The sequence below is a fragment of the Ovis canadensis genome, chromosome 21 (genome assembly GCF_042477335.2).
Source record: "Ovis canadensis isolate MfBH-ARS-UI-01 breed Bighorn chromosome 21, ARS-UI_OviCan_v2, whole genome shotgun sequence".
Classification (NCBI taxonomy): domain Eukaryota; kingdom Metazoa; phylum Chordata; class Mammalia; order Artiodactyla; family Bovidae; genus Ovis; species Ovis canadensis.
Window position 1 is genome coordinate 40,229,236 of NC_091265.1, and position 288,358 is coordinate 40,517,593.

General features: G+C 39.3%; 5 protein-coding genes, 1 non-coding gene and 1 pseudogene across 8 annotated transcripts; all 7 read right to left on the bottom strand.

Moving 5' to 3' along the window:
- Positions 1–2,612: 2,612 nt before the first annotated feature.
- On the bottom strand, positions 2,613–138,173 carry PRMT3 (protein arginine methyltransferase 3). 2 transcript variants are annotated; one of them, XM_069565325.1, is made up of 16 exons: positions 137,687–138,173; positions 137,341–137,464; positions 135,676–135,758; positions 134,046–134,095; positions 133,299–133,401; positions 124,433–124,592; positions 123,054–123,198; positions 118,760–118,825; positions 111,714–111,835; positions 91,554–91,653; positions 64,403–64,481; positions 53,189–53,376; positions 51,151–51,237; positions 16,602–16,652; positions 16,343–16,430; positions 2,613–4,333 (listed from the first exon to the last, which is right to left on the bottom strand). In XM_069565325.1, exons 1-16 carry the CDS (start codon positions 137,712–137,714, stop codon positions 4,224–4,226), a joined length of 1,584 nt encoding a protein of 527 aa, XP_069421426.1. In that variant the 5' UTR covers positions 137,715–138,173; the 3' UTR covers positions 2,613–4,223. The 2 variants fall into 2 exon arrangements, with proteins under 2 accessions (XP_069421426.1, XP_069421427.1); XM_069565326.1 differs by lacking the exon at positions 135,676–135,758 and having other exon boundaries at positions 137,687–137,897.
- On the bottom strand, positions 74,073–74,145 carry TRNAG-UCC (transfer RNA glycine (anticodon UCC)). Its single transcript has one exon. It is a non-coding gene; the product is annotated as a tRNA-Gly (tRNA).
- A 3,613-nt stretch (positions 138,174–141,786) lies between the features above and the next one.
- Positions 141,787–181,174, bottom strand: HTATIP2 (HIV-1 Tat interactive protein 2). 2 transcript variants are annotated; one of them, XM_069565328.1, is made up of 6 exons: positions 181,121–181,174; positions 154,772–154,967; positions 152,752–152,859; positions 143,915–144,052; positions 143,357–143,418; positions 141,787–142,779 (listed from the first exon to the last, which is right to left on the bottom strand). In XM_069565328.1, the coding sequence occupies exons 2-6, from the start codon at positions 154,964–154,966 to the stop codon at positions 142,554–142,556; spliced, it is 729 nt and encodes a 242-aa protein (XP_069421429.1). In that variant the 5' UTR covers position 154,967; positions 181,121–181,174; the 3' UTR covers positions 141,787–142,553. The 2 variants fall into 2 exon arrangements, with proteins under 2 accessions (XP_069421429.1, XP_069421428.1); XM_069565327.1 differs by lacking the exon at positions 181,121–181,174 and adding an exon at positions 155,309–155,515.
- On the bottom strand, positions 165,481–167,294 carry LOC138427138 (E3 ubiquitin-protein ligase RNF113A). Its single transcript, XM_069566433.2, has one exon. The coding sequence runs from the start codon at positions 167,208–167,210 to the stop codon at positions 166,167–166,169; it is 1,044 nt and encodes a 347-aa protein (XP_069422534.1). The 5' UTR covers positions 167,211–167,294; the 3' UTR covers positions 165,481–166,166.
- Positions 181,175–234,698: 53,524 nt separating the features above from the next.
- LOC138426616 (cytochrome c oxidase subunit 6C-like) lies at positions 234,699–235,004 on the bottom strand. The gene has a single exon (XM_069565334.1). It carries the CDS (start codon positions 234,955–234,957, stop codon positions 234,745–234,747), a length of 213 nt encoding a protein of 70 aa, XP_069421435.1. The 5' UTR covers positions 234,958–235,004; the 3' UTR covers positions 234,699–234,744.
- A 23,331-nt stretch (positions 235,005–258,335) lies between these two features.
- LOC138427230 (ubiquitin-conjugating enzyme E2 variant 1-like) lies at positions 258,336–258,831 on the bottom strand. Its single transcript, XM_069566597.1, has 2 exons — positions 258,662–258,831; positions 258,336–258,534 (listed from the first exon to the last, which is right to left on the bottom strand). Exons 1-2 carry the CDS (start codon positions 258,829–258,831, stop codon positions 258,336–258,338), a joined length of 369 nt encoding a protein of 122 aa, XP_069422698.1.
- A 14,460-nt stretch (positions 258,832–273,291) lies between these two features.
- LOC138427231 (protein artemis-like) lies at positions 273,292–275,327 on the bottom strand (annotated as a pseudogene).
- Between the last annotated feature and the right edge of the window lie 13,031 nt (positions 275,328–288,358).

The window sequence follows — 288,358 nt, forward strand, 5'->3', positions numbered from 1 at the left end:
AGGGATCGAGGTTTAGACTGTTGCTGATTACCTTAATTTTAAATAACTCACTGATAGACAATCTTTATGTATGTATTTAACTATACTCTAGATGTAAATGAATCTTAACCATATTTCATCATTCTGCGTGGAAAAGTTTACCTTTTCAGGAAGGAAACAGACACAAGATCTTAAAGCAACACAGCTTTGGGTTTTCCCTGGTGGCCCAGTGATTAAGAATCCACCTTCCAACACAGGGACATGGTCTCAATCCCTGGTCCAAGAAGATTTCACATGATGAGGAGCAACTAAGTCCATGCACCACAACTACTGAGCATGCACACTGCAAGTACTGAAGCCAGCGCACCTACAGCCTATGGTCCACAAGAGAAGCCTGCACTCCACAACAAAGAGCAGCCCCTGCTCGCTGAAACTACAGAAGGCCCACGGACAGCAACGAAGACCCACTGCAAACAAAAATAAATGAACACATCTTAAAAAAAAAAGCAAACTGGTCTTATCTGATAGCTAGGAAGGGACTTCACATACCTTCCCAGGATGCCTAGTACCTTAGTACAAAAGCAATGCCACATTTTAGGCTAAAACCAAGCAAGGAAGGCATCGAGGAGCCTCAAGTCATGTTGAAAAGCACTCATATAAGGCCATTCCCCCAACTGTCTTTCCTAAGGTTGACAGTTTCGGGCCCTAAGTCTCTTAAAAACCCAGAGGTTAATGAGCTGCATGCGAATTCTTTCTTTTAGGCTCAGAAGTCATTCATTAGCTGACTCTGCTTGAAGCTTGTGGGTAAGGTTCAATCATCTCTAACTGTGAAAATTTGTCCATTTCTCTACTCTTTTTTTAAAACTTTCTACATGAAGCTGATAATCAGCTAGTTTCAACTTAGATTCCTGTTGCAGATCATTAAAGGTTCAGTTTAAGACATCAGTCTCATAAATATTAATACTGTAATTTTAGGTACATCTTGGTCAACCCTTGAAGTCTTCATAAATGGAAGGTCTCCATATTTTAAGAAATAGTCCTTATAAGCTGTAACTTATTGTGTCTTCTTTGCCATGGCCATTAGTGAGTCATATGAAGAAATACAATTTCTAAAATATTGCCTATCTCAGGTTCAGTAAAATTTAATTTACTGAAATGAGCAACGTGGTGGAGTTGGCTCTGGCCTGTAGTTCACCAATCCAATAGTAGACAACACTTGACTTCAACTCTATTTTACTTACCTAACCTTTCATAATAGGCTGAAACTCCATGATAGTAACTGCATAAGAGATATGCATTTTGAGATATTTCATTACACAGAAAAAGTCTGAATACTGGGGCGTTTAGATTTGCTGCGGTCCAGCAGCTTAATATATGGCCAGCAGAAGCTAAACAGGGCCTCAGCCTGTTTTGTTTTTTCTGTTGAAGCTCTTCGCAGCACTGTCCCCGTACTTCCTCTGCTTGATAGCATGGGCATGATCAGTGAGATTAGTATAAAGTGATGTCGAACCCATAAGGTCGCACAGTACATTCTAAATATTCCATTCTAAGAAGTAATAGGGGTAGAATGCTGAAAAACACAGGTGAATCAGACTACAGATTAAGTGATAAGAAAGAAAAAAACTCAATATTTAAGCAGTATTACTTACTTATCTCCACTGAGAGGAATTATTTCAAAGATATCTGACAGCTCCCTGATTCACTTTGAAGTATGTTCCTAGCATTTAGGGCTACTCACTGGACCACCTTGTCTATGCAATGCTGTACACCCTCAGTTCTGTTTTCTTGGAACACTGCTTCCAAAGTGCTCTGTTTAGAAAATACTGCTCTACCAGAGATGACTATTAACCTTCGATGAACCCCGCACATTATAACATTAGTTTTCACAAAGGAAAATAGGAGAAAAATGTATTTTCTTAATGGGAATAAGATTCCTGGGACAGAGCAAACTGCTATCCCTAAATGCCCATCTGCCACAGCGGGAAAGAATGCTGTACTTATCACTATAAAGAGCTATGAAGTAGTTATTTTCTATAGCAGTTTAATGGCTGAAATTCTAACCAAAGAGCTAATATTCAGACTCTTACATCTCAGAAAATATTTAGGTACACAAATTAGGATGTTCCACCCTGGGGAGGCTACCAGGAGGAGAATATCAAAAGAGACACTGGCTGCAAACCCCCTGAAAATCAAGCAAGACTTTTAATGAGAAATCATTTTTGAGAAGTACTTTTTTAAATAGTAAAAACTACTTGTTAAGAAAGAAAAAAAAAATGTTTTCCTGTTACTTTAAAAATTTAATGGTAAATCTTCATATATGGTAAATCTGACATATATATACTACCACTAGATAGCTAGTGGGAAGCTGCTATATAACCAGGAGCTCAGCTCGGGGCTCTGTGATGACCCAGATTGGGATAGGGGGCGGAAAGGAGGTTCAGGAGGGAGAAGATAGACATAGAAGATAGACAGACACAGAAGATAGCTGATTCACGTTGTTGTACAGCAGAAACACAACAGTGTAAAGTAATTATATGCTATTAAAAATTTTTTTAAAGTTAATGGTAAATCTTTTTACTTTTGATCCATCATCCCATTACTCAAATTGTTATATGAAATACCCTAGACAGAAATTTAAAATATTTTGAGCTGTATTAGCAACAGTACACATTTCCAGTAGTGGCCGGAATCCAAACGATGGTGAAAACAAGCTGACTAGTTTGGCTCAGTGAAAAAAGAAACCATGCTTACGAAGAACGAAGACTTACATTAAGGTCTGAAATACCATCGTTTGATGGGGCTATTTTTCCTATTGCTGGAACTCCAGTTTTCTACTGAAGACCAAAAGACAGCTTCTTTTTGATGTATTTTTTGCTAAATAAATATTAAATTCTCTTGTAATCTTCCCACTCACACACTACAGTAGTATCTCATAAGGTTGACAATTCTCAAACTGACATAATGTAGATGCCACCACAGTCTTTGGAAGGGGTCCTTGACTGTATGCTGATGATGATATCACTGAGCAGGGACTAAGTGTTTTCTATGTGCCAGGCATATAGAAGTTGTTGAAATGCATCAGTTGAAATGTATACATTTCAGTAGTTTAAATGTATCAGCTCATGAATTGGCACATTTATGGAGGGAGAGAGAGGTTAAGGAACCTAGGATTACACAGCAAGTAACAGCTGCAGCCAAGGCTTGAACTGGCTCCAGAATTCATGCTTCTCAACACAACACTACGCTGCTTTGTGTGTTGTCTTGTTGTGAAAATGAACCAGCTGATGAATGGAAATGAACCACGTGATCCACCTCTTCTTAAAATTCCTATTTTCTTAAAAACGATTCCTTTGCTAAGACTTGTTTTAAATGTTTCTAATTTTGTAAACGGCTTTGGTATGTGGAAATGTCACTTTATAATATTAATGGCTGTTGTATATGTTTATTTGAATGTTTTCTGTATTTCAAACTGGGTCAATAATTGTAAATGACACAATTGTGCAGAGTGATAAAAGTATATTAACAGTTACATGTTTAACTTTGTACATAAAACTAGTTTGAAAAAAGTATTAGTAAATAAATACAATATATATCCCAATCTTTCAAATTTTTTTTTGAAATCTAGGGCAGATGTATTGAAACGATTTCCTGGGCAGTAGTAGAAAACTATATGACTGAAGAATATTTGCAAAGAGAGAAGCAGCTAAAAAATGGGAACAGAATTATATACATCAACTAAGCTGTCTTCAAATACAGTTTGTGTGGTCTCTTTTCCACATTTTAGTCCCTTATACTTGCTCTATATTATATCCTGATATTCTAGCAGATACAATTAAAACTATTTCTTAGAAAGGAAATTTTCAATAAAATGTGTAATACCTTGTGTACAGTTACTAGTTTCATAAAACATTATCCAAATAACAATCAATTACTAGTGTTTAAAATTTATAGTAAGAAAATTATTAAAAACAACAAAAGATTATACCTCTGTTCCAAATTTAGGCCAATTTGAATGACTTTCAATAAAGCTAAACTCAATGCAGGGATTATATTTTGTTAAATCTCACCGGCCAGACTTTAAAGAATGTGATTACAGAGGTGGATCACGAGGATCAGTTCCCTCTGTAGCTAAATTACCAGATTCAAAGATTCAACATCCATGTGTTCACATAAGCTTCCTCCCCTACTGCCCGCCCCTCCCCGACCATAAAAGCTGCAGATTAGTTGGCACTTTTGTAGCCTTTTCACTGGAGACCATAAGTTTGAGTTGTATTGTTCAATGTGAGGGTCACAATGAGAGAACGTGGATCTTTCTTATTCTTGTGCACTGTGATCTTTCCTTTCAAGGCTTCACCTAAAGAAGAAAGGCAAAAATTGGGTTTCAGAATTACAAGGAATACAGTGTAGCAGAAAAGCAACATGGTACACTTAGAATTGATACTTATTTTTTGTTGTGAGAATGTTTCACTTTTTTTTAACTTAAAAATTTTCAGGACAATTTTATGTTTAATTTTTGAAGAAAGCAGATCTAATTTAGCTAGCATGGGTGTCAAATGCTTATGAAAAAGCATAACTACAGTGGTCACTGCAGTGTTGGGGACTGTTTATTGGACTCCTCAATATGAGGCCCTGAGGTATGTCCTGGGCATATTATAAAAAAGACATGGTCCCTGACCTCAAAGCATTCACAGTTCAGGGCAAAGAAAATAGAGGTACTGACAATTATCCAACAGGTCTAATAGGGTATGCTGGCACAGAGGACTGGGGATGGTTGGAAGGCAGTAAAAGGCAAGGTTTCACAAGAATTAATTCACATGCTAGTAAGGTAATGCTCAAAATCCTTCAAGCCAGGCTTCACCATTATGTGAACTGAGTATTATCTAGATGTACAAGCTCAATTTAGAAAAGGCAGAGGAACCACAGATCAATTGCCAACATCCGTCAGATCACAAAAAAAGCAAGAGAATTCCAGAAAAATATCTACTTCTGCTTCATTGACTATGCTAAAGCCTTTGACTGTGTAGACCACAGTCATAAACTGGAAATTCTTAAAGAGATGGGAATACCACACCACCATAACTGCCTCCTGAGAAACCTATATGCAGGTCAAGAAGCAACAGTTAGAATCAGAAATGGAGCAATGGACTGGTTCAAAATTGGGAAAGGAGTACGTCAAGGCTACATATTGTCACTTATTTCACTTACTTGCAGAGTATCATGCGAAATGCAGGGCTGGAAGCAAAAGCTGGGAAAGATTGCTGGGAGAAATATCAACAACCTTAGATATGCAGATGACATCACCCTTATGGCAGAAAGCAAAGAGGAACTAAAGAGCCTCTTGATGAAAGTGAAAGAAAAGTGTGAAAAAGCTGCCTTAAAACTCAACATTCAAAAAATGAAGATCATGGCATCTGGTCCCATCACTTCATGGCAAATAGATGGGGAAAGAATGGAAGCAGTGTCAGACTTTATTTTTTTGGACTCCAAAATCACTGTGGATGATGACTGCAGCCATGAAATTAAAAAACACTTGCAGCTTGGAAGAAAAGGTATAACAAACCTAGACAGCATATTAAAAAGCAGAGATACTACTTTGCCGACAAAGGTCTCTATAGTCAAAGCTATGGTTTTTCCAGCAATCATGTACGGATGTGAGAGTTGGACCATAAACACTGAGTGTTGAAGAACTGATGCTTTTGAATTGTGGTGCTGGAGAAGACTGTTGAGAGTCCCTTGGACTGCAAGGAGAACAAACCAGTCAATCCTAAAGGAAATTAATCCTGAATACTGATTGGAAGGACTGATGCTGAAGCTCCAATACTTTGGCCAACTGACGCGAAGGACTGACTCCTTGGAAAAAGAAAAGAAAACAGCTACTAAAACTCTCAGAAGGTTTAGCAATCTCAGGACATAAGATCAATACAAAAAATTAATTGCATTTCTATACATGAGCAATGAAGAATGAGAAACTGAAATAAAAAACAATAGCATTTATAATAGCATTGAAAAAGCATTTAATTCTTGAGATAAATGTAACAACATATATGCATCATTTAGTTATATCAAATTATGAAACACCGCTAAAGATGATCTAAGTAAATGAGACATCTTATTTGTGGATGACACTCAATACTGTTTTAAGATGTCAATTCTCCCCAAAGCAATCTATAGATTCAACAGTCTCAATCAAAATCCCAGCAGGACTGTTTCATTTGGGCAGAATTTAAGTTGACTTGAAAACGCATATGCAAATTTAAAGAGCCCAGAATGGTGAGAGAACAGAATAAAGCAGGAGGATTTATATCATCTTACAGTGTCTTACTGGCATAAGACAAGACACATAGATCAAGGAAACAAAGTTCAGAAACAGACATGCATACATGGTTAATTAATTTCTGGCAAAAGAACCAAGGTAATTAAACAGGAAAAGAAAAGTCTTTTCAAGAAATGATGATGAAACAACCTAATATAAATTTGGAAAAAGATTAATATTACTTTTAAATTCAACATGAAATAGTTTATAATCCTAAATGTACAGGCAAAAATATAAAGCTTTTAGAAGAACCGTATAGGAAAAGCTGTGATGTTAGAGTAGCAAAGATTTCTTAACTTAGGCCACAGTAACACAAAGTTCAAAAGACCTTAAGAAAATGAAAGGACAAACTAGGATTGAGATAGAAATATCAGCAATGCGTATATCAGACAAACAACTTGTACCTTATTAAGATTCTTATAGCCCAGTAAGATGACAACCCAACCAAAAATTGAGAAAAAGTATCTTAAAGAAACCTCACCGAAGACATACAAATGACCAATGAACAATATGAAAAGATGCTCAACATCATTAGTCATGAGGTAAATGCAAATTAAAAAACACAGCTGTCGCTACATACACTTACAACACAATGACATATTAAACCTTATATTAAAATGACTGCCCTTTTATGTAAGTGTCGACAAAGATGTGGAGCAAACAAACTCACAACAGTGTAGGAACCTTGAATAGTATAGTCATTGTGAAAAAGTTTGCCAGCTTCTTATGAAGTTAAGTATTTATTTATCATAAGACCTAATAATTCCACTCCTAGATATCTGCCTAGGAGAAATGAAAACATATGTTCACACAAAAACTTTTACAAGAATGTTCATATTAATTTTATCCATAATGGTGCCTAACTGAAAACAATCCAAAAGTCTATCAGCAAGTGAAAGCCTACTTACAGTAAGTCCATACAAAGGAACACTACTTGGCAATAAAAAGGAACAAATGACTGACTCACACATGCACTTTAAAATATGCTAAAAGCAAAGAAGCTGGAGTATGTTCTGTATAATAACTCTGATATAAAATTCTAAAGAATACTAATGCCTTACTATTATTAATAGTAACATAATACGTAGTGACAGAAAGCAGATCAATGGTTGTCCAGACTGAAAACTGAAGATGGGGATGACTAAAATGCACAAGGGATCAACAAGGAAACTTTTTAGGGTGAAGTAAATATTCTATATCTTGAAAGAGATGGGAATACCACACCACTTGACCTGCCTCTTGAGAAACCTGTATACAGGTCAGGAAACAACAGTTAGAACTGGACATGGAACAACATACTGGTTTCAAATAGGAAAATGAGTACGTCAAGGCTGTATATTGTCACCTTGCTTATTTAATTGATATGCAGAGTACATCATGAGAAACGCTGGGCTGGAGGAAGCACAAGCTGGAATCAAGATTGCTGGGAGAAATATCAATAACCTCAGATATGCAGATGACACCACCCTTATGGCAGAAAGTGAAGAGGAACTAAAGAGCCTCTTGAGGAAAGTGAAAGAGGAGAGTGAAAAAGTTGGTTAAAGCTCAACATTCAGAAAACTAAGATCATGGCATCTGGTCCCATCACTTCATGGGAAATAGATGGGGAAACAGTGGAAACCATGGCTGATTATTTTTCTGGGCTCCAAAATCACTGCAGACGGTGACCGCAGCCATGAAATTAAAAGATGCTTGCTCCTTGGAAGGAAAGTTATGATCAACTTAGGCAGCACATTAAAAAGCAGAGACATTACTTTGCCAACAAAGGTCCATCTAGTCAAGGCTATGATTTTTCCAGTAGTCATGTATGGATGTGAGAGTTGGACTGTGAAGAAAGCTGAACGCCAAAGAACTGATGCTTTTGAACTGTGGTGTTGGAGAAGACTCTTGAGAGTCCCTTGGACTGCAAGGAGATCCAACCAGTCCATCCTAAAGGAAATCAGTCCTGGGTGTTCATTGGAGGGACTGATTTTGAAGCTGAAACTTCAATACTTTGGCCACCTGATGCAGAGAGCTGACTCATTTGAAAAGACCCTGATGCTGGGAAAGATTGAGGGCAGGAGGAGAAGGGGACGACAGAGGATGAGATGGTTGGATGGTATCACTGACACAATGGACATGGGTTTGGGTGAACTCTGGGAGTTGGTGAGGGACAGGGAGGCCTGGCGTGCTGCGGTTCATGGGGTCACAAAGTGTCGGACATGACTGAGCGACTGAACTGAACTGAATAGAGTGGAACATACGTTTGCCAAAATTTATTAAACTGTATAAATAAAATGCGTAAATTTTTACTGTATGTAAATACAGAATAAAGTGTTTTTAAAAATGTGATGGCTTAGGAATAAATTCATAGATAAATGGAATAAAGATTCATTATAGAGATTCAGTAGATTCTAATTGGGGCATTTTACATCACTGAGCAAGAAAGGAGTCAACAGAAATGTATAAACATAGTAACACAATATTTCGTAGTATGGAAAAAAAGTTAGAAACCAAAAGGAAAAAGTTGATTATTTGTTTATACATAAATGAAACAAATTCTATAAAGCAAGATACTTTAAAAAGGCATAAAATGTGTCCCATTTTTACATTCCAGCCATCTTCACCAAAATTTGGCTGTTATTAGAATCCAAGCAACAACAGATAAAGAACGAAAGAAACCGGTAACAAATAACCACCAGTATCTGACTGCTTTGATTTGCATTTTGGTGATTATCAGTAGTGATGCTATTATTTTAAATGTTTAACCACCATCTAAAAAGATTCTTTGAGCATTTTCTTTAACTCAGTGATTTTCTTGCTGATGTGCCCTAAGGGTAGTTGCTCTTTAAGTGGCTTTAGACATGTTAAAACGTGGCTTGTTTATAAATATCCTAGTTGATCCTTAGTGTAGGGTCAAAAAGGAAATGTTCCTGGTGCCTATAAAGCAGGTTATCAAATACTGCATTTCAAGTTTAAAAAATATGTTAAAAAAGAATGTATTTAAGAGGTTTATGTATCCCTTAACTTAAAATACAGCTCAACATGTATGAGTAACAGACAATTAAATTTTCACAGAAGAAAAAATTTTCAGCATCAATATTAAATAAAATATTTGAGTAATTAAAAAGTCTTAACACTGTCTTATAAGCTAATATTGTAATTTTCGTGTTTTAAAACAAAAACAAAATAACTTGCTGTAATAGTTATTTTGTAACCTTAATTTCAAAATGGAGATACAAAACAATACTTATTTAAGTTAATTATACAGCACGAAGGGTCACAGTAATAAATCCACAGTTCACACTGCTGCACCCACTTCAATTGTTCAAGCCTGGCTTAAGTGCCAAGGTAACGGCTATAATGCAGTAGAGATAGGAGTAATTAATCAGTGTCAAATAGATATAAAGTGACTGATGTTGTTAAGTGTGTAAACTGGTGAGAGCTGCAAAGGACAGTCTCTATGCAGCTGAGCTGTATCACCTTGTTTTTATCATCAGCAGACGGCTATTAGTATATCACAAAGCAGCATAGCAGTTCAATCAAGAACAAAACTGATTTCATTTCAATTCGGTCCTAGTGGTTTTTTCAAATTAGTTTCTTCCAGAGCAATAAAATTTCATTCCCCACAAGGGGGATAAATAAAAATCAGTATTATCACTATCAAAGCTTAGAGTTAAAAAAATGAAAACAAAAAAGGATTCTCCATCACATAAAAGCTTACTAATAACATATAAAGAGAACTAAATAGTATGATTTTAATAGTATTTTTCAAAGCCAAACCACAAGAAAAAAATCTGGATCTTTAAAATAAATACTGTCACGTAGGTTTGTACAATAAAATTGCACATTATTTTTTAAAGAAAAAGGGGGGAAAAAACCACTCTGAATTTAAACTTTAAAAGTGATCTTTAAATCCTTTAAAAGTATTCATTCTGGGAGGCTGGTTTCTAACTCCCACAATGCTGGGAATGCTCAAATGTTGTAGAGTATTTCTTTGGAAACTATTGTTAGAACTATGTTGTGAAAATAACAATAACAAACAAAATCCCACACCAAAGCAAAAACACATTAGGTTCATCATCTTATAGTTACCTTGTGCTGTTGGTCAAATGTAAAATCCCTATTCTAAGAAATTTCCTATTCACACTGTCTTTTTCTTTGCTTTCCAAATATCCTGTCTGCCCCCAATGGTAGATTTTGTTGTTGTTTACTAGATAAGTTGTGTTCAACTCTTTGTGACCCCACCGACTACAGCCTGCCAGGCTCCACTGTCCATGGGATTTCCCAGGCAAGAATACTGGAGTGGGTTGCCATTTCCTTTTCCAAGGGATCTTCCCGACCCAGGGATCAAACCCATGTCTTCTGCATTGTCAGGTGGATTCTTTACCACTGAGCTGGCAGGGAAGTTCAATGGTAGATTTACCATTACCAAAAAATGACTTATCATTATTCAAAATACTAACATGTACACATACACACACACACAAGTTGCATGGAAAAACTATATAGGTATGATCACAATATCTTGTTAGAAAAAATCTTGTCACATTACTATCTGGACAGTAAAATAAACTTGACATGCACAGCAAACTGTCATGATTAGATGCTTGGCTTTATTTAATTTTTTCTAAAAATTGTACACCATATTAAGTCAAAAAGTAGTTTTTGACTCAAGCTATTTTTCGACTCAACAGTACTCTCCTCAGCCATGCCACAATTTCGGAGAACATCAGAGCTGACAAAATGGGGCAACGAAATACAGCAACTAGATAAATGCCCCTGGCATGTGTCACCCACGGTGATGAAAGGAAGTTATATTTCAATGACAATGCACATTACTGTACTTATTCATTCATTCAGGAGCGTATTTATGACATGCCAAATACTGCACCAGATAAAAAAAGAAGTGAGAAAAGCAAATAACTCATCTATGAGAACCCCGTATCAGAGCACACTGGTATGTTATAACACAGATATACGTATGAATTATCTGGGAGAAAAAATAATAGAACAGTTAACTTTTTAAGACAATGAGGAAAGATGTACAGAAATAAACTGGGTTATAAAGGGAAAAGTGTAATTCATCAAGTGAAAGAGGTCAAAGTAGTTTCCTAGGTAGAAAAGTATCTCAGATAAAGGCAATGAGGAAGAAAAGACAGGAAAACTAGCTAAAAAATGAGCAGTACAGCTGGAGCATATCATGGGCTTCTGTGGGGTTCCGACAGGTCAGGGCTGGAAACGATGAAGAATGGTCAGACTGTAAAGGGTCATGGTAAAGAATCTGGATTCTACCCTGGATATACTGAGGGTCCAGTGAGGGCTTTTTTTAAATTTTAAATTAATTAATTAATTTTAATTGAAGGCTAATTACAATATTGTAGTGGTTTTTGTCATACATTGACATGAATCAGCCATGGGTGTACATGTGTTCCCCATTCCTAACCCCCTTCCCATCCCTCAGGGTCATCCCAGTGCAGCAGCCCTGAGCACCCTGTCTCATGCATCAAACCTGGACTGACGACCTATTTCACATATGACAATATACATGTTTCAGTGCTTTTCTCTCAAATCACTGCACCCTCGCCTTAACTTTATTAAGGTGTAGGTTATATATAATAAAACTATAACATGTAAAATTGCAGTTCAATGAGTTTTACTTAATATTTCACTTTTGTAAACTTTCACCTACCTTAAGTATCAAGATGCTCTCTTATGTTATTATCTAGAAATTTCACAGTTTTAAGCTTTTATGTTTATGTCTATTATCCATTTAAAGTCAGTTTTTATATATTTGGTGTCAGAGAAGAAGAGTCATTATTTTCCTTTATGAATATTCAGCTGTTCTAACACAATTTTCTGAGAAGACTATCCTTTTCCAATTAAATTTATACTGGCCCTCTGAAAAAATTTAATTGACTATACAAAAATGAGGCTATTTCTGCATTTTCTATCACTGTATTAATCTATATATCCATCTTTTATATGTCAGTACTATACTGCTTGTGTTAATATAATTTTTAAGTTCAGAATTTATATAGTGTAAGAAGTACAATATGGTTCTTAAAATTGTTTGGCTACAATAGTCTAGATCATTTGTATATAAATTTTAGAATCAGCACATTAATTTCTCTCGTGCTAAATTCATTTACTAGCTCTGTATTTTTTGATAGATTTCCTAGAATTTTCTATGTATACATTATCTATAAATAACAACAGCTTTATTTCTTCCTTCCCAATGGTTTTAATTCTTTTTCGCTTCCTATTGCACTGGCTAAGACTTCCAGTTTAAGAGTGCAGGAGTGCAGACATAAACACTGGTCACAGTGTATTTTCTTTTTACACATCACTGGATTCAATTTGCTACTATTTTGTTGAGGATTTATTTATGAGGGACATTGGTCTGTAGTTTAATTTTCTTGTACCATCTTTGTCTAATTTTTGCTTAGGCTAATAAACAAATGAAAAGATGCTCAACATCACTTATTATTAGAGAAATGCAAATCAAAACCACAATGAAGTATCATCTCACACCAGTCAGAATGGCCATCATCAAAAAGTCTACAAATAACAAATGCTGGAGAAGGTGTGGAGAAAAGGGAACCTTGTTACACTGTTGGTGGCAATGCAAACTGATACAACCACTATGGAGAACAGTACGAAGATTCCTTAAAACACTAGGAATAACACTACCATATGACCCAGCAATCCCATTTCTGGGCATATACTCTAAGGAAACCAGAACTGAAAAAGACACATGTACCTGAATGTTTAATGCAGCACTATTAGCCATCCATCAGCAGATGAATGGGTAAGTAAGTTGTGGCATATATACATAATGGAATATTACTCAGCCTTTATAAAGGAATGCATTTGAGTCAGTTCTAACAAGGTGGATGAACCTAGAGCCTATTATACAGAGAGAAGTCAGTCAGAAAGAGAAAGACAAATACTGCATATTAACGCATATATACGGAATCTAGAAAGATGGTACCAATGATCCTACATAAATGGCAGCAAAGGAGACCCAGATGTAAAGAAGAGACTATTGGAGTCAGTGGGAAAAGGAGAAGGTGGGATGATTTGAGAGAATAGCATTCAAACATATACATTGTCATATGTAAAATAGATAACCAGTGCGAGTTTGATGCATGAAGCAGGGTACCCGAAACTGATGCTCTGTGACAACCCAGAGGGATAGGGTAGGGAGGGAGGCAGGACGGGGTTCAGGATGGAGGGAACACATGTATTACCTATGGCCAATTCATGCTGATACATGGAAAAAACCATCACAATACTATACAGTAATTATCCTCCAATTAAAATAAATTCTAAAAAAACAAAACAAAACAGTGTAGGAGTGGAGCAAGTAGACACATGGCCTTGTCTCAAATTTAGTCTTTCTTTATTCAGCGTGATGCTAGCGGTAGGCTGTATGGATGCCATCTGTCAGGATGAGGAAGCTCTCTTTTATTTCTAGTTTGCTATATTTGTCATGAATTGATATTACACTTTGTCAAACTTTTTTTTTCTGCATCCACTGATACGATCATGTAGCTTTTCTTGTTTAGACTGCTAGCATGGTGGACTACATTATATGATTTTAAAATACTGAATCAGCCTTGAATTCTTGAATAAAACCCATCTGGTCACAGTGTATTTTCTTTTTATGCATCATTGGATTTAATTTGCTACTATCTTGTTGAGGATTTATTAATGAGGGACATTGGTCTATAGTTTAATTTCTTATACTATCTTCATCTAATTTTTGATATCAAAGAAATACCGCCTTCACAAAATCAGTTCTTTTCTATTTTCTGGAAGAGACTGTGTAGAGTTGGTGTTATTTCTTTAAGTGGTTGGTTTCTTTCACTCAGGAATATGGGTTTAAGATTCCTCCATGTTTTTTCACAGGTTGATAGCTCATTTCTTTTTAGCACTGAATGAAATTTCATCTTCTAGATGTATGGACCATTTATATTTAATAAAATTATCAACATGTTCGATATTGATACAGAGGTCCCTAGAGCTCTTTTTTCTGACTAGCTTCTATCCCAATACTCTGCCCCACAGCTTCTGGCTTCTATTTATCAGCAATACCATCAGAGGCTAATGATTAGTTGAGTAAAAAAAAAAATTCTTGTAACTGAGAATGACTATTTTTTCCTTTCTTTGAAATTTTGTTTCCACAAACTTTCCTCAGGTTGTACTCTTTCAGGGGAACCTATTGGACTTACTATTTAAATGTAAGTACACACAATGGCAATAAAAGAAATACGGAATGTAGATGGTGCCCCAGGGCAACAGTAGAATCATGTATTTTTTTCACAGTATTCTGAGAAATCAATTACTCAAAGGATTACTGTGTAAAGAATAGTTAGGATTTCAAAATTTCACTAGATATAAATAATATTGTGTTGCAATTAGGTAGGAGAAAACTCAAAGGCTATCTTAAATCTCTCTCAAGATTAAAACATGAAAGAATTAGTGTTGCCTTTAGAATTCTAGTAGTAAGACAACAAACGGTTACAGCGAGGGAAAAAGCAGTATTTTCAATTTTCCCAAAGTTAATCCAAATAGCAGAGTAAAAAAAAGCAAAGAAACATAAATGAAGATGTCTTTGCTTCATGTCAGTTTTGCTGTGCTATAGCTTTCCAGAGAAAGAGAAAATGACACCATCAAAGTTTTATTTCCATAGCATTACAACCTCAAAGTGAAAGAATGACAACACAGCGCTGCTTTACTCTGATGGTGTTTATTTGCATCTACTAAATTCCTTTATGCTTCAATAGTGAAATCAAAACTATATTACAATTTTATGAAATATTTTAAACATGGAGAATGATATAATAACCACTTGTTCAGTTTTGTCAAATCTTGACATTCTGCACAGTTCCTTCAGTTTTTCAAAGAAAAAGTTCATATATATGGCACTAAAGCCCCTTTCTGCAATCGTATTTCTATCCTCCTCTAGACGTGACCACGTTGATGAATTCAGTGGTTATCATAAGTGTTGCTTCTTAATTTACTACGTGTGTGTATAGTCTGTTGTTTTACATGTTTTTAAAACTTCATGTAAATCAAACTCATATATTTTAGGAATCCTTCTGCAAATCTTTGCTCAATGTTGCTTTTAAGTGAAGTCACTCAGTCGTGTCCCACTCTTTGTGACCCCGTGGACTGTAGCCTACCAAGCTCCTCTGTCCATGGGATTCTCCAGGCAAGAACACTGGAGTGGGTTGCCATTTCCTTCTCCAGGGGATCTTCCTGATCCAGGGATCGAACCCGAGTTTTCCACATTGCAGGCAGACGCTTTAACCTCTGAGCCACCAGAGACACACAAATAATCTGATGTTGAGTATCTCTACACTGAAGTTTGGTGTACATTCAGTTTTCCCACAGTCAAGAGGCTTTCAGTGAAGATGGGACAAGACATACATGTAACAAGCAGTTAAAAAAAAAGAAAGATTCCATAATCAAATTCTAACTTTTGGTGTTAAATGTGTAGAAATATAAGAACTATAGGTGCTCATGTAAGTGAACAATCAGTGAGATGTAAAACAAAGGAATGCAGCATCAGATCAGCCTTTAAACACTATGCAAGATCTGAGGAGCTGGACCCAGTGGAAAGCATTCTAAACAAATAGATTTTGAATATAATAACTACTGAATGACAGTCTTTTTAAATTTACACTTTACTTCTATTGGTGATATTTCTGTTTAGTCACTTGGGAAATTAAAATATTTTCTTTTAGTTATAGTTTCAACTTAGTATATACTAGTTAATGCTTAACAAAAAATTTTCTGAATTACTGTGTACTCAACATAAGAGCTACACAATGGCATTGTAACTGGCAGACATCAGATTCAAATAAAAGTTTTCTTTAACTTACTTATGTAATGAAATGATATGCTACCTAAACTTTATGTACATGGTAAACTCTTAAGAACTACTTACCTTAGTATGCTATATTGCTTCAAATACAGCGGGCACAGAAAAAGCGGTTGTAGAATGGATGAAAACTGTTTATTTCAGAATGAGTAAGACACCCACCCCTCTTTCTTTCTTACCTGCTTTAACTGAAAATGGCTTTTCCAATAGAAATATTGTTTGTTTCCAGTGTGTTTTGGTGCTCAGTGGGCCCGTAGAAAACACAACCTGCATTGGCAGAGTTCAAAAATGTCTGATGAAGTACAAGACTTTTAATATCACGGTACATTAATTTACTACATCAAATACAAGCTCCAACTACTCACAAAAGCAAAATGCTTATGATCAAATACCTTGGGGCACGAAAATAAAATACTTGCCTAGTTATGAGATAGTTACCTTGTTGTGGCAATTCTTCTCAAAATATATATCAAAGTAGCCAGCAATTGCCTGTTTTTTAAAAAGAATATAAATAATTATTAAGCTAATCATGTAACAATTGATTTCATGGTCTTTTAAGTCACGGCAAGTAAGAAACCATTTCAAAGATTAGACATTCTTAAACAAATGGCAGGTCACTATTTTCTCTAGAAAAAAAGATGTTAAAAATAAAGTAATGTAACTTGGCTTTCCCCCATATAAACAAGATAATAAGGGTAACAAGGCTAATCAGATACTCAATATGTGTTCAATTAGAGAAATAACAGTGCTGGACCACTGAAAAGTGAGAATCTACATGGAGCGAGGCTCATCCAGCCCCTTACTCATCCAGACTCTCCCACTGAGATGCTGCCATGTGAGTCTCATACAGCCACAGCAGTGTGAGACAGCCCAGAAGAGACCAGTAGAACTAGTACTGAACTAGACTAGCAGAACAGTCCAGACTATAGAAACACAGACAAATAAATCTATGTGATTTTGACATCAAGCCACTAAGTTTTGGAGTGGTTTGCTACACAGAAATAAATAACTGACACATACTCTTTTGTACAAACCCAGTTCATTTCATTTCTTCTGATTTAATTCATCCAATTTTAAAGCAAAGTAGTATGATTATGTTTGTGATGAGATAAATGAAATTTTTAAATATTATATATTTTGTTTCTGAAAATAGAAACTACACCATTCAAATAAAACTTATGTTTTAGGTATATACTCCCAAAGAAGAAATCTGATGTAACTCTTAAGGTTCACTATAATTGCATAAAAGGCTGCTAGAAGAAATTAATATGTTCAATCAAATATAAATTTTAATTTCTTTTTGTGTAAAATTTAAATGATACCATTCCTTTTTCTTTTACTAATGGGACAGGCTTGACTCAACCTATTTTAAAACTGGCATTAAATAAAGCTTATAAAGTGTAAAAGTTAGAAACTGATTATCAAAAAGTCATATAAAACTAATTTGTGTACTTTCCTGCTTTTGTTAAAAACGTGGAGTTTTACTGATTCCACAGGGTTAATGCACATTGAGCCCAAACCAAATTCAGTATTTAACCTTTAGGTTCATTATGCTTCAGATACCAAGAGAGGATCAAAATACTATTTATAATTCTGTCAAACAGAAAAAACCATGTAAGTCTCAGACCAATTCTTAAACTGCGTTCCTGCAGGAGAGAACTCCAAAACAGAACAGCACACTCTCAAAGAACAGAAATGAGGTTTGAACCACTGCCTGCTGAGACACTGCTGACAGAACTTATGTTCTGACTTTCACTGGACTGACTGCCTGTTAACACCAAACATCAATATGGTCCAGATTAAGTCAGCAAAGAGTCCACAATATCCAGGATACAATGCAATACTACTCAGCATACAAAGTCCAGGAAAATGGAACCAACTGTCAAGAGGAAACAGTCAACAGATGTCAGTGCTGAGATGACCCAGATGCTGAATTATCAGACAAAGACGTAGAGCAGAAGCTATAACTATGCTGGTATGAGTTAACAGCAAAGCCACAACAGAGACACACTGAAATAAATCAAAGAGAAATTCTCAGTGGAGAAACAGAAATGACAAAAAGGGAACCTAAAGGGAATTTCAGAACTGAAAAACACAATTAACTGAAACAAAAAACTTCGTAGGCTGAGTTGCAGAATGGAGAAGACACAGGGGAAAAAGTCAGTGAATTTGAAGTGAAACCAATTGAAAGGAACCAATTTTAAAAAACAAGGGGAAAAGACTGAAATAAAATGCCCAGAGACTAGGGGACCTACGGAGCTAACAGACATCTGACTGGAGGTCTAGACTGAAGAGAAAAATATCCTTTAGATAATGAAGGATAAAAATATTTCCAAGTGAAGGAAAATTAAAGAATCTATTGATAACAGGCTTTTTAGAAGACATTTTAAAGGAAGTTCTTTAGGCTGACAGGCAATTATACTGGAAGGAAACCTGAAATATCAAAAACAAGAAAACAACAGAAATGATAAATAGTTGGATAACTATAAAACACTATGTTCCTCCTCTGAATTTCTTTGATACCTATGATTATTTAAGGCAAAAAATTGTGACATCATCTGGTGGGGTTTTCAATGTAAGCACACATAAGCACAAAACTCAGTGCAGGGGCTAGAGGGTAGGAGGAAGAATGAAATCTAAACCATAAATAATGTCTATAAAGTCTGCAAATAAAGAAGGCTCTTCAAGCAGCATACACAAGGCAGAAACTTAATATAAGAAAATTTTTAATTTTAGTATCAAAACTAAAAGATAGAGATGAGAGAATATTTGCCACACATATAACAAATGGTCACTGTTCTTTGTACACTCAGTTCAGTTCAGTCGCTCAGTCGTGTCCAACTCTTGGCGACCTCATGAATTGCCGCACTCCAGGCCTCCCTGTCCATCACCAACTCCGAGAGTTCACCCAAACTCTTGTCCATCAAGTCAGTGATGCCATCCAGCCATCTCATCCTCTGTCGTCCCCTTCTCCTCCTGCCCCCAATCCCTCCCAGCATCAGTCTTTTCCAATGAGTCAGCTCCCTAAGCTACTACAAATTAGGAAAACAGCAATGCATCAAAAGAAGCTAACAAAAGACAAAGCAAGAGAATTACAAAAGAAAAACAAATGATTAATAGACACATTAAAAAAAAGTTTCACCTACTTAGAAAAAAATAAGTAAATTAAGACAACTGGATACAATTTTCTTTGTGTTTTTTAAATGACATTATTCACAGTTGGTGGAGAAAGCAGCATTCATGCTGGGAAAATAAAATGAAATAACTTTTCTACGGAAAATAACTAATACATATTAAAAAGAAATCAGATGCAAAATAGCACACATGATATGACTCAATTTATATACAGAAATCCAAAAATAGCAAACTTAATTCATAGTGTTACAAGTCAGAAGAGGAGTTATCCTTGCAACAAGGATAGAAACTGGAAGGGGTTAGAGTTTCTAGTAATATTCTGTTTCTTAAGTTGAATGCTGGGTATATACACCTGAGGGAAAACTCACTTTGTGTAATTCTGTTAAACTATACTTATGACTTGTGTACTTTTCTGTTTTCGTTCACTCAACTAAGATTTTTTACAATGTAATACTGGTTGATCCAGTAATTCAAAACTTCCAAAAAGTTATTCTAAGGAAATTATTAAGTATGCTTGCAAAGATTTAACTATGTCAGTTTTAGCCCAAATTTTCAACAACAGGTAATCAGTTAATAAATCACAAAATCTACAAATAATAGAATACTATTTGGCCATCAAAAGTAAACCTACAGATAAGTATTTACTGATTTGGAAAAAGAGTTGTGGTATACTATTAAGAGAAAAGAATAATATGTATTTATTTGGGGCACTTATTCTGTGTTACACAAATGTGAATATATAACTATCTGGAAAGATTTGACCAAGCTATTGAAAGTAATAGATAGATTTGGAATATCGATATTCTTCATGTTTATCTATCCATTTCTCACAAATATGGAGAACTGTGGTAAGTTATTTTTAATAGGACTTGAGCTAAATAATCCATAGCATTGCATGGAGAGGCATTCAATTCAGCTGTTATCTCTGATTATTTCCCTTAGTGACTCTCAAAAAAATCCGTCCTCTTTGTACCCCAAAGGCTAGGGCAGTGTCTAACATGTAAAAGGAACTAAACTGATTTAAAGAATGACAAGTTTTACCCAGCTAGTAATTCTAGAAAAATAACATTTTCCAGGGCTTCCCTGGTGACTGAGATGGTAAAGAATCTGCTTGCAATGCAGGAGACCTGGGTTTGATCCCTGGGTCAGGAAGATCCCCTATGGAAGGGAATGGCCACCCACTCCAGTATTCTTGCCTGGAGAATTCCATGGATAGAGGAGCCTGGTGGGCTACAGTCCACAGATCACAAAGAGTCCGGTATGACTGAACGACTAACACACACATTTTCCAATGAGGAGAGTAGCAAAAGTGAAAGTTTAGTCACTCAGTCATGTCCGAAACTTTGCGACCCCATGAACTGTAGACTGACAGGCTCCTCCGTCCATGGGATTTTCCAGGCAAGAGTACTGGAGTGGGTTGCCATTGCATTCTCCAGAGGATCTTCCTGACCCAGGGATCGAACCCAGGTCTTCCACATCGTAGGCAGACACTTTACCGTCTGAGCCACCAGGGAAGTCCCTAAAGTTGCAAGTAGAGAAGAAAAGATGCAAATGGGAAAGTAACAGCAATAGAAATTACTGAAACCCTCTATATGTATATATATTTTATTATAAAATCATTGAAAAATGATAAATTTTATTTGTATTGGTTTGTATTAATTTTTATTGAAGAATAGTTGCTTTACAATGCTATATTTGTTTCTGCTATACAGCAAACTGAAACAGTTACATGTATACATATATCCCCTCTTTTTGGATTTCCATCTCATTTAGGTCTCCACAGAGCACTGAGTAGAGCTCCCTCTGCTATGTAGTACGTTCTTATTAGGTACCTATTTTATACATAGTGTATATACGGGGATGGGCTTTCCAGGTGGCTTAGTGATAAAGAATCTGCCTGCCAGTGCAGGAGATGCAGGTTCAATCCCTGGGATGGGAAGATTCCCCTGGAGTAGGAAATGGCAATTCACACCACTATTCTTGTCTAGATAATTCCATGGACAGAGGAGTCTGTCGGGCTGCAAAGAGTCGGACATGACTGAACAACTGAGCAAGCACACAGTGTATATATCAAAACATTATGAAGACTTCTAAAAATTTTAATAAGTGGGTTCTAGAGGGAGAGGGTTACTTTATAATTATTCTTCAAGTTATACATATGTTGTATCCTCTATGTTACCAAAAATGGAAGTGAAGAAATAAAAACTTCAGTGACCTAATAAAACCTTTCGTGAAAACAACAAATTTGGGCTGAAAAGCAGCTGTTACAACGTTATCAGAAAATGCGACCAGAGTTTGAAATATATAAACTATATGAAGAGAAAGACCTATTTAACTCTGGTTTAAAAAAAAAAACTAAAAACAGGCTGGTAATGTTAATATAACAGAACATTACAGAACTATAATCATGGAGTATAGGTTTTAATGAACACAAGAGGCTGATACACAAGTTTACAAACAGTTAAAAAATAAAAAAGATCTGAGAATATAAAGGCATTTTAGAATTGTCTTTCAATCCCTAAATATAATTTCTATGAAATTTAGTTCTCAAAAAAGAAACTAACCTTCCCGCAGATACCCAAAAATACAGTGAAAGAAATACTGGGTAGTTTAGCATAACCAAAAACCAAATAGTTTATAAACCCAAAGACAAACAAATAAAATAAGAAAGAAAAATAGAAGACATATCTATATCATAGTTCCCTGTGAAGGACATTATAGGATCTCCAACTCTTCATGCAGATCTACCTTCCTAATGATGTTTGCTTAAGGGTAGTGTTAAGATCAGTTCCACGGCAAACATTAAGCAGAAGCATGAGAAGTCAGGAAAAAATTCACCTGGGATTTAAAATCACATGCACATAATGTACTCATCAGAGAACTAAATGATATTTACCCTCTAATACAAGCAACGCCTAGAATGACACTTTAAGGAAAGAGCTTTTTCTTCTTTTTAATAAAGTGATCCTTGATAATTAAAATAGAGATTAGGAAAAAAGGAAAAAATCCTTAAACTTGAAACATCATATAAACTAGCTGAACTATGATCACTGTTTTTATTTCTGCAAAGATGTTATAAACAGTCAAATATGTCAGATGATTTGGGGACAAAACTATTCATTTCACTGCAGAATATAAACATGCAAATATTTTTCAATTACAGTTTAACCTCCTTGTTACCATCACTTTGACACGATATCTCTAGGTGTTTTAAATGTTAATTTCAATGAACTCTGTGGAAGTCATTCAAATACAAGAACAAACAACCAGCACAGGAAATTGAAAATGATGCCGAACAGGTAATGGCAATAAATAACTGGAGCACATCTTGACATGTGCTTTAAAAAGGTCAGATAGATTGGAAGACCTGGCCACAGAATGAATTTCCCTTTTGTTCCATATATATCTCTAATTAGGGGCAAGGGGAATGCTAAGGAGAGAAATAAGCTTTGAAATTAAGTATCTATAGGAGCTAGGTTAGTTTGCAAAGGCAAGGTCACAATGAAATAAATAAAATTCACTTATACCACAGGCAGAAAAATACAGGTATAAAGTCACTAAGACTGAGAGAAAGTTAATGGTAATTAAGAACAACAGTGATAACGACATAAACAGAATGAAAGGAAAATATATGCATACAGTAAATTTCTGGGATAGTTTGATCATGCTTATAATTTGGTGAGAATCTTCCATAATTACTCTGAAGTACATAGGAAAATAATACTGACATGTAGCTTTATTGTGCATCTTAAATATTCCAAAGTATTACAAGAGAGTTTCAGAATGAGCTATTTGTTTCTGCTTTGTGGATTTCACAAATCATCTCATGTGTACATTGAACCATTTAAAAAATCTGTTTTAAGCTACATTTTGTTTTTTCATCCCATACATACAAAGTAGGATATGATACATGCTCATTTGAAGAACAATGACATGGAATAAAAATGAATTGCTTTCTCATGTATTTTAGTGTGACGAGTATTTCTTTACAGAGGACATATCTTGTGTGTATATAACAGGATGGCAGCCAATGAAGTGAGATCAGGCTAGACCTTATGAGGAAGAAGGAAATTAAAAATTATCATTATCACTATCACCTGCAGGGAGTAATTTATCATTTCTGTTCTTCATTGGTATCATGTTCCAGCAGCGTGTGGTTACAGCAGATACAATTAGGCAGCTGGCCACAGAAATAGGAGGATAATGTGCTTTTGATGGAGTTTATCCAAGCATGGAGATAGAGTGCTTGTAATCCATGCAGCAGAATCACTATAACAAAAATACAGTTCATTTTTTGTTGGAGTATTTCTTTCAAAATCTTAACATGGAATTCAAACACTAACTGATGATGAGTCTGAAGCAAGTAAAGCAAGAGTAAGAAGATCATGCGTAAAAAAGATTATACATTTTAAACTTACATCACTGTCTATAAACCAATCAGATGAGAATACAAATACAGGCCATAAAAAGCTGCTGCATAAAGAGCATGAACTCTGCTGGTGATAACTGGTATTTAAGAAGACATAACCAAGAAAATGAAAACTACATACTACATTATTCTCCCAATATTAACTATAGCTTAAAATTATAGACTCTTTTTTCGATTTTATCCCGGGAGGAAATTTGCATCTTTTCTTTCTTTCATGATTCCTCTAGGGAACAATACACATTAAGTGCCATGTACTTCTCAAGGGGTATCACCAAACTGAGTATCGTTTAGAAATAATCAAGCAATATGGAAAGCATCTAAACAGACAATAGGTCTAAGAATATTTTAAAAGGTACTTTTACTAAAAAAATTCAACATAAATCATTTTTGATCTACTAAAATATTCCCAAAGTACAACTGAAATTCCTTTAAAATTTACTAAGATTGCTCCCTTGTAGTTTACCTACAAAACTACCTACAAAGGCAGTTTTACAGAGCAGAAGGGATCACTGCTTCAGAGACTAAAACATAGGTACTTGAATTCTGACATTTCATAAATCAATAGCTTATATGGCCTTACTCAACACTTCTTCCTAGCTAGAAACACAAGATACTACTAATTTATACAGTCAATGATGTAACTAACCTAACAATATATAAGGTGTGTCATATGTTGATTTGATACACTTACATACCGCAAAACGATTACCACCAGAGCATTAACTAAACCTCCATCATGCCACATGATTATCACTTTTTTTTTTTTGCAGTGAGAACATTTAAAATCTACTTTTCATACTCTTCAACTATATAATATAGCATCGTTAACTATGGTATAATCACCTTGATGTACAATGGAGCCCCAGAACTTACTCAACTTCTAACTAGAAGTCTGTACTCTTAACCAACATTTCCCCATTTTTCCCAGTCCTCCACCCACTGGTAACCACCACTCTGTTCTGTTTCGGAATCTGGCCTTTTCATTTAGGTTCTAAGTATAAGAGATATCAAACAGTTATTTGTTTCCTTCTGACTTTTTTCACTTAGCCTAATACCTCAAGATCCATCCACGCTGTGGTAAATGGCAAGATTTCCTTCTTTTTACAGTGGAATACTCCTCCACTGCATGTGTGTGTATATATAGTGTGCACATGTGCGTATATATAATCTTGTATCTTCTTTATCTAGTCCATTGTACACACCTTGGATGTTTCTATATCTTGACTATTGTGAATGATCAAGACCCTGTTTTCACTTCCTCTGGACATATACCCAGAAGCAGGGTTGCTGGGTCAAATGGCGGTTCTATTTTTAATTTTCTGAGGAACCTCTGCACTGTTTCCTATAGTGGTTGTACCTACTTACATTTCCACTAAAAGTGTACAGAGTTCCCTTTTCTGTATGTCCTTGCCAAGACTTATCTCTCCAATTTCTAAGCGCAAATTCATTTTCCCTATTACATGCTTCACCAATATCATATAGTCTTTTGTGCCTAGCTAATTTTATTATTGTTTTTGACATTCACTTATATGACTGCATATTACCTAGTTATCTGGCTCTAAGACATTTTTGACTATACAATTTATGTATCCAGTCTACTGTTGACAAGTATTAAGTGCCATCTTTATGAACATTCTTTTATGAATGTATCTTGGTGAACTTAAGTACTCAGTGCTGTTGGGTACATACCTAGGAGTGGAACTACTGCTATATGTACATATACCACTTCTGTTCACTTTCATTGCTTCCTGTATTTCTGGACTTCCATCTAGGATCACTTTTTGTTTGCTTTTATTATCTTCATTAATCAGTTTCCTGGGGCAAATTCTTTTTTGTTCACCTGAAATACCTATTTCAGCTCCATTCTTCATTTTTTAAGTTTATTTTTGGTTGTGCTGGGTTTCACTGCTGCATGTGAGCTTCCCCCAGCTGCAGTGAGTGGGGACTATTTGTTGCAGTGCACAGGCTTCTCACGGAGGCGGCTTCCCTTGTTGCGAAGCACAGGCTCTAGGGGTGCAGGCTTCAGTAGTTGTGTGTGGCACATGGGCTCAGCTGCTCCGTGGCATGTGGGATCTTCCCAGACCAGGGATAGAACCCATGTCTCCTGCACTGGCAGGTGGGTTCCAATCCACTGTTCCACCAGGGAAGCTCTCAGCTTCATTCTTAAAAGTTATTTTCAGTTCAGTTCAGTTAACTCACTCAGTCGTGTCTGACTGTGACCCCATGGACTGCAGCACACCAGGCTTCCCTATCCATCACCAACTCCATAGCTTCCTCAAACTCATGTCTATCAAGTCATGATGCCATCCAACCATCTCATCCCCTTTTCCGCCTGCTTTCAATCTTTCCCAGCAGCAGGGTCTTTTCCAGTGAGTCTGTTCTTTGCATCAGGTGGCCAAAGTATTGGAGCTTCAGCTTCAGCATCAGTCCTTCCAATGAATATTCAGGACTGATTTCCTTTAGGATTGATTAGTTGGATCTCCTTGCTGTTCAAGGGACTCAAGAGTCTTCTCCAACACCACAGTTCAAAAGTATCACTCTTGGAGCTCAGCTTTCTTTATAGTCCAACTCTCACATTCACACACGACTACTGGAAACATCACAGCTTTGACTAGACGGACCTTTGTTGGCAAAGTTATTTTAGTTGGGTAAAATTCAGGGTTGGCAGTTATTTTCTTTCAGCACAGTGAGGATGTCATCACTGAATTACCTTCTATCTTCCAATTCTATTGTTCCTGCTGAGAAATCATCTACTTATTGTTCTTTTGAAGATAATTTCAATGTTCTTCTTACAGCCCCACTGAGGCTTTTAAGATGTTCTCTTTGATTTTAGTAGAATGTATCTAGGGATATTCTAGGGAAAGTCTTCTCCCTTTTTAAATTGAAATACAATTCACATTCCATAAAAATTTCCCCATTTAAGTAAACTGTATAATTCAGTTTTTAAAAACTGAGTTGTACAATCATCACCACAATCTAATTTTACATTTTTATCAACCCCAAAGAAACCTTGCATCCATACTGCTCCTTTTATCCTCGGTCCTCAGATTTGCCTAGTATGAACACGTCAGATGAGTGGAATCATAGAACTGGAACATCATATAAATGGAATCCTCTCTCAGCAGGCCTTTTTCACTTAGCATTTTCACTCATTATTTCAGGGTTCATACATTTTGCAGCATGTATCAGGATTTCACTGTTTTCTATACCCACATAATATTTCATTATATGGCTATACCACGTTTTGTTTATTCATTCTTCAGGTGATGGACATCTGGACTGCTTCCCTTTGTTAGCTGTTAAAAGTAGTGCTGCTATGTACATTCATGAACAAGTATTTGTATGGATGTATGTTTTCATTTCTCAGGGGCATGTATCTAAAAATGGAAGGATTTTTAAAATCATTCCTATTCAAGATATGCTATATTTCTTAAATTGTAGTTCATTGTCTTTCATCTGTTTTGGGAAATTCTCAGCCATTAGCTCTTCAAACAGTTTGAAAATTCTTACCTCTTTTTCCCTTTGGGACCCCCATTTAAACATACAGGAGACTGTTTCTTGTTTCTTCTGTATCTCTTGCCCTTCCCAATGCTGCATTCTGACATCCCTGTGTGTTGTTCCGGATATTTCCTTCTGACATAAAATCTAGTTCAATAATCCTCTCTACACTAGTGATTTAATACTTGCCACTAAACTCTTTAGCTGTTTAGAATATCTGTTCAGTTCTTTTTCAAATCTGTTATATTATTTCTTAAATATTCCCAACTCTTTTGTTCAAAATTTTCCATTTTTGTTCTTGAACTTAGTAAGCAAAGTTAAAGTCCATATCTGATCTACCTACCATCTGGAGCTGTATTTAAAAAAACACATGTGTACTGATTTGGCTGCACAGTCTCAGTTGTGGCCTGTAGGATCTTTGTTGTGGTGTGACTGCTAGTTGCAGCATGTGGAATCCTCGTGCCCTAAACAGGGATCGAACCCGGGATCCCTCATCGGGAGTGCAGACTCTCGGCCACTGGACCACCAGGAAGTCCCTGGAGCTCTATTTTTATTGCCTGTGTTACCTGGTTCCTGATTATGCTGTCTTGTGTTCTTGTGCAACTGATTACTTTCGATTATGTTCTGACCACTATATATGAAAAACTAGAGAAATCATTCCAGATGTATAAAAATGCCCTTCTGGAAAGAATCTTTTTTCCTGCAAGGAACATGAGGGTGCTGGCAAAAACCAAGGTCATCTTAATCTAATAATGGGGTTTGAGAATTTTTGGGGCCACACAGATGATAAGAAGTGGGCCTGAAGCCCTTCCAAGGGCTCATTTACTTCTGTTATTCTCTATTCTTGGGTGCAATCTTTCTGGATTCCAAGGCAAAGCACTGGGGAACTTTTAAATGGCTCCATTTTTGTATTTCTGCCCATGTGAGGCTATCAAAAGGGTTATACAAGTCCGTTAGCTGCTTCCTCTGAAGTGGTAAATGCCTACAGGGCAAAAGCAGTCCCAAATGCCAGTCTTGTTTCTTAGGATTTCCTTCTGAGTCTTGGCTTGGTAATGCTTCATTGATTTATCTTTCTGGTACTTTCAAACAGACAGTATTTAGTTTTTTTCCAGCTTTTGAAGTTGGTCTCAGTAAAAGGGTTACTCCATTTCACAGTCTGCTGTTACAGGAGGCAGATTCATCACTGGACTGTTTTTGGTTTTTTTCCTATCTAAGGTCCGTCATCCTCTAAACTAGCTCCTTCTGACGTGTTGTGTCTCAGTTTAAATGTTACTTTCCCTGAGCAGCCTTCCCTAATTCCGCAGAGATTATAACACACTCATTAAATGCTCCTGTGTTTTCTGTAACAATATTCATTATATTCATAATGCTTTCTGTTCGACTGAAAATCCCAACAGGCCCTTTAGGGCAATCTCTCTGCATCTGTGCTTACGTCCCTATATTCACTGCCTAGGCACAATGACCGGGTGTTCAATCTAAACATTTAGTGAAAACAGCCGTGCAGTTACAAGGGCATGAAATAGCCTGGGATGTTCAGGGACCACAGGAAATTAATAAAGATTTGTTAATTGAGAGAACAATTAAAGAACGAAATGATATAATATGCTCCACTCCTATCAACCTTCAGGAAAAGGAAACTATGATGCTTTACTTCTCTTATCATTTCCTACTTTTTATTCAAAATTGGAATTTGATGTCAACTGCTCTAGAGGAATATTTCTTGATGTCTGTACTAACAAATAATCACTCCCCACTAATTCAGTGCAAACTGTATTATGAAGGCTTTTTGGAAGAAAGTCATGCCTAAGGTAAAACCTTAAATATGAGTAAGAGTTTGCCAGGTCAAGGGTACCTTTTACATATGCCTGTATCATTAAAATTCTATTACAGAGCACCATAGTACAATTATCTGTTTATATGCTAACCTCTCCTACTAAGTGAAGGTCTCTGGCGTCAGCGACTATATTTTCAGTTGCCCTCACAATGCCTAATACAGCACAGAATCCAATACATGCCTGAATAAAAAGTCATCGTGAAAAAGTGTGTGTGTGCTTGCTTGCTTGCCATTTAAGAACTCTTGCAGCCACTGCTTCTTGAGCTTTCTATCTCTTGCTTCCTCACGTCATCAGTTTCTCACGGCTCAATGTCAATGGTTACTGTTTCATTATTATTCCACCTTTCATGCTGCTTTCCAATATTCCATAAAAGATATAAAAACTATATGGCCCATTACTTATTCTTTAAATGGCAGAAAATACTATCAATGGTAAGAAAACATTAAATTTAAAAGTTTAAGAACAAAATAGTAGATAAACTGAATTTAAAAAATCAATGCAGAACAAAAAAAATTAGTTTTCTGACTGCTACAGAGGTTTAAAATCGAAAACTATTAAAACTCATTTTTGTGGCTAGGAGATCAAGCTCTACAAGATATTTCTTGTTTTTACAAACCTTCAGAAGTATAAACTAAGAGATGGAATACTGAAAGAAATCCTGGCAGACAGGAAAGAAAAAGGCGGGGCAGGTAGAAGATGTGATATACTTTAATTTCCAAGAATGAACAGGGCTGTTTTTTCTCTCTTGAAATGTGAACTAAAAAGATGGCTATTACCTTTCCATCTGAGCCCTTCAAAAAAGCATCCAACATCTGAGGTGAGAACTAAAAATCTAGTTAGTAGACATTCAGTTTTTTTTTTATTGTGATCTTTGAATACTAAGCGAGACTAGCCCATCCCATATTCATGGGGTTGGATGCTGAATAAAAGGATGAGAAGCAGAGAAGAAAGAAATCAGATTTAAGGCTATGGTACAGTCTTCAGGGACAGCCAGGACTTACCACCTGTTAAAGGAAGGGGTCTGCTGTAATAGTTATGTCACTGTCTTAGTGATCTAGAGGGGAAAGCTGTGACTCTGAAAAACAGCAGGCATTAAAGAGTGATTTTGCTTTGAGAAGCACCTGGTTTGCATAAATGTGGCATTTTGAAAGAACGACTCATTTCTCTAATACATTAGGTATTCAGGGATATGAACAGCTTACAAAGTTTACTGCATATCTTTGGCTGTAAAGAAATTGGTACTGACAGACAAATCAGGGCTTCCCAAGTGGCACCAGTGGTAAAGAACCCACTTGCAATGCAGGAGACATAATGAGATGTGGATTCGATGCCTGGGTGGGGAAGGGCCTGGGAGGAGGGCCTGGCAACCCATGCCAGTATTCTTGCCTGGAGAATTCCACAGACAGAGGAGCCTGGTGGGCAACAGTCCAATGGGTTGCAAAGAGTCAGACATAACTGGAGCAACTTAGCACACACGATAGACAAACCAGTGACACTTATTTAATCCTGATGGAGTAAGTTCAACCTATGAAATCACACTCCCCATAAACAAATGAATAAGCTAAAAATAAATAAACAAACCCTTCTTTAAAAAGATAGGGAAGTGAATGGAAATATTAATCAGATCATTTTATGAGCATTTCTATGTGCCAGACATAGTGGTAAATGCTTTTATGCACCGCCTCATTTCACCCTCAAAATGACACCCAGGAGGTAATTATTGGTATTATAATCTCCTCTTTTCACATAAAAATGTCAAGGTCAGGTGAAGTTAAATGCCTCTTTTAAAGTCATGCTGGAAAAAAAAATCATACTGGTAAACATGGCCCACTGGATTTAAAGTTTGAAGTTTTTAACTGTGGCACTATGTTACCATCGTCTAAACTTTCCTCTTTGATTTACATTATTTTTTAGAAAACTCTATTTTAAGACTGGTCCTTTTCTATCTAGTCTTCTAGAAAAGAGAAAGACTGACTTCAGTTCAGTTCAGTTCAGTCGCTCAGTTGGGTCTGACTCTTTGCGACCCCATGAATCGCAGCACACCAGGCCTCCCTGTCCATCACCATCTCCCGTAGTTCACTCAGACTCACGTCCATCGAGTCTGTGATACTATCCAGCCATCTCATCCTCGGTCATCCCCTTCTCCTCCTGCCCACAATCCCTCCCAGCATCAGAGTCTTTTCCAATGAGTCAACTCTTCGCATCAGGTGGCCAAAGTACTGGAGCTTCAGCTTTAGCATCATTCCTTCCAAAGAAATCCCAGGGTTGATCTCCTTCACAATGGACTGGTTGGATCTTCTTGCAGTCCAAGGGACACTCAAGAGCCTTCTCCAACACCACAGTTCAAAAGCATCAATTCTTTGGCGCTCAGCCTTCTTCACAGTCCAACTCTCACATCCATACATGACCACAGGAAAAACCATAGCCTTGACTAGACGGACCTTGGTCGGCAAAGTAATGTCTCTGCTTTTGAATATACTATCTAGGTCAGTCATAACTTTTCTTCCAAGGAGTAAGCGTCTTTTAATTTCATGGCTGCAGTCACCATCTGCAGTGATTTTGGAGCCCCCAAAAATAAAGTCTGACACTGTTTCCCCATCTATTTCCCATGAAGTGATGGGACCAGATGCCATGATCTTCGTTTTCTGAATGTTGAGCTTTAAGCCAACTTTTTCACTCTCCTCTTTCACTTTCATCAAGAGGCTTTTTAGCTCCTCTTCACTTTCTGCCATAAAGGTGGTGTCATCTGCATATAAGGTAAATATTAAGTTCTGAGCCATCTGGTATATAGAACAAAAATTTATTTTTCCAATTCTTGACTCATCTTTCCACAAGAACTGATCTTTCCACATATATATATATATGTGTGTGTGTATATATATATATATATATATATATATATGTCTGGAAACATTGGATGTTTTAGGATTTTTTGAAGACCTGGATGCCAATATTAATGATGGTTTCTGCCAGAACATAAGTCAAAGGGAATTTGAACTGAGAAAATTACTTAGAGGTCATTACTCCAGGGATAACTGCCTCAATCAGAGAGGAAAATACCTGGTCAAACTCATTTATTATCACAACGTAACAATGCTAATTGGCAGCCTCTGAGATAAGTCTGGGGAGAACTCCCCTGACATCTCTAATCAAGAGTTCACTAATACTGATTATTTCATTTTTATGCTTATTGCTGTGCTGAAGACAATATTTTAGTCCTGCTTGAGTGTGATTATTTCTCTCATAAATTTATTCTGACCCTGGGCTGACGTCAAGCATGACCCTATACCTATCTAGAATTAAACTGTGATTGTAATGTAGCTTAAGATTTTAACGTTCCACTCTAACTGTATTTCAGAACTGATGTTAGAATCCTTTACTCAGTTTCAAGGTTCCTCATTTTGTGGATTTCTGTACTCTGTCTGCGTAGGTTAAATAATGGTTTAATATTGCAGATGATCCCTTCCACTGTTCTACTCAATGAACGTGAAAAGACTTTAATAGGACGCTTTGTCTCTTATTTGAAGGGATTCAAAGTTAATATGAAGTGTGAAAGATAACTTTTTTAAAATTAAGTTTTTATTAATGATATGTTTCCAAGGACAGAGAATGGAAGTAGGTAAGAAGGCAACTAAACATAGAGAATGGGTTTAAGAAATCTAGATTTTAAAAGGTTAAAACCCTCAGGGGTCCAGTTTCCTTCTGTGGCTGGGAAGATTGAAAACTAAGAGAGGACTGAGTGGAAATGTCCAAAATTTTGTAGACAATGCATAGGGTACACCTGGATTTTAATCAAATATAAAAAAATGAGAACTAGGATCCCTTCAAATAAGAGACAAAGCATCCTATTACAGTAGAGTCATATATTATATATTAGGTAAGTCACATAAGGAAAAATCTTAAGATAATCAAAATCACTCAGGAAAATCCCTTAAGGTTTTGCACTGGAAAGTGAAATATAAACCAATCTTCAGTATGTTCAAGACAACCAGTTCTCCTGGCAATGGCAAAAAATCAACATTTCTTTGGCTGGAATCCAGATGAAGTAGATGGCTTTCAGGGTGTCATGCTGTATTAAAAATACAGTACTCCCCACTTACCTGAAATTTTTCTTTCTTTGGTTATCTGCTACCCAGGAAAGTACTGAATGAAAATTTCCAGAAAGCAACAGTAAGTTTTAAATTTCAAGACCTTCTGAGTAGTGCAACAAAACTTCACGCTTTCTTGCTCCATTTTGCTCAGGCTGACAATCATCCTTCTGTCCACAGTATCACTGCTGTTTACACTACCTACTCATTAATCACTTTAATAGACAACTCAGTTATCAGATTGTCGAGTAAACCTTACTGTACTTAGTAATAGCCCTGAAGTGCAAGAGTATGATGCAGATAGTTTGAACATTCCCTTATTATGTCTAGTTATAAATTAAAGTTTACCACAGGTATGTATATGTAAGAAAAAACACAGTGTATATAAAAAGTATGGTACGATCCTTGATTTGAGGCGTATCTTAGAATGTGTCCTCTGAGCATGACGGTGACTACTGCAAATACCTTGAGAGACAAGAATCACGTGCAATCCAGCAAGACATTCATACTACTGATAAACCTGCAAACTGAACATAACTGAAGAAAGAACATATGTATTTCCCACCTCAGGCTCATTCTAGGGCACATATTCATTAAGTAAAATGGAGGGTAGTATCATCTGCACTAATTAGACCATTATTTCTCTCATGGACTCTTTTTCTTCTATTTGAATAGTTAATTTGGATTAAGTTCTATTTGACATGATGCTACTCCATTGGATTTGATTATTAAAAAGAAAAAAGAGGAAAAAAAAAACCTTCTAGAGCCTATTAACCTTGAGAAGTACCACAGGTTAGAAAATACATCCAGTTCAAGAGCAATTTGTGTAATGTTTTTTATTGCTTTTGCTTCCACTATCACATATCATATCTGGATGGAATATGTCACAAGTCTGACTTGACAGAACCAACCATGGAGTGAGTGAGTAAGTGAGTGAATTCGCTCAGTTGTGTCTGACTCTCTGCGACCCCACGGAATAGTTAATTTGGATTAAGTTCTATTTGCACATGATGCTACTCCATTGGATTTGATTATTAAAAAGAAAAAAGAGAAAAAAAAAATTCTAGAGCCTATTAACCTTGAGAAGTACCACAGGTTAGAAAATGCATCCTAGTTCAAGAGCAATTGGTGTAATTTTATAATTGCTATTGCTTCCACTATCATATATCATATCTGGATGGAATATGTCACAAGTCTGACTTGATAGAACCGACCATGGAAGAGTGTCCTAATTTTCAACTGGAAATCACCACTTGGATATCTCAGAGGCATTTCAAATTCAACACACCAATAAATGAGCTTCTTATCCTTACCTCTAAACCTGTTCTTCTTCCAGGTTTCTTTGTCTCACAAAATAGTATTATAATTCTTCAAACAGTAAAAGAGAGAAACCATAGAGTCACCATTGTGACTTCCTTCCTTCATCCCCTCCTATCTATTCCATCCTCAAGTCTGGACATTTTACTTTCTAGGTAGCTCTCAAACACATCCGCTTTTCTCCATCTCCACTAAAGCTATCTTTATGTAAGTCTATTTCTTGTTTGAGGTACTGTGACAGCGGACCCATCAGTTCAGTTCAGTCACTCAGTCATGTCCACCTCTTTGCGGCCCCAGGGACTGCAGCATGCCAGGCTTCTCTGTCTATCACCAACTCTGAGAGCTTACACAAACTCATGTCCATCTTGTCAGTGATGCCATCCAACCATCCCATCCTGTCATCCCCTTCTCCTCCTGCCGTCAATCTTTCCCAGCAGCAGGGTCTTTTCCAATGAGTCCATTCTTGACATCAGGTGGCCAAAGTATTGGAGCTTCAGCTTCAACATCAGTCCTTCCAACAAATATTCAGGACTGATTTCCTTTAGGATGGACTGGTTTGAACTCCTTGCAGTCCAAGGGACTCTCAAGAGTCTTCTCCAACAAGACAGTTCAAAAGCATCAACTCTTTGGTGCTCAGTTTTCTTTATAGTCCAACTCTCACATCCACATATACCCTCTAGTCTCCTAACTGCTCTTCATATTCCATCCATGATCTTTTCAATGTGCCCTTCAGGTCACATCATTCTCTTTAACAAAAACCTCCATTATTTCCCACTGATTTAAGGAAAAGCGTAAACAGCACAGGTGCTAAATGACCTGGACAGCTTACCACTTTTCTTCAAAAGTAGTCTACATCTTCCAGCCACACTGGGCTTCTCTGAGCTCCTTTCGCTCACCAAGTTTCTGACCAAAGGGGGCCCTTTTGTGGTTTGTTCTTTATAAACTTTTTAACCGAAATATATACATGCAAAACTAGAGATGTTTCTTTCAGCTCAATGTAAGAATCATTTATTTTAGAATACAAGAATAAAATATACAACACACATCTAAAAGTGAGGAAATCACTGATAGAGCCCAGTGAACTAAAGACACTCAACTGTTACCCAGATCAAGATGCAGGGCCTCTATTATTCCCCTTCCAATGATTAAGCTATTTCGAATCCTAAGAGATGATGCTGTTAAAGTGCTATACTCAATATGCCAGCAAATTTGGAAAACTCAGCAGTGGCCACAGGACTGGTAAAGGTCAGTTTTCAGTCCAATCCCAAAGAAAGGCAATGCCAAAGAATGTTCAAACTACCACACACTTGCACTCATCTCACATGCTAGCAGAGTAATGCTCAAAATCCTCCAAGCCAGGCTTCAACAGTACATGAACCAAAAACTGCCAGATGTTCAAGTTGGACTTAGAAAAGGCAGAGGAACTAAAGAACAAATTGCAAACATCTGGATCATAGAAAAAATAAGAGAATTCCAGAAAAATATCTACTTCTGCTTTATTGACTATGCCAAAGACTTTGTGTGGATCACAACAAACTCTGGAAAAGTCTTAAAGAGCTGGGAATACCAGACCACCTGACCTGCCTCCTGAGAAATCTGTATGCAGGTCAAGAAGCAACAGTTAGAACTAGACATGGAACAATGAACTGGTTCCAAATTGGGAAAGGAGTACGTCAAGGCTGTTTACTGTCACCCTGCTTATTTAACTTATATGCAGAGTACATCATGAGAAATGCTGGGCTGGAAGAAGCACAAGCTGGAATCAAGATTGCCGGGGAAAATATCAATAAGCTCAGATATGCAGATGACACCACCCTTATGGCAGAAAGTGAACAGGAACTAAAGGGCCTTTTGATGAAGGTGAAAGAAGAAGAGTGAAAAAGCTGGCTTAAAACTCAACATTCAAAAAACAAGTATCATGGCATCCAGTCCCATCACTTCATGGCAAATAGATAGGGAAAGAATGGAAACAGTGAAAGACTTTATTTTCTTGGACTCCAAAATCACTGCAGACAGTGACTGCAGCCATGAAATTAAAAAATACTCGTTCCATGGAAGAAAAGCTATGCCAAACAGAGAAAGCCTATTAAAAGCAGAGATATTACTTTGCCAACAAAGGTCCATCTAGTCAAAGCTATGGTTTTTCCAGTAGTCATGTACATATGTGAGAGCTGTACCATAAAGCTGAGAGCTGAAGAACTGATGCTTTTGAATTGTGGCATTGGAGAAAACTCTTGGGAGTCCCTTGGACTGCAAGGAGATCAAAGGAGTCAATCCTAAAGGAAATCAATCATGAATATTCATTGGAAGGACTGATGCTGAAGCTGAAGCTCCAACACTCTGGCCACCTCATGCAAAGAACGGATTCATTGGAAAAGACCCTGCTGCTGGGAAAGCTTGATGGCAGGAGGAGAAGGGGATGACAGGGGATGGGATGGTTGGATGGCATCACCAACTTGAGAGACATGAGTCTGAGCAAGCTACAGGAGTTGGTGATGGACAGGGAAGCCTGGTGTGCTGCAGTCCACGGGGTCACAAAGAGTCAGACATGACTGAGTGATTGAACTGAACTGAATCATTAAGTCCTCCCACAAAATGTAACCATTATTCTGATGTTTATCACTATACCAATCTAGCTTTTTATGAAAATTTAAAGACAAAAGCTTTTGTGTATTTGGCTTTCTCCCCTTCTTTTTCATGAATGTTCTATTCATGAAATTCATCCATATCACAGTGTACAGTCAAGATCACATTTTTCTCCCCACTGATGTATATTACTTCATAAATATACTGCACCATTTATCCATTCTACTACTGATGAATGTCTTGCTTACTCCTAGTCTAGGTATCCAGAAACAATGCTGCAATAGAACTCTTGTACAGGTCTTTTTGGTGAACATATGAACACATCTCTAAGTGTGAAAACGTGAAGCACGTTACAAGCATGTGTTTAGCCTTGGTAGCTAGAGCAGAGAGCTGAGTTTTGCAGAAACAGCGTAGGATAGCACCTTTGCCTCTGAGCACCTATCACCTATATACAACAGTGACCAATACTTGGCACATTTGCTTCATATATTCTCCCTCTGCTTCACCTTTTTGACTCAACTATCTTGAAGCAAATAAATGCCCGACACGTTATTTCTCCCTTACCTGTGCACATCTCTAAAAAATGTGAACATTTCCTTATATAACTATAATACCTTTATCACACGTAACTAAATTCTCAATAATTCCTTGGTATTATCTAATATCCACAAAGTGAACTTTACCATCTATCTCCCCCATTGATGCCTCATGAAGAAAAGAGCTGCTTGTTCTGGCTTATTACTATATTCCCAATGCCCAGTAGCCCTTAACACATCCTACTACTCAAAAACCAGTTCATGGAAATATAGAGATTCAACAACATCTAAGCCTAACTCCAAAGGTTCACAGAAAGAGCAGGAAGTTCAGGAAAAGGCTCTAGATTGTATGGTCATTCATTAAAGTAGAAACCTAAAACTGACTGTAGAGGTGGAATCTCATAATTAGAAATGCTCTCCCTCTAAGACATAAAACTTATTTAATGAAGCCTGTTAAGATATATAGCAGATGTCCCATTAAAACCTATGATGCAAGTTCAAGACAAATCTTACTATTTTGAAGCAGTGCAGATGTGTTTTAATAATTAGTTTCTTTAGCTGATTAGCTCTGCTGGGTCAAAATTAGGTCAATTTATACCCAAAAGTACTAAGAACTGATTCAATACCAAGGAATGAGTTTAAAATTAGTAGGCTTCAACTGTCAGGAATTTTTCAAAAGCTTTAAAAGAAGACTTAAAGAATACAATTGCAAAGAAATGGGCTCATTTTGATGTTTCTTCTTAAGCCATTAGAAAAATTTAAAGCTTAATTAACACATAAAATGAAAACAAGGAGTACCATGAGTACTTCTTGAGAACCATGAAAGTTTGAATGGCAAACGTTTTAAAGTTTCTTTTAATAAGATCTGTATTAGCCTTAAAAAACTGTAACTTAAGACCTGTTCTAAGTATCAGTGCCGCTTAAATATGTTTCTACTGTTTATTAAGTATATCATACTTCTTTAAAATAGAAAAAAAAAAAAAAACACCAGAACTGAGAGGTAACACATAATTCAGTTTCAGTTAACTTTTATTTTCATAAAATTCTACTTTTCCTAACTTAAAATCCTAAATACCTTAACTTTTAAAAAAATTTTTCATTTACTCTTCCTAACTTACAAAGTTAAATAAGCAGACCCAGATCTACCTTCCAGATTTTTAAAGATTTATCTTTAAAAACTCAGGGTGTTTAAAACAAAGCTTTCAGGGACTTTTCTTTCTAGCGTGCAAAAGACCCTCTTCTCATTCTGATATAGCTACTACAACAAAACACTGAGTAAATGGAACAACTATATTTTTCAACCATCAAAGTGCTTTGGATACAAGCCATGAAATTAAAAGACACTTAATCTTTGGAAGGAAAGTTATGACCAACCTAGATAACATACTGAAAAGCAGAGATACTACTTTGCCAACAAAGGTCCATCTAGTCAAGGCTATGGTTTTTCCAGTGGTCATGTATGGATGTCAAAGTTGGACTGTGAAGAAAGCTGAGCACCGAAGAACTGATGCTTTTGAACTGTGGGGTTGGAGAAGACCCTTGAGAGTCCCTTGGACTACAAGGAGATCCAACCAGTCCATTCTAAAGGAGATCATCCCTGGGTGTTCTTTGGAAGGAATGATGCTGAAGCTGAAACTCCAATACTTTGGCCACCTCATCTGAAGAGTTGACTCATTGGAAAAGACTCAGATGCTGGGAGGGATTGGGGGCAGGAGGAAAAGGGGACGACAGAGGATGAGATGGCTGGATGACATCAGTGCCTCGATGGACATGGGTTTGAGTGAACTCCAGGAGTTGGTGATGGACAGGGAAGCCTGGCATGCTGTGATTCATGGGGTCACAAAGAGTCGGACACGACTGAGCGACTGAACTGAAGAGGGATTAGCACTTCCTAGTCAAGGAAACAGTTGCTTTCACCTGCAAGCATCTATTCAATGCAGGGGCAAAGAAGCAAAAATGTCACGGCACAGGAACCTTGCTGGGACAAGGAAAAACCAACCAACTTTTAACGGCCAAGTCTGGGGTAGTATGGTGCACTGGATTCTGGAAAATTCTCAAAGGCTTGGCTAGTCCTCTCTGCAAGCTAAGAAAGTTGATGAAGCTGGTGCTTATACTAGAAAGTAGGAAGAGAGAGGTTTTCTTGCGGTGTTTAGATCTCAAAGCCAAAATCATCTGCAACCACACGGTTCACCGGCACCATTAGCCTGGTCTTGCTATTCAGCTCTCTTGTTATTCCACGAACTCTTGTCCAGGAAGATGAGGCAGTTTGTTTCAGGTACCTCAAGAAAATCCATGTATATGAACAATAACCCTGTTTCCAACTAACCCTGAGAGTAAAATATCCTCTTCTCAAACAGAAGGCTCAACTACACTGTTAACTCTTCAAAACTCAAGCTGAAACCCAACCATTACTATGTCTATGGTCAATCAAAAAAAAAAGCACAATGTGAGAATTGTGAGTTATCTTATTTGGGGCAAAATGAGGACTAAAGCCCAGGAGACAGCATCTTAAGACAGCTCTGAGGAACTGCTTTGAAGAAATGGGGTGGGGAGGGTTAGTACACGTCATTTTGGTGAAGGGGGATACGTGCAGTCAAGGACACATTTGGGCAGAGGGTTGCTGCTAGTCACGAGAAAGCTGTTGCTAGCCATGAGGGACAGATGTCTCCTTCAATGATTTTAGTGCTTTTCTAGATAAGAGGGATGCCAAGAAACTGGTCTCATAAAATCTTACCAAAATATCTATCTCTACGCCTCTGTCTTTCCCAGAGCACAGAGGGCATCATTCCACTCTGAACTCTTTTATAGAGTGTTGAAGGTCAGCGACTGCAATGGCTAGTGACCTTGCAGAGGCAGAAGGCAACTGACAATTTTTGACTGGCATCATGAACCATGCCAAACCCAGATCAGAACCTTTCCTCACCCCTCTAATCCCTTGCTCTGAAATGAGAGACCCTTCAAAAATCAGATCTCCTAAACCTTACAAATATCTTGATTTTGTTTTCCTCCCTAAAGTCAGCTCTATTTTGATGGTCTTTCCATGAAGCTGGAATGAGGGAGAGGTCTAATTTTATGCTCAAGACCAAGTAAATTAACTGCAGTGGAATCTAGATCCAATCAAGCTCAACTTCAGATTAGATAAAAGGGATCAGGCCCTCAGAGTAGCTACCAGACAGAGGTAAGTGGAGATCTTTGTAGGTGAAAATATTAGATAAGTCTGTACTATCTTTTAACTTGGGCTGGTCAAAAAGTTAGTTCAGATTTTTCTATGTGATCTTATTTAAAAAACCGGAACAAACTTTTTGGCCAATGCAACACAATGACTAGCATAAAATACAAAGTTATGAAAAATGAGAAGAAATAGGAAAATCTGACCCACAGTCAAAAGAAACAGCAATAGACGCAGAATCACAGGCAGCTCATAGAATCAGTAAATAGATCTTAAAAGAATTATTATATATATGTTAAGCAATTGAGATAAAAAGATTAACCAAAGTGGTTAGAAAGATGAAATATAACTCAAAAAAATCAAAATAAGAATGATAGAACTAAAAAAGATGATATTTAAAATGAAAATATTTATTGGTGACCTTAGCAATAGAAAGAATACAGATAAAGAAAAGACTAGCAAATTAAAAATTAGGTGAACAAAAATTATCCCAAAGTCAAGTTATTACATGGCTATCATACCTCAGCTTTTCTGTCAGAGTTTACATCCTTGGAAATAGGATAGGCTTTCTTGTTTAAAATACAAATCTTTTTTTTTTTTTTTTGAGGGGGCAATGAGTTTTTATCTTTCTCTGTCATGAAATCTTGGCTATAAAATCTGATCACCAACTATAATTTTTCCATCAGAAAAATACCTCACTTCTGAGCCCCCAAACTCAGACCACACTATTCATCCCTCTATATTCCTATCTTCACTATTCATACTACAAAATTTTACATTGTTATCAAGATTTTTAAAGTTACATTAAAAACCAAATAGCTCTCAAATGCCACTGAACTCATGCACTTTGATAAAATTCAAAATAAAGACTTTATTGTAAGAGATCATTAAATCCAAAATAAAGGTTACTAAATCCAAATATTTAAAAAGTCTGATTTTTTAAATTTAATCCACTGTTTTATGTTTAACAAGTGCAGTAAAAAAAAAAATTGCTGGAAAATTATTCTTCTTTAAATGAGGTTTAAAGACATATTAAGGAAAGTTTATACAAACTGAACATTATTAGTCCATGCTTTTATAGAGGTAGAATAAAAGAAAACATAATGCTAAAATTAAGGTATAAAAATCATTGCTTTAAGAGATGATGTATTAAATAAAAAATCTTTACATGTCAAAGACATTATTGAGCATGTAATCTGATAAAACCAGCTTAATTATTTTCATTTTTAAGGTATAAACAACTCATTTTTATATGAAGGGAACTATAAGAAGTCATTTAATGTATAGGATTAGGAAAAAGGATGCTTTTCTGTATCTTTATGGAGCTTATTCAGAAAGATATCAATATAAATGCTGCTAGAATACAGAGTAAGAGAATTAACACAATTATATAAATGGCATTAAAAAATAAACCTAAACTCACAAGATAAAACACACTGGTTCTAAATGATATAGCCTTAAATCATTTGCTTCTGAACACCTATGAACTTTCCATGAAAATAATGTTCACTTACTGCAAGGTTAGACAGGCTGATATGATAGCTCGGAGGTCAGTTGCTAACTAAAGCTGCATACCTCATCATAAGACTAAAAGTGATTTGACCTTAACTATGGATAATACCTTATGATTCAGTAAAAAATGCTCAGGAAACTGCTGTGTATGTGTCACCAGCATTCACTGGAAAATTATCCTTCAGTCATTACAGACAACCAAGACCTAAATCAAACCCTTTACGATTACACAGTGGAAGTGACAAATAGATTCAAGGGATTAGATCTGATAGAGGGCCTGAAGATCTATGGATGGAGGTTCCTGACGTTGTACAGGAGGCAAGGGATCAAGACCATCCTCAAGGAAAAGAAATGCAAAAAGGCTGTCTGAGGAGGCCTTACAAATAGCTGTGAAAAGAAGAGAAGCAAAAAGCAAAGGAGAAAATATCCATCTGAATACCCATCTGAATGCAGAGTTCCAAAGAATAGCAAGGAGAGATAAGAAAGCCTCCTTCAGCAATCAATGCAAAGAAATAGAGGAAAGCAATAGAATGGGAAAGTCTAGAGATCTCTTTAAGAAAATTCGAGATTCCAAGAGAACATTTCATGCAAAGATGGGCTCAATCAAGGACAGAAATGGTATGGCCCTAACAGAAGCAGAAGATATTAAGAAGAGGTGGCAAGGATACACAGAAGAACTGTACAAAAAAGAGCTTCACAACCCAGATAATCATGATGGTGTGATCACCAACATAGAGGCAGACATCTTGGAATATGAAGTCAAGTGGGCCTTAGGAAGCATCACTACGAACAAAGCTAGTGGAGGTGATGGGATTCCAGTTCAGCTAATTCAAATCCTAAAAGATGATGTTGTGAAAGTGCTGCACTCAATATGCCAGCAAATTTGGAAAACTCAGCAGCAGCCACAGGATTGGAAAAGGTCAGTTTTCAGTCTAGTCCCAAAGATAGGCAATGCCAAAGAATTCAAAATACCGCAAAACTGCACTCATCTCCCACACTAGCATGCTGCTGCTGCAAAGTTGCTTCAGTCGTGTCCGACTCTGTACGACTACATAGATGGCAGCTCACCAGGCTCCACTGTCCCTGGGATTCTCCAAGCAAGAACACTGGAGTGGGTTGCCATTTCCTTCTCCAGTGCATGAAAGTGAAAAGTGAAAGTGAAGTCGCTCAAATGTGTCCGATTCTTTGTGACCCCATGGACTGCAGCCTACCGGGCTCCTCCATCCATGGGATTTTCCAGGCAAGAGTACTGGACTGGACTGCCATTGCCTTCTCCACAACACTAACATAGTAATGCTCAAAATCCTCCAAGCCAGGCTTCAACAGTATGTGGACCGTGAACTTCCAGAGGTTCAAGCTTGTTTTAGAAAAGGCAGAGGAACCAGAGATCAAATTGCCAACATCTGCTGGATCATGGAAAAAGCAAGAGAGTTCCAGAAAAACATCTATTTCTGCTTTACTGACTGTGCCAAAGCCACTGTGTGGACCACAACAAACTGGAAAATACTTAGAGAGATGGGAATACCAGACCACCTGACCTGCCTCCTGAGAAATCTGTATGCAGGTCAAGAAGCACCAGTTAGAACTAGACATGGAACAACAGACTGGTTCCAAATAGGAAAAGGAGTATATCAAGGATGTCTACCGTCACCCTGCTTATTTCACTTCTATGCAGAATACATCATGACAAACACTGGGCTGGATGAAGCACAAGCTGGAATCAAGATTGCTGGGAGAAATATCAATAACCTCAGATACGCAGATGACACCACCCTTATGGCAGAAAGTGAAGAAGAACTAAAGAGTCTCTTGATGAAAGTGGAAGATGAGAGTGAAAAAGTTGGCTTAAAACTCAACATTCAGAAAATTAAGATAATGGCATCTGGTCTCGTCACTTCACGGGAAATAGATGGGGAAACAGTGGAAACAGTGACAGACTTTATATTTTGGGGCTCCAAAAGCACTGCAGATGGTGACTGCAGCCAGGATATTAAAAGACACTTGCTCCTTGGAAGGAAAGTTATGACCAACCTAGACAGCATATTAAAAAGCAGAGACATCACTTTGATGACAACGGTCCATATAGTCTTGTGCTGCAGTCCATGGGGTTGCAAAGAGTCGGACACGACTGAGCGACTGAACTGAAGGCTCAAAACATTTACATACAAATACTGCACCATGCTATATTCCGCAAAACATAAAGTCTGGTAATGCAAAATGTTAAATGGTAAATGTTAAAATGGTAATGCAAAATCAGAAATGCTATCAAATTTCTTTTGTGGTGTGGATATGTGTCTGTGTGTATGCTGGCGGAGGAGACTGCAAAGAAAAGATATTTTCCATTAAAGGCTCTAACAAACTTGAGAAAGCCATCTAAAAGCACTATCAGTTTACAGCACACACGCAATCAAAATTAAATGCAAAGAGGGTGTTCTAAGCATCTAGTTTGAAAAATGCAATTTCCTCCAATGTATTAATTAGGCCACAAATTGAGAATCTCACTAATAAATAAATGGTTATGCATATATTTAAAATGGGCTTAACCACTCAGAGAAATTCTCTTATTTTTTAGCTATGCATTCAGGTTTCAAGCACAAGAAATAGAGTTTAATGCATCTGAAGGTTTGTATTTGGCAATACAAAACTGGGTACTGTTCTCTTCAGTCTAAGAAAGCCATACCTCTTCTCCCCAGGGTAACTTTCTCCATCTCTTTACCAGGCATTGCTTTTTATTTCCCATATTTTAATTAATTTTTCTGATTATGTAACTGAATAACTAAATTCCAATTAGACACTCATCCTCTTAATACCTTTGTTAATGGATTATTCCCAAGTAACCAGGCAAATAATCTAAAAAGTAGCCTTGAAGACTAGGCTTGCAGAGTAGCTCCAGACACTTGTTAACTGAAGAGGGTAAGGAGTTGGCACTCCATCAAAGAGCAAATGCTAAATGCCAGGCTGGATGAAGCACAAGCTGGAATCAAGATTGCCAGAGAAATATCAATAACCTCAGATATGCAGATGATACCACCCTTATGGCAGAAAGCAAAGAGGAACAAAAGAGCCTCTTGATGAAGGTGAAAAGGAGAGTGAAATAGCTGGCTTAAAACAACATTCAAAAAACTAAGATTATGGCATCTAGTCCCATCTCCTCATAGCAAATAGATGCGGAAACAATGGAAACAGTGACAGACTATTTTCTTGGGCTCTAGGGTCCATATAATCAAAGTCATGGTTTATGCAATAGTCTAATACGGATATGAGAGTTGGGCCTAAAGAAGGATAAGCACTGAACAATTGATACTTTCAAACTGTGCTGTTGGAGAAGGCTCTTGAGAGTCCCTTGGACTGCAAGGAGATCAAACACCCAGGAGATCAGTCCTGGGTGTTCTTTGGAAGGACTGATGCTGAAGCTGAAGCCCCAGTACTTTGGCCACCTGATGTGAAGAGCCGACTCACTGGAAAAGACACTGATGCTGGGAAAGATTGAAGGCAGGAGGAGAAGGGGATGACAGAGGACGAGAAGGCTGGATGGCATCACTGATGCAATGGACATGAGTTTGAACAAGCTCTGGGAGATGGTGAAGGACAGGGAAGCCTGGTGGCAAAAGTCGGATACAAGTGAGTGACTAAACAACGACAACAAAAGAGCAAAAGATAACTGGAGTAGATATGGGTGGATGGTTGAGATTCACAAACAATGAAAATGCAATACAAGCATTAGGCCACAAAATCTCACTCAAGTCAGGTTCATGTCAGAGTAACATACTTGGAAGGAAAGGAAGGTTTTACAAAATGTACATGATTAATCAAACAACTATAAGCTTACTCTGACAGAGTAAAGAGAAGATTTTTCTAAGATATACTTTTTCTTTGCTGCAAAGAGGATGGGCTATGGGGCTTATTGTATCCTATGAGCCAGTCAGTCCTACCCCTGACGAAGAGCACACTGATCATACACATTCTCTTCCCTCTCCCTCTCAACAACTGCTAGATTACTGGCTAGGAATAAGATTTTCAAACCTGTTTCAAATAGAGAACATGCAACCTCCTGTCTTTCACACCTGGAAGAACTCATTCATAACGTTTCTCAATGTTCCTTTAATAGTTTGTATGATCCCACTATGAAAGTTTCTTGGGTTAGGAAAGAGTAAGTGTATTTCTCAAGATATTATAGTAATTTATCTTTTTCTTCACCCATAACATGGGAATATTAGTATCCATGTCAGCTAATCATTATGCAAACTAAACGAAACAATGCTTTTAAAGTGATTATCACATTGCCTAACATACAAATGTTCAATGCCTGCTAGATAGTATCATCATCAAAGATAATTTATATTGACTATCTGACCACATAGTATCAGAAGAGTTAGCATAAATGTTGAGTACTAAAATTTTTATCTTCAATACCTGGCAGGCAGCCAATAAATATGATTTGAGACTATACATTCCTCTCAAGGTGAGTTACAGAACTATGTTATTTAGCAGTGTGATCACACACATACGCATCCCTTCCAATCTCCTGCCACTTTCTCTCAAACTCCGGGCCAGTCTCAATCCAGACTTTTACATTAAAATCATTCAGGCAAGCTGGGAATAAAAATGTAATTCTAAATGGTTCTTCATAGATATGGAACTCCAAATGTACAAGGACAAATGCAGCAGCACCTATTTGATACATTATTTTTCAACATAAATATTTTCATTACAATCTTTGGATTAAACAGACTACCAGATTTTTTCCCTTTTTTCATTCTATTTTACTCTTTAAGCATACAAAATAAAACTAAGATCATCAAAGTATAAATACAATTTCTTTTAACATAAAGCTTCTTTCTTGTACTCTATTCCAAATAACAACAGAAATAATTCTATATAGGTATCTCCTGCTTTTCAAAAGTTCACTTTACACCATGTCCCTTTTACAAAAGACCTACATTATTATGTTTTCCCTAACAGAAATAAATTTGAAGAGGATTTTTGCTTTTACAAAAGAAGGTGAAAAGCAAAAGTAGCATTCAGTGTTTGTTTTGGAGAGTGCCACACTCCTTTCCCAGGAGTCACACTAGGCATCTCAGCATCAAGCCACAAGAGTTATGAATTGCATCTACACTTTATATCAATTTAGCTTATGTATCTTTAGCAAGATGTGTTCAAAGGTAACATTCTTCGCTTTACACCATTTCAGCTTACAAAAAGTTTCACAGAACACTCTACTTTCAGATAGCAAGGGAACCCAGCTTATGTGTTATGATACTTTCTCCAGCCTAACACTTCTGTGGCTAAAAGTATTTTCCAAGACTTTCTGTAACTAGGGTACGACATAATCTGCATTCAGCTATGCGGAGGTGTTGAATGAAGACTTGTAAGGAGGAACTGGACAGCATGGGTCGGGTTGGGGGTGGAGGACAGGAACAGAATGGTAGTGAAGTGGTTATTCATCTGGGGCTGTCAGTGGTGGCTACCTGAGTGGGCCAGGGGTACTGGGGCTTATAAGGCCTGCAGTGGGGAAGACAGCTTTTATAGCAGGCCAGTTCTAAGGTGGTGTGGTTCTATAAGTTGTTTCTGGAAATTCAAAATGTAGCCTATCCTTTAGCTCTGCCTTTGTGTCTGGAAATCCTCTTCTTTTCTTTAGTAAATTATTCCTGCTTAAACAAGCTTATCTGGATTCTGTTGTCTGAAACTAAGAACCTTGACCAATACTCAGAAAATAAAAAACATTTCAATGAAACTCAATAAACTCATCTGATAAAGTTCAAAAATATGCACAACTAAAAACAAACACAGTTTTGAGGTCTTCACCAGTTTCATATTTGCTCTACTTTGATTTGTGCGGAGGTCATTGCAAGTAGATTTGAAATAATATTATTTAATAGTAGTGGTAATACAACAAGTAACTTCTAAGAATTACTTTATAGATCAATGGCCATTAATCAAGGGGTCTCTTTTAGACAGTCTCTTCAGCAAGCAGTGTAGGCAAAGTTGGACAGTCACATGTAAATCAATGAAATCAGAACATATCCTCACACCATACTCAAAAACAAACTCAAAACGGCTCAAAGATTTAAACATAAGACATGACCCCATAAAACTAGAAGGGAATGTAGGCAAGATATTCTCTCACATAAATTGTACCACTGTTTTCTTAGGGCAGTCTCCCAAGACAATGGAAGTAAAAGGAAAAATAAACAAATGGGACCTAATCAAACATGAGCTTTTGCACAGCAAACGAAACCATAAGCAAAAGAAAAAATAACCTACAGACTGGGAGAAAATATTTGCAAAGATGACAACCACCACCACCACCACCACCACCACCAAGGGACTAATATCCAAACTATACAAACAGCTCATGCAACTCAGTAACAAAAAAACCAACTCAATCAAAAAATGGGCAGAAGACCTAAATAAACGACCTAAATAAGGACCTAAATTTCTCCAAAGACGACATACAGATGGCTGACAGGCACATGAAAAGATGCTCAATATCACTAATTATTAGAGGAATGTAAATCAAATTTCAGTCGGTAAAGAGTCTGCCTGCAATGCGGGTGCCCTGGGTTTGATCCCTGGCTTGGAAAGATCCCCTGGAGAAGGAAATGGCAACCCACTCCAGAATTCTTGCCTGGAGAATTCCATGGACAGAGGAGCCTGGTGGGCTACAGTCCATGCGGTCACAAAGAGTCGGACATGACTGAATGACTAACTTTCACTTTTCAAATCAAAACTACAAGGTACCGGCTCACACCAGTCAGAGTGGTCACCATTAAAAATCTAAAAATAACAAATGCTGGAGAGGGTGTGGAGAAAAGGGAATCCTCCTACATTGTTGGGGGCAATGTACATTGGTATAGCTACTATGGAAAGCCGTACGGAGGTTGCTAAAAAAACTAAAAATAGAGCTACCATATGATTCAGCAATCCCACTCCTAGGCACTTATCTAGAAAAAATTACAACTCAAAAAGATACACGTACCCCGATGTTTGTAATAGCACTATTCATAGTAACCAAAACATGAAAGCAACCTAAATGTCGACAGATGAATGGATAAAAAAGATGAGGTACAGATATACACAACGGAATACTCCTTAGCCACAGAAAAAGAATGAGATAATGCCATTTGCAGCAACAAGGATGGACCTAGAGATTGTCATACTAACTGAAATAAGTCAGAGGACAAATATCATATGACATCAATTATATGTGGAATCTAAAATATGACACAAATGATATTACCTACAAAACAGAAACAGACCCGTGGATACAGAGAACAGACTGTGGTTTGGTGTAGTGGGGAGGGATGGAGTGGGTGGTTGGGATTAGCAGACGCAAAGTATTATATACAGAATGGATAAACAACACGGTCCTACCGTATACCACAGGGAACTATATTCAACATCGTATAATAAACCATAAAGAAAAAGAATATGAAAAAGAATGTGTATATATGTATAACTGAATCACTCTGCTGTACAGCAGAAATTAACACATTTGTAGATCAACCACACTTCAATAAAATAATTTTTTAAAAAACGAGGTCATTTTTAATACTCAAGGATTATGAATATCAAAACACAAAGTCTAGGAGTTAAAGGCTGGAGTCTGTAATTTCAACTGACCAAAATAACTTCAGTTTTTATTAATAAAAAGCAGAATTACAAAGTATGGGATAAACAAATGGGAAAAATGAAATTTTGTTTTTTACCAATTAAATACATGAATATAACAGGTGCTTAACAATCATAAGTCTGGGATTTAGATATTTTTTTAAACTATAAAACCAACTTCGATAAAAAAAAAGACTTTCTCATAACATCAAAAAATAGCTAAAACATTTTTGGATATAAAATAATTATTGGCTCAAAATGAACTGAAAAACTCTTAAAGAAATCACATAATCTTTTGTACGTTGATCTGAACAAATTATTTAAAAGAATCAGGTTGAAGGGTCAAAGTTTACATGACCATAATCTGTTTCACAGTTTCTGATGATAGTTTTCAATAAAAATTTTCATTTTGAAGATATAATTAGTATTTTTTAAACCATGTAATTAAATTTTAAAATGACAAAAATATACCTATAATACCTATGTAAATTTATACATTGGTAAGGAAAGGTCTACATTTTGTTAACATTCTGTCTCCTGGTAAAGGTATATACTGTAAACTTAGTGTTAATACACATTTAGAAATTATTTAAGAAAAATTAATATATTTTAGTAATAACGTTTCTGGCTACATTGTAGGTGTTTTCTCATATTATATCTCACTAATCTATATAACTAGTCTTCAACACAGAAAGAATAACCATTTTTCTTAAAGCAGTTAATTAGTCTGCAGTACTTATTACCTAGGTAAGCTGAACAAAGAAACTATGGAGTGGCAGAACCAAACGTGAATCTAGATTTGTCTAACTTTTCTAAAGCAACTACTTATTTCTATTAGAGCAGGCTGAATCTTTCAAGACAGGTACGCCATCAGTTTCTTCATTATTTTTCTCACAGGAATATAAAATATTATACCAAATAATCATCTTATTTCCATCTAAATTGAGTGTTAAGAGTCAGTGAGAGGAGCAGGACATTTCACTTTTATCTATGAAGATAAAGTTGAGTGCTCTCCATTAATTATATGATAAGTAACAGTGAAGAGTTTATAAAGAAATATCACTATGTAAACATGGTTTCCTAATACTTTCTCTTCTCAACTTTCTGACATCTACTGACTTATTAAAACAGATCTATTCAACAGACAGATTCGATAGACTGTCAAAGGCAATAGTCTTTTTCATTTATCACAAACCTGGTAATTAATTCATTAGCCTGCCAATCAACCACACTACTAGAGAGATTTGTGAAAGTAGAATGAAACAGCTTACCGTGCACAATGATGTCTCTGTGATTTTTAGGGTAAAATCTGAAGAAAATTCCAAATCTGAAACAGATGTCGTATGACAATCTATATGCTACCCATTAAAAAAACAGTAGAGGGAAGGAAAAATAGTAAAAACAAAATCAGAAACACATAAATTTTTTCTTTTTATGCAAAAAAATTACTATAAACCAATGCTTTGCAAACTTTAATCACCCACACTCTACTTTGGGGATTATTTCTAAACTTAAGGGCTACTAGCACTAATATTTAATTACGTCTACTTTAAATCAAATCAGTATTTTTCACTTAGACTGGTTTTATGAATAATATATACAAATTATGGCTCTGTTGTGCTAAAGTTTTTTCTAAGATAGATTAAAATACTCTCAAATAAAAAGTGTTTTCCTGTGTTCCAACTAAAATCATTTTGTAAACCACCACTGGTACACATTCGCAATAAATTATGTGTGGTAAGTCAATCTTTATTGTAGGAAATGCCAACTTGAAAACACATGCTATTTAAAAGAATAAGGTGTTTTAGAATTCATTTTTGTAAGTGCATTTGAAGTTTGTTAGATATTAAGAACAACCATAACAATTCCAACCAATGAACAAAATCAACTATGAAGATTCACTTCAGGGAAAAAAAATGGCCAAATATTCTTATTTTCCTGTTCTGTCCTAGTTCAAAGTCTTCTCCATTTCACTATGGACAGGAGATGGACTTGGGTACAGCAGTGTGACCAAAGGATGCTGTGCTGTGAAGGCTCTCATTGGCATTTGGCTGACCATGAATAGGTTATAACACAATGAACACAATTCACACGACTACTTGAGGCATTATTCTATTTTAAATAGTGAGAAAATTTTAAAGAAGCTACATTGTGGTTGCCTTTTATTTATAACAGAATTGGGGAATACAGAACAGGCAACATTTACCTAAACAAACAAAAAGAGAAAGGCTATGTATACTTTTTAAACACCTTTGTTTATCAGTCCTAAATTTTCTATTTCAACTATTTTATTTACCCATAGCATTTTCAGGAATTAAGCCAAGAAATAACTAGAAAGAGAAATTAGCACCACGACATGGGACCCTTCTCTTTCTGTTCTGTCTTAAGATTGAATTGGCTATAACCATACATCCTTCCCTGAGTGGAAGAATCCAAATAAATCCTTTACACTCAGTGTACCAGGGCACTGAACAGTCCTATAGTCATTAACCATGCTATATTTTTTCTTAAAAGCTGAATGCAAGTTTAATCAGCTTGTTTTCTTGTTGAGAAACTTTACATATTAATTTAAGACTTTATCCACTTAAGAAAATTAATGAACTTTTACTGATTATCTGTTGAATACTTTGTGCCAAGAATAATTATTGATACTATGAAAGTAACAGTGTGACTAAAAAGAGACAGTGTTCTGAATTTAACACTAAACAAGCTATATTTATTTAATTATACAATTGAAATAGATAAATTAAGGAGTCTTTCACCAAAACCAACAGTACTATCACTAACTGCAAAATTACTCAACCTATGCAAATGTGACATAGCAAATTGTCAATAAAACTAGAGATTAACATGGTGAAGAATATAAAATTAAAATAGCAGGGTTTTAGTCTCATGGACATAGTAACTATAATTACTTAATCTGAACAGGCTGGAAGAAATCTGAATGAGAAGTTAAACTGTGTGAAATATATATGAATGAATAACCTGGCTGTAAATAAGAAGCTTAGAACTAAGGGCAGGAGGTGGTGGTGAAACAGAAATGACAATACCACAGGACTTTCTGCCTTTACTAAATCAATGATTCAAGCTTTCAGTGTAAGAAACTTTACTGCATAAAGAGAAGTGATTCCAAACGGACAGCACAGTCAACTGGTAAATATTATGACATCAAGTTGCTTTAATTAAAATGAAGAATGATTAGTTTTGAAGACCCATACTTAAAATCAATTCATTAATTTGAAATACTAATCTCATAAATGAAAAATAAGAAAAAGCCACACCATTAAAGAAAATTAGTACAGTACCCACCTTAATACTAAAGGCATCTGAAATCAGTGTCTTTGGATCTAAAATATCCACCACAGCCTCTGGAATGACTGCTTTCTTCATGCAGGACATGTTGAAGCCATAGACGTCATCCCAAAAAGCAATTCTGTCAGCATGCTTATTCATATCACTTACTGCCACAAGGCTGATAGTGCAAATATCAGGGTAGACTGTAACAAATAAAACACCCAACAATTTAGTATTATCTCCCTTTATAACAAAATACAATCATTAAGGCTAAACAGAAATACCAAATCCAAAATAGAGATTACTAGCAATTGATTACTAGCAATGGAGGGTAGGAAGATTAAAATAAGGATTTCAATGATGAGCTCCTATTCAAATTATTTTAAAAGGGTGACATAATCTTGAATTTATTAATATTAAACATGCTGACTGTAAAAAGGTACTAGATTTTTACCTTATATGTTCCTCTGAAATGTGTGAAGACAAGTCATTTCTAAAGATGTTATGTAACATGTAAAGAAAATTATGGGACAGAATTTTATAGTTGTATAGGAGACCAGTTCATATTACCCTCTCTTATTTATTATAAAAGGTAAATATTTAGGAGCACTCAATATGTGCCAATAAGCTACTAATTTACAGACTGTGGATACATGACCCTACTCAAACTTACATTTATACAATTTTGACAAATAAACTGACAATTATTTGTGATGTAATAAATACCAAGAAAGCGGAAGCATAAAGTATTAAGAGACCTACAGAAAAGAAAAAAAAAAAAAACCCAGCTAACTCAGGTTTGTTTATGGCAGGGAAACAAGGATATTATTACAATGAGCGCTGAAGAACAAGTAAGTTTGGAACAGGGAGGGGGAGATATGTTCTAGATAGGGTGGGCAGTGGGCATCTAGGAGCATAGTATACTCCAACTTGAGAGGAATAAGAAAGGAATACTAAGTTACAAAGGTAAGTAGAAACCAAAAGAAATAAAGCCAGTGCTGAGTAAACCACATTAATAAACTGGACTTTATTCTGAGAATAAGGATAACCCAGTGAAAAATTTTATATGAAGAAGCACCTGGTCAAATTTTGGTTTCAGAAAAGCCACCTGGAGTGCAATGTGGAGAATAAATGGTAGGAAGCAAGACTTAAGAAAGAGGCACTTGTAATAACTGAGCTGATCTGAGGTAGAGTGACGGCTGTGGGAATGGAGAGGAGGGATACAGTCCAGGGAAGTTTAGGAGGCAGAACTTACAGACTAAGACAGGCTGGCTATGAAAGCGAGAAACAGGGAAGAGGCAAGGATGACACGATTTATACTCAGTGACTGGGCAAACTATGGTACTAATCAGGGGAACAGGGAATAAAATAAGGGCAGATTCAAGAGGACTCTGAGAGTTTAATGCTTAGACAAATAGGTAAAAATTCCCAATCACCAGCTGATACATAGGCCTGGAATTCAACAGAGGTGATCCGGATTCAATGCCAAGCGAGTAAGTGTTGAGAGGTAGGGGAATAGTGTGTTCAGAGAAGACTCTTCCTTTTTATTTCCTTAGTTTTGGCTGTGCTGGTCTCCACTGCTGTGTGGCCTTTCCTGTAGTTTCGGAGAACGGGGGCTACTCTCTAGTTGTGGTGCGTGGGCTTCTCACTGCGGGGGCCTCTTTTGTTGCGGAGCATGGGCTCTAGAGCACAGGCTCAGCAGTTGTATGTGGACTTGGTAGCTCCATGGCACGTACAATCTTCTCGGATAAGGGAATGAACCTGTGTCCTTTGCATTGCCAGGTGGATTCTTTACCACTGAGCCACCAGGGAAGCTGAGAGAAACCCTCTTCTAGTAACAAGTAAAAGTCTGTAACACAAAATTTTTTAAAATATTGATTTTTTTTTGACTAATAATAAAATTAACTTTGTCCTTCAAATGTCAACATTTAGGAAATTGTATCAACACCTTATTAACTTAGCCTTCAGACTTAAACATCAGAGAAATAACCCTCCTTCCTCCGAACTTTCTTTCCACCGCTGTAGGAATTTTATTATTCAACGAGAGCGGTACTAAATTATCTTCTACATAAAGCCCATGATAAGATGTGTTGACAACAAAGCAACTGCTTCTTCCAAACCTGACATCTGAGATACCCAGAAACAACCCTGGTGCTCTGATACTGATAAGAAGTTTCCCAAGTCTTGTCTAAAGCAGCGAGTGAGTCAGGTATGACAGCTGCACTGGGCTGGAGTCGACTGCTGGGTAACCTGAATTACTTCTATTTTCCTCTTCCTCCACTAACGTGGTAAGCCTCTTGACTGTGTTTAAATTTCTGATTGATATAAATTCTTCAAAGTAAAAGATATGCTACTGCAAATGGTGATTCAGCAAGAGTTATCTGCTACAGGAAAGGTATGCATGTTTAGTTTCCTGAACTAGGACCTTATGATGAGGAACACTGAAGAAGAAATAGAAGCAACTTTAGATATCCCCTGGAGAAGGAAATGGCATCCCACTCCAGTATTCTTGCCTGGAGAATCCCGTGGACTGAGGAGACTGGTAGGCTACAGTCCATGGGGTCACAAGAACTGGACATGACCTAGCAACTAAACTACCACCAAGTTTACACTTTGTCAGATTTAATATGACCATTACAGAAGCTTTCCAACAGTATGTCCTGTAGTTTCACCCTTAAAGGGGAACATAATAGATCAGGGGTCAGCAAACATTTTATATAAAGTGACTGCATTAGGTTTTGTAGGCTATATGGTCTTTACTGAAACTATTCATCTCTGGTGCTATGATGTAAAAGCCCCACAGATAATTATAAATACATGAGCATGGCTATTTTCTAATAAAACTTTATCTACAAAAATAAGCAGGACACTAGGTATCAGTTCAGTTCAGTCCCTCAGTCATGTCCAACTCTTTGCGACCCCATGGACTGCAGTCATGCACGCCAGGCTTCCTTGTTCATCATCACCAATTCCGGAGGCTTGCTCAAACTCATGTCTATCAAGTCAGTAATGCCATCTCATCCCCTGTCGTCCTCTGCTCCTCCCGCTTTTAATCTTTCCCAGCACCAGGGTCTTTTCAAATGACTCAGTTCTTCGCATCAGGTGGCCAAAGTATTGGAGTTTCAGCTTCAACATCAGTCCTTCCAATGCATATGCAGGACTGATTTCCTTTAGGATGGACTGGTTGGATCTCCTTGCAGTCCAAGGGACTCTCAAGAGTCTTCTCCAATACCACAATTCAAAAGCATCAATTCTTTGGCGCTCAGCTTTCTTCACAGTCCAACTCTCACACCCATACATGACTATTAGAAACACCATAGCTTTGGCTAGACGGACCTTTGTTGGCAAAGTAACATCTCTGCTTTTTTAACATGCTGTCTAGGTTGGTCATAACTTTTCTTCCAAGAAGCAAGCGTCTTACGGATATTCCTAACACAGATGAGGCAGTGTACATTCAAGCCACTTAACATGGTTCATGTAATGTAGTAATGTAGTAAAGTCGCTCAGTCGTGTCCGACTCTTTGCGGGTCCCATGGACTGTAGCCTATCAAGCTCCTCCATCCATGGGATTTTCCAGGCAAGAGTGCTGGAGTGGATTGCCATTTCCTTCTCCAGGGCTTTCTCCATGGGATCTTCCCAACCCAGGAATCGAACCCGGGTCTCCCGCATTGCGGGCAGACGTTTTACCATCTGACCCACTTAGAAACAGCATTAAGAAGTAAGGATAACTTTTCCACTGTTTTTATAAGGAAAACCTCAGTTACTACAATTAATTAAAAAGCAATTCTGATATTAGAGAAATGCAAATCAAAACTACAATGAGGTATCACCTCATACCAGTCAGAATGACCTCCATTAAAAATTCTACAAATGATAAATCCTGGAGAGGATGTGGAGAGTAGGGAACCCTCTTGCTACTGGTGGGAATATAAATTGATATAGTCACTATGGAGACTCCTTAAATAGCTAGGAACAGAACTACCATATGACACAAAAATCCCACTACTGGGCATATACCCTGAGAAAACCATAACTGAAAGAGATGCATGTACCCAAATGTTTATGGCAGCACTTTTTACAATAGCCAGGACATGGAAGTAACCTAGATGTCCATTGACAGATGAATCTTACAGAAATCGTGGTGTGTGTGTGTGTGTGTGTGTGTGTGCGTAATGGAATATTACTCAACTATAAAAAAGAACACATTAGAGTCAGTCCTAATGAGGTGGTTGAACCTAGAGCCTATTATACTGAGTAAAGGAAGTCAGAAAGACATTGTATATTAACGTATGCGTATGAATCTGGACAGACAGTACTGATGAACCTATCTGCAGGGCAGCTATGGAGACAGAGACACAGGGAACAGATTTGTGGACACAGCTGCGGAAGCAGAGGGTGGGACAAATCGAGAGAACAGCATGGAAACATATCTATCACCATATGTAAAATAGATAGCCAGTGGGAATTTGCTGTGTGACACAGGGAGCTCAACTCAGTGCCCTGGGACAACCCAGAGGGGTGGGATGGAGAGGGAGATGGAAGGGGAGTTGAGGAGGGAGGGGACATATATATATCTGGGGCCAGTTCATGTTGATATATGGCAAAAACCAACACAATACTGTAACGCAATTATCCTCCAATTAAAAAAATTTGCTAACACAATTAGCATATTATAGGAAGTAACAATAACATTTTAACTGTTAAAAAACAATTAAAAATATGTTGGTAATAAGAAGAAACAGACTAAAGAGGAATATGACTTAATTTTTTGAAGTTTATTTTTCAAGCTAATTATCAAATATATTTCACAAAGATATAAAAAATCATGGCCCCTGTATTTGTTAGAATTTAGAAATAAGTTTTAATCTTTCAGTTAGTAAGATCTATGAATATTCATGAAAGACTTGCTATCAGTGCTATAGGTCAATTTGATTCTTTATCCACCTCCTCACAGCTGGCTAACATTTTGGGCCACCTGCCAGCATCCTGACTAACCCTCTACCTTTGCATTCTGATACATTTGTCATCTGATTTTTGTCAGATAGAAGCATAATTGAATAATTATTCCCTCTTGTAGGTGAAATTAACAAAGCACTGACTGGACAAAAGCCTTCTCTTAGCAGACCATTTATAAATTCATGGCTTTGACATCTGTGTCCTTCTCGATTCATTGCCCAGAATTCATTTGTCACTAGAACAGCTCACATGGTGAACAGATAAAGATGGGAAATCCTTTATCCCTTAGAAATGCCTCACAAACTTTTGGACACTAAAGGATAAGACTGAGATGCATGAAGAAACAACTCCTAGTAAACACTAGCATCATTGTTTGTATATAAATAACCAGAGAAAGAAAAGGTTTATAACAAAAAGGAGATAATAAGTAAGTCAAAACAGACTGTTCTTTTCACAGTATATGAACCACATAGAGGAAAACTTTAGTGAAATAATAGTCAATGATAAAATGACTGTCACAGATCAAGGAAAATGCACTACTAGGTAACTACGTCATCAAACAATCGCAGAGTTTTAAAAAACTAATTTATATAATAAGGTTATCTTAAAAATCAACTGTTTATTTGGAAATTGGAACATTTTCTCATCATTAACATAATACTGACTGGGCCCACACTAAAGCTTAGCTAGGCTAAATTGTTGCTGTAATATACACTGAAAAATTATACTAAAAAAGGTAGAAAATGATAGTACTGCAATATCACTGAACAAAACCAAAATAATAAATGTGGGGAAAATGAATCTGAAGATGAGGAAGGACACAGTGAATTATGGAAATACTGAAGGAAACCTCTAAGCACTATGACACAGAGTCAGTGACTGGTTATACTGAGATAAGTTATGGAAAAGTCAAGTACTATACAAAAGGCAGGTGAAGATGCCTAAACTGACTGCAAACTTTTATAATGTATAAATTTAACGTGAATCTCATGTTTATCAGCCATAACTCAGGAGTGGAATTAACGTTTATTGAGCAACTACTTTATGTCAAGCACCTCATTTAGACTTTTGACTGATTCTATGAAGCTAGATTATAATCTTCATTTTTCAGATAAGGAAACTGAAGTTCAGAGGAATAAAATAACTTGCCCAAATTACTGTTCTTAATCAGATAACTAGGAACTAGTCATCTGATGAAGCAGGGACTTAATTCGAGGTCTGACTGCAAAATTTTGTGCTTTCCATTATTCATGATGCCACATTTTGTGCTTTTCAAATGGAGAAAAAGGAAAGAGGAACTCAAGTGCCCTAATGAGCACCTGTTGGAAAAGAACGAGGAAAGAGAAAAGCGTTGAGAAAGATTAAAGATTAATAAAACTTCAGGGCAAAGTGAGGAAAATGGGAACGTTCTGCCTTACCCATGCCATCTGAGTAAAGGAATGAGGTGACAAAGCAAAAAGACACTAAAAAGGAGAGCAACCAAGCAGAAATGGGGGAGGAGTCAATACACTCTAGAGTTCAGCTTGCAAGGGAAAGGCATTCGTAAACCTGGAATTCGTAACAGAGGCAATTTCTTATTAGCATAGACCAAGATTCCAGTGTATGTATCTGCCACTCTGTTCTGTCGCCCTCTTCTGACCTGTGTGTGAGATTTCCTGTTATGAGGCAGATCTGCTTTCTTTTACAGAAGCTGAAAATGAGAAAAAGTTGCTTTCCCTCCTTTGCAAGTTAGGCACGAGTCCATGACTGAGGCTCCACTAATGATACACACCTAAATCTCTGTCTACTTTTCAGAGGCAGCAATACCTACTATTGTGCACTATCGCTGTTTACTTGCTAAATCACGTCAGACTCTGCGATCCCAGGCACAGTAGCCCTCCAAGGCTCCTCTGTCCATGGGATTACCCAGGCAAGAATACTGGAGTGGGCCACCACTTCCTTCTCCAGGGGATCTCTCCGACCCTGGGACCCAACCTGAGTCGCCGGCTAGGAAGGCAGATTCTTTACCAATGAACCACCAAAGGAGTCCACTACTGTGTACATCTTAAATAAATTTGAAAAATAGGATGATTCCCTGAGTTTTTGGTTCAAAAGTATCTGGAATTTTAATAAAAGGTCCCAGACATTGTGATGGTCTGTCAAGATTGGGAAATAATGACTTAGGAAATGGCTGTCTGAAAACTCTGCTTTGCATAAACAAAGTTCTCAACTTAATAATCCTGACAATTTATAAATTAGAGAAGCAGTATACTGAGAAGGACCTCATAAGGAAGCTGAATTTTGTTCTGACCATATGAGAGGGGAAGAACACTTTCATTTTCCTTGTAATGAAGGGCAATGAAAATAACATTCTTTTCCAATACCAGAGAAGATGTCTCCTTTAGGGCCTCTACATTTTTATGCAAACTATAACTTTACAAAACTGTTATCAGTTCTGAGGAAGTTTCAAAACAACAAATTATTTCTTCGTGCTCCAACAGTATCAATTAGTCCAATTCTGGAGGATGCCAACTCTGATTATGACTAAAAGTGGAGTCTGCTAGGCTTCTACGGAGAAATTTACTCTTTTCCCTTTTATAATGAGAAGATATTTTGTGGGGGAGATTCTCAGAAACAAACAACTTAAGTATGCCATTCTTAACCAAATTTTCAGACTGTTCATGTATTTTATATACATCAACCTTTTCAGTAGCTATGAAGATGGGCATGATTTTGCTACTTAGTGCTAAGCCTTATTTTTATGATTAATTATATACTTTGCCCAAATTCCCTTTTGTTAGGTATCAATATCATAACTGTTTTTTCTTATTTGCTTGAGTATCTTCTTTTTGTCCTGACTTTTCTATGTAATTTTGTTTTAGGTGTACCATAGAATCAGGGTTTCTCTTGTGTTCCAACCTAAAATTCTTTTTCTTTTATAAATTAGTTTAGTCCATGTACACTACTGATATGAAAAATTTTCTTGTTCCTATCATGTTACTCTGTATCTGCAGTTTTTCTTTTATTTTGTTTTTCAAGCAGTTCAACTGCACAACCTTTTCCCTTTTTTCTTAAGTATTAATTCTTTTATTTACGAAGTATGCCTTTTTTGTTCTAATAGCTAACTTTACAATTACAACCTTACAGAATATCTTCTGTTTGTCTCTTTTTAATAGTATTTACTAATCTCCTATCACAAGTAATGATAGTTACTGTATTTACTTGGTTCTTCCCCTTTCCTTTCCTCTTCCTAATCACCCAATTATTTTTTAGTTATAGAGATATATTGATAATACTAACAAAAATTACAGAAATGGCCATAAAGTTAGTACATAGCTTTATTTTTCAAAATAGCTAGAAATCAAATTATATCATGATTCATTTGACCTGATGGAGGTAATACTGCTTCATTTTTTTTTTTTAAGTCAATTCTACTAAGGTAAAATTTACATGCAATAAAACTCACTCTCTTTGCCCTTTTTGATGTATAATCCTATGTGATTTGACAAACACGCTAGTTATACAATCACCACCACAATCAAGACACAGACAGGATTGATGACCACAAGCTTCACCATTCAATTTTAATCAACAGTATCATTTTAATATTACCTTTGTAGTACTAAATGTACTTATTATGTTAGTTGTCAATTTTAAGTGACATAAACAGCCAACCCTCAAATTATGAAATAATGAATTCCATAAATTCCTATTAAAGATAAATCTGTGTAGGTATTTTGACACTTTTAGTGTATAAAACATTTGTATCTATGCTTCAATCCTAAAATATACATTGGTTTTCAACTTCCTTGTAAAAATATGCACTGGTCATGATCTAACATTTTCCTGGTTTTCCTCCTGATTTTTTGGTTGGTTGAATGTAAAACCACTACATTTCTGATATACAATTGGTAAACTGATAATAAGCAGAAAGCAGTAAACCCACTTTCAGTAACCTTATAAAACTTAAAAAAAAAATTATTTTATTTTTTTATTTGGCCTCACCACATGGCATGTGGAATCTTAGTTCCCCAATCGAGGACTGAACACGGGCACAAGGCAATGAATGCACCGCGTCCTAACCACTGGACTGCCAGGGAATCCCAACGGAAGTTTCATTAGTGATAACAGCAGAAATGAGCACCTCTACAGTACTGTGGAATTACTTGGTGATTAGGAGAGTGAATACTTCAGTTATTGGCTGACTATGTTTTATAAAGGCCTTGCCATTATATATAAAGTGAGACATAAATTGAACTAAGACTCCTATAAAAATAAACTGTGGTCCCTCCATGCTTATATAGTCTTCAATAGTCTGTTTTTCATAATTCAGTTACTCTTTCTTAAATCTTTACATTACTAATTGCTTAGTAAATCTTTCGTTAAGGAAAACATAAAACTCTTGTTTGCAATAAAAGAATGAGCATCTAGATGACCGACGATATTCACTGAAGCATGCTCAAACACACAAAATAGGCTAAACCACTTCATGTTACTCACTTCTGTCTTTTCCTACTTTTTTGATTCTGTTGACAAGTGACATTCAATAGCACCACTGAGGCAGCTGAATGCTGACCTCTCTTTAATACACCCCTAGAAAATCTGAGTGCTAAAAGCAGCTATATAAAAATATGGAAAGAGAGATTTATGCGTCTCTACTTTATCCCTCCAATGATGGAAAATAGCTCTGCCACTGTTTCAGCTACAACCTCTTTATTCACATGGCTGTAAGTTCTTAATGAATTTCATCAAGAATTCAATTTAAATGTATTAAGCTGCTGTCAGTCCTTCAGTAAGATCAATGAACACCACTCAGGGAGGTATGGAAACAGTTTTCTGAAATCTTCCCCTGAAACAACTTCAAGGCAAGAATGAGATTCAATAAAATGCACTTTAGTAAAGAAACAACAAGGGACAGTCAATAGAACATGAATACTAGAGTCTGGCAGATCTGTGTTTAGAAAAACAAGTTCAAGGCTTGGATATTTAAACGTACCATCCAGGACATCTATGTTTCTAAAATCTCTAAGGGCTGTTGTGACGATTATATGTAATACAATAAATAAAGGCAGACTGTATTATTTGGCAACTAGTAGACAAACAGTAGATAATATTAGTTTTTAGTCATTAAGTATACTTGTCATAAAAAAAAAAACCACTGCAATTATTAAAAGATATAGCCAATTATTACAGGGTAAAATACATCTAAAACATTCTAGCCACATTCATGTCACAGATCAGAAACATATCTTGAATTGGTTGCAGAAAATACAGTGATAAAATGAGAGCATTTTGCAAAAGAAAGGCAATCCACTTAAATGTTATCATAAAAAGACCTCAATTGTACTGGAGAATTTTCTGTGCACTTTGTTTTGGCCTTACTGATTTTTACTGCCAAAGTAATTTCATAGAACATGAATGGGCTGGAGGCATATGTATGCTCAAGTGCTTTATGATATCAGTTCAAAATGTATCCTCCTTTTCATCTACTTTTATATAGCAGTTTTATCAACTATACTCTGACCACAGAAATGACTTACTAATTCTAAAGCTTTGAGAAAGGGAAGGTCCAGGGAAAGGTGAGTGAAGGGAGACAGATGCTATTCAACTCAGTTTTAATAATTCAATGCAATAAACATGTGTTATGTAGTATCTATAGTCCAGGAGCTGTAGAGCTCAGTAAAGAGCCAAAGATGAGCAAAACATAATCCTGAGGACACTCCATCTATATACAGCTGTTTATAGCAGAAAGCCTATAAAACACAATCTCACCAAGTATGCAGATAATGTGAGTGAAAGTTCACTACGGACATGAAAAGGAAGCCTTCCACATTTATTGGGATCTATTTTAAAATACTGACTGGTATGCGGTGCTTTATAAATTTAACAGAAACCAATATTTAAATGTTCTTGTTAAATCACAGGGAAGACAGGTTTATACATTTAGTGAAGCCATGGAAAATTTGCTACCAAAGTAAATGATTTTCAACCTAGTATGAAAAATTGTTTTGGGGAAAAACAACAACTAAATGTCATAAAAACAAACAAACAAATCAAAAGACTCACGTGTTTACGAGAATACCATTAACTTGGGAGTCCTGCCTATCTTATATTAATATAATGTTCTACTATCAAGAGTACACTAAACAAATGTCTTAAACCTTCCTCTAATGGAAACATCTTTCATCTCTATTGGGAACTTTCTCAGTCATGCATAGTTTATTTGAAATCCAAAGGTTCATTTGGTTCTGCCAGACTAAAATTAGATTACTAAAACTAGAATTTTATACTCACCCGATCCTCCTTTTGCCAAGTATTTGTTCTTTGCATAAAGGACAGAATCTAACATAGACTCAAAGAGAAGAAAATAGCCCTATATAAATAAAAAGGAAAAAATGTTTTCAGAAATGTGCAATATCATCATAAGCAGATAACTTTAAATATCTAGGCTATTTCAGCAAAAAATAATTTTTTGACTCTACAATATAATAATAGTCTTCAAAGTTTGAAATTACTTTTTGCAGGAAATTCCCCATGTAATAATTAAATCAAGCCAGGGTACAAAGTGGATCCAGAATGTTTATTACAGTAGAATGTAATGAACCTTCTCCACCTGTGCTTCCACTTCCTAGACTATTGTTTCTTCCCCATTAAAAGCAAAGTTTCACATAGAAATTGCTAATATTATATAACTTCCTGGAATATTGCAGTATGAATCTAGACCAATTGTTCTATTTGCCCCCAGAGAACATTTTTGATTGTCACAACTATTTAGGAGGTAAACATCCTTTACTGATAAATATCTTTTACTGACACAGGATGGCCCCCCAAACAAACAAATGTCTGATCTCAAATGTCTATAGGGCTAAGGCTGAGAAACTGGTCTAGAATATCTTTTCCTGAAGTTATTTTCTGCCCAAAGACAATCTCTTTAGAGAGTTTTTTTAAAAAAAGACGAGAGGGGACTTTTAATCAAAGAGGTGAGGAAGAGCAGATGCTCTATTCTCCTCAGAGAGATTCATAATGCACAATAGCACATTAACAAGTTCTGAAAAGTGTTACAGTGAAGAGTATGGCATATTTCCCACTTTTTGACTAGAGACCTTTCTTTTTCTATGTAACATATATCAACATCTTGCAGAACTCTGCTGTCTGAAACACACTGCGTGAAACTTGGCCCCAGTGCACTCCAGATTCTGGAGAACACCACTGACTCCTTCACCAAAAACGGATAATCACAACACAAATGAAAAGATAACTCACCACTTCAGCAAGTCCCCTACATACGAACCAGTTCCATTCTGAGAGCACGGCTGTAAGTCCGATTTGTAAATCCAACAAAGTTAGCCTAAGTAACAAGCTAACACAACTGGCTATATAGTACTGTACTGTAACAGGTTTATAATACGTTTCATACAATAAAACATAAAAAACCAAAAAATTAAGAAAACGTTTTTACTCTTACAGTAAAGCAACTTGAAAAGTACAGTAGTACAGTGTGATAGCTGGGCATATTTGAATCTTTCAAAGTTTGCTACTTGAAGGTTCGTATGTAGAGGGCTTACTGTATCGGTGTCACATACACAGCATATTCTAGCAGTATGCGACAGTTTATTACAGAAACGATAAAGTAATTATAAGTGACAGATCAAAGCCAGTTTCTATTAGTCTTCTTCTGGGACCCATCGCCCAACAGCCCTGAACAGTATGGAAAAGTAAGTCTTCAGTACAGTGCTTATTAGCATATAGTAAACCCTATTATTGCTAATATGGATTTAACTCAGATGACCATTATGTCTACTACTGCGGACAGGAATCCCTTAGAAGAAATGGAGTAGCCATCATGGTCAATAAGAGAGTCCAAAATGCAGTACTTGGATGCAATCTCAAAAACGACAGAATGATCTCTATTCGTTTCCAAGGCAAACCATTCAATATCACAGTAATCCAAGTCTATGTCCCAACCAGTAATGCTGAAGAAGCTGAAGTTGAATGGTTCTATGAAGACCTACAGGACCTTTTAGAACACCCAAAAAAGATATCCTTTTCATTATAGGGGACTGGAATGCAAAAGTAGGAAGTCAAGAAACACCTGGAGTAACAGGCACATTTGGCCTTGGAATGCGGAATGAAGCAGGGCAAAGAGTTTTGCCAAGAAAATGCACTGGTCATAGCAAACATCCTCTTCCAACAACACAAGAGAAGACTCTGCACATGGACATCACCAGATGGTCAACACCGAAATCAGATTGATTATATTCTTTGCAGCCAAAGATGGAGAAGCTCTATACAGTCAACAAAAACAAGACCGGGAGCTGTCTGTGGCTCAGATCATGAACTCCTTATTGCCAAACTCAGACTAAATTGAAGAAAGTAGGGAAAACCACTAGAACATTCAGGTATGACCTAAATCAAATCCTTATGATTATACAGTGGAAGTGAGAAATAGATTTAAGGGCCTAGATCTGATAGAGTGCCTGATGAACTATGGACGGAGGTTCGTGACACCGTACAGGAGACAGGCATCAAGACCATCCCCGTGGAAAAGAAATGCAAAAAAACAAAATGGCTGTCTGAGGAGGACTTACAAATAGCTTTGAAAAGAAGAGAAGCGAAAAGCAAAGGAGTCCAGAAAGAAAAACACCAATACAGTATACTAACACATATATATGGAATTTAGAAAGAAGGTAATGATGAGCCTGTAAGCGAGACAGTAAAAGAGACACATATGTGTAGAGCAGACTTTTGGACTCTGAGGGAGAGGGAGAGGGTGGGATGATTTGGGAGAATGGCATTGAAACATGTATACTATCATGTAAGAAACGAATCACCAGTCTATGTTCGATGCAGGATACAGGGTGCTTTGGGGCTGGTGCATGGGGATGATCCAGAGAGATGATATGGGGTGGGAGGTGGGAGGGGGGTTCATGTTTGGGAACTCATGTACACTCATGGCAGATTCATGTCAATGTATGGCAAAACCAATACAGTATTGTAAAGTAAAATAAAGCAAAAATAAAAATTAAAAAAAAAAAAAGAAAAGCAAAGGAGAAAAGGAAAGATATAAGTATCCGAATGCAGAGTTCCAAAGAATACCAAGAAGAGATAAGAAAACCTTCCTTGGTGATCAATGTAAAGAAATAGAGGCAAACAGAATGGGAAAGAAGAGATCTCTTCAAGAAAATTAGAGATACCAAGGGAACATTTCATGCAAGGATGGGCTCAATAAAGGACAGAAATGGTAGGGACCTAACAGAAGCAAAAGATATTAAGGAGAGGTGGCAAGAACACACAGAAGAACTGTACAAAAAAGATCTTCAAGACCAAGATAATCACAATGGTGTGATCACTCACCTAGAGCCAGATATCCTGGAATGTGAAGTCAAGTGGGCCTTAGAAAGCATCACAACGAACAAAGCTAGTGGAGGTGATGGAATTCCAGTTGAGCTATTTCAAATCCTGAAAGATGATGCTGTGAAAGTGCTGCACTCAGTATGCCAGCAAGTTTGGAAAACTCAGCAGTGACCACAGGACTGGAAAAGGTCTGTTTTTATTCCAATCCCAAAGAAAGGCAATGCCAAAGAATGCTCAAACTACCACACAATTGCACTCATTTCACACACTAGTAAAGAAATGCTCAAAATCCTCCAAGCCAGGCTTCAGAAATACGTGAGCCGTGAACTTCCTGATGTTCAAGATGGATTTAGAAAAGGCAGAGGAACCAGAGATCAAATTGCCAACATCTGCTGGAGCATTGAAAAAGCAAGAGAGTTCCACAAAAACATCTATTTCTGCTTCACTGACTATGCCAAAGCCTTTGACTGTGTGGATCATAATAAACTGTGGACAATTCTGAAAGAGATGGGAATACCAGACCACCTGACCTGCCTCTTGAGAAACCTGTATTCAGGTCAGGAAGCAACAGTTAGAACTGGACATGGAACAACAGACTGGTTCCAAACAGGAAAAAGGAGTATGTCAAGGCTGTATATTGTCACCCTGCTTATTTAACTTCTATGCAGAGTACATCATGAGAAACGCTGGACTGGAAGAAGCACAAGCTGGAAACAAGATTGCCAGGAGAAACATCAATAACCTCAGATATGCAGATGACACCACCCTTATGGCAGAAAGTGAAGAGGAACTAAAAAGCCTCTTGATGAAAGTGAAAGTAGAGAAAGTGAAAAAGTTGGCTTAAAGCTCAACATTCAGAAAACTAAGATCATGGCATCTGGTCCCATCACTTCATGGCAAATAGATAGGGAAACAGCGGAAACAGTGTCAAGACTTTATTTTTGGGGGCTCCAAAATCACTGCAGATGGTGACTGCAGCCATGAAACTAAAAGACGCTTACTCCTTGGAAGAAAAGTTATGACCTACCTAGATAACATGTTGAAAAGCAGAGACATTACTCTGCCAACAAAGGTCCGTCTAATCAAGGCTATGGTTTTTCCAGTAGTCATGTATGGATGTGAGAGTTGGATTGTGAAGAAAGCTGAGTGCCGAAGAATTGATGCTTTTGAACTGTGGTGTTGGAGAAGACTCTTGAGAGTCCCTTGGACTGCAAGGAGCTCCAACTAGTCCATTCGGAAGGAAATCAGCCCTGGGATTTCTTTGGAAGGAATGATGCTAAAGCTGAAACTCCAGTACTTTGGCCACCTCATGCGAAGAGCTGACTCATTGGAAAAGACTCTGATGCTGGGAGGGATTGGGAGCAGGAGGTGAAGGGGACAACAGAGGATGAGATGGCTGGATGGCATCACTGACTTGATGGATGTGAGCCTGAGTGAACTCCGGGAGCTGGTGATGGACAGGGAGGCCTGGCGTGCTGAGATTCATAGGGTCGCAAAGAGTCGGACAAGACTGAGTGATTGAATGAATGAATGAATGAATGATTGCTAAAGGTGAACAAATATCAGTGTTACCCTCAGTCAGCATTGTGAAACAAAACTGTTTTCATTCATTTGCTCTGTGCACAAATTAAGTGTCTAACAAGATCAATATACAACACAATGAACGATGTTTCAAAGGTTTCTATACAACCAGAAAAATCTGCAAAGCCTGAATGGGTAATTTTCCCAAGAGATTAACAGCAAATTTAAATTTACAGAAAACACAGTTCTCATGTTTGAATCACTTATAATGGAACCTAATTAAATTGCTGCTAGCAACTCTACACTGGCATTTACCTTTTCCCCCCAACTCACTAATTTATTGATAAGAAAGTAACTGCCTACAAAACACAGACTTAGCAACAAAACTCTTATTAATGTGTTTACTTAGGAAAATTAAGGATTTGGACTTCCCTAGTGGCTCAGACAGTAAAGATCTGCCTGCACTGGAGGAGACCCAGGTTCAATCCCTGGGTCCAGAGATCCCCTGGAGAGGGAAATGGCAACCTACTCCAGTATGCTTGCCTGGGAAATCCCATGGACAGAGGAGCCTGGCGGGCTACAGCCCGTGGGGTCTCAAGGAGTTGGACACAACTGAATATGCGTGCATACATGCATGAGAATAACAGTGACAATAACAATGGCATTCTATATCACAGTGCTGTTGCGAGACCTAAATATGTCAATGAATGTAAAAGGGTTTACAGCAGTAAATCTTATCAGTTTAACTAAAAAAAATAAGTACTTAAAATTATATTTGTAAAGGCTACTGAGATTTTTTAAATTATGTTTAATACATTAGAGAACGAAGGTTTACCAGAATCTTCAGAATCATATAGTATTTACTTAGTGAATGGTCCTTTATTAAAAATCCTTGACTTAGAACTAAAATTCCTTTTCTTTTTTCCCCAGGAGTCACTTTTTTCCAGACTATCCAAGACTATGTATATGTGTGTGCATACAAAAAATAAAAAGACCCTTCTTTAAAATCCTTGAAATTTCTTTGAAATTCATAAACAAAATTTTAAGCCCAATCAAAATAATCTGATCAAGTTGGCCAAATTAGTGCCAATTCAAACTTCAAGGTTCTCAGATTTTTTTCCCCTGAGTTAAAAATGTCAATTTTTCTTAATCCTCTGAAGTTTGGTATTTATACTTAAAAGAATTTCCTATATGTCTACTTCCATTCAAAATAAAAAATATCAATAAGCCCTTTTCCACATACCGCAGAATGATTACCCAGAATCCTGATCAAACAATATTAGAAAGCGCTTCTGAGGTTCTAACTATTTGAACAACGTAATTTTCACATCAGAGAAATCAGTACTAGTGAGGTTAAGTGACTTATTTTAGGATATGTAGCTGGAAAAATAACTCTGGACAATCTTCAGATCCCATCATACCCACTGGCTTTAAGATTCAATTCCAAATGCTGCTAACCAAACTCAACCTGAGATAGAGGGCAAGCAAACAAAGGAAGGATAATCATCCCTTGAAGCACGAACATCCTTTCCTAGATGCCACGCCTTTACGTCACAATTTTTAGAGCGAGCCACCATTATTAGGTAGGAGAATTTCTGAAAGCAAATGATCAAATGTTTTTGTTGATACATGTAAAGGATTTAGCACAGTGCCTGGCACAGAGTTAACACATAAAACCTATTAAAGACTATATCACACGACTCTATTTTGGCAGAAGTCATACAGGGTCTGCTACTATGGGATAGAACTGGGCTAAAATGGTAGAAGCAGGTTTTCTTCTTTCCCCATTCCCTTCCCCGCCTTTTTCTCTCTGCATTGGTGTATAATTTTAAACAATACTTTAAATCTATTTAACCTTGGTGTTTTTAATAATTTTGTTCGTTTTGGTTGTGCTAGATGTCCACTGCTGCACTTTTCCCTAGTTACAGCAAGCAGGGTCCACTCTAGCTGTGGTGCACGGTCTCACTGTGGTGGCTCTGTTACAGAGCACAGGCTCGGGGGCGGGGCTGGGGTGGGGGTCGCTTCAGTAGTTTGGCTCAAGAGGTGTGGCAAATGGGCCTAACTGCTCTGTGGCATGTGGGATCTTCCCAAACAGGGATCAAACCTCTCTCCAGCACGGGCAGGCGAGCTCCTCACCACTGAGCCACCAGGGAAGACCCTATATCAATTTCTGATAATACCTTTCTTCATTTCTGTAGCAAGATATTTGAATGGACATGAACTTGGGCAAACTCCAGGAGATGGTGAGGGACAGGAAGCCTGGCTTGCTGCAGTCCATGGGGTCACAAAGAATCGGATTACAACTTGTCAACTGAACAACAGTAAGATATTTCTAGTATAAGTATACGACAAGGGCTCTATTCTGTCAGAGTACTTTTCTAAACTTTATGGTAAAGATCAACTGAACTAGCAAATCAGTAGAACAGCATTTCTTCAAAACAACAATGGATTACACATATTCATATTTAGCCTATCTACTAAATATGCCACATTATTATTATTATGGCCTAATTTTGCAGCTAGTGGGCTCTTAGTTCCCCTATGAGGGATCAAACTTAGGCCCTGGCAGTGAAAACGCTGAGTCCTAACACACTGGCATACGTGCATGCTCAGCTGGGTCTGGCTCTTTGCAAACCCATGTACTGTTTAGTCCACAAGGCTCCTCAGGACATGAGATTATACTGGCAAGAATATTGGACTGGGTTCCCATTTCCTCCTCCAGGGAAATCTGCCTGACCCAGAGATTGAACCTGTGTCTCCTGCACTGGCAGGCGGATTCTTTACCACTGAGCCACCTGGGAAGCCCCTCTAACCACTGGACCACCAGGGAAAACTCAAGCCATATTATTTAATACTTGATGAAGACTGACAATTTTACTAGTCATTTATTTCACTTAGTATCTGGATATCTGTTCAACTACTACCTCCTCAAAAAGGATTTTCTGGATTCTCCATATTAAATATCTTCTTTCCCCACCAAACTCCACCTCTTTATTCTGCTTTGTACTCTATCATGGCACTTTAACAAGAACTGGTTATTTTAAAAAGCTGTTTTGCTTTCTAAAATTAATTTTCAAAAGTTAATAGTGGTAAATATCATCACAGTAATATTACGTGGCCTTTATGGAATATCTTATTAAATTCATCCCTAAAGCACGTTATTATTTTCATTCAGTTGACAAGGAAACTAAGGCTTAGAAATGTTAAATAACCTAAAATCATGAGACTTAAAAAAAACAGCTCACAGTTAAAGAAACAGTTGAACAAGTCAAAATCTGAATCCTGGTCCATCTGACTATAGAGGCCAAGTTCTGAGTAACTATTCTATGTTGCTTCTTATTGGTTTACCTGAGTAAAAATAAGACTTGGTATTCATATTATATTATGGAGCTTCCCAGGTGGCTCAGTGGTAAAGAATCCCCCTGCCAATACAGGAGATGCAGGTTTGATCCCTAGGTCAGGAAGATCCCCTGGAGAAGGAAATGGCAACAGTGTCCAGTATTCTTGCCTGGAAAATCCCATGGACATAGCAGCTCAGTGGGCTACAGTCCATGGAGTGGCAAAGAGTCAGACATGACTTATCACACACATTTGTATTATATTATACTACGTGTGTAATTAAGGACTCAAGCGTTCTGAAATAAAAAATACCCAGCACATATTAAACAAGACTAGATTTACAACAGGTACCTGATTGATAATATTTCAGAGTGAAAGCTTAGTTGGCAAGTGGCTGTTAGCCAGCATTCACTGTGAAAAATATTACTTTAGAAAATCCATGAATATATGTAGAAACAAACTTAATTATTTGTGAGACAAATTAAAATGTCTAGTTAAGTACATTAGCAGATGAAAAGATTCATATACGGACTGCTCGCAGTTATTGTCCTTTCTCTCAACTTTCCACTTTGCTAAACTTCATTTTACTATAGGCTCCCTACATGACAGAATGGGCTTTAATTTCCTGGGAATTGTCCTTGGTTCTGAACCAAGTCATTTATTACTGATATCAGAAGGCTTTGCTCCAAATGCCCTGCTTGTCTGCAGTGTGATTCAGACTGTAATTTCACAGGCTGCTGCCTTACCTGTAGGGGTGCCATCTGGAAGAGAATTATACTCTGTACTTTCTCCCATGATGCTCATGGAGCACTCTTCTTCCCAAATTGACATTCATTTTTTAAAATTAAAATTTGCATTTACACTTCAAAAATTAATTACTACAAAAGGAACACACTGGATCAAATCTGGAACTAAAAGAGCCATTAACATTATTCATTGAAATGAATAATGCAACCTTATTTTTAAATGCCTGTTCATGATATCTATTCCTGGAATAGACAAAATTAATGATAAAAAGAAAGTTGTGATACCTTCAGAATAAGGTGCTTCTCCTGACTTTTTTTTTCAGTTCAAATAACTGAATTACTGATACACTCTTAGGCAGAATTAACTAGTTAAAAAAGTGAGGCTAGGGGAAAGCAAAAATAAAACAAAAAGCTAATCTGTAGAAAGTCTAGTGACAAACAGGCAAAAATATGGATTTAAAGATAAAAATAAAAGATTATTTCAAAAACTAAACAAGCCTATAAAATCTAATCCCAAATTCTTTTTCATATTCTTTTCCATTACAGATTATTACAAGATACTGAATATAGCTCCTTGTGTTATGGACTTCCGAGGTCGCTCAGTGGTAAAGAATACTCCTGTCAATGCTGCAGATGCAGGTTCAATCTCTGGGTCTGGAAGACCCCTGGAGGAGAAAATGAACCCATTCCAGGATTCTTGCCTGGAAAATCCCATGGCAGATGAGCCTGGCGGGCTAGTCTATAGGGCTGCAAAAGTCTGACGCCACTGGGCGTGTACATGCACATATCTTGCATTATACAGGAGGTCTCTGTGGTGTATCTATTTTATATACAGCAGTGTGTATATGTCAACCCCTTTCCCGTCTGGTAACCATAAGTTTGTTTTCTATATCTATGAGTCACTTCTGTTTTGTAAATAAGTTCACTTGCCCCATTTCTTTTTATTTTTTTTTAAATATTTTTATTTATTTTTCGGCCTTGCTACGTGGCATATGGGATCTTAGTTCCCTGACCAGGGATTGAACCTGCATCCCCTGCGTTGGAAGCACAGAGTCTTAACCACTTAACCACCAGGGAAGTCCCCGCCCCATTTCTTTTAGACTGCACATATAAATAGTATCATGATGAGCTGTCTTTACCTGACTTACTTCAGTTACTATGATAATCTCTAGGTTCATCCATGCTGCTGCAAATAGCATTATTATTTTATTCTTTTTTATGGCTAATATCCCATTATGTGTATACACACATACACACACACACACACATACACACACACACACAGAATTTTTTCTTTTTCCATTTATCTGTCAATGGACATTTAGGTTGCTTCCATGACTTGGCTATTATAAATAGTGCTGCTATAAACATTGGGGTACATGTATCTTTTCAAATTAGAATTTTCTCCAGATTTATAAGCCCAAGAGTGGCATAGCTGGATTGTATGGTAACCCTATTTTTAGTTTCCTAAGGAATTTTCATACTTTTCTCCATACGGGCTGCACCAATTTCATTCCCACCAACAGTGTAGTAGGGTTCCTTTTTCTCCATACCTTCTCCAGTATTTTTATTGGTAGACTTTCTGATAATGGCCATTCTGATTGGTGTGAGGTGTACTTCTTTGTAGTTATGATTTTCATTTCTCTAATAATTAGTAATACTGAGCATTTTTTCATGTGCCTGCTGGCCACTTGTATGCCTTCTTTGGAGAAAGATATATGTGAATTTCTGAAACAATATTCCCAATTCCCCACAGTGATTGAAAAAAATTGTTAATTATAACTGGATATTCTACTTATAAAAATAAAACAATTACTTGCTAACTCTTTTATTAAAGAGAATTATTGACATATTAAGTTACATTTATATAACAGAGTAGTCATACAATATTATAAGTTATAGATATTTGAGACTACAGGAAAGATGAACTCTATTAACAGCATGGATTCAAGGCTTGAAGAACAAGATCACATTTTGTTTCCTGCAAAAATGCATTTTAGGAGCTACTGATCCTCTGAGTTCAACATATATACCAGAAGAAAAAAAACAGACCATCTAGTTAGATGCATCAGTAAGCTAGTTGTCACCTTGAGAGTCATTTACTAAAGCTATTATAAAGTGAATAAACTGGGAAACAGGAGATAAAACCTATCATCCAGCCAAAGTGAGGAATAGGAAAGGAAATGACCCTAAATAACAAAACAGAGACAACCAAATATATCTGCAGAGTAAATATAAACTTAAAATCTCATCTGCTGCCACCTTGCCCCCTCCCTGCCAACCCAGTTTAGAACCATGGTCAAATACGTCATCTCCCCACCCCAACACCATTTCCAATAATTCTTAACATAAGCTAGTCCTCTTGTTAATTCACCACGCTAATTTACAATGTCCAGGTGGCAGGAAAAACTTTAATCATTTAAAAGTAATTCTGCAAAATACTTTGTTGGTAAGACTGAAAAAACAGGAATTCTCATACTACTGTTGGCAAGAAAGCAGAATGGTAAGATAAGTGCTATGAAGAATTTGGTAAAAATTGTTAATACTGTATATGCATTAAGTCTTTGACCCATCAATCCCACCTCCAGGAACATGAAATAAAATGAATAATGTATAAGAATATGCAATACATTATTATTTGTAATAGCAAAAGAATGACAGACATTTTCATGAATGTTAGTTATTTATATTACATTTATCTAGACAATGGAATATTACCCAGCCATAGAAAAGAATGAGGAGTATTTCTCTACAATGATATAGAATGATGGTCAAGATATAATTTTTAGTTTTTAATTTTACACAAAGCATGGAACAATACACAGAGTATGTTAACTCTGTATAACACAAGGGTAAAAATGTAAATATATACATATCTAATATTTTAAAAATAAGCCAAAAGCTAAAAAGGAAACAAAAATTTATCTATTAACTAAGGGATAGAAGAATGGAATCACTGAACTTTCCTGTAATTAAAACATAAATTTAAACTAAAAAGAGAAAAAAGCAATTCTTCCAAACTGAGGAGAAAGAAAACAAATACATCTGAAGGTATGTCAAGTTGGTTACATAACCAAAGGAAACTCATTACTTCAAATAACTGTGTGTGTATGCTCAGTTGTGTCTGACTCTTTGTGACTCCACGGATTGTACTCGGCCAGGCTCCTCTGTACAAGAAATTTTCCAGGCAAGAATACTGGAGCAGGTTGCCATTTTCTACTCCAGGGATTGAATCCATGTCTCTTGCATCTCCTGCACTGGCAGGCAGATTCTTAACCACTGTATCACCTGGAAAGTCCCCCTCAAGTAACTTTAAAACACAGTATTTAGACTATATATTTCTCATGAGATATATATTCTAGGACAAAAGAAAATATAAGGAAATCATAAGTGAAGTTATAAAACTTAATTTACAAATTTTGTTACTAGTAAAATTCATGTAAAATTTTTGAAACTATTATATAGATATGATAGAACAAATAAGCAATTATTATTCTAAGAATCAAGATTTTTCTACAAAGAGATACAGTATAAAATCAAAGAATTAAAAATTCCATAATCTTAAATTGGAAATATCAGTGTAAACTCATGGCTTTTTTCAATATTAAAAAAATAAAGAGACACACGCACCCCAATGTTTATCGCAGCGCTGTTTTTAATAGCCAGGACATGGAAGCAACCAGGATGTCCATCAGCAGATGAATGGATAAGAAAGCTGTGGTACATTACTCAACCATTAAAAAGAATACATTTGAATCAGTTCTAATGAGATGGATGAAACTGGAGCCGATTATACAGAGTGAAGTAAGCCAGAAAGAAAAACACCAATACAGTATACTAACACAGACATATGGAATTTAGAAAGATGGTAATGATAACCCTGTATGCGAGACAGCAAAAGAGACACAGATGTATAGAACGGACTTTTGGACTCTGAGGGAGAGGGAGAGGGTGGGATGATTTGGGAAAATGGCATTGAAACATGTATACTATCATGTAAGAAACGAATCACCAGTCTATGTTTGATACAGGATACAGGATGCTTGGGGCTGGTGCATGGGGATGATCCAGAGAGATGATATGGGGTGGGAGGTGGGAGTGGGGTTCAGGATTGGTAACTCATGTACACCCGTGGCGGATTCATGTCAATGTATGGCAAAACCAATACAGTATTGTAAAGTAAAATAAAGTAAAAATAAAAATTTAATTTAAAAAAATAGCTATATCTGTCTACTAAGAATAACATACAACCAATGACAGTCCAGTAGTAATGAGCACTCCTAGATCCCAGACTGTGATCTCTAGATACTATTTCCCAGTGAAAGAATCAGGATTCTTTGGTTCCTTCCAAGTTTAGGCAGTATAAAGTGACTGTAAAGAGTTTTATACTATCAGAAAGTATAATCTGAAATACAAACATACATTTTTTCTTTTCATCATTATACTGAGGATAACTAGAAATTGTTAAAGGGATCTAAGAGGTTAATTCAAATGCTTATCATTAGCTAAACATGGGCCAATTCAAAAATCAAAATAATAATTACAATGATTCAAAACACATCAAATATGAGTTCATAATGACACTACAAAAAAAAAACCCTCCAAAAATTCCTTTAGAAAATGCTGAACAATTCATTATTCTAAAAATGTTACATAGAAAATATCCAGCATTTATTGCCCTTTCAACTATAAACTATAGTTCATAACCAAGTATTTGATGAAAGTACTTAGTAACAAAGAACAAATGATAGAATACCACAATTTTGCAATTTCTAATGAAATAATGAATCTAAGAGATCATTTTCAATGAATTCTAAAATCTTTAAGTCAAACACTGATAGGGAAATTTTTTCCTGTTTTGAATTCCAACTAAGATCCTGAGAACAGAAAAAGGGAGGAAAGGAAGGGGAGAGTGTTCCACCATGACAACCCCACTAAAGCCACATGGAGTAGAGTAAAACATTGTGATGGGGAAAGTGGTTACTTCTGAGTACTAAATCCGTGACTAGTTTGTATGATTCAGTTTTAGAAGAACTGAAGAACTAAAACAAACAAATCCAATTTAAAAATGGGCAGAAGACCTGAATAGATATTTTTCCAAATAAGACATACAGATGGCTAACAAGCACATGAAAAGATGTTCAATGTTGCTAATTATTAGAGAAATGCAAATCAAAACCACAATGAAATAAACATCACTCACATCTGTTACAATGGCTATCATCAAAAAGTCTACAAATAACAAATGCTGAAGAGGATGTGAAGAAAAGGGAACCCTTCTACACTGTTGCTGGGAACGTACATTGGTACAGCCATTATACAAAACAGACTGGAGGTTCCTTAAATCACAAACAGAACTATCATAAGACCCAGCAATTCCACTCCTGGGTGTATATCCGGAAAAAAACAGAAACACTAAATGAACAGGATACATATACCCCAATGTTCAGAGCAGCACTATCTGTAATACTTCAGACATAGATTGTGAAGGGCAGGGAAGCCTGGAGTGCTGCAGTGCCTGGGGTTGCAAATATCAGACATGACTTAGAGACTGAACAATAAGACACAGAAGCAATTCAAGTGCCCAGCACTAGATGACTGGCCTAGGAAGATGTGAAACACACACACACGAATATTACTCAGCCATAAAAAATAGTGAAACACTGCCATTTGCAGCAACATGAACAGACCTAGAGAACTTTATGCTTAGTGAAATGTCAGAGAAAGACAAATACTATATAATATCATCTATCCGTGGAACCTAAAAAATAGCACAAATGAATGTATATGCACAACAGAAATAGACTCACAAACTTGCGATCACCAAAGAGAGAAAAAGGAAAAGGGACAAATTAGGGGTACAGACTAACCGATAAAAATTGTGAAGTGTTAGTCACTGTCAAGTCTGACTCTTTGTGACCCCATGGACTGTAGCCCGCCAGGCTCCTCTGTCTACGGAGTCGTCCAGGCAAGAATACTGGAGTGGGTTGCCATTTCCTTCTCCAGGGGATCTTCCTGAACCAGGGATTGAACTCAGGTCTCCTGCATTGGCAGGCAAATTCTCTACCATATGAGCCACCAGATACACAAGCAACAAGGAAATGCTACATATCAGATGAATTATACCCATTATCTTATAATAACCTGTAATGGAATATAATCTGCAAAAATCATGAATCACCATGCTGAAAGTAACACAATATTATAAATAACACACATATTGTAAATAGCACAATATTGTAAATCAAACTATCCTTCAATTAAAAATAAAAATCTAGAAGAGGATATAAAAAACAGATGAGTTTAACAGACTGTGAAAAATAACTTCAGAAAAAACCAGGTGGACTGAAAAATTATCCAGAGTGCAGTTCAGAAAGCCAAAACATTAGAAAATATGAAAGAGGTGAAGGGGCATGGAAAATGGAGAAGTCTAATAAATATACAATGGTAATTTTAGAAAGATTCACTAAAACAAGATACAAAAAACTCACACCATAAAGTTTGATAAATTTGATACACAAAATTAAGAACGTCTATTCATCAAATTACACCAGAAAAAGAGAAAAATGACAAGCCACACACTGCCAACAAATATAATTGATAGAGAATAATGTATCTGTCAAGACAAGCTAGGTTATTCTGCACTAACAAACACTCAAACAACCAACTAAAACCAAAACAGACTTCTTTCCGATATGACAGATTGACAAGAAACATTGCTTATTATAATCACTCAGGGATCAGGGAAGTCACAGGGCCATATCTAACTTCAAAGGAGACAGAAAGAAACATTCTATTATGTGCCTCAAAATAAAGAGAAGCAAAAGACAGAGTAGGCCAAGTAACAGTTTGATAACTGTAATAATAAGAAACTCTTTCAGAAAATAAAAAGACAAAAGTCACAAACAGAATGATAAGCAAAAGAAATGAACAGAAATTTTACAGAAGACAATGCTGAAATGAGCTATAAGCTCATTTAAACCTGTTGTAGTTTTGATTTCCATTTATCTAATAATGAGCAATCTTGAGCATCTTTTCATGTGTTTATCAGCCATCTGTATGTCTTCTTTAGAGAAATGTCTGTTGAGGTCTTCTGCCCATTTTTTGATTGGGTTGTTTGTTTTTCTGATACTGAACTACATGAGCTGCTTATATATTTTGGAGATTAATCCTCTGTCAACTGCTTCACTTGTAATTATATCCTCTCATTCTGAGGGGTGCCCTTTTATCTTGTTTTTTGCCTTCCTTTGCTGCAATTTTTTTTAAGAAGTAAAACTCTGCAGATGACATGATGCTATACAGAGAAAAACCTAAAGATACTGTCAGAAAATTACTAGAGCTAATCAGTGAATACAGTAAAGTCCCAGGATACAAAATCAGTACACAAAAATCCTTTGCATTCCTAGACACTAACAATGAAAAATCAGAAAGAGAAATTAAGGAAATCAACCCACTCACCACTGCAACAACCAAAAAAAGATACCTAGAAGAGCTGGACTATAAAGAAAGCTGAGCGCCGAAGAATTGATGCTTCTGAACTGTGGTGGTGAAGACTCGAGAGTCCCTTGGACAGCAAGGAGATCCTAAAGGAAATCAGTCCTGAATATTCACTGGAAAGACTGATGCTGAAGCTGAAGCTCCAATACTTTGGCCACCTGATGCAAATGACTGACTCCTTGGAAAAGACCCTGATGCTGGGAAAGACTGAAAGTGCAAGAAGGGGATGACAGAGAATGAGATGGTTGGATGGCATCACCAACTTGATGGACATGAGTCTGAGTAAGCTCCGGGAACTGGTGGTGGACAGGGAAGCCCGGACTACTGCAGCCCGTAGGGTCGCAGAGAGTCAGACACAACTGAGTGACTGAACTGAACTGAGGAATAAACCTATCTATGGAGACATAAGAACTGTATACAGAAAACTATAAGACATAAATGAACAGGTAGAGAGACATACGATGTTCTTGGATTGGAAGAATCAATATTGTGAAAATGACTACTACCCAAACCAGTCTACAGATTCAATGCAATCCCTATCAAATTACAATGGCATTTTTTCACAGAGCTAGAACAGAAATTTACCAATTTGTATGGAAATGCAAAAGACCACAAACATCCAGAGCAACCTTGAGAAAGAAGAATCAAGTTGGTTTTCGTGACTTCAGACTATACTACAAAGCTACAGTCATCAGGAGAGTACGGTACTGGCACAAAACAAAATACAGACCAATGGAACAAGATAGAAAGCCCAGAGATAAATTCACATATCTAGGGGCAACCTGTCTTTGACAAAGGAGGATATATTAAGAATATAAGATATATAATGAGAATATGTTAAGACAATGGAAAAAACATAGTCTCTTCAATAAGTACTGCTGGGAAAACTGGACAACTATGTGTAAAAGAATTAAATTAGAACATTTCCTAACACCATACACAAAGATAAACTCAAAATGGATTGAAGACCTAAAGGTAAGACCAGAAACTATAAAACTATTAGAGAGAAACATAAACAGAACACTCTTGGACATAAATCACAACAACATCCTCTATGACCCACCTCCTAAGGTAATGAAAATCATGGCTTCTTTAACTTGTCCCTCGAAGTACTAAGAATAGTGCAAGAGAATGAACTGAAATTCCAAGGAATTAGGGAGTACTTAACTAAAATCAGCTCTGTAAGGGCTCAAAAAAGTATGAAAGGTAGGTGTTTTAAGAGGCTGTGAGAATTTTGTATTTCACTCTACAAAAATGATGATGATGCCCCCCCTTGAAGCTTCATAAAGATATAATTTGTCATTTCTCAATCACATGATTAGGGGTTTTCTAAATCCATGTTGTGAAGCACTGGAGCAAGATTATTTATTATAAACTGGTGGAATTTATATGATTACTCATGGCATGTGAATCAAATATCTGTCCCAGGATAATCCTTAAGTAGAACCACTTCATATTAATTATTATAATAATTATGACTAAGCCAACTCAGTTACATGAAACAGAGCTTGTAATGAACACCCATCTGCTTGCAAATGCAAACTGTTAAATTTTAGGAGCTTACTTTCATTCCCTGGCAAAGGTAAACAGTATTATTGAAAAAAAAAATTTTTTTTAATTGTTATACAATTTTAGAGTTTGAAATCAAAATTAACAAAAACTTCCTGTTCTCTGTCTTATACTGAAAAATTTTTGTAAGGACAGTTGATTCATACTCCTGAGTAACTTATGCCCTTTACCTTCATAATTAAAATAATTTACAACTTATTGAGCAAAATGATTTTTTTTTAAAGTAATGCATACAGGACTTAAGCACAAGTAGAATGCAACATGGCACAGGGAATTATGGAGAGCCAAAAACAAATAAACCCAATCCAATCAATCATATATGAGCACAGAATCTCTTGGTAACTGCCACTTCCACAACTTTGATGAAAGAGATACAAAAACATCTAAAATATATTTCAAAAGCAAAAACTTTATCCACAATACATAAGTGTTTCAATATAAACACTTTGTTTAAAGGACTAAATATTTTCACTTACATTTGGTCTCAAGCCCCAAAGGGTTAAATTTCTCCTATAGCTTTTAAGATTATAAAACAGCCTCCTCTCTAGAGTAACAAATAAAATGGCTGCAGAGTGTGATCTAAATTTTAATCTAAACAAATATGAAATAAAGGAGAGGCTGGGGAGCGATTAAGAATGCAAGAACACAGGTAAAGATTATAAAACTGGCCTAGTCTTAATTATATTTTTACTGTTTTCATTTTATTCTTAATTCAGAATAAAGAAAAAAATTTAAGGAAAAAAAATACTTACAAACCACAATTTCTGATTCAGTATTCAAGTACTGTAACTATTTCCGTTAATATTTAAAATACTAAAAAAAAAAGCCTATTGAATGTATATTTTGTACTTTACCTGAAATAATCATGTAATATTAGTATGCTGCTGCTAAGTCGCTTCAGTCGTGTCCGACTCTGTGCGATCCCATAGACCGCAGACCCCAGGCTCCCCCGTCCCTGGGATTCTCCAGGCAAGAACACTGGAGTGGGTTGCCATTTCCTTCTCCAATGCATGAAAAGTGAAAAGGGAAAGGGAAGTCGCTCAGTCGTGTCCGACTCTTCGCGACCCCATGGACTGCAGCCTTCCAGGCTCCTCCACCCATGGGATTTTCCAGGCAAGAGCTTCTAATTTATTTACAGAGCAGCAAACTGATAATTATTCTTGAAATATACATATAGCACATTTTAATATGAAGAAAAATATAAAAAATCCCAACCCCAATAATCCACATTCATCAGCTGATGTTTGTATTTCTTTGCATTCATTATAGGCAGAGTCAATTAGTAAATACTAGCCATGGAAATAGAGGGTCTTCTGCTTTTACAAAGGGCTCAAAAGCCAAGAGAGAAGCACCAAGTATGTTCTTCCCTCAAGTATTAATATTCCTGATTTCACATATATTATCATTTCCAGCTTTTATTAACTGAATAATCTACTCAAGCAGCTCATTCTTTAGTTACAGAGTCCTTAAAAGTTTGTACAACTTTCAAAATGAAGTCTTAAGAGTAATCGACAGATTTCACCTCAGGAATTCATCTATGAACTGAAGATGGGGTCTGCAGATGAGAGACTCTTCACGTACCTGGAGTCCCTCCGTGTGTCTTTGACAAGTAATCCTGTGAGGTAATTCGTCTATATGAACATGAGGGCATGTACTGAATTAAACAGATGTCATGATTTGTCACTTTTATACTTCATGGTGCCTGTGAATAAATAGCTGGTCTACCTCAACAGCTTCTCAAGGTAACAACTGAATACCTAATATTTATATTCATATGGAAATATAGTTTCAATAAACTTTTTGTGTTTATTACTGAGAAATATATAGCTTGCTGACTTTTAAAAAAATCACGCCTTTTTTCCCTTAGAATTTTAAAAAACTTAAGTTATTTTTCAAAAGAGAATTAATCATAATCAGAAACTATTGATTTAATGTGGTTGAGTTTCACACTGAATTTTGGCATTGTATATATACTGGCTCATTTCTGTTTGACATAGCAAGAAATGCCAATAATTTTTTTTTCTTTTATTGGAAGGGATATCTTTATAGGAGCCCGTAGGTTAGTGTTGTCAGGTTTAGCAAATAAAAATATAAGATGCCTAGCAAAATCTGGATTTTAGACATACCTACAGTACGAAATTATTTGTTTTTTTCCAGAAATCCAGATTTCACTAGGTGCCCTGTATCTAGCCATACTACAGTAGGTGCCTTGATAAACCAATTTTTAGACTTTTTAGCCCAGCATAGTCCTGAAAAATTTTAAATAGGGGTTGTTATAAATTGATCAGTCATAGAATTTCCAAGCTGTAAGAGTCTAAGGTAGGTTAGTTTTGATTTATTTGTATAATAAATGAATGCTTATTTCTATGTAAATACAAAAATATATTCTAGCCTTCTCTCTATATGCATATTTATGTATACGTGTATGTGTGTATAAAATGTAGATAAAGGGCCAGAGGGCCAGAGTGACAAACTATGGTCGGAGGTTAATGATACGTAAAAGAATTTTTTTGATATTCTGATATTCTGGATATTTCTTAATTTTGGCTACAGTAAGATAAAAATCCTTGACAGTATAATTTTTAAAATAAAAAGACCCTACCTGCTGAGAGACATGAGAGTGAGGTTTAACTAAGGAGTACGAAGGTGAAGGGTGAAGGTGAAGTTGCTCAGTCCTGTCCGACTCTTTGTAACACCGTGGACTGTAACCTACTAGGCTTCTCCATCCATGGGATTCTCCAGGCAAGAATACTGGAGTGGATTGCCATTTCCTTCTCCAGGGGATCTTCCCAACCCAGGGATCGAACTCGGGTCTCCCGCATTGGAGGCATATGAAGAGTGAGCAAAGAATCTCTATTATTTCAACTTTATCTTTCCATATTTTACCATTTTAGTCTGTTCTCTAGGGTGTAAGGAGAAGGAAATGGCAACCCACTCCAGTACTCTTGCCTGGAGAATCCTGTGGACAGAGGAGCCTGGTGGGCTCCATGGAGTCGCACAGGGTTGGACATGACTGAAGCGACTTAGCATAGCATATTATGTGCCAGAATGTTTTATGAAATTTCCATGTATTAATTCATTTAATCCTCACAAAATCCCTATAAAGTAAGTACAATTGCTGTCTTCATTTTAGAGAGAAGGAAACTGAGGCACAGACAGGTTCAGTAATATACCCAAGGTAACGAACCAAGATGCAGCAAAAGAGCACCAAGAATTCAGGTGTCTGACTCTAGAGCAATAAATATTCTTAACTCTGTTTCATCTGTGCCTTCCTCTGATGTATAGAAAATTATAAATAAGATTGTCTCTGTGGCCAGTGAATTTCTGTCTGGAAAAGTTCTCTTATATACTCTCTCATCATTTACTCATACTGATCCCTTTGACAAATTCTGACCATATCAAGTAAATCCTGGTTCCCAATCTCAGAGAATGGAGAAAGGTTTATGAACAATTAATACTAATATACTGTGAAAGTATATAATAGAAGCTTAAACTAAATTGCAAAGAAAGGGGGAAAGAGATTTATGTGATCAAGGTGCAAAAAGGGAAAGCTGCACAGGTGAGGTGATGTCTGAAATGAGTCGTGCAGAAATTGTGGCAAGTTGCCAGACAGGGAAGGTAGAACACATCAAATGAAATAAGTCAATCTGCTAACACAGATTTCTCTCATCATCAGTATATCCCATTAAAAGACAGATTATTTGTCAAAAATATAAATAACAACATGATTTTAGAAAGAGAAATAAAGGACATTAAAACAACAGTAGTCTCTGTAATCAAAAGAACATATTTTACAATTAATTTTATGCAACAATTTACCTTATTTTTTATTTTGAAGCATTTATTGGCTTCCCAATGGTAAAGAACATGCCTGCCAATGCAGGACACATGGGCATGGCAACCCACTCCAGTATTCTTGCCTGGAGAATCCCATGGACAGAGGAGCCTGGCAGGCTGCAGTCCAAAGGGGTGCACAGGGTCAGACACGACTGAAGTGATTAAGCAAGCATTTGTTTGTTTAATTATTATCATACTGATTGATTTTAAAAAATACCAGAAGTCGGGCAATGAAAAGATGACTTTTTCTCTGATGGAACAACAAAAAAATAAAAAAAATAAGGGGAAAGATTGACCAGAGAATATAGAGTTGAAAGTTACATCTTACATTCCTTATCTTGAACCATTGGACATTAGATTATGTCTACTTTTAAGTAAACATACTAGACATAGACAATTTTATTTTGCTTAAAATTTTCAGAGTAATATACATAAAAGAGAAAAAAAAGAAGACTAAAAAAATCCTTAAATTCAGGTCATAAGCATATTTCTTATCAAGGACTGGAAAGGCAAAAATGTACCTATACAATTAAAAATTTGTGTTGTGAATCAATCTCTTATACTTTCCCTAACACTAAGATTAATTTAGCTTATCTAACTTACTAAACTACTTACATAATTATTATTACATCATTTAAGGTAAGAAGAGAAATCAGGAAAGGCCACCTAATCTTCATGGCAGTTGGCTGACATGGCATGGCTTCACTGCCAGACTAAACTAAAAACAACAAAAACATTTCAACAGTTGAAAATGTAACCTATGACACGCTTCACGGCCCAGATTCTACAGTGTTGACAAACCAAATGACAAGTCATGTTTCTAAGTGATGAAGTCTAAAGTGATAAAATCCTGAAAAGCTATTTACCAACAATAAAGAGTATTAAATGTGAAGGAAAGGTACCCCATTATTGTGGGTGTGGGCGGTACATGCATGCACACTACACAGACACGGGTGCTGGTAAAATGGGATGGGAATGCTGAGAAAATTTTAGGTCATTTCTGTGAAAAGCAAGCCTAGACAGAAAAATCACAAAGGAAATTTGAATGTATACAGTACGTGATCGTGACAATGTAACTTAAAAGTTCACCTAATGTATAATTTTGCTGATGGTCCTGATGACAGAAAATAACATGTCCAAACAAGATTCATCTCTGGCAATTCTATTATGCAGTGCCACGATCTTATCTATGTAAACATTTGTAAGGAGAACATGCTGAACACCTAGATGGCAAACAACAACATCAAATCAGTCTATCTGGGCTTACTGGCTCACAGGACAAGAATCAAGTATGCTTACTTTGAACAGCATTATTAGGCCATCAGAAATGACAGGTCATAAAGAATGGCTCTATTGGTACAACAAAATGTAAAATATGAGAACAGATATTCATAGGCATGCATAGTAACATCTATAGAAATTAAACTTTCTATTTAACCGATAAGAATTTTATCTATTTAGAAATTTCATTCAATAAAAATAAAAATGTAAAAATTAAAGAGAGGCCTAAATATGGAAATTCGTAAATCTAAGAGGCAAGTTTATTAAATGACACGCTAACAACAATGATTTGGATTTTAAAAACACATTCTTATCTGAGAACATCTCGCAAAATAAAAGCAAAGTTCATGAACATCTGCAGACAAAAAAGATATCTAAATTAAGCCATGACACAGTTAGTGGACCATAGCCGAAGCAAACAGATGTACATCTCTACAATATATGACGCCTACATTGCTATATTGGATTACAAGTTCATTAAACATCTGTGTCCAATTCTTCAAGGTACATTCCTTTTTTTTTTTTTTTGGTTCTTTCTGGTTCAAAACACTTTAAAAAAGAAAAAAAAACACTATGCCATAGTTTAAATTTGAATTATTCTAATTTTTGCATCCCTACTGCTGTATGTAAAAAAAAAAAAAAAAACAAACAGAAACTTCCAAAGACAGGATTCTATGCAAGGTATTTTAATTCTAAAATGCTGGTTCAAGAAAACGTGGCTTTAAAAATCACTGTTTAAACAACTTGGGTTTAAGTAGGACTATCTGAAAAAATGTTGGCTGTATTTTAGGAAGCATACTTGCTTCCTGTTTAGTTACGTAATTAGAATTTTCCAGCATCCAGGCCCAGAAATTCTAATATGTGTACCAAAGTTAGGAGAGGATCTAGAATATATTATAAATGATATTGCCAAGCCACAAAGATGACTCTATAACTGCTCTAAGTTACAGTGTCAAATGCTCCCTCTAATGTGTTTAACAAATCTGCTAGACACCAACCTCACTGATGCATACAAGGAAAGGCTGACAGCAAGATAATGCAAACTCTAAAATTACACCTTTGTGCGGAGAAAAAGAAATTTCTTAGCCATCACATGCTGGACACATGTATTTTTTTCCCTTTCTGAAGGGTTTCTGAAAACATCTCGGTTGCAAAGAATGCACCCTTTTCATCTCGGGTTCCAGTGACTCTATTGCTTATGTGACTGCCTTCCTGATAGAGGCAGAGATCATTCCTGACCAAACCCCCAAAATAAAAAAGTACTGGAACAAGAGCCCAGGGTCAGGGTCACACAGTGGATGCGGGAATTATGAGAGGTTTGTCAGGTAGGAACTAGAGCCACAAAAGAAACAATTTCTGCCAGCAACACCACCAGAGGCAAAAAAAAAAGAAAATGCCCTGGCTTCTCCTTTCATAAATCTCCCATTCAGTTCAGTTCAGTTACTCAGTCATGTCCGACTCTTTGTGACCCCATGAATCGCAGCACACCAGGCCTCCCTGTCCATCACCAACTCCTGGAGTTCACTCAGACTCACGTCCATTGAGTCAGTGATGCCATCCAGCCATCTCATCCTCTGTCGTCCCCTTCTCCTCCTGTCCCCAATCTCTGCTTTTTAATAATGCTATCTAGGTTGGTCATAACTTTCCTTTCAAAGGAGGAAGCGTCTTTTAATTTCATGGCTGCAGCCACCATCTGCAGGGATTTTGGAGCCCCCCAAAATAAAGTCTGACACTGTTTCTACTGTTTCCCCATCTATTTCCCATGAAGTGATGGGACCGGATGCCATGATCTTTGTTTTCTGAATGTTGAGCTTTAAGCCAACTTTTTCACTCTCCACTTTTACTTTCATCAAGAGGCTTTTTAGTTCCTCTTCACTTTCTGCCATAAGGGTAGTGTCATCTGCATATCTGAGGTTATTGATATTTCTTCCATTAGATTTCCCAAGCCCAACTGAAGTTGGCTGTCACAGGAGCCGAAGAAAAGCCACCTGCAGTGTTAGCCCATCTCCATCAGACAGCAGAAAACAGAAGGGTGTAAAATGAGTCTTAGGGAAACAAGCCCAAGACCAGCACAGCTTTCAATAAAGCTCACATCATAATCGTGACAATCTCATAAATTCACTCAACCTAGTCAGGTTTTTGTTATTATACCAATCATGGGGTCGCTAAGAGTGAGACACGACTGAGCGACTTCACTTTCACTTTTCACTTTCCTGCATTGGAGAAGGAAATGGCAACCCACTCCAGTGTTCTTGCCTGGAGAATCCCAGGGATGGAGGAGCCTGGTGAGCTGCCATCTATGGGGTCACACAGAGTTAGACACGACTGAAGCGACTTAGCAGCAGCAGCAACTGGCTCTAAGATTTCAATTTCATATTAATACTTCTCTTGAGAGTCCCTTGGACTGCAAGATCAAACCAGTCCAACCTAAAGGAAATCAGTCCTGAATATTCATTGGAAGGACTGATGATGAAGCTGAAACTCATATACTTTGGCCACCTGATGTGAAGAGCAGACTCACTGGGAAAGACTCTGACATTGGGAAAGACTGAGGGCAGGAGAAGGGGAGGACAGAGGATGAGATGGTTGGATGGCATCACCAACTCAATGGGTATGAGTTTGAGCAAACTCCCGCAGACAGCGAAGGAGGGAAGCCTGGTGTGCTGCAGTCCATGGGGTTGCAAAAAGTCAGACATGACTGAGCGACTAAATGACAATTAATACTTCTAGACAGTGTTTCAAGTTTCAAAGTTCCTGAAACATCAATATCCAGAAGGATAATTCTGGTAGCCTGGTCAAGAACTATCAGCTGGTTAACTGAGGTGACAGGAAGTTTTAGTAAGGTCTTTTTTTAGTTTGCTTATAGTGTAATCTGGGGTAATTTAAAAGATGCATTTCCCAAGAAAAATAAAATGATCCTTAGAGAAATAAGGACTACATTAGGCAACACTTAGTACAAACTACTTAAGCTGCTGTCAGGCAGATGCCTCAAATGCACTTTCCCAAAGCACCTTTCTGTAGTCTTTAAAGAGGTGTTAGGTTTTCAGTTAGATGTAACTAAATTCATTCCTTCTCACTCAATTTTTAAGGGAAATCAGAGTACTGATACATATTACTTTGTTAAGAAGCACAAGAGTATTACGATCAAGAATTGTTAGAAGACAACCTTAGCATGAAAAAACTCAACATACTGTTTTAGATGCAAAAGAGAAACTGCCAATAACAGCGACTGTCACAGGCTCTGAACTGAAATCACGACACTAAATCTAAAAGCGCCCTAATTCTAGCTATTTTGCTAGAATTGTTATTCAAAATTTATAGATAATTATAAAGCAAAACTCAATCTTTCCAAGAAGTTTTGATAAATTCACTTAATTAAAATACAGGTATCAAATACAGTTTCTTTAAAAAAACCTTAATACTTTCCAAATAGTTATCCAGAACTACTATATACTTGTCTTAATAGAAGCAGCATATCAACAGGTCAAATCAGTTGACAAATACCATTAATTTTACTTTATAGACACTTTAAGTACTCTGACCTTGATTTGTGGTTTCAAAAGCAAACTATAAAGCTATATAATAATATACCTTTATCTCATTATTTTAATAATGCCAATAAATACTATTTTATGTGGTATAGGTGGAGAAGGAAATGGCAACCCACTCCAGTTTTCTTGCCTGGAGAATCCCATGGACGGAGGAGCCTGGTGGGCTACAGTCCACAAGGTCGCAAAGAGTGGGACACGAATGAGCGACTTCACTTCAATAACTCACGGAGAAGGCAATGGCAACCCACTCCAGTACTCTTGCCTGGAAAATCTCATGGACGGAGGAGCCTGGTAGGCTGCAGTCCATGGGGTCGCTAGGAGTCACAACTGAGCGACTTCACTTTCACTTTATGTGGTATAGGACACATGACCAAAGAGATCAGAAAGATAGGCTATTCAATATGACAACAACAGTAGCAACACCACATTATTTTGACATGAACAGTCTTAGTAAATCCTTAAAGAATCCTTGTAGGCTTTTAGGCAAACATAGTTAGGTCTCAACAAATCTCGAAAGCAGTATTATGAGTTTAAAATTTAAAAAGACAATATATTTTCTTAAAAATTACAAATTGCCAGTAAATAAGTGCCACTGCAGAATAAACTACCATAAAAACACTGTAGCTGTTTTTAAAATAATGCTACCATTCTGCCATTTATCAAATATAATAAAATACAGAATACTTGCTACTTTATTCATTGCCTTTAAAAAAAAAATTAATGAAAGTAGTTTTGCGTGCAAACACTTACCATCCATTCAGATATAATAACATCCACTTTTTCTACAGGAAGACGAACTTCTTCAATTTTTCCTTTAATTAGTGTAATAGTATCTTCAAGTTTATTTAATCTGAAAAATGCCATAATGGACAAATTAAAACAAATTCTGAAAACTAGTCAAACTACAAAAATTCTTGGCAACTGTTCTTATTACTTTATAGAACTCAAAGTATGTTTGTTCAAAGTTTTCTTATTCCCCACCATTACAATCGCTCTTTGGTCACTTCATGAATCCCCAAGAATGTTTGTGGTTAATAACACAATACAGCTGAACCAGTGTTTAAAAGTACAGCATGAAAAGAAACTCAAATGCTATTAAGAATACATGTCAATAAAGTCAAAAATAAAAGTTTTTTAAAAGGACAGGTGGAAATAGACCAGATAACGAAAGTATATTTTAAAGGGAAGTAGTTTGCCATAGCAAAGGGTTAGGGCCAGAAGCTTTAACTCTGAATTCCAGGTCCTCTAGCACTTGTCAGCTAAGTGATTTTCAACAAATCATGTAACATCTCATTGGGCCTGAAATCATATATAAAACAGAAATAGATACCTTCCCAAACTATTAACACTTCTAGTAACAGTCTATTATGAGGATGAGATATTTGTGAAAGGTATGTACACATCCTCTAGCACTATGTAACAGCAAGGTATTATCATGAATAACAATATACTGCATGTTACATAAACTTGAAACTTTCCTCCCATCATAAATTATTTAACTTTGTCCAATAGCATTCATTAGATACTTTTATATCCCTGGTTATAAGATTAGTACATATTTTTCATCCCTTCCCTTTGCAATTTCAAATAAATAACACAGATAATTTCAAAAAGCTAAAATTAAGCTACTAAGTTTGTATCTAGTTAAATAAATTTACAGTCTTCAAAGGCTGTATATCTGAATTACAAAAGATTTTTTTCTGCAAACAGTGGAGGGATTCTCCTCCTGTAAATTTCACTGAAGTATTACATACATAAAATTAAATGCATTTTTAAGGGTAAATTTTTTTGAACTTTAAAAAAAAAAAAGAGAGACCTGAGTGGCCACCATCATCATATAGATTACTTTATGTAGAATATTACAATTTTCTCAAAAAGATTCATCACTGCCCTTTCCCACAAAACTCTACTATCCACAGGTAACTATTAATTTCTTTCTTTTACTACATATTATGATTTGTATTTTGTAGTTTTATATAAACAGATCATATTGAATGTACTCCTTTGTGTCTGGCTTCTTTCAATAAGCGTACTTTTTAGATTCATGCCTATTTTTCTGTATATTAGAAGTTCGATCCCTAGTTACTGTTGAGTGGTATCCTACTGTATAAATAAAACATATTTTGTCTATCCACACATCTGACGATGGATTTCTGGATTTCCACTTTTGGACTACAATGAATACAGCTGCTACATGTTTATGTATGTACCAGAAGTACTCAGTTAAATGGAAGTGATAGAACTTTTTAAGAAATTGCCAGTTTGTTTCACAAAGTTCATATATGATTTTACATTCTTACAACATGTGAGCATTTCTATTGTTTCACATCCTTGTAAACTTAGTACAGTATCTTTTTAATATTAACTGTGTGGTAAGATCTCATTATGGTTAAAAATTGAACTTTCCTAATGCAAGTCTTTTTTCCATATGCTTACTAGTCATAATCCCCTATTATCTTTTGCTCAAACATTTTAACCATTTAAAAAACTGGACCAGTTGTATTCTTATTTTTGAATTTTAAAAGTTCTTTACATTCCTGGATAAAAACTCTCGAAGAAAATAGTGAATATTTTCTTCCAACCTGTGGCTTTTATTTGTGTAATATGTTTTAAAAGCTAAAGTTTTTAATTTCGATAAAGACCAATTTATCTTTTGCTTTTCATATCCAAGAAATCTTTGCCTACATCAAGTATTTTGACCTATGCTTTCTTCTAAATTTTTTGTTTTCATTTTGAGTTAATTTTTCCAATATATCATCATGATCTTTTTTCCCATATATAAATATATAATGAAAAAACTTTGTTAGAAAAACTATCATGAGTGATAGCTGCAACTCTATTGAAGAAAAAGTTTCACCAACCCATGGAATTACTTCAGAATCATTGTCAAAAACCAGCTAAGCACAGATGTGTAAGCTTATCTCTGGACTTTCAATTCTGCCCCAAGATTTAGATGCACATCCTTGCACTAATACAACACTTTGTTGATTCTTATACTTTTAAGTCACAAAGTCTGACTGTATATATCCTTCAATTTCATTCTTCTTTTAAAATTCTTTTGGATATTCTAGGCCATTTGTGTTTCCATATGAATTTTAGGATCAGCTCATGGTATCGTTCTGCATTTTTTAGTGTTTATGCTTTGAACATAAACATATTTTGCTAAATTTATCCCTAAATGTTTAATGATTTTTATTGCATTGTAATGGTATGTACTTTTTAAGTTTCAACTTCCAGTTGTTTATGGATAATAACAGAAGCATAATTGATTTTCATATTTTGACCCTGAATCCCTCTGACTGTTGTAAAGGTTTTAGCTTTAGCACAGTTTTAGCGGCTATTTTACAGATTTCTTAGGATTCTACGTGTACTTGATCATGTCACTTGGGAGTAACGAGTCTTACTTCTTTCAAATCCTTTGTATTTACTGCCATTTATTGCCTTCCTTTAAACGTTATTTATGGCACTTGTTAGATCCCTGGAGACAACGCTGAATAGAATTGGTAAGAGTGGACATTCCTTGTTTTATTTTCAGTTATAAGGTGACAGCATTCATTTACTGTTACTTAAGATACATTTTCTGATGGTCCAGTGGTAAAGAATCCATCTGCCAATACAGTAACATGGGTTTGATCCCTGGTTCGGGAAGATTCCACATGCTGCAGAGCATCTAAACCCATGTGTCATAACTACTGAAGTCAACCTACCTAGAGACTGTAGGCTGCAACTACTGGGCTTGCATGCTGCAACTACGGAAACCTGTGCACCTAGAGCTTGTCCTCTGCAACAAGAGAAGTCACCTCAATGAGAAGCCCATGCACCACAAGGAAGAGTAACCCCTGCTTGCCACAACCAGGGAAAAGTCCATGTACAGCAACAATGACCCAGTGCAGGCAAAAATAAATATTTAAAATATCCTCAAAAAAAAAAAAAAAAAAGAAATCAGAAAACATTTCTATTGCGTTATTAATAAGTTTTGTAGGGAATGGTTCAAATCCTGGTGATCATCAGCATCTTCACAGGCTTTTTCTTTGCAGGTTATCACTGTAGAAAATGTTGAAAGATACCAGAGAAATACATGACAAGGAAATACTGACCAATGTCAGAGGGTACACTGGGGAAGAAGCTGTTAAAACAGTTCATGCACAGTACCTACTGGGGGACATTCATTTCATGGATGAATTTTCCATTAAATGTGACTTACCATCCTAGCATCGTCTAAAAAGTTGTTAGAAATATTAGCAATACACTTTGATATGCTTTAATTTTCACTGTCTTGTTTTGTGTTTTTTACAGAAATACAATCAATTTTTACATACTATGTTTCTGTACTATGAACAATTATATGCCAACAAACTGAACAACCTAGAAGAAATGGACAAGTTTCTAGAAATACATGCCTACCAAAACTAAATCAAGAAGAAATAGATAATTTGAAGAGACCAACCACTAGAAGTGAAATAGAATCTGCAATAATAAAAAATTCCCTGCAAACAAGTCCAGGAACAGATGGCTTCACTGAGGAATTCTACCAAACATACAAAAAAGAATTTACATTGATCCTACTCAAACTCTTCCGAAGACTAAAGTGGAGGGAGCACTCCCAAAGTCATTCTATGAAGCCATCAACACAGTGATATCAAAATCAAAGATAATACCTAATATATATATATATGTATGTATATATAATTAGAGGCCAGAATACCTAATATATACATATTTTGGTCTCTAATATCTTTGATGAATTCATCAAAGAAGCCAATATCTTTAATGAATACAGATGCAAAAATTTTCAACAAAGTATTAGTAAACTAAATCCAAAAACACATAAAAAAGATCATACGCCATGATCAAGCTGGATTCATCCCAGGGTCAAAATGATATTTCAACACACTCAAATCAGTCAATGTGATACACCACATCAACAAAAGACAAGACAAAACCACATGATCATCTCAATAGATGGAGAAAAAGCATCTGAAAAAGATTCAACATAACTTCACAATAAAAACTCTTATCAATGTGGTGACAGAGAGAACATATTTCAAATAATAAAAGCCATTTATGAGAAATCTACAGCCAACATATACTCAATGGTGGAAAAGTTGAAAGCCTTCCAACTGACTACAGGAAGAAGACAAGAATGTCCACTCTCATTGCTTCTGTTTAGCACAGTATTAGAAGTCCTAGCCACAGCGATGAAACAAGAAATAAAAGGTATCCAAATTGGAAGGGAAGAGGTAAAACTGTCATGATATACAGATGATATGATACTTAACTCTAAAGCCTTCACACAAAAACTACTAGAACTGATAAACAAATTCAGCAAGGTAGCAGGAGATTAATATACAAAAACCAATTGCATTTCTTTACACTGAAATAGGAAAAAAAAAATCTCTTGAAACTGCATCAAAAAAATAAAATCCTGAGGAATAAACGTGATCAAGGTGACAGACTTACACACTGTGAACTATACAACACTGATAAAGGAAACTGAAGACAATTTTAAAAAAATGGAAGGATATCCCATGCTCATGGACTGGAAGAACTAATATTGTTAAATGGTCATACTACCCAAAGCAAGCCAAAGATTTAATGTGATCCCTATCAAATTACCCATGACATTTTTCAAAGAACTAGACAAATAATTCTAAAATTTATATGGAATTACAAAAGGCTCAGAATTGCCAAAGAAATCCTGAGGAAAAAGAACAAAGCTGGAGTTCCTGAAGTTCAAACTATGCTATAAAGCTACAACCATCAAAACTACATAGTATTGGCACAAAAACAGACATGGGTCAATAGAACCGAAAAGAGCCCCAAAATAAACCACATACCTACAGTCAATGAATCTCTGACATAAGAGGCAAGAATATACAATAGAGAAAAGATAGTCTCTTCAGCAAGTGGTGGTGCGAAAGGTGAGTAACAATATATAAATCAATGAAGTCAGAACACTCCATCACAGCATATATAAAAATGAACTCAAAATGGCTTAAAGACTTAAAGACATGACACCAAAAAATTCCTAGGAGAAAACATAGGCAAAACAATCTCTGACATACATCATAACAATGTTTTCTTAGGTCAATCTTCCAAGGCAACAGAAATAAAAGCAAAAATAAACAAATGGTACCTCATCAACCTTATAACCTTTTGCACAGCAAAGGAAACCATAAATAAAACAGAAAGATCACCTGCAGACAGTGAGAAAATATTTGCAATTAATGCAGCAGACAAGGGCTTAATTTCCAGAATATACAAATGCAAAAAAGCAAAATGGCTGTCTGGGGAGGCCTTACAAATAGCTGTGAAAAGAAGAGAGGTGAAAAGCAAAGGAGAAAAGGAAAGATATAAGCATCTGAATGCAGAGTTCCAAAGAATAGCAAGAAGAGATAAGAAAGCCTTCTTCAGCAATCAATGCAAAGAAATAGAGGAAAACAACAGAATGGGAAAGAATAGAGATCTCTTCAAGAAAATTAGAGATACCAAGGGAACATTTCATGAAAAGATGGGCTCAATAAAGGACAGAAATGGTAGGGACCTAACAGAAGCAGAAGATATTGAGAAGAGATGGCAAGAATACACAGAAGAACTGTACAAAAAGGATCTTCACGACCAGGATAATCACGATGGTGTGATCACTCATCTAGAGCCAGACATCTTGGAATGTGAAGTCAAGTGGGCCTTAGAAAGCATCACTATGAACAAAGCTAGTGGAGGTGATGGAATTCCAGTTGAGCTATTTCAAATCCTGAAAGATGATGCTGTGAAAGTGCTGCACTCAATATGCCAGCAAATTTGGAAAACTCAGCAGTGGCCACAGGACTGGAAAAGGTCCGTTTTCATTCCAATCTCAAAGAAAGGCAATGCCAAAGAATGCTCAAACTACCGCACAATTGCACTCATCTCACACACTAGTAAAATAATGCTTAAAATTTTCCAAGCTAGGCTTCAGAAATATGTGTACCATGAACTTCCTGATGTTCAAGCTGGTTTTAGAAAAGGCAGAGGAACCAGAGATCAAATTGCCAACATCTGCTGGGTCATGGAAAAAGCAAGAGTTCCAGAAAAACATCTATTTCTGCTTCACTGACTATGCCAAAGCCTTTGACTCTGTGGGTCACAATAAACTGTGGAAAATTCTGAGAGATGGGAATACCAGACCACCTGACCTGCCTCTTGAGAAATCTGTATGCAGGTCAGGAAGCAAAAGTTAGAACTGGACATGGAACAACAGACTGGTTCCAAACAGGAAAAGGAGTACGTCAAGGCTGTCTATTGTCACCCTGCTTATTTAACTTATATGCAGAGTACATCATGAAAAATGCTGGACTGGAAGAAACACAAGCTGGAATCAAGATTTCCAGGAGAAATATCAATAACCTCAGATATGCAGATGACACCACCCTTATGGCAGAAAGTGAAGAGGAACTCAAAAGCCTCTTGATGAAAGAGGAGTGAAAAAGTTGGCTTAAAGCTCAACATTCAGAAAACGAAGATCATGGCATCCGGTTCCATCACTTCATGGGAAATGGATGGGGAAACAGTGGAAACAGTGTCAGACTTTTTTTGGGCTCCAAAATCACTGCAGAGGGTGACTGCAGCCATGAAATTAAAAGACGCTTACTCCTTGGAAGAAAAGTTATGACTAACCTAGATAGCATATTCAAAAGCAGAGACATTACTTTGCCGACTAAGGTACGCCTAGTCAAGGCTATAGTTTTTCCAGTAGTCATGTATGGATGTGAGAGTTGGACTGTGAAGAAGGCTGAGCACCAAAGAATTGATGCTTATGAACTGTGGTGTTGGAGAAGACTCTTGAGAGTCCCTTGGACTGCAAGAAGATCCAACCAGTCCATTCTGAAGGAGATCAGCCCTGGGATTTCTTTGGAAGGAATGATGCTAAAGCTGAAACTCCAGTACTTTGGCCACCTGATGCGAAGAGTTGACTCATTGGCAAAGACTCTGATGCTGGGATGGATTGGGGGCAGGAGGAGAAGGGAATGACAGAGGATGAGATGGCTGGATGACATCACTGACTCGATGGACGCGTGAACTCCGGGAGTTGGTGATGGACAGAGAGGCCTGGTGTGCTGTGATTATTGGGGTCGCAAAGTGTCGGACACAACTGAGCAACTGAACTGAACAAACAGCTCATACAAAGACCAAAAAAAAAAAAAAATCAAAAAATAGGCAGAAGACCTAAATAGGCATTTCTCCAAAGAGATACAGATGGTCAACAGGCACTTGAGAAGATGCTCATTATCACTACTAATTATTAGAGAAATATAAATCAAAGCTATAATATTATACTACCTCTCTGATCCGAATGAGCACCATTAAAACGTCTCCAATTAACAAATGCTGAAGAGGATGTGGAGAAATGGGAACCCTCCTATGTTGCCGGTGGGAATGTGAATTGATGCAGCCACTATGGAAAACATTATGGAGGTTCCTTAAAAATTTAAAAATAGAACTACCATCTGATCTAGTAACTCCACTCTTAGGTAAATATCCAAAAAAACAGAAACATTAATTCAAAAAGATACATTCACCATCATGTTCACAGCAGCACTATATACAAAAGCCAGGACATGGAAGCTACCAAAGTGCCCATCAACAGATCACTGGATTAACAAGATAAGGCAGGGACTTTCCTTATGGTCCAGTGATTAAGAATCTGCCTTGTAATGCAGGCTTGATCCCTGGTCGGGGAACTAAGGTCTCACAAGCCGCAGAGCAACTAAGTCTATGTGCCGCGACGACTGGGCTCTCACACTGTAGAGCCCGTGTGCCACAACTGCTGAAGGTCGAGCACTCTCCAGTCTAAGCGCGGCAACTATTGAGCCCTCATGCCACAACCAGAGAGTCTCTGCACTACAACAAAAGAGCCCATGTGCTGCAACTGAGTCCAGGGGCAGCCAAATAAATAATTTTTTTAAGATCTCACACACACAGAGATATACACAATGAAATATTACCCAGCCATTAAAATATGAAACATGGATGGACCTAGAACATATCATGCTTAGTGAAATAAGTCAGAGAAAGATACTGTATGACATTCATATGTGGAATCTATAAAGTAACAGAAATGAATGTATACACAAAACAGAAACAGATTCACATAAATAGAATTTGACTTATGGTTACCAAAGGAGAAAGGTGGCATGAGGAGAGGGCAGGAATAAATTAGGAGTTTGGGATTAGCAGATACAAACTGCTATATATAAAACAGATACAAACAAGGTCCTACTGAATAGCACAGAGAACTATATTCAATAGCTTATAATAAACCATAATGGAAAAGAATACATATATGTATAACTGATCACTCTGCTGTACACCAGGAACTAATACTGCACTGTAAATCATGTCAAATTTAAAAATTATGTATCACATTTAAAAATACATAATAAAATATTAAGCACCTTAATACTTTTACTGCTGTAATAACTTATTTATAGTTTATTTCTGATATCTATATTCATAAACATATTACTAGGGAACATGAAAAGTCTTGATCCTCCATTTCCAGTTCTTGTATCTTTCTTTTATTGCCTTGTTCCATTGTCCAGGATCTCCTCTACAGTGTTGAATAGAAGAGATGATGGCAAGTGTCCCTGTCCTGTTCCTGAACTTAAACTTCAAAGATTCATCAAGTTGTGGGCTGTAGTTTTTGTTTTTGGAGATACACTGTATCGTGTTATAACACATTCTAATTCTAGTTTGCTAAGAGTTTAATATATAGACTGAAAGGACATGGAATTTTATCAAACTTACTTTCCTGAGATACATCAATAAATTTTTCTGGTTAATTTTCTCAAATTTAACCAAACTTGTATTCCTGGGATAAACTTTATCTTCCAATATATTGCTCAATGGGCTTTCCCGATAGCTCAGAAGGTACAGAATCTGCTTGCAATGTAGGAGACCCGGGCAGGGAAGATCCCCTGGAGAAGGGCATGGCAACCCACTCCAGTATTCTTGCCTGGAGAATTCCATGGACAGAGGAGCCTGGTGGGCTACAGTCCAAGGGGTTGAAAGAGTCAGACACAACTGAGCAACTAAGCACACACTGCTCAATTAAGTTTCCTAACAGTTTGAATAGGATGTTCTCCATATATGTTTGACCTGTAAGTTTTTGTCCTGCCTTAGTAGAGTTCTGGTATAAAGGTTAGACTTGGCTTCATATATGGATGCTTCAGTCCTGACAAAGATGACATAGTACAAAGTAGAGGGGAAAATATGGTCTTTGGAACAACTAGGTCATTTTTAAACAGATTAATACTACTATTACTACTGCTACTAAGTTTTAAAAAGCTGGACCACTACCTCATACCATATACAAAAACAATGCCAAGTAGATTACAAATCTAAATATTAAAAAAAAAACTATAAAATTTTACACAAGAATATAGGAAAACACCTCCATAAGGATTTTTACCCAATTCACATATAGTGGTAACCATAAACAATGATGATACATGAAAACTGAGAATTTCAGTACATCAAAAGATACTTGAAGAGAGTAAAAAAGCAAGATAGAAGAATTTTTTCATTACATAATGCTTACAAACATTTCAAACACACACACACACACACACACACACAAAATAAAAAAGCAAGATAGAAGAATTTTTTCATTACATAATGCTTACAAACATTTCAAACACACACACACACACACACACAAAATAAAGACTGTCTACAAATAAATAAGAAAAGGCCCAAGTCAATGGAAACCTGAACAGAAGACATAAACACATACTTCACAGAAAAGGAAATCCAAATGCCAATAATCACAGGAAAAAGTGCTCAGTCACATTGACAATCATAGAAATGCAAAATTAAATTTCAATGAGACACTGCTATACAATCAACTGGAAAAAATTCTTAAAGGTAGGCAATACCAACCCGAACTGTTATATACTGCTGGCAGAAGTATAAATTGGTATTACCACTTTGGAAAACAGTCTGGCAATACCAAGAAAATCTGAAAATATGTATTCCCTAAAGTCTGAACTATTTTGTAAATATATACTCCACAGATGTGTACCAGGCACATGGACAAAAAGGTTCATAACAAAATTGTTCTAAACAGACCTAAATTGGAAAACACAAAAATTCCCGTCAAGAATAGAAAAGATAAATTGGGATATGCTAATCAATACCATTCTATGTAACAATAAACATAAATGAACACTAAAAATAATGTTGAACAAAACAAGCTAGACCAAAATAATGCGTAATAAATGATTAAAGTGAAATATAAAGCAATATCAAGCAAGTGATTACTACAAAAGCCAGGATGGTCATTACCTCAATCAAGCAGGGAGAGCATCTTAATGATAAAGGACAGATGGAGATGGGAGGAAATCTAAAGTGCTGGAAATATTCTCTTTCCTATTACTTATTTGTACTTATGTTACCACGTAATTTATGTGCTATGTACCTTTTAATATGTGTATTTCACACAAAGTTTAAAAAGGATGCTTATATATCATATTTGAGCTTTTTAAAAGAGGTATTCAATAAAATTCTCTATGATGAAATTGCTGTAGTTGATTACATTTACTGAAATATTTTATTAAGGCTTAACAAGTACAAACACTTCAAAAGAATGTTTGTACTCAGGATGCTCATGCTGAAACAAGACATGTCCTGTAAAAGGCCATCTGCTCAGGCTGTTTATTGTCTGCTACAAGTCATAATCCTATCTGCCTCAGTAATTACTTGTTGGAATATAAATACAACTGGAAAGATTAAGATTTCAGGGAATACATAGAAAAAAAGACAAAAGGCCATAATTCCCAGTGATTCTATATTAAAACATTGCAACACAGACGTGATTCACAGAGATAATCCCTTTTACGAGCCTGCTCATCTTAATCACCACCTGATTTTACCATTCATGAAAAAAAAACTATAGATTTTTCTTACTTTTCTTCTCTCAAGAGGCCAATCACTAAACATTACTTCAGCATAAAAGCATTCCAAATGAATTCTATCTCTGAAAACACCTGCTCAAAAACTAGCATAGCTTTAATTTTCAGAAATACAACACCATAATATAAACAGTATGTTAAGTCTCTTAACTAATCCAATAAACACTGAAATTATTTTTCCGAGTGGATATTTTGTTAGAGCAATAATCACTATCCTATATTATTTCCTATCTCAGAAGCAGCAATTTAACTTTTATCTCACGATACAGGGACATCATCATGAGTAATTATCTGATACTGGGCTTACAGAGATAAGAGAGAGTCCGTGCACTTAAGAACATGGTCTAAGGCACTGAGAAGGGTAAAGAACACAGGCTTCATAGGAGCTAATATAATAAGACCTTACCTGAGTGACATTTGAGTTTAATCAGAAAAAGAGCATCCAAGACAGAGATATATATGAATATGGGGGTAAAAGAAGGTGCCTCATCTCTGTATGCACAAACTGCCTGTGTGTGTATGTATGTGTGTATGGAAGACAAATCGCAAATTTGAAGAGCTATAAATAGTTTAGTATGATTAAAGCAACAAGAGGCAGTATGTAGTGACAAAGTTGGGAAGTAGTTAGAGGTAATGCTAAGGAGTCTAGTTTTTAGAGGCAATGAGGAGCCATTTCAGGACTTTTAGAGTGAGAAAACAGGATCAAATTTGTAATGTACTTCTGCCCAATGCAATTTTGATAAAAAAAAAAAGACAGTCTAGGTTCTAAGGAAGAACATGGTCTAGCAGGGAGACAGACGTGTAAACAGCATAAAGTACCACCAGTGTTCATACAGTGAACACCTTATCAATTAAATGACATTTAAAGTTGGTGACAAAACGACTGTAAAATTCACCTAGAAGAATACCTAGGTGATAATTATTTTTTCAAAATGCATACGGGGGTGGGGTGGGGGGAATACCATGATACAAAAATATACAAGGCATTTTATTTTGTTTTCAGTTCACTATGGCACCCAAACATACATGTTTGTCCCGTTCCCCAAGCATGCCCAAATGACAATAAAGTAATACAAAATGTAATAAATTGATAAATGCATGGAGATTTTAGATGGTACTATCAAAGAACCAAAGATATAATTCAGTGGAGGAAGAAAGGGCAATCAAATCATTTGGTAAACTTGTGAGGAAGGATCCAGTGCTCAATGCACACACCAGAAGACTAAAGTGTTGCCCAGAGCAGATCTCCCTCTTTTCTTCTGAGGCAGATAACAGAAAACACATACCAATTACCTTTATTAAGTGTATTTCATGAGCTGTCTCCCTCCCAAATGTATAATTTCTGTTTATAGGCATGTAGCTAACACTGAGGACATTTACTGTTTAAAGTTAGCAATAGCTTACTTAGCTTCTCATAAAATGGGGGGAGGGGGGAAAGGTTAGAGAATAATGCGAATTCAAGCAGAAAGATAATGGGTTTTCATCAAGCTTTGAATATTTCATGTCCTGGGTAGTAAAAACCCATTCACTGATTCAACAAGTATTTAACTGAATACCTGTATGCCTGGTACCCTTCCAGATGGTTGCGCTATGTCCATGAATAAGAGAAAAATCCCTGTCTAACCTTGGGGAGCTGATATTCTAGTAAAGCTTACATTTTCATGTGATAAGTCTTTAAAAAGCCTTACCAAAGTGCTGATAGTGAGACCTCATAGCAGGATCAGAGGTAATTTTTAGTTTTTCCATTTTCCTCTCACATCTTCTCAACACAAAAACATCTGTTTACTCCCTTTCTTCCTTTATTTAAAAGAGACGAGAACTGGTAGGGAAATCAACCTGGCCACACTAACAGAGTAGATGACAGAGAGCCAAATAACTGCATTATGTACAAATGCATTAATTCAGGTAAGCATATAAAAAATACAAGAATGTGAATGAAGGCACAGATTTAAGCTACATCAAAGAGTAGAAGTAGGATGGATTTGAGAAACAGCAAGCATTCTCATGAGGACTCTATCTCCAGTAAGTCTGCTGGTAAAAGAGAAGGCGAGGTCAAGTATCAGCCCCAGGTTTTCAATTTTAACCTGTGAGAAGAGCTAATGCAGGTCTGTTCTCTTCGTTCTTATCTCTGTAACCATGTCAATAACTCTTGATCAACCCCTAAAAACAAAACTCCTGAACATTCTTATATTTACCGGTTAATAATGCTATTCAATTCACCTGAAGATGTGCTGCTGCTGCTGCTGCTGCTGCTAAGTCACTTCAGTCGTGTCTGACTGTGCGACCCCATAGATGGTAGCCCACCAGGCTCCTCCATCCCTGGGATTCTCCAGGCAAGAGCACTGGAGCAGGTTGCCATTTCCTTCTCCAATGCATGAAAAGTGAAAAGTGAAGTCACTTAGTCGTGTCTGACTCTGCAACCCCATGGACTGCAACCTACGAGGCTCCTCCATTCATGGGATTTTCTAGGCAAGAGTAAAGGAGTGGGGTGCCATTGCGTTCTGCGCCTGAAGATGTGAACCAAGACAAATCAGGAGAACAGCACGTGTGAAGTTAACAGGAAGATTCCTGATATGCACCTGGCATCTGACACCACTGCACAATGGCTGATCACACAGCGGTCACGTGCCTATGCCCCCAGTTCTCTTTGAGAACCATAAACTCTTAGGACTCGAATTTCCCTGGGTTGAGGCGCCTCTTCACAGTCTCTGAGGTTCACAGCTAGAGGGAAAAGCACATCTTGCGTGACTTTGTGGGAGCCTGTATGTGACCTCTTTACTGATGGGTATCTTTTCTTTGCTGTCCCTGGACTGTATTCTTTGCTATAATAAATCTTAGCAGTGAAGCTGTGAATACAACTTTATACTGAATCATGTGAGTTCTTTCAGTGAATCACTGAACTAGTAGGTAGTCATGGGATCCCCAAGACAGGACCACTGAGTAGACAGGAAATTAAGGAGGTGGCAGGATGTATGAAAAACAGAATTTAGTTTCCATATAAACCACCTTAATCACCTCCATTAGAAGACTTTTGAGAAGCAAATTGTTTTTAACCATTTTTATCCTCATCACTGGTTCAAAGTTTCCTTCAGCTTTCATTTACTCTTTTATTATTTCTACTAAATTTAGAGGACCTCCCTGGTTGTTCAGTGGTTAAGAATATGCCTGCCAGGGCAGGAACAGAGATTCAGACAGAACAGACTTATGGACACAGTGGGGGAAGGAGAGGGAGGGACGAATTGAGAGAGTAGCACTGAAATATATACATTACCATGTGTAAAACAGGGAACTAATGGGAAGTTGCCGTATAGCACAAGGGGTTCACCTGGTGCTCTGTGACAACCTAGAGGGGTGGGACGGGGTAGCAGGTGGGAGGGAGGTTCAAGAGCGAGGAGACACGTGTACACCTATGGTTGATGTAGGGAGCAACCAACACAACACTGTAAAGCAGAGTTAACCTCTAATCTAAAAAAAAAAAAGAATCCACCTGGCAATGCTGTTAACAAGGGTTTGATCCGTGGTCTGGGAAGATTCCACATGGCACGGAGCACCTAAGCCTGTGCACCACGATAACAGCCCACACTCTAGAGCCCGCAAGCAACTACTGAAGGAGTGCGCTCTACAAGAGAAGCTACCACAGTAAGAAGCTGCCACCTCAGTGAAGAGTAGCCCCCACTTGCTCCAACTAGAGAAAGCCTGCACGCAGCAACGAAAACCTAGCACAGCTAAAAATAAATAAATGAATTTAGAAACAAGATATGACAGAATATCCCTTACTTCAAGAATATATCCTAGTATATTTTGTGATCTTGTTCCAAATCTTATACATACCACCACTATCTTTAAATTCATTGTGTTAAGTTGCTGCGACTGAGGCTGCTAAGTCACTTCAGTCGTGTCCGACTCTGTGCGACGCCATAGACGGCAGCCCACCAGGCTCCCCTGTCCCTAGGATTCTCCAGGCAAGAACACTGGAGTAGGTTGCCATTTCCTTCTCGTTACTAAGTGCCTAAAAATATTAAGATAAAGCTCCCGTCCTAGAATCTAGAGAACACTTACATGAATATGACTCGGCTCTAGGCATAAAAATGAAACAGATCTGTTTCATTTCTAACAGTATTCTAGGCACAGATAATATAAAAGATTGCATCTTTAAAGTTATACTGAGATTGAAAGTACTGCATTACAGTCACATGACAGATCAACCTTCTCATGAAAACTTTGCAAAAACATCCAAAAATCTGAAGAACGAGCTTTCCACTGCAGAGTCAATGAGAAACCAGAGGCAGTCAGAGTGAAGGTAAATACTACCAGAAGCTACCTCTGCTCCCTGAGGTGAATAGTGCATACGATCGTCTGACAACTAGAGAGCTTTGCTATCCTCAGGACGTTTATGCTTCTGGAATGATTAGTCACCAGAAAGTGAGAGCAAGAAAAAGAAACAATTTCTCATTCCTCCCACGTATTACTTTGAGTCCTATTTGCCCCTACTAATAAAACATCTTTCATTTCTTTAGAAATGCTGTATCTCCTTTTTAAATAAAAGAGATAAAATTATTTTATCATCTTTTTGAGCACCATTCAGGGATTAAGTTGAATATGTTTAAAAGAATATGAAACATGTAATTATTCATCTTTTATGTATGGCAGAAACCAACACAATTCTATAAAACAACTACTGTCCAATTAAAAATAAATATATTTACAGACAAAACACATCTCTTTCAATCCGTTTGACTTAAAATAACCAGTGGTAGATTTTGTTGGTTGAAATCTAGTTCCATGACTGGTACAATAAAAATTTTTCCTACCCAAAGGTTGGGGGGGGGGGGGGAACTATCCATCTTTTAGAATTTAAAGTATCTTGTTGTAGATGTAAGCTTAGGGAGGTTTACAGAAATTCTGCTGTGTACAAATTTCTGGCAGCAAAAGAAGCCTCAGAATTGCTAAAGACAATTCACAGCCTGCTAATCAGAAGAGCTGCTTTCATTGATTGATGATGGTTCTAGAAAGATCCAGTGCAATAACAGACAAGTATAAGAGAAGCTGAAAGTAAATTTCAAGGGAGGAGAGTGAATACATAATAAAGCTGACTAAAGCTTGACACTTTATGGTATAAAAGAACAGAGATCATGAAACAGAATACAGAAAAGAGAATCAGCATATGTTGGTGGGATAGTGGCAAGAAATTATCATTTCAGAAACATAACCAATCAAATGTAAAGTATTATTGGAGGCACTGGTGCCAAATCAAACATATCACTGTAATTATCTATTAATATTATCATAATTACTACTAACATTTAGTAAGCAGCTACATATCAACCGGGCTTCTCTGGTGGCTTAGACTATAAAGAATCCACCTGCAATGCAGGAGACCTGGGTTCCTTCCTGGGTTGGTAAGATCCCCTGGAGAAGGGAATAGCTACCCACTGCCAGTATTCTGGCCTGGAGAATCCCATGGACAGAGGAGCCTGGGATCCGTGGGGTCACATTTGAGTCCGTGGAGTCACAAAGAGTCAGACACGACCAAGTAACTTTCACTTCACTTCACTTACATGTCAGCCACTTTGCGAAACACTATAAGTGGATCCAATCTTTACAACAATCTTGTGAGACAGATACTACCATCAACCTCATTTTATAAATGAAGAAACCAGGGTTAAAGAAGTTAAGCAATTTGCCCATCAGCACAAAGCTAGTCAAAAAGCCAGTTAGAAATCAAGTCATATGGTTCTAGATGCTGAGAGCAGTATGCTATTCTGCTTTCTCATCTGGTAGAAAAATGAGCCAGAAAACACTGCAGATATTAACAATAAACTGTTTCATGAAAATTCTTCTATAGATAAATCCACAAACAGAAGAACAGAGGTTACTTCATCCACAGTGTACATTTCAAGTTTCTGAATGGAAAACGACGGAGAGATACTATGAACACTATTGAAATAGCTATCTTATCTTTTCACGATATAAAAAAGGCAAAGGAAAACATCTTTGAAGAAAAGTATAATGTTGGCTCGTCCAAAACAAAAAGGTCTAATATTCAAATGCTATAGGTTCTAAGTAAAGCAAACGACTGGCCACAATAAATATGTGCCCTGTGAGCAGTGCAGTGGAGACAAAGCATAGCAGGCTGGCTGTCAGGATCAACTATGGGGTCCAATCCTGGCACTACTACAAATAAGGAAACGAATGTGTTCTCCAGGTCTCAATTTCTTAATCTCTACTAAAAAAATAATATTATACTGTTTTTGTACCTACCTCAAAAAAAAATTCAGTAGGAAGTACTAAGTTAATGTTAGCAACTTTTATTATTAAGTTGAAGTGCCTAAAACAGAATGCTAAGTCACTTTCAATAAATGCTCTCATGTAAAATTTCTATATATTCCAGCACTAAGTTTTATACACAAAGAATCTGAATATAATTATTGTAAAAATGTATCTCTAAAACGTCACTAGGAATTAGGGCTTCTGTGAAATAAAATGAAAATCAAATGAGTGGTATCACCATCCTTTTCTTCCCCAGAGGAATTAAAATGAGAGTACACTGGACCCTCCTGGTGGTGCAGTGGTTAAGAATCCGCCTGCCAGTGCAGGGGACATGGGTTCAATTCCTGGACGGGGAAGATCCCACATACCACGGGGCAACTAAGCCCATGCACCTCACCTACTAAGCCCGAGCTCTAGAGCCTATGAGCACCAACTACAAAGCCCAAAAACCTAGAGGCCATGCTCCACAACAAGAGAAGCCACCACACTGAGAAGCCTGCACAACACAACAAAGAGTAGACCCCACTCAATGCAACTCAAGTCAGCACACAGCAACAAAGAACCAGAGCGGCCAAAAATAAATAATTTTTAAAAATTATTCTTAAAAAAAAATGAGAGAACATCTAGTCTCACAGAAATCAAAAATGACAAATAAATATATAAATGAACATGGGTCTCCCATATTTCTAATAGATCCCTATCTTACATAATCTTACTATCAACAATAAATGTCGTTAATTTACGTAAAACAATCTCTTCTTTGGGATAGTAGTTCTCACACCTGTTTGGAAAGCAAGGTACAAGCAAGAAGAGGGTGCTATTTACAGAACCCGCAAAATGATGTTGTAGTTAATGGTAACAAAAGAACTAAAAAAACTTTCCCAGATTATGGAACTGCATACACATATGCAACATATATGCATATTCTCCAATATGAAAAGAATAACCACCAGTCTCTATCTATGAAAAAATCTAAGCAAGAGCAATGTCATTTTTTCATTAACATTCATTTGGTGCTTGTTAACAGTTAACAGTTGCTAACTTCTGAACACCTACTACATGTCAGGTCAGGCAATATGCCAGAGACTGAGGTGTGTATTTTACTTACAACTTATTTACCTTGCTCACAACCATTACTGACTCCTTGTCATCATTACTTTCATTTTTACAATGAAACAGCTGAGGTTTCAAAGAGGTTAGATATTTAATTGAAGTTCCAACAATGGAGAAGGGGCAGAGCAAAACTGTCCAACTGAAACTGTTCATGTATGTGCTTAGTTGCTCAGTCATGTCCGACTCTTTGTGAACCATGGACTGTAGCCCGCCAGGCTCCTCTGTCCATGGAATTCTCCAGGCAAGAATACTGGAGTGGGTTGAAATGCCCTCCTCCAAGGGATCTTCCCAGGCCAGGGATCAAACCCAGATCTCTTGCACTGCAGATGGTCTCTTAACCTCTGAGCCATGAGGGAAGCCTGAAACTTTGCATGCTTAACCACAACACTACACTCTACACTATGCAATAAAATCTTAAACATTTTATACAATTGTATTTAAATGTTATACGAATCAGAAAAGATCAACATTGATCAATTTTAAGAATAAAATATAAGCATCAGTGAGAGGACCATTGAAGGATCATTGCCAAGAATGTAATGTAAGCATGGTGAAAGTTGTTTAGAGAGTACACCTTTAATGTTCTCCCTCCAAAAAAGAAATGGTAATTATCGGGTTGGCCAAGAAGTTGATTCAGGATTTTCTATAAGATGTGAAGGAAAACCAGAACAAACTTTTTGGCCAACCTAATATTTCATGTGACACAATGGAGGTGTTAACTAACACTATGGTGGTAGATATTATGTTAATATATTAACGTATCAAAGAAATACATTTATAATTTGTTTTCATTAAACTCACACAATGTTATGTGTCAATTACATCTCAATAACCCTCGGGGGAAAAAGAATTGCTGAGAAGCCTGCTATTAAAATTATTTTGGAAATTATTCCTAAGTTGCAAATGTAACATGCTTTGGTTAAGTACACAGCTAACAAAATCTAGTTTTATAAGTTGTGATTCAAATAAAGGTCTTCCTACTAGAATATAAGCCAACTGTAAAATCAACCACTGGTCAATTAACCTAACTTAATTCCTCAAAGAGAGGATGTATTTTTAGAGAATAAAATTAAGTTGTAGGGGATAAACTAAATCCACTCTAATCTGTGTGTAGCCATTTTGGACTTCACATTTTAATTTGAGTAGGCACAGGGCTACCAGTACTGTCAAAAGGAAAATGATAACCTTTAGTTTTCTTTTAGCTGAATTGTTATCTGGTAAACAAAATGCTACTGATATATTGAATTTTGTAGCGTATCTTCTAACATTACCCTATACATCCATGATTTCTAATTTTATTATAATTAGCATATCCACAGTTATAATTGAAAAGAAAACTATATAAAAATAATTCTCAAGAGGAGTGAAAAGATTGTTCATACTTCAAACATGTTTAGGTCAATTCAACTTAAAATCTTATTGTGCTGGAATGAAATTTTACTAAAAGATAAGGGCCTTAGGTCTGCACTGGACAGCTATTAAAGACAAGAAAATCTACTAATCATCAAATTTAAAAATAATCTTAACTAAAAAAAAAATAATAATAATCTTAACTGAAGCCTTAAAATGTATTTACCTTATGATATCCATTGCCTGGTAAAGTATTTCAGACTGATCAACTCCAAGAACCTTCTTGGCCCCTGCTTTAGCAGCAAACATAGAAAGAATTCCAGTTCCACAGCCAACATCCAAAACTACCTGGTATAATAATAAAAGAAAAAGAACAGATGTTATTGAGAAGGTCTAACACTTTAAATCCTATTCATATATGATGATGTTTCTGGCTAGGAATAGATAACAAAATTTAAACGTTACCAGTCAAACATGGTAATAATTTCTATTTGGGTAAAATGAACATATAATTACATTAAATTATTTTAAATTCATAACTGTTTTTGGCCAGTTTATTGCAATCATATGCAACAATGTAAATTTAAGAAACGTTTTATATGAAATGAGCAATTCCCACAGACTTACTAGGGAAGTACTCTTGTCTTTAATTTAGGTTCAGTAATTCTAAATTTTAACAGAAATAAGCTTTCTCAAGTTTGAATACCAGAAATTAGCCTAAGCAGGACAGTCTGATCCAATACAATTTAGAAATGGTTATAAATGAATCATGGATGTAGAATGTTGTCATACCCACTCCACTTCCTAAGTTTAACATTAAACTCATTTTAATTATAGAGGTACAATAAAAAACAGGCTTTTAGAATTCAGTAACTTGAGAATTTAAGTTTTCAAAAAGATATTATCAATGGTAGAAACAGTAAGAAGAATGAAATTTAAGATCTTATTGGGGATTGGAATGTAATAATTATTTCTAATCAAGAATTTCATACGGTTCTTCCCAGAATAGTAACAATGAAATCTGCATGGTCCACAGTAAAAAAAAAAAAAAAAAAAATTACCAAGGAAACACATTAAGCAAAATACTCAGAAACAACCAAGAATAAAGAATAGAGAGCAAAAGAGAATAGTAGTGTGATAAAGAAAACTCAAGCACAGAGCAGAGCTTAGGGCAAGGGGAGAGGATACACACACTCTTAGAATTTTAAATAGGTCCATGAAGCGCTTTTCCTAGCAAGAATATTGGAAAGGGTTTCCATTTCCTTTTCCAGGGTATCTTTCTGACCCAGGGATCAAACCCGTGAGATGTCTCCTGCTTGGCAGGTAGATTCTTTACCACTGCACCACCTGGGAAGCCACTGTAAGAAAAACAGAACTAGAATTTATCTATCGTATTGTTCAATCTATAGGGCTTCCCTAGTAGCTCAACAGGAAAGAATCTGCCAGCAATGCAGGAGATGCAGGTTCACTCCCTGTGTTGGGAAGATCTCCTGAAGGAGGAATTGGCAACCCACTCCAGTATGCTTGCCTCGGAAATCCCACAGACATAGTTCATGGGATTGCAAACAGTCAGACACAACTGAGCAACTGAGCAATGTTCAATCTATGTAAATCAATCTTTGTAAATAAACTTATTTACAAAACAGAAACGACTCACATGCTTAAAGAACAAACTTATGGTTGCCGGAGCGGGGCGAATTGGGGGAAGAGATAGTTAGGAAGTTTCGGATAGATATGTACACATTGCTTTACTTAAAATGGAAACCAACAAGGCCCTACTGTATAGCACAGGGAACTCTGCTCAATGAGACAGCCTGGATGGGAGAGGAATGCGGGAGAGAATGGATACATGTATATGTATGGCCGAGTCCCTTTGCTGTCTACCTGAAACTATCATAACGTTAATTGGCTATACTCCAATATAAAATAAAAGTTTTTTAAAAAGAATTTATTACATTGTTCAACAGCTATTTTTTCACTAGGTATTTTTCCACAAGCATAAGATAATCAGCTTGTCTATTTTTTTTTTTAAGTCTTAGTATTTTTATGGGGACTGAACTAAAATATAAATTTACAGAACACAGACAACTTCAGTTTGTGTTTTCTATTCAGGAACATGGTAAGAATTTCAATTTGTTTTAATCATCTTTTATGTTCTTTAGGAGTTTGGGATTTTTTAAAAATCTCTTCCATGTAAGTCCTGCACACTAGTTAAATAACATCTGTTCCTATGCATTTTATCTTCTGCACTGTTTACTAGTAAGGGAAGTCTGTTCCATTACATTTTAAAATATACCAGAACTGACTCCAAAGGAGAGAATCTGAACAGTCCTTTTTTTTTTTGAACAGTCCTAATTTCTATTGAAGAAATAAGGTTGTCAAAAGGCTGCTACTCTATGTCCCCTATCCTCTCTGCCCCTTTTAGAAGCTGCTTAGGGAGAATGCGACTGTCCCTGACCATAATGTTACCTGTTTGGGTGAGTCAGCACATTTTAATATAACCACTTCACACATTAAGAAAGTTCAAAACTGTAAGATGAACTCTATAAAATACCTCTGCAAAACCATTTTTTTAAGTTACAAATAAAATATACTAACCACACCATCAAGTAAATACTGTAACACAGAGCATATATATTTATAGCATGGTTATAGTATATCAACTTGAAATATTACATGGCATAAAATGATAATAAAATGTAAAAATATATACAACACAACAGTAAGTGATGACTTCCCAGAAACTTTCATTGAAATATTTGCAAAATTAAAAATAAAAGATCAGTGTAGAATTTACCAAGTTTGACAGCACAGTGCTTTGACAATGGTGTTTGGGAATACTGAATATCAACACTCATGCACTGTTTCTGGAAAGACAAGCTGGCAGCACTAACTCCATCCAGGGTAGAACCTTTCTGAACCAGACAGTCCTCTGCTAGAATTTATCTTATTATTCTATTCCTACATTTATAAAAAGATTTTTAATATTTTATATTTTTACAAGCATTATTTCTAATATAAAAAATTTGAACTTACAGACAATTTACACTGAATTTTTGAGCCATTAAAATAACATTAATAAGGGATTATCTTAGAGAAACTGCTAAGTGACAACAACTAAGTACAGCAGGATATATATCATGTACTCCAAGTATGTATTCTCTTGTAAAACTACACACATACATAATTTATATACATATGCATATATATATATATAAAATCTTACTTAATTCTTTCTGAAGGAAAGAGAGCTTTAGAGAAAGAAACAGATTCAGGATCATACAGCTGGTAATTTGTAAAGCTGAAACTCAAACATAGGTCAAGCTGCTTTTTTAAAAGTGCATACTTAAATTATATTTTTAGTTGCATACTAATTATTTATTACATCTAGCTCAGATTTAGGTATTTGGGCAAATAAACTAAAACTTGATAGAACCAAGAAAGAGGGAGAATGATAACAGAATACACTAACATTATTTTTCAAAACAATGAAGGAATGTATATAAAACATTTTAACTGTAGATAATAATCAAAAGCATAAAAAAGGCACCAAACTGTGAATTTCTTCAATGAACTACAAATAGAAATTAATTATGAGTGAGTGAGAACAACATTACGCCACCCAAAGTTAAATTAAATCTGAGAAACCATATGGCCTCCACAGGAGCTTTGTGAATTAAAACAATATTAAGAAAGGAAAGAAGGAAAGGAAGCAGGAAGGATGGAGGAAGAGGAAAAGAAATTTTAATTTTAATCCCTTTTCTGAAAAATAAATTTCTACCATGCCCTAAACAATATATGATACAGAAGCTAGAGCTGTGATATGAAATTTATCTACCTAATGAAGAAAAATGAAAACAAAAACAATGGTACAAAACTTAAGAAATGTTATTCCATACATTTTTAAAAGAACTATATTTAAATAATTTCATGCACATGTTCTGTCATGCCACACAGGACCTATGCATGAAAAATAATGAGAATTAAAATGTCATTAATGAATCTCACCCGAATTATTTTCTCCTTAAATTGCAGTGGCACAGGGTTAAGGGCACTAGACTAGGACTAAAACCTTCAAGTCCTGTTTTTTCAGTTGCCTATTTTAAGACAAGTCTTTAACCTATTGGTTTCAAATTCTTCAGTATTAAATACCTACCATCCCTAGTTACAGGTATATTATACAGCAGAGAGACAACATGTTTGAAAATAGTCTGTAAATTATCAAACACTATTTAAATGTATGGTAGTATATTTTCTACATCTGCACCCATAGTATAAAACAAAGAAGAGTATTCCAAATCACATAAAATCTCTAGATTACTATTGTTAATTACAGAGAATTATATCCTGAATATGCTTCAAAGAATTAGAAATTGATACATATTTTACATTATACTCTTAAGAAACCATAAATGCCAAGCAAACCTAACCACACATTGATAAAAGAAAGCATGTTAGCCAAATTCCAATTTATTAATAAGCCCTCTCCTAACTGTGACAGGTTTAATCTCTTCAGCAAAAGCAGTAGGTACAATACAAAATAAACTTTATATGTTTTCCATGGTCATGTATTTTGTCCAAAAGTGTATAATATATATGGTATTTCTGTAACAGTTACTATCAAAAAATTAACAGCAAATAATGACTGTGTACAGGTCTATGAACCCAGTAAGATGTATTTCATATACATAGAAATATTCATAATTACTCAATTTCCTGATTAATCTTATGATTACAAATACTTTTGTCTTTTCACTATTTTCTTATGTAATACAAGACAAAAGTCTATTCAGAGCATATTGAAAAAGAAACTGCTAAGTCACTTCAGCCGTGTCTAACTCTGTGCGACCCCATAGACGGCAGCCCACCAGGCTCCCCCATCTCTGGGATTCTCCAGGCAAGAACACTGGAGTGGGTTGCCATTTCCTTCTTCAATGCATGAAAATAAAAAGCCAAAGTGAAGTCATTCAGTCGTGTCCGACTCTTAGCGACCCCATGGACTGCAGCCTACCAGGCTCCTCCACCCACAGGATTTTCCAGGCAAGAGTACTGGACTGGGGTGCCATTGCCTTATCCGGAGAAAGAAACTACTTTTACTTAAAAAATTCCTACCGCATTGGTATCAAAAAATATTTACAGCATTCGTATCAAAAAGTATTTTTAAAATATTTTACAAGATAGTTCAAAGATCCTGCTTTTATAAAAACAGAAGTCCTAAAGTTTTAGAACCAGAAAAAAAATTTTTTAATCATTTTATACATGAGGCCCAGAGACTCACCACTGTCTAAAATTATTATGTGGCTGGATCCTGAGTAGCCAGGCAGAACTAGTGATTCCCAGACTAGTACATGTTTAAATTGTACACAACATATTGAGGAAAAAATAAAAACCTAGGCATAATCTAACCAACTTTAAAGCAAAATTTTAATAGTAACATTATTTGCTTCACTGGAAAGTGTTTTTTTTACATATTAAATAAACTGTTCTAGAATTTTAGGTGCAAATATAAAAACTACTAAAAAAATGATTAGTCTGCTATAATAATAAATAGAAAGCAAATAAAAAAGCCAACAAAGAACTGATAAAAACTAATATTTCAAAAAATGAAATAATCTGCCTGTTGGGGAATTAGCAAAAACAAAGAAATACACGCCATCATTACCTTATAGGTAATGCGTTGGCCAAAAGATATCAGAACCATATAAATTTCACATCGCCAACTCGGCTAAGTCGCAAGTTAAACACTGCTCTTAGGAAACAGGTATGGAAAATGAAAAGCCAGTCATATATATATGTTATTCCAAGCAACATAAAACTCAGGAAAACAGTCTTTTCAATATATTAAGGTCGTGGGTCACTACTGCAATATCATATAAGGTCCATGAAATAACCTTAGAAAAGTATCTTTTAAAATTAAGGGGAACTATGAAAACCTGATGTTACCAGTATACATATTCTTGAAGTAGAAAGTGTGTGTGTATGTTAGTCACTCAGTCGTGTTTGACTCTTTGCAATCCCATGGACTACAGCCCACCAGGCTCCTCTGTCCATAGGATTCTCCAGGCAAGAATGCTGGAGTGGGTTGCCATACCCTTCTTCAGGGGATCTTCCTGACCCAGGGATCGAACCCAGGTCTCCCACACTACAGGCAGATACTTTACCATGTGAGCCACCAAGGAAGCCCCTCAAGTAGAAAGAGAGGGGGAAAATTTCCAAGTGAGTGGCACAGACAATCATATACTAAATTAGTGGATTAACTTCCAGTAAGGTGGAACAAATAGAAAACCTGAACTCTTAGGTAAAATGCCAATGTAGAGAAGGAGGGAAAGAGAAAGTGAAGAAAAACTGGAAAAATTCACAAGGGAGGAAAAAATATATGACACAAATTTCACACACATACTCATACATACCATGAAGGATCATCTTTGAAATAACCAGAGGCAGTATAAAAACTAATTGTAAAATATAAAGTATCTCATAAAATGGTCTCAAAAAAAGGCACATAAAATAAATTCTACCTGAAAATATTTGACCCTATTTACCAAATGAGTTTTTAAATTAAGTTTTAACTAATTAATGTCAACTAAAATAATAATTAAATGCTTTGATATGGGGTTTATATTGTACATTTGAAATTAACAAGAATCACAGTAAATCAAAAACATGGTTTAAGAAAAACTTACCTAACTGAGCAAAGTGTAAGTTAAATCACTATAATTAATGAATTTCAATTAAAAAAAAGTGTAATGAATAACACCAATCAGCATTTCTGTTATCAGTATTCTGCACCACAGATCAGCATCACAAAAGTCTTCCATTAAATAAAGCCATTATACATGAAATCGGGCTTCCCTGGTAGCTCAGCTGGTAAAGAATCGGCCTGCAATGCAGGAGACCCTGGTTTGATTCCTGGGACAGGAAGATCCCCTTGAGGAGGGATAGGCTACCCACTCCAGTCTTCTTGGGCTTTCCTGATGGCTCAGACGGTAAAGAATCCACCTGCAATGCGTGAGATCTGGGTTTGATCCCTGGGTTGGGAAGACCCCCTGGAGGCGGGCATGGCAAACCACTCCAGTCTTCTTGCCTGGAGAATCTCTGCGGACAGAGGAGCCTGGCGGGCTACAGTTCATGGGGTCGCGAAGAGTGGGACAGGACTGAGTGACTAAGCACAGCACACACATGAAATCAACTGCTGTCACAATGACCTAAGAGAGGATTTCTGCTACCCGAGATCCACATGAAACATGTAATTCTATAGACTATGCTACTCACCTTGTCTTTGAAGATATGCGGGTTTTGGTATATAAAATCTCGGTAACTTTCTGTTCGTACTTTGTCCTAGGGCAGAGAAAGGAAAACATCACATTATACTTGACAAATAAGATTTTTTAAGGAAGATATCTGCTAATTATCACATACGTTTCTACAGCTCCTTTCTGCCTAGAAACCCATGTTTAATCTTTTTTTGCTACAAGAAAATAATAGGGACTTCCCTGCTAGTCCACTGGCTAAGACTTCAAGCTCTCAATGCAGGGGGCTCAGGTTCGATCCCTGGTAGGGGAACTAGATCCCATAAGCCACAACGAAAGATCCCGTGTGGTGAAACTAACACCCAGCACAGCCAAATAAATATTTTTCCAAAAAGAAAATAGGAACAGTAACAGCAACAACACACAAAGAAAACATTTAATAACATCACTGAAAGTCAAATAAGACCTAAGTTCTTAAAAATGTGCACGTTTTTGTCTTGACGTGCACCATCACTGTACGCCCTCAAGAGATAATTAATACTAATGGGCCTGATCCCTGTAGTAGAGCCAGGTTAGAATATGAGAGAAAAAGGACAGAACAGACAGATGTGAAAGTTATAGTCACATAATGAAAACTGAAGGTAAACTGAGTACAGTTTTCTGAGAAAGTCATCGACCAGCACCTACGTGATTTATAATCCTGTTTTGTTTCTACAACTGTCTGTAGTAGCAAATGATGCTTAAAAGCCTGTAAGCCTAAAAGTAAATCATTTGAGCCCTACAGCCCACATTATGAGACTTCTCCACTCCGGAGTCTCACATGACCTGGGACTCAGGCAGGCACTGAACGTTAACATTTATGTTGGTTCCTGAACAGTGCCAATTCCCTTTTAAATCACCTCAGCTGAGACATGTACTGACAGCAAATTAAGCAGTAAGGGCACAGTTGCTAAGGGAGTAAAATGAGTCTGATACAAATATCTCAAACCGGGAATTTTAAATTTCACACTTGATAAAAAGTAGTTATCAACAAACACTACAACATTTATACCATTCACATCACTAACAAAAAAAACATGTTCATGCCAATATTGCAATTTTAAAAAAAAGATATATATATATGTCTTAAATTAGAAGTTGTTTTACAGGGGGAATTCCATAATTAATTCCATGTTTTATGATAGAATTAGTTCTAACTACTTTACAAAGAAAATTTTAAATCAGGTTTATAAAATTTATGTATTTTAAGAATTATTATGAGAATCAATATATTCAATGAATTTATAATATTCAAATGAATTTAGACATACTATTAATTAATTTTACAAATCTTTAAAAAAATACCATTTCATACATTCTATTTTTATACTCTTCTTACACTATAACCAGTGATTTTTGCTGACACAACAAAACCCACAAAGGGTGAACGTCAGTCAAGAAGGCAGTCACTCAGAAAGCTCTCACCAATCACACTGCTCTCATTTAATCACTAGCACCCCAACTCCTGTCCTTAGTCCATGCACTGCTGCTCAGTTCAACCATAATCCTTCATCCGGCTCTTCCTACACATCCATCTGCTTTCACTCAGATGCTCACCCTGGTGCAATGAAATTCAAAGTATACTAATAAACACAGTGCTTTGGACATAGCAGAGCTTTGATTTAATAAATGAATTTTTGAGAGGAAAATCCACTGAATGTGAAAAATCCAAACAAATTAAAGACAAGCCCTTAAACCATTCCTAAAAATTTATTCCAACAAAGGACTAAAACTGTTCAATATAAAATAAGGTAATAAACAAAAATAAAATAATCTTTTGCACTCACCTATTAAAACTAAGAAACACAAAAGAACAAGAGGTTCTTTTGCTTCTCAATATTAAGAAGCAAAATAATCTTTTCAGACTAGTACATGGTGTCATGGAATTATTCCTACAAATATTTTTAAAATTTAAGTATGAGACTAAAGACAACAGAAAAATTATATACTATAAATTTTACTGATATAAGTTACAGCATGTTTTAAAATACAGGCTCATGAAGGTGGACAGAATGCCTGAGTCAGCTACAAATACAATGAAGAAAATGAAGTAAAGAAAAATTATTTAATGGTACTATAGTCTGGATAAATGTTCACCAGGATAAACAACGTTTTTCTTGGGAGAAGAAAAAAACAGAGGGGGAGAGAGAGAGAGAGAGAAAGATACATCTCAGATTTAAAACATTAGCAACAACTCCTTTCAGAAAGATAAAGTGGTGAAGGATTTTGAAAGTTCATGTCATCTATTCTGAGATCAACTACATCTCTGGAATTCAAAGTTACCTTCATCCTGATTCTGAAAAAGAAAATTACAAACTATCCTTATTTACAATCACTAAATAAGGCATATACAAAATAGTGTCATTAAAATACTGTATCTGAAACTAAGCAACAAAAAATCCAAGTAATATTTGTATAAAAGCAAGGCCAATTCTAAGCATGAAAGTAAGTCCTGTATGTATGGCTTCTCAATTTAAAATGATCATGTGAGATGATCAATTTTAATGATCTCAAATGTAAAGATCATGTGAGATTCTGGTAGTAACACAACCTTGAACAAATTATATGTGCTAAGAATTGTTCTGATAGGAAACAGAAGAAATATTGTGTGACATAAGGCAATATTTCATATTCGTCCACAGTATATAACTTAGCAAAATAAAAAATGGACAAATAGTCTTTTTGAATGAACTATATCCATATTTCCTATGATCCAAGGAGAGGTGGTTACACTGTATATCAGCTAAGGGGAATTAAGGCATGAGAAATTATATTAATAAAAATTCTTAAGTGATTCCAGATCTACAAGTGAAAAGACAGCACTGGGAATTTTCCACTGGAACTTCTTAATGTACATCAAAAGGACTTAAAGATACTCTATCTGGTATGAAATCCTCTAGTTACTGAAATATAGCTACAAGGGTCCAGGAGAGAGATTTGGAAATAAGTCCAAACTGGATTTCCCAGATGACTGAACCGAGAGCACTCAGATGTACTATCTTCTAGGAGTCTCAGTAACTTACCAGTCTGAAAAATCCAATACAATTTCCCTATCAAAAGCATTAAAGGTTCATGACATTGAAACTGATGGGGTGATTTAAAATGACGAACATGGGCAAAGAAAAACTCCTTTAAAGAAAATATTCTAGACACAATAAAATTAATTTTAACGAGGAAAACGATGTATGTCCATTTCTTTTAAATAAATGCATCCTGGACTTAAAATAATTTATTACTTATAACTGTTACTTGCAATCCTATGCACCTACCCAAGGAACAACAAAAAGCACAACCAACCACAAGTCATTAGTGAAGAAATGACATGACATTGCTTTAAAAGACCCCAAATAATTACAATTGCTATTAATCAGCAAACCTCCAACTCTGCAATCCTGCAAAACTGACTCAACAAAATATATACATGTTATTAAATATTCCTGATTGTTTTAAATAGGTGTTTCAAGGAACACAGTCTTCAGGCTTCCATAAAATAAATCAATCTTCTGAGGAAGGATTCAAAAGGGAATTTTTCTTTTGTTGGTTTTAAGAAAGGGAAAAAAAGGTAGTGACATCTAAAATTGACAGATAAACATCGAAAATTTTCAATAATTTTTAAACAACATTTGTTAGCTATTTTCACTTTTACTAAATTAAAAAATTACACTTTGCTTTTTTATAATCTATAATAGATGATAAAATGTATCTATTATACCAGGTACAGCTAGAAATCTACTTATAGTTTATACAAACATTACCATTATAAAAATTAAAATCAACCAAGTTCAAGTATCTAATCTGACTTAGGAAATTCTATCATTGATTTCAAATGTAAAAAAGTTATGCCATAACTGTGAGAATTATCTACAACTAACTTTATACCAAAGAATTATTCTTTGCCTAAACTAATGACAGGACTGCTAATTAAAACACTAATTTCTCCTTCACACATTAAAAGGCAAACATATAATTTATTTCTTCCTATTTAAAAGTTGCTCTTGAGAAGCCTAAAATCATTAGCAATTTTTCCCATTGTCCCATTTTAAGCAAAAGTAATCTTATAATAAAGATTAATAATGATCTTAAGTAGAATTTACAGTAATTCTGATACTTCTATAATCTTTTCAACGTAAGATGAGCTATCAAGTACCAAAAAGATCTAAAAAGCAGTTCTCAAAAAAAGAGAAAAAGGCAGTTCTACCATAGCATGTGTGCTAAGAACCAGTTTCACTCTATCTTTCCTTCAGCATGGACTTGGCACATCTGTGCTCTTTTCTAACCTTGAGCATTTCTTCGTGTATCCCATAATGCCCGTAGGAGCTGAAATAAACACCATCCTCATCCTCCGGGAGGTCTGCAATGGCAGTGGTAGATGACGGGCAGGCTCTGACATCTGCGTTCATCACAAAATCCTGAGCAAATTGTCTGTAATCAATTTGAAATACACCCTTGAGACAAGTTTATTGGACCATGAAAAAAGGAAAGGCTAGAGGCTGAGAGGCAGAGGTAGGAGGGGAGTGTGGAGTGTGATGAGCCTCTAAATCACGCTTTATCTTAAGCAACAAAAAGCTCCCCCTGCTGGATTTTAAGCAATGGGCATATTCAAACCCAGGTGGAAGTAGCCAACTGCAAGTTATGGCTGTTGATACCTTTCGACCAACAAAATAAGCATACTATGACTCTATTCACTTTTCTACTGTTTCAAAATCTTATTATATCGTGGAAAGGTTATATGAGCAGAAAGCAGATCCAAACTGGAAATTATTTACACACACCAACACCATCCACTTAGCCTCTAAAACTCAGTTCCCTCTCTGATCACAACACATCAGGAACCTATAATGTATACATGGGAAAGAAGTGTAAAGAGGCAGATAGAGTTGTTAGTTACTAGGTTACTCAGCATAAAATATCAGAAAAGGGGAAGGGAAACTACAATTCACTTGACTATTTTTCCTGCTGGACATTCTGGCAAACCATCAAATGGGTTCTCAGGCAGTAGCAGCCAACTTACAAATCTAACAGGTTAAGCTGGAGGTATATATATACTTGACAGAAAGGCAGAATCTCAGACTCTTATCTATTCAAGGCCTCCTGAATCAGAATATGTAGTTTATTGCATTACCCAGGTGATCTGCATACACGTAAAATTCTGACAAGTACTAAGCCAGCAGAATGCTAATTTATGCACTGTAGAAAACCATCTTATGGAGCCAGTTTTCTGATCACATACTTCACCATAATTATCATTTGATTCTTTAAAAGCAAATATCTCAACTGTATATTTTCCCCAAGTCTAAAAGTATTCATCCTTATACTTTAAAAAGCCTAGGAGAAGAAAAGTAAAGTGGAGAAAGCTATTAGAAAGAAGGTAATTCAAAAGAAGGTAGCATTAAGGAACAAAAGCACTCAAGAGGAAAACACTCCCGAGAACAATTACCATTAATATAAAGTAATTACATAGAAGTATATGAGAACAGAATTTTATGTTAATTAGTTATAGCCACAATGTACAAAAATACTGCATATCCTCAATATTACTAAAATTAAATATCTACACTGTGCTTTCTAGTACATGAAATATTTTACTGTATTCCACCTTGAACTGTATTATTTGAGGGCTCTAAACCATTAATTTTCTGTAAGATTGATAAACTACTTCATTTTCTGCAGGTCCTCACGTGCTCCAGCCAATGCAGCTTCAGCAGCTAGTGCCCTGGCTTCCGTGTGTTTCAGCTTTTCAACAAGAGATGCATTTTCACTGAGCCCATTGGGATATGAGAATGGGACTGACAGCGGTTCATAAAGATCTTCTACATCTAAAAAAAATGAATGGACATTATTTTCAGGCCATCTTATATGTGCACATCTTATATGTGCAACAACAAAGCACATATACATGTGTTACAAATAAATATATACTAAGTGCCTATTATGCAGCCAACTGAGAAAAACCAGTACATTAAATATTTAATATCCAAATTATTTTGAGTTTATAAAGAACATGCTATTAGTCTAAGTTTTTCACTAGTTGGCTAAACTGAACACACAAACAAACAGTAACTGTACTGAATCAAACCCAGGACAAAGCAAAAAAGTAGAAGGAAAAAAAATGCTAATATTTATTGATTGGGTATCTTCCAAATTCATGTATCACATCTCGTTTCATCTTCAAAACAAACCTAAAATATAAACATTTATCCCTGTTTTAAGACATGGGGAAAAATAAATTTCAGAGAAATTGACTAGCCCAAAGTCATAGAGCTGTTTAATGAGTGAACTATGATTCAAACCCATGCCTGCCTTTCTAGCCCATGTCCGGCCATCACAGAAGGCCATCTCTAGTCTCTGGGTCTTTACCTATAGAAAAACAGGTATTACATTTAGCTATTCCTTAAGGACAGCATGGAGGTTAAGGAATTTTCTACATTCACTAAGTTTTTCATCTTGGGTAAGGTGGTATGCAATCTATACACTGTCTTAGTGCTGATATTGTTAAATATCCTAATTCCTAATATTATTAAAAATTGAATTAAATTTAATTTCACTATATGTAAATTAGTAACTTCTGCTATAGAAGTTAATGTATGTAAATCATTAATTCTGCAAACAGAAATTAATATACAGAGCTAGTGAGTTGTACAAAACTTCAATGTCCACTGACTAGTCTAATTAACTTTCACATCAACTAAGGCAATAAAAACAATACAGGTATTATACTGTCTCCTCAGAGCAGCACTGAGGGAAACAGGACTTTTTTCCCCCATTCAGTCTTTACTTGCAACAATTCTTTAGAGCTGAGACAAAATACTAAGTTTAACAAATTCACAATAATATTATATAACTTAAAGACTAACGCCTAAATTGAACTTGTCATAAAAGCAGTGCAGGATAATCAGTCTGGCAGAATGCTGACTCTTCACTATAAAAACTATAGATTCATCCACTATTTAATTCATCCAAAATTAACAATAGCAACAAAACACTGCCAAACTGTTAAAGGATGGTGTACCATTTCTCTACTTCCCACTATAATTCTCATTGCGTATCTTGTCTTCAAAATGCTTTGAACTGTTTGCAAACCACCTTGTTAAAGAACTGAACAAAGAAACTGGCTTGTTTCAGCTAGTTTCTGTGATTTGCTTTCTGCTGCAATAGGTGAGTCACAATAAAAACTTGAAGTATTAATAATACAGTTTTCCCTTGGTATCTGCAAGGGCTCTGTTTCAGGACCTCCCTCAGATACCAAAACCCACAGATGCTCAAGCCCCTGTATAAAATGGCAATTTACACTTAGCACTTTAAATCATCTCTAGATTCCTTATAGTAACCAGTACAATATAAATGCTATACAAATAGTTGTAAATATAATGTAAGTAGTTGGCACTGGGCACCAAATTCAAGTTTTTTTTTTTAATTTTCTGGAATTTTTTTTCCTGAATATTTTTGATCTTTGGTTGAATCCAAAGATGCAGAACTCCTGCATACAACAGGCCAGTTGCACACAAATAATTATAAATTAAAGGTTAAGTGTATAGCTTTGAAAATGAGAAAGGATTCAGTAAACATTAACATTCATACCTACAGTATATCGAAACAGTCCTAAACCACACTCAGGAAGAACTGCCACATCTACATTCTATCTGAGGAAGTTCAAATCACCTGGACACTCTATCCTGGCTGCTGGAAACTACCACAAAAGCTAGTTTATCACGAAGACCTAACAATTATGAGAATAAATCTCACAAAATCTCTCAAAATACATGAAGCCAAAGCTGACAGAATTAATGGTAAAAGCAGAAAATCCTCTAAACACAGTCAGGGATTTAAATACACCTTAATCAACAATTGACGGGCAGATTTTTAAAATTCCAAAAAGACATAAAAAATCTGAAGAAAAATACTAGCATGGTGACCCATTTATACAATAATGTGCCCAATAACTATCTTGACACTTGTGAAGATTACTCATCAGTAATTTTGTAGAATGTCCCTCAACCTGGGACTGTCTGATGACTTTTTCATTACTGGAATAAGGTTATACACTTTTGGCAAGAACAACAGAGAAACAATGCTGTCTCCTCAGAGCATTACACAAAGGGGTTCATGATGTCAATATGGTTATTACTGGTGATGTTAACCTTGATCACTCGGTTGTGGTGGGGTCTGGCTTGGTTTTTCCACAAAAGTTAACATCTCCTTTGTAACAGATTTCTTAGGGGAGATACTTTGAACTATGCAAATCCTATCTCACCCACCTAAGTTTTCGCCCACTAATCTTAGCATCCATGGGTGGCTCTTCTCTGCAAGTTACTACTGCAGTACTTGCCTAATGCTGATTTTCTGTCTTTCTTCTTCAACATTTATTAATAGAAATTCTATGCCAAAGAAAGGCAATGCCAAAGAATGCTCAAACTACCACACAACTGCACTCATCTCACATGCTAGTAAAATAATGCTCAAAATTCTCCAAGCCAGGCTTCAGCAATACGTGAACCGTGAACTTCCTGATGTTCAAGCTGGTTTTAGAAAAGGGAGAGGAACCAGAGATCAAATTGCCAACATCCACTGGATCATGGGAAAAGGAAGAGAGTTCCAGAAAAACATCTATTTCTCTTTATTGACTATGCCAAAGCCTTTGACTGTGTGGATCACAATAAACTGTGGAAAATTCTGAGAGATGGGAATACTAGACCACCTGACCTGCCTCTTGAGAAACCTGTATACAGGTCAGGAAGCAACAGTTAGAACTGGACATGGAACAACGGACTGGTTCCAAATAGGAAAAGGAGTACGTCAAGGTTGTATATTGTCACCCTGCTTATTTAACTTATATGCAGAGTACATCATGAGAAATGCTGGGCTGGAGGAAGCACAAGCTAGAATCAAGATTGCCGGGAGAAATATCAATAACCTCAGATATGCAAATGACATCACCCTTATGGCAGAAAGTGAAGAGGAACAAAAAGTCTCTTGATGAAAGTGAAAGAGGAGAGTGAAAAAGTTGGCTTAAAGCTCAACGTTCAGAAAACGAAGATCATGGCATCTGGTCCCATCACTTCATGGCAAATAGATGGGGAAACAGTGGAAACAGTGGCTGACTATTTTTCTGGGCTCCAGGATCACTGCAGATGGTGATTGCAGCCGTGAAATTAAAAGACACTTGCTCCTTTGAAAGGAAAGTTATGACCAACCTAGACAGCATTATTAAAAAGCAGAGATATTACTTTGCCAACAAAGGTCCGTCTAGTCAAGGCTATGGTTTTTCCAGTGGTCCTGTACGGATGTGAGAGCTGGACTATAAAGAAGGCTGAACGCTGAAGAATTGATGCTTTTTTGAACTGTGGTGTTGGAGAAGACTCTTGAGAGTCCCTTGGACTGCAAGGAGATCCAACCAGTCCATCCTAAAGATCAGTCCTGGGTGTTCACTGGAGGGACTGTTAAAGCTGAAACTCCAATACTTTGGCCACCTGATGAGAAGAGCTGACTCATTTGAAAAGACCCTGATGCTGGGAAAGATTGAGGGCAGGAGAAGGGGACGACAGAGGATGAGATGGTTGGATGGCATCACCAAATCGATGGACATGGGTTTGGGTGGGCTCCAGGAGTTGGTGATGGACAGGGAGGCCTGGCGTGCTGCAGTTCATGGGGTCGCAAAGAGTCAGACACAACTGAGTGACTGAACTGAACGCTAAAGTGGAGATACTTCTTCCCATTTGATTATTCATGTCAGTATGAATTCATGGACATTTATATTATCCTAAGGGTTAAAACCCAACACTGTCATTTTCTGTGTTAATCAAATTCTTCCATTAGTTTTGGCCATTAGGAGCGCCTTCATGTTGGTTTCCTGCATTCTTCAGGTAAGTCTCTTTTCACTTTTTCTTAGGTACTTCCTTACTTTCTGGAACAAGATGTCCCACGTTTATCTTGTATTTTCCCTGCCGTATCACGGAATCAATCACCTCTCTCAGGACCCTTGGCACCTTATATTAATAAAGGATTGTAAATCAAGGTCTGGACATGATGGATGCTCATTGCTACTGACATTTTTCTAGGCCCTTTCAGCAAAGCTAGACAGTATATAAGTATGTATTATACTAACCCACACACATCTATACTTCTGTATCTGTCTATATGCACACACATCTGTATTTCTGTATCTATCTGTCTACATAAGAAATACTGTGAATTTGTACTTCTGATTCTAATCTCTCATCACAAGATTTATTTCATCCTTCAATTCATCCTCCTTCTCCAACAATGAGAAATCTGGCTCTTATCCATACCAACTTACTTTTTCCATTCTGGCATATGTGAAAATAGTGTCAGAATTGTTAATCCATACCCTCCAAGAAGGGCATCCCATGTGGCCAGTGGTAATGAATCTGCCCACCAATGCAGGAGACATGGGTTCAATCCCCAGGTTGGGAAGATCCCCTGGAGAAGGAAATGGCAACCCACTCCAGTATTCTTTTCTGGAAAATCCCATGGACAGAGGAGCCTGGCAGACTACAGACCATGGGGTCGTAGAGTCGGACATGACAGAGCAACTGAGGACACACATATATACACACATGCACCCTGCAAGAAACCCTTTTCTTTCTGGATTACAGCAGTTCCTTTTATTTGCAGCCTCAGCACAACATCCAGTCAAGGTCTCACATAGTTCTTCTCCTCCCCCCTCTCTGCAGTAGGGTTACACTATTCCTTTGTATTACAGTTCAGTTCACCTGTTAGTGCTTGCATTCCACCTCACACCAACATCACCCTCTTACCCCTTCAGACTCATCATTGCTGATTTAACTATATGAAAGCTACAAAAAACATGACTACAGTCCTGAGAGTCAGAGCTGCACAAAGATATGTTCAGTGAAGGTGTCACTCCCTCATCTCTGTTACCTCAGTCTCTGCTCTCTTCTTTCCAGCCTTGTCCCACAAATCCAAGTAAGCAACCAATCTCAATTTCTAGTTTATCCTTCCTATATTTCATTTGCAAAAATGAGCAGACCCATAAGCATCTTCTCAAATCTCTCCTACACGAAGAGTATCATACTAGATATTCTTTTGAGCTTTGCCTTCTTCATTTGACACTACATCTTGGAACTCCCCTAGCAGTCCAATGATTAAGACTCTGTGCTTCCAACACAGGGGGTCCAGGTTTGATCCCTGTTCAGGGAACTAAGATCCCACATGCCACAGAGAGCAACCAACAGATTACAAAAAAGAAACGAAAACAACAAAAGAGACAGAATGTCCTGGACAGCATTCTGCACCAGCTCAGTTCACTCTTTTTAATACAGGATTACTGCTCTGTGGTATGGACGTGCCAGTTTATTCAACCACTCTTCCATATATGGACAGTTAGGATGCTTTCAACATTGTGAAATTACAATGCTGCAATGAATAATCATGTTTTCTATGTATTTTCAGAGTGCTGGAGGTGTATCTTCAAGACCAATTCTTATGAGAGAAACTGCTGAGTTTAAAAGATCATGTCCAGGTTTGTTAGGTACTGCCAAATCTGATTCTACTAGCAGTGTATGACAGTGCCTCTCTCTTCACAGCCTTGTCAACAGACTGTGCTGTCATACTGTAAAAATCTTTACCAGTCTAAGAAGTGAGAAATGGTAACTTGCTGTTGGGTTATTTTTATACCTTTTTTTGGTCTACAGTCCAACCACATATCTTTCCTCATTGTTCCATCAATTGTTTGATCTTCTGTCCCTTAATTTTTAAGAGGCCTTTTACATGAAAAGGATATTAACCCCTTGTGGAATATGTTTCAAATACTATACCATACTTAAAAAAAAAACATTGACTAAACTCCATTTTATTCACTCAGATTTCATTAGTCTTTCCCTCATGTCCCCTTTCTGTCCCAAAATTTCACCCAGGACACTACACGTGTTTAGCGAAACCCTTCTTGGCTATGACAGTTTTTCAGGCTTCCCTTGTTTTTAACAACTTGGGCAGTTTTCAGGAGCACTGGCCAGACTCTGTGCAATGTCCCTCACTTTGTGTCTGTCTGATGGCTTTTCATGGTTATACTCAGGTTACTGGTCTGGAGGGAAGACCACTGAAGTAAAGTGTTATTTTCATCACATTGTACAAAGGGCTCATACTACCAACATGACTTATTATTGACGACACTAACCTTGATTACCTGGCTATGGTAGTGTTTGCCAGGTTTCTCCATCGTACAGTTACTTCTCCCCTCTTACACTATACATTCATTACCTATTTTCTTAGTCATCTTTTTAAATTTAGTTATCTTTACACCCTCAAAAGCCAAAATACAAAGCAGATGCTCAATAAATATTTACTGAAGGGCAGTGGAGGTGAAAAGGTCGGTCACCAAGCCAGGAGTCAAGGGGGATGAAGACCTTCTCTTCCATCTCTCTCCACCAACGGCCAGGAGCACAGATCCTTTGTGAGGCTTTTCTGTTTTGGCTGCAGGATCTTAGTTTCCCAACCAGAGACTGAACCTGTGCCCCTTGCAGTGGAAGCATGGAGTCCTGAAGAGGGCCCACCAGGGAAACCCGCAGATCCTTTGAGAGATGCAAACAGTTCACTAGTGAGCACACCCAGTTCAAGGTCCACTTCCTTCCCTAGGCCCTTTAACTGTTCCAAATCTCAGTCATGACTTCTTCATCTAACTCCTTAGAATCTATTTACTGCTGCTGCTAAGTCACTTTAGTCATGTTCGATTCTGTGACGCCATAGACGGCAGTCCACCAGGCTCTCCCATCTCTGGGATTCTCCAGGCAAGAACGCTGGAATGGGTTGCCATTTCCTTCTCCACTGCATTAAAGTGAAAAGTCAAAGTGAAGTCGCTCAGTCGTGTCCGACTCTTTGCGACCCCATGGACTGCAGCCTACCAGGCTCCTCCGTCCATGGGATTTTCCAGGCAAGAGTACTGGAGTGGGGTGCCATCGCCTTCTCCATCTATTTACTAATAATAACAAATTCTCTGTCATTAAGCACTTATCCTGACAGGTAATACACTAATATGCATTATCTTTGCAACAATTTTGTAAGACAGGTGTCATTATCTCCTTTTTACAAATTAAAATTAAGGCTGAAAGAAGTTTATATGCCTTTGGAAAGTAAAGAGTTCAATACTGGTCTGCATCCATCATAATCACCACACAGTACTCAGTATCTATTGATCTGAGTAACTGCTTTCTCTTCTGAACTGCCCTATTCTTCCTACTTCGCATGAAACTTACTACATTCCACCATATATTATTAACATAATACAGGACAGTCACTCAAATACAAAACATACCTACTATTAGATTATGGGCTCTCTACAGGAAGGACTCATTTGTTAGGTTTGTACAGAATTTAACATACTACTTTTAACCTGTGAGTGTTCAATTTGAGCTTAGGATGTCATGAAGACCACCTAGTGGGCACTTCGTCATGTATCAAAGAGATCACTCTGGTCACTTCTGAGGAGAAAATAAAATTTAAGAGAGGTTATAAAAACAAGAGAATCAACCTAGGCCTCACCAAATTTTAGAATTAAAGTTGGAAATCTGGCCCAAGTTCTCATTTTACAGATGAAGACTTAAAAACAGAAAGTGTAAGCACTTTGTCCAGGGTCACTTAGTCCCTGAATCATACTTTAAGGTTCTTACTACAGCATCACACTGCCACACAACTCCTGTTAATGGTAATTCTTAAGGAAAGGAGCGGTTCCCCACAGTTCTCACTTATCAGAGAACTGCTCAAATATATATTGTCAAACTGCTATCTGTGACAGTATGTGTCTATTTAGAACAGTCTTGCTGATCTAAAGACAGCAACCCTCTATGTCACCCAACTGGCACAGAAACATGAAAGAAAGTAATAAATTAAAAAATAACAATAATAAATCATGAACTCCAATAAATTAGATCCATAAAGGACGAATAAGAAGCCAAATGAATTTTCACAAGATTCCAGTTCAATAAGGAATGAACCAAAGCACAGAGCAAATAACTCAGAAAGAAAGCTACAGTCAAGAAATGAGTGAACCTGCCACAAGGCAGGCTTAAGAGTTAGTGTACATGGGTAAGCCCATGAGAATCTGCATGGAGTCTGCTCTACACCAACAGCTCTGAAAATTAGATATCTTAAGAAAAGTCAATCATCTGATGATGAGGTAAAAGCAGCAAATATTGCTAAATTTACTTAAATCTAATAAATATTATATCTGATTTAAATTTTTAAATTTAGATTTAAAAGTTGTCAATTTGAGTTACATTAAAAATTAGTCTGCCAACTAAAAATTACTCTCTTAAATTTTCCTATGTTTCCAAACATCTTGTACACAAGGTTTATCCCAAGCTCATAGCCCTCTCTGGTAATTGTTAGTGTGACTCACTTTTCAAGTGACTTAACTTATCCTACTGAAACCAACTACCCAAAAGGTCTTTCGAGAATCAAGAAGGTAACATATCTCCTGTAAAACCTAACCACTATTCTGCTGTAACAAATGACCCTACTTTAAAGTAGATGCCGTATGTTCAGCTTACCAAATTGAAGTAAAAGGTCATCTTCTAATACTGGCTTTAAATATTCTTCTTTCTCCCAAGGCACTGGGTTGTATATGGAATTCATATATTCAACTGTAGGATTCTGGAAGTAAAATCAATTGCATATTTTTTCACTGTACATAATCACACAATCCCCTTACCAAAAGAAAATTAAAAAAGGAAAACATATCTACATTAATACACAATTGCTATTTAAAATGAATCTGTGTTAACCTGGCATTCCATTAACTTGTCTGAATGACTGCTTAATTGTTTCGGTGCACAGTTTTATACTGTTTGGATTTGCGGGAAATGGCAATATAAATATCAACTAACCAGAAGAAAGTGTTTAAAAAAACAGCAACCAAAGCACTTAAAAACCACACTAGAAATCAGAAATTTCTGATTTTACATAGACTGTATTTTTTATCTGACACTGAATTACTTTGCCACATAATACTGATTCATCTCTCACATGCAATTAAAAATCATACTTAAGTATGGTAAGTATGTATGATACCACACATAAGTATGGTACTTATGTATGTATGTAAGCACCATGTATTTACCTGGTGCTATGCATTGTGCTAGTTCCTAATGTCCAGGATTCCAATATGATGAGTGTCAAATTTAAAACACTTCCTTATATAGCAGCTCTTCATATTCTCTTAAAAATGGGTGCACTGATAATAATTGCAGTATTTCTTTAGGTTTTAAACGAAACTGTAAATTAAGCTACCATCTTACCTTAAGTCTAATAAAATTTATCAGTTTAATGTATCCATAAAATTCAAGTCCTAAAAGGGAAAAAAAAAAGTCACTTATTTCAACATGAGTTTTGTTTCATTGACTTGCTCCAGAGATGCTTCTCTGGTGAGACAACAGCCATAGATGACAAATTTTTAAATGCCTTCCTTGCATTTCTACAAAACGGGAATTTTTAGAATTCTACTCTTCTCAGAAAAATACCAGTAAGGAAAATTAGGCCCTAGATTTTACCAAGTATTTGGCAGTTGACACAAGAGCCAAATTTTCTAATTTCCCAATTTTTATAGCATCTACCAAACTATCATTTTGCCAAGACACAGAGTATACAAAGTGTACTGGCTTTTACATTAAGTTAAATGGTACAAATGAAAAAACAATAAGGCTTGTATCTGTTCTTATCTTTTCAGAAATGAAGCAGCATTTAAAATAAGGGAGAGCAAATAGCATGTCCAACCAATTATTATTTGTCATGAGAAAGACTGTTATGAGAACATGTGCTGTGCTAAGTCATTTCTCACGTCTGACTCTGCAACCCTACGGACTGCAGCCTTCCAGGTTCCTCTGTCCGTGGGGTTCTCCAGGCAAGAATACTGGAGGGGGTTGCCATGCCCTCCCCCAGGGGATCTTCCCAACCCAGGGATTGAACATGCAGCTTCTGTGCCCCCTGCACTGCAGGCGGATTCTTCACCGCTGAGCCACCAGGAAAGCGCTGGCAAAAGACTGTTATGAGAACATACTGGTATACGAAAGTGTTTCATATGCATAACAACATACAAAACCCCTATTTGATAAGTGAAAACATAAAATTATATTAAGCATGATTCCAATTTTAAAAGGCACATTAGAAATATGAAAAAAAAACAAACAATGAAACAGTACTTTATGTCTTACAAAAATAGTTGCAGTTGAACTTCTGGTTCACAAACATAACTGCATCATATGTGTATCCAAGACCTAAAATCTGCCCATTTGCTATTCTTCAGTAATGTCCTTTCTAGTTATTAGTAAACACAGGGACCAAAAAGTCAATTCTCTACTGAATTAATTTTAGTATCATACTGTAGCTCTTCAATATTTATTTAAAGCAGAAGGCTCTAAGTACGTCTAGATCCAAGTCAGAACAGAATCATCATCTGAACCTCTGGCTACCACCTTAACTTTATCACTCCTTACTTCCATACTCTCTTACTGAACTCCTTATAAACTCAGTCTCCTATGCCCTGAAGCCTGTGTTGTGCTCTGAGCTGGTACACTGTCTTTTTTCATAATGATCTGCCTCCTTTTCCAAAGTCCACCTATACCCTTATTCTCCCTATTCTAATATTCCCCCCTTCTCTTAAAATGACTAAAATGCAATCACATGCCAAGAGCGTTTTTTTCCCTTTCTAGCTGTGAAGCCAATTTAAGCTTAAATACAGTGACTCTTATCTAGAAGAATGACTTATTAATATTTCCTCAAAAACCACTTGCCAAAAACACCTTATTTTCATAAACTGTTACTATATGTTTCACTATATTAGACTTGTATAAAAAAAGAAGATGTGGAAAAACATAAAGTTTGAATTTGAATTTCATTACTAAAATTTTATTTATTCTAAAAAATACTTACCATGTTTATGAACCATGTTATCAATACTAAATTGATGTTCTGACTTACAATGTGAAAATGTTTCTTCAGCAGATGTAAATAACCTGAAAAATCAAGCAATAGCTTCATGGAATAGTCCCCTAACAACTCTAAGTACTGATTTCATACTTAATCAGATATAAACTTTTCCCCCTCACTCTACAAGTTTCCAGTTTTACTTCCAATTAATAATAATAATAAAAACCACCTGTAAAGAGGATCCCAGCACTTCTAAAGAGAATTAGTACTTCTGAGTTCCATTTTACACCTAAAACAAACTGTCCTTTAAAGATCAAGATTAATTTGCCAAACAATAGTAATGAATTTATCACAAAGCTTTTGAGAGAGAGAAATCCCTTTGATAATCTCTCTCTCAAGACATGAACATTCCCCATGTAAGACTCTTTTTTCCTCAAAGTATCAACTCTTGTTTTCAGAGGCTCTGAACTGGCACAGCTCAAACATCTTTTAGAAATAAAGCATAAAACGTAATTTTATAACGGGCATATTTCCAAAGTGCCATATTTCAAAAAGTGGTCTTATCGTGCTCCACAAGGATTTGCATTACACACACTGGGAGGCCCAAGCTTCTTTATTATGTTATCTGCAAAACTGAAGGATGCACAATGTTAGGAATTGACAACAGAGACACATCTTTATGCTTCGCACATAGGCGGCAGTTTTAAATAAACATTTACCAAGATAGGTTATTTTTGTAGTATTTAAGCAGCCTACCACAAAGAAGTACCTCCCTGATACTCAATAAATATTTTGTGACTAGAGTATATGCACACATCCCTTATTTACCCAAATGAGGCTACATGTGGAAACTGACGAAATCAAGAGAAGCTAATATACCATCAATCAGCACCATGCCCAAATTCAGGGGGCACTAGTAAAATGTTTACTAAAGTAATACTAGTCAATGCCAATCAGTCCTCTTTCATCCGCACTTGCCCAGAGAAGCAGCCAAAGTCAAAGCTTGTTGAGATGAAGAGGCAGAATTTTAAACGGAAAGAACACTATTTTGGATATAAGACAAACACTCTGAACAAGTTACTGGTATTGCCATGTCTTTCTCACAAAGCGAAAAAGACATCAATTTCCTTCACCTTCAACAGGTGGGGATCCTCTAACAAAGATGATTCTTTAAATGGTTCAAATGAACTATCTACACCTGAAAAGCTTTCTACTTGTCAAACAAATATAGAAAGGAAGAGCTGGAAGGATTCTGAGGGATTAATCTAGTTTAGTGACTCCCAAATTTGTTATTCTTTAGAATCACTTCGGATAGTCTTTGTTAAAAAGCAGATTCCTAAACACTAACCCTGATTTAGAAGGGCGGAGGTGCAAAATTTAGCATGTTATTTTTTTTTCTTAAGAGTTTTAGGTGACAACCAGACTAGGGAACCACAGATCCAGTCCAGAACACTTTTTACACAAGGGGAAACTAAAGGCCGTCGAAGACCAATACTGTAACCTGGCTTCCAGTTCATGGCGCCTCCCTCTGGACAAACCCTCAGTCCCAAACACGGGTTCCACATTTCCAGGGCAGCCACTCGGGTTACAGACTCCAGCTGAACCGACCACGAAAACCCACGTGGCTCGGCCACGCTGGGCCAGAGCCTGGCGCTGAGGTGGACGAACCTGTCACAGAAGAGGCAGGGGGTCTGCTGCTCGGCGTGGGGGAGATCCGCATCGTCCTCATCCTCCCAGCTGGCCTCATCTCCGCTGTCCGACAGGCCTGGAGGGTCCTCCTCCTCCGCGGCGCCTAGCACACGCAAACGGTCAGACGGCCTCGGACACCAGTGCTAAACGGGCGCACGAGGGGCAGGGAGGGGAGAAGGCTCTGGGCCCGGCCGGCCCTCCCCCCCGCACCTCCCCGTCCCTCTCCGCTGGGCCCCTCCGCCCCGACCGGGGCGCAGGGCGAGAAAGGGGCTCTCACTGGCCCCTCGGCGGCGCGGCCTGCACGCTGAGGGGTCGGGGTACCCACCAGTAGTGCCTGACGCTAAAGAGCACATGGCTGGGGCGGCCCTGGGAGACCAGCGTGCCTCGAGGCGGGGAACGGCTGGAGCAGCGCGCGCGTAGCCGCCTCAGAGCAACGCCGGCCCGGGAATCCCGGAAGTAACGTGAGCGCGCAGCGGCGCGGTTGCTCGGGGAAACCTCGGGGACGCCAGGAAACGCGAGAGCGCGCGCGCCGGCTCGCGAGCACTTCCGGCCTCAGGTGCGTGGCGTCTTTCGCGTGAGCTGGGGTAGGCGGGGCGAGGGCGGGGTTCTTCCCCGCGCCCCCCTCTCTCCCCGGCCAACGCAGGGAGGACGCAGCGCGCGCCGAATGTGCGCGGAAGCCTGGGTTGGGCCTTGCAGCTTGTAGGTAGTTTTTGTGTTCTCCTCGGGCTGCGGCAGGCATTAGCGTTGACGCCCTCGCCTACAGCCCAGAGCCAACAGCGGCTCCGCAGCCCGCATCGCTCCCCTAGTCCATCCCTTATTCGAGGGAAGAGCGGCTAGTAGAGGGCGATCTGCTTGCAGCGCCCTCTGGTGGCGGAGGTCAAGCGCAGGCCAGAGCCTGGGACTCCACCCTGGTTCAGGCCCCGAGGCGCCTCTGGGGTGCGACTGGGGAAATGGAACTGCAGAGACCATTGAATGGAATGTACCAGGGGCCAAAGCCTGAAGGGCTGTTTTAAGCAGTTTTGTCTGTGAAGTACATCTCCCAAGTTCTAGTACCAGATGTTAGCACTGGGCTTGGCACAAATTTATCCAGTTAAACTGACTGCTGTGGCCTGCCAGGCTCTAATTTTGCCTAACATCTCAACTTATGCCTCCTCCGTGGGCCCCGCTCTCCAGGGACTTTCCTGGTGGCTCAGACGGTGAAGAGTCTGTCTACATGTGAGAGACCTGGGTTGGACCCCTGGGTCAGGAAGATCCTCTGGAGAAGGAAATGGCAACCCACTCCAGTACTCTTCTCTGGAAAATCTCGTGGGAGGAGGAGCCTGGTAGTCTACAATCCAACACGACTAAGCGACTAAACTTTTCACTCCAGCCTTTCATTTGGTGCTACCCATTTTCCCATCTCTATTGTCTGTGATAACAAAGTTCTACTGAAGAGGAGGTACTTTTGTCTTCGCCGGCAAGTCTCAGACCATTTTTCTTAAGTACTTTTCCATTGTCATCCTAGCAGCATCCAGTCAGTTTCTTAGCACCTGCGTGTGTGCTGTCTCTTCAGTCGCCTCCGACTCTTTGCGACCCCATGGACTGTAGCCCACCAGGTTCCTCTGTCCATGGGGATTCTTCAGGCAAGAATACTGGAGTGGGTTGCCATGTCTTTCTCCGGGGGATATTCCAGACCCAGGGATCGAACCCTTGTCTCCTACATTGCAGGTGGGTTCTTTACCACTAGCGCCACCTGGGAAGCCCCTTTTCCTTTCTTTCAGTCTAGCCACAGTACTGTTTGAGCATGAGGGAAGGGCCATGTCTCTACTTTCATTTCTCTGGCACATAATATGTGGCCTAACTTATAGTAGCTACTCAGTAAATTTGCGGAGTGAACAAAAGAAATCCTTAATGAGAATTCCTTGTATTATTGCTACAGTCTTCTGAAGTTTACTCCTTTTACTGCAACCCCTATGGGACAGAATCCATCAAATACTAATTTTGAGGTCCCCTTATATCAGGATGTGCCACTCTGCCTTCCTTAGTCACTCAGTCGTGTCCAACTCTTTGCAAACCCCACGGACTACAGCCTGCCAGGCTCCTCTGTCCATGGAATTATCCAGGCAGGAATACTGGAGTGGGTTGCTGTGCCCTTCTCCAGGGGATCTTCCAAACCCAGGGATTGAACCGTCTCTGGCATTGCAGGCAGATTCTTTAACGTCTGAGCCAGCAGGGAAGCCCAAGAAAACTGGAGTGGGTAGGCTATCCCTTCTCCAGGGCATCTTCCCAACCCATGAATCAAACCCGGGTCTCCTGCATGGCAGGTGGATTGTTTACCAGCTGAGCTACCAGGGAAGCCCATGTTATAGGATACTGCCAGACTATCTGCTGGCTTCGCTAGGTTAGACTTACTGTTCACTGTTTACTGTTGTAAACCCACTGCCTACATGTCTAGTGGCACACAGAAGTGGCACATATTATTGAATGAACTAATGAATTCAAAGTCATTTGTTAACTGGGCTCATCCAGCTTTTTCCTTCATCCTTCCAACACACTCTCCAGCAAGGCTTATCTTTCCCGTCTGCATAACATTTGGAGGAAAATGTGCTAAATCCCACTAACACCCCAGGTAGCTCAGTGGAGCCACAGGTTTGATCCCTGGATTGGGAAGACCCCCTGCAGAAGGAAGTGGCAACCCACTCCAGTATTCTTGCCTGGAACATCCCATGAACAGAGGAGCCTGGCGGGCTACAGTCCATGGAGTTGCATAGGAGTCGGACATGAACAGCGTAAGAGACTGAACAACTCCATGTTAACAGTAATCAAAATAACACCTGGTCTAGAGGAGTGACAGGGTCCGAAGTTTATCTGTCACCACAATGCAGGGAGCAGCTTTTTTCTTTACTCCAAAGATAAAACACAGACCCTCTCCTATCTCCCCGCTTCACTGCTGAGATCAGAATAGAATGTTGAAGACCCGACAGAAGGTTTGTGAGTAAGGAAATAACAAACAGAATAATTTAAAACTGGGCACTGGGTATAGCTGCTTTTAGAGCCCACCAGCCTCAAGATATCCTCATGGGGTCCCCTCACTTCATGACACACTTCTTGCAGCCCATGCTTGTTATCACCCAAACACACAGACTCTTCAAGAGTTAAGCCCCAAAGGAAACCCACCCTCCATGAAGAAGGAAGATGTTCTACCTCCTTAAAGCCCACGTTCCAAGATCTTATCTCATCCTAAAATATGCCTCTTCCCTAGATGACTGACATTGGGCTTATCCCATCCTAAGATATGCCTCTTTCCTAGATGACTGACATTGGGCTTATGCCATCCTAAGATATGCCTCTTTCCTAGATGACTGACATTGGGCTTATGCCATCCTAAGATATGCCTCTTTCCTAGATGACTGACATTGGGCTTATCCCATCCTAAGATATGCCTCTTTCCTAGATGACTGACATTGGGAATGTCCAATACCTTCTAAAGACAGACACGTGCATGCACGCGTGCACACTTCCCTTATGGATCAGATGGTAAAGAATCCACCTGCAGTGCGGGAGACCTGGGTTCCATCCCTGGGTTGGGAAGATTCCCTGGAGGAGGGCACAGCAACCCACTCCAGTTTTCTAGCCTGGAGAATCCCCGTGGACAGAGGAGCCTGGCGGGCTACAGTCCGTGGAGTCGCAAAGAGTCCAACATGATTGAGCAACTAAGCACAACACACACACACCCATTAAAGGGGATAGCCTTTATCTTCTGGCGTCCACTGAAGCTTGAGATTCACTGCTCGGCTTCCCCCAGCACAGAAGTTAAGACGAATTTCACTGCTACACTTCGCCCTGTGATGTGTGCTCCTCTTGACTTAACCTTCTGCATCTTCCTTTCCTTCTCCATAGTTTTTAAAGTGAAGCTCTTTGAGACATGTTAACTGGCTATGTGAACACTTTGTGGTTAATCATGAGAGAGACTCTAGACCAACAGAGAAACCCAGATATTTCTATCTTATGCATCCCTGGCATGTACTGATCCAGTAACAACAAATTCCTAGGTGGAATTTCCTGGAAATACACGGATACTGGACCCTCTTGCCAAGTGGCTGAAAACAGAAGCTATGGATTCAGGCTGACTTGGGTTAGAATCCTGGTTCTGCTATTTTCTGGCTTTAGCTTTGGGCCCTTGGGCAAGGCACTTAGCCACAGTGAGCCTCAGTTTCCCCATCTAAGATATAGGGATGATGTGAATTATAAGGATTGCTTGGAGGGTTAAAGGACAGACAGCACACATAAAGGCTGGCATTTAGCAATCACCTGATAAATACTAGCTGCTATACTATCACCCCACTGGCCAATACACTGCATATTCCAAATGAAACCTGGGCAATCTAAGGGCACCCACGACTTGTCCGTTCATATTTAATTCTCCCATGAATTATATAAGCTCGGTTACATAATAACTTTTATTATATATCCAAAAGTAGTAAGGCACAACATTCACTTACACAATGAACACGCAGTCAGCACAGGGTAACTCAGAGACACAAACGTAAACAATTTTAGTTCAGAACTCATCTGCATGATACATAAAGTGTGCACTGCTGCCGTGACTCTGCAGAAAAGCGTTTCAAAGCTGGCCTCTGTGCCAGTGGCATCAGAACATTAAGATTCAACAACAGATTTCTGTGCCCATAACGCAAAAGTTCTGAGTCAGAAAATTCTGACTCAGGCCCTCCTATGAACCTCTTATTTCTGTGCAGAATACCGGACACTAGGCCACCAGAGAGCTGGTGGGTCTCTATTTTTGAAAGGCTCCCCGGGTGATGTCTACTTATGTACAAGCAAGCAAATGTTAGTTGCTCAGTCGTGTCTGACTTTTTGCAACCCCATGGACTGTAGCCCGCCAGGTTCCTCTGTCCATGGAATTCTCCAGGCAAGAATACTGGAGTGGGTAGCTATTCCTTTCTCCAGGGATCTTCACCACCCAGGGATTGAACCTGGGGTCTCCCACATTCCAAGCAGGTTCTTTACCATCTAAGCCACAAGGTTCGAGCCCCAGGTTCTAAAACGCTGAGGCAGAGCACAATAATTTTTTGACTGGACAAAAACTGAAAACCATAGTTAAAGCACATTTTTTTTTTAGACTCTGAAATTACCAATTATCTGGTAGGTGTTGAGTCTGCCGAAAAAAAAAAAAAAACATTTCTCCAGTGTGGTCATGGCTTGAGAGAGTCATCGGCTTTCCCCAGGTCATGGATGGCCTTGTTATCCAGCAGTTCCTTCTTCTTGTCGCTTGGTCTCACCGCGTTGTTCAGCATTGCTCTGACCACAGTTATCACTGGCACAGAGTGCCCACTGGCCCAAGATTCTGGTAAGGAGCCAAAGAACTTCCTAACCAGCCATTCACCTGGGCGAGATTCCTGCCGATCACATAAGAGAACTCTGAAGAGAAAAAGGAAAGCAGGGGAAGAGATGGTAAATTGCATTCAGACCATTGTGTTGTTGCTCAGTCACTAAGTCATGTCCAACTCTTTCCAACCCCGTGGACTGCAGCACACCAGGCTTCCCTGTCCTCCCCTATCTCCCAGAGGCTCAGACCATACAGGATGTTAACTGAACATCCCCAAATTCATGTTAAAGCCCTAACCCCAAGTGAGACATCACCCAACACTAACCCTGATGGTACTTTGATCTTGGACTGGTAACCTCCCATTCTGTGATGTTAGGGCAGCCCAAACACCAATCCAGTGTGAAAACAGTCTTATTTGGGCATGAAGAAGTTTCTGAAGAAGGTAGCAAAAGCTACCCAGGAAATTCCAGACTATTCTGAAGGTGGCAGCAACAACCATCTACCCCTTTCTTGAAAGCCCAAAGCTGGGTTCTTCAAGGAAGTGCTCTCCCTCCATACAACTTCTATTCACATCATAGATATCTTATCTGTTAGTCTCTTCAAATGAAAAACCAGCTCCTATAGAATAACCAACTTAAAGGGGTACTCCTAGGCAGCAGGAATACTTACCCAGGCCTAAATATGGAGTAACGATCAAATTTTAACTCTTCAACTCTAGCTTCCACTTCCCCCTGTTAGCAAAAGAAACGTTTAGTATGTAATCAAGACTGACTTGCTGTAATGCTAACAACAAGAGTAACTTGGGGTTTTAAAGACAATCTGCTTCTGCAGGCCTCAATATTTGTAAATATCCTCTTCCAGAGTTTTAGAGTCTAGAGTCTGGAAAGTGAAGGAAGAGATGACATGCAGTAGAAAATGAAAAATGATGCACTGAACTATCTCAAAGTCTCTTCTGATGCTAGGGTTCTGAGCCTATCTTCAATACCAGAGATGGCAACTTTTCATTTCATGCTTACCAGATAATCAACAAAGGTGAAGACACTGGGAACTATCTTTCATATCACTCTTGATTACTAAATATATCCCTGCAAAAGAGCAGTCCCTGCAGCTATAAAAAATGCATAACATAATGCATTTAATGCATTTTGGTATTACCTAACATTTTGTTATTACTGCCAAAAAGCCAAGGTTCCCCAAAGTATATAAAAGACAGAAACAAGCACAAACCTTGACTTGCAGATATAAAAAATTGCTTGACTTATCAGCTCCCTTAGAGGAGAGCAAGTTGAAATGCTTGCACCCTCCAGACTTCGCCAGCTCTGCAGACTTCAGGACATAATCACGATCAACACGGACAAATCCCTCCTAAGGGCAAAAAGAATGAGTTATTTCCAAACAGCTGTGAGTTCGCCTTAAAAATTACTCCTCAGCTTGGGTGGCAGGTAAGCAGTCCTGCGGTGGGGAGGGGAGGGGATCCAAGCAAAATGAACCCGAGTAAAACATGAACGTCAGGCTCAGACCCTGGGAAGGGCTCCGATAAGACGCTCAGGATGGATGCCCAGCTTCGGTAGCAAGGCCAGACTGTGATGAAAAATCAAGGTCAGTGACACTGAAACACAGACACCGAGCAAGTCTGCAAGGAACAGAAGGAACGATGATACTATCAGGCTTGCAAACAGTGTCTAGCCTCACGTTTCTTTGTCTTTAGTCGCTTACAACCTTACCACCCTCCTCCTGTCTCCTCTGTATTTTTCAGTGTTAACTTTAACATGGGAGTGTCTCAGAAGAATGGCTGCGGACACTATCCAGGCACTATGACAATGAAGTCTATTTAACTTCCAACTTTTATGTATGTTTTACAACATACTTCACATGTTAGTAAGGAGTGCATCTGCAAATTTTTTACTGACAGGTGTATAACCAAGGGGGTTTTCCCAGGTGGCTCAGTGTTAAAGAATCTACGTGACAGGCAGGAGACATGGGTTCGATCCCTGGGCTGGGAAGATCCCCCGGAGAAGGCAACAACATGCTCCAGTATTCTTGCTTGGGAAATCCCATGGACAGAGGAGGCTAGTAGCCTACAGTCCATGGGGTCACAAAAGAGCTGAATAAACAACAACATATAATTAAGAATGTTGGGCGACCCCTGATCTAGACTCAGTCCAGTGAGGGTAGCAGTTGGATCTTTCTTAGTTCACATCTCAGCATCTGCACACGACCAGTACATCCAAAAATACTGGAATGAATAAAAGTCCAGTGAAAGCAGGAAAAAAGGCAAATCCAACTAGGAAAAAAATAAGAGGCAATCAAAGGAGGAGGGGAGAGGATGGTGTAAACAAGAGAATACGGACTCATTTTTATTTTTAGGGTCTAACTGAAGGACACATGCCTGTATCCAGAAAAGCAAATTCCGTGTAATAGTTTCTTGGGACCACCGCAAAGCCAGGCATCTTCAAACTCAGGACAACTGAAAAGAAGTCTAAAGTCCACTGAAGTTGAACTTCACAAGTACCCACGATTATATAATGAAGTTACACATAAGGAGGATTCCAAATCTGAAGGCTGAATTACTGTTCCAATGATTTTTTTGTTGTTGTTTTTAATTAAAAATCTGCTCAAACAGGGGTTCTGTAACCGTCTAGAGGGATGGGATGGGGGGAGATATAGGAGGGAGGTTTGGGAGGGAGGGGACATGGGTGTACCTAAGGTTGATTCTTGTTGATGCTTGACAACAAAATTCTGTAAAGCAGTTATCCTTCGATTAAGAATAAAAAAATTTTAAAAAATCTGCCCTCTCGTAGTTATTGACCCTAAATGTATGTATCTTTCATAGGCTAGATAGAAGGCACTTTTGGAAACATCACCACCAACCCCCTCACTGTGGAGACGTGACCACAAGGTCCAGCAATCCAAGAACTCCCGGCTAACAAGTGAGAGAGATGAGAGCAGGATGCAAATTCCTGACTCTCTAAGCAGGGCTTCCCACTTGTACCCATGTTCCTTCTTACCTCACACCATCTCCAGCTAATGACAGGACTAATTCATTGCTGTGGTAGGCAGAATAATGGCCCCTCAAAGATGCCCACATCCTAATCCCCACACCTGTGACTGTGTTAGATGCTGCATGGCCAAGGTGAATGAAGGTTGCAGAATCAACCTATGGCTGCTAATCAGCCTTTCCACTCTCCTCTTTCACCCTCATCAAGAGGCTCTTTAGTTCCTCTTCACTTCCTGCCATTAAAGTGGTATAGTCTGTGCATCTGATGTTGTTGATGCTTCTCCCAGCAATCTTGATTCCAGCTTGTTATTCACCCTAGCCTGGGCTTTTGCATGATTTACTCTGCATATAAATCAAATAAGTGGGGTGACAATACACAGGCTTGAAGTACTCCTTTCCCAAGTCTGAAACAGTCCTTTGTTTCATGTCCGGTTCTAACTGTTGACCTATATATACAGGATTCTCAGGAGATATGGAAGGTGGCCTGGTATTCCCATCTCTTTAAGAATTTTCCACAGTTTGATGGGGTCGCAAAGAGTTGGGCACGACCTAGCGACTGAACAACAACATTCAGTAACAACAACCTTGATGCTGAAAAAGGTTATCCTGTATTATCCAAGCGGGCCCAATGTAATCACAAGAGTCCTTACAGTGGAAAAGGGTAGCAGAAAAGGAAGCTGGAGTCAGGCATTGTGAGGCGCACTGGATTCCCCATTGCTGGTCTTAAAGATGGAGGAAGGGACCATGAACCCCCGTGGCCTCTAGAGCCAGAAACGTCAAGAAATGGATTCTCCCCTAGAGCCTGCAGGAGAGAATGCAGCCCTGTCAACACCTTGATTTTATCTCAGCAAAATCCACATCAGCCTGCTAACCAGAAGATGATAAATTTACATTGTTTTAAGCCACTAACTTTGAGCGAATTTGTTACAGCACCAATAGGAAACTAATACAGAATTCAATTCTAAAACAAGGGGCCCAAGCGAACTTTCCTGACTTTGTATGGCAGTGGATCATAAAAGAAAACATATTCTCAGTATAGGACTGGCTATAAAGTGTTCATATACTAAACATCTTCTGCAACCAGCTCCCAGACCCCAAAACAGAGCATCACTGTTACCCCAAAATCCTGTTTTGTCCTATCTTCTCATCACTCCCCACAGAGAATCTTTGACCAGGTCCACGACCTGCAGGACAGGTCTGTTGTTCCTTTGCCTTTCCTTTTTTTAGATGATATAACCTTAACTCCTGGCCAGGTATCATCCCCATCTCCTTTTGTGTTGTAGACTTTGAGATTCAATCCTAATACTGGATTTCCATGATAATACTGGAGGTCCATGATTTCCAATAAAATTACCCTGGTGACTAGTGGAATTCCTTTTTGTTGCTGCTGCTGGTTTAGCGCTATTTCTTTGAAGGGTTATTAGAACTATCTCTGTTAAAAAATGTTTCTTCTTTCATCAGCATCTTTAAAAATAAGGGAAAGCTTCAGCCAATCACAAGGCTCTAGACCGACGCCGTGCCTCTCACTTAATCCAGGGCCGGTAAAGGGATAATTTGATTAAACTGAGACCCCAATTTATTTGGCTTTAGTTCTGGATCAACCTCTCCTTAATAGAGTCCTGTCGTCTCCGATTGTTTGATGAAAATTAAAGTGACATAAATACCATGGGACTTTTTTCAATCTGATTAGTCAGCTAAGGCACATCAATAGCACCCCAGCCATCAGCCTCTGGCGTCCCTCCTGTCACCCGCCTGGCGAAGGGCTGGCAAGGGCCCCTTGCGGGACGAGCACCCACGCCGCTGCTGCGACCCCCACGCTTGGCCCGTCAGCCCTGCTCAATGGGCCCTGCTGACAAGGTGCCCATACCTTTCTCCACCGCTGTTCTCTGGACAAAGCGAAATACTGTTTTATTAGCAATCAATGGCTGTTAATCCACAACAATTTCACAAATCCTCTGAGCTCTCAAGCTGATTATAAATACGCATTTTTCCAAGCCCACAAACTGAATTTCACTTCCCCCACCCTGATGCGTGGCCTTTTAGCTGGTGAATGAAACTCAAAAGCAAAGGGGTCAACGGCTTTCAAGGACTTGGAAACCAAACTAAACGCGGATCCCAGCGACTAAGTCAGAGACACCGACACACAGCTGGTTTTCTCTGGAGTGAGGAAGATGTTGTTTATAGACCGAAGGGAGCTATCTTTAAAATCTTATTATTAACACCCTTTCTTATTCTCCAGCAACTCAAATAAAAAAGCAATAGAAAAACAAACTAAAACACGCTACTCCATATCGCAGAAACACAATTTTCAGAAAAACCATATTTCGTTTCCCTAACCATATAGCAGGAAAAAAAAAGACGTCTCTTCTGAGAGCATTAAATCCATTATATTATTGAGTCTTTACAATCCACAGTCGGTGTGTTTTACTCTAAGACAGGAATCAGGGTCCTTCTAGAAAAGCGAATTGATTAAATAAATTGCCACTATAAATTTCCTTTTCCAGTACCTGCTCAAAAGAATAAACACAATATACTTATATGACACAGCAGAGAGAGCTTTGAGAGCTCCACAAACATCTAGGGAGACAAATTCTCTAATTACTCTTTAAGTCTTATGACAATCCAAAGCTACTAAGTATTCTTTCTAATCTTTGCCAATGCCTACACACTGGGAACACTGTGCCTTAGGAATAATTCATCCTGACACAGCATTTCAATATTGACTGATATGACAAGCAAGCACCAGGAATGACGCAGTCAAGAAGAATCTTTTCCAAGAAGGGAGGCTCTATCATCCCGCAAAGGGTCCACTTGGCCATATTTCTGCTTCTGATTCTTTCTCCTCCACTCCCTTTTCAATCCAACTCTACGAATTAGACTAGAAACCAAAGAGATGCTGACCAACAACGGACAGTATGACCTGAGACCCCATTTGTTCCTGTCCTGGAGAGCACATCTGTACTTCATGTACAGAGTAGGAAGCAAGGTCTTGGTGAGCAAAGGAGCTCTGGAGAGAAAAACAAAATCTTACAGAGATTCCTAAGTCAATCTCCATGTTCTCACACTTTTTTTTTTTCCCCCCCATTCGGGGCACTCTTTTCTCTGTGTTTTAAAAGTCAAAGAATTTTGCAGGCCAAATGAGCTGCAGTGGTTACCTCCCTCTCAGCACAGACAAGGAGGCAGTGGTCCACAGGAGCTAACTGGCATACTCAAGGCCCCACAGCCACTCGGTATCCAAACAGACCCTATAATCTGGGTTCCCTGAACCATCTGGGACCTCACCACTTCAGAAGTCCCCTTCTAGACATCAAAGAAAACAGTAGAGGTGACAACAGGGGCTGGCAAACTTTCCCTGTACAAGATGAGATAATAAATATTTATAGGTTTACAACTGTAATTACACAGCTCTGCCATCATCGTGCAAACGTAGCCATTAATCATACATAAAGTATGAGACTATTTCAGTAAAATTTTATTTATGGATACAGAAATTAGAATTCTTTATATCCTCATGTGTCATGACACATTTTTCCTCTTTGAAAATTTTTAACCACTTAAAAATATAAAAACATTCTTAGCTCAAGGGTTATTCAAAAACAGGCAGGCTGTATTCAGCCCACAGCAGTGTGCAAGTGCCGGGTTTAGAAGAGTGTATTATTAGAATCAGAAGCCCAGAGACTTCAATGATGCCTAATAAACATGACAGTAGCTGTGTTAATCACATTAATGGCACCGTTCATTTGATAGACTCCAAAAGCCTGGACTTTGGAATCCTGTGCTGAGCTGGTGAGGAGATAAATGAAAAGATGAAACTACAATAACACCCCCCTCAAACTCACTAACCAAATCCTTCTCTTAATAAGGAGAAAGCACCATTCTCAGTGGCACCTGTGAGTTTTCTGCACTTCACTTACAGCCAATGTAGATCTGGTTTCCAAGTGATATTTCAAACTTCACTGGCACGTAAGTTACATACCAAAGCAATGTGAAGGTCATCTGGGTCAACAGTACCTGGAAAACCAGCAGGTGAGGAGGACTAATACTGCCTAATGCCTCCTGAAAGCAGGCCCAACAAGAAGAAGAGAGTTGGCTGCATCAGAACCCCCCAGGAAGCCTATTAAAAACAGGCTTTCAACCTCAGATTCTGATACAACACATCTGGATTAGGGCCAGGTCATGAAGTCCCTGCATTGATTAGACAACTGTGGTGTGTGAATGTGAAAAGATCAGCATCTCCCCAGCTGCTGCTAAAGGAAATGGTTTTCCAAACAGCTCAAGACGGCTAACAGACCCTAGCACCAGTGTCAATAGAAATCTTGGTAGACTGTATTTTATGGTTGTTCATATGTTGAAGGCCTAATCTCCAGTTAATGTGTCCTTGTTTGCAGATGTAATTAGTTCAGATGAGGTCATACTGAGTAGTTGCTCAGTCATGTCCAACTCCTTGCAACTCCATGGACTGTAGCCAGCCAGGCTCCTCTATCCATGGAATTCTGCAGGCAAGAATACTGGAGTGGGTAACTGTACCCTTCTCCAGGGGATACCCTCCAGGAAGCTATACCCTTCTGACCCAGGGACTGAACCCAGGTCTCCCGCATTGCGGGCAGATTCTTTACAGTCTGAGCCACAAGGGAAGCCCCATACTGAGAATGGTTTGACTAGTATTGTTATGAAAAGAATAATTTTGGCCCTGGCCACAGGCAGGTGGCGCTAGTGGTAAAGAACCCACCTGCCAATGCAGGAGACATTGACTCGGGTTTGGCCCCTGGGTCAGGAAGATCCCTTGGAGAGGGGCCTGGCAACTCACTCCAGTATTCTTTCCTGGAGAATCCCACGGACCGAGGAGCCTGGCAGGCTATAGTCCATACGGTCGCATAGAGTCAGACAGACTGAAGTGACTTAGCATGCACACACAAGTATGTAGGAAAAACGCCACGAGAAGAGACACAGGGAGAAGTCAGCCATCTGTAGGTCAAAGAGAGAAGCCTGGAAAGCATCCTTCCTTCCCAGCCCTCAAAACGGACCAACACTGCCAATCTCAGATGTTCAGGCTTCAGGACTGGGAGATAGGAAATTCCTGTTGTTTAAGCCACGGGGGTTATCATTTTTTGTTATGACAGCCCTAGCAAACTAATACAATGAAGGTCAAAGGGAAATAAGCGGACTACTCAGATGACTTCAACACTAGAGATAGAAATCCTGAATTTCTTGAAGTTCCTCTACTGGAAACTCTGGGTACTAGACGAAAATGTGGGCTATTTCAGTTACAAAACAGCTACAGAACAGCACTTAGCTAGCCACCAACTTTGCAAAAGCCATCCAATGACCTTTAAAAAAAAAAAAAACAACAGACAGGGTTCCTGACTAGAATACCAGGTGGGGTGAGGCCCCCATCAAACAAGTACCTAGCCACTTGTGAACTGTCACTTCTTTTAAACTGCCTTACGTTATCACAACCTCCAAGCTTTATATTGCATCCAATCTAAATTAGTATCAAATTAAAAACAAAAAAGACTTTCTGGAGGAAATGTCAGGTTATTTCCTATCACTATCTTCTTAAACTATTTATGCCTTAACTAATTTCTGAGATTATATATTTGGTTTACTAGTCTTTTCCTTACTCATTAGTTACTTTTATCTTTTCGAACTGTTTGGAGAATAAAAGGTATTGAGCAGCCTGTGGGGTGGGGAAAAAACTCCCATCAAAAGAAAAATATTCTAGATCGGGAACACACCCAAATCCTGATTAAAATTGCATTACACAATTTGAATGCAATAAAACAATTTAGACCTTCCCCTGGAGAGCCCTATGAGATTTGCCTTCTGTCATGAAAATCAACCGCTCTATGCCTAATGCAGTGTTTTTTATTTTGCTGAGTCACCACCAAAGTCAGGTTGGCAGTTGAGACCGTGGAACCTGCAGTGTACTAGAACAAAAATTTTTCCATGCTTTTAGAGGACACAAGGCTTGTGACTGTACCTGGGACAGAAAAGACTGCATGAGCTGCTCAGCAGGAAAATGACCCTTCATAGGAGAGATGATGTGCCAATTCCTGGGGGAGTCAAACTTCTTGATAATCCTCACTTCTCAGCAAAGAACTCAAAAACCAGACTGCTCCTCTGGGCACATGGCAAAACTACAGAAAATCTGGAAATTCATCCCTAATGAAAGCATAAATAGAATTATTCTTTGGATCACCCAAAGAGCCCAGAGAAATACATCTGAGCCTAACTTCTTGGTTGGTATATATCAATAGTTCTTAACTGTGTGTTCTCTGAATGTTTCTGATGCCTGGGCCTGTTTATAAACCTATGGTAAGCCCGCATGGGACCACTGTTGTCCTGCATATTAACAGACATGTTTAACTCCAGCAAGTAAATTCTGTCAGAGAGATAAACTATAGTCAAGGTATAAATTAGATAAGATGTACGAATTAACACTTGCCCAGCATCTATATAGTAAGCTTTGATTTCTAACTACATAGTAAAGTTTGACTTCTAGATAGAGGCCGACGCAATTTAGAATGCAATTTATCATTAAAAAGCAAATAAAATGTGTGTGAAGACAGTTCTGCATCAGTTAAGGCTGAATCACCACAGGGGTTGAATCATCGCTGGAGGCTGAGTCATCATTGGAAGCTAGCTGAATCGTGCCTCTGTTCTGATGTTCTAGCGCAGGAGCTTAAGGCTCTGCATGGAAATAGGTTGAAGCAAATCACTCAAGTAAGAGAGATCAATTTAAGACATTTATAAAGAAACAAAAAAACTTACTCCTAAGAGCATGAGCCAGTTACTTTTACTCAAACCTTAGTCAGAGGATGGAGTGACCACAATATTTGCAAAAGGCAAGATCATGAAATATCTATGATGGGATATGAACTCAAGGATTATGTTGAAGGAAAGATGAATTTATCAGTACTATTCAAAGTATAGCAAATACTAGAGCAGCACATGGAATCTTAAATGTTTAAGTGCTAATATACATTTAAAGCAAAAGGGGGAGCAAAAATAGAATCTTTGACGTGACTGACAAGAGAAAAGGGAAAAGGGTGTATTTCTTCCTTACCGCACCAGCTTTTTTTCTGGTGGTACCCAGGCAACAGAATCCAACATCATGACCTTGAAAGGCAGAAGCGTAGTCATCCAGTTTCTCAAAGTCCACCACTTCTTGATTCTAGACAACAGAGACATAGCTGTATATTACTTGATGTTATTAAAACAAAACAAACAGGAAAAAAATACCCCCTCTAGATTTAAAGAGTAAATGAGAGAATATTACTAGAGTCAATTCATTTAACATCACAATTTGCAAGCTCATTTTCTTCCAGAAAAAGCAATAAATCTAAACTTAAACTTAATGTCTACTGTACTTAAATGTCTACAGTACACACAGCTGGACTACAGGTGATCTAGCTCTAAGTCAGGTTCAAATATAATTTTCTCTCTGGAAAAAATAAAAGACCTCTCTGTATATTACCAGGAGAAATACCAATGAGGTATAATGTCAAGGAAGGAAATGGCGTCTGGAATCTCAAAACCCAGGTTTGAGTCTTGGGTTTGCTGCTTACTAGGCATGATAATCATTTTGGCCGAGTTATTCACATGCCTCAGTTCCTTCAGCAATAAAATGTGAAAGATAATCTTTCTTTCAGTCTAAACCAGCATTACAATCAGGCAGCAGGTGCTTGACAAAAAGCCATATTCCTAGGTCTCATGCCAGCTCTGCACTTTTGATAAGCACCCTTGCTAATTCTCACACTTATGAATATTCATGACACTCCATCTAACCTTGTAAGTTTGCTTTGAAATTTTAAAAAGAAAAGTTTCAGAAGTTCCCATGATCCAGGAGTTTACATAAAATGTTGCTTTTCCTCTCTTTCAAAAGCATTTCCTGGCACTGTACCCAATGTTGAAGAAAGGAATGCTTACAGAAAGTGCCTGACCAAAAGAAGTGCCAACAGAACTCAACCATCAAAGCACAGAACTCCATTTCAGTTTCTAATGGCCAGAAGTGTCTGACTTTGTGGCCCATGAAGTCAGACTATAAAGATCACATATTACCTGCCTAAGTCTGAACAAAGATGTCCATTTAGAACAGAGAAATCCTGAGAGATCAAAAACATATGCAAAATGACCTGCAGGAGTCAAGGACATTTATCTGTTAGACAGTTGTTAACTGGAATGTTCCACCTGTGAAACCTGTGGGAACAGTTGGAGAGATCAGAATTACACCACAGTTTAATTTACCACAGTTTACAAATTACTCCCTTTACAAATTTCCACCAAGCTCAAGCTTCAGCTATTTAGAGGATTAGCACCAGACTGCAATCTGCTGTATCAGTGGGTCAACCAACAAAGCGTACGTGACAGTAAAAGCATGATTCAACTTACAGACACAAGCCTGCAGCCCTGAGAAGTCAGGCAGGGCAAATTCTTGCAGCTGAAAAACTGCACCTCTCAGTGCCAGAGAGTGTTTCCCACTCCACAAACCATCTTCTGATTCACTGACATTAGTGTGGAGTGGACAGGTAAACAAAACAAGCAATGGGGTTGAGAAAATTGCCCAAGGTCACAGGACTGTTTTCTCTAGAAGCCATATTGGAGAACCCTGGCAACGTGGCTCTTCTCTTCGTCCCTGGCCTCCCTTTCACCTAGGCTTCACCTTATGGGGGTCTGGACTGAGAGAAGGGTTTTGTTCAAGTGAGGAGGAAGCCCACCCAGACATACAATCCAGCTTCCAGTAAAGCCTCTCACAGACCAATCGTGGTCACACTTCACCTCTTAAAGTGAAGTGAAAGTTGCTCAGTCGTGTCCGACTCTTTGCGACCCCATGGATTATACAGTCCATGGAATTCTCCAGGCCAGAATACTGGAGTGGGTAGCCTTTCCCTTCTCCAGGGGATCTTCCCAACACAGGAACTGAACCAGGGTCTCATGCATTGCAGGCAATGAGCCTTTACCAACTGAGCTTTGAGGGAAGCCCGAACACCTCTTGGAGCCACCGCAAGCAAGCCTTGCAGCAGAAAATACCCTCATCCTGCAGAAACACTGCGGGGACACTTTTGAGTCATAGCTCAAATACTCACCACGTTTTTATAAGCTTCCTCGTCCAACGTGAGCTTCCTCCGGCCAATCAGCGTGACTTTGGAAAACAAGCCCTGTTCCAGAATTTCTTTCAAGAGCACTCTGCCGGTTTCCCCGCTGGCGCCCAGAATAAAGACGGATTTATTCTGCATCCTGAAGTCTTCCCGAAGCTTCCGCAGGGATTCTGTCTCGGCCATGCTGCAGAAATAACATTAACAGGTGCTGTTCTCAGGACGTTGAAGGGGCGGCCGTGCTTCCCCCGGAACAAGGGTGGGTGTGTGGGTTGGTCAGGAGGAAGGTAAGATTCTTCTCCGCAGTCTAGGCCCAGGGGAAAGTGCAGAGTCACCGGCAGGGTGTGGCGCCCTGGCCGTTCCCCACACCTGAGCCAACCCACACCTCAGAAGGGGCTGGAACAGGGGCTGCACCCAGATGTCACAAATTGCCGGTACCAGGGAGCCCGTGTCCCCGACTCCGGCCCCTCCTTCCTCCAACCACAGGGGGTGCTGAGCCCAGCTCGGTCCCCCAAGCGGAGGGGTTACCTGACGTTGGCCCCCTGCCCCACGTCCTCGGGCTGCAGCAGGAGCAAGGCGGCTACCAGCGCCGCCACCCCCGCCGCAGCCGCGGCGCTCAGAGATGCGGGCCGGGACATCCGGCCATCCCTCCAGCCCCGCGTTCCTCGTCCCCTGGCACGCCTCGCTGGGGCCCCTCCCAGCTCGACGCCTACCGGGACTTCGTCTTCCGGGTGACTTCCGGGTATCGCTGCTCGCCCCGCCCAGAGGGATGGGGCCCGGTGGGGGTCGGAGGGTGCGGCCCAGGCGCGCCTTGAGCACGTGGCCGCGCCCATCTGGGTAGAAAGCTCGGAGACCTCTACCTCAATGTCAGGGATCTCTGGACCCCTCTCTCCAGCGTTCTTCCTCGCTCCCTGGGCTGAGCTGGCCTGCATCCAAGGCCTCCGGCCAGTAGCCTTGACCTGCGTTTGACCCTTTTCAAAACCTATAATGTCAACTGCGTGTTGAACATCTTCATCTTGAATTCACATGGAAATGTAACCCTTCCCTTCCAGCCTCCCCCAAACAGCAATAAAACCAGTCTGTTCCTTGCCTCTCTTGGGTGTCACTGTCTATTCATTTGCACAATCTTCACCCTTTCCCTCTCAAGTCAGAAATTCGGACTCTCCCCTTTGACTCCTTTGGCAGGTCTTTCCACATTCTAGATTAATCACCAAGGCCTGCCATGCTCTCTGCCTTTCAAATATTTCTCTTATGCAATTCCGGCTCTCACTTTATCTCACCAGTACAACAGGTTTCCCTGCTTAGGTTCTAGATGGTTGAGCCAGAGCAACCTTCTACACCCGTTCCCCTGTACACTCTTCGGAGCCAAGATCCATCGATTAGTAAGTAGTAAAGTCGCTCAGTCGTGTCCGACTCTGCGACCCCATGGACTGTAGCCTACCAGGCTTCTCCATCCATGGGATTCTCCAGGCAAGAATACTGGAGTGGGTTGCCATTTCCTTCTCCAAGTCTTATTTTAGGGAATTCCAAAACTAATGGGATACAGGGCTCTACCTCCTACTCTAGAAGTCAAGTAAAACATGTTTCTTCTCCCAACTGCCAGGGAATTATTTTACATGCAGGTGAGACCTAGGCTCAGCCAGTCAGACACTTCTCATCTAGGTTTTTCACTTTGGAAGGTTATACAATGATGCTGTGGGAAGCTGAGAGATAGAGTTTGGTTGGACAGAGCAACTGTATAGAATAAGGGCATCCTGGGATCTGCCAGTGATCTGATGATCTGATTGGTTGCTTCACTTTCTTTAATTCCTGCCCGTGTTCAAAGGCTGTTTATTATACTTCCTCTTATTCTTTTCTTTCTTTCCTTTTTTTTTTTTTGGCAATAGTTTCATTTTCTGCTTTAGCTAACCAGAGCTATCTTCTGTTGCTTGCAACCAAAAACCTTAACTGATACAAGGCGGAGTGTTTCCTTCCCTGCTGGTCTGCCACAGTGTGGGATTCTTCTATTAGAGTTCCTAGAGCTTTTCTGCTAAAAGGCAACTTGAAACCATGCCAGCTAACACTGCCTCAAGAATTCATTAATCAAATCTGTTGCAGAGATGATTAGCATTGTAGTGTTAATTCTCTTTTTTAAAAAAATTGTGTCATAATTAATATACAATAAAATCAGTTAAGTTCAGTTGCTCAGTTGTGTCTGACTCTTTGCAACCCCACGGACTGCAGCATGCCAGGCTTCCCTGTCCATCACCAACTCCCTGAGCGTGCTCAAACTTCTGTCCATCGAGTTGGTGATGCCATCTAACCATCTCATCCTCTGTCATCCCCTTCTTCTCCTGCCTTCAATCTTTCCCAGCATCAGGGTCTTTTCCAATGACTCAGCTCTTCACATCGGGTGGCCAAAGTACTGGAGTTTCAGCTTCAGCATCAGTCTTTCCAATGAATATTCAGGACTGATTTCCTTTAGGATGGACTGGTTGGATCTCCTTGCAGTCTAAGGGACTCTCAAGAGTCTTCTCCAACACCACAGTTCAAAAGCATCAATTCTTCAGCATGGATGGAAAAGGTTCTATTCCATGCTTTTAGACAATTGTGTATTCATCTTCACAACTACCACTAGAAACAAGATACAGAACATTTCTGTCACCCCAGAAAGTGCCTTCAACCCCTTCCATCCCAAAGGCAACCATTTTCTAATCTGTCAGTAGGTTAGTTTTGTCTGTTATAGGACTTCATTAAATATAATCATATAGCACATACTCTTTTGTATCTCAAGTTTTTTGCTCAGCGTAATGTTTTTAAGATTCATCTCTATTGTTTGTAGCTCTGTGTTATGACTTTCATGGATCCTATGCACTTCAATGAGCCCCTTCCTTCATAAAAAATAAAATTTATCTCCTATGACTGTTGCTATAATGACAAATATAATTATGTAATAAAACATTTTCATCAACCTAAAAGTTCATTTTTGCCTTCTGATTTTAAAAGAAAACATTTTCATGGGCCTGGGCACTGTGCCTGCTATGCTAAATGGGTAAATCAACCTTGGTTGCTTCACGTATCAGCAGTTTTGTTCCTTTTTTATTGCTAAGTAATAGTCCATTGGATGAATAGCCCATGACACATTTAAACATTCTGTTGATGAACATTTGGTCCGTTTCCTGTTTTGGGCTATTATGACTAAGACTCCCATGAACATTTACCTGCTTGTCTTTCTGTGGACACAGGTTTGCATTACTCTTAGGTAAACATTACTCTTAGGACAGAAATGACCAAGGATTTCTCCTACCTGCTCTTTTAAAAATTTAGTCATTTCCCTGGATATTACATGGTCTTTCTTGTCTTTAACAATAGAGCTCTGAGTTTTATCAAGCCACATGGCTGACCATTTATATTCTATAGTTCCCAACATCACTTGCAAGTCTCTTTGAACATGTGACAATGTTTTAGCCAATTAGCTGCAACCAGAGATAATATGTGTGCACTCAAATCACATTTTAATAAGAAAACTACCTGCTTTCCCTTCCCTTTCCCTTTTCTCCTTTCCTTATGCCAAGATGTGAATGTGGTACGAGTGAGCCAGCTCTAACCATATGCAGAATGGCAGAGTAAGAAGTTGGAAGCTGAGTCCCTGCATCAATTCATAGAACAGAGCTACCTGCCTACTACCCTGGACTGTTCGCCCACTTCCAGGCTGTGGGATAGGCCAACTTCTGTCACGTTGGAGCCACTATAATGTGTCACAGAAGCTTCATCAGTATTTTGCCTAATATAAGATGCTTTGAGTCAATCATGTCAATGGATACTCACTGGATACTGGATACTGATTCTCTAATGTGAGCTAAATACTGTTCTAGGTACTATAGACTTTTCCAGGATGAATCTGATACAAGATAAATGTACTCTTACCTGAGATGGTAAGTTATGAATACTTGGGGAACTAAAGAAAAGTACAAGTTAACATTATCCAACATCTCCCAAACTTTCATAGGGTGCTGCTGCTGCTGCTAAGTCACTTCAGTCGTGTCCGACTCTGTGCGACCCCATAGACGGCAGCCCACCAGGCTCCCCCATCCCTGGGATTCTCCAGGCAAGAACACTGGAGTGGGTTGCCATTTCATAGGGTAGCACATGCTAAATGCAAATGAGTGACAAGGGATGGAAACTCAGAAAAAGATAAGCCCGTGACTTTTCTTCTGTGACAGTTGGTGAGCATCAATGCCCTTAGATAAGATGACACAACCTAGACTACTAAGGCAACAGGGCCACAAAATTTCAGAGCAAATAGGAAGGGAAAAGCATAAGGGAGGGAGATAAAGGGAACACAAGAAAGCTGGGGTAGCATGGAAAGGCCCTGGGCCAGAAGACCTGCCTGCCAAGTCCACGTTTGACATTACCTTTGACTTAGATGAAGTTTCTTCATTTATCCTGGCATCCATTTTCTTATGTGTAAAATGGGAACTGTTTTATGATGTTCACTTTCCTCCAAGAAACAGAGACTCACTCATGCTAACTAAAGACAATGAATATTGTAATACCCACGTAGTGTGTATGGGAGACAGAATTTCAGAGAAATCTGAAAACAGAATCAGCTGTAGGATCAGGCCTCAGGCAGAATGGAACTAGAAGGTAGTTTTGCATTTAAGTCAGATGTAGAGTCTTTACCATCAGGGATCCAGGTGTCTTCACTTTAGAGCTATATTTTTAGTAACACCTTCATTAAGACTTCTGTTTCAAGCTATTGAAACATCAGCTCAAGATGTTTTGAGCAAAGGAAAAAATATATACTGGATTACATAATAATAAAAAAACCAATTCTGTGTGTGAAGGCCTTGGGAATCACTGAAGTCAGGCAGTCAGCCAGTGAGGCCAAGATTCAGTCCCTCTTCCTCCCTTGGCTCCTCTCTCCTTCTTGTTGGCCTGACTCAGACCTCACAAGGTGACTCAAAGGCGGTGGGCAGGTCCAGCCTATCACCCCCTGTTTTAGTCAAGGTTCAAGATGGGAAAGACATGGCATTCAAAATGGGTAATTGAAGGCAAGGGTACTAAATGGATGGTGTTTCAAAGAGCAAAATAGAAGAGGGGTTCAGTTCATCAGAACTGAGACAGAGAGGGCTGTCTTATAGGACACAGTGAGTTTGGAGCAACTGCACAGAGAAGGAATTGAGGGAATAATAGCCCAACCTCACTCCCTTTCACCTTTTTGGTGCAGCTTGTGAGACCTTAGGTCCCACAAGGGAATCCCACAGGGAATCCTCTCCCCCCTCCCTTGATCTCCTGCTGGTACTAATTGGTCAGAAGGCACTTAGACTGTGCAGACCAGTTTTATTCAGGGCACAGAGCCAGGGGCAGGGATGAAGAGAGTGGATTATTCAAGATATCAGTGCATCCTCTGAGATTTAAGTCCAGTGGAAAAGGCCAAATCATAAGCAAAAGTCCCTTCTTAGTCAACTGCATCTCCTTAGTTCTGAGTGAGAAGAACTAAGGAGACCATCCTGACCATCAGTGTAGACAGAGGAATGAAGCCTAGATGAGGTCAACTCCTCATGTCTGAAAGTACCACCTCAAGGAAAGCAGCAATTTGGATTCCTTTCGTTTCTTTTCTTCTCTGATTGCTGTAGCTAGAAAATAGAGGTCACTATTAAAAAAGAAAGAAGAATGGGTTTAAACAGTATTCAAGGTGACCATACTTCTTCCCCATTTATTATCCCATTTATTCATAAATATGTATGCTGGATGACTTTTTTGCAAAGGAGAGCTATAAATAAATGTAGCACTATTAAGATATCTGGTGGGGCACAAAGAATTTAGATTTGGTAAAGGTTAGCTGTTTAGAAGAAAATTTTGCTATATTCTTGTCACAGAACAAATATAGGCATGAACTGTATTCAGCAGTTTAGGTGCTGATTTGGTATATTTACCATGTTCTTGACTGTAATTTTTTTCCCCTTTTGGAAGTTGTAGAAGTGAAGAGATGCTGGCATATGTACCCACATGTTTCCTGCTTCCATGCTAATTTTTTCATTTTATAGATAAAAACTGAGTCACATTCCCATTAAATATTTTATGTAAGATCATAGAATTAAAGTCTGATGCCAGGACAAGACCTTGGACACCCAGATCAATGACCAAATGTTTAGTGATTCCAGTGCAATTCTAGAATAGTCTTCAGGAAAGCATAATTTCTCTTGTTTTTAGCTGACTGTCCTATATGTGTTGTATTATTCAGTCCCCTAGCATTTTTAAGAGTGTTCTCTCATTGACCAATGCTAAAGAATAACCTATGCAAAGGCACTGTGGTGGGTGAGAGAATAGCTGGTTTTGAGGGGCCAAAAATCAATATGGCTGAAATGGAAGCATAAACACCTCGAGCAGGGGTGGGGACAGGATAAGCAGGCAGGGCCAGATGGTACCTGACCTCAAAAGATAAACAATCATTTATAATTATTAATTTTAATTTTTAAATTTGGGGAAATGGTTTCTTTTCATTATATTTTTAATGGTTTTCTTCTATTTAAGGTAGCCACATATTACCTGAATTACTAGTAATACATTTATTAGTTGTTGTTCAGTCTCTGAGTCATGTTTGACTCTTTGTGACCTATTAATATATCTAATAAGGTATTTAAAAGTAAGGACATTTTAAAAATATTAAGAATAGATGAATATATAGGATACATGGAATATGATGAATTCAAGAAGGTAATATCTGAATGGGAAAAGTTGGTGAAATACTGGTGTATTGGGCATTTCTCATTTGCCCCTTCATACCCACTTTCTACCCTCTACACCCTTCTCTGTGACAGCAGAGCTGACCTCTAAAGCTTGTAACATTCTGGCTTGTCCTCTAGTTTCTAGTTGGATTTGGCCAATGGGAGGCACTGGTTATCTGAAAAGGGGAAGAGAGTGAGATAAGGGTCTTTATTTCCCCATATCCTTCTCTACAGAGTCACTGGGGTTGGTCTTCTGCCAAGAGGCACAACCCCATCATTCGGATCTCCCTCACAGCTACAGACACCCTCTCCAAGTTCCTGTAACCACCTCCCCGCCACACCTCTTCAGACCCAGCTATTGTTAGCACTGGGGCACAGAACCATTCCCTGTGGATTTTCCTTAACCCTCCCCACACTCTTATAAATCTTCTCTTATTAAATTCTCCTCCACTGTCCCATTTGAATAACTATGTTTTCCTGCCAGAAGTGAAGTGAAGTTGCTCAGTCGTGTCCGACTCTTTGCGACCCCATGGACTTAAATTGAAGAAAGTAGGGAAAACTGCTAGACTATTCAGGTATGACCTAAATCAAATCCCTTACGATTATACAGTGGAAGTGAGATAGATTTAAGGGCCTAGATTTGATAGATAGAGTGCCTGATGAACTATGGAATGAGGTTCGTGACATTGTACAGGAGACAGGGATCAAGACCATCCCCAAGGAAAAGAAATGCAAAAAAGCAAAATGGCTGTCTGGGGAGGCCTTACAAATAGCTGTGAAAAGAAGAGAAGCGAAAAGCAAAGGAGAAAAGGAAAGATATAAGCATCTGAATGCAGAGTTCCAGAGAATAGCAAGAAGAGATAAGAAAGCCTTCTTCAGCAATCAATGCAAAGAAATAGAGGAAAAGAACAGAATGGGAAAGACTAGAGATCTCTTCAGGAAAATTAGAGATACCAAGGGAATATTTCATACAAAGATGGGCTCAATAAAGGACAGAAATGGTAGGGACCTAACAGAAGCAGAAGATATTAAGAAGAGGTGGCAAGAATACACAGAAGAACTGTACAAAAAAGATCTTCATGACCAAGATAATCATGATGGTGTGATCACTCACCTAGAGCCAGACATCCTGGAATATGAAGTCAAGTGGGCCTTAGAAAGCATCACTATGAACAAAGCTAGTGGAGGTGATGGAATTCCAGTTGAGCTATTTCAAATCCGGAAAGATGATGCTGTGAAAGTGCTGCACTCAATACGCCAGCAAATTTGGAAAACTCAGCAGTGGCCACAGGACTGGAAAAGGTACGTTTTCATTTCAATCCCAAAGAAAGGCAATGCCAAAGAATGCTCAAACTACAGCACGATTGCACTCATCTCACACGCTAGTAAAGTAATGCTCAAAACTCTCTAAGCCAGGCTTCAGCAATATGTGAACCGTGAACTTCCTGATGTTCAAGCTGGTTTTAGAAAAGGCAGAGGAACCAGAGATCAAATAGCCAACATCCGCTGGATCATGGAAAAAGCAAGAGAGTTTCAGAAAAACATCTATTTCTGCTTTATTGACTATGCCAAAGCCTTTGACTGTGTGGATCACAAGAAACTGTGGAAAATTCTGAAAGAGATGGGAATACCAGACCATCTGACCTGCCTCTTGAGAAATCTGTATGCAGGTCAGGAAGCAACAGTTAGAACTGGACATGGAACAACAGACTGGTTCCAAATAGGAAAAGGAGTACATCAAGGCTGTATATTGTCACCCTGCTTATTTAACTTATATGCAGAGTACATCGTGAGAAACGCTGGACTGGAAGAAACACAAGCTGGAGTCAAGATTGCCAGGAGAAATATCAATAACCTCAGATACGCAGATGACACCACCCTTACGGCAGAAAGTGAAGAGGAGTTAAAAAGCCTCTTGATGAAAGTGAAAGAGGAGAGTGAAAAAGTTGGCTCAAAGCTTAACATTCAGAAAACGAAGATCATGGCATCTGGTACCATCACTTCATGGGAAATAGATGGGGAAACAGTGGAAACAGTGTCAGACTTTATTTTGGAGGGCTCCAAAATCACTGCAGATGGTGACTGCAGCCATGAAATTAAAAGACGCTTACTCCTTGGAAGAAAAGTTATGACCAACCTAGATAGCATATTCAAAAGCAGAGACATTACTTTGCCGACTAAGGTCCGTCTAGTCAAGGCTATGGTTTTTCCAGTAGTCATGTATGGATGTGAGAGTTGGACTGTGAAGAAGGCTGAGCGCCAAAGAATTGATGCTTTTGAACTGTGGTGTTGGAGAAGACTCTTGAGAGTCCCTTGGACTGCAAGGAGATCCAACCAGTCCATTCTGAAGGAGATCAGCCCTGGGATTTCTTTGGAAGAAATGATGCTAAAGCTGAAACTCCAGTACTTTGGCCACCTCATGCGAAGAATTGACTCAATGGAAAAGACTCTGATGCTGGGAGGGATTGGGGGCAGGAGGAGCAGGGGGCAACAGAGGATGAGATGGCTGGATGGCATCACTGACTCGATGGACATGAATCTGAGTGAAATCCGGGAGTTGGTGATGGAGGGAGGCCTGGCATGCTGCGATTCATGGGGTCACAGTCAGACACGACTGAGCGCCTGAACTGAACTGGACTGTAGCCCACCAGGCTCCTCCGTCCATGGGGTTCTCCAGGCAAGAATACTGGACTGGGTTGCCATTTCCTTCTCCAGGAAATCTTCCCGACCCAGGGATCAAATCCAGGCCTCCAGCATTGTAGGCAGATGCTTTAACCTCTGAGCCACCAAGGAAGCCCTGGTCATGCCAGAACACTGGTTAACAGGCATGATGTGGTGGAAAGCGTGAACTTTGAAATCAGATGTGAATCTTAGCTGCTTAATAGCTTATGTGACCTTGGGCAAGTCCAAGTGGATAAGCATGGTATTCATCAACCCAGGAAGACTACCCTGTGAGTTCAGGCACCACATCTATCTCACTGATATAGTCCTGGTTCTTGGGGTAGTGTTTAATACTTATGTTGACTAAAAAAGATGTGCAACTTGAGAGTTGTGAGTTAAGTTTTATTTGGGGCAAAATTAGGACTGCAGCCCAGGAGGCAGCATCTCAGATAGCTCTGAGAGACTGCTCCAAAGTGGCAGTGGGGGAAAGTCTATAAGGTTTTGGTGAAGGGGGAGTTCAACACCATGAAGCACTCATTTTACAAAAGGCTTTTTGTTAGTCATGAGGATCTGATGTCACCATGAAGGGAGTTAGTGCTTCTCTAGATGCAAGGATTGAGATCATAAAATCTGTTCCTAAAAACATCCAACTATCTAAAGACCTGTCCCACCAGCTTCCCTGGAGCACAGAGTGCCTCACTCCATCCTGAACTCCCTCAGGGGTTGCTGAAGGTCAACAGCTAGAGCAGCATGGGGTTCAGTCTCCATAGAGGCAGATGGCAAATGCCTTTGTTGTTCAGTTATTGGCAGTGCTCTTGGTAAGTGCCAATTTGTAGTTGACACTTAGCTGGTACTCATGAAAAACTTTTGTATGATATTTCATCTTTTATGTGACCCCCAAAGGAGAGGAAGGAGTCAACTTGTCAAACATTCTTACTTTGCAGATGGTACCCAAAAATGAGGTATAAATTGTGCAGGTAGTAACGCTCAGATGTGCTCTTTAATGGAAACAATACAGGGAGGGATTAAAAGGGGTGGGGGGGAGGGATTCCCTGATGGTCTACTGGTAAAGAATCCTCCTACCAATGCAAGGGACACAGTTGCGATCACTGGTCCAAGAAGGCCCCACATGCTGCAGGCAACTAAGCCCATGCAGCACAGCTACTGAGCCAGCAAGCCTAGAGCCCACACTCTGCAACAAGAGACACCACCACCATGAGAAGAGTGGCCCCCACAACTAAAGAATAGCCCATGTGCAGCAACGAAGATCCAGCCAAAAGTAAACAAACAATAATTTTTTAATTTTTTTAAGAAAGGAGAAAACACAGAAAGGAACTCATGGGCAAATGGTGCTCTGCTTACACACCATCTGTCCTTACAGGGTTCATCTCCTTCCCCATGTTACCCAAAAGCCAGTTCCCTTCTGAGGGGGAACTTCTGTTGCCATGGCATGTCTTCTTTCCAACAAAGAAGCAACATGAGGGAGAGCACATAAAGGACCCAAGGGTCCCACACAGAAGACAGTGAAGGAGTCCCAGAAAGGCTGAGGGTTTATTTGAGGCACAGAGCCAAATGAGCAGGGAAGCCAGAGATGTCATGAACCCTCAAAGTCAAGAAGAGGTAAAGAAATGGTATATTAGTTTCCTACAGCTGCCATAACAAATTCACACTGAGTGGCTTATAACAACACCAGTGTATTCTGTCACAGTTCTGAAGGCTAGAAGTCTGAAATCAAGGTGTTGGTGGGGTCATGTTCCTTCTAGAGGCTCTTTGCTTCTTCCAGCTTCTGGTTTCTTCAGGGATCCCTTGGCTTATGGCTGGGGACACCAGTCTTTGCTTCTGTCTTCACATGGCCTTCTCTTCTGCCTTAGAAGGATACTTAAGGCTGGATTTAGGGCCAACCCTGAAAAATACAAAATGATCTCACCTAGAGGTCTGTAACTTAGCTACACTTGTTTTTTTTTTTTTTTTTCCAAAACAACAAAACATTTCGAGATTTGAGAATAATGAGAAAATTAAGTAATGGGAATTGGACCCTTATCGGGGTCTTCTGGGAAATTAGAAGCACCGCCCTCTTCTGCAGCTCGACGCTTCTTCAGTTTGGCGATCAATTCTTTCGCTGGATTGAAGACTCCGTTGGTCTGCTGGTCACAGACGTAGCAGCGTGAGGTGGTGCGGAAATGCTGAAGCGCACAGCCCTCGCAGAAATAATGCCTGCATTTGGTGACCACAGGGTTTTGGAAGGTCTGGCGACAGATGAAACACTTGAATGGTAGTTCCTCCTCATCCCTTGCCACTTCATAGTTTTCATCCTCATCGACGCCATAGCGACCTTCGTCGAGCTCGCGTTGGACCTGCCACCCGTGCTTGTAATCTGAGCGGTCATGGAGGAATTTGCAACTGTCTCCGAAGCCGCAAAAGCCGGTCTCTTTGTAGTCCTTACAAATGTCGGGCTGGTAATCCCAGCGCACGGTGGCACGCAGATGCTCGGGAGCTCGAATGGGGCCCTTCCTCGCCATTCCAGAGGAATCACTACCCGCAGACACGTCTTTAGGCCTCATGTATTTCTGATAATTATTCATTCCCCGGTAGATCTTATCATCTTCCTTGCCTCTCAACTCCTCCCGGATCTTCCAGCTGCGCTCAAAGATGGCTTGTGCATCACGCTCCTTCTCCGTGTCTAGCTCGTACACAGCGGTTGCCCCCATGTCCTCCGGCCCAACGGGTTTCGCCGAACGAGTGGACTTATAGACCACGCCGAGACTCTCGGGCTCCTCTACTTCCTCCTCGCTACTCCGGTCCCCGGAAGCCCCCTTCTGTTTACCACCGCCGTGGGTCTTCTGGACCATCGGAGTGTGGATCGCTCGCTTCTTTTCCGGACGAACCACCCTGTTGCCTTCGTCACCGCTGCTGCTGCTGCCGCCGCCGCCCCCACCTCCGGACTCTTGGTCGCAGATCTGGCGTTTTCTACGGCCTGCACCCCCCTTTCGTCCAGGCTTTCTAAAAAGAAAGGTGCACACCTGGTCCGTAGTCTTTCCCGGGGAAAGCTGCTCTGCCATTTTAAGAGTCGCGAGCTCTGAAACTGTTGTGGCCTGCTGGGTGGCGCGGGGCTTCTGAGCGTCACTGCATTCGTGCGCTCTGCCACGAGGTGGATGCAAAACAGGTTACGCAAAGAGGACTGTGGGAGCAAGGGGTGCGCGAGAGCGTGCGCGCGCCACTCCTTAGCTACATTTTAAAAGACTCCCCCCGCCCCCCAATAAGGTCACGCTCACAGGTCCCAGGGGCTAGGGTATGTATATATATATATATTTTTTTTTTTTTTTTTGAGCCACCGTTCAACCTACTGCAAATGGCAGACAAAACAGATGTTAGCCAAATTTTAATCTAAAGATTGATAAGCTCTGCATTTAGTAGATGAAGAAACTGGAAGTAGTGTGCAGAAAAGAGATAAAGATAGAAGAGGGCTTTTGGTTGAAGCTTTTGCCAGAGGGGATGATGGCATGGATCAAAGCAGTCATTGTAGGAAAGAGAAGGTAAAGCATATGAAAGATCTTATAAAAGAACTGTCTACGTTGGTTTATTTGGGAGAAGGAAAGGGCAACCTACTCCAGTATTCTCGCCTGGAGAATTCCATGGACAGAGGTGCCTGGCAGGCTACTGTTCAAAAAGTCAGACATGACTGAGCAACTAATACTTTGGTTTATTTGAAGTTCTCTGTGACAATAGAGAAAGAGAATAGGATTTCAAGTTATAAGTCCCAGGTGTAAGCCTCAGCTTGTACACTGACTAGCTGTGTATATTTGGTCCAGTCCTTAGTTTTAGTCTCTGCAGTTATAAACTATGAGTAATGGCAAAACCAGCTTACTGCACAGGCTTATGTGCAAGTTTGTTTTTATTTTTTTATGTGAAAGATTTATTCAAAGTTCAAATTAGACCCTATATGGGAAGGTAGTCTAAGCTGCTAGTTAAATGTACAGGCCATGGTATTGGTCCACTGGGTTTAAAATCCCCACTCTGCCACCAGCTATGTAAATGACCCTGGGCAAGTTCCTTACCTTCTTTTCCTTGGTTTTCCCGTCTGTAAAGTGTGGATGACAGTAGTTAGCTAACTCATGAAGCTTTTGTTAGAGGATTAAAATGAGATGATCCAAATAAAGCACTCAGTATATAGCATATAGTAACCCCTGAATAAATATTACCTTATTATGGAAAAGATCTTTGTCAACATCTAAGTACTATAGCAGTGACTTGTAGTTTTGGCTATAGATGAGTATCTCTTAAAACTTCAGAAAAATAAAGATGCTTGGGCTTTGCCCTAGACCTATTGAATTGGGATCAGTAGTTTTTAAAGATCCTTTGATGATTGTGCTGCACCCAGAAGAAATTCACCTTGCCTAGACATGTTATTAGGATCCATTTCATAACAATATCCATTAAGAAACCAACCTAGGCTTTGCTTCTTTTTGTAAAAGTACTTTTATAGCACTTAACGATATGCTAAGGACCATTAGCTCATTTAATACCTGCAATATGCTTCTGAAGCACAAGTTATTATAGACAAGGAAACTGAGGCACAGAGAGATTAAGCAAATAACCAAAAGTCACACAGTTAGAAAGTAGTAGAGCCATCATTGGAACTGTAGTCTTGTGGCTCAGACAATTATAGCAGACAGATTCTCTCAAAGCTATGGTGTCTCTCAAATTATGTAACTTCTCTGCATCTCAGTTTTCTTATCTGTGAATGACAATTATAACACTACTTACTTCCTAGGAGACTTGTGAAAATGAAGCAAGATGCTGCCTTAAAACATGCAGCAATGTATTTAGTGTTTATTGCTTAACTATTACGCACTAAATAAAATTCAGTCATTATTATTAATAATTTTCATATCATCATTATTCAGTTTCATGGAAATATAATGCAGGTTCCAGCTAAAGTTTAATAATCTGAAACATCTGAGCCTGTTTAGCCAACTGCTGGGGCAGGACAGCTCATTTAAGGCAATGTAGAATCTATCACTTGCATTTTTACCTCCTGAGCCGCTATTGCTTTCCAGTGCTCACATGTCAGAGTCCAGTGATGCAGGGGGACATGAAAGGGGGACTTGAAAAGTAGTACCAGTGAACCAGTGAAAACTGCAAGACTTTGATGAATAAGCAGCACTACCTCAGGGGGCCCTTTTGTCAAGGACAAGTAGATGGACTGCCCTCTTCCAAAGACAGCTTCCTGCAGCTTTAAATTTTTTTAAGGAAATCAGAGCCTTGACCCAAGGATGAGAGAGAGAGAAGGCAGTCCTGCCAGATAACACAAGTCACACATGCTTCCAAAAAACACATAAGTTCATTTTACAGGTTGTATGAATCTCTAGGAATAAGAGCTGGAGGAAATTCAAACTGGTTAGGTAAATTACTGGAGAAGGCAATGGCAACAGTACCGGAGTAGGAAAATCCCATGGGCAGAGGAGCCTGGTAGGCTGCAGTCCATAGGGTTGCTAGGAGTCGGACACAATTGAGCGACTTCACTTTCACTTTTCACTTTCATGCATTGGAGAGGGAAATGGCAACCCACTCCATTGTTCTTGCCTGGAGAATCCCAGGGACGGGGGAGCCTAGTGGGCTGCCGTCTATGGGGTTGCACAGAGTCAGACACGACCGAAGTGACTTAGCAGTAGCAGTAGATAAATTACAGCCTACCTGGTTAGGTAAAACCAGGTTACACAATATTTTACAATTCCTGACACAAGCACTGATTAGTGTAACATGGAAAGATGGGCGGAAAAGAGTTTAATCTCTAAGAGTGTGTGTGTTGAATTTTTTAAGATTGTTTCTCTTCTCAACTCCTGGAAGCATCAGCACTTTGGATTAGTTTCCATGACAAAGCACAAGAGGGCGCCAGAGAAGGTGGAAATTTTTCTTTTCCAGGGACCCACTTCAGTGTTAGAAAGTCCTTTCTGATCTCAATATAGGGGTGTTTACTATTAGTTCTTTTCGAGTTTTTTAAAATGAAATAACTATGTGCCTAAGCTTGTTGGCTAATACTTTTGATCAAGGTGAGTTGTTAGCTTAGCAAATACAAAGCTAAAATACTTAAGGAGAAAGCAGAGAGTAAAGAAGATTGCTAATGCTGAATCAGTTCAGTTGTGAAATACTTATTAGTTGCTTTCTGTGTGCACGCTGGTTAAATGCTTTGGGTGCCAAGATAAATGAGCCCACAATTTTTCATTGAATTTATTAGTCACATGAGAAGTCAAAATTATCTATAATACTTTACTTTTTCTTATTTGAAACTCTATCCTCTTCACCTATTAATTTCTTCAGAAGGATTCTGTGTAATGGTTAAGCGCAAAGGTTCTAAAATAAAAGTTTTTGCTCTTTCCAGCTATTAACCTCCCTGTGTCCCAGTTTCCTCACTTGTAAAATGAGATGGTTATATCACCCAACTCATTGAGTGTTGTAAAGATTAAATAATACAACCCGTACAAAGTGCTTGGAACCGTGTCATATTTAAGAGCTCGATATTTATGAATTTGTATTCAGATATTACTTATTCTTGGGAACACAGCTGAAATAATAGACAGAATGATTAGGTCCAAAGGCATTGTTTGATATAACTATGTGGACCAGTAACTTTTTTATTTCTATCACCTGCAACAGAAAGCATCCTGACTGACACAGCAGTTATATTTAATTTCTTGATTTGTGTTAGTTACTGTGCTAAATTTTCTATATCTTATCTATCCTTTTAGTTTTCATAGTAGCTCTATGAGGTAGAGATACGATAGGTACTAATATTATTTCCATTTTACAGATGAGAAAACAGTAAAAACCACTGAGTAACACATCTCAGATCACACAACTAATAAAGACAAGAATCAAGATCTGAATCCATTTCTAGTCTTACTCTTATCATAAAACTGATATTCCCCCAAATGACACAAATATCCTCTGGTATAACACACGTTAAAAAGTTTGACCTCAATCACTTGTGGTTCCATAAGCAACATACTTCCTTGAACTTTCAGTGACTTCTCCTTTTCCTGAGTATTGGCCGTGGTCACTATGAAAAGCTATCTGATTTATCCCTCAAATACCTACTCTGCTGTATACTACTTACTGTCTTGCTAGAATGAACAGTCTATGAAGTAGGACTTTGTTTTGCTCACTGTTATATCCCCAACACCTAGGATGGTACCTGACACAGCACAGATGCTAAATAGATGTTTCCTGAATGAATGAACAAACAAATGTGGGTTGGCTTTCCTTGATCATATTGCACAACTTGGAGAGCAGAATGTTTGAGAACATTACACACTTGGTAGCCCTGGTCAAAAATCCTTGTGTGTTTTTCTATATTGTCATATCGTAGGAGCTAAACACACATACACACACAGAAATTGACTGATAGATATATCAATCTACCCTAAAAACAAGCTCAGTTCCCTCAGATTCCACAGCAAAATTCTGTGAACACCTGGTTAGTACATTGAAACTGAGTGTAAAAGTTCCTAAACTCTGTTATAGGCTCCATCCCTAAGGGCAAGGCAGGGTCTACATTCTTGCCACTATTGTGATGGAATTGGCCCCAGTATACAGCCTAAAGAAGGAAACAGCAACCCACTCCAGTATTCATGCCTGGAAAATTCCATGGACTGAGGAGCCTGGTGGGCTACAGTCCATGGGGTCGCAAAGAGTCGGACATGACTGAGCGACTTCTCTTCATACAGCCTAAAGGAGCTTCGCTGGTGGCTCAGTGGTAAAGAACCCACCTGACATTGCAAGAGACTTAAAAGGATCAAACTCAGGTTTGATCCCTGGGTTGGGAAGATCCCCTGGAAAGGGCATGACAACCCACTCCAGTATTCTGCCTGGAGAATCCCATGGACAGAGGAGCCTGGTGGGCTACAGTCTGTGGGGTCGCAAAGAGTTGGATGCAACTGAGCATGCACACACAGAACCTAAAAGATCTGGGGTCTCTAACCATGTGGCCTTGGACAAATCCTTTAACCTCACTGAAACTTCATTTCCTCCCATGTAAAACAGAAATAATCTCCTAGCTTTTTGTGAGGATTAAATTACATGGTTATGAAAACACTAAAAAATCAAGCAGGATATATAAGGGAGGACAAATTGAATTCATACCTTTCTAGGTAAAAAGTAAAAAAACCCTCATTTGGATGATTAAATTCCTTATATTGATTGGCTTGTGTGGGTAGCATGGGATTTGGCCAAAGACAAATTAGAAACAAGTTCTCAAAATATGATTTGGAAGAAACCAGTTTGGTTGAAATCAAACTGGCTCAGAGGACAATTAGGTCAAAATAATAGTTTGAGGAAAGCAAGTTTCTCAGTTATTATTATTTTTTAATGGTTATTTTGGTTTACTTCGGGAGTCTTTTTACATGTCAGCATTTTTATCAGTTTAAATTTCTCAGAGTTTTTTTTTTCTGTTTAAAGTCATTTTAAGGATGCCTTGAATTAGGTTTTTCACTGGTTTGACCGTTTGTCAAATGTGTTTCCTCTCAGATCTGATAACATCGATTATTTATAACTGGGAATTCATAATTGACTAATTATAAAAATGAAATACTGGAACACACACAACTTTGCAGCTTAATAGATATTGCAGTTTCTCTTTCGAATATTTGAGCTCTTGGAAACTGTCCGCTTTGGGGTCTTTTTACCTCTTTTATACAATTTAGTATTAAGAGAGAGCAATGAAGAGGAGAAAATCTTGAGTGCAGGGGAGGAAGTGTTCAGGATTCCAGTGTGGACAAAGACACCATTCTCTGCCAAGAGCCTTCATAAACCTTCATTTAAATTTAAAACAAGCAGGCAAACTCAACTGTTGAAGTGCTAGAGGGAAGATTGAGTGCAAAGAAGGCAGTGAGATTTTAATTGCCTTGATGCTGTAAATGTGGTCAAAAGCACAAGAGGGCAGTGCAGTGCTAAATATCTCAGCATCGACTGCTCGAAATGTACACTGACTTGCGCCTAAACATGGCATTAAGCAAAGGAAAAAAGTCGAACTCATAGAAACGAAAAGTAAACAGGTGTTTATGAGGGGCTGGGAGGTTGGAGGGATGGGGAAGGGTACAAGCATTCTGTAAAATGGATATTTTGGGAACACAGGAGTCTTGGGAGGATTATCTAAGACAGTGTATGGGAAGCGCCTGGGACCTAAAAGCTGCAGCATAACTGGTAACTCTTATTATTGCCAAACATTAATTTCATAGTACCTTCCATCTCTGAACAAGTCAAGTAACACACAATCTGATTACAACAGCCGATAGTTCACTTTTGTCCTCAATCACGGGTGAAAATTATAATTAGTTTAGCCCTTCCACATTCATTCTCATGCTAAAAAACCATCTAATGATGATAGAGATCAGTATAACTCATTCAAATATAGAAATCAGAGTTCTAACGGAGCCACAGCAGATAAAAATGTCCTATTGTGTATTAAGATGATGTTAAGGAAAAGTTTCTGAGTAGAACCCATCAAGCCAAGAATCTATAATCCAGTTTTTCTTGTCAAATCCCAATACCTGATTCAATAACAATAGTCATGGTAATGACAATAGTCCTTATTTGTCCAGTCAACAAGACTACTAAGCCTTAATTGATGAGAAGAATTCACCTGGGCATCCAACAGTTATTCTGCAAACAATGTCAGTCATGATAAATCACTGTGCTATGGTTAAATCACTCAGCAAATAAATATTGGCTGGTAAGAGTATAGAGAAAAAAGCACCAAGGAATAGAAGGAGTCATGGAAGCCTCCTGGTTCATTAGAGACTATTGCATGAGATTCTAACATTTAATAGCAGTTCAGAAAGATTTCTACCGTCACTGCTGACCTGGACAAATCCAGTATTCAATCCAGTTTCATGTGGAATATTACTCAGCCATTAAAAAGAACAAGAGACTGTCATTTGCAGCAACATGGATGGACCTAGAGGTTGTGATACTGAGCAAAGTAAATCAGAAACAGAAAGATGAATACCATACACTATCACTTATACATAGACTCAAAAAGGAGTACAAATGAACTTATTTACAAAATAGAAGTAGAGTCACAGATGTAGAAAACAAACTTATGGTTACTAAAGGATAATGAGGGGTGGGATACATTGGGAGATTGGGACTGACATATACACACTGCTATATATAAAATAGATAACTAGTAAGAGCATACTGTATAGCACCGGGAACTATACTCCATACTCTGCAATGGACTATTATGGGAAAAGAATCTTTAAAAAGAGAGTATATGTGTATATGTATAACTGATTCACTTTGTATACACTTGAAATCAACACAACATTGTAAATGAACTCTATTGCAATAAAAAATTTTTTTCAAATTTCAGAAAGTACAGTTGGACCCAAAGACTGGATAAATACTCCAGACAGTAATTAGTGAGGTGGTATATACAGAATATAGAAAACACCTGTGTACGGGTGTTGAGTTGCTCAGTCATGTCCAACTCTTTGCGACTCCATGAAGTGTAGCCCACCAGGCTCCTCTGTTCACGGAACTTTCCAGGCAAGAATACTGAAGTGGGTAGCCATTTCGTACTCCAGGGGATCTTCCTGACCCAGGGATGGCACTTGTGTCTCCTGCATTGGAAAGCAGATTCTTTACCACTAGGCCACCAGGAAGCCCAGAAAACACTTTAGCTGGAAATTATTCTTGTCCATTCAAGCTGGATTTTCCTTAAATTGTTACTTTTACATTTGGTTACTATTTCTTTCTCAGGGAAATATGTGTACCTTTTTGAACATGGAGGCTGAACTAGCCTGAATAGCTCCTGGAAAAGTTTTTTGTATAAACGAAAGTGAACTCATTAAAAAAAAAGGGGGGGGGGAATTCATTTGGGAATTGAAAAGTGGAAAGATTCAGGTTTACTTTCAAATTGTATATAAACAAAAAGAAGAGAGTGAAGTTAGCTGATTATATTTTAAATTTCTTTTGTTAATCTGAAATAATCTATGTATGTGCATTTAAAAATCTTTTAAATTAAAAGACAGAATTCTGTTTTATGGAGTTTCCCAGGTGGCACAGTAGTAAAGAATCTGCCTGCCAGTGCAGGAGATGCTAGAGATGCAGGTTCAATCCCTGGGTCAGGAAATCCTCTGGAGTAGGAAATGGCAACCCACTCCAGTATTCTTGCCTGGTAAAGTCCATAGACAGAGGAGGAGCCTGGTGGGCTACAGTCCATGGGGTCACAAAGAGTTGGACACCACTGAGTGAGTGAGCATGGTTAACATTTTGCTTCATATTCTCTTTGGTACAAATCTAGCTATATGTAAAGAAATAAAATTAAATGAAAACATAGTAATTACATTTTAAAATAAACATGTGCTTGTTGTGTTAAAATAATTACATATGCTGATTAAGAAAAAACATCCAAAATACAAGTATGTATTCAAAGATAATGTATTTTGGTAATAGTTTCACTATGCAAACACAATACAAAATAACCCTCATATCTCCACTCTGAAGATGATTCACCATCTTCTCCAGTAACTTCAAATCCATCTGCTACAATTAGCTCTGCTTGTTAAAAGATTATCCTTCTGTTTTCTAATATGCTACAAAAATGGGATATCAAAATTACTGCCTTAAATGTATTGTGCTTTTGTAAGGAAATGCATGCTATAACTATCGAACTTGCAAGGACTATTATATAGGATTATACAACAAAAAACAAAACTGTGCTCTTTGTAGGAAAACTAGTGATTTAAATCAAACCTACTCAAATTCAAAGAGAGGCACGGTTATCAGTTGGATAACTGTGGTTAGTGGCCACACGATGAATGACTTCATCTGCAAATCAAATTCCTCAGTTTAATATTGGATGGCCTTTTCCCTTGAAATTGCTTGGAGGGGATCACACGCTTACTACAGAGCCAGCATGAATTCATTTGGTTGGTATTACTCTCTTTTTCCAAGATAAGATGGACTGCATGAGAACATTTGTTCCTTCTATAGTCATGGTTCAAAAGTGGACCTGATTGTTAGTAAAACCTGCCAGTTGTCAGAAACAGATGCTTTAATACGGGTAAGTTATTCTTAACAGTGTAATCAAAACTCTTGGAATGATGATCTGCCCTTGAAATATGGATTCTCAAATTTAAGAGCTGAAGGAGCCTTTAAGTCATTTAGCTCTTCCTGTAGCCTCTGTTCGGATTAGGCTGGAGAGTCTTATGATTTGTAAAACTCTCTAAGGATGAAGATTCTATTCCTATCTTACTAATTGATTCTAAGTGCTTTTTAACACAGATGTCTAAGTCCTTTCCTAGAGTCTAAAGTGAAACTGATATTTTGTGGTCCCCATAAATTTCCAAATGTATATGCCATGCTGTTGTAGAAAGAGTATTGGACTTGGAATAAAAAAACCTGGACTTGACACTCCTTATTTGATCTTCGGCAAGTCCTTTATCCTTTCTGGGGTTCAGTTTCCTCATCTGCAAAGCTAATAATCTTTACCTGTCTCAAAGGAGGTTGGAAGGATCAAATAAGCTAAGACATATAAAAACATGAAATAATTATAAAACTGCAGATTTTATCTTATGTCATGATAATTAGGAAGTTCAGAAAGAAATAAAGATTTAGGGTTTAGATCTTAAATACCTATGCTATTAGGAATCTTGGTTATGTCAGTTCTCAGGCTACCCTAGACATACCACTCTCTTAGGGGCCTGACCGCAGGCTCAAAATCTACAAAATTTCAGCATCCACTGCTCTCAGACTCTTTTCAAACAGTTTACGAACTGCAAGTCATCATACACATTAAGCTGTTACAAAAAAGCCAGAGTCACCTGTTTCAAAAAAGCCTGCGGTTAGATTGTCTAATAAGAGCTGGGCTGAGTTTTTTCTTGGAACCCTTAAGGTTTGCTGTTGTTCAGTTGCTAAGTCATGTCCGACTCTTTGTTAACTCATGGACTGTAGCCCACCAGGCTCTCTGTCCATGGGGATTTTCCAGGAGCATACTGGAATCGCTTGCCACTTCCTTCTCCAAGGGATCTTCCTAGATCATGGATCAAATTTATGTCTCCTGCACTGGCAGGCAGATTCTTTACCACCAAGCCACCAGGGAAGCTCATAAAGTTTATCCTTTATGACTCGGTCTAGTTACTGAGGAACTCAACTGTTCAGAGAATCACACGATCCTAACATACTCGCTAGTGTCTCCATTCTGACAAGCAAAGTAGCAAGAAAAGTATCTGCTATTTGCATAGTTGCTTTACAGTTCTCTAAGCTCTTCTATATATTACAAACCAAATATATAATGACTTTCTTCATGGCAGTAATCTCAGGCATTTGAAAGGTGGCAACAAAAAGGAAACAATGAAAGATCATGAATTAAATCACTTAAATATCTTAAAACTATAAAATAAATATACAGATGTATGAGCTGTGGTACTACCATCCATCAGAATGCAAATCTGTGCCATTCACACAAAGGATTTGTGCCCACTCAGCATTTATTTTCTTTCTTTTTCCCCATTCTTAACTTTTTTTCCGGAAAATATCACTTGTTGTCCAGAATATTGGGTTATCCAAAAAGTTTGTTTGGGTTTTTCCTTAAGATATTACAAATGTGTGTGTGTGTGTTTGTGAAGTTGATTTTGTCGTGTCCAGCTCTTTGTAACCCTATGGACTATAGCCCACTAAACTCCTCTGTCCATGGGATTCTCCAGACAAGCACACTGGAGTGGGTCACATGTCCTCTTCCAGGTATCTTCCCAACCCAAGGATCGGACCAGCATCTCTTACATCTCCTGCATTGGCAGGTGGGTTCTCTACCACTAACACCACCTGGGAATTTGACCAACCCAGTATTTTGTGTGGTACTGGAGAACACTACTCTCTAGTAGAGCTGGAGAAAATAAAAGAAATATTGAAACAAACTATTTAAAAATAATTAAATTCTATGTCTGTAGCACTGAATCTGTTTACATAATGAATATCAGTGTGGGTCCAATTTTCAGAAAAGACTTAAAAGAAGGTGGTAAAACATGAATCCAGTAAGAATAGGGGAAAATTTTTAATTTTCCTAACAGAGGGTCCCTCTGCCTTGATACGATTCACCTCCATGCATCTGTCTCTAACTGCTTTAAATTAAGCAAAGATTCCAGCTTTTTAAGCTGAGATCATCATCCATAAAATAGGAACAAAACTACAACCTTCTTCATGGGGTGGTGATGACTATCCAATCATATGATGTCTGAAATGAAAGTATTTTTATATCAGTTGGGGTGCATTCAGTTACAAGTAAGAGAAAACCAATTTTAATTTTGGCATACATACTACAAGGAATGTATTCTCTTTCCCAAAGAGAAATACATTACAACTATAGTAGCTCAAGCAAGCTTCAGGCACAGCTTGACTGGGGCTCTAACTTCATTTTTCTCTGAATTTCTCTAATTTTTCCTTCTTTGTGTAATGGCTTTATCCTCAGGCTGGCTTCCAGATTTTTTCAGAGTATGGTTCTGAGACCATCTTCGTCAGACTCTCCTATTGAACCAGAATCTTGGGGTATATGGTAGAGAAAGATGTCCAGGAATCTTATGTTTGAACAATATTTCAGATAACTCAGACATGCTAAAAATTAGAAACCAATGGAGAGCCCTGAAAGAGGAAGGCAGAAAGTACACAGTCCTATTCCAGATTTCCCAATCACAGCTTACAGCGATTATAGGGATTCAGCCAACTACTTACTAAAGCGCAAATCCATTCATTCTTATTCCAAAGGCCCTCAGAGAGAAACTGAGGTTTGAGACTCTCTTAACATGATGTTTCACTCAAGACTCTTTGGCCTGTGTCCTTCCCTGCAGACATTTGACACAATACACTACTGTCTTCACAGAGGAATCTACAGAGGGAGAGGCAGACAGAAAGTGAATCCGCAGAGAATATCACTGGGATTTTTTATTGCAGCAATAAAAACAGATTCTGGCTGTATTAGAAAAAAGGGGAGTTCATTAGCTAGATATTATTAATAGGTAGAGATGATGAGAAGGTGTTTGATCAAATGGTCAAATGAAAATCACAGGTCTGTTCTTTTGCACATGAGATAGAGAATGAAATCTGGCATTTGGGGATTCTGAATTAAAAGCTACTCTCTTCTATGAAGACTATATATGAAAGGGAAGTATCCAGAGAAGAAATAAGAAGTGAGGCCTTCTTACCTATAAGAAGGTAAGACGGAAAAAAAAAAAATTACCTGATTAAAACATGGGCAAAGGAAATAGATATTTCTCCAAAGAAGACATATGCATGGCCACCAGGTACATGAAAAAGTGCTCAGCATCACGAATCAACAGGAAGATGCAGATCAAAACCACAATGAGATATCCCCTTACACCCTACTTGCTGCTGCTGCTAAGTCGCTTCAGTCGTGTCCGACTCTGTGCGACCCCATGGATGGCAACCCACCAGGCTCCCCCGTCCCTGGGATTCTCCAGGCAAGAACACTGGAGTGGGTTGCCATTTCAGGATAGCTATTTAAAAAAAAGGATAAATATTGGCAAGAATGTACAGAAATCAGAACACTTGTACACTGTAGATGGGAGTGTAAAATAATATAGCTCCTATGGAAAACAGTATGGAGATTCCTCAAAAAAATAAAAATAGAACTACCATGTTTAGCAATTTCACTTCTCCATATTTACTCAAAAAATTGAAATCAGGATCTTAAAGAGGAATCTACTTTCCCATGTTCAATGGAACATTATTTACAATAACCAACATAAGCAAACAACACAAACTGTCCAAAAACAGATGAACTGATAAAGAAAAGGTGGCATATACACACAAAAGAATGTTATTCAGCTTAAAAAAGAAAGAAACCTTACCGTTTACAACAACATGATAAAATTGGGACAAATGATAAGCTAAGTAAGCCAATCCCAGAAAGACAAATACCATAGGATTCCACTAATATAAAAAGTCAAACTTATAGTCAACCTTCTAAAAGCAGAGAGTGGAATGGTGGTTGCCAGGAACTTAAGATGGGGAGTTGGTGTTCAATGGATATAAAGTTTTAATTATGCAAGATGAATAAGTTCTAGAGAACTTCTGGGCAACGTTTGCAACCCCAAGAATACTAGACTGGGTAGCCATTCCCTTCTCTGAGGGACCTTCCCAATCCAGGTATCAAATATGGGTCTCCTGCATTGCAGGCTGAGCCACCAGGGATGTCCATAGCAACATTAAGAAGGCACATCTCACATTAGGCATTCTTACCACAAAAAAGGATGAGGGAACACAAGGAAACTTTTGAAAGTTAAGAATACGCTTATTACCTTGATTATGGGGACAGTATCATGGGTGTATGCTCATATCCAAAGTCATCAAACTGTATACATTAAACATGTGCCTTTTTTGTATATAAATTATATCTAGCCATTTTTTAAAGTTTTGTTACTTTTCCCATATAATTTTTTTTAAAGTTGATATGTTACGATTTCATTGTTATTCAGTTCAAGAATTTTTTTTTTTTTTTTGGCTGCATGCCATGTGTTGGAATCAGTTTCCCAACCAGGGATCGAACCTGTGGCCCCTGCAGTGGAAGCACAAAGACTTAATCACAGGACCTCCAAGGAAGTCCCAATAAAGCCATTTTTTTTTTTTTTTAAGGAATGCGACTAGATGCTGGGTAGCCAAATAATGACAAATGCCCACTGCAGAGATCTCTGCACTAAAGCATTTTCCAGGCAAAACTGAGCCTGCTTCTGGAAAACATCTCCCTGGGTGTTAAAAGTAGATGATACAGGTGGTCAGACAGCACCACCAACGAATACCAAGAAGGAGCCAAAAGAAGTTCCAAATTCATATTCTTCCCATTTATATGACATGCAGGGGCTCTACTGAGCAAGCAAAACCTCTACAGTTCAGGAAAGATCCAGTAGGTAGGGATGGGTGAACATCCTTATAATATTTATGTCTGAGATTCACTTACCTTCAGTGAGATCTAAAATAAGAACTTGAGAGTTTTCAGAGAATCCTAGAAACTCCAATCTGTAAAAAAAATCATTAGAAATCAAATAGCACACTGGCTTGAAAACATTTTTGCTGCAGACACACTTCTTCAGAGCCTGATAAGGAAAGAAGATAAAAGCGGGGTCACTATGGCTGATTCTTGTTGATGTTTGACAGAAAACAACAAAATTCTGTAAAGCAAGCTCATTAAAAAGTGGGGTACAATTCTAAGCCACCCGTTCAGCTTCCCCTGCTTCATCCACACTCTCCCCAGACAACTCTCTTGAGTCACTCGTGCGATGCTATGAGAGTCACCTATTATTGCCAGATAGCTGGCCTAATAAGCCTGTCCTCAAACTCAATGGTTTCTAACAAAGAGCATTTATTTTAAATCATGCAGTTCTACAGAAAGCATGGGGTGTGGCATGGATTAGGTGAAGGAAGGGTAGCTGGTTAGAGTTTAATGGGAGCAAAGAAGGCCCTGCTAGCTTAATATACATTGCAAATTGTTCCACCGATAATGCCCACCTTTGGGTCCTCTGCCATCCCTCCTATTTCTATCACATTCTACAAATTTATAGACTAACTATTCAGTGCTTGACCCTACCTTGATAATTGAGAAGCAGAATTCAACCAGTGGTGGGAGCTTTTGGCACTAATTTACACTAAAGAAAAAATGACTTCTTGGATCTGTTCTCTACATGACTGGTAGGACTTGCAACAGAGAGTACAGATGTCCAAGTAGATGAGAGCTGTAAGAAAGACACTGTTGCATAGAGGTGGTTGTTGTTATTTAGTCGCTCAGTCACATCCGACTCTTTGCGACTCCACGGACTGTAGCCTGCCAGATTCCCCTGTCCGTGGGATTTCCCAGGCAAGAATACTGGAGTGGGTTGCCATTTCCTTCTCCAAGGAATCTTCCCTGACCATCTCCTGCACTGCCAGGCATACTTCACCTCTGAGCCACCTGGGAAGCCCATTGTGTAGAAGGGCAGGACATAAACAGGGTGGCCGAAAGTCAAGTGAGCCTATTTTGCCAAATTCTGTATCTTATACTTTTTTTTTTTTAAAGATATTTCCCAGGACGTGTAATGCAGAGCTGTATATTCAAATCATGAAATAAACACTTCATTAACTTGTTCATTCATCAAATACCCATGCACCTCCTCTCTCCCAGGCAGCAGGAACTTGTCAGCTGATTGATCTGTCTAGCAAAACAGTGATTCCAAGAGATTATCACCATTTTTCTTCAACCACTACTTTCAAAGGACATTGAAAACACAGATCTGACAGGATAAAGGGCCAGGCCCTGTGAACTAGAGGGTTTAGTGCAAATATCAGAGATTTCCATTATCATCAGTATCCCTGTAGATAGAGGAGGAAGGGGCTTAAAACATGATCCCTGCTTCAGGTTCCAGGACGATAGAGACTTGGAGGATGATCAAAGCTATTTTTTGATCATGTGATCATTTACTGTATCTCCAGGTACTATGGTAGGTGCTGAGGATACAGCAGTGAATGAGACAGGTGCATTCTGTGTCCTTGTGGAAATAAACTCTAGTGGACTGAGGGTCAAGGGCCATGTGGTGATTGTAATTTCTTTGATTCAATATTTACTGAGTGTTTTTTCTGTACCAGCCCTGTGCTAGACATATAAAGATGAAAAAACAAAGCAAACCAATGACAACCATCCATCCTCGCTTGCCAGGTACTCACAGACACAAAGACAGCAGCTAGGCTGACATGTGAAAATCACTACTGTCCAAGATGTACTTTAGAGCTCCAGGGTACAGACGAAGTTGCTCTTACTTCTAACTGGGGAGAAGGAGTCAGAGAAAACCACAAGGAAGTTTTGACATGGACTGAGCTTGGAAGGACAGAGTAGAGCTCACCAGATGGATCTGTGAGGTTGGGTTAAGATTTCATCCTTAGGGTTAACAATGGGCCATTCAAAATGTTGCCGCTTCTGAAAACACACCAAGAGAAACAGAAACAACTGCAGCAAAGCAGATTTAGGCTTCATTTGATTCATTTACAAGCACAGTTGCTTAAAAATTAGCTTTCCCTCTGATTTTGTTAATATGTCCCCAGAGAGACCACTCCAGTACCAGTCCAGATATTGGGTGGCTGTTGACAAGACTGGCTGATGTACTGACTCTTCTACTTATGTCTTTAAACTTTATCTCTCCTACATGTTGTTTACCAATTTGAAAAAAGAGAGAGAGAGGATGGAGAGAGAGTGAGAGGGAGGGAGGAGAGAGAAAGAAGGGAGGGGAGGGAGTAAAGGATAGAGGTTGATTCTGGGGGCTCATTCATTTGGAGATTAGAACCTAGTGCAAAAGAGACACTAGTTTTAGAAAGGAACAGCACGGACTGGCACCAAATGAGGTATGAAAAAAAGCATGTGGAAAAGGTGAAAAAAATAACAATCAAGTAAGGGACTGAAAAGCTCTGAGAGGAGTAAGTCAGAGAAGAAAGGTGACAAGCAGCACCTGGTACAGATGACCTAATTCCCCAAACAGGCTAGGCTGTTGTTCTACTTACTAGGAAAAAAGTTAAAAACAGAAAAAAAAAATGTAAAATGTCACTTCTGTGCACATAATCACCTACAGATAAAAACTGCTTCAGCAGAGTGAAAGCAATTAAAAATTGGCAGTTTATAGGGTAGGAGTTGGGAGGGAGGTTTAAGAGGGAGAGGATGAGTGTGTACTTACAGCTGATTCATGTTGTTGTATGGCAGAAACCAGCACAACACTGTAAAGCAATTATCCCCCAATTAAAAAAAAAAAAACACTGGCAGTTTGCAGAGAAAGAAAATTAAAATTTCACATTTTGTGTGACGTAAGCAGTCCTGCAAACAGGCTCCTCTAAGCCAGCTGAGATTGTGCTCTGGGGGTCGTTGCCTTTAAAGGTCTACCAGGCTCATCTCCTGACGTTCTCTGGAGCCTTAGGCCCAGAGCAATTTCCAACTTTGCTCTGATTCCTACTTTTCATTCTCTCTGGTTCCATTCAAAAATCTCTTTCAGCCTTTTTTTTTTTTTTGCAAGAAAACAGTGGAAATAAGCTCCTGGGGAAGATGAAGCTATTCTATTTTTGATTGCTATGGCTGAGTCCTAGAAAGTTCCATTCCTTGAAATGTCTGGCTTATAGGCAGCTGCACATGACCTGATTTTCAAATAGAGTCCCAGACCATCCCTTCCCCAGGGGATTTGCCCTTTAAGCTGCACAGCCGACAGGCATCAAATGATACCCATCCCGACGCTGGGAGCCCAGAGAGAATTTTTCCGTTTCGCAGCTGAACCAAACTTCACAAATGCACCAGGGGAAGAACTGGTAAAAGGTTGAGCTGGAATGACTGTCTTCAAATTGGAATACTAATGATGACCTTTAATGAAGCCTGACAGTACAATCTGTTTCTCATTGTTGTTTAAGTGCCGGCTCCCAAGCACACCCTGGTTTTCAAGGAAGGGACAGACTGGGATAAATGGGCCCTGCTGGTGTGCAGGCCTGAATACAGCTGATCTTTCAGCTGGGATTAAATTAATTAAAGTGATTCTCTTGGCCACAGAATTCGTCTTTTTATCTGTCATTATTGTATTGTTGATTAATCTCCAGTGGAGGCTAATTGGAATCTGAGCTTTCGGAGGCGAGGGATCTTGGAGTGATTGGGATGAAATTGTCCTCATTTGGAATGGCGAGAACAGGAAGGGTTGTCTTAGTTCCAGACGTGAAATAAGTTTGTTAATTTAAGATCTCCATCAGAAGACTACAACAGCCCAAGGCAAGAATAGTAAGGCAAAATGAACCTATATGGAGAAAGCTTTAGCTGTGTGGGCTTTGCCCCAGATTAATAATCAATAGAATAGTCGCTAAGAAACCTACTATAAGCATGGCTTTGTGCCAGGAAATTAGAGGGACCCATTCATATGCCATGGCTCCTTAAATTGGGTGCGCTTTAGTTAATGATCTGCCTGAGTCCCGTGCCCTAGAGGAATCTGGAAAAAACTTGAAAACTCATCTAGTTCAAACTCTCATTTTACACATAAGATGGAAGCTATAGTCAGCAGTGATGATGCTCATCAAAGCTAGGGTATTTCTTGAAGTGGGAAAAAGGTGCCAGGTCATGACTGGAAAATCAAGATGTCAGCTGGGTTCAAAGAGAACACCATTTCCCCTTCTTCTCTGAAGGCTGGGATGAAACTGGAAGGATGACCCAAAGAGAGATATTGGAACTGGGAATCCATGAGAAAACAAGACAAGCTGAGACAACTTGCAAGGGAAAAAAAGAACCAAAGTTCTGTTTGTATTAGTAAAGGCTTTTTAAGTTGCAAGTGGCAGATATTTGATTATCCTTGGCATCCATGGCCACTCCAGGGAGGTATATTCTAGTGGAATTCCTATTCTGAAGGCTCTGCTGCTGCTGCTGCTGCTGCTGCTGCTGCTGCTGCTGCTGCTGCTGCTGCTAAGTCACTTCAGTCGTGTCCAACTCTGTGTGACCCCATAGACGGCAGCCCACCAGGCTCCCCTGTCCCTGGGATTCTCCAGGCAAGAACACTGGAATGGGTTGCCATTGCCTTCTCCTCTGAAGGCTCTACTGTTAAGCCATTCTCTCCTGTAAGTTTGAATTCTGGCATCTAGGTATTGACCAAAAAAGCTGGTTGACAAGGGGATATACACATAAAAATTATGACTGATTCACATTGTTGTGTGGCCGAAACCAACACAACACTGTAAAGCAATTTTCCTCCAACTAAAAAAACAAAAAGCTGATTGATTTCAAGACATTATTCTGCAAGCTTCTGACCTCTCTGGCAATAACAACACATAAAATTGCAGTTGGCTGCTCCCGTTAGTATTCCGTGACCCTGAACTCAGGTCCAAAGTCTGAGATCTTATCTGTGATCCTTACGTGTAGACATCACCATTGCGGTTTCTGTCTCTTAGCAACAGTCTTCCCAATTTAACGAATTCTCACTCTGATAGTAGGTGACACTTCAGCCTCTGCTAAGCAAAATAAAAGCCTGAGGTAGGAAACAGGTGATGTTTTCTTACCTCCAGGCTGCGTCTCAGTCAATGGCCGTCTCCAACAGAGCCAGATGGAGAGTGCACGACAGGAAGGAAGAGCAGAGCAGGTCTGGCTTCCCTGTTCTATGGTTCTACCCGCATCCCAATGATATTTCCTATTCTGTATTCCATCTCCTTCCTCCTTTTCTTTGTTGTCACTCTTTTGTTTTTGGTTGCACTGGGTCTTCGTTGTTGAGTGTGGGCTTTCTCTAGTTGTGGAGAACAGGTCTACTCCGGGTGCGGTGCACGGGCTTCTCACTGCTGTCGCTTCTCCCGTTGCAGAGCACAGTCTCTAAGTGCCTGGGTTTTGTAGCTGTGGATTCCTCCCGAACGAGGGATCGAACCCATATCCCTCGAATTGGCAGGTGGACTCCTAACCACTGGGCCACCAGGAAAGCCTGGTCCCCTTCCTTTGTTTGTACGGCCTAAAGAGTTGATAAAGGATTCATGTTTTCCAGCTCAGGCAGATACAACCATCTTGAATGGCTGGCCACAGCAAAAAGGGTATCTCAATAATGTGCCTGTGTTGCTCTTGGTGTGTGTCAGAAACTCACAAAGGCTCAGTCCGGAAGCAGCCACCTCCACCATACGAATGTGGGGAAAAGGGTGTCCCTTCTTCGCTGGAACTCACCTGGTAGAGGGTGGGGAGAATCCCAAGCGCTTCACCCTCCTGGGGCCACTTCCGTTGCTGCTGCTGCCACACAGGTGGGGAGAGAGGTCTGCTGTTTCCTTACTGGCTCTTGCCTGGAGTAAGCCAGGGAACATTAAAAGACCTCTGTCCCACAGGATTCTCTCCTACAGGTCCTTGAAAGCATGAACTTTCCTCAGAGCCTTTTACATCTGTATCTACTTGTAGGTTTCAGGGTGCCCCCGAGTCTGGGACAGGCTGTCCAGGAGGGACAAAGGCAGCAACCTAGGAGATCCACAGCCGGCCTGTCCCTCAAGGACTGGCTTCCCTACCCAGTCCTCCTGCTCTGATCCCCCTCGCAGAGTCCTCTGACAGTTGCTTTACACGTTCTACCCACAATTTTTAGTTGTAGTCAGAGAAAACAATGGGGTGTATTATGCTTATTCCATTCTGACCAAAACCAGAAATCTTCTGTGTTTTTTCATCATGTCCCCATTAGTCTTTGAACACATCTTTGCTTTTGTATTCAATAAGTTCCAGGGTCATCTTATATTTTTCTTGTCCAGCTCTTGAATCAGTCATTTCTCAAGCGTCCTGATTCTGTTTGATAGAGAATGGTATTTAGGAGCCAAGATCTGGGCGCTAGATCGCTATTTGCTGTTGCTACTACTTTTGGGTTTTGCTTCTTCCAGACCCTTTCATGGCTCTTGGGTCCTCTCAGTGATCAGACCTTAAAAGAAGCAGCCATGGTACCACAGATAATAGTGCTACCTGGCTATTTATATATAAGTTTAAAATAATTAAAATTTAATGCCTCAGTTGCAAGAGCTACATTTCAAGTGCTCAACAGTCACATGTGGCTAGTGACAACATTGTCGATATGGAACATTTTGATCGTTGCAGTGCTAGGTAATTTCTGCCCCAAATTTTCTGCATTATTTATTTCAGTTTGCTTATGAAAATGAAGCATAAAACTCAAGTCAAACTTTTCATAACATCGATAAATTAAATATACAAAAAACTATAGTTATCAAAGGAGAAAGAAGGGAGAGATAAATTAGGGGAAAGGGGGAGGGATTAACCAATACAAACTATTGTACATAAAATAGATAACAAGCAAGGATTTACTATAAAACACAGGGAACTGTAACATCTTAGTTTATAATGGGAAATAATCTTTAAAAATACATACATATAACTCAATCACTTTGCTGTACGCCTGAAACTAACATGATCTTGTAACTCAACTATACTTCAATTAAAAAACTAAATATACAACGCCACCTGTAACAAGCATACAAACAACCCAGAATGGGCTTTAGAGCAAAAGAATGAGCAATGCCTTCAAAGTTGCCTTCCAGGCTAGCAGTTTATCTACTTAAAGTCAGTTTTAGCTTTCAAAGAACACCAGAGATTCTAACAGAAACTTCTCAAAGATTCCGTCCAAGCTATATTACCAACTAAAATGAGAAATTTCAATTTTCCTTCTCCATCTGTACTTTTTCCACTTAACCAGTGCGGGAGGGAAGGATACTAAGTGAACACACTGTTGATTACAGAAGATGTATTCTATTAAGAGCAGTTTGATGCATAATGCCCTTCCTCACCAGGGGACTGTAGGATGGACTTGGTCTTGATGAGCTGCTGAAGAAGCTAACATGGTTCTCACTATTTTAGCATTTGTACCAAAGTGTCATAAGTCTAGGCCTGCTGACAATGATTGGTCAGGGAAAAAACAGAGGGAAAAAAATGACATCAAAATTGTGTCAGAGATGAAAGAGGTATATGTCTGTCTGTTCAGTAGCATCAGTCGTGTCCAACTCTAGGGCCTGTAGCCTGCCTGCCTATTCTATCCATGGGATTCTCCAGGCAAGAATACTGGAATTGGTCACCGTGCCCTCCTCCAGGGGATCTTCCAAACCCAGAGATAGAATCCAGGTCTCTTGCGTCTTTTGCATTGCAGGTGGATTCTTTACCGCTGAGCCACTGGGGAAGCCCCCAAAAGGAGGTATATGTGCAATATATGTATATCAATAATATCACATATGTTATTGTATATGTAATATATAATACTATTATAACAATATAATTAAGGGAGATAAGGCACATACAGAGTTTAGCATAAGACTCAGCACAAATAGCAAGCACCTGTTACACTTGAGCTATTCTTTTGATTCCCTTTTTTAAAAAAATGAAAGTTTAGTTTCTGAGTGCAAGTATACTTCTCTTCTTCCTTCTCCTCTTCCTTCTCCTCCTATGATGACCGAGAGAAATTCCATAACTACTTGGCAACCATTTTGGCAAATGTTTTGATTGTATTATCTCATTTAACCCTGAAAACAACCCAGTGGGATAGGTAACATTATTACACTCAGCTCCAGGAAGATTAAATAACTTGCTCAAGATCACACAGCTTGAAAATCATGGAGGAAAAATTTTGTGCATGTCATCTGGCTCTCAAACCATGACTCTTAATCCCAGTGTAAGAAATTCTAAACCAAGTTGTGAAATACTTTCACACCAATGTTGTGTGAAAAGGTTCAGAAAATATTGATCTCAAGCTTTGAAGCCTTGTACATCATAAGACACATACTCTATATACATACAACACGCATACTCTAATATCTAGTGAAAGGAGAGGCTGGGAACATAGATTCACAAACAATGAAGATGATAGCACACACATACAGTCCTCCCTTGGGTGCTCAAGTCTCTCATATAAATGGCATAGTATTTGCATATAACCTACATATATCCTCCTGATACTTTAAATCATCTCTAGGTTACTTATCATTGTCAATACAATGCAAATACTTTGTAATAGTCATCACTGGTTGGCAAGGTCAAGTTTTGCTCTTTGGAACTGTATGAAAAAATATATTTTGTAATATTTTTGATCTGTGGTTGGTTAAATCTGCAGACTCAGAACCTGCAGATACTGAGGGCAGAGTGTATGGTACTTACTTTGTATCAGACTGTTCTCAGCCCTTTATTAATACTCATCCCATTTTCACAATAACCCTATTAGGTAGGTATTATTATTATGCCCATTTTTCAGAAAAGGAAACCAGGCAGCAAGATTTGGTGCCTCACACAACATCTCACACAACTAGTAAGTTTTGGATGTGGGATTTGAACTCAGATACTCTGATTCCAGAGGCCACAGTATATTGTCCCAAATGTGTGCTATCACATAGCTAGTGATGTCAGTTACTAAAGAAGTGATCCAACCACAACAACCACGGCCACAACTTAAAAATTCCCTAAAACTGAAGCTACAAAGTCTTTAGCTTTATCTTAAGAGAAGCATAAAAATAGAACATTTAAAACAGTAAATCCGGTTGCTGTCGGTTGTCTAGTCCCATAGGCTACCAGGATTCTCCTCCACTCCCACGTTTTCTTGTTTTATTATTTCTTTATCACTTCACATAAACACACACACACAGCTCCTTCAGAAAAACTCGACCACTATGTTTGTCTTTCTGAATTATTCTGACCCTTCACACTTGAGACTTGTAGCTCCTTGAGTAGCAATATGCCTGAAACAAAAGAGGAGATCAGTTGAAAAACATGAGTGGATTTTCTTAGAAAATTGCATGCTTCCATCACAGGGCTGTTGTGAGGATCAAAGTGGGAATGTGTGTGATCTCGCTTTGAAAATTCTGAAGGCCTTCAGAAATGGAAGGAGTCATTATTATCACCATACTAAAACCAAAACCCTAAGCTCTCTTCCCAAAACAATTCCCGCAATCACAAAATCAATGGGAAGGCCAGGTCTGTGGTTCATGGTTTTTCTTTATATTGTGTCAGACTTCAGAGTTTTTGTGGTTCTCTAGTTGTTAATATTTGTTTCACTGGCATTGCATAAGACTTGCACAAGCTCATGAAGAGTGTATAGTAAGATTCATTTATGAATGGCCCAACAGATGACACTCTTTTTTTCAGGGAAATTTGCATTTGTCATTGCAATAATTGAATTCACTCCTCAATCCACAAGTAAATTCCTCAAAGAAGCCTTTGTGTTGTGCTTGGGATTAAGAGTATTTCTTTCTATCAAAGCAAGGCAAGTTTTGTCTGAAATGAGTTTCTTTTTGCAGCACACACACACAAAAGTAAATTAGAAAAAGATACTAAGATGATCCTTTGGATATGATGACCTCAGTTGAACCAACTTGCCCTGTGGCCCGAGTAAAGTCATACAATTTATCTGGACCTTGGTTTTCCTCATGACAAAATGGGGAGGGTGAACTAGGATTCTGCGATCTGTTCTAACTCTTATTTTATGATTCTTCCCTTCTGATGTGCCCGAAAGATTAAATGTGGTGCATCTAGGACCTAACGATTGATAAACCTTAATGTTCCAGAAGGAAAAATGAGACTTATTCCAACTTCATTCTAATCAAAATACATTGTATCCCTCAGTTTATAGTTAACAGTGTTTCACATATATTATTTCATTCGATCCTTGCCATAAGCCTTTGCAGTAGCAATTTTTATTCAATTTTATAGATGATGATGGATTTGAAACTTAGAGGGAGTGGTTCAGTGTCGCTTCCAGAATTCCACATTTAATGAATGGTGAGCCCATTCATATAGGTCTGAAGTAGTGTAATTTCTACTAGTCTATGATGCTTGATTATTAATTATAGGAAGAGAATTTTACACTGTCCCTATGGATTACAAATGTTGGTATTGAAAATTATGCTGGTGATCCATATCTTTTCTCATGAAATGATAGTAAGAAACTAGTTGAGCCAGAAAGTTTGAAATCCTATTAGGTCTATTTCATAAACACTGTAAATGTAAATTACAAAAAAAAACCTAAATACTATATCTTGACATTCATTCATCCATGATTTCTTTCATAAATTCAGCACATATTTTTCAAGTGTCTATGATTGCTAGGCATAGTGTTAGGAGGCATACTTAATAAGGCCAAACTCCTGCTCTCATAAAATGTATAACTTAACAGAAAAAAAATAAGCGTTGTCATGAGTGTTCAGCTAGGAAACGGTTAGGGTGCTGTAGCAGCATACAAAACAAGCTTGTGACAATCTGCAACAGTTAGAAAAGACTTCCCAAAGGATGTAGGGTTTAAACTGAGAACTGGAGGAGGAAGAGACTCCTGATGATACAAACGGTGACAGAGAAGTTCCATCTGGAAGAAAGAATACCTGCAAAGGCAATCTTGCTTTTATTTTTGTAAAGTTATTGCATCTTTTTAAAACATGTTTCTAAGATTTTAAAAGTACAAAAATAATATAAGTATGTTGTGCCACATAAAATAACATAAAGGTCTATAAATGATAAAGTTAAAAGACTTCCCTGGTGGTCTAGTGGTTAAGACTGCTCGCTCCCAGCGCAGAGGGTACAGGTTCCATCCCTGATGGAGGAAGCTCTGTATGCCATGCAGCTCAGTCAAAAACAACAGAATGGATAAACAACAAAGTCCTACCGTATGGCACAGGGAACTATATCCAATCTCCAGGATAAACCATAATGGAAAAGAATGTTTAAAAAAATGTACATATGTGTATAACTGAGTCACTTGTTGTATAGCAGAAATTAACAAACATTATAAATCAGCTAAACTTCAATTTAAAAAGATAATGGAACACCCTTTAAAAAAGAATAAGTTAATATTCTCTTTATCTCCACTCTCCTTCCATTTCTACCCAGCCAACATGAATTACTTTTATGTGGAATCTTCCTCTTCCTCTCTATGAAACAATTAATATATAGCTAAATTGTTTCATAATGCTTGGACCCAGACAGGATGGTATTATGTGTGTGTTGGTTGGTTGAAGTCACAAGCCAAGAACAGCTAGTTTCTGTGACCCAGATGTGGCTGTTATAACTGCTTCCGTGATTTTCATCTTTTTTGTGGATGCAAGAACATCTGATTGATTGTATAGTGAAAGTCAGGAATGGATTTTTCACAGGGGAAATGAGTAGCTTTTTAGCATCATAGAGGTTAAAATACCCTCTTATTGGTGAAATTGGTGGTATTCAATTGTATATGGCTTATCCAAAGTCTTTTAGAGACACTGCATTTCCTTGTATGGACAGAGATTAAGACTCCAGCAAGGTCTGCAGCCTTCTCCCTTAGGGTTGGTGTCTGAGGCCTGATCCTAAAGGGTACTGTCCAGTGTGTTCTGGGGGGATTTCTGATGACCCAAAAGACCATAAAGAGAACAGAATCCCAGCCCTGCAGTATTGTCCCATCAGGCTCAAGGGAACCTGCTGTGCAAGACAGTGAGTAAAGCAACTAGAGGGCTTAACTAAGCTTCCAGAACTAGCGATAGGCCTTGTTTATGCTTGTTTGCTAAAAGTGTTTATTTATGCAGCAGAATTGAGTCAGACACTTGCTTTTACTATAGCCCAGTAGTGAGATTATCGAAGACTAACTACCTTTACCTGCCTGGAACTATTAAGAAGTTAGTATTGACTTCTTAGACCGATATGCCCCTAAGAGTGGTACATGTCTAAGCTGACTTAGATAAGTTCAAAATACATATAGATAGACACACATACACACACACGTGTAAAGTTTTAAAAAGTAAAAATATGGCATGCCATATTCGTTTCTGTTTTTTACTAAATACATCATGGTTCACCTGGGTTAAAGGATAAAGGCAATCTACTTTTTTTAGAGGCTGAAAAATAGTCTATAGAATAGACACACTCACTTATTTGACCAGTCACCATATACCACTATTATTGAATATTTCCAATTTTATTTCAGTTTTGTTTTTATGATGATAAGTATTGTTATAACAAACACCCTTGAACTTCAAATCTTATTCTTGTTTTTGTTTCTGTGGAATGTATTTTTTTAAAGTAGGATTGTCAGGCCAAATGCAATTCTAACATATAAAAATGAAGAATATTTTAATAGATATTGCCAGACTGCTTTCCCAAAGGTTACAGTAATGGACAAATTTCCATACTCCATAAATTTATGGGAATGCTGGTTCTCTAGCATCTTCTCCAATTCACAACAGTATTGTTCTTTTTATTCTTTGTCAATTTTATGGGTCAAAATGGTACGTCATTGTTATTATATTTGGCATCTTCCTGACTATTAAGGTTAAGCTTTTTTTCCTTCTGTTTTGAGACTTTGGGATTTCCTCTTACGTGAATTTCCTGTTCATATCATTTGGTAAATTTTAAGGTACCTTTTAAAATGTTTAGTCTGGTAGAAATATTGGTTTTGTTTGCCATACATTTCATATTTTTTCTAAGCTACTACTTGCTTTTGATTTTGTCATGGTGTATTTTGCCATGTTAAAAAAAAAAAACATTTCTTTTCCTTCATGGCTTCCTGGTTTCCTGTGATGAAGATGGTCTCTCATATAACAGGTTTCCTTCAAATATTTTTCAAATTTTTCCAATTTATTTAAAATGTTGAAATATTTAATCCACCTGTAATTCTTACATAAGATACGAATTAAGGGGTCTTTTTCTTCTGAGAGGAGAGAAAATACCATTTATAAAATGGAATGTCTATGTTTACTGAAATAGAATGCTATGTCTCATATGATAAGCTCTCAAATGCACTGTATCTTTTTTTTTTTTTTCAGATTTTTCTATTTGACTCCAACACTGCAGTTTTCCTTTTCTATGTGCTTGCCAATGCTCTGTTGTTAGAACAGAGAGTTGGTTGTTGTTAGAACAGACTTATGGTAAATTTTGCTTTCCTTGGTTAGCTGTTGTTTATTGATAAAAATAAGTTAATCAAGTGAAAAAGCAAATTATTGAAAGCTTATTATTCGTAAGGTGAAAAAACCAAGTGGAAACAGGCAATAAAATCAGTTTTACCTAACCAAGCAACTTCAGAAACGCCCTTTACTTCCCTCAACTTCAGTTTGCTTATTTGTAAAATGGGCATTTATAATTATCACCTACTCCACAGGTTCATTGTAAGGAGCTAAATAAATCAGACAGAGAAAACAGCTTGTAAATTCTAAAGCATGTTACAAACGCCAGTTATTGTTGCTTACATATGTTGTAATACATGTGACCCCCTATTTCTTTATGGACTATTTCTGAGTATGTAAGCAGAATGACATTTATAAATCATGAACCTACTCTGGTTTCTCCATTCAAAATAGAGGAACAGCCTACAAGGCCTTAAAAATCACATGTGTTTTCAAAGTCCTGGCCAATTAATTGGGAAGAACTATAGAAAACAAATGGAGATGATGAACAATGCACTGTGGAAAAGCTGCCTCCCCAAATCCCCAGGTTAAATAGACTTAAGCAGCATCCTACGTTGCAGCCTTCTCTGGGGAGGACTCTAAGAGGATCATTGCCCCATGGCAGGCTGGGTAAAGGGTGAAAGGTTAACAGGCCAATCCCAGGACAAGGTGTTGGCCCAAACGAGGTGTTTGAAACATTTGTTGAAGGATTTAGTCTGCTGAGTTCTTTATTTCCAACAGCAAAAGTATTTAGGGAACAAAACAAGACTTTTGTGTGGAAGAATTCGGGAAATTTAGTTAGGTCCTCTCTTCTCCAAGGGAACCAAAAAGATTAAAAAGTTTCCCCGTATTTTGAGGACACTATTACAGATAAACAGACACACGTGCACGCGCGCGCACACACACACACACACACACACACAAGCTCATTTGTGTTCTGAGAACCAACATTATGCTGGCAAGACTCCTTGTTCAATAACTTTTATTTGGAATTACTTTTCCTGAGAGCAAACAGAAGCACCAAGAATACAAGTGGTTGCCTGATACCCTGACATCTAAACGCTTTAATAGCTCTTTTAAGAGCAATGAATTTTTCAGTAAAAACTAGGTTTGAGGCAAGGGCAGGTAAGAAGGGAACAATTTCAGAGTATGAGGAAAGAAACTCATTGGACGCCTGCCCTCCCCTCACCCTCTAACCCTACACATTCCAAGGCCAGAAAAATTGTCCTCAGTCATGCATCGAAGTCCTTAAACATTGGCTTTGGCCAAATTGTTATTCAAAAGCACTTCTGTAGGAATGAGATCAGGAACCTGGAAAATGACATTTTGAAGGGAGAAAACAGTATTTCTTCAGATGTTTGTACAACATACTCTGAAAAGGCCTCTGGTCAAATTTATCTGGAACCAGAATGTGCATATCACCTTTCTGAATTTTGAAGATGTTAGCAGTGATGGAATGCAAAGGATCACACAGCAAATTCATATGAACTTGGCACCAAACAGGTAGGAGTTCAGCTTGATTTTACAATGATAGGCCAGAAAATTTGTAAAACCAAAGTGACTGTACGAGAAACTAATTCCAAACCCTATAAACTACAAATTTTAACCATATGGATCTGGAAGAAAGGTACATTTGTGGGGAGAGGGTTGCCAGAAGCATTAGTGGCAATCAATGCATAGAAGGAATTGCAAATAGAACTTGGTTATATCCCTTTTTCTCCTTGCCTTAATTAAAAGAAAGGGTAGAATATAAAATCATTTTTTTGCTATGATAACAAGTGTGTTATAATTGTGTATGCTTGTGGGCCAACTTTGAGAGGCACCATGAAAAAATAATAAAAACAGTGTAGTACGGAGATTAGAGGTCATTTCGTCTCTCTCTCTCCCTCCCTCTTGGCTTTTTAGTATGTTACAATATTCCTTGGAAAATAAGTAACAGTCAAAAAAATTAACAAATCCAACTTATTGTAAGATTATCCCCAGGAGGATAAAAGATACTTCTTCCCATAATGGGCAGATAAATTTGCTATTTGCCAGAGGAGATACGCAGATGACACCACCCTTATGGCAGAAAGCAAAGAGGAACTAAAGAGCCTCTTGATGAAGGTGAAAGAGGAGAGTGAAAAAGCTGGCTTTATAAATTCAACATTCAAAACATGAAAATCATGACATCCGGTCCCATCACTTCATGGCAAATAGATGGGGGAACAATGGAAAGAGTGGCAGACTTTATTTTTTGGGCTCCAAAATCACTGGGGATGGTGACTGCAGCCATGAAATTAAAAGATGCTTGCTCCTTGGAAGAAAAGCTATGACAAACCTAGACCGCGTATTAAAGAGCAGAGACATTACTTTGCCAACAAAGGTCCGTCTAGTCAAAGCTATGGTTTTTCCAATAGTCATTATGGATGTGAGAGTTGGACCATAAAGAAGATTGAGTGCTGAAGAATTGATGCTTTTGAACTGTGGTGTTGGAGAAGACTGTTGAGTGTCCCTTGGACTGCAAGGAGATCCAACCAGTCCATCCTAAAGGAGATCAGTCCTGAATATTCATTGGGAGGACTGATGGTGAAGTTGAAACTCCAATACTTTGGCCACCTGATGCAAAGAACTGAGCCATTGGCAAAGGCCCTGATGTTGGGAAAGATTGAAGGCAGGAGGAGAAGGGGACGACAGAGGATGAGATGGTTGCATGGCATCACTGAATCGATGGACATGAGTTTGAGCAAGCTCCAGGAGTTGGTGATGGACAGGGAAGCCTGGCGTGCTGCAGTACATGGTGTCACAAAGAGTCGGACAAGATGGAGTGACTGAACTGAGAAGAGAAAGTTTGTAGAAAATCAAGTTATAACAGGTTTTGTTATAAAGCTATGTGTTTTGAAAGGCCTGGCCAACTTACTAGGAGGAGCTATAACATAAGTGTTTTTTCCCGCATAAAAGAAAATTAGAGAAATTTAAAATTACAGATGTAAAATTTTCTAAGCCTGATTTGCTCATTACACAAACCCTTCTATTCTTTCTGTGTATGCCAAAGATGACTTGCATCTCAAAAACCCTCGTCCAAAGAGGATCCTCACAAAGCACTGAGAAGTCCCCAGTTTTGCCCTGTTAGAAGAGTGAACCTCCTCTGGCAGTGTTCTCAAGTTCACACTGCTGTGAGGACCACAAAGAGAGCATAAATATGGGGACTGTGGGAGTGTAAGACATAAGGGAATGGTGGGGCCTGGAATAATCTGAACATCAAATTCAACTCCTAGGTGGGCAAACAAGGCTCCTGTCTGCTTCTGCAGCTTCACAATCTGTCCCTTGCCCCCATCGCTGCACTCTGGGGCACACATCTCAAATCCAGACATACTGACCTTCTTGCAGAAACCCAAGCAAATATTCTCTTAACCTCACACAGTCTGTTTGGCCTTCCCTTTCCATCATCTTCATTAGGAAAACTCTTACCCATTCTCCAAGACAAATGGTAATATTCTTTTAGACCAGTGGTTCTCAAACTTCTTGGTCTCCAGACTCCTGGACACTCTTACCAATTACTGGGAACTCCAAAGGTTTTTGTTGATGAAGGTTATTATTTCTTGATATTTACAGTATTCGAAAACTAAAAAGTTTTAAAAATATTTATTAGCTTATTAAAAACTAATTATATGTTTTATAAAAAATAACCATTTTCCAAAACAAAACATATTTGGTACGCTTTTTGCAAGTCCCTTTAGTGTCTAGGTTAGTAAAAGACAGCTGAATTCTCATCTCTGCCTTGGCATTGAATCTGTTTAAATAAATATGTTGTTTTTGGTTGAAGTATATGAAGAATATCTGGTCTCACAGATATGTAGTTGGGGAAAAAGTGAGTATTTTAGTAACCTTTGCGGATAACTGGATTTTATTCTTGACATTATGCTCAAACTGGACAAACAATGATTTCTGAAAGGTTAGTTGCCATGTGGAATTTGAAACCATGTCAAAGGAATTCTCATACTGCGTTAAATTAAAATCTCAGTCCACCTGACATTCTGAATGGATCTTTTATCCATGTCTGATTTTGTAACACTAGCATTGGTCATTTGAAAAATATTGGTTCACTAAGGTAAGCAGATCTTCCAAATGTTGATGCATTTCATTACATAATATTGAAACACTGTTGTCATTAATCTTACCACTAATCTTACTGAGAAAGCCTTTTTTATTGGGATATGTCAAGCTCATGATGCGGGGGGCGGAGGCGGGGCTGAGATACAGTTTTTAAAACTTTATCATCACCAAGAAGTACTGTCAATTGTTTCCCTTGAAATGTCAGGCCCACTTCATTCATTTGCAAGAAAATACTCTTTCAAGTAAAAATTGTGTTTCACCAGAAAAGCAGTCCGTTCAGCTCACAGGTTGAACAATCACACAATGCTTTGCCTTGAGGTCATCATCATGCTTTGGTATGAAGAACGCTTTATATATTACTTCCCAGGTCACTACACAGAATGTTAAAAACACGTACTCAAGGGCCAAAATTTGACAATATTAATAATTTGAACTCCTTCCTCAAGGAAATCCATAAAGGAACCTGGAATTTTTTTTTTTTTCCCTGCAAGTGTGCAGTCATGAAGAAAGCCGATACTAGCTGAGCCAGGCCTTCATTCACAGTAAGCCTCCAGTTTTATCACCACTGTTTTTGCACCATCAGTGCAAATGTCAACCAACATAGTGGGAAAAAGGGAGATAGTAGCTTAGAATACTGTGGAAATAGTTTTGATCTCAAAGACCCCCTCCGAGAGCTATTGCACAAAACTGTAAGTAACATGAGGGCGCGGCCTATGTCCAGCGGTGTGCTGAAGTCAGGTGGTACTGGCTTGCAAGAGCTCATGGTTAACTTTTCAGGAATTTTTGCAAGCAGATTGACATCACATTGGCTGTGTGACTATCAGCCAGAGTAGGAATGTTTAATCCACAGAAACCATCAGACATTACAAATCCAGGTCCTTATGGAGAATTGATTGTTAACTGTCTACCAAACACCACTCTCTGTGTGCCTAGTTCTTTGTAAATCAATGTCTTACATTGTTCTTGCCACACATAGGTATTTAATGAAAACCTGTTAAATAAATCAGTTAATCTATTGATGCTACCTTCTCCAGGAGGTTGTCCCAGATTCTCCAGGCAGTCAGTCTCTCCCTGTGTTCTGTTTAACATCCTTACACTGGTTATGCATGCGTGTACATGCATGCTCAGTTGCTTCAGTCGTGTCCAGTTCTTTGTGACCCTGTGAACTGTAGCCCACCAGGCTCCTCTGTCCATGGGATTCTCCAGGCAAGAATACTGGAGTGGGTTGCCATGACATCCTTCAGGGGATCTTCCTGACCCAGAGATCAAACCCACATCTCTTGGGTCTCCTGTATTGGTGGGACATGGCATACAGGATCTTAGTTCCTCAACCAGAGATGGAACCTGGGTCCCCTGACATTCAATGAGATAGAAAGATTATAAGAAGTCTCACATCTGTTCATGCCAGGCTTTTCTGCCAGATGAATTATTGAAACAAAACCAAAACACTTTGATTTCCTGAGCTTTGGGGATTTCAGAATTGCAGAGAAGGAGTGTGGACCATTTTAGGCTTTGGGTTGGCAGAGATGGGCATCTGACCCTGTCTGGTAGTGACCTCTTCAAGGAAACCATCCAGCTGAAGCCAGTCGTCCTCAGATTCCCGTCCTTAGCTGCATGTTCTGCAGACAGGCTGTACAGGACTACAGGGCACACCCCTCTGCAGATGGGAAACTGAGTCATGGTGTCGAGCCACCAAGGAAAAAATAAGATGGGCTAGGTACAACTCCCAGATAGCATCTGCCTGATAGAGTCTGGAAAGCCAGTAACAAGTGATGAATCATGTTGGTAAAATCCCCTCTCACTGCTTCACAGCTGTCTCTCAGGCCCTTCCCGCCTGTGGGGGAGGAAGAAAAGCTCCTCCTGGAGGCCACTCTTACGTTGCTGGGTATGCCTAAACACCCAATGGCCGGATTTATTAACTTCATATCTTTAGTAGGCCTTCACGTCAGACCCACCGCAGGCCTAAAGGTGGCTCCTGGTGGGCCCCCAGCAGGAGGACAAACATTGAGGCTAAGAGTGCAAGCTAGCATGAATAGGCCTAAATTAGGCCGGGCCTAATAACCCGTTTACTAACACCTGTATTAGTCCTCCAGCACTCGGGGCGAACCGCTGTCAGACAAGCTGTAATCCCATAAGCTTTTCATTTGCATACCCCTCATTAGCTGATGAAAACTTGCAGAAGGCAGGTTTCTGCAGCTGGTGGGCCCATTCCTTCACACCGCCTGCCTGGGTGGTTTTGGTAATGAAGTCATGTGAGTGGATGTGAGGTTTATATGTATGGAAGGGATTAAGAGTATTAGAATGTGTGTGAGCTGATGTTGCCATATTCTCTGTACCGGAGCCCAGTAATTGGATGGGAGGAGAAACGGCAGACCCATTAGTTTTGTCTGTTTACTCAGGAGCAGGGTGCTGGAGATTCAATTTTGCTTCCTTGGGTCCCTTGGCTTTGTGAAGCGGGCCTGCTTTGTCTCCTCTGCCCCCCAGCACCTCCAGACCCCAGCCCTGCTAAGGCGATTCAGCCACAAAGGAGAGAGGTCGGTGCCTAGAGGTCTGGGGAAGAGAAAATGCAGCCCCGACTCAAGTACTACTTGAAGGCAGCCCCATCCCGCCTCACCCAATCCTGGGAGAGCGAGCGAGAGATAATTGAAATTTATCAACACTTCTGAGGCCTTTTTTGATTATTTTATTAGTTCTCCACATTTGGGATTAACCATCCTCAGCATCAAAGGCACCGCAGCCTCCTTATTTGGGAAATGAATGGTAAGACATTTCAGAGACTTAGCAAAAGCAATTGTTGTATTTGCCGGGTTTGCATAATTTTAATAGACAAAAAATAACATGAAGGAAAAAAAAAATCATTTCCTGTGCTGTTTGTACAGCTGGAGACAGAGCTCCTTGTGCTCGGTGATGTCAGAGAGGCACCATTGTTTTGCCCCTCACGCCGACAATGCGGTCCCACTAGGGTTGTTCACAAAACTGGACCAGGCAATTCTGCAAACTTTGAAGCTGAACATTGTTTCTGAAATGTATTGGGCGCCACAGATAGAATGATGTTTATTCATCAGCAGGGCTGAGAACTGACTCCCACCGGCAAAGAGCGAAGAAGGGAGGTGTGGATGAGCATGAGGCCAGAGCTTGAAGCCAGAGAAGACGGGGTGGGGGGGGGTTGGGGAATGTGGACTGGGGAATTTTCTTCCTGAAAAATATTGGAGAAGTACAGGAGAACGCTTCAACTCAGACCCTGTGAAGGTTTATGTTATACTTGTAGTTTTCTTTATTAAAAGTTACAGCCTTGACCCCCTCCAAATATTCTGATGTGAAAACTTTATCACTCGCGGAAATATTCCATTTCAATCGAGTTTACATTTTTAAATGAACTTAATGAAGGAAAAAAAGTGCACCAAATGCAAGTCTGAGTTAGATCATTTGCAGGATTTTTAGAGAGATCAAGGCATTCAAGTGAGACTCCCATAGGCAAAAGAGAAACTGCAGTGCCAGTTGTCATCAAAGGTTTCCCTCAGTAAAATCCAACCTTTAAATACAAAGCAAACAAAACACCAAGTCAATAAGCCAGAAAGCACATTTATGTGTTTGACCAATCAGTAAAAGACAAATTTTGCCATTTCTACCTTCCCTTGTCTTTATGATTTTAATTACTTTTTCCATTTCTGTTAAAACAATTGGATCCCCTGTGCTTGACACTCAATACAGTTAACATTTTTGAGTCCCTACTCTCTGCTGTGTTTAACGCAGGGTTAGAAAGAAACAAAGCGTGCAAAATTTCAACCAGTACCCTGTATTACCAGTGGGCAATTAAGGAAATCTGGTTAGGAAGGTGGTGAGGGAAACAAGAGGAGAAGTCTTATCCTGGCTCCTACAATGATTCTTAATGACAGATTCATCAAATGTCAACCTTGAAGATCCTCAAATCCAATCATGCAACCAGTACCCTAAAATCCCCTTTACTCAAGATTCAATAGACCTCCTTATCTGTTCCAAGCATTTTGGACCTATCATCTTCTTCAGTTTTTGTAATTCTGATTTATAACTTGATTACAAATTACAGTTTTTGTAATTCTGATCTTCTAGTCACTTTGCTGCAGTCCATGGGTCGAAAGAGTCGGACACGACTGGGCGACTGAACCGACTGAAGCCACTTTGCATTCCTCTCAAGTTTATCTTTGCTATAGTCCTCATGGGGAAAGAATTGACCATTTTTTGAGCACCTGCTTACACAGCAGGCTTCCCTGGTGACTCAGATGGTAAAGAATCTGCCTGACAGTGCAGGAGATGTAAGACACAGGGGTTTGATCCCTGGGTCGGATGATCCCCTGAAGAAGGGACTGGCTACCCACTCCAGTATACAGAGGCTCAGAGAGGCTAAGCCATGGTCCCAAGGACATACAGCCTTTAAGCAGATCAGCCTAATTACTACTCCAAACCTAGTGGCTTAAAACAATAGCCATTTTCTTCTTTCTTATGGTTCTATGGCTTGGCTGGGAGTTCTGCTGACCTGGCTGGCATAGCTGGGCTGGGTCATCTAGGATGGTCTCCCTCACAGGGCTGGGCCTCAGCTGGGATGGCTAGGACAGCTGGTCCTCCCTCTGCTCATCCATCAGGAGGCTGATGGGGACTTGTTCAGACAGAGGCAGCTTTTCAAGAGAGTGAGAACAGAGGCTGCAAGACTTACTGAGGTCGAGGCTTAGACCTTATGGTCACTTCCCTGCACTCTACTGTTCAAAGCAAGACACAAGTCCAGACCAGGCTTATCAGGTGGGTAAACAGATTCTGCCTCTTGATAAGAGGAGTTGTAAAGAACCTGAGGCCATTTGCAATTGAACTTATGGTCTGAGGTTTCGACTGAGTGGATATATACAAAGCAGTTAGAATACTGCCTGATACAGACTCTGCACAATATAAATCTCAGTTATTATTATTATTGTTGTTTTTAACCCATATGTTACACTGCCTATCTCTATAATTACTAATGTTTATTATGTGCTAAGGCCTGAGTGAGTGAGTGAGTGAAGTCGCTCAGTCGTGTCTGACTCTTTGCGACCCCATGGGCTGTAGCAGGCTTCTCCATCCATGGGATTTTCCAAGCAAGAATACTGCAGTGGATTGCCATTTCCTTCTCCAGGAGATCTTCCCAACCCAGGGATTGAACCCGGGTCTCCCGCATTGCAGGCAGACGCTTTACCCTCTGAGCCACCAGGGAACATTTAAAACAAGAAACTGGATGGGAAAGATTTAATATTTATTTACCACCCATTTATGTAGGCTCTGTGCTGGGTACTTTACATTTTCACTTAATTCTTATAAGAATCCAGTAAGGTAGGTATTATTCTCTGTGGTTAGGTAACTAGGGGCTTCCCTGGTGGCTCAATCAGTAAAAGAATCTGCCTGTAATGCAGGAGACAGCCTATCAATGCAGAAGACCCAAGTTCAATCCCTGGGTCAAAAAGATCCCCTGGAGAAGGAAATGGCAACCCACTCCAGTATTCTTGCCTGGAGAATCCCATGGACAGAGGAGCCTGGTGGGCTGTACACTCCATGGGATCACAAAGGGTCAGACACAACTTAGTGACTAAATCACCACCACTACCATCACAGGTAACTAAGGAGAATAAGACATGGATCCCTTTTCTCAAAAAGGTCACGTCCTACTCTGGAAGACATTACCTAAATGTGGCTTTTGGTTATTTCACAAAACACTCATTAAACATGTTATTAACTCACTGGAGCTCAACAGCATTTTTGTCAACGCTGTGAAGCCGCTGAAGACAACGGTGTGCAGAGAAGGTACGCATCGGAAAGGCCACAGCCAGGCTGGAGAAGAGTCTGGACCAGGGCTGGGGTCTTTGGCCACTCCACTGCAGGCTTCTCCATGATACCCCCTGATGTCTCACTTATTTAAATCAGCCAGTGTCAGGCGAAGAAGAAAAAGATCTCCAGAAACTAATAGGAAAACCTTGACCAGATGAAGGCAGAACAGCCAAATGCGGCACAAGCCAGCCAGCCTGGAACATGCCAGCCCCATCACAACACTTACAGCTGTTGTGCTTGTGTTTAGTCGCTCAGTCGTGTCTGACTCTCTGCAACCCCATGGCCTGTAGCCCACCAGGCTCCTCTGTCCATGGGGATTCTCCAGGCAAGAATACTAGAGTAGGCTGCCATTTCCTTCTCCAACAGCTGTTGGCTGAAATCATTTTGGATGTGGTGGGCCTAGGAAGCAGGTACGGCAACATGAACTTGGAACTTCCATGGCCTTCTCAGGACTAGGGTTGTGGAGCCCAGTTCATGAACGGAAACCATTCCACAGACGGCTTGATTTGTGATCAGCTCACAGATACAAAGCATTCATCAAAGACTAGGATGGTCATTATCTGAACAATTTTGGAAAACTAGGGATCCTCCACTTCATTTAGGATTGCCACAGATCCTGGTCAAAACCAGACTGGCATACATGGTTCCCTTTACACATTGGAGGGGACCTACATAACCCTTCAGAGAAAGCAGAGTCCAGCAGACTCTGGTGACACTGCCATGCACTGGGCAAGCCCTTCACTTGGTGGGCCTTGAATGCCTCATCAGTGAGAAGAGCAGCTGTATTAGTGTGAGGTGCGGAGCACATGGTAAATTCTTAACTGGTGATGGATGAACTGATAGTATTGGAGTAAGGAACCCAGGCATGTTCAAAGCCTGTCCTGCAATCACCACTTTGATGGAAGATAAACACATGAGGAACAAGGGCTGAATGGAAACCAAAGTTCCATTTTTGAGTTGGCTGCTTGCACACCCTGCTCCTGAGTTCTGGCAAAGTGATGGTGGAGCACACAGTTTTAGCTTGCGGACTACGGAGAGCCTTCCCACTCTCCTCTGAAATTTAAATCTCAGCATCGTCTACCCTCTGGTGGATTCATGGGGGTGGGAGGTCAAAGAAAGGAAGAAGAAAGAAGTTGGTCAGATTTGGAAAGAGAGAGAGAAAATGGGAGAGAGAGAGAGGAAACAGGAGCCAGATGAGGAGGTGTGGGGAGAGGGAAAGAGAGGTGACCAGGCATACTTGCTGTGACAGCTCTGGGTGGATCTGCTCACCACACAGGTACGAGGAGATGCTAGCTGCTTTGTAACTCGGTGACCTTGTCTACTGATAACCATGACCCAGTCCACGTTTTAGATTCTCATTATTCATATTAGCAACTCCTCTTCCTGCGCTATGGGTACTAGACGGTGAGTGGAGGTAGGGGCAGCGTTGGGAGACAAGGTCGAAGACTAACCTACCTGGTGGCACTTAGCATACCTTAAGCATAATTGCGGTCTTGTCATCGCTGCTGTCGTTCCATCTCTATGCTTGTGTTTTCACTATTAGTGAAAAGGAAATTGAATAGTGAGGGTTAAGGTTTCTTTCAGCTCTGAATTAACGATAGTAATACTTCAAAAAAAGAAAAGACTGATAAATAAAAACCTATCAGGCCAAACTCATTGGTTTCCAATGATACATTGGGAGACAGTGGGCCATAAAAATAAAGCCCGAAGAGACAGTCATACTTGGGCATATTATTTAACCCCTCTGAATTTTAGATTCCTTATCTGTAAATAATGATAACTATTTCCCAACCTTGGGAGAATTAAGGAGCTAATGTAAAGTAAAGCCTTGTTAAGCAGACAGAGATAGATATCCTATGATATCTCTTATTTGCAGAATCTAAAAAGATTGATATAAATGAACTTATTTACAAAACAGAAACAGATTCACAGACTTAGAGAAGGAACATATGAGCAGGTAGCAGGGGAAAGGGTGGGGGAAGGGATAGTTAGGGACTTCGGGATTGACATGTACACACTGCTATATTTAAAACAGATAACCAACAAGGGCCTATTGTATAGCATAGGGAACTCTACTCAATGTTCTGTAATAACCTAAGTGGAAAAAGAATTTGAAAAAGAATAGATACATGTATATATATATCTGAATCACTTTGCTGTACAGTTGAAACTAACACAACATTGTTAATCAACTATACACCAATATACAAGTTTTTAAAATTGTTTTAACAATCAAAAATAAAACACAGCCTTATATGTAGTCAGGGTCTAGAAATGGTAGATCATTATTACTGAAAATAGGATATAAGAATCTACTTTTTCATCCGTTCTGACCTGTATTATGCTATTCCACCCACTCCTGTGTTTGCAGCTTTAATTTTATCACGCCTCACTCACAACTCCACTGCCACTCCATATCCCCACAGGGCAGGTCCCGGTGGAGCTTTGCAATTGAAGCAGCATCAGATTCAGATTCAGGGAGAACCAGAGATGAATCTAGGCTCTGTCGCTTTACAATTTTGTGACTTGGGACAAATAATTTTCTCTGGACTGCTTCCACGCCCAGATAATAATTCTGTGACCAAACTTTTAGCTGTTGACCCTAGTCTACATTCACTTCCTTATTATCGTCACACACTGCTTAAAATGTACTTAAAAGACTACATTCCCCAGCTTCCTTTGCAGCTAGTCATGGTCACATGACTCAATTTTGGCCAACAAGATATAGCTAGGAGTATTACCTGGCATTTCATTCATCTTTCCTATTTCTAAGAACAAAGCCATAATAGCTGGAACTCAAAAAACTCCGTGGCCCCTAGAGATAATTGAACAGAGACCAGAAGGAGTCTAAATCCTGAGAAAATGGGATTCCAGTACCAGCTCTGTAGTGACTACCTCTGAACATCTCTTAAGAATAATTAAAAATAACCAAACTTGTTTAATCTTATTCCAAGTTTTCTGTCACCTGTAGCCAAACCTACATAAGATAATGAATGAAAGTACTCAGTATTTTGTAGGCATTCAACAATTTTAGTTTATTTCTCTTATCTTCCCTATCAAGTCCATTCTTATTACTGCAGTCAAAGAGCCTTTTAAAATTCAAATTATTAAGCAACAAATTTCATAGATGTACTCAGTTATCCCCGTTGCAAAGTCATTAACTGGCTTATGATGAAGATCAAATGAAATATTTCTGTAAAAGTAATTTGTATGTTGTAAATTCTACCTAAGTGGGAGGCATCAAGACCCTTCGCACTCTGGCCACACCTCTCTGATCAGCCTTATTCTAGCTTTCTTCTCCTGTCTATCCTAACCCCTCCTTCCACATACCTCATTTTCCAGCTATATCCCAAACTGAGCACCTCCTACATTAGTCGCAAAATTTTTAATTGGTGACAGAGAAGAATAAGCGCAGACCCCAGGCATATCCGGAGACAAGCCTGAAGCAGCTTTATAGAAAAGTCCAAAATTTCTTGGAAGTATTAGATTTAAAAAAATTTTTTTAATTTTCATTCTCCTTCACAATATCCTCCTATTTCCATTAGCAAAATTATACAGTTTAAATCACTCAACCTTGAGTAGTTCGTGACATTGAGAATTCTCCAGATCCAGATCCAAGAAGGAAGCCCAAATCTGTCACAGCTCTGTGCTTTTGGTGCTATTTTTTCTGCCAGAAACACCTTTCCTTGAACTTGGCCCTCCCAGCCTCCTCTGTAAAAGTATTCTTGATAGCTTTAAGTGGATTTAATTTCCAGCAAGCTGTCCATTGCTCCACTATAGCACTTAAGAGATGATACTTAAACTTGCTTTGGGAGTGGGCTGTCTAAAGTGAACGGGCTGACTCCTTCGTTAGCCTACAATATGCTCCAGGAAAATGCCTGCTGTCTTGTGCCACCATCCCCATTAGGGCCTAGCACTGTGCCTAGCCCCCAAGAGGTGCTCAGTAAAGGCCAGATAGAATAAATAAATGTCCAACAAATAAATCAAAGGATAGAAGCAACTTTGTGGACCTTAACCTCAGATTTCACCCACCATGCACTGTCCAGTTTGGCCTGGGTCAAGGCCAGTGGTGACCTCTTCCATGGATGTGGCTCACTACACTTCTAAACCGGATCCTGAACCCTACTATGTGTACAATGGAAACACAAAAGCAACCACCTTCAACGCAAGTCAGTCCAGCCAGGAAATCCACTGCCAATGTCCCAATGGTCTCCAAAATGTCAATACTATTGAGTTTGACGCTAAGCCTCGCACACCCCCACATGATCAAATGCCCGTTTGCTTTATGTTTTGTCTGGTCTGTCAGCACCATTTACTGCTGAGCAGGTCCCTTATCTTTATTGATCACTTAATTTATCTTTTCTTAACTTCCCTTGCACCGTCTGGTGCCGTGTGTCCGTCTGTTGAGGCTGTCATGACTGGTTTGCTCTTGACATAATAGGGGCAGCAGGTGGTGTGACTAAGTCGACCCTTGGCAGAATGGAGGATCATTCCTAGTCCCTGTCTCAACCTGCCAGTGCGTCTACACCCTCCCAGCTGTTCCACATTAAAGCAGTCAACTGTGACTTTACAGTCCGAGTTTTACACAACTGTTTTACAAACCGGGAAGAAGGTCTTTTGTCGCAAATCCTTTGTCAGGCAGTAGAATAGGGGTGTGGGGAGCCAGTTCCGAGACTCGAGACTCGGTGCATTTTAATGACTATGCAGATAGATGCATATTGCTTTGCTTTAGTGTGGGTTGATGGTGGAAGGCTGGCTGGGAAGAGAGAGGCCAGCTGACTCCTTGCTCTTGGGACGATTTAGCAAGAGGAGCAACTGTTGTTTTAACACTAATTTCAACTTCAAACAGACAGACTCTCTACTCTATGAAAGTCTTCATTCTTCTTATAAAGTGAAAATAAGGGCAGTTATTTAGAGCCTTATGTCTAAGAGTCAGTACCCTGGGGGCAAGTGCTGCCCTAATGAGAAAACAGCAAGAGAATTATGCCTTTGGGATATAAAAGTCAAGTGTCTTTATGATTTAGGGCTTGTAATCACATGTGAGAAGAAATGAGACAAAGTGAAAAAAAAGCGTAGAGTTTTGAGTCAGACAGATCCAGACTCTAAAGTTAAGTGACTTTTGACATAGCTCTCTAGTAACAATATAGTATATTGAAATTCTTATTTCCATTTTGCAGCCAATCAGGGGTTAATTTCCAAATTAGTTGCCATTCTAACAGAGTACGCAAGTCAATAAAAAAAATGCAATCAAAAAATAGGCAGAAGATCTAAATAAACATTTCTTCAAAGAAGACATACAAAGGGTCAACAGCACATGAAACAATTCTCAATATCACTAATTATTTGGGAAATGCAAATCAAAACCATAATGAGGTATCACCCATTGGTCAAATGGTTATCATCAAAAAGTCTACAAGTAATAAACCATAGAAAGGGTGTAGAGAAAAGGGAATCCTCCTACACTGTTAGTAGAAATATAAATTGGTAATTGTAAAATGGAGAACAATATGGAGCTGACTTAAAAAACTAAAAATAGATATGAATATAGATATAAATATGATCCAGTAATCCCACTTCTGGGCATACATCCCAAAAAGGTGCAAACTCTAATTCAAAAAGAAACATGCACTTTAATGTTCACTGAAGCACTGTTTACAACAGCCAAGACATGGAAGCAACCTAAGTTTCTATTGATGGATGATTGGGTAAGATGCATTATCCAGTCTCACACACACCCACCCACCCACCCACCCACCCACCCACCCACACACACACACACACACACACACACACACTGGAATATTACTCAGCTATAAAAAGAATGAAATAATGCCATTTGCAGCAACATTGATGATCCTAAAGAGTATCATAATAAGTGAAGTAAGACAAATATAAAAAGTGAAGACATAGGCTATAACTTATATGTGGAATCTAAAAAATGACATAAATGAATTTATTTACAAAACAGAAACAGCCTTACAGACATAGAAAATAAACTTATAGTTACTAAAGAGGAAAGAGAAGTGGAGGAGGGAAAAATTAGGGGTATGGGATTAACAGATACACACTGCTATACATAAAATAGATAAGCAGTGAGAATTTACTGTATAGCACATGTGTGCGTGCTAAGTCACTTCAGCTGTGTCCAACTCTTTGCAACCCTACGGACTGTAGCCCACCAGGCTTCTCTGTCCATGGGATTCTCCGGGCAAGCATACTGGAGTGGGTTGCCATGTCCTTCTCCAGGGGATCGTCCCAACCCAGAGTATGAACCAGGGTCTACTGCATTGCAGGCAGATTCTTTACTACTGAGCCACCTGGGAAGCCCCACTGTATAGCACAGAAAACCATATTCTATATCTTGTAATAACCTATTATGGAAAATAATCTGAACATATATATTTATATATTCAGATTATTTTCCATAATGGAATCACTTTGCTGTACAGCTGAAACTAACACAACATTGTAAACCAATTATTCTTCAATAAAAATTCTTATTTCTGATCTATTTCTGTCTGATTCCTTACAGCAACTTTTCTCTCCTGGGTGGTGTGCAGTGTTAAAGACTGCTGTTTCCAGAAGACCTATCTTTTTCTTTTTAAGATAGATATCTTTGATATGACATGTATCTGTTAACTAGAAGTTGATTAAGCAAAACCTTCAAATAACTAAAATCCACACTCCCTGTCTCTACACATACATATATACCTGCATTTTAGTTAGAAGTGATAAGGCAGGAAAAGATGATAAACTTATTGTGAAAGGGTATATTAGAGTAAAAAAATCTTTCATTCTCTCTTGTTAATACTAACCAGCTGTAACCAGCTGGATGAGTTTAGGCTTATCACTTAAGCACTGTGAGCTGAGTTGGGAAACCATTAAAAGTAGTTTATCTGTATGTGAATTGGAGAAGTGGATGGTAACGGGGGCAGTAAAAGAAGAGTGAGGTTTATGATCTCTTTCTCCTTTATATAGGTCCGCAGAATGGCAATTTCTACTTTCTTTTTAGGTATCAGAATGGCACTGGTAGCCTTTCCTCTCAGTGACCCCTAATTAAGGTAGGAGATGTCTAGTGTCTGACTCCTTACAGCAACTTTTCTCTCCTGGGTGGTGTGCAGGGTTAAAGACTGCTATTTCCAGAAGACCTTTTTCTTTTCTATTGTCTAGCCGAAAGCTCACAGGTGCAGTATTCTCCTTCCAGCCTTCATGTCTTTATCAGGGGTGGGGGGGTGGTTGGTGAGAAAACCTGAGTTAGAACCCAAGTCCTGTCTTCTAAGGCAGTGATACTCAAATGTGACCTGCTGACCAGCGTGTTTATAACTGACCCATGATAAGTAATGCAGACACTGTCATTAGTATCTAGAAATCTGTCAATCCATGAAGCAAGCCTGCTTTTCACATTAAAAACTAAATACTGATGTAGCCAAGAGGTAAATGTATATATAACATTAAGTGTTTATATTGGAAAACAAGTCCTTTAATTAATAATCTAAGATTCCATCTTATGAGACTAAGAAAACAAGATCAAATTAAAACCAAATCAAAGGACATAAAAAGATAATAGGAGAAATCAATAAAATAACAGAGATAATCAATGAAGTCAAAAGTGATTCTTTGAAAAGAGCAATAAAATTGATAAAACTCTAGCCATGCTGGTCAGGAAAAAAGGAGGCAGACATAAATTACCAATATTAGTTAAGAAAGAGAAGATCAATATGTAGAATGCTCACAATTTAAAAGAATAATAAGATACTATCATAAACATGCCAATAAAGATTTTGATAGCTTAGATGAAACTGATTCCTTTAAAGACATAAACTACTCAAGAAGAAATAGATAATCTGAATTGTCCTTATTTATTAAAGCAACTGAATTTACTGCCAAAAACTATCCCACAAGCCGTAATTCAACTCTAGATGGGTTGACTGACAAATTCTACCAAACATTTAAGGAAGAAATATGCCAATTTTATACAAACTCTTACATAACTTACAGGGTTTCCCTTGTAGCTCAGCTGGTAAAGAATGTGGGAAACCTGGGTTTGATCCCTGGGTTGGGAAGATCCCCTGGAGAAGGGAAAGGCTACCCACTCCAGTATTCTGGCCTGGAGAATTCCTTGGCCTGAATAGTCCATAGGGTCTCAAAGAGTCAAACATGACTGAGCAACTTTCACTTTGACATAACATAGAAGAGGAGAAAGTATTTCTGAAGTCATTTTATGAGGCCAGCATGACCTTGGCAGCAAATCCAGAAAAGACATTGCAGGAAAAACAAACAGATATTTCGCATGAAAACTAACAGAGAAATACATAACAAAATTTTATCAAATTGAATCCATTAATATATAAAATATTATATATCATGATTAAATAGAGCTCATTCCAAAAATGGAAATTTGATTCCACATTTGAAAGTTAATCAATCATGTCAATGGACTAAAAATGAAATGGTCTATGGGCAAATCAAGATGCAAAACAAAAGCATTTGTCATAATCCACATCTGTTCATGCTAATATTTTCAGCAAATTATAACTAGAAGAGAACCTTGTCAACTTTATAAAGGCCATCTATGAAAAACCTATAGCTAACATTATACTCATCTCATAAGCTGGCAAAGTAATGCTCAAAATTCTCCAAGTCAGGCTTCAACAGTATGTGAACCATGAACTTCCAGATGTTCAAGGTGGATTTACAAAAGACAGAGGAACCAGAGATCAAACGGCCAACATCTGTTGGATCCATAGAAAAAGGAAGAGAATTCCAGAAAAACATCTATTTCTTCTTTATTGATTACACCAAAGCCTTTGGCTGTGTAGATCACAACAAACTGCAGAAAATTCTTCAAGAGATGGGAATACCAGACTACCTTACCTGCCTCCTGAGAAATCTGTATGCAGGTCAGGAAGCAATAGTTAGAACTGGACATGGAAAAACAGACTGGTTCCAAATTGGGACAGAAGTACATCAAGGCTATATATTATCACCCTGCTTATTTAACTTCTATGCAGAATATATCATGTGAAATGTTGGGCTGGATGAAGCACAACCTGGAATCAAGATTGCTGGGAGAAATATCAATAACCTCAGATACTGCAGATGATACCACCTTTATGGCAGAAGGTGAAGAGGAACTAAAGAGCCTGTTGATGAAAGTGAAAGAAGAAAGTGAAAAAGCTGGCTTAAAACTCAACATTCAAAACACTAAGATCATGGCATCCAGTCCCATCACTTCATGGGAAATAGACGGGGAAACAATGGAAACAGTGACAGACTTTATTTTCTTGGGCTCCAAAATCACTGCAGATGGTGACTGCAGCCATGAAATTAAAAGACAGTTGCTCCTTAGAAGAAAAGCTATGACCAACCTAGACAGCATATAATTTTGCCAACAAAGGTCCATCTAGTCAAAGCTATGGTTTTTCCAGTAGTCATGTATGGATGTGAGAGTTGGACTGTGAAGAAGGCTGAGCGCCGAAGAATTGATGCTTTTGAACTACGTTGTTGGAGAAGACTCTTGAGAGTCCCTTGGACTGCAAGGAGATCAAACCAGTCAATCTTAAAGGAAATCAGTTCTGAATATTCATTGGAAGGACTGATGCTGAAGCTTAAATTCCAATACTTTGGCCAGCTGATGTGAAGAACTGACTCATTGGCAAAGGTCCTGATGCTGAGAAAGATTGAAGGCAGAAGGAGAAGGGGATGACACAGGATGAGAAGGTTGGATGGCATCACCAACTCGATGGACATGAGTTTGAGTAAACTCTGGGAGTGGACAGGGAAGCCTGGCGTGCTGCGATTCACGGGGTCGCAAAGAGTCGGACAGGACTGAGTGACTGAACTGAACTGAACATTATACTTACTGGTAAGAAACTGAGTATTCGCCTCACTAAAATCATGTAGAAGGTAAGGATGTTTGCTCTCGCTCCTCTTATTCAACATTGACTGTAGCCAATGTAACAATGCAAGAAAGAGAAAAAAAGGCAAACAATTCTAATGAACTAAATCCGTCTTTACTGCATCATGACCATCTAAGTAGAAAATCACATGGAATCTTTTTTTTTTTTAAGTGCTACTAGAAGTAATCAGTGAGTTTAGCAAGGTCAATATACAAAAATTGTTTATACTTCTGAAGTGAAGTGAAGTGAAAATCACTCAGTTGTGTCTGATGCTTTATGACCCCATGGACTATATAGTCCAAGGAATTCTCCAGGCCAGAATACTGGAGTGGGTAGCCTTTCCCTTCTCCAGAGATCTTCCTAACCCAGGGATTGAACCCAGGTCTCCTGCATTGCAAGCAGATTCTTTACCAGCTGAGCCGAAGGGAAGCCTAAGAATACTGGAGTGTGTAGCCTATCCCTTCTCCAGCAGACCTTCCTGACCTAGGAATTGAACCGTGGTCTCCTGCATTGTAGGCAGGTTCTTTACCAGCTGAGCCACAAGGGAAGCCCAAGAATACTGGAGTGGGTAGCCTAGCCCTTCTCCAGCAGATCTTCCTTACCCAGGAATTGAACTGTGGTCTCCTGCATTGCAGGCAGATTCTTTACCAACTGAGCTATGATACTAGCAATAAAAAAATTAGAAATTAATTCTTAAATTCATTTGCAATAGCACTGAAAAGCATGAAATACTTATTGATAAATTTAGCCAAATATGTTTAAAAATTGTATGCTAAAAACTATAAAACACTGGTAAGAGAAATTTAACAAAAAACATGAAACATAAAAGAAAAAATAGATAATATGGACTTAATATAAAATTAAATTTTCTGTTCTTTAAAAGACATTATTAAGAAAATGAAACATGAAACCATAGACTGTAAGAAAGAAAATATTTGCCAAAAAAATTTTTGCGTGAGTAAAACTATGGCTGATTCATGCTGATGTTTTGTAGAAATCAACACAAAACTGTAAAGCAATTATCCTTCAATTAAAAATAAATAAAAAGGAAAAAAATACATTTATTAAGTTCAAAAAATTTTATAAACAATTTGTATACAGAATGTCTAAAGATCTCTTTATAATTTCATGATAAGAAAGAAAATTTTCATTTGTAAAAATTCGAACACACACATCACAAAAGAAGAAATCTAGATGGCTAATCAGCACAGGCAAACATGCTAACATCATCAGTTACTGCACGCATGCTCTGTCACTCAGTCATGTCTGACTCATTGTGACCCCTGGAGCCCACCCAGCTCCTCTGTCCATGGGATTATCCTGGCGAGAATACCGGAGGAGATTGCCATTTCCTCCTCTGGGGGAATCTTCCCAACCCAGAGGCTGAAGTCCCATCTCCTGCATTGGCAGGTGGATTCTTTACCACGGTGCCACCTGGGAAGTGGTATGTAAATTATATCTCAATTAACCTGACTTAGATAAATAAGAAAAGAAAATACATACACATATATATATATAAGTATACAAATACTTATACAGAAGGAGAAGAGGGCATCAGAGGATGAGATGGTTGGATGGCATCACTGATGCAATGTACATGAACTTGGGCAAACTTCACCTGGCATGTTCCATAGGGTCACAAAGAGTCAGACATGATTGGGTGTTGATATATATAATGTTCACTTAAAGTGTCCATATATGTATCAAATGTGGGGAATTGCTATTTCACTCATAATTTTAAATTTTGTTATAATTCACAAGGAGAAAAATTATGAGTGTGATATTGATTCTATATATTGATTGCCTATAGGCACACTTTCAATGAATTATACATACAGTTTTACAGTATTTTTTTAACCTTTGTTATTTATTTTATTATATTAATGGAAATATAATTTTTATCTGTTGAATCTAATAAACATTGCAATTTGTGTTTTGTATATCTTTGCTTTCTTCATTGCGTTTGTCTGGTAATTCATTTTTATTGCATTTGGCTAATTAATGAGTTTATTATTGAATAGGAATAAAGAAAAGGAAAAACTGGTTCTTCAACACAGATAGTTACAGAAGTGCTATTAAGGGGACTTCCCTGGTAGTCCAGTCGTTAAGAATTTGACTGCCAATGTAGTGGACACAGGTTCGATCCCTGGTCTAGAAAGTTCCCATGTGCCTCAGAGCAACTAAGCCCGTGTGCCACAACTACTGAGGCCATGCACCTCAACTCCTGAAGCCTGTGTGCCTAGAGCCTGTGCTCTACAAGAGAAGCCACCACAACGAGACGCCCTTGCATCACAATGAAAGAGTAGTCCCTGCTTGCCACAACTAGAGGAAGCTTGTGCACGGCAACAAGGACCTAGCGCAGCCAAGAAAGAAAAAGCACTATTAAGGCAGGTGTAGAGGCCCGTGCGTGTATGTGCATGTGTGCGTGTGTGCATTAGTCGTTTCCCTTGTAACTGGTTTGGATCACTGTCCATCTGCAGATTCAAGCTCCTCTCCATAACAAGCAGCAATTCTAATAATCCACTGAGTCTTAAGTACAAAATCATTTCCCAGTATAGCTCTCCTGGCAATCTGTGACTATTTCTCAACTCTTTCTGAAATTGGAGAGGAAGAGATATGATCAGCTATCTCAAATCCCAACATAAAGATCCTTCCAATTTTAAAATCCTAAAATTTGATTGGGAGTTTATTTAAAACAAAGCTTAGGGTGTTTGCCAGGGTCACTGCACAGAGAAGTCTCCTCAACCTAGCCCTTTTCACCAAGCCTAGATACTTTCCCTCAACTCAGTCAATGGTAACAGATACCTGCTCTCTATAGGGCCCCTACTCAGCCCTATAATAGAAAAGATGAGCAAGGCAGAGTCTGTCCCCTCAAGCGATTTATAGTTCATCTTATAATAACAATTGCTCTTCACAATGTTAATCCCAAAGCCTCTCTGCGTGCATGCTAAGTTGTGTCTGACTCTTTGCAACCCATGGACTGTAGCCCACCAGGATCCTCTGTCCATGGGGTTTTCCAGGCAAGAATACCGCTGTGGGTTGCCATCTCCTCCTCCAGGGGATCTTCCAGACCTAGGGATTAAACCCACATCTCCTGCATTGGCAAGCAAATTCTTTACACTGAGTCACCTGGGAAGCCAATCCCAAAGTCAGTAAAATCCAGAATTATCAGGAAACATTCAATTGTGTTTTCTTCCTTAGGTAACAAAGTAGTGCCAGAAATGTTAGAGAAATTATATGATTACAATAATCACAATCAATAGCTCGTCCCTTAAATTTCAGTAAAGCAAGAATTAATTCTTACCCAAACACCAAATTCCTCAGAGTTTTAACTCCTATTGATTAAGGCTTTCACTGCCCACTTGAAACTGTTATCCAAGAAGGATAGAATCTCTGTTCCCAAAGGGAATAATTAGTTTGATATTGACCACCTGACCTGCCTCTTGAGAAAGAGGACCTGTATGCAGGTCAGGAAGCAACAGTTAGAACTGGACATGAAACAACAGACTGGTTCCAAATAGGAAAAGGAGTACGTCAAGGCTGTCTATTGTCACCCTGCTTATTTAACTTATATGCAGAGTACATAATGAGAAACGCTGGGCTGGAAGAAGCACAAGCTGGAATCAAGATTGTCGGGAAAATATCAATAACCTCAGATATGCAGATGACACCATCCTTATGGCAGAAAGTGAAGAGGAACTAAAAAGCCTCTTGATGAAAGTGAAAGAGGAGAGTGAAAAAGTTGGCTTAAAGCTCAACATTCAGAAAACGAAGATCATGGTATCTGGTCCCATCACTTCATGGCAAATAGATGGGGAAACAGTAGAAACAGCGGCTGACTTTATTTTTCTGGGCTTCAAGATCACTGCAGATGGTGACTGCAGCCATGAAATTAAAAGACGCTTGCTCCTTGGAAGGAAAGTTATGACCAACCTAGACAGCATATTAAAAAGCAGAGACAGTACTTTGCCAACAAAGTTCCATCTAGTCAAGGCTATGGTTTTTCCAGTGGTCATGTATAGATGCGAGAGTTGGACTGTGAAGAAGGCTGAGGGCCGAAGAATTGATGCTTTTGAACTATGGTGTTGGAGAAGACTCTTGAGAGTCCCTTGGACTGCAAGGAGATCCAACCAGTCCATCCTAAAGTAGATCAGTCCTGGGTGTTCATTGGAAGGACTGATCTTGAAGCTGAAACTCCAATACTTTGGCCACCTGATGCGAAGAGCTGACTCATTGGAAAAGACCCTGATGCTGGGAAAGATTGAGGGCAGGAGGAGAAGGGGACGACAGAGGATGAGATGGTTGGATGGCATCACCGACTCGATGGACATGGGTTTGGGTGGACTCCAGGAGTTGGTGATGGACAGGGAGGCCTGGCGTGCTGTGGTTCATGAGGTCGCAAAGAGTCAGACGCGACTGAGGGACTGAACTGACTGAACTGATTGATACACCCTTGTTTTTTCCCATTGTCTTGGCTTTTTTGATCAAAATGTTTCTGTACTTTCTTGCTTGTTTATAGATTTTTCTATTGAGATAATAGCCGTAGCCCCACTGCTTTATTGCTATTTTCAAGTAGTGGAATGCAAGGTTTATACAGAAATCCTAATTTCCAGGTTTTTCCTCTGCTGAAATGTGAAGGTCGGGACCTTAAAAGATAATGATCTAAATGGCTCTCATTTTGAAGCTAACAGTTTAAAACCCAACTATTTGTAAAGAAGTTCTTTCTAGAATTTGCCCTCACTCCCTGGAAAAGATTTGACTTTCCTAATGAGCCATGTACCTCCATTTGCTATAAAATAGAAATTCTGTAATTTATCCTGTTTTCTTTTGGCTTAAGCTAAATAACTATGTCTCTAGATATCAATTACTCAACTGTTCCCCTATATGATTTTTTCACTTCTCTTTTAACCTGTCTTGCAACTTTAATCTGCCTCAAAACTTCTGTGGAAGTTAGCAGGCATACAGCACTCAAAAGTAAACATTAAATTAATAATGGCAGTTTAAGAATGGATTCTATTAATTCCTTCCTCTCCATTCACTACTAGTTGTATAATAACCAGATTTTGAGGTATTTCAAGTGCCTAGATTTATTTCTTTTAGTGAAATCCATCTATTGATGCAATCAGGTAGAAATACTTATTAAGGTAAATTAGATATTATTTATTCTTTCTCTAAAAAATCAGAAATAACTGACTAGGTTTTTGAAGAAGATAATTTTTTAAACAAAAAATTTAAAAATTTGCAAGCAACTAAATCTAGGCAGTAAGTAGTAGCACTCCCCAAGAAAATACTACTATAAAAATTTGAAATTATTCTTTAAGAGCAAACCAATAAAATAATATACAAGATATTTGAACAACATGGATAATAAGCAACATGTTTTCTTAAAGACAGCATCAAAAATTTTAACCTATAACCAAAATCTGGAGTTCAGGTTTACCTCTGAATACAATCTCATCAAGGGTGATCATGTTTCCAGTATCTCTTTACACCTCGGTAATAAAATAATGTGAGCGGACACTGGAAATGTCTGTCTGCCATCCCATTCTGAAAGTTGGTCTTTCACTAAAATATCTTCAGTTAAAAGTTCTCCAGTTGGTATTATTTACTGTGGTCAGGCGACCAGAGAGCGGGGTCCCTCACCTCAGGGTTGGGGTGTAAATTAGAGAGAAGGCATAAGTGAACTGAGTTTGGTGGTCATTTGAGATCCTGATGGACATTTGTCTGCCTCACAAAAGCCCCCTACAATTGGGCTCAATTTGTCACCACTGACAGCTTCTGCTCTAAAGAGGCCCAGATCTGGAGTGGCACAGATGTTAACAGTTTTTCTCTTTCCTCAGTTTGGACCACAGGTACAAAATTCACAGAGTTGATAGTTCTAAGCAACCTGCAAGACCTCAAATATACACCTTTTCCTCTCTCTTTTCAGAGCTCACTGATGTTGGTCCGATCAGTTTCCTCAGTGCGAAAGCCATCGCCAGAGCCAGCCAGCAGGAGACCGACAGGCACACAATAATTTCATGAAGCATTGCTGCTGCTGCTGCTGCTGCTGCTGCTGCTGCTGCTAAGTCGAGTCAGTCGTGTCTGACTCTGTGCGACCCCACAGATGGCAGCCCACCAGGCTCCCCCATCCCTGGGATTCTCTAGGCAAGAACACTGGAGTGGGTTGCCATTTCCTTCTCCAATGCATGGAAGGACTCTAAAAACCACAAACTGAAAGGGCATCTGCACACCAGCCTCTAAGCTTTTAGAAGGCAGAGCCCAGCCTCACTCACTGCTGTACCCTCCCACAGGGTTCAACGGGGTGGACCACGCAACAGTCCCTCTGTAAAGGTTACACAGAATTGACAGAGGACCTTGACATGTGGCCTTAATGAGCCCATTTCACTTAAGTCTCCCTTACACTGATTTCAAAGAAGTTCCAATTTGTAACCAGACATCTACAGCAGGGGCCATCAGAAGGTACAATCGCAGTGGATTCTTGCGGCAAAAGCCATCCAACTCCTGTGTGTTTTGTCTGTTCCCAGAAAAATGACTGAGGAAAACAAAAATTTTTGTGCAGGCACCTTGCAGTGAGTACAGTTTTCATATAATTGTCTTTAAGAGTAATTGAATCTGTCTTTTAACAACTCACAAATTATCTCCTGACAACTTGAAATAATAGACTTTTTTGTTAAAAGGAAAAGCCTGTGGAGACCAAAGGTTAAACAGGTCTTTTCATCATGATAAATCACTGGTTAATGAGGTCACTATTGTTGGGTATTACGACCATTCCCTTTAATGCCATTACCTCCCGGTTGTAAAGCTGACACTACCAATGGGCTGCATTCTTTGAACTTTTCCACAATATTGACCGGCTTTTCTGAGCAGATGTTCCTTGCATGTGATTGCAAGAGGTGCTACAATTCTCAGTCAAGGAAGCAGCTTCAGGCAAAAGCTTATGGAAACCAGACGGCCGAGGCTTTGGCAGAGACGAGGTAAGAAGGAGCAGGAGAAAGGAGCACAAGTTTTAATTCTGTGATAATAACATCAATTTGCCCTCAGGTACCTGAGGTGATATTATGTGGCAACTAGCACCAAAGAGCTTAATGAATGGTTATTCATTAGAAATAAGGTGAAAAGCGCAATTAATACTTGGATTTCTCCTTATACATTACAATAGCACACATATTCTCAAGTTGATCCTTATACAAATTCTCTATGTTCCATTTATTAATACTACTTTTAGATGCGGAGACCAAGAACCTTAGAGAATTCCTTTTTCTAGGTCTTGCAGATACTAGGTGATAAGGAATTGTTGACACCAATCTCATGCTCGCTCATATACACAGCCATTGACACCAGAAGAAGAAATTAACTAATGACACATTAGACTGCGCTAAGTATTAATAGTCACTTCAGATGTTTCTTTTAGAAACAACAATTCCACAAGTTGTTCTTCGTTTGCACTCAATGACTGAACAGAAACAGAACTATATAATTTTTACAATAGAAAGATTTTAGAAAGATTGTAATTCCCAATTACATAGGGGACAGAGGCCCAGAGGCAAGTAACTTAGCAATTCTCATAGCCAGATGATGAAGCCAGATGAAAATATTATGAATGTCATATTTGCAGCAGCATTCTTAGAGCAGAATTGCTTCAGGGCACATTTACAATTTTTTAATCACAAAATCTTCCTTCCTTAATTTTTTCTTGTTGCTGCATTGTGTTGTTTTGTTTGCCTGAATTAAAAATGAAAAATGGAATTAATAAATCAGATATACTGCTAATATGAAATCATGTATCATGCCTTCCAAATACACATTGTTACTATTATGTAGGCAGGACACAGATATTTTGGCATGAACTGTACATTTATTAACATCTGCTACCCACTGCCTTTGTGAAAAAAAAAAAAAAAGGAAATTGAAGTCATTGCCATCACTGGAGAGCTGGCAGACATTTAGTTGAAAAAAATGTGTATGAATTTGTACCATTCCTGTTTCATAAAATTTTGAAGCATTGGAATAACTTGAATGTTTTACTTTTTGAGTTATTGAGAAAGAAAGAACTTTTCTCGTAAGGGAATAAATCCAGAATCACTGATGTTTGCTACTTTTTCCCCCCTCACAGTAAGTAATGACATCTACAACACTAGCCAAGCTTTGCTACTTCAGTCGGTTTTTTTACATTTTTCACATGCTTTAAACTGTTTATTTTATTTTGGAATATAGCCAATTAACAATGTAGTGATGGTTTCAGGTGCATAGCAGAGTGACTCAGCCATGCATATACATGTATCCATTCTCCCCCAACTCCCCTCCCCTCCCCTCCAGGCAGCCACACGAGTCCAGCCATCATGGTTTGGGTTGGCATCACTTTTGAGGGCTACTGATGAGATTTAGAGAGGATTAAAAAAGAGACTCTAAAAGATGGGGAGGCAAGAGAACAGCAGCATATTGGATGTTCATTAAGGGCAAAGACTATATTCACTTTTGTATGTAGCAGATAGAAGGCATTCAATCCATGTTTGTTGAATTAACTGAATAGGTACAAATGCACAAAATCATAAATGAATACTTCATATATACTCTATAGATAATGGTTTAATTTTTATACTTCAGGCTTCCTTTTCCAAAGCTGGCTTACTTCAAATATTTAATTTATTATCACAACTTCCAACTGTCAGTCAGGTGGGGAATTATTTTGTCTCTTTTGACAGATGAGGAAATAGAGCCACTGAACAGGAAGCAAACTATATAAAAAAGGAAATACTGATTTCAACCGAATCATGCTCCATGTTTGCAAAATTATAAGAGGGAAGCCATCCAAAATAAAACTGACAGATTTAACACAGGAAGAGGCAATCTTGGTTGGGTGCGTTCCTGCAAAGAGGGAAAGGTTTCCATTTGGGGGGAACAACAACAACAAAAGAGTCAAAAATCTTCCCTCTCACACAACGAAGGATAAAATGTGGTATTGAAACAGGAAATTAATCTCCCCAGTGCTTTGTCTTTGTACTGTCAAAGACTCTGATATGGGGGAAAATTCTAGATGTCTGGAATCCCATATCAAATCCCTAATAATGAGCTGTTTTGCACTTTTTTTTTTTTTTTTTTTGAGAACTGCAACCCTGGATCTACAGGGGGGATTAGGCAAACCTTCATTAGTAGGGCTTAATTTCCAAACCTAAATTCAGAGTAGGCCTAGGCCACATTCACATGAAATTAAAAAAAAAACAAAACACAAGAAGTCAGGCACACTTCAGGATGTTTTGAAATACATGGGTATTAAGTCCTGTCTTGGTAAAACAAATATTCCGCTTAATTTCATTTTTCACCACATTCAGGTATCATACAGAGTCTGAATTGGAGACTAAACCTATTCTCTCACTTTAAGGGATTATAGTGTTTCAATAATCAAATGAACTTAAATAAGAACACGGGTCTGGTCAGTGAACAGAGAAATAATGAGAGGATGACAGTTAACATTTTACTTGAACTCACCACAATGTTGTACTGTGCTACCTTTAGCTAGCATAGTTATTCTCATTTTAGATGAGGAAAATCAGATGCTGATGAGTGAAATGAGAAGTGAGCATGTAACATTACGAGGGAAACAGTCTTGCCTCTCTGTTTCTATGATTTGGGGACTTTTTTCCTTTTGACAGCTCACTGCAGTGGTCAGCAGTATGGCGGTTATAATGTCTGCAGTGGTTTAAAAAACTTCAATATAATCTTGTGATAGAGAAGATGGGTCAGATAGCTTAAAGTGTGTAACTCCAGGGGTGGTGAGCTCACGTCTAGAACGTATACTGCCCAGGAGCAGTTGGCTAGTGCTATCTCAGAAAAGATACATCTCAGAGGAGGCCAGGTCATTCCTGATCGACAACTCATATGCTGCTAATTGGAATACAGGCTGTCAAAAAGGGATATTATTAGTGAAACTAGTATCCTGTTAAATAGAATAAATGTTAGAAAATGGGTATGCATTCAACATAAAGGGATGGGCAAAAATAGTTTAGGGTCTCTCTCCATCTTTGTATGAACAAGGCATAAGAATCCACTGGGGGACTTCCTTAGCAGTCCAGTGGTTGGGACTCTGAGCTTCCAATGCAGGGGACACAGGTTTGATCCCTGGCTGGGGAATTAAGATCCCACATGTTGTGTGGTGCAGCCAAAAATAAAATAAAAGGCACATGCCATCTGGGAAAAGAGCATCTAAAAAAAAAGAGAATCCACTGAGGCACTGAGAAGTCTGTCTTCAAGGAGAACTAGGAGACAGCTACACAATCCATCAAGCATTCCTGGACTCACCCCTGTGACCACTTAGTATCCACCTTCAGCCATACTGTAGCCCCAATCTATAGATTAAGTTCTGATCTTCAAATTCCGAATCAAAAAGATTCAAGGAACCTTAGTCTGAAGTTTGGAGTTTAAGCATCGTCAACTTTCCCATATGTCTGGGGTTGACTTTGGCTGGCCAAGGTTTTGACAACTTGGCTTTTTCTTCTTCCTGGGGACTCTGTAATATGATCACAACTTGGCTGCTTGGGTAAGGATCCTCCTCCACAGTCATTCCAAACCCAGAGTTTGGGTCCTGCTCTTGAAATACAGGTTCCAGCCAGAAAAGTACAATCTCCATAAGTTTGCCCAAGATAGTCCTGGTTAATTCCTACTGACACAGTGTCATTATTGTGTAAGTATTAACAGCACTCCAATTCCCTCTTAGAAGTGTCCTGGTTTGCATAAGAAATTATTTGTTCACTCTACCCTTGAGAGAAGAAAACCTTGTCTTCTTCAGCATTATATTCCTGGGGCTTGGCAGGGAGATGGGGTTCAATGTGTATCAGCTGAAAGTGAAAGTCACTCGGTCGTGTCAGACTCTTTGTGACCCCATGGACTATAAGTTCAAGGAATTCTCCATGCCAGAATATTGAAGTGGGTAGCCTTTCCCTTCTCCAGGGGATCTCGCCAACCCAGGGATCAAACCCAGGTCTCCTGCATTACAGGCGGATTCTTTACCAGCTCAGCCACAAGGGAAGCCCAAGAATACTGGAGTGGATAGCCTATCCCTTCTCCCTTCTCCAGGGGATCTTCCTGATCCAGGAATTGAACCAGGCTTTCCTGCATTGCAGGCGGATTCTTTACCAACTGAGCTATCAGGGAAGCCCCCATGAGGATTCTCCAGGCAAGAATACTAGAGACGGTTGCCATGCCCTCCTCCAGGGGATCCTCCCAACCCAGGGATCAAACCCAGGTCTACCGTATTGCGGGCAGATTCTTTATCAGCTGAGCCACAAGGGAAACCCGTGTATAGGCTGAAGGAGTGAGTTAAGAAAAGGAAGGACTATGTCACAGTGTGTTACCTGGGGCCAGTCTTCCCTGATATTACTACTGCTTAAGACTTGCAAACACCACTTGCATTGACTTTCAAATACATTCTTACATTTTCTGCAGCCACTTAAATCAGGCCAACTAGAAGCATCTTCTACTGGCCAAAGCTAGGAAAATCTGAATATCAATGAGAGTAACAACATCAATGGGTTGAACACATTAAATAAGATTAAGCTCATAATTAAAAGTGATAATCAAAAGATTCCAAAATAAAACTTCACTTGTGATTTTTGGAATACCTGAGGAACCAATTCATCATTTAAAAACTAATACACATGGACTTCTCTGGTGGCACACTGGATAAGAATTCACCTGCCAATGCAGGGGACACAGGTTCGATCCCTGTTCCAGAAAGATTCCACACGCTGTGGAGCAACCAAGCCTGTGTGTCACAACTACCAGAGCCCATAGCCCTAGAGCCTGGACTCTGCAGGAAGAGAACCCGCCACGCTGAGAAGCACATGAGCCACAAGAGTAGTTCCCACTCTCCGCAACTAGAGAAAGTCTGGACGCAGCAATGAACACGCAGCACAGCCAAAAGTAAGTAAATAAATACCGCAGTGTGTACATGTCAAAAAAACAAACAAACAAACAAACAAAAAAAAACCTAATACAGAAAGGGAAAGAATTAAGCACTGAGCCTGCCTTTCTTATACAGCCTGCCTTTCTAACTACACCTCACTGTAGGTCATCAGCTCCTGAGGGGACGTTTGGCTTTATGATAGGACACCAGCTAATAACCAATGAGTGAATGAGGTATTTAGAATATCAGCATTTTCCAGCTTCTAAGGTTCTCAAATGGAGCAACTGACCTTCAGTAGACAATTGGCAATGTCTGAAGACAGTTCTGGTTGTCACAACTGGGGAAGAGATGCGTATAGCATCTTGTGAATAGACACCAGGGAGGCTGCTAAACATCTAAAAACACCCAAGACGGTCCCCCGCAATAAAGGATTATTTGGCTCAAAATGTCAACAGTGCTAAGGATGAGAAATCCTGAAGCAGACAATAATCCTTAGTGGTTGCAAATATTAGAGACAAGCAGACACTGTGTCCCTTGTGAGAGGCATACACAGAGCCTCCTATACAGCATCATGCAAGAAAAATCAGCCTTGCCTCTGAGTAAACCTCTAGTTCAGGGGCTCTAGTAGGCATTCAAATCCCCAAGTGGGCTTGTGAAAACACAGATTTCTGGGACCCTCAACTGAAGTTGCTGATTGGATAGGTCTGGGTAGGTTCGAGAGTCGGTATTTACAACAGGTTCCGAGGTGTTGGCCCTGCTGGCCCAGGCTCACACTCCAAAATATAAGTTTCAGTTTACAAGAAATACAGAAGGTAGGAAAACATCTTAACTCATTATAATATTCATCCATCATACTCTTTATTATACTATTAGAGTTCATTATAATATTCTCTTCTGACCTAGGGGTGGGGGGCTTATCTAACAGTGTCATATCGTTTTGTCTTTTCATACTGTTCATGAGGTTCTCACAGCAAGAATACTGACTACTTTTTGTTAGAATTCTTCACAATGACCTATCAGTCTTGGGTGGCCCTGCATGGCATGGCTCATAGCTTCATTGAGCTTCACAAGTCCCTTTGCCATGACAAGGCTATGATCCATAAAGGGGTGTCCAATATGCTATGGGGAAGAGCGGAGGGCAATCACTAATAGCTCCAGAAAGAATAAAGTGGCTGGGCCAAATGATGCTCAGTTGCGGACGCATCTGGTGGTGACAGTGAAGTCTGATGCTGTAAAGAACAATATTGCATAGGAACCTGGAATGTTAGGTCCATGAATCAAGGTAAATTGAACATCATCAAGTATGGGATGGCATGAGAACATCGACATCTTGGGAGTCAGTGAACTAAAATGGACGGGAATAGGCAAATTTAATTCAGTTGACAATTATATCTACTACTAGGGACAAGAATCCCTTAGAATAAATGCAATAACCTTCATAGTCAACAAAAGAGTCCAAAATGCTGTACTTGAGTACAACCTCAAAAATGAAAGAATGATCTCTGTTCGTTTCCAAGGCAAATCATTCAATATCACAGTAATCCAAGTCTATACCCGAACCACTAATGCTGAAGAAGCTGAAGTGGAACAGTTCTATGAAGATCTACCTTCTAGAACTCACACCAAAAAAAGATGTCCTTTTCAGCATAAGGGACTGGAATGCAAAAGTAGGAAATCAAGAGGCTCCTGGCGTAACAGGCAAGTTTGGCCTTGGAGTACAAATGAAGCAGGGCAAAGGCTAACAGAGTTTTGCCAAGAGAACACACTGGTCATAGAAAACACCCTCTTCCAACAACAGACAACTCTACACATGGACATCATCAGATGGTCAATACTGAAATTAGGTTGATTATATTCTTTGTGGCTGAAGATGGAGAAGCTCTATACAATCAGCATAAACAAGACCGGGAGCTGACTGTGGCTCACATCATGAACTCCTTATTGCAAAATTCAGACTTAAATTGAAAAAAGTAGGGAAAATCACTAGGCCATTCAGGTATGACCTAAGTCAAATCCCTTATGATGATATAGTGGAAATCACAAATATATTCAAGGGATTGGATCTGATAGACGGAGTGCCTGAAGAACTATGGATAGAGTTTTGTAACATTGTACAGGAGGCGGTGATCAAAACCATCCCCAAGAAAAAAGAAATGCAAAAAAGAAAAATGGTTGTCTGAGGAGGACTTATAAAGAGTTGATAAAAGAAGAGAAGTGAGGCAAAGGAGAAAAGGAAAGATATGCCCAACTGAATGCAGAGTTCCAAAGAATAACAAGGAGAGATAAGAAAGCCTTCCTAAGCGATCAGTGCAAACAAATAGAGGAAAACAATAGAATGGGAAAGACTAGAGACCTCTTCAAGAAAATTACAAATACCAAGGGAACATTTCATGCAAAATGGGCTCGATAAAGGACAGAAATGGTATGGACCTAACAGAAGCAGAAGATGTTAAGAAGAGGTGGCAAGAATACAAAGATGAACTATACAAAAGAGATCTTCATGACCCAGATAATCATGATGGTGTGATCACTCACCTAGAGCCAGACATCCTGGAGTGTGAAGTCAAGTGGACCTTAGGAAGCATCACTGTGAACAAAGTTAGTGGAGCTGATGGAATTCCAGCTGAGCTATTTCAAATCCTAAAAGATGATGCTATTAAAGTGCTGCACTCAATATGCCAAACTCAGCAGTGGCCACAGGACTGGAAAAGGTCAGCTTTCACTCCAATTCCAAAGAAAGGCAATGCCAAGGAATGTTCAAACTGCTGCATAATTGTACTCATTTCACACATTAGCAAAGTAATGCTCAAAATTCTCCAAGCTAGGCTTTAACAGTACATGAACTGAGAACTTCCAGATGTTCAAGCTAGATTTAGGAAAGGCAGAGGAACCAGAGATCAAATTGCCACCATCTCTTGGATCATAGAAAAAGAAAGAGAATTCTAGAAAAACGTCTACTTTTGCTTCATTGACTACACTAAAGCCTTTGTGTGGATCACAACAAACTGTGGAAAATTCTTAAAGAAACGGGAATACCAGACCACCTTACCTGCCTCCTTTTGTTTTGCTTTTTTAATATTAAAGATATTCTCTTTTATTCTAAGAAAGTTACAAAAATTTCTCTGGAAACTAAATTTGTAATTGTCGATTCTGTGTCCATCTTAGTGTCCTTACCTGGTGGAGAGAGTGCCTCCCAGACACAGCCCCTTGAAGGCTATAGCAACCTTCTGTAGGTCTTGGGCAGTCCTAAGCTATATTTATGAAATAACACAAAATGACTATCACACAAGACACCCTGGGAACTCAAGGATAGTATCACTGGGGTTGACCGGAAGGAAAGACCACCTCCTTCCTGGTGTAAGAAATCAGGGATGGCTGCATGGAAGAGGAAGGGTCAGTTGATTCAGAACCTGAAGCGAATGCATAAGATTTTGACAGCTGGAGATGCAGTAGATAAGACAGACAAATGAGAAGTCAATCACTGCAATAGATGCAATGGGGCAAGGTCGAAACTGGTGAGCTCAGCATCTGCTCAGAGGCTGGCAGGAGCATGGGAGCCCAGGAAACTTGTAGGAGATGTAAGGAAGTTGGAGACACATTGTGAAGAAAGGAGAGTGCTCAGCAGATGATGGGTCATAAGTGTCTTTTGCTTTTTCAAAAGACTTGCCTTATTTTGGAAGCCTCACCCACATAGCTGTCTTGTGTACGTCTAGTTTGTGCAAGTTCTTTTCTACTTCCTTTGCTTTTGATGACACTGCAGACAATTCCCCTCTCCCTCTAATGTGGACAATTCTCTCCTCCAATAGGTCAGTGTATTCTTTCATTTCCACAAAGACAGCCCGCTGCAACACTACCCCCAGATGCAAGAGGTCCCAGGTTGAAGAACAAACTACAGAGATGGCCAGGCCAGGCAGGCTCTGTCAAGCTCTCCACTGCCTTGCACGAATTCCTGCCCAAGGCTGCCCCAAGGCTGTGCGCCTCACTGAGGAAAACGGCTGTGACCCCTCAGCTCCTTTATTAGGTTTCCAAGTGAAAGAAATAAATTTGGTTTAAAAAAATGCTCATTTCATGTACACTAATTAGCACAGAATTGCTCTTTTGTCTCAGCTGCTACGGAGAACAACAGCGCTGAGACTCCTGGCTGGGAAGACAGTCCCTCTCCCTTCTTGCACAGCGGCTCAGGTCACTCCACACAAAGATCCCAGGGAGCCAGGATCAGCCAGACTTCCTAAACACCAAGAAGGGACCCCTGGCCTCAGCCCGCTTCATCTCTAGGTGAAAATATAAAACATGGACAGGACAGAAAGCATTCCTCTCCAAAGTGCAATTTCTACCTCCCTTCAACCCCAGAACCTTAAGACATGGGCGATTTTACTCACTCATTTCCTCTCTTATTATTTATGCAGTTGCTACTGCATAAGTCCTGATTGGCCTTGACTCTTAGCATCTGAGAAAGAGATGAAAAAGCAAATCAATGCTTTTTCTAAGAAGAACTTGGAAGGAATTACCAGCCCTATAATGCTGAAATCTAAGTATATGTGTGTGTGTGTGTGTGTACATATATGGGCTTCCCTGGTGGCTCAGTTGGTAAAGAATCTGCTTGCAATGTGGGAGACCTGGGTTCGATCCCTGGGTTGGGAAGATTCCCCTGGAGAAGGGAAAGGCTACACCCTCCAGTATTCTGGCCTGGAGAATCCCATGGACTGTATAGTCCATGAGGTTGCAAAGAGTTGGACACGACTGAGCGACTTTCAATTCATTGTATACATATATATGTGTGTGAATATATATATTTGATTCTGAAGTATGTACTTTCCTACATTTTAATATCTCCTAAATAGGCAGATTAACAGTGCAAAATTATAAATGGCAGGAATTTTTCTTTCTTGGTGGCACATGAAACTGTGTGTTTAATAACTGAGAATATCTTGGATTGGATTTAAAAACCAGTAAAAGTCAATGACAGACTGTTCATGTTTGGGAACGTATGTACACCCGTGGTGGATTCATGTCAATGTATAGCAAAACCAATACAGTATTGTAAAGTAAAATAAAGTAAAAATAAAATTTTTTTTAAAAATTAAAAAAAAAAGAAATTGATTAAAAAAAAAATCCTCGTATTGACAAGCTCTGCGCATCTCAAAGGAATTTCCCTTCTCATTCCAGTCCTCCAAAGAACAGTTTTCCGGGAGACAGAATTCTGTTTTATTTTTTATTTATTTATTTTTTTTATTTTTTTATTTTTTTTTTAAGATAAAATATTTTAGTTTTTTATTTTTTAAAATTTTAAAATCTTTAATTCTTACATGCATTCCCAAACATGAACCCCCCTCCCACCTCCCTCCCCATAACATCTTCCTGGGTCATCCCCATGCACCAGCCCCAAGCATGCTGCATCCTGCGTCAGACATAGACTGGCGATTCAATTCACATGATAGTATACATGTTAGAATGTCATTCTCCCAAATCATCCCACCCTCTCCCTCTCCCTCTGAGTCCAAAAGTCCGTTATACACATCTGTTTCTCTTTCCCTGTCTTGCATACAGGGTCGTCATTGCCATCTTCCTAAATTCCATATATATGTGTTAGTATACTGTATTGGTGTAGAATTCTGTTTTATCAATCTGAAAATGAGATGGTGTATCTCAAATTCCCTAAGACTACTGGTTCCTAGCAAAACTGCACGGAGACAGAATCAACTTTAGGCAGACAGAGCTGGTTCTAACTTCCATTTCTGGTACTCACTATTCTTTCCTTTTTGAAGCTTCACTTACTTGCTCTGTAAAATATTGATGACAACATTTCTTTCCTAGAAATGAGAAAAAGCCTGGCATGTAGGAGATGCTCAGAAAAAGCTTCTTATCCATTAATACAGTTATTTGTGATACTCGATACATAACTGCCCAGAAGTTCATGCAATCTGCAAAACACGCCAATCAGATATGAAACTGGTAACTTAAAGCAAGGTCACATGGCTGGTGAAAGAGATGGGGCTGGGGGTTCAGTCTAGTGTTCTCTTTTCTATCCAACAGCCAACTCTGTCAAAATTCTCATCACAGACCCCAAGTCCTGCACTCTGGATCCTAAAGAGTTCCAACCCACTCAAAAAGCAAACAAACAAATCCAGAGAGTGACATGAAAATGGCTAGGCTCTTCAGAAGACATTGACTGATTCTAGTGAGCATCTGTGTGAATCATCATGTCAAAAATGCAGGGGTCATAACGAGCTCTGATAGGATCCGATGCCTGTGACCCCCTCCCCTGACATCCTTTGGGGGCCACCAGTCCTGGCCCGACACAGCTGCTCTGCTACCCCAGTTCGCAGCTATATTGACACAGCCATTTTCATGGTAGGCCTGTTGTAAATTTGTTGTTACATGGTGCGTCTGCCCCAAATTGCACGGTGTACGTAAATTTTTGTGTGTGTGGCGGGGCTGGCACGGGGGTTGGGGGGGTACCGGGGCTGAATGGAGCGTGTGATGAGCAACCCGCAGGAGACCTAACCCTGATAAATTGTTTACTTGTTAGCGATGGGGCTCAAGAGTGGGCCGGGGGCTGCAGGCTCAGCGGGACAGACGTAGAAGGTGGACCCACGCCAATTACCAGCCATTGTGGCGTCCCACCCTGTGATTGACACCAATGTCTCCCCTCTCACCATGGGTCCTTTTACTCTCCCAGACCCAACACAAGCCCCACTGTGCTAATACCATGGTGTCTTCAATTTCCTCTGCTGCCAGCAAAAATTAACCTAGGCCTGCAGCCTGTGGAAGACCTAAGGCCTCTGTTTTATCATGCATTTTCCCCCAGTTTTTCAAGGATGAGTTAAAAAATAGAGGTTGCTAAGGCCAGTTGGGCAACAAAGGAAGCAAAGGGACAAACATTATCTTTGGATGACTGACTTCAAAGTTAATGATCTTCCCCACTGAATTGTGCCCTCCGCTCCTCAATGAGGTCTTTGCCATCAGATAAAGAAGCGCCTCTTTAATCCACTAACACTTCTTTGTCCCTTTGTGGCAAAATGATCATTTCATCAGTTTCGGGTACTCTCTGCCGGGAGAGGTTTTTTTTTTTTTTTAGCCTGAGTGATTCAGAGCAGGAGGGACAGAGAAGGGTATTTCTCTACTTCATTTTTCCTCAAGTGACGGCTGAATAACTATGCAAAAAAATTAAGGCATAATGACCCAGCAACAGTGACAAAACCTAATTAGTCACGGAGGCCACTGGGTAATGAGCCGCAAAACCCGGCTCTTGAGTGTGTAATAACTGTATTTTTCTCCATTTCTTCCCCTTTAGTCACAGCCTTGTGTGGCATTTTTAACAAACTAAAATGGCACCAGATGCAACAGGGTTCAGACATTTTAACTTGAATTAAGAAACCATATGTTCCGATAAGTCATGGTCTCTTCTTTCCCACAGACTGGGTGCTCCATCTGCGAGGCAACACCCTGATGGCCCATGGTGAGTGAGCACCCCACGAACACGATGAGGGGTTGGGGTTGGGAGTGGGGTCTCCAGAACCCTTGCTATAGACAGCGGTTCTGACTCCCGCCAGCATCCTGGATATTCCAGATATGGGGCCCAGATTGTTCTCTGAGCACACTAAGACTGAGAAGCTTGATGAGGAGAGCAGATGGGAAGGGGTTCTGTGTCCAAATAATAGAGTCTGGAATGCTGAGAATTGCCTTTAACCCTGGTGGCTCAGGTGGGAAAGTACCGCTTGCAATGTCGGAGACCCAGGTTCAATCCCTGGGTTGGGAAGATCCCCTGGAGGAGAGACTGGCAATCCACTCCAGTATTCTTGCCTAGAGAATCCCATGGACAGAGAAGCCTGGTGGGCTACAGTCCATGGGGTCGCAAAGAGCCGGACATGACGGAACAGCTAAGCATGCATTTATGACTGTGTTATCCACTTTTGGGTGATTCAAGACACACATTAGCCAAATCTGAGGCTCCCATGAGCCTTGAGAAGTAGGATGGTCCTCGTCTCCTCCATCCTTTTGAGATGAAGCAACCAAGGAGCAGCGAGCTTAGGACACTGCCCATGATCACAGTCAGGAGTGCAGGCATCAAGCTTTGGAGCCACATCTGCGATCATTATCCCAGTGGATTTCCTATGTTTATTGTCATTATTATTGTTGTCAGCAGTAATTTCCCTTTGCAGTTAGAACATTTTTTAAAGGGTGGGAAGTTTACATAGCATAGTTTGGCATGATCTCTGTCTTCAACCCTCACTCAGATCCAGAGTCAGTTAGGTAACAGGTCAGTAATAAACAATGCTTATTTGGAGCGGGGCATCATCAGGGGTGTGCCCTTGGCCCTGGTCTGATTTTATTTTATTTTTCCACAGTATTTGTTAATAGTTTATTTATTGAGAGACTATTTCTCACCCCAGATAGTCATAGTTTCATAGTTCAGGGACACAGGAAAGTGACAAACTTCCAAGGAACTCAACCCAAAGAAATTCTTTATATTCCAAATCACTTTGCACTCTAAAAGATACCAGCCTTCTTCATCTCCTCAAAATCTTTCATGGAATCGTAATTTCTGTAGAAGTCTGCATATGCCTTCTTTCTTTTTTCAGCCACAGCAAACTTACAGAAAGCTGCAAACCCCAGGGAGACCATGAATGCTCCAACAATATGAAATTGCAGATGTTTGGCCACCAGGCCATGCATCTGAGGTTTTGCCAAAATAGTGGACATGGCAGTTTTTCTTCTTGACGGCTCAACCGCGACGTCCTCTCAGGCTGATGGAGAAATGGACCCCTGGTCTGACTTTAATGTGAGATGCTTCCAAACCCCATCCAGGCAGGCGCTGCCCCACAGGGTTAACTTTCATTTCTCCTCTGCCTCGGTGAAGATCATCTTACTTCTGGACGTCACCAACTTTGGGGCTGAGACTGGGCTTAGAAATAACAGGCATTATGATCTTTGCTCTGAGCCACAGAAAGGCTGACTTTTCTTTTGTTCCTCCCCATACCCAGCAGACCAAGAAAAGAACCTTCACGAGATGAATCCAGCTCCCCCTAGATTTTAATAAGGATCTTATCTCCACCTGAGCCTCTGGCTGGGGAATCACATAAGGGGACTCTCAAATGAGGAGTCCCACTTGGAATACAGAGTATAGAATTCACCAGAAGACACAGACACAGGTTTGGAAAAAATTCCCTCCTTGGGGAATTTTAAAATTTCATGCAGTTAAAAAAAAAAAAAAAAACAACCCAAGCTGCAAATGTCTTCCTATAACAGGAACAATGCATGATATGAAAACATACACAAAAACAGAAAAACCAGATTATCCAACTCGAGGGTTTATATAACACGTGTTATATTTTAATTCTCCATATAATTCTGACACAGCAAAGGCCTGGTGTCTGGGACTGTGTAAATGTGACAGCTCTCTGCTTCTCTAATCCAAGAGCAGCTGCATAAGGCAAAATAAGAATGTGGCGACCCCTGCTCAAAAATTCTCAAGGATTTCAAGACAGAGCATTAAATGAGGTGCGGGCTCTTCCACGCCTTGGGTCCTGTGTGACTGCACAGGTCACATACTCATGGAACCAGCCCCGGAAAGCAAAGCTCACGCATCAGCGTCCAGGTCGCAAAGGCACATATGAGACAACCGCGAACAGTTGGGCCTAGAAGGCCGCCTTGCATTATCCCGACTTCTCACTCAGAGCGGTTCAAAGCGGACTCTTTTTCCTCTAAACTTTGAACTTCAGAAAGCCTACTTTAGCATCTCAGAAGTACTGTATGTAAAATAGGGAGTTTCTCCTTGCAGACAATGCCATTTCTTCTTGACTCTTCTCTGGACTTTCATCTATTCTAGTCCCCGGCAAGCTTGGCTGCTCTGTTCATTGGGCCTTTTCCTGCACTCCAGTCATTATCCTTTTATATACTGCACTTCGTGCCCTTGTGAACCTGTTGAAAAATAGTGAAAGAGAGCTGAAAAGTACCACTGGCTCCTAAAAATAGTGCTGAGGAGGAGGCAGAAAGGGGGAACTCCGGTTTTATTCAGTGCTAAAGATAACACCACCAGAGTGATAGACTCCTCCGAATTGTCTGTCCCCACCGCCCATTGTCCCCCCCCCCGGGCACTGAATGAGCCTCTTAGCAGCTCTTGAGGGCCTGTCACAGGTAGGCACCCAACAGAGATAATTCCCAGCCTATGCTTGACTGCTTCTTTATAGACACTCACTCATGGTTCTGAAAGGCCTCAGACACTGTTGAATAAACTCCTACTCGCTTCCATAACCTTTTTCTCCCGCTGAATTTTCCGGGGATGTGAGCAGCTTCCCAGCCTCGCCAGAGGATGCTTCTGAATGCACTCCTGTTCTGAATCAAAGTCTGACAGCCAAGCCCCTTTCCTAAACAAGAGAAGAAAACGGGGGCATCGGTCCCCAGGAGGAATCTCTGCGCTTTCTTCTTCAGGTGAAGGCCAGCTCCCAGAGGCTCTGGCCTTCTTCCTGCTCTTCTCATGGGTTTATTTAGTTAGGTTGCAGGAGACCTGTTTGTTTTTTTTTTTTTTTAATAAAGGAAAAAAGCCTCCATTATCTGAGTCCTCTCTCTTTTGGTTTTGAAAATGAAGTGCATGCCTATGGGACATGCTGGGGGCTGTTTGTCCTCAGAATGTCCTGGAAGAGCACCACACTGGCTGTGAATCCAAGATCCACCATTTATTAATGTGTAGGGCCTTGGGCAAGTCACTTGCCTGTCACAGTCATCTATAAAGTAGGGCTAATAACAACCTCTCTCATAGGCTCCTTTCTATCCAAGGTTCAAATAGATCATGTATGTAAAGTGTTTTCCATGGTGCCCAGAGAATTCAATAAGTGTTAGTTTTTATTACTATACTATTACTGTTTTTCTTTTGTTATTCTTCTGATTTGCAGACTCTTAAAGGCCCTTTGAGGCCAGTCTTTGGCTGCTGAAGACTTGTCTTCTGGCCTCTGACTGACCACCTGCCATCCAGATCTTTCTAAGCTGGCTTCTCAGTGAAGGAGACATGACCTCCTCCTTATTACTTTTAATTCATCTCTCTCTGTGTGTTCTAAACTTTGGGGGCTTTATTTATTTTTGGCTGTGCTGAGTCTTCATTGCTGCTATTGGGCTTTCTCTAGTAGCGGCAAATGGGAGCTACTCTCCCTTGTGGTGCGAGGGCCTCTCACAGCGGTGGCTTCTCTCCTTGTGGCACACAAGCTCTAGGCTCATGGGTTTTGGCAGTTGTAGAGCACAGGCTTAGCGGTTGCAGCTCTTGGGCTTGGCTGTTCTGTGGCATGTGGGATTTTCCTGGACCAGGGATTGAACCTGTGTCCCCTGCACTGGCTGGCAGGTGGATTCCTAATCACTGGTCCACCAGGGAAGTCCACTTTTCATCTGTCTCTTGAAACACCCTAGGTAGACACATTTTGTTATATGTCCTCATTCAAATGGAAGTGAATATTCCCCATGACTTCATAGGCCTCTTTTAAGATCACTGAGGCATGAGAGCACTTAGGAAAAGTATTATATAAGACTCTGTATTGCTGTTCTTTTTATCCTTTGTTCACCTTTTACTTTATTGTGTGAAATAAACAAAACAAATGCTTTGCTGCCTCCCTGCCAGAAAGATAGAGAGATCCTTTTAGAGATTTCTCATTTAGAGGAAAATGAGGCCAAAAGTGGGGGCAATCTCCTTTCCTCTTCTCATTTCCCCAGCATTTCCTCTGGAACATCTTTGGCACAAAATGCAAACTTCAAGGCAACCCATCTCTGAGGTCTTTGTTTTGAAATATCAGGTGCAGCAACACTCCTTTGCTGAAACCACAAGGTTTTGATCCACATGCTGATTGGTGTGTGCTGGTGCTGGTTTAGCCACTCAGTTGTGTCTGACTCTCGAGACCCCCTGGACTGTAGCCCGTCAGGCTTCTCTGTCCGTGGAACTCTCCAGGCCTGAATACTGGAGTGCATTGCCATTTACTTCTCCAGGGGATCTTCCCAACGCAGGGATCGAACCTGGGTCTCCTACACTGCAGGCAGATTCTTAATCGAAACTTCTAAAATCAAGAGAGCTAGAGGCTAGGAAGGAGACTCCCTCACGGAACATGTGAGCACTCTTTCTCTTAACAAGAAGAAAGGCATTTGTGTCCTGTTTGAGTTGGTCCCCCTTTAGGATCAGCACAAGGCTCTCTGAGGTAAAGTCCTGGGGGAAATTGTTCAAAGGGAATCCCACCCCAATTCTAACCCACACCAGAGAACCCATCACTCTGAGACATCTTTCCTGTCAGCAGGACTGCTTGTGAGTAGTCACTTACTCACTCAGCTGTCTACTGAACACCTACTCTGTGCCCGGTCCTCTGCAATATGCGCATGTGTGTACACTAAGCTGCTCAGTCGTACCCGACTCTTAGCGACTCTATGGACTGTAGCCCACCAGACTCCTCTGTCCATGGAATTTTCCAGGCAGGAATACTGGAGTGGGTAGCCATTCCCTTCTCCAGGGGATCTTTCTGACCCAGGGTTAGAATCCGTGCCTTTTATGTCTCCTGTACTGGCAGGAGGGTTCTTTACCACTAGTTCCATCTGGGAAGCCACTCTTCCTGTTGAGGCCTGATAGAGGCCATGACTAAAATAGGCCGGAGCAAGCATCCCGGAAACAGCTGAGACACTGCCCAGGTGGGATCAAAATTACCCCGCCGGTGACAGGAGGACTCAGCCTGTCAGCATGCTCCCCGTAGCCTGGTCTGTGCCAATCGGGATGAGGATAGGAATCTCCTAAGAAAGCCCACGCATGCAAAAATCTAGCCAATTAGTAGATGCAGAGAAGCCCTTGTAACCAATCCAACCTTGCCAATTCCCTGTCTTTGTCCTAAACCTATAAACACTGCTGTAAGCCAGGGCTCAGGGCTCTGGCTCTGTTCCACTGTGTTGGATGTGGCTGGGGCCCTAGCTCGAGCTAGTAATAAATTCCCTTTTTGCGTTTGCATTGCCGTGGATGTCTTGTTCTCTCAGTTCTGGGGATTTGGACCTTGGCATAACACTTCCATGTATGGGGATATGGAAATGAGTCAATAAAAGATCCGCATGGCCAAGAACTCACCCTCAGAGTAGGATAAGCAGAGTACATACAAAGAACTCTAAGACATGATTTAAAAAACCCACTGTGCTACAACAGAGACGCAGGCAAAATATTGTGGGAGTACAGAAAGAAGGGATGAGTCCAATTTTCAAGAATCAGCAGGTGAAAGGATAGGATCAGGAAAATCCTCTTGAATTGTGCCTTAAAGGATAAATCTGGATTTGTTCTTGCAAAAATCGGTTGAAAGAGGAGATGAGCTTCAAGGTGGAGGAACAGTCAAAGCTCAAAAGTGCGGGCCTGAGAGGCATGTTCAGGAACAAGAGATACTGCATTGCCATTCAATTTTCAAACATGAGTAAACTCTGAGAGAAAGGGACTTTCAGTCTTGTTTGGAGCCACCTCCTGCTCTCAGTTTATCCCCAAAATGCTCACCTCTTTCCAAAGCACACAGAGTTCCACCGGGAGGCCTGAGGAGTTACACGAGCATAAGACTTAGTCTTTGCCCTCCCAGGGCTCACAGCCCTGCTTCTTCATCCTTTTCTCTCTCCATACCTAGTGCTAACATCCCTTTCACTATACCGAAACAATCTATAGGTATCATCAGATACCTTCCCGGGCTTCCCTGGCTCACTGATAAAGAATCCGCCTGCCAATGCAAGAGACGTGGGTTCAGTCCCTGGGTCAGGAAGATCCCCTGGAGTCAGAAATGGCAAACCACTCCCAGTATTCTTTTTTTTTTTTTTTTCCATTCATTAGGTTTTCCCACTCCCAGTATTCTTGCCTGGGAAGAATCTGTCCTGGGAAATTCCATGAACAAAGGAAACTAGCGGGCTACAGTCCTTGGGGTCGTGAAGAGTTGGACAGGACTGAGTGACTGAACATACACACACAGTATCATATATGATATAAGCTACATATTGAACTGTGGGTTTGGAGAAGACTCTCAAGAGTCCCTTGGACTGCAAGGAGATCAAACCAGTCAATCCTGAAGGAAATCAACCCTAAATGTTCATTAGAAGGGCGGATGCTGAAGCTGATACTCCAAAACTTTGGCCACCAGATGTGAAGAGCCTACTCATTAGAAAACACCCTGATTCTGGGAAAGATTGTAGGCAGGAGGAGAAGGGGACGACAGAGGACAAGACGGTTAGATGGCATCACTGATTCAATGGACACGAGTTTGAGCAAGCTCCAGGAGTTGGTGAAGGACAGGGAAGCCTGGCGTGCTGCAGTCCATGCGGTCGCAAAGAGTCGGACATGACTAAGCAGCTGAACAACAACAACCTACATATATAATTTCAAAAAAAAACCATGGGATACCCTGTCAGAGATATAAAGGAGAAATAAAAGGAAAATAATTTATAATAGCATATATTTAAATATGTAAATGCTTGAGGAAGCTTACACCAAAGTTATGAGAGATCAAAAGTTTTTATCTACATGTAGGATTATTGTAAATGCGGTCACTATAAAAGTAGACCAACAGACCTGTATTTTGCTGGAGAATCAAGCACCACAAGCAGTGTTGCCATCAGTGGATGTAATTTTCTGAAGTGGTTGAACACTCTTAGTCAAAGGCCAGTCTAAACAAAATGGACATGGGGAGAGGGGAAGAGAGGGTGAGATGTATGGAAAGAATAACATGGAAACTTACACTACCATATGTAAAATAGGTAGCCAATGGGAATTTGCTGTATGTCTCAGGAAAATCAAACAGGGGCTCTGTATCAACCCAGAGGCATGGGATGGGGAGGGAGATGGAAGGGAGGTTCAAAAGGGAGGGGGTATATGTATACCTATGGCTGACTCATATTGAGGTTTGACAGAAAACAGAAAAATTATGTAAAGCTATATATATATATATATATATTAGCCCTTCTTTGTTTTTTAAACAATGGTTGCTACATTCCTGAGAAATTTTCTGTGTATTAAACTGTGCAAAGATTACTCGGTGCCTACAGGCTGCAATCATTTGGCCACCTGATATGAAGAGCCAACTCACTGGAAAAGACCATGATGCTGGGAAAGATTGAAGGCAGGAGGAGAAGGGGGTGACATTGGATGAGACGGTTGTATGGCATTACCAATGCAATGGGCATGAACTTGGACAAACTCCAGGAGATGGTAAAGGACAGGGAGGCCTGGCGTGCTGCGGTCCATGGGGTTGTGGACTTGGACGTGACTTGGCAACTGAACAAGAACAAAAAAATAGGTAAAACAGAGTTTGGTTGATTCATGTTGATGTTTGGTGGAAACCAACATAATACTGTAAAGCAATTATCTTTCAATTAAAAATAAATAAAAAACAAAAATAAACCAGAGTTAGGTTTGAGCCTTAGACAATTATAAAAAGTTTTAAACCTTGAACATTTAGTGGAATACCACAAAATTTTGTGACTTGTGGTGTAGTTATTGTCTGGGACTATCCTCTGCATTGCCTCTGCATAGTATATGACAGCAGTCCTCACCAATCAACGTGATCACTAGTCACCACACATAAATATTTACAAAATGCCTCTGAGAGGCAGTGCCAGCCCATTGAGAACCATTGGTTTAGAGTTTAATTGGGGAAGGAAGGCTCACACCACAAAAGACAACCGTATCATCTATTAAATGTCAAGTCAGTCATTCAGAATAGCCATCAAGTACTCTTCAAAACAGGTCAAGAAAACTGGGGTTTCAAGTTACCAGGAAATTCTTCACGACTTAGCATGGTTTAAGAAAAAGTAGTCTCTGAATCAGACTCTGGGGCCAGGATTCCAACTTTGACATTTACTCCCTGCATGAATTTGTGTAAGTACTTTAACTCCTCCAATCCTTCTTTTGTCTAGCTGTAGAATGGGAATGATGATACCTACTCTGAAAGGTAAGTGTGTGTGTGTGTTAGTTACTTAGTCGTGTTTGACTCTTTGCAACCGCATGGACTATAGCCTGCCAGGCTCTTCTGTCCACGGGATTTTCCAGACAGGAATACTGGAGTGGGTTGTCATTTCCTTCTCCAAGGATAGGTAAGTTGGGAGGATTAAATGAGGCTGGATATGTAAAGTATATGGGAGAATACCTGGCTCTCGGCAGATGTTCAACAAGCAGTAGCTGTTATTGTTATAAAGGAAGAGCAACTCTGGCTAGCCTTTGAAGGCTGACAGGAGTGGGGAAGGCAAGGTAGACACGGTGTGAGCAAAGGCCTGGAGGTGGCACTATCTATGGTGGGTTTTCCAGTTAATAGTCCAGGAAGACTGGCAAAGAAAGTGAGAGTGGGAGGCATGCTCAGTAAGTTGGGCACATTTAAGAGGGTGCAGCCTTGAATGCATGGCTAAGGAGGCTGGCATTTATTCTTCCTGGCTAAGAAGACAATGGATATGGAACAGTCCTGGAGACAACCTAGGTTACAAGCAACTGCAGACAAGCCCAGAGACAGCTACAGTCCCCACTGCTCTTAACAGCCGTGTTCGGCACTGTGGCTTCTCACCCTGCTCATGCCTAAAAAGCCTTTTAGCAAAACTGAGCTGGGTCAATCCAGATTCTTCTGTGATGAACAAGAACAAGACAGTAGCTGCTACAGCTGAACAGAAAAGTCTTGAGGCAAACCTGAGGCTGGGGTGCCTGCTTGGGACCACAGGTTCACTGAGGCTAGGAGGATGCTGGGTGATAGAGAGCAAGGAACCTGGACCAGACATGGATGAAGCTGTAACATCATTATGAAAAACCACATGGCTCATCGAAGAGACCAAGAGAGCAGCTACCTGAGGTACTGGTGGTTTTCTGGTACCAGATTCAGTTTCTGTGCATCCTCACAAAAACTCCTCCTTCCTTAAAGTTAGTTGTATTGGTTTATAATTTCTAATTACTACAGATTATAATACAAGCAGTACCATGTTTCTGGATGGCCCACCAGAATGCCATGAGTTGTCCATGGAAGAAACCCCAATGGAACCCAGATAGCAACCTCTAGCTTGCAACATTTCCTGGGGAAAATCAATAAAGCAAATCAAATTTCAAACTTCCTAAAGCCTGTAGAAAGCCAGAATGCTATAACACAAAAGGAATGGGAATCCTATTGCAAAGACCACACCTGACATGGATGAATGGTCAGTCAAAATGTACAAAGAACCCAGCCAAAGGTAGATCCTTGAAAGGGCAGTCCTGCAAGTTAGAGATGAGACTGAGTGAGGTTAACTCAGACAACTATACCCGAAGAAGAAACATCTTACACACAAGTCAGTATCCTTTCCTTGACACAGCTGGTGACCGCTTCCTTCTACTACAGTAGATGAAGTGACTTCTCTGATCATTGAGTGACATAAACTATGGGTTGCCCCTCATAACAATTCCCCTCTCCCTGCTAAACAGTGAACTGTTTAGTGAGGCAGATGACCACTTAGAATATAATGTGCATTTCCCAGCCTGCCTTGCAGGTAGGATTCAGTCATGTGACTAAGTCCTAGCCAATGAAATGGAAGTAAAAGCATCATGCGGCAGCTTCCATAAACTTCCCTTAGTCTCTTCTTTCCCCTTTCCTCTATCTTGCTACCTGGAATGTGGGTGTGGTGGCTGGAACTGTGTCTTGAACCATGGGCATAGGAAACACACCCTGATTGTGGCAAAGACGGAAGGAGCCCGAGTCTCTCAGGACTTGGAGAGACCTGCCTTACCAGCCCTAGAATGATTCTTTTCAGATCTTTACATACAACACAAATCTCTCTCTCATTTCAAATAATGTGATTTCATATCTCTGATACAGTCCAACCTAACTCTGAGGGAAAAAGCAACACTATATAAATCTGAAGTGTGTATGTTCCCTTTCATCTGAGTTTAAAGAGGTATATAAAGGTGACACATGATCAATCATAGAAATCTCAATACTGGACAAATAAAGGCTTCCAAGTGTAAGGATGAGCAAAGGGAAAGAACTTTTTGGATATATAGCAATATTAAGCAGTTCCAAAGAAAGGGTTGATATGAGATGATATACAGCCCTAAAAGCAAAACAGAACTATAAAAAATCTCCCAATTGTATCATCAATATGCTCTAGAAGCTATTACATCTATAAAGCAGCATCAATTTGGCAATTAAAGGGGAAAAAAATCTACATATAGTTTTCTTAAACAAGGAAAGTATAACTAATGGATTTTAGAATACAGTGAAGGTGATAAAGGGCAGATTAAGTGCTGCAGAAGTCTGGGTGTCCCTGATTATTCCCCTTAAACATGCTAAGCTGTCATTATTTTTACTCAAGATTGCAACACAATCTATCCTACTCTTTCCAACATCTGACTGAACCTGTTTCACCAAGAATATTAAGTGTATTAGGTATGAAACCCCTCAAACTTTTTCTATATACCTATAGTTTATCTCTGTGTGGCCTGCTCTCTCACCAAAACACCCTCTCATTGAAGAGGAAGATGGATCTTTTCCTATTCTTAGGCCCGTCTCTATTCCTGATCTCGTTCTTTTCTGATTTTTCTAAGATCAGTACCTTGTTCTTCCTCTTTCCCTATATTGTTACCCTTTCACTCTTTGCCAGATCCTTTTGTGCAGACTGAAGATATGCTTAAGTTACCTATCTTTTTAAAAGCCCTTCAATTATTCATCCTCCACTAATACTGCATCACCGAGCATCTCCTGCGCCAGACATGGTCCTCAAAACAGCCGGAGCCCTCACTACCTCTATTTTCTCACCCCTAAGCACTCATTTTTAAATAAGTTGCTTAGATAAGTTGCTAAATAAGTTGATTTTCCTTGTTATAAAATTATATGTGTTAATTATAGAAAGTTGGAAAAGTATAAAAGAATTTATCCATAGATCTGTGACTTAGAAACAATTAAGTGAATCTTTCAGAGATGTTTCTATTCATCTAGTTTCTATATATTAAAATACTAAATTGAATCAGACTCTAATTATAGTTTCATAGGCTTTTACTCACTTTAAGAATATCTGGTAAGTTTTCTATATCATCAAGTTCTCTTTAGAAATACATTCACTTAAATAACAACTTGTACATGAATGTTCACAGCAGCCCTCATTACAATAGCCAGAATAGAAGGTGAAAACAACCCAAATATTCTTCCGCTGACGAATGGACAAACAAAATGTGTTACACCTATACAAGGGATACTATTTAGTCATAAAAAGGAATGAAATAGTATCTATGAAAGTGAAAGTTGCACAGTCATGTCTGACTCTTTGCGACCCCATGAACTGTAGCCTTCGCGGTTCCTCTGTCCATGGAATTCTCCAGGCGAGAATACTGGAGTGGGTTTGCCATTTCCTTCTCCAGGGGATCTTCCTGACCCGAGGATTGAACCCAGATATCCTGCATTGCAGGCAGATTCTTTACCAACTGAGCTGCTAGGGAAGCCCAGTATCTATACTGCTGCATAGACAAATCCTGAAAATGTTAAGAAGCCATACACAGAGGCCACGTATTTTATGAATCTGTAGATACGAAAAGTCCAGAAGAGGCAAATCGATAGAGACGGAAAGTGGATTAATGGTTGCCAGGGGCTGGGAGAGGGTCAATGAAGAGTAAGGGCTTAGTGGGTAGGTGTGTGTGTGTGTGTGGAGGGGAGGCATGATAAAAATATTCTGGAACTAGATAAGGGTGATGTGTATGTACCAATGCCATTGTTGTACACCTTATAATGGTTAAAATATTCAACTTTAAGATTATATGTATTTCACCATAATAAAAAGATATTTAATAGTTGTTCCCCCTAGAACAGATAAGTGACACAAATACCACAATAATTCATTAATGACTCATCCACAGGTATGATTCATTAATACATAGTCATTCTTTAGCAGGGACCTATGAAAACTGGACATGGAGAAGGAAGTTTTAAGGTAGGAAGGCAGAGGGAATTTCCCGGCTGTCCAGTAGTTGGGACTCCGTGCTTTCACTGCAGAGGTGCCTGGTCGGGAAACTAAGAGCCTGCAAGCCACATGGCATGGCTAAAAAATAAATAAATAAGGGAAGGCAGAACACAATGGGAAAAAGAACCTCCTTGGCATCACCCAGAGTGAGTGCATTTTGGCACTTAGAGGGCCAGTTAGCAAAGAAATGAATGGAGAAAGGAAGAGAGGTGGAAGCAGAGGAAGACTTCGGTTTACTTCTCTAGATTTGTAGTACAAGCCCCACAAGTGGCTTGGACAAGATGGCTGGGAAAGTACAAGACACACTAGCATGAACTGTAAACTGCTTAGGAGTCTATCACTGCCTTTTCATTACTGTAGTCCTAAAGGTTGGCACAATGTCAGTTACACAGTAGGTGGTAGGTGCTCCATAAACTTTTTTTTTTATTAGTTTTTTATTTTTTAAATTTTAAAATCTTTAAGTCTTACATGCGCTCCCAAACACGAACCCCCCTCCCACCTCCCTCCCCATAACATCTCTCTGGGTCATCCCATAAACTTTTTTAATTTAAAAGAATAATGGAAATTTCATAGTTTTGTCATAATATTTGCTTGTACATAACAGAAACTTCGTCAAATTAATTTAAGTAAGTTTAGCATGAGGATAAAGATGAATTTCCCACAATCCAACTGTAGAATGCACAGCAAAGTCTTGTGAGAACAGAACAATTGTCCATTCTTTTCCTCTACCTGGAGCCATGCAGATCTCTCACCTTGACTCCTTTGTCCATATCTAATCTACTCTTCCTCTTACAGATTAGTTTCCTCTGCAAAACTTTTAGTTTCTATTCTTTCAAAATTCTAGCTGCATGAAGCTTTGGGTAGACATGTCGACTACTTTGCATGCCTACAGCTCCGATGAACAACACTGCTGACTGACTCAATCTCAGCTTAATTCAAGTGTCTACATCAGAAAAGTGGCTGTGACTAGGCTGGAATCATGAAGTTCTCTGGACTGTCTCTTCTAGGCTATGAATAAGAGATTTTCAAAGATGGATCATTGTTTGTGGAGGCAATGGTAATGCTATGACATGGATAAGCACAAAGTTAAGGGACTCATATTCCACCCTTTGAAGCTTTGGGCTACAGCCCATGGTCCAATGAAAATGTCTTTAGGCTATAAAGTGTCACTGTGTGTGCGTGCGTGCTAAGTCACTTCAGTCGTGTCCGACTCTGTGCGACCCTATAGACTGTAGCCTGCCGGGCTCCTCTGTCCGTGGGATTCTCCAGGCAAGAATACTCGAGTGGGTTGCCATGCCCTCTTCCAAGAGATCTTCCCAACCCCTGGGTTGAACCTGCACTTCTTAGGTCTCCTGCATTGGCGGGCAGATTCTTTACCACTAGCGCCACCCGGAAAGCTCCTAAAATGCCACTAGAGTCATTGAAATACCATCAGCCAGATGCTCCAATGACTCATCTGCTTCTCAAGTCACTATTTTTCAAATGGATGCTAGCCTCCGCAAATGGAGATCAAGCTACAAGGGTAATCACTTAGTCATGACATATATTGTGCAAGATTCCCTTCTAATAATTAGCATCTTGTCTCTGCTTTCCATGGGCACTCTGAGTCCACAGGACTATTAAGAGCCCACAGTCAGCCAACGATGAAAATCAGAGTCCCTCCCTAATGTGCAAATAGCAAACACTTTTCTTTTCTTTTCAACTAAAGTATAATTGACCTATAATACTGTGCTAGTTTCAGGCACACAACATAGAGATTCAGTATTTCTACACAGGAAAAATGATCACCATGATAAGTCTAGTTACTATCTGTCATCATACAAAGTTAGTATAATATTATTGACTATATTCCACACGCTGTGCATTTCATCCCTGTGACTTATTTTGTAACTGGAAGTTTGTACCTCTTAATCTCCTTTACCTATTTCACTTATCCCCTCAACCCCTCCTCTCCGGCAACCACCTGTTTGTTTTCTGTATCTATGCATCTGTTTCTTTTGCATTACATTTGCTTTGTTTTTAGATTCCACATAAAGAGAAACTGTATGGTATTTGTCTTTATCTGACTTATTTCACTTGGCATAATATCCTCTAGATCCATCCATGTTGTTGCAAACGGTAAGCATTCTTTTCCTTCTTTTTTTTTTTTTGCAATCTTTCTGAAATTTCCAGGATTTCAACCTTTCTAGCAACATGCATAGAAGCACCTAGGAACCAATGTGTTAATTTGGATTAACCAGTAGTGTTGAGGCATGCAAGAAAACAGTAGCTTTCTACAGTGAGTCCACCTGGTACTGATGGTCTGAGGGAGTCTTCAGACTCTCTAAGGGTCCCCTAAGTGGCCTGAGGGGGCAAGGCTACCTTCAAGTCCCATCTTATTCTTGAAGCTTTCTGGTTTTTTTTTTTTAAAGCATTTACATGCAGAGTTTAACACATATCAAGTTAAAAAGTTAGACCTAGAAAAAATAACATAAATGTGGTATACCTTAGTATTTGCTTGTACATATTGTTACTGGTGGCTCAGCTGGTAAAGAATTTACCTGCGTGCGGGAGACCTGGGTTCTATCCCTGGGTTGGGAAGATTCCCTGGAGGAGGGAACAGCTACCCACTCCAGAATGCTGGCCTGGAGAATCCCATGGACAGAGGAGACTGGTGGGTTACAGTCCATGGGGCGCTGAAGAACTGAACACGACTGAGTGACTTTCACTTCACTTCATTGTTATAACAACAGTGGATTAAAATACATGCTGAATAGTTAAGGGGAAAATATTTGCATTTCCTTCATTCTGGTATTCTGCACTGTGTTTTAACTAGTGTAACAATAAGACTCTCGAAAGCCACCATGTGGACAAAATTTTTACAAAATGATTTATTACTGAAAGGCCCTAATTCCAAGTAATAGCATATTAGTTTCCAAAATGTCTATAATCTAATGTTTTGTTTCTAAAATCCTTAGTGGGTCCCAGATAGAGTTGTGTCCTAAAAAAGGAAAAAGATAAGTTCCAGTTCTTTTCTCAAAATACTTTTTAAAATCATTCTTTTTTTAAAATCTTTGAAGGCCTACGCTGTTGGTTAACTTGAGAGAGCGCTGGGGTTGACTGACAGTATCTGTCAGAGGCAATGAACTCCACTCCAACGTTGCCTTTATGCTGGTGTGTCAAGTTGCTCAACTGTGACCCTTCCATCTGTTCCAGCTAATCTGAAAGTCATTTAGACCCGCGTCCCCATTCATCTGAAACACAGCACATTCTCCTGTTAACACACATATGCAAAGTTGGCTGCTGTCAGCAACCTATGGGTTTTTTTGAAAAGTCTCACTTACAACATCTGTATAAACATTTATACAACAGAAAATCCATTTATTGGCTATTACTGCTTTCCTAACTTAACTTTTTCAGACATTTCTAAGTACAGGGCTGTTTTGGATATTTAGTGTCTATTGCCACCCCAAATTAATTTTTAAACAGGAACGGTCACTTGACTTTGACATTTCAAAAAAAGCATTCTGTGTTATGTATTAAGACTTCTTGCGAATTCATGATCTTATTTTCAAGGATCCAGTTTACAATTGAAAATCTTTTCTTTTTTTAAAAAATAAGTTTGGGAGGAAGGAGTCTAATTCATCAGACCTACTAAATCAGAATCCCTGGAGTGGGACTCTGGCAATCTGTTTATTCAAAAAGTCCTCCAAGTGATTTTGAAAATCAACCAGTTTCAGAAACAACTGATCTGATTTACTTACACTTTACTAAGATGCCTGGTAATACATGACTTTCTTTTCTTATTTGTATGACTCTAATAAGATTCTATTAAGTAAATCACTTAACTAAAAGTAAAAAAAAAAAAAAAGAGAAGTGTAATTAAAAAAAACCAGAAAAGCTTATTTGAGGGATTTACACAGCATTTCCTTGCATTATGTGTAAATTGAAATTGCATTTGGATGTAACACAATAGGAATACTCATACTGTGCTAAGTGAATTAAGACCTCCTTTGGTACAGACCTTTAAAAAAAATTGCTTTGCTTTATTTTAACCTGTTTCTTTCTCTGTACTTAACCCTGTTAGATCTGCACCATGTAGCCCTTGTGTGATCTTGTGTAGAACCTGTATGACCCCGAGTGAGTTACTTCTCCTCTCTGCGACTTAGTTTATATGAGGGAATTAAAATGATTTCCAAAGTCCCATCTAACTCTGACAGTGCCTGGGGACCTAAAACAAGTTCTAGACAACCTTTCCTCCTGATAAAATCACTTCTAGCCTAGAATGCAATCTCCAACCAGACATAATTAGGGGATCACAAAGATAAAAAGTTATCAAGGTATTTCTGGATAGTATTTTTGAGGTTTAGGAGTTTAAGTTTAAGGGACTACCCTTTGTGAAATGTTCCTAGAATCTAAATTGACAGCCCTAGCTCCAAAAGGTTTTTTTCACTAATCTATTCACAAAATGTGCCACTCTCTCCTTAGAGGTTCTATTTCCAACCATCAAAGGTTCTTTATGTTACATCTGTTGAATTTGTCCTTCCATATACACCCCTATCTCCTCTTTGTGTCTCGAACATGTGCGGCTAAAAATAACATAAAACTTCTGATGAGCTAAAAGATCTTGAACAAATCATTTAATCTTCTCAAGCTTTAGGGTTTTTTTTTTTTTTTTCATTTGTAAGATTGAAATAATACCTGCTTGAGTAGAAAATAACTCCTAGGTGCAAAAGAAATGAGAGAGAAGCACTTTTTAAACTCACCTTCCTGTGCAGATGTCACTCTCTGGAGTAAGGTGGTCCTCCTCTGTGTCACTCCTGTGAATAAAGTATCATCTACTAAATGACTATTTGGAGACACTTTTAAAGAAAAATGGCTGGAGAAGGGAACAGCTACCCACTCCAGGATTCTTGCCTGGAGAATATCCATGGACAGAGGAGCCTGGCAGGCTACAGTTCATAAGGTCACACAGAATTGGACATGACTGAAGCAACTTAGCACACAGCACACATGTACACATGGAGAAAAATGGAAGGGAACTGAAAATGTGTATCAAAAACTCTTAAACTTTAGGCATAATAAATTTATTTCTAAGAACATACCAAATTGTGCCTTCTATTTTTCCATAAAGATGTCCATCAAAGCATGTCTATAATAGCCCATATGACAATCAATCCAATGTCCACGAGTAAATCATTATCTAGTCATCTTTGAAATACTATGTAGCCATTCAAACTGGTGTTTTGGAAAACTATTTAATGACTTTGGAAATGCTCAAACTACATAGTAAGGAGTTTAAAAAAGATGCAGACCTGCATTTAAGTACTATTGCAATTTTACGGCAAAATATATTGTCTAAATATATGTTAAGGAAAAAAAGATAAATTGAAGTATTTATAGTGACTGTCAATAATAGGGGTATAGATAATGTCTGTTTTCTATTTGTCTCTGCATTTTGCAAATTTTTTAAATGTATTTTTTTAAAAAGGCATCAATTCCTCCTCTGCTAAATTCCAAATCATATATTCACTCATCCATCAAAACACTGAGGATCGCCTGTCCTCCGCAGGACATGGTGGAGACTTGGAGGTGGGAAATACGGTTATAGCCTTTACAGAGCTTACAGTCTAGAAGGAGAAAAACTGTTCCTTATACAATGAAAGGTAGTAATAAGAAAAGAGTCCTTAGAACAGTATGAGTGAGTTGCCATAGAAATTAAGAGAGGAAGTTTCTTTGAGGATGGAACACATAAACTGTTTATTAAATCCTGTAAGAAAGACTACTGATATGATAAGCAGCTGATAGAAATGCGAAGAACTGACTCCTTAGAAAAGACCCTGATGATGCGGAAGTTGAAAGGCAGGAGCAGAAGGGGATGAGGATGAGATGGTTGGATGGCATCACCCACTTGATGGACATGAGTTTGAGCAAGCTCTGGGAGCTGGTGATAGACAGGGAAGCCTGGCGTGCTGCAGTCCATGGGATTGCAGAGTTGGACAGGGCTGAGCTACTGAACTGACTGAGAAATACTTTAATACGATTAGAGTTTACACAGACTATACCTTCTCATCAGGAAATGAAAAGCATTTAAACTTTTACTAGAATGCTCTTATCAAATTCAGTCCTAGCCTGGTGAACCCCATATTTGTCCAGAAAAAAAAACACATGAAATTAAACTCATCAGCAATCCATTCTTAAGAGGTGATATACCCAAGAAATAATCTGAAGAGACTTCAAATAGCACAATGTCACCAAAATCATAAGAGGGCACTTGGATTCTTCTAGTTACTCTTTCAGTCCCCTAAACTCAGGAGTACAATGCCAAATACAAAAATGCGGGTACCAAAGTGAAGAGGAAAAGAACACTTTCTATCCAGCATCCAGAATTCTCTAAGAAAGAAAATAAATACAGTTGAAGTCTATGATGCTGAACCCCATAGTAAAAATAAAAATAAAATTGTCCACAGAGCGATCCCATCTTCCACCTCCAACAGCATCATTTTTAACTTTTAATTGAGTTGTTTGCTTTTTGCTGCTGAGTTGTATGAGTTCCTTATATATTTTTTATGTTAACCCCTTATCAGATATATGGTCTGCAAATATATTCTCCCATTCTGTGGGTAGCCTTTTCATTTTGTTGATTGCTTCCTTTGTTGTATAGAAGCCTTTTAGTTTAGTGTAATTCTATCAGTTCATTTTTGCTTTTGTTGCCTGTGCTATGGGTGTCATTTTCCCCAAATCATTGCCAAGACTGATGTCAAGAAGCTTTTTCTTTGCCTTCTTCCAGGAGATGAATAGTTTCATGTTAATACATTTCAAGTTAATTTTTGTGGGTGATGTAAGATGAGGACCCAATTTCATTCTTTTGTTTATGAATCCCTAGGTCACAAGAATGAGTCAATGTATGCAAACCAACAAATGTGATACAGAATTAGCAGAATAAAGGACAAAATCGTATAATCGTCTCAACAGACAGAAAAAGCATTTGAAAAATTCAACATTTTTTTCATGATAAAAATTCTCAGCAACTTAAGTACAGAAGGAATGTATCTCAACCTGATAAAGGCCATATATCACAAACCCACAGCTAACATCAAAATCAATAGTGAAAAGTTGAAAGCTCTTCTTCTAAGACCAGGAATAAGACAAGGGCACCCACTCTTTCATTTCCAATCAATATAGTACCAGAATTTTGTAATGTATTTAAATGTTGAATCACCATGTTGTACACATGAAATAAATGTAGTATTGTATGTCAACCGCATTTAAAAGAAAACACTGGAAAATCTAGCCAGAGCAACTAGGCAAGCAAAAGAAGTAAAGGGCATTCAAATTGGAAAGGATAGAGTTAAACTACCCCTGTTTGCAGAAGATGTGATCTTATATAAAGAAAATCCTAAAGATTCCAGTAAAATATTGTTAGAACTAATAAATGGATTCAGTAAAGTTACAGGATATAAAATCAACATATAAAAATCAGTTGTGTTTCTATATACTATATGCTAAGAACAAACTAATCAAAAAAGAAATTTAAAAATCCCATTTACAATGCAATCAAAAACTGAAATATTTAGAAATTAATTTAACCAAGGAGGTAAAAGATCTGTACAATGAAATCGCTACAGTGAAAACTGTAAAACTTTGATGAAAGGCACTAAGAAGACACACATAAATGCGAGTATCCTGCATTCATAGATTTGTTGGAGTAGGAAATGGCAACCCACTCCAGTATTCTCGCCTGGGAAATCCCACAGACAGAGGAGACTGGCAGGCTACAGTTCACAGAAAGAAGCTGAAACAAACATCCCAAATTGACACCCTTTTCACTGCTTTGCCCCAGAGCCAGCGCAGTAAGGGTTCTGTCAATACTGGCAGAATATAGGAAAGTTACTTGTCCCAGAGTTCCTGGGACAGCCCTGGCTTCTGCCTGATGTCCTAGCATACTTATTTCCTTTCACTCTCACAGTGGTCCCAGGTTGGATAATACATATTCAGGAGTTCTTGGGTCTACTGAACTCAGGAGGGGGACAGCCCCAGAGAATGTTGGTATCTGGTATCTTGGTATGTTGGTGATGGTGGTATCCGAATGAATCAGGTAATGTTAATGCTGGTGTCTGAGTGAATTAGAGAATGTTAATGCTGGTATCTGAGTGAATTAGAGAATGTTAATGCTGGTATCTGAACAAACCAGATACACTGGTATCTGAATGAATCTCAGCCTCTCTCCACCTAGACTCTACCGAGGGCACAGTGAACCAGCCAGAACAGCCAGGTAGAGGAAAGATTCTATTCACTATCTGCCACCAGGTCCCTAATGCAGCCATAGGGGACACACATATATTGCTTTCATTTGTCTTTCATTCATTCCCACACCTTCTGGGAAAGCTACCTGAGTGTGCTTAGAAACCCCATCTCCCCTCTATTAAGATGAGGGCTGGGGTGCAGCTCAGGAACAAAGGTGTGACCCAGGGTGATCACACAGAGCATTTCAGACCCTTGGTTACAGGGTTGGTTCAGGAACAGACACGTGACCGAGGCTTGGTTGTTCAGAGTTCAACCCTGGATCGCTCACATCTGAAAAACTGCCTCTGCTACAGGACACCTGACAACCTGGAAAACCAATTCCAGGATATTTTGGAAATTGGTTGAATTGCTGAGGAGTTAAGAGGAAGCTTGGTGTCCTTGGCAACTATCTACACTAGAGGACAGTCTACCGAAGAATGGAATCAACATAGAGGAGAGGCAGGATAGCCAGAGTGGTGGAGAGAAAAAGATAAATCCTAAGGACAGTGTCTAAATCCATGTATCTAATGAGGCCCAAAGTTAGTATTTCCCTAAACTTTTAAGTTAGGGGTGAAAGTGAGAGTGAAAGTTGCTCAGTCATGTCCGACTCTTTGCGACCCCATGGACTATACAGTCCATGGAGTTCTCCAGGCCAGAATACTGGAGAGGGTAGCCTTTCTCTTCTCCAGGGATATTCCCAACCCAGGGATAGAACCCAGGTCTCCTGCATTGCAGGCGGATTCTTTACCAGCTGAGCCACAAGGGAAGACCAAAGTTAGGGGTAAAGTTACTAATTTCCTTTTCTAAAAAATTGAGTTTAAGTTGGATTTCTAGCTCCTGAAAAACAATGAGAACATTCAATTCAGTTCAGTCACTCAGTCGTGTCTGACTCTTCGTGACCCATGAATCACAGCACGCCAAGCCTCCCTGTCCATCACCAGCTCCCGGAGCTCACCCAAACTCATGTGCATCGAGTCGGTGATGCCATCCAGCAATCTCATCCTCTGTTGTCCCCTTCTCCTCCTGCCCCCAATCCCTCCCAGCATCACAGTCTTTTCCAATGAGTCAACTCTTCGCATGAGGTAGCCAAAGTATTGCAGTTTTTCCCTCAGCATCAGGCCTTCCAATGAACACCCAGGACTGATCTCCTTTAGGATGGACTGGTTGGATTTCCTTGCAGTCCAAGGGACGCGCAAGACTCTTCTCCAGCACCACAGTTCAAAAGCATCAATTCTTCGATGCTCAGCTTTCTTCACAGTTCACCTCTCACATCCATACAGGACCACTGGAAAGACCTTGACTAGATGGACCTTTGTTGGCAAAGTAATGTCTCTGCTTTTGAATATGCTGTCTAGGTTGGTCATAACTTTCCTTCCAAGGAGTAAGCGTCTTTTAATTTCATGGCTGCAATCACCATCTGCAGTGATCTTGGAGCCCCAAAAAATAAAGTCTGACACTGTTTCCACTGTTTCCCCATCTACTTCCCATGAGGTGATGGGACCAGATGCCATGATCTTCGTTTTCTGAATGTTGAGCTTTAAGCCAACTTTTTCACTCTCCTCTTTCACTTTCATCAAGAGACTTTTTAGTTCTTCTTCACTTTCTGCCGTAAGGGTGGTGTCATCTGAATATCTGAGGTTATTGATCTTTCTCTCAGCAATCTTGATTCCAGCTTGTGCTTCTTCCAGCCTAGCATTTCTCATGATGTACTACTCTGCATATAAGTTAAATAAGCAGGGTGACAATAGACAGCCTTGACATACTGCTTTTCCTATTTGGAGTCAGTGTGTTGTTCCATGTCCAGTTCTAACTGTTGCTTCCTGACCTGCATACAGATTTCTCAAGAGGCAAGTCAGGTAGTCTGGTATTCTCATCTCTTTCAGAATTTTCCACAGTTTGTTGTGATCCACACAGTCAAAGGCTTTGGCATAGTCAATAAAGCAGAAATAGATGTTCTTCTGGAACTCTCTTGCTTTTTCGATGATCCAGCAGATGTTGGCAATTTGATCTCTGGTTCCTCTGCCTTTTCTAAAACCAGCTTGAACATCAGGAAGTTCACTGTTCATGTATTGCTGAAGCCTGGCTTGGAGAATTTTGAGCATTACTTTACTAGCATGTGAGATGAGAGCAATTGTGTGGTAGTTTGAGCATTCTTTGGCATTGCCTTTCATATATATATATAAAATCTTGGGACACAGTGAAATGCTTTTATTTTGGTATGCATCCACATCTAAGCATTTAGTGGTCCTGAACAGAATAGTGGAAAAATCAGCCATTTGCCAGGAGTTTCAAGGATCTTCTGTGCACACGGAGTTCTTTCCTAATCCCTGCTAACAACCAAGAGAAGCAGCAGTACCAAAACCAAAGTAGGCACCAAATTCAAGGTTCTTTTTGTTCCAGTTGTCAGCTTTCAAATTAGATCTAAATGAATTGCAAGGATGACCAAATGAGAGCCCTGTTTATAACTTCTTCAATTTTTAAGAGCAAAGCAATTACAGCAAAAGAAAACAATTCATTCAGAGAGATTGTGTGTGCTTGCAAGTGCTTTCTGGGACCTTTCTCCAAGTGTAACCACCAAGGACTCTGAGGGCTGGCAGGTCTGAGCAACCCTGATGACTACTCTTTCCTCCTTATCAAAGCCTGAGCTTAAAACAAAACAAAACAAAACAAACAAAAAAAAAACAAAGAAACACACACACACACACAAACACCTCAGCTGATGATGACAGCAGAGGGTGACAGGGGTGAGAACCCAATATTCATTTCCCAGGCTGGTGCGTGCATGCTAAGTTGCTTCAGTCATGCCCAACTCTGTGCGACCCTATGGACTGTAGCCCGCCAGGGATCTTGTGAAGAATAAATAAATGTGGCTCCAAGACTAAATGAAGGAGGTCAGAGACCCTTTCCAGCCTTACCTGATGGCTTCTGATCAAAGCAAGGAAGCAGCATTGCCAAGTGCTGTGTGGTGATGGTGCAAAAAGGGACTTGAGGAGGAGGAAGGAAAAAGCAGCACCCTTCAATTAAAGTGGGGTGAGAAGATATGGGGAAAGTCCTGAATTCCTCACCAAAGGCCAGTGTCAGGAAGGGAGCAGAGGGGGTTACAATCTATGCCTCAGCCAGTGGTGGCAGTGGAGGGTGGGAGAAAGGACGAAGGCTTGGAAAGTGGGGGGAGGGGCATCATTTAAGACTTAGAGAAAAGACCAGGGATGCGGACAAAGCACCCTCACCATTCAGCAGCATCCCACAGGCTGTGACTGGAAAGCTTCACATCTACTGTAGCAAGTCACTCCAAGCTGAGGGCTACTGCAGGGAGGGAGGGAGGCAGGGGAAGGGGAAAGGGGAGAAGGCAGAGACCCCAGGCCATGTAACCAGCAGCAAGGTGACTGTGTGAGGTGTTTTTTCACAGCTGAGTTAGATGTGCCCCGCCAGTTAGGATAGGAATCAATTAAAACACACTTTCTTGACCCCAGAAGTTCAACTATGTGGACAGTGCTTACATTTGACAGGATGATTTGTTAGAGCAAAACATACATTTCAAATGGACAAAAAAATAGCATCAGTTACAGTATCTTAAGCAGCCCTTGAATGGGAGCTTTCTTTCCAGTACTTCGAGGTCTACAAGACATATCTAGAAAATTTAATACTGTGGAAAATGAAGACTGCTTAAACTGAAAGGGGGTGGGGAGGGTCTGTGATTTTCCTTTTTGATTAACTGCTGTAACACTGTCCTTCAGGCAGTTGAAAAAGTGAAAGTGTTAGTCACTCACTGGTGTGTGACTCTTTGTGACACCATAGACTATGGCCCACCAGGTTCCTCTGTCCATGGGATTTTCCAGGCAAGAAAACTGGAGTGGGTTGCCATTTCCTTCTCCAGGGGAGTCTTCCTAACCAGGGATTGAACCCAGGTCTCCTGCATTGTAGGCAGATTCTTTACCATCTGAACTACCAGGGAGTGTCTCAGGCAGCTGAGAGAGCTTCATATTTTCCTTAGACACCATTAGGCACCAAAGCTCCTGCAGAACAACTCTGATGCTGTATGAATTCTGCCACTCTGCTAGCACTGATGTGGTTCTTGGATCCACCACTCCATTAGAATTATTAACTCCATTCAGATGAATTTTTGTTACAAATCATACAAAAAGGAGGTGCTTCTAGGTATTTAGGTCCACATTCTATTTAAAGGGTGTATATCTGGTTTTCATAAATTGTTCTTGGTGGCCCAATCATCATCCATGTCCACCTTGTAAGTGTCCTGTCATTGTTATTTTCTAGATCCCAGCTAACTCTGCCATCTCTTACTCCTTTCTGACCTTCTTTGAGTTCTTCCAACAGCCAGGAATCACAGGGGACTTTCACTTCCAAGACCATGGTGGCTGCCATCTTGTATCTCTGTGGCTCAAAGACCTATACCCGTATATCTGAAGACAGATCTCATGTCCCCCAAGGATAGTCATCCTCATATGCCACAATTCCAGATCTCTACCACATTGCTCTTACTGCTTTAAGGGTCTCCCAGAACTCACCTCCACCCCTGATTAGGTGCATTACCATAATAGCCAGGAGGTATTAAGCATTTACATCTAGGCAATGTGCTGGGCTTCCCCTATGGTTCAGCACATAAAGAATCCACCTGCAACGCAGGAGACAAAGGAGATGAGGGTTCAGTTCCTGAGTCAGGAAGATTTCCTGGAGAAAGAAAACGTCAACCCACTCCAGTATTCTTTCCTGAAAAATCCCTTGGACAGAAAAGCCTGGTGGGTCACAAAGAGTCCACAGGGTCACAAAGAGTCAGACACAGTTAAGCACTAGGAATTCTGCTAAGTTCTTTACAGTCCTCATTTCATTTAATCCTCATAGCAACTCTACAGAGATGGGTCCTATTATTATCTCCATTTTACAGATGAGAAAACTGAGGTTTTGAAGATTAAATAACTTTCCTAAGGTGATATAGATATTAAGTGACAGGTCTGGACTCATAGTTTGATTAATGGAATTCATACTCATTTCACTACTACATTAATACCACTTTTATGGCCTGGGACAGAGGGTCTTATATTACACATAGGAACTTGGGTAATAACTCTATACTTGCAATTGCATTTGTATACAGACTACACAATGTCAATAAAATATCTGTTAGGGGAAGCACACTGATTGAAACCATCTGCCCTGGCCAGGCACCACAGTAACCATTTGCATGAGTTGTTTTCGGATAGGAGGTCCCGGTAAGGAACACAGAACTAATAAGCCTCCACCAACCGGAAGAGTTCGGGAAAGGTCAAAAGGAGACACCACATGTCTGACCACCTCCCAGAATCCTTCTCTCTGGCATCCATTTGGCTGAACAAGGCATGCACCACCAGGAAGGACTCTGTCAGAATGATTGGTCAAAGACACCCTGGAAACTAATCCCATCACCATAAAACCCGAGACTGCAAGCCATGTGGCAGAGCTGTTCTCCTGGGTTTCCTTACCCTCCTGCTCTCCACCCGGGCGCCCTTCCCCAATAAAATCTCTTGCTTTGTCAGCACATGTATCTCCTTGGACAATTCATTTCCGAGTGTTAGACAACAGCCCAGTGTTGGGCCCTGGAAGGGGTCCCCCTTCCTGCAACATATTCATGAGAAAATACATTTCTGCTGTTTTAAGCCACCAAATGTGTGACAATTTGTTACAACAGCCACAGAAACTAAGGTAACTACTGGGTAGCTTCAGATCTTACTTTCCAAAACCAATGAATAAATTCTATCTCCCAATCTTGAGCCTCCAACAATGTAAAATGTATCATGCCTTGACTTTGATCACACCCTCTACATAAACACTCATGTAACTGCTAAAATGGAGACCAGACACAGAACCTTTCATGTCATTGGCAGAAAGGGACTCTGGCTTCACAGTGGGAATTACCAGACAAAAGAGCTTCCTGGTTTAGTAAAGAAATTTGGGAAATACTGGTTTGAAAACATTTGAAAAAGTTTCTCTACTTACAGGACTTCTCAGAGCCTTTAATATGCTAATAAGACTGTGAATCTCCAAGGAGCAACGTGGTCTTCAGTGTTCACCAAGCTTAGTGAAGTCGCTCAGTCATGTCTGACTCTTTGCGACCCCACAGACTGTAGCCTACCAGGCTCCTCTGTCCATGGGATTTTCCAGGAAATAGTACTGGAGTGGATTGCCATTTCCTTCTCCAGGGGATCTTCCCAACCCAGGGCTCAAATCCTGGTCTCCCGCATTGTAGACAGATGCTTTACTGTCTGAGTCACCAGGGAAGTCCGTTCACCAAGCTTATTTCATTATAATCACCCTACCCGTGGGAATGAGCTTCCCTGGTGGCTCAGACTGTAAAGGATCTGCCTGCAATGCAGAATACCTGGGTTCGATCCTTGGGTTGGGAAGATTCCCTGGAGAAGGGAATGCTACCCACTAAGAAGCCTCTTGATGAAGGTTAAAGAGGAGAGTGAAAAAGCTGGCTTAAAACTCAGTATTCAAAACATGAAGATCATAGCATCCAGTCCTACCACTTCATGGCAAATAGATGGGGAAACAGTGGAAACAGTGACAGACTTTATTTTCTGGGCTCCAAAATCACTGCAGATGGTTACAACAGCCACGAAGTTAAAAGACGCTTGCTCCTTGGAAGAAAAGCTATGACCAACCAAGACAGCATACTAAAAAGCAGAGACATCACTTTGCCAACAAAGGTCCATATAGTCAAAGCTACGGTTTTTCCCAGTAGTCATGTATAGATGTGAGATTTGGACCATGAAGAAGGCTGAGTGCGAAAGAACTGATGCTTTTGAACTGTGGTGTTGGAGAAGACACCTGAGAGTCCCTCGGACTGCAAGGAGATCAAACCAGTCAGTCCTGAAGGAAATCAATCCTGAATATTCATGGAAGGACTGATGCTGAAGCTGAAACTTCAGTACTTCAGCCACCTGATGTGAAGAACCGATTCACTGGAAAAGATCCTGCTGCTGGGAAAGACTGAAGGCAGGAGAAGGGGATGACAAAGGATGAATGGTTGGATGGCATCACTGACTCAATGGACATGAGTCTGAGCAAGCTCTGGGAGATGGTGAAGGACAGGGAAGCCGTGCGTGCTGTGGTCCATGGGGTCTAAAGAGTCGGGCACGGCTGAGCAACTGAACAACAACAACATCCCACTCCAGTATTCTTGCCTGGAGAATTCCATGGACAGAAGAGCCTGGCAGGGCCATGAGGTCATAAAGAGTAAGACACGACTGAGTGACTAACACCCATCCCTGAGAAAGTACCTTTAAAGACAAGTGTTAACAAGACCACAGTTAGGAGAAAAACAGGTCTGGCCCAAACACCCTCACTGCACTGATGACACTGAAGCTCAGAGCAGTTGATCTGCCACCGTCCCACTGCTGGTGGGGCACCGTCAGGGTTATAACTCAGGCTTCCTAACCTTTTGTCTGGTGTTCCTTCTATTAACCATGTTGAAAGTCTTAAAAAAAACGAAGCACTGAATGTCATCTTAAAGTAAAGGGAGGAGGAGGGATCTTCAAAGACAACTTCATTGAAAGGAAACATTTTCTGCAGTGAGTTAACAGTTTATAGAATGCAGCAATGAGATATGAGGAAAGGGGCATTTTTCTCATCTTTTGTTATTGGCATTGACCCTGAAGGCCCTTAGTCCTCCCCGAGAAGCTTAAGGGGCTTAGATCAAGGGCAGATTTTGAAACTGAATGTATTCAGATTAAGCAAAACCTTGAGTGAGAGGATTTACTCCTCACAAGCTGTTGCCAAGTTGGGGCTGTCTCAGCCAGGCCCCTTTTCCTCAACGGCAGTCGACTGGTTTCCAAGTTGCTAGCATTCAAGCAGCCCAGTTTCCTGGGACATTAAATATCCACAGAGCTTTGTCAGCCTCCCGGATCCTTTCCTATTTCTTCACTGTTTTTAGACAGGTTTCGGGTAGGCTGCAGATTTTCTAACAATCACCCGAGGAGATGGTCCTGGGGAAATTACCCAGAGATTCGGAGTCTAGAAAAACGCTCCTTTCTTATTAGTTAGTGTTTGACAAGTCACAGTGAAGATTATTCCTGGCAAGGAGGATACTTTGCCATGATAATCTAGAAGACAGAGGCAGCTGGGAGTCCAGGGTTGCAAGTAGTTGTTTATTTGGGGACTTTGCTTTTAATGTCGTTTCCCCTGGGTTGCTGGATGCTGCTCTTACTCCTCCAGTCTGAAAAATTGCCACTGATTTTGAGAGTCTTGAATGTGGCAGAGAAAATAGTTGCCAAGTTTCCATGAAACTAAAAAAGACGGTTGCCCCTTGAAAGGAAAGTTATGACAATTCTAGACAGTGTATTAAAACACAGAGGCATCACTGTGTTGACAAAGGCCTGTCTTGTCAAAGCCATGGTTTTTCCAGCAGTCACGTATGGTGGTGAGAGTTGGATCATAAAGAAGGCCGAGTGCTGAAGAACTGATGCTTTCAAATTGTGGTGCTGGAGAAGATTCTTGAGAGTCCCTTGGATTACAAGGAAATCAAACCAGTCAATCCTAAAGGAAATCAGTCCCAAGTATTCACTGGAAGGACTGATGCTGAAGCTGAAGCTCTAATACTTTGCCCACCCAATATAGAGAGCCTAATCATTGGAAAAGACCCTGATTCTGGGAAAGAATGAAAGTAAAAGGAGAAGAGGGAGAAAGAGGATGAGATGGTTAGATAGCATCACCAATTCAATGGACATGAACTTGGGCAGACTCTAGGAGATAATGAGAGACAGGGAGGGCTGGCATGCTGCAGTCCATGCGGTCGCAAAAAGTCAGACACTTAGCGACTGAACAACAACATTTTGAATGAGCTCTGTCTTTAAGACTGAATTTCTCTAAGTGTTTAAAAGGCTTCAAATTTTTCGCTTTTGTGTCTATGTTTTTAAAATAGCTTCTCTACTTTTTCCCTCATAATACCTGTTTGTTTTAGAAATGTTGGAAGTATGAAAAAAGCATAAGAAAAGAAAAATCTTCTGCGTTCTCACCACTCAGAAATAAAGGTAATAAACATTTTTGGCTCCAAGCTCTTTTAGAATCGTTTTTGAATATCTTAACAGGATGCTGGTGAGGATAAAGTCTGAGGTGAGTCTCCCTAATCCCCACAGGATGGAAGGCAAACTGTGTGCTCCGTCTCTGAATCAAGCACATGGAGAATCACCTATCATTTATTGAGTTACTATATAAAAAAAAATCTTAGTTTGTCAAATTGTATGGAATCAGAGAACCCCATTGAATGGGTAAGAAACTGAGCTCCAGAGAGTTAACTGACTTTCCCCGTGACACCTGGAATCTCAGAGGTGGAGCAGGGACCAAAAATATTTTCTGGCTCATCTTAGTGTTTCTTCTCCCCTCACTATACCAGTGTGTCACTAGAGAAAGAATTATAGTTAGGAAATTCAGTTTAAGTAAGAATATTTGGCTATGCCCAAACTCCAAGCACGAGGAATTTTTATGTACTAATTATTTGGCATTATGGAGAGAAAAATAATCTCCACATAAATAGAAATTTCCAAATGACTGAAGGTCAGCTTTTCAAGCACAAAGACCGGCATTTTAATGTTAGCCAGTGCCAGTGGAAATTATTCTAAATATGCTTTTTTAAAAGATAGGCACATTTAACAACACAGTTTTTTTCTTGATGACTTGAAATCATAATTACGAGCATCAGTTTCTATTCTGTTCTACAACAGAGTGAATCCTTCTGGGATTGGTAAATTATAAACCCCTAATGGTTCCAGACTGCTAAGCTTTCATCGCGTTATGTTCGCTGTATATGGATTTTCTGTCTCCCCCTTCACAATCAAGCTGTCAGCTATTATTTCTTGCTGCTCCCAGTATGTCTGAGATCTTCTCCTCATTTGTTCCCCATCTGCTATGCTCCTGCTAATCTTTTATGAGCTGGAGAAGCGGATATCCACGTGTGTTAGAAGTATTTGTAATGTACAAGTAATTAGGCTCTGAGTGAGTATTGAGGGGTTTTGTCAGTCATAAAGTTAGTGAGCAGACTTAGGAACACATATTTTGACCACTCAGAAGCCGTTTTAAATCTGTGTTCTCTTCAGATTGGCAAATAACATTCAAATAAATGATACATCACAGAACTTTAAAAATAAACAGACATGAAGAACTCAGAAATCTTTTGCTGATCTTATGCACATCATTCTTTCCTTGGGAAGCGATCCAAATCTCTAAGCGACATAGTGGGTCCTGAGCTCATACTTTCTTTCTTTCATTTCTTTGCTGCGGCTGTTCAGTCTGTAAGTCACGTCACACTCTTTGCAATCCTGTGGACTGTAGCACCCCAGGTTTCCCTGTCCTGCACCGTCTCCTGGAGTTTGCTCAAATTCATGTCCATTGAGTCGGTGAAGCTATCTAACCACCTCATCCTCTGCCACCCTCTTCTCCTTTTGCCTTCAATCTTTCCCAACATCAGGGTCTTTTCCAACAAGTCAGCTCTTTGCTTCAGGGGGCCAAAGTATCGGAGTTTCGTTTCAGAGGTTTGTAACACTGTACAGGAGGCAGTGACCAAAACCACCCCAAAGAAAAAGAAATGCAAGAAGGCAAAGTGGTTGTCTGAGGAGGCTTTACAAACATCTGAGGGAAAAAGAGAAGTGGAAAGCAAGGGAGAAAGGGGAAGATGTACCCAACTGAATGCAGAGTTCCAGAGAATAGCGATAAGCGTCCTTCATTTCTTTTAAACTTCTAAAATTTACTTTATAACCTAAAATTGGTCTTTTTCAATCTAATGGAAACACAGCCTCAGCATCACTCATGAGGGCCTGTCAAGTGCAGAGAACAGGCCTCTACTATCAGCGCTGTTTCCCACCCCTGCCCTTCATTTCCTGACTCCTTCCCCCTACCTCCAGATGCTGACTTCCCCTCTTCAGTGCAAAAAGTGCCAACTTTTCCTCTCTTCACTTGTGGCTTGCGTATTTTTGAAAAGATCAAAACATCTTTCCCTTAATTCAAACTTTAAAATTCTTTTAAATGATCAATGAGACAGATTTTCCTACTCTAGCCACCCTCCCTCCCCCATTTTCTTCCAGATTTTAAATTTCTAAAAATTGTCTTGCCAAGAATAAGCAAGTAACTGACATGGACCAGGAGGAAGCTAATGTCCCTGCTCATGCGATGCTGAGATCATTCGGAATGCTACCATTAGAAATGGTGCTGCGGGAACAGCCTGGCCTGTAAAAGCCAAGTGATTGCAAAATTATGCCAAGAGGAGGAATTACTCAATGCAAACACCTGCTGTGGAGTGATTATCAAATTATCCACAGTGTAGCTATGACCCTGCAAGTTGACTTTCCTTCCCCCCCTCAACTCCCAATGCCACGCTCGTTTGTATTTACCAGTAAACATCCACAAAACCACCGCACTCTGCTAAACCAAAAGGCCAAATTAACTGACTCGCGCTGGAATTAATGAGGGGCTGTAATAACAACAGCTTAGCCACATCAGAACGGGGCATTAACCATTTGCAACATACTCAGGAGCTCAGTTTGCAACCATAGCTCTAACCCTAAGGTGGTTCCCACCGCTGGGTTCTCCCAAAGAAAGCACAAATCTTTAAAAGAAAAACCGAAGTTAAAATACACCCTAACTGTCTGGTCGACTTCTTCCCACCGCCCCCGCCCCCCACCACTTTTCTTTCCAGCTGTCAGTTCCTAAAGAGTATATTTTAATTTTCCATGGTGGACCACATCCAAAGCTTTTTTAAGGAGCATGGGAGTCTATTCTTCTCTAAAATCTATATGCAGCCATGGATTACCACAGCTGGCTCTGGTAACACGCGCAAAGTCCAACTTACTCTCTGAGACGATTTCTAAGGCCATTGTGAGTGACATTAGGCCTGTTTCTGGCAAGAAATCCTCTAGTTGTAATGTACACCATCTTAAGTGGTCTTTTTGTGATCAGGGTCCCAGCTCTTACACAAATGCAGGGCACATTTTCTCCAATGGGTGTCCCAAGGAGAGCTTGGGAAGAAATCATCATTATCAAGGCGGTTCACCCAGACACACAGACTTGCTTGTTACCGTATTTAAAGAAGTGGCCACAAAGAAATAGTCATTGCATTTACAATGGGAGAAACCTAGTATGCATTTCCAAGGAACCACATTTTGGGGAGAATTACAGAATAATTACACATATGCTTAGATTCACGAGCATTCAATGAAGCGGACAGTATTTTGAGGATTTAAGATGTTGGCGTTGCGGGCGTCTCTAAGAAACCGGGATAATTCAGACATTCAAATGCAAAACTGCACCATTTGGAGAGTGTAGTGCGGTCTGTTCTGGTCACTGTTACAAATTCGGAAAGGATTCCCTGGCTGCAGACATTAGAGGCACTTAATACTTAAATCTGTTTCCAAATGTAAAGCATAGAACAAAAGTGCTGGGTATTAATGAAACATATCCTAACACTGGGGTGCTGGCACATTTCATTAAAGTGTCACTTTGGGAGAGTAAAAAATAATGACAAGGGCTTTGCTGTGTGCAACTTGATAAGGTCCTCAGATGAAATATCACTAATAACACATTAGACATCCATTTTAACACTATCAGGGTTTTCAGATAAGGTTGGAATTAACTTTACCCTAGGCTGTTGTCTATAACCAATTACTATAAATGAACCTCTTTCGTAGGTCTAAATACTGATTGTTCATGTTAGTTGTATTCAGACTGCCAGGAAATCAAGTATTCTTGGAAGTTATTGCAAGAATCTTAAGAAAAAGACTTTAAAAAGTCAAATATCTTGTTTACTCATATATTATTCATTTCCTGAAGGAATATATCGTGTGTATGTATTTTTAAAAATACACATCTTTATCATTTTTACTGGGTCAGTGGCAAAAAAACTTTTCTACTGCACTATAAACACAAAAGTGGCCTTCTAAACTCTAAAGGGTTTTTTCTTTTTATAATTAAAAAAATTGGATAAAAATAAGAATTCAACAGATATAGACCAAAAACTCAGCATTTTATGAATTTGAAAAGATTTCCAATTTCATGTTCCAATTTAAAGCTAAGTAGCTATCTATTTAGGAAAATTTTCCATGTGCAAATACATGGAATTTGCATTTTCAGTAAAATTTCAAAACATCTCCTAAGATCCTGTGTTCAAAATATCAGAATAACAAGAACTTTGCAAGTCTGGCAACCACCTGGAAACTCTTACCAGACAGATTTACGCAGCGCGTTTTTCAACATGTATAGATTTGTTTGATTTTATGCAAACGAGTCATTCTATAAAACGTAGCAAGGCAAGAAATTCTCCTAAGCTGGTCGGATGCAGCCAAGAATCGAGTTACAAAGTAACACAAAACAAAAGAGATGAAATAGAGAAATTAGTCCAAAGCAAAACAAGAGAAGTGCAGGAGAAATTTGGAGCTGGCAATCTCCTAATGTGAAAGGTTAATCACAAGATTTAAAACCAGATCTCACTCTCTAAGGCAGCTCATGTAATTGCATACATTGTAAAGAGACATGAGAACAGTGGGAACAGGGAAAAAAGATCAAGCTTGATGTAAACTGTAAATTTAATGTGGAAAAAAGCAAAAACAGGCAGAGAACTCAGCAAGGGGTCAGCTGTGGAACTAAGACAGTAGAAATGGCTATAAATAACTACTTTTAAAGAAAAGACAACCTTTAATTTTTGGATTGATACATAGCTTAATGGGATACTCCATAAAGGCTCTTTAGATTAATTCCATTCATCTGTGCTGCCTAGCGAATATTTATAGGGCATCTATCATGTGCTGATACTGTGGGTATACAAAGATAAATCCGACACAAGGAGAAGAAAGCCATGGCTCCCCAGAGCAGATACTACCAACTGAGAGTTGAGAAGGAGAACTCACTCCACAGAAAAAGCTGGTATTTAAACTCTGGCTGGAAGAACAGGCAGGCCTTGGCCATATGCAGGTAGGAGTGGAAAGACCGGGGCAGAGGCAGGAGAGTCTGGAGTATGTGCATAAGTCAGAGGCAACCGCAGGTGGACTGCAGTGCAGCTAACAGACACAGAAGCAGCGTGGGCTGCAAACGGAGATGGGTAGACATCATGGGCTCTGGAGGAACTTGACTGCTTTTTAATGGGAAGTGGGAAAACATTGGAGTTTGGGGATTCCAGGAATGGTCTGACTCTAAAGGTGTTGAAGAAGATTAATCTATGTGGGGCAGTCTAGAAGAGGAAGAGGAAAATATCATCTCAGCAGAATATATTTCAGGACAGCAAAAGCGCAGAGATTTGTGTTTGGGGGCTAGAAAGTACTGAAAGCATATTTATGAGTTACATATTTCTAAATTTTAAGATTCACTTCTTGCTAAATTGGAAATGAAGTAAGAGGTGCCATGCAGGAACATGTAATTTATCAAGGACTCATGGAAGACCCAGTGGGTGTGAATCAAACCAGTTTCCCCAGTTTTTCCAGAGAGATCTCTGGGTGCGTGTTGAATGCCAGAGACTGAATGGATTAAAAAAACACACCAAGGGTGTATATAATTCCCTATCACAGCAAGAATTTGGATACATCTCAGGCCCAACCAGGACATACAACAACCAGCTGCCCCATGAGTAGCCCCTATGTCCAGGAATGTGCCGCTGCTGCTGCTGCTAAGTCGCTTCAGTCGTGTCCGACTCTGTGCGACCCCATAGACAGCAGCCCACTAAGCTCCTCTGTCCCTGGGATTCTCCAGGCAAGAACACTGGAGTAGGCTGCCATTTCCTTCTCTAATGCATGAAAGTAAAAAGTGAAAGTGAAGTCACTCAGTCATGCCCGACTCAGCAACCCCATAGACAGCAGCCCACCAGGCTCCCCCATCCCTGAGATTCCCCAGGCAAGAACACCGGAGTGGGTTGCTATTTCCTTCGCCAGTTCATGAAAGTGAAAAGTGCAAGTGAAGTCGCTCAGTCATGCCTGACTCTTAGCGACCCTAACTAGGCTAAAAATTGTCTCTGCATCGACATCAGGAAAGAGAAGCAGGCATACACACGAGGAAGCCCTTGGCAAGAAGTGCATGGTGTCAGGGTGTGGGGGCAACATTTACTAAGGAGGATAATGTGCCGGTGAGTAGAGTGTTCTGGGGTTTGTGTTCATAGGGACATTTCTTTCCTTGTCATATTTATATGGCTTCCCCGGTGGCTCAGTAGCAGGAGACATGGGTTCAGTCCATGGGTCGGGAAGATCTCCTGGGGGAGGAAACGGCAACCCACTTCAGTACTCTTGCCTGGAGAATCCCATGGACAGAGGAGCCTGGCAGTCTACAGTCCGTGGGGGTCGCAAGAATCAGATACAACTTAGTGAATAAACAATAACATATTTATACAATACTTTATACTTTTCAAGGTGTTTTTATTAACTTTAAAAAATATATATTTATTTATCATTTGGCTGTGCCAGGTCTTAGTTGTGGTGTGTGGGATCTAGTTCCCTGACCAGGGATTGAACCTGGGCCTCCTGTATCGGGAGCATGGAATTTCAGCCACTGGACCACCAGGGAAGTTCCCCTCAAGGTGCTTTTGGATACATGATTTCATTTCCCCCAGTAACCCCATTATTCTCCTTTTACAGAAAAAGTTACCAAAGCCCTGCGGGACTGTGTGACTATCTCAGAGCTTCTTGGCAGCAGGGTGAGCACTCAGAACCCAGCTCTCTGGATTTCTCCTCCATGTCTTCACCCGGTCTGTTCCTCCTTATCATCAGCAAATATTTATCAAGCATCTGTTCTGCAGAAGCCATGCTTCTAAGTTTGAGGAAAGCCTTAGGTTTTCCTGGGAGAGTTAGAAAAATCCTAGCAGGGGTTTTCTTGGCGAACGATAACCTGGCTCATCTTTCCTGCATAGCGCCCCCTGGTGGCATGTAAGATAAGCGTTGTGAAGTAGGAAGCCTTGAGAAGTTTTGGGGATTCAGAAACTGAGTTTTTAAGACTTAGCTTCATGGAAAGGTGAAACTATTGAAACATAGAAAATAATTTTCACAAGGGCTCATCTAATCCCGTGCTCTCATTTGGCATATTAAGAAACTGATGTCCAGGGACTTCCCAGGTGGTCCAATGGCTAAGACTTCATGCTCCCAATGCAGGGGGCCTGGGTTCAGTCCCTGGTCAGGGAACTAGATCCCACATGCCACAACTAAGACCCAGCACAGCCAAATAAATGTTAAAAAAAAAAAAAGAAATTGATGTCCAGAGAGGTCAAGCAATTGTGCTGTTGGTAGTACAGCATTCCAAACCAGCGCTTCTCTTCAGTAAGAAAGGCACTCCTTGGCCTCTTCCTCATTTGCCTTTCTCCTGTGTGTTAATATTCGTGCCACAAAGGCAATGTCCTTGGGAAGGAGGACATGGAAAGGATAAGCCCCTGGTATTTGCACAAATGGACACTTCCTGGATTCTGCTCTTAATAGTTATGTGACCCATGTGACTTTAACTCCCTCATCCTCCTCTGAGCCTCAGTATCCTCATTGCTAAACTCAAAATATTCCTACCTTTCTGGGTTGTTTTAAGTGTTAAATGAAATAATGCAAGTGACACACTTAGCAGAAGCCTGGCATGTAGCAAACCTGCAATGCAGGGTAGTCGCTATTAGGCTTAGTCAGCCACCTCTATCTGGAGTCATCAACCCTAGGCATTTGGTAAGAAATATGTAAGTAACAGGAAATCAATAGGTTGGTACTTACAGATGAAGCCTTTGAAGTTGAAACAGGTATAGTAACTTGTTAAAGGCCTTATTTCAAATAACTGGCAATGTTCTAGAAGTTATATGCAGCATTCTTTTCATTATGCCATCACCAACTCCACCATTAAGAGATTTTTGTTGGTCTTTGTATCATCTGCAGCTGTTGTCTGTAACAATCCTGAGTTTCACACATGAAAAGGTTGATATAACACCTGACTGGCACTTCAGTCTATAACTTTGCACCCCTTTTAAGACTCATATTTTTTGAAATATAGTAGGAAAAATAAGCTCCTCCCCCAAATAATAATATTATTAGAGGCTTTCAAGATTCTCTGGAGAGTTAAACCAAAGAAATGTGGTGCTCATTTGTTCCTATAATGGTATGCTGTCCCTAGACTTCCATTATGCACGGAAGCTAACTGAGCTCATTTTGAGAGCAGGCATTTAAGAGAATATGCTATATAGCCATCCCTCGGTATCCGGGAGGGATTGGTATCAGGACCCCTCACAGATACCAAAATTTGAAGATCCTCAAGTCCCTTATAAAAAATGGTGTAGTATTTGCATATAATCTATGTACATCTTCCTGAAAACTTTAAATCATCCCTGCTGCTGCTGCTGCTAAGTCACTTCAGTCGTGTCCGACTCTGTGTGACCCCATAGACGGTAGCTACCAGGCTCCACCGTCCCTGGGATTCTCCAGGCAAGAACACTGGAGTGGGTTGCCATTTGCTTCTCCAACGCATGAAAGTGAAAAGTGAAAGGGAAGTTGCTCAGTCGTGTCCGACTCTTCGCGACTCTATGGACTGCAGCCTACCAGGCTCCTCCATCCATGGGATTTTCCAGGCAAGAGTACTGGATTGGGGTGCCATCGCCTTCTCTGTAAATCATCCCTAGATTACCTATAATACCTAATACAATGTAAATGCTGTGTAAAAGTTGTGAATAAAATGTAAATATTTATGTAAATAGTTGCTGCTGTATGGCAAATTCAAGCTTTGCTTTTTAGAGCTTCTTCGGATTTTTTTTTTCTTTTTGGAATATTTCAAGCAGCAATTGGTTGAACCCACAAATGTGGAACCCAAGGGTATGAAGGGCCCACTGCATCTATATTCAGAATCTTAGTAACCTAAGGACCCCCTTGGGTCCATGTATTACTAAGAATACTCTTTAACTCTCGAAAGATTTCAGATTTAGACAATAAATTATATATATAACAAAGTATATAGCCATCCTACCAACAAATCATGGGGGTAAGGAAAATTTCCTTCTTCTTTGATATTTTAAATGGAAGGAAAATATTGGACTAACCCTCTTATAAACTGCCATGAAAACTGAACAAATAAATGGAACAACTATGTTCACACACTAGATGAGAGTTAGCTCAGGGCTGTGGGCTAAGCACGATGATTACCCCAGATTTCTTTCCACCGGCATTTTCCAAATCTCAGAGCGGATACGGCGAATCCAGAGTATGATAGTTTCATGGAACAGAGGAGACGGAGGTCAGATTTCAGAGATGCTGAGACAACCAGAATTTGTGAGGAAAAGTACTGAAAAGAGAGCTACACAGTGAAAGAACTCTATAAACCTGCGTAGAGTGCGGTGAGCCTTTGAATATTGATATTAAGCCATACACACACAGGTGGGACTCAGGCAAAGAACAAGTGCTGGAGAGCTGTCAGCTGAACAGCTACAGAAGTCTGCACAGTGCTCGGAGACGTGTGAGTTCCCGAGAGTGCTGTGACCTGACAGAACGGATATGCAGCACCCCTCAAGGCATATCTTAATTAAATTGCTGAAAACCAATCATAAAGAGACTATCTTAAAAGCAGTCAGAGAGGAAAAGAGACACCACCTTTAGAAGAATGAAGATCTCAAGCCAAACAATAACAGAATGGCATTTTTTAAATGCTGAAAGCAAGGGGAAAAATGATTTTGTATTATTAAATACATCATGTATAAAGGCATCAAAAATATGAACTACTTAGGGATAAATCTAACAAAATAAGTTAGGAACAGTAGAGTAAAAACAAACCAACAAAGAATGGAACTGGCAGAAATGAAAGAAGACTAAAATGTTTACGGATTGGAAGATTCAATATTATTGAAATGTCTGTTTTCCACAAACTGATCTGTATAATTCAAAGCAATCTAAAGGAAAATCCTTGAGATGAAACTGGGATTTCTAATTCTTCACTCTCACTCATGGATTCTTCACAATCTATAACATTTGCCCAAAGAGAGGTTGGCATTCTTTCTGCTTTTCCTGTGCTTTCTCAGTTTGTCAGGCTAGTTTTATGATATTGCAGTCATCATGGGAAATAGCTCAGGGTGAAGAGTTTGCTGGTTTGGAAACTTGTGCCTTTAACATAATGGGAGAGGATCATCAAAGAGGTCACTGTCACCCTCCTAAGCCCACTCGAATTGTTCTGTGAGCTCAGTTACTCAGTCATGCCTGACTCTTCACAACCCCGTGGCCTGTAGCCTGCCAGGCTCCTCGGTCCATGGGATTTTCCAGGGAAGAATACTGGAGTGGGTTGCCATTTCCTTCTTTAGGAAATCTTCATGATCCAGGGATCGAACCCACATCTCCTGAGTCTCCTGACTTGGCAAGCAGATTCTTTACCACTGAGTCACCTGGAAAGCCCACGTGAATTGTTCTAGCTCGCTTCAATTTTCCGAGTGGTTTACACTTTGGCTCCATCCCTTGGGAAGACTGGCATGAAGGCTTTAAGATTTCTTTAACTTCATCTATAACTGCGCCTGCTAGAATGACATTTGGATATGTCATTCACTTATCTGGATATAAGCAGCTCTTTGCGGGAAACTGCCCTCAGCAGGGAACCCCCTTTCTGGTTACTTTAGTGAAGCTACATTGTCACTAACTTTCAACCAGGTACCCCCATGCTTTGCTCATCTCCAGCCCTGGCACACTTTTCTTTTTATCACACAATACCTTGCCTAACCTGTTGGCTCTTTCCTCAGATCAAAGAAGTAGAAAGGAAGCATTAAGTAATTAACAGATGGCCAGGTCTCTCCCCTAGCTTCCTCTTTCAGTAATCACATGAACCAACTGTGTGAACAAGATAACATCTAAAGAAAGATCTCAAGGAGTCAACAAACTTGCACACAGTGGAAGATGGCTGACTTTGAATCCCAGTCTCAATGATTAACCAAGATTATTCCCCTTTTCCCTTTAAAAACTTTCATGACTGAGCAGAATCTGGTTCAGAGGGTAATTTTTTGGGGAACAAGAGTTCGCCTTCTCCCCAGATTGCTGGCATTCTGATTAAAAATAATTTTCCTTTCTACCCACAACTGCCCCTTGGGTACTGACTTTTGAGTGGGAAGCAGCGAAACCTGAGTTTGGTTACATTCACAGGACAAATGTGGCTCAAAGTGTCTTTAACCTCATTGTAGGAGGAGTGAATTTTTTAAAAAAAGCCGGGGGGTGGGGTGGGGCAGACCTCTGTAAGAACTCTCTTCAGTCCTCACAGTGACATTGGTTTTTCTGGCTCTTTCTCCAAACCACATACTGAATGGCTTAATGCTGGTGGTATGGAGTGAAATTCTATTTTGGGAAGTTAAGTCCACAGGATAACTTATTCCACTGAAAATATTCCTCTGCCTTTGAATGCTGACATTCATGGATCTGAGTGCTGCAGTTTTCTATGACATCATGAAGAATTATTGGTTTCGTTCAATTGCTAAGTCATGTCCAATTCTTTGCGACCCCATGGTCTGCAGCACGCCAGGCTCCCCTGTCCTTCAACATCTCCTGGAGTTTGCTCAAATTCATGTCCATCAAGTCGGTGAGGCTATGAAGGATGTCATGCATGTTTCTAAACATGTCTAGATTATCCAGATGAACCTAGACTCTGAACTCCTCACTAAGGTTGGTGAATACCCCTACTCATCAGCTGCTGTGCAGTTCAGCCATACCATATGGTACAGACCAAGTACCCAGCTTCAAACCAGCTCTAACATTCCACTTACTGACACTCCTCGATTGGGAATTTGATAATATTTTGGACGGCAGAAACCAGTGTCTCTGTACACACTCTGGATGTTTTGTACTCTGCCCTCAGAGTACAGCTCCGTTCTGGCAGCTTCTCTTTTTGCCAGTCTGACATACCCCTGGTATGACAGTTCTGTTACTGCCCTGAGATATAAACATAATTGATTCTGGGCAATCAAATTGATTCAGCTGGTCAGAGAGTCACAACAATCTCTCCCTTCTCACATGATGCTTCACAGATGAAAGAAATCTGGGTAGTAGAGTTTCAATTTCAGTTAATATAATTTGTTTCTCCCCCAAATCTGTACTTTGGGGTGGTTGACAACAACCCTTTAGTAGCAGGGAACAGTGTAAGTAAACCTTAAAGCTGGGGGGGAGTCCGAGTCCTGCCGCTTACTGGCTTCATGATCTTGGCCAACTTATTTAACCTCTCTGATTTCTCAGTTTCCTCATCTGTACTTCAACCTTCTTTTCAAGGAAGAGCCTCTTAATGCTTTCATATGATCCTTGTGGAGGTGGGCCAGGAAGTAGGCCCTCAGGTTCTCCCTGCCCAAGCAGTCAGCGGAGATGGTTAGGCTGCCCCTCGAAGGAGCTCACAGTGCCAGCTGATCCCCACTGACTGGCGACCCAGCAGGGCATGGAAGCCCATGCCAGTGTTGACGGCTAATACTTCTGGAAATCTGCCAAAAGATTTCTTAAACATGAAAGAAAAGCGCTAGCAATAAGAGAAAAATACGAATTGAATTTTAACAAACTTAAAAGCTTTGATTGTTCAAGAAAGAGTGTCAAGAAAGAGAAAGGTCAAGTCTCATACTTCTAGGAAAAAGTATTCACAATACACATACCTGAAAAAATGCTTGTGTCCAGAATAAATGCAAAGAACACTTAAACTCAGGGCGAAGACAGCAATCCATTTCTCAAATGGGCAAAAACTCTGACAGTCATTTCACAAAAGAACATACATATTCTTGAGAGAGTATCTGTGAGGGAAACTTTGGAGGTGATAAAAATATTCTATGTCTTGACTAGCAGGGAGGCTACATACATTTGTCAAAATTCAATGAACTGCACATTTTAAATAGGTGTATTTTCTTATATCTAAAATATAACTCAAGAAGGTTTTTTTTAATAAAAGGGAAAGGGGAGGAAAAGGGGAAAGTTATAGGACACTATACAGCTATTAAAAAGAATAAGGTAAACATCTACTTTGAATTTAAAGACAGGATATCAAGTGAAAAATGAGAGTTATTGAATAGTACCATTAATCCCACACACTTTTCAAAGAAGTAGTCTCTTCTCCCCTCCCCCAGCAAAATATATATATTTGCTTATATATACCCAGAGAGAATGGTTACAGAAAAAAGGCAAGTCAAGGGCTATTCTGTAGAGTATCAGAGGAAAGAAGGAGCAGGCGTTTGTTTTCATTTTAATACCCCACTGTTTACCCAGTCACGCATCACGAGCATCTAGGTTGTTTCTATCTTTTGATTACTGTGACTTAACGCTGCTATACACCTTTTTGTACAAATATCTGCTGAGTTCTTGCTTTCAATTCTTTTGGGTATATATCTAGAAGTGAAATTGCTGGATCATATGATTATTCTGTTTAAATTTTCCTCATCTATAAAATGGGCATGATAATCCCTGCTCTGTTCACATCCCTGGGGCTTTGAGAACCCTATAAAAACCCCTTTGTAACCTGTTAAACATCAAATTCCTGTAAGAGGTTATGAGAAAGTTTTTGTGAAGAGTACAATTCTAAAACAGAAGTGTGTATAAATAATTTAGAAACAATGAATGCTTCATGTGCCAAGTACTGACCTACGCATTTCACAGATGTTAGCAAACTTAACATTGGAAGGACTGATGCTGAAACTGAAGCTCCAATACTTTGGCCACCTGATGCAAAGAACTGACTCATTGGAAAAGACCCTGTTGCTGGGAAAGATTGAAGGTGGGAGGAGAAGGGGAAGACAGAGGACGAGATGGTTGGATGGCATCTCTGACTCAGTGGACACGAGTTTGTTGAGCAAGCTCCAGATTTGGTCATGGACAGGGAAGCCTGGCATGCTGCAGTCCATGGGGTCGCAGAGAGTCAGACATGACTGAGGGACTGAACTGAGCAAATTTAAGCCTCAAGGAGCAATCTTGTGAAGTAGGTTTTCCTACAGTTTGGCCCTCCAAATCTGTGGGTTCCATATCCACGGATCCAACCAACTACAGGTTGAAAATATTCAGGACAAAAAAGAAACTTCCAGAAAGTACCAAAAAGCAAAATTTGCATGCACTGGCAACTATTTTACATACTGTTTACATTATATTAGATAGTATAAGTAATAAAGGGATGGTTTAAAGTATATGGGAGGATGTGCATAGGTTGTAGGCATTTGATATAAGGGACTTGAGCATCCATGGATTTTGGTATACTTGTGTGTCCTGGAACCAATCTCCCATGGAAACCAACGAATGACTTTATTATCATTCTATATGTGAGAAAACTTAGGCACAGAAAAGTTACATAACCTGCCCAATGTCATATACCTAGCAACTGCTGCTGCTGCTAAGTCACTTCAGTCGCGTCTGACTCTGTACGACCCCATAGATGGCAGCCCAGCAGACTCTCCCATCCCTGGGATTCTCCAGACAAGAACACCAGAGTGGGTTGCCATTTCCTTCTCCAATGCATGAAGGTGAAAAGTGAAAGTGAAGTCGCTCAGTCGTGTCCGACTCCTCCCAACCCCATGGACTGCAGCCCACCAGGCTCCTCCACCCATGGGATTTTCCAGGCAAGAGTACTGGAGTGGGTTGCCATTGCCTTCTCTGTACCTAGTAACTAGGAGAATTAAAAAAAAAAAAAACTTCAAGGAGTAACAGACTTCCCCACATGACAGAGTTCTTTCCTCATATAGTAGGTTTTATCATAATTTACAATTTCAAATTTTGAAAGAAGAAATATGCATGTATCTCATTTCAAAGCTATATTAGTAGTTTAGGAAATGCAAAGGGAAATAAATGTTATTATAAATGTTACCTAAGTTTCCCCATAAATGGTTACTTCTCTGATTCTGAAAGAGGAGAAGAATCTAGACTTTTTAAGTATCACCATATGTAGGTATCACAACAACTGGCTCCTGAAAAGATTCTGACCTCCTTGTTACTATTGGAGTTTGGGGGAATGGGTAGGGGAGCACAGAGGGAGGGACGCAATGTCTGCCTTTGGCATCAACACGAAGGAAAGAGACAGCAAAGGAAAGCATGTGTGAGCCAACAGGAGAAACACCATATTTCTAATGAGGTCTTCATGCCTTCTTTGTCTTCAAATGAAGACTGGAACCATGAAATTCCTTTTTTGTTAATGTTAAGATGTGGTAATGCCAAGCATTCATGACCATAAGCATGGAAAATTGATGAAATTACAATCTGTTCAGGGAAATAATGTAGTGATGAGAGAAAAAATCTTCACCTGTGTCAGGATCCTGATGGCAGCTTTTAAAAACAGGTGAACATTCTCTTCCCTCTCTGGGGGGGGAGACATCCCTTTGTATAACATGCCAAGTAGATGCACATGGAAAAAGGCCAAAGGAAAAAAAAGAGATTGACACAAATAATTGAGATATTTTTAAGGGCATGTAAGTCAGTGAGCATTTCATTAGTATCATTTCAGCAATTTTCTGCTCTCCAAGAAGAAGCCAAATTGAAATCATATCCTTCTACTTAATGAGCAAAAGAATGTGATTATCTTGCTGGAACATTAAGATTTGAGACGTTCATGTGACGTAAATCAGAGTTAATCTAAGTAAAATAAGCCTGGCCCTTTCCCAGGAATGCTTTTCATCAGGATACATTAAAAGTCATCACTTCTTTAAGAGCTATTAACAGCCACAACTCAATATTCAGAGTCATGCATTTCTAACATATGGTATATTGAAGTCTCGAGTAATTGAAAAAAAGAACTGCTTTATCTGGCTTCCCTGGTGGCTCAGACCATAAAGAATCTGCCTGCAATGTGGGAGACCTAGGTTCTGTCCCTGGGTAGCGAAGATCCCCTGGAGGAGGGAATGGCTACCCACTCCAGTATTCTTGTCTGGAGAATCCCATGGCCAGAGGAGCCTGGAGGGTTACAGTCCATGGGGTCACAGAGTCGGATAAGACTGAGTGACTCACACACACACACACACACACACACACACACACACACCTTATTAATGCTCTCAAAAGTGACAGAATGATCTCTGTTCATTTCCAAGGCAAACCATTCAATATCACGTTAATCTAAGTCTATGCCCTGACCAATAACGCTGAAGAAGCTAAAGCTGAACAGTTCTATGAAGACTTACAAGACCTTCTAGACCTAACACTCAAAAAAGATGTCCTTTTCATTATAGGGGACTGGAATGCAAAAGTAGGAAGTCAAGAAACACCTGGAGTAACAGGCAAATTTGGCCTTGGAGTACAGAATGAAGCAGGGCAAAGGCTAATAGAGTTCTGCCAAGAGAATGCACTGGTCATAACAAATACCCTCTTCTAAAAACACAAGAGAAGACTCTACACATAGACATCACCAAATGGTTGATGCTGAAATCAGATGGATTATATTCTTTGCAGCCAAAGATGAAGAAGCTCTATACAGTCAGCAAAAACAAGACCGGGAGCTGACTGGCTCAGATTATGAACTTCTTACTGCCAAATTCAGACTGAAATTGAACAAAGTGGGGGAAACCACTAGACCATTCAGGTATGACCTAAATCAAATCCCTTATGACTATACACTGGAAGTGAGAAATAGATTTAAGAGACTAGATCTGATAGACAGAGTGCCTGATGAACTATGGATGGAGGTTCGTGACATTGTACAGGAGACAGGAATGAAGACCATCCCCAAGAAAAAGAAATGCAAAAAAGCAAAATGGCTGTCTGAGGAGGCCTTACAAATAGCTGTGAAAAGAAGGGAAGCAAAAAGCAAAAGAGAAAAGGAAAAATATACCCATTTGAATGCAGAGTTCCAAAGAATAGCAAGAAGAGATAAGAAAGGCTTCCTTAGTGATCAATGCAAAGAAGTAGAGGAAAACAACAGAATGAGAAAGACTAGAGAGCTCTTCAAGAAAATTAGAGATACCAAGGGAACATTTCATCCAAAGATGGGCTCGATAAAGGACAGAAATGGTATGGACCTAACAGAAGCAGAAGATATTAAGAAGAGGTGGCAAGAACACACAGAAGAATTGTACAAAAAAGATCTTCATGACCCAGATAATCATGATGGTGTGATCACTCACCTAGAGCCAGCCATCCTGGAATGTGAAGTCAAGTGGGCCTTACAAAGCATCACTATGATCAAAGCTAATGAAGGTGATGGAATTCCAGTTGAGCTATTTCAAATCCTAAAAGATGATGTTGTGAAAATGCTGCATTCAATATGTCAGCAAATTTGAAAAACTCAGCAGTGGGCACAGGACTGGAAAAGGTCAGCTTTCATTCCAATCCCAAAGAAAGACAATGCTAAAGAATGCTCAAACTACCACACAATTGCACTCATCTCACATGCTAGTAGAGTAATGCTCAAAATTCTCCAAGCCAGACTTCAGCAATACGTGAACTGTGAACTTCCAGATGTTCAAGTTGGTTTCAGAAAAGGCAGAGAAACCAGAGATCAAATTGCCAACATCCACTGGATCATGGAAAAAGCAGGAGAGTTCCAGAAAAACATCTATTTCTGCTTTATTGACTATGCCAAAGCCTTTGACGGTGTGGATCACAAGAAACTGTGGACAATTCTGAAAGAGATGGGAATACCAGACCACCTGACCTGCCTCTTGAGTAACCTGTATGCAGGTCAGGAAGCAACAGTTAGAACTGGACATGAAACAACAGACTGGTTCCAAATAGGAAAAGGAGTACGTCAAGGCTGTATATTGTCACCCTGCTTATTTAACTTATATGCAGAGTACATCATGAGAAATGCTGGGCTGGAAGAAGCACAAGCTGGAATCAAGATTGCTAGGAGAAATATCAATAACCTCAGATATGCTGATGACATCACCCTTATGGCAGAAAGTGAAGAAGAACTAAAAAGCCTCTTGATGAAAGTGAAAGAGGAGAGTGAAAAAGTTGGCTTAAAGCTCAACATTCAGAAAACGAAGATCATGGCATCCGGTCCCATCACTTCATGAGAAATAGATGGGGAAACAGTGGAAACAAGAGGCTGACTTTATTTTTCTGGGTTCCAAAATCACTGCAGATGGTGACTGCAGCCATGAAATTAAAAGACGCTTACTCCTTGGAAGGAAAGTTATGACCAAGCTAGACAGCACATTAAAAAGCAGAGACATTACTTTGTTAACAAAGGTCCGTGTAGTCAAGGCTATGGTTTTTTCAGTGGTCATGTATGGATGTGAGATTTGGACTATAAAGAAAGCTGAGTGCTGAAGAATTGATGCTTTTGAACTGTGGTGTTGGAGAAGACTCTTGAGAGTCCCTTGGACTGCAAGGAGATCCAACCAGTCCATCCTAAAGGAGATCAGTCCTGGGTGTTCACTGGAAGGACTGATATTGAAGCTGAAACTCCAATACTTTGGCCACCTGATGATAAGAGCTGAATCATTTGAAAAGACCCTGATGCTGGGAAAGATTGAGGGCAGGAGGAGAAGGGGACGACAGAGGATGAGATGATTGGATGGCATCACCGACTCGATGGACATGGGTTTGGGTGGACTCTGGGAGTTGGTGATGGACAGGGAGGCCTGGCATGCTGCGGTTCATGATGTCACAAAGAGTTGTACACAACTGAGTGACTGAACTGAACTGAACTGAATGCTCCTGAATTCTGCTGATCTGAATGAGAACTGCCTGATCTCAGCTGGGCCCACTCCTGTGGTCAGCTGGCGTACTGACTGTGGGTAGACTGGTCTAGGATGACTTTGACCGCCCACCTTAGCTCTGCTTGCACATGGTGACTCATCCTCCAACAGGCAGGTCCCAGTTTATTTTCATGGCAATGACAAAGTTCTGAGAAAAAGAATAGAGGCAATCAAGACTTCTTGAGGTCTAGACTCAGAACTAACGCAAGGTCTTTACCACATTCTTTTGGCCAAAAATAGGATATAAGGTCAGTCCTGATTCAAAGGGTGGGGAAACAGAGTCTGTCTCAGGATGAGAGGAACTGCAAAATATCATTGCCAAGGGGAAGAATGGAAGCCACCGAATTTAATTGGAAATGGATTGCCTCCAATTTACAGATGGATTGAAATGCAAAAGTACACTGGCCCCCCATTGTTTGACTCTGGAGACACATATTCCTAAAGCAATAAATGTTAAGTCAGGTTCCCCAGTTAATGAATGAGCTTATTATCCCACAAAGTTGAAGAAACAACTATGCATTAGCAACGTATATAAAAATAAATCATGCAGTTGCTAGGAAAATCACAATGAAGAGGAAATTAACTGCATTAAATCAGACATTTTTTAATTTTTTTTAGATAAAAGTGCCTTAGAAAAGCAAGTTTTGTTAAGAGAATGCCAACTCTATGGATATCTTGAATCATGCAGTGCTTTTGTTCAGTCACTCAGCAATGTCCAATTCTTTGTGACCCCGTGGACTGTAACACACCAGGCTTCCCCATCCTTCACTATCTCCCAGAGTTTGCTCAAACACATGTCTGCTGAATCAGTGATAATCCAACCATCTCATCCTGTCATCCCCTTCTCTTGCCTTCAATTTTTCCCAGCATCAGGGTCTTTTCCAATGAGTTGGCTCTTCACATCAGGTGGCCACATTAGTCAAGCTTCAGCTTCAGCATCAGTCCTTCCAATGAATATTCAGGACTGATTTCCTTTAGGATTGACTGGTTTGATCTCCTATCCAAGTGATTCTCAAAAGTCTTCTCCAGCACCACAGCTCAAAAGCAAATTCTTTGGTGCTTTTTTATGGTCCAACTCTCTAATCTCTACATTACTACTGGAAAAACCATAGCTTTGACTATATAGACCTTTACTGGCAAAGTGATATCTTTGCTTTTAATATGCTGTCTAGGTTTGTCACAGCTTTTCTTCCAAGGAGCAAGAGTCTCCTTGCTGCAGTCACCATCCGCAGTGATTTTGGAGCCCAATAAAATAAAAGTCTGTCACTGTTTTTATTTTTTTCCTTCTTTTTGCCAGGAAGTGATGGGTCAGGATGCAAGATCTTCAGCTTTTAAATGTTGAGTTTTAAGCCAGCTTTTTCACTCTCCTCTTTCACCTTCATCAAGAAGCTCTTTAGTTCCTCTTAGCTGTCTGCCACAAGAGTGGTGTTATCTGCATATCTGAGGTTATTGATATTTCTCCCAGCAATCTTGATTCCAGCTTGAGCTTCATCCAGCCTGGCATTTCACATGATTTACTCTGCATATAAGTTAAATAAGCAGGGTGACAATATACAGCCTTGATGTACTCTTTTCCAAATTTGGAACCAGTCCGTTGTTCCATGTCCAGGGCTGTTGCTTCCTGATCTGCATATAGGTTTCTCAGGAGCAAGGTAAGGTGGTCTGGTATTCCCATCTCTGTCAGAATTTTCCACAGCTTGTTGTGATTCACAGTCAAAGGCTTTAGCGTAGTCATGAGATTGTAAGACGGTGACCTGTGAGAAAATGAACAGTGCCTTTTCTCCAAGCCCTTCTTTACCATATACTGCCTCCATGGTTCCACCAAACATATGATTCTGGGTTCTAAATGCCCTCCCCCACTCCATTCTCATTCTTACACTTATCACTGGGAAATTGAGGCAACTGGAGTAAAACTTCTCAAACCAGTTGTCTAGTTGTTCATTCCCCAATCACTCATCAGCCTACTTCCATCTACCTTCCATTCCCACTTCTCCAATGAAACTGACCTTGTCAAAGTCATCAATCAGATCTGAGCTACAGAATTCAAAGGTCATTTTTTAGTCATCATCTCATATGATCTTTGAGCAACACTGAGCCCCACAAAGGACACTCTCCTTGAAACATATTCATCCCTTTGCTTTTGTGAAAGGGATTTTCCTGATTTTCCTCTTGCTTCACCAACTCTTCCTTCTGTCTGCTTTGCCAGTTCATCTTTTCTTTCCCCACCCGTAACTCCTTACATATAAGAATGCCCCAAAGTTTGATCCTAGTACTTTTTCCCCAGCTGTACTTTCTTCCCAGAGTATCTCAGCCATTCCTATGGTTGACAATCAGAGAAATATCAAGGGCAGGGAAGTGAGAGTTGCCCATTCCTGGTACAGGCAATGCGGGTACATGGTCTACAGAGATTATTAAAACAACAGGACCAGTTATGTGTGGGTCTAATTTTCATTATCACCAATTCTAAACAGTCATAAACTACTCTTTCCAAGGTAGGATGGGTATCTTTGGCTGACTTAAGTTGTAACAGCGGTTGCCATTATTGTGGAGTTTTAATAAAAATTTGGAAGTTTCAATTTAGCACATTTTGATTCCTTATTCTTTAATAAGCACTGTATTCGACATGGACGTTAATTTTGAGAAGGCCCGTTTATGCAGTCAGTTCTCCCCCTCTTCTATAGGACACAGGCAAGCTCTGCTATAGGCGTTTATTTCAAGAGAGGTTAGTGATAGTTTGAAATTACTCAGTCTTGTGGTACAGTTCATTCTGTTGCCCCTGGAGCACCACATATTCCCACGGTTATGATTATATACATCATGGTTATATATACCCTCAGCAGGGACAGCATGGAGTTGGAAAGAATATGCCCACTTCTCTCTTCCTTTTAACTTGTTGAAGTTTAGAGAGGAAGGGAAACCAGGGGAGGAGGGTGAGAAATGCCTGTACCCCCTCGTAGCTCAGCTGGTAAATTGCAGAATCCACCTGCAATGCAAGAGACCCCGTTTCGAATACTGGGTCAGGAAGATCTGCTGGAGAAGGGTTAGGCTACCCACTCCAGTATTCTTGGGCTTCCCTTGTGGCTCAGCTGGTAAAGAATATGCCTGCAATGCAGGAGATCGGGGTTCGATCCCTAGGTTGGGAAGATCCCCTGGAGAAGGGAAAGGCTACCCACTCCAGTATTCTGGCCTGGAGAATTCCATGGACTGTACAGTCGACTGAGCGACTTTCACTCACTCACTCATAGAGTGGAAAGCATGTATGTGCGTGTTCACTCGGTCATGTCCAACTCTTTGTGACCCCATGGACTGTAGCCCATCAGCCTCCTCTGTCCATGGGGTTCTCCAGGCAAGAATACCAGAGTGGGTTGCTGTGCCCTTCTCCAGGGGATCTTTCCAATCCACTGATCAAACTGCAGTCTCCTGCACTGTGAGAACTCCCAAGAGATTTTGTTTATGTATATTATATCTGTCCACTATCATTCTATTAGAAATTTAAACTGAGAGATTTTAAAAATATTTGTTACTTCAATATTCTGAAAACTGTAACTTAACAAAAATAACCTATTTGGGTAAAAACAACTGTTTCCAAAAGAAAAAAAAATAGGGAGAAGAATTAACATTGTTTTGCATTTTTGCATATCCCTTTTACTGTCTAGCTTAATAAGATGGATCTTCATGTCATGTAGACTCTGGAAAAGTCCACTATACACTCATGAGAAAATCAGTTCAGTTCAGTCGCTCAGTCATGTCCGACTCTTTGCGACCCCATGAATTGCAGCAAGCCAGGCCTCCCTGTCCATCACCAACTCCCGGAGTTCACTCAGACTCACGTCCATCGAGTCAGTGATGCCATCCAGCCATCTCATCCTCTGTCGTCCCCTTCTCCTCCTGCCCCCAATCCCTCCCAGCATCAGAGTCTTTTCCAGTGAGTCAACTCTTGAGAGAATAAGAGTGAATAAATCAAACAGTACATTACTATTGTTATGAAAATAATTTGAGCCTCTCTGAAAGAGTTCTGGAAGCCCCCAGGAGTTTCAAGATCACATCTGGAGAGCCTCTGATCTAGTCTGAGTGTGACAAGTTCAATTTCTTGGATCAAGGACCATGGGAAGCAGTGGAGCCAGCTGGTGACACACAGACATTGAATCAGGCAGAGGTGAATCTGTCCCTCAGCTTCGCCACTTAGAAATATGTTGTATATATCATATAAGCCTCAGTTTACTTACTTCTGAAATGGGAATAATGTCATTTATTCCACTGGGCTACTGTCAATATAAAACAGGGTATATATGTACTTGCCACAGTACCTAGGACATTCTAATTATGGAGGAGAGGGGAGACAGGGAGAAACAAGGTCACTAAATGACCTTATAAAGTCATGTGCTGTCCTGATACACTTTTGTTCTTATTATCTAGTTTGAGGGGGTAAATGTAAAAACATGAATAGTGTATTACAGCACGAGATGGGATGATATGCCATGGTACCTTCTCCTATCCATTCATATAGTGGAAGCTCCCACAGGCGGGGTTGAAAATTGGCCAGCTACTTGAAGGAGCAGTTAAAGCAGAGGATCATACAAAATAATATACACACATTCATCTAAAAGGTGTTATTTTAATCTAAAACACGTATACAAACATCAGTCTGCCAATCTCCTGAATCGGGGCCAATGCTTTTCTTTGAGGACACATCTCATAATTGGTGAGATTCATAATCTCACCTTTCTTACAGAAAACACACCCTTAATAATCACATGTGATTTCCAGCCTCTTTTTTATTTTAGTGTATGGAGAACTTACAGACACTCGAGAAGCAAGTACAAAACCTTCTGATTTCACTATTTTTTCCCGAATAGTCTCAGTTTTCTTTACCTGGCTAGGAATTTGTTTTAGTGATCATCTTTGAACTTAATCCCAAGACATCAAACTTAGTTTCTGAAGGAACAACAGCTCTTTCATTTTGCACTGAAATGTCATTGATTTATCTCATATTTAGTTAAATCATATAACTACAGTAGAAGAACAACTGGCATAAAAAGGCTTGCGAACAAACAACTCTCTCTTGATAAGCATACAACCCAACCCACGGCAGCAGACACATCCAGGGAGCTGCAGAGTGACTGATAAGCCAAGACTGCTCATGGGGCCTGAGAACATAACTACATACTTAATAAGGAAAACAGAAGCCAGTGGTTTGTCTGAATTAGTTTGAAGTGGAAATTGCTTAAGAGCACTTTTTAGATCTGTATGTACTGTCATAGAAAGATATTTAAAAACCGAGGATCAATCCCAACTGAACTGAAAAGAAACCCCCCAAATCTATATACATCCACATGGTGCAAATGCACAGATTTCAAATATGTCAGCCTCTACAATCATGTGAGCCAATTCTTTAAAATAAATATCTTCATACATATATTTATACATGTATACACAAACACACATTCACACACACGATGCGCATGCTCATGAGAGGCTTTTAGTTTCCACTAGGAATAAGCAAGATAAGTAGGTCAGGGGCTTTGACTCTTAAACTCCGTGGGGCTTAAAATCACTGTCATATCCACTTTTGTTACTTCCCCCCATATTATCAGTCAAATGGTTCAATGCCGAAGCGTCACAGCTAGTTTCAGAGATGGCATAAAAAGGGTCCCAGAGCAGGTGTATGCTGCTCCCTAGCTGCACTCAGTAAGGAGAATCCCAGAGGAGAGAGCTGGGGTAGGACCCAAAGTCACAGGAGCAGGCTGAGTCCCAAGATACACAACAAGGAGGAATAAAGCCTCCAGGAAGGCAAATCCCACTCAAGGTTCTAAGACCTCAGAGCAGAAAGGCCTCTGATCACTCCCCTTCCCCACAAGCCCACAATTTCTAAGTTAGGGGATGTACAGAGGTCACTTGAATGCTTGATATAACCCTCTCTTCTGTGCTGATTTACAGATTAATAAGAATCTAGCAGAAAAAAAAAAAACCAAACACCACCACTAATGAGGCTGACAGGTGTGCCCACAACAAACCTAAGCTTTCCCAGGCAGTCAGTCTAAAAAAGCATTTTTCCTGCAAGGCCAAAGGGACGTCTTCAGCAGGTGACCCTTTCATTTCCTACTAATTCAATTTGTATAGTAATAAGCATAGCTCATCGACTAAATCTGCCTTTCTCTTAGCAAGGAACTTGATATGCCTTGAAGTTGCTCACTTAATTCCCATCTCATGTTACAATCAGGAAGCTATATTTTGACTTGATTAAAATTAAGAAATCTGAGATTTGGAAAGAAGCTTAACATACATCAAGAAGAAGCTTTAGCCTCTTCATTTGATGGTAAGAAACCCTCAAAT

Excerpts from the sequence above, each read along its gene's own strand:
- LOC138427138 (XM_069566433.2), bottom strand. The coding sequence starts at position 167,210 with ATGGCAGAGCAGCTTTCCCCGGGAAAGACTACGGACCAGGTGTGCACC.
- LOC138427230 (XM_069566597.1), bottom strand. The coding sequence starts at position 258,831 with ATGGCAGCCACCATGGTCTTGGAAGTGAAAGTCCCCTGTGATTCCTGG. Across the intron at positions 258,535-258,661 it reads ATGATGATTGGGCCACCAAG|GGTGGATCCAAGAACCACAT; the intron begins AACAATTTATGA and ends TTCTAATGGAGT.
- HTATIP2 (XM_069565327.1), bottom strand. The coding sequence starts at position 155,418 with ATGTCCCGGCCCGCATCTCTGAGCGCCGCGGCTGCGGCGGGGGTGGCG. Across the intron at positions 152,860-154,771 it reads AGGAAGCTTATAAAAACGTG|AATCAAGAAGTGGTGGACTT; the intron begins GTGAGTATTTGA and ends TCTGTTGTCTAG. Across the intron at positions 142,780-143,356 it reads TACTCCATATTTAGGCCTGG|AGTTCTCTTATGTGATCGGC; the intron begins GTAAGTATTCCT and ends TTTTCTCTTCAG.
- PRMT3 (XM_069565325.1), bottom strand. The coding sequence starts at position 137,714 with ATGTGCTCTTTAGCGTCAGGCACTACTG. Across the intron at positions 53,377-64,402 it reads CTTGGCAAAAGGAGGATCGG|TCTACCCTGATATTTGCACT; the intron begins GTGAGTATAAAA and ends TATTTGTTACAG. Across the intron at positions 16,653-51,150 it reads CAGAGACATCATTGTGCACG|GCAATTGCTGGCTACTTTGA; the intron begins GTAAGCTGTTTC and ends TTTAAAAAACAG.
- LOC138426616 (XM_069565334.1), bottom strand. The coding sequence starts at position 234,957 with ATGTCCACTATTTTGGCAAAACCTCAGATGCATGGCCTGGTGGCCAAA.